Source organism: Schistocerca gregaria, chromosome 3 (genome assembly GCF_023897955.1).
Source record: "Schistocerca gregaria isolate iqSchGreg1 chromosome 3, iqSchGreg1.2, whole genome shotgun sequence".
Taxonomy (NCBI): Eukaryota; Metazoa; Arthropoda; class Insecta; order Orthoptera; family Acrididae; genus Schistocerca; species Schistocerca gregaria.
The window spans coordinates 588,258,604-588,467,764 of NC_064922.1; the positions used below are offsets into that span (position 1 = coordinate 588,258,604).

General features: G+C 39.6%; 1 protein-coding gene across 1 annotated transcript; it reads left to right on the top strand.

Annotated features, from left to right (window-relative positions):
* Positions 1-20,896: 20,896 nt before the first annotated feature.
* On the top strand, positions 20,897-181,643 carry LOC126354585 (zinc carboxypeptidase-like). Its single transcript, XM_050004333.1, has 10 exons — positions 20,897-20,951; positions 36,325-36,484; positions 67,978-68,114; positions 70,513-70,588; positions 91,867-92,011; positions 134,329-134,489; positions 135,680-135,764; positions 136,526-136,728; positions 155,245-155,329; positions 181,188-181,643. Exons 2-10 carry the CDS (start codon positions 36,332-36,334, stop codon positions 181,388-181,390), a joined length of 1,248 nt encoding a protein of 415 aa, XP_049860290.1. The 5' UTR covers positions 20,897-20,951; positions 36,325-36,331; the 3' UTR covers positions 181,391-181,643.
* Positions 181,644-209,161: the final 27,518 nt, after the last annotated feature.

Consider the following 209,161-nt stretch of genomic DNA (forward strand, 5'->3'; position numbering starts at 1 on the left):
AACGTTACCCAGTAATCAAGCTGAAATGTCACCTCATAATTAAGTTGTATAAATATATGTTCCCTCCTCTCTGAATGTTAGTGAGTATGTATGGCTTGAGAATGAACGATTAGTTTATTGTGTGTTTTGAAGTTATTGGTAGCCGTAATTAGCACTGGTTGTGAATACAGAGTCGTCTACCCAGAACAGACGGAAAGCTGCTTGTCTTCTCCTCTGGTGCAGGATGGAAAACTTTTAGTCTCTCAGTGTCTCCGTTCTGGACAGAGAGGTCTAATCCCTTCAAGCTTCAGGTGTTATTGTCACGTTCGTCGAGGAAGCTGTGCCTCTGAGTAGTTCCAGCACTGGTGAGGAGAGGGGTGGGGGGGGGGGGGGTGGGGGGGGGGGGTAGCGTCGATTTTGTTCAGAACGAGAGCATGGTCAGTAGTTATTGTCCGTCCTGAGGCTGGCGAGTATCTATGTTAAGGGAATGGTCTGCTTAGAGAATTGTGTTGGCGCGATTGAACATAATGTACATTCATAGTGAAATATTTAAATCACTGCAAATTAACTGAAAATTTATTATTCAAACCTCGAATAGTTGAAACTCGTACTTCGAGATGAATTACTTTAGAATTACCCCACTGACCAAAACTTCCCAGGTCCAGACTGATCGGCGGTAAGGATTAGTTGGCGTTAGGAGGTGCTTGATATATTAGTAGTTATCTTGGTTAGATGTGAGTGAGGTGTGAATGAATTCTTGTACGTGTATTATCTTCCCTTGTCCCGTTGAATGCTTTGTAGAAAATGATGTGTCATTGAAACACGTGCTTCCCCTCGTGTTCCATAGCGTATCAGAGTCTGATACCGTTCATTAAATTGGTGTGATTTGATTTAAGTAAACTGCTTTCCTCGTGATGAACTGACCGCACCCAATTTTCATGTCCCTGTGCCACTCTCCTGTGTCGTTCGCTCAAATAGTAGCCATGTGATGCGCAGGCATATTGAGACTAAAGAGAGCCACCATGATTATGTATTAAATTGTAGTAATTGTCCTATTTTATGAATGTGTGTGAACATGGCCTATTCTCAGTTCCTTTATTCCAACTGGACTTCAATATATATTAGTTGCGTTTCACTCTAGTAGTGAGCAGACACCAGCGTGTAAACCGTACATGTGCTCCCCATTTACGTGTGACCTTAGATATAAATAATGTCAATTGCAAACTCTCGTCTCCCTCCTATTTATTAATTATCACCTGTCCCCTTTATGGAGTATTTCATCATTCTTAAGTTCAATAACAAATTTTACTTGGAGAAGGAAGAGTAATTAACTTCACAAAATTGTATTAAGTATTCAAGCAATAGATTAGCTCATGAATTCCAGTTCCCTGTAGAAAATCTAGGAAGAGCAACACTGGGGGCCACACTCATAAAAGGTTCTGCGAGCTTGGACAGGGTACGAGAAGTAACACTTACCAGGTCAGAGCTAAGTAAAGGTTCTTAGACGAACTGGGTCTGTACACATGCTCTACCTGTGCCTAGGATGTGATAGATCCAGATCTACTGATAAGCGGATACATCAGTAATGTGTCAATAATATATGTGCTTTATGTTTCCTACAGCATCAAGCAACTTCTGTGCTGTTTGGTGAATTGTGTTCTGCATTATACATGGCATTGTTTGTTGTTTGTGTTGCAATGGGGATTACTTCGTGCATTTTTTGTTATTTTGGAGAGGGATTTTTCTGTGTCTTCTACGTCGCATGTCCTTGTTCGTTAATTACGGTGACTTATTCATGGCTCAATGGAGACGCGCAGTCAGTCGAAAAGTCTGGGAGCCGTAGGAATCAGGAAGATCCCAAACACGAACAGGACAGTAGTAATTTAAATGCCTAAACTGAGAATCTAAGCGCTGCAGAGCCCGAGGTGCCCGGCACACCGAATACGAGTCAAACGACTACGAATAACAATGAAGCCGAGGGTCGAAATGTGGAGGAACTCACTGAAAACAGTCGACAACTACAGAGTACGTGTGCGATGAGTAGGGCAAGTGAAACGGTCAATAGTCAAAATGGCGGACAAGAGGTAATTTCAAACAGACTCTTGTTATGCGTGCTTGTGAAGGAATTGATGATTCTAGGGTGGAACTGCGCACTGAATTGAAGCAAATGAACATTCATCTTAATGATTTTGAGGAAAAAATGGACAAAGGCTTAGAGGATTCTAGCAGGGAAATGTGCACTGAGTTGAGGGCAATAGACACCTGATTGAATAATATGAAGAGAAATTAAGTAGTATTAAAATAGAGGTATTATAGGAAGTGATTAGAAAATGTGGTGAGGCGGTACAGCTTGTGGACCAGCGCATCACCCACGTGGAGAACGAGCAGCTGAGGTTAGACAAAGCGTTAGCAGACAGCCGCCAGACAATAGGGGAGAAGTAGCAGGCCTTGGTACTGCGAGCTCAGGGGCAGCAGAACGCCCTTTTATCTCGCATGCAGGTAGCCTCCGAACGATGTCCGGGGGCTCTGAATGAGCACGTTGGGGAAAACTCCACAGCTGTCTACACACTGCAAGGCGAGCATGCTGCTAACAAGGAACAACTTGCCACTGAAACACGAAAGCTACTTGTGGGGATAGCCAAAGTTGTGGAAGTGTCTCGGTTGCAGGCAGTCAGGAGCCCATAATGCCAGAGGCAATGGGTAATGCAGAGAGTGCATGACACGCAGGGAAGGCTCTGGAGAAAACCTTCGGAAACGAGGGCTGGGACTCCGAGGTAGATAATAAACTATGTGAGGGCCTAGCGCACCTTGAGGCTTAGGATAAGCACAAACTGAGACGCATATGGGATATGTGGAGCAGCAAAGTGCAGCGCGCATTTTTGTAACTTCACAGATTCAAATGGGAATGCACAAATTGGGACGCGACACTCGCTTGTGCCGGGTCGCACGGCGAGCACTGTGGGAGGGGTGAGCAGTGGAGCAGGAAGGCAGTCCTGCCATTTGCTCAATTCGGCATGGCGCATATGGGCAGTGGAAGTATTGTCCATCCGAAAAATATGGCCTTACAGTATACTGAATTTTATTATCACTGAGTGGTGTTTAGTTTTTCGCCATAAAAGTGCTCCGTCTGTTTTCATCAGTATATAATACCTTTCAGTTATATGTATGTGTATAGTTCTTTTGTTTTGTTTATTCTTTTGTGAAGAACAATACACAGTTCACTAACTGAGATTATAACTTCCACCTCTACAATGTTTTCAGATCTAAGAAGGAACAGATGATTCATCGTGAGGGTGGTAAATAAGGAAGTAAGGAATATTGCAAAATCATGTGATCTCGAAGCAAGGCAGGAAAGTAAAATATGCTTGCGGCCTCTTCTGATGACTTATCTCCATGATCTGTTGCAAAAAGTCGAAAAGGCGTAATTTCGACAGGAATGACCCATTGTGTTTCTAGCAAAAAGCGTCCAACATACGAAGTACGTAAGTGTCACTACCGTTGCTTGGATAGGGATGTAATAAGAGGCATTATACTGTGTACCTGTGGACATCAGATTTCCACTGCAAGCTAGAAAAAGTCGAGAAGCCCTCATGAATAAGAATGTTACAATTGGCTTGCTGTGACGAGAAAAAAGCATTTCAGTGGTTGCACACATATTATCAGCATTAACAAACTAATTATACAATAGGCTATACAAATGAAAAAAGAATTTGTCAGTATTGTTACGAAACTATGAGTACCCTCATAGAGTGTGGTGATTGGATACATTTAATATGTTGAAATTTATTGCTAGCAAAGACAGATCTACTTTCATGACAATTTTTTTCGAAAGACGTGAACTCCCACTCACGAGGCACACGCGGCCAGCTTCCGCATTCCTCCCACGCTCATTATTCTCAGCTGCTGACAATACACTGACTGTTGTGTGACAGATGACTTGTTTATTTTTCTCAATAAACACACTTTTAGTCGCGAATCACACTTTGTCAGTTTGGCAAGCCTTAAGTGAGTAATCAGCATCTGTTACGTGCTTGTCATTCCGCCTGAAAGGGACGATGGTCATTATTTTAATACCGCTTGTATCAAGAAAAGGAATGAAACCCTTTTGTAAGTTTCCATTCCAGGCTTTCAGTGTTAAAAATACGATGGGTTACGGTGATTCAACGAAACTTCCAACAGAATTGGCAATTTGGTTTTGTGTGAATTGTTGACCTTTTCTCATTCAAAGAAACATAACCGTTTATGAGTAACGGCCATACTTCTCTTGCTGACAGGTTTAATTGTACTTCCTTTGTCAACAGCTTACGAAAAAGCCTGTATTATCAGTTTTCAGTAACATAGAGAAGAAATTTCATATTTATCTTTGTACTAGGAAACTCTTATTTCACTACCTGTCGATATCTCTTAAAAACTATAGTCACTGGAGTGAAAAAAATAAAAAAAGGAAGTATAACTAGTTATGTGTCGCCATAGATAAGAAGGTCCCGTGTGTTTACGAATTGGCAGAATACTCTCCTCCTTGTGTACTATCATTCGTCAAAATCTTTTTTCGATGTCTCGAGCGGTTTAGGAGATATGAGGGATGTTGTGAATATTTCACTCTTAGTAGGCGTGAGAACGGGAATGAATGCGCTAGATACGTATTATTTTCTCGAGATCGAAGGCAGGCAGATACATTCTCCCAAGCTGAAGAAAAATTCAACATGTTACCTAAATTTCACAGGCAGCAAGATTTGGTCTAATACGCACCAAATGGGAAATTATAGCGAGCCCTGTTCTTCATTGCAAACATTTCGAATTTTGCATGACGTCTTACTAATATATGTATATCACAATAAGTATGACGATTAGCTAGATGATGGGCAATTTACCACGGAGATGACATACAATGCTACAAGCAAGACAAAAATCAAATATTTTTACTGAATAGTTTCTATAATATCGTTTGAGAAATATTACAGGTCGTACTCATTTGTTTTCTGTCAGCACGGAGCGCCGCCATCATACGCATGCATAATATACATGTATGTGTCTCAATATGCGTTCACCCAGAGCGACATGTGCGGAACGTGCACGTTGCTTTGTAGTGTCGTGTCACGTCACACGTGTTACACGCGTTTCAATTTATGCTTAGGCTTATGCGATAGGTAGCCGAAGAAAAGTGGCTAAGGTCAAATGGCGCAGGGATAAGAGTGAAGAAAGGGCCTCTAGCCACGAAGGGGAGTCAGGGTTTAGTGATGATGACAGTATTAGAGATGTGCAAGGGTGAAGAAGGGACCGCCGCAGGGCCTCTCCACTAGGTGAAACTGAAAAAATTGAGTTGAAGCACTTCTTGTCTTTGAGGAAATGGTAGGTACTCAAAGGCAGGAGTGACGGAATACATCCTGTTACATGGGTTGAGCAGTTCGACCTTACACTACCATCTACATGGCCTAATGTCAATAAAGTGGAATTCATGTGCAGGATTTTTGGCGGGAGAACCGGCATCTCACATGAGAACTATTGCGCACCACAGTGCGTCAGTGTGGGCGTCCATTCAGGCTTTCCTCGTAGCATACCTCGCCTTGGACGCGATTCAGGATAGGCTAAAATATAGAATATTCATGGTACCATTCCTGAAACATTCTGGGTTTCAGAGCGCAGCGCGCTTATTTGAATATATGATGCAACAGAAGCAATATCTATGCGATCCGTTTGGAACTGCAGAATTAATTCGAACATGTCTGACCAAGTTGCCCTATCAGGTACATCATATTGTTTTTGCCGCAAGGTGTAAAGACGATATCGACAGTTCTAAAGGTATACTTCAGGAACTCAAGTATGATGCGGGAATGCACGCATCTAATTACGTGGCTCAGCCTCGGAATGAAGGAAACCAAAATGATTCATTGAGAGAGCATGACGGGAACCAGTCGGGGCGTCGCGATTGGCGACAAAGAAATATCAGTTGGTAGCAGACCAATGGGAACAATGGTGGGTGAAACCGGAGAAAACCAGGAAGGGAATGATAGATGACAAACCAATAATCAGCAGATAAAGGGACAAACGAGAACACAAACACGGGGAATAGTAATCGAAATAATAGTGAGCAGTCACGAGGCAACGTTTGGAATGCTGCAGTGCCTCCACCCAGTGAGGAAATTAGACATATGTGATGTTCTATTTGTAGGTTAATTAGGGTAGTCAGCTTGTGTTCGATGTTCAGTTTTGTGTTAGATGTAATCTCAGTGTAGAGGTGATTTTGGATGAGGATGGTAAATGTCGGGATGCGCCATATTAAAACTCATCCGAGTTTCCCAAGTGATTTATTATTTCCAGCTACAGTGTACTCCCACCTCTCGGTTTGCATCACCGGGCCCCGGAGTGCTGAGGACACCACTTTGCTGTCTGCAAAATGGCTTGCCATGAAATGGCTGCCTCAGTGACCTGTGTAGTGCACTGCTGTGTATCGGCCTTTTACGGCCTTGGAGTTGTGATGACGTCATGCTGCAACAGCAGTCGACTCAGTGGTCTCCATCCCTGCCGCCTCAGCACCACCTGCAGAAGCTGCCAGGTGGCCCGTGGCGTGCTTCCTCACTGGCGTGGCCAATATAGCAGTGACAACGAGCACCTGCAATCTGGCGTCCGAATCTGGAGCCTTTGCCTCGGGACGCCTCCGGCATCTTTTGGGAGCCAACAAAACTGCCCGCAGTAGTCAGCCAGGTGTGACCCACTGCTGGCTGGCTGCGGACCCCAGAATGGCCTCAGAGCGTCGAACTAGCGACCTGCCCCATCTGCTGCTGCGTGTAGCTGGTGGTGTGACACGCCCCACTGTCCAGAAGAGCTGGCACACTTCAGTGCCTTGTTAGCAAACCAGCACCTATTTATATGTGGCAGTTTGCCCCTGTTTTGCTAACGCGACATTTCGAGTCCTGTACTCATAACACCTGGGTTGGGTCAGTGGGCCCTTCTGCCCGTAACTTGCGCCATGCAAACCACTGTGTTTACTCTTTTCAGTGGGTCTATGGCCCTGTGGCCACCATTCTACTTCACAACTACTGGAGCGTAACTTATTGTCAACAGGCCTGCACCTGGGTGTAACATGTGCACTCAGAAATATTGCGCCAAAGCTAGCCTTTTCCCATCTTAACCGGTAGTTCTGCTACATTATTCCCCCTTTGGGAAAAACCAGTTCCCCATCGACCTCTAATTACTCTTGAACTTGTTTGGGTCGGCATGTACTTAAGACATATTTACTACTACTACTATTACAAAACTTAGATGTGGTCTAGACCTCTTAAAACACATGACATGAGACAAAACATAAAAATTCCTTAGTGGATGACCACTCCACTTAATGCTTGAACAACCTCTTACCTACACGTCTTCAGCCCTCGGTATCCAATCCACTGGGATTTGGACTAACATTAGTTCCCTCTTGGAGTTGGCTCTTTGTCTGATCAGAATGAAAACAACACACAACAAAGTTAAGGCTGTGATGGCACTTGGTACAGAGGTGCTCAAACGATCGTTAGTTGTCGTTGCCTTTCCCCATATAGAGATATATGCTGCACAAGCTGTTCAGCTGATATGCGCCTCTCTTGCTCTGAAATGAGCTGGTTTAAAGATCTCAACAGACCTGACCCCAGGTTTTCATTTAACGAGGTTAGATTCTGCCTTGGCAAAAACTCAAAAGTTGATTCTGGATAGTACAGCTGTGGCTGTGTAAAGCTCAGTTGCATGACTCCTGAAATTGACGCTGGCCGATGGAAGGTTGGTCCTATTATGTTACACACAGTTCCCTTTGACTAAAATACCGGTCCTCTCGAGCTCTATACGTTTCACTCCAGCAAATACTTCCTGCTCAAAACAACTTGCTACTACTGTTAATTTTTTGGAATGTGGAGAAGCTCCAATGTCGTTGCAAGATCAATTTTGGCTCCATGATGTCCCTTGGACAGTCCAATACTTTCTTCCTAGCTAAAAATAACTGCACTGTGCACGTGTCCAGATTGGTGTTTACCACCCTGGCTGGACATACCGTTACCTTCCCTCTATGGCAGCTCTGTGATTCCTCCCTTATCATCCCGGCACGCCGGCTGTTAACTGCCGAGATCAGCAATTTCTCCCCAGTTTTTACTTCTACAAACTTGCTCAGCGCTCCCCTTTTTCAGTGGCCTGAGGACAGGAATCACCATCACCCTTCGTCCCTCTTCAAAAAGACTGCTGTCCCTAGCAGGCTCACAATACTCGAAAACACATACAATGTATGAAAATAAAAGGTCGCAGTTTAGAATCCTGCCTCTGGCATGGATGTGTGTGATGTCCTTAGGTTAGTTAGGTTAAAGTAGTTCTAAGTTCCAGGGGACTGATGACCTCAGAAGTTAAGTCCCATAGTGCTCAGAGTCATTTGAAAACACAATGCCTAATTAATCTACATAAACCCAATGGTACATAACACGAAAACAAACAAAAAACTACAAATACTCTACTACGTTCTGAATCACAAAACATACGGTACATCATGCTGTACTCTATCTTCCTGGTTTTCTCTGCGCTGAACACCTGTCTTCACTCTCTCCCTCTCTCCTTCCTGTGACACGCCTGTAATCACATTTGGACAACCCTTAAATGGCCGCAACTGACCAATGAGTATTATCGTTGTTCTAGTTGGCAGCTGAAACTTCATGACGAACTTCTTCGTTTTCCCTTTTGGCGTATAGGGGTTGAATAGCATTACCCATTGCCCTATTCTATGCTGAGGCAAGCTTCCTTTCCTCTTCATCGCGTCTTCTTGCCTTTCCAAAGCCTTCGTATTCACCTTTTGCACCTGTTTCCAAACATCCCAAATTTTTCTCGTGAACTGGTGTACAGATTCACCGGTCCTGCCTTTATGTAGCTTCACTAAATCAAACGGTGACGGCATTTTTCGTCCATACACTACCACATACAGAGTCAAACCGGTATTCCTATGGACTTTTGCATTGCATGCACATACAATATGCTTCAAATACTCGTCCCACTCACGTTGATGGCAATCCACATAAAAACTCAGCATCTTCCCGATGGTTCTGTGTACCTGTTCTGTACTTCCGTTCGCCTGTGGATGCAATGAACTCGTCCTCAACTACTTAAATTCAACAACTTACACAGAGCCTTCATTAAATCCGACATGATATTGGTCCCTTGGTCAATAATTATTGTCTCCGGTACACCAAACTTCAAAATACAGTTGTTTATTAATTCTTGTGCGACCATTGCTGCCTGGTGATTTGGCGTAGCCACCAACTCCACATACCTCGAAAAATGGTCTGTTATTGCCAGGACGAATATGTTCCCCAATGGTGTTCGACTGAAAGGTCCTAAGACATCAGTTCCCAACGCAGAAAATGGACATGTCGCTTCCAGCAATCGTAGCTGTATCCGTTTCCGACTCAAATCTGCTCTCTGCGCACGCGATATACAATGCTTGACATACTGATCCACGTCTACTTTCTTAACTCTCCACCAATACCTCTCCGCCACTCTCCTATTCATCGTTCTACATCCACCATGACCAGATAACATATGATCAAGTGCATCTTTTAAAACCTCATCTCTGAGTTTCGCTGGCACTACTACCCTTGGCTCTAACTTCGTTCCCCTGCACAGAAGACTGTCGTAGATATTAAATTGTGGCTGTGTCCGATACACTTTACAAGCGTTGTCAGCATCCTGTAATTCTTTCCATACTGCTAGGTCATAACCCATGACTTCTACTTTTGCCACCTTTCTACCAGTGCATCCACATTACTGTGCTTCTTCCCAGGCTTGTGCACACCCTCATAGTCGAATTCGCTAAGCCTCACAGCCCACCTAGCGAGTCTAGTGGACAGATCCTTCGACCCCAACAACCACTTCAATGCAGCATGACCTGTCACTACTCAAATCTTCTCCCATAGCAATAACATTTAAAATATGTGATTTCATAGATTACTCTAAAAATCTACCTCTCTGCTGTTGAATAATTCCTCTCTGCTACATCCAACTGCCTAGATGCATAGACTACAGCATATTCTTTCCCATTAATTTCCTGACTAATAACACACCCTGATGTTTGATTCGATGCATCCTTTCCTTTTCAAAATCTAGAAACACAAGAACAGGACTTGATGTTAACACTTCTTTCAGTTTGTCAAACGCTTTCTGACACTCTTCTGTCCACACACACTTCTGTAACAATCATGTCAATGGCTGTAATAAATCTGCAAAACCCTTCACTAACTTTCGATAGAAATTGCGATTTCCGACGAATGGTTGCACTTCCTTAACTGTTTAGGCTCCCGAAAATCTGTTACAGCCCGTACCAACCGCGGATCTGTTCACACGCCGTCTTTACTGATGATATCACCTACATATTTCACTTCTTCCAATGCAAAATGACACTTCTCCAGGCTCAACATTAAACCAACTGCTCTTAACCTAATAAAGACTGTCCTTAACCGCTGTCTATGGCTGCTCCATACTACATGAAAATAATACAATGTCATGCAAATAGACAAGACAAACACCCAAACACACTGTCTAGCAATCTCTGAAAAGTTGCTGGAGCGTTTTTCAAACCGAATGGCATTGCGATATACTGGTAATGGCCTCCAGGAGTAGAGAAAACAGTTTTCGGACTATCCTCTCGAGCCACCTCTATCTGATGATAACCACTAGTCAAATCCATCGCAGAAAAGTACTGGCAGTGTCCTAAGTGATCCAAAGTCTCTGATATGTTTGGAATGGGGTATGCATCTATTACTACTGCATTATTATTGAAGTATCGGCAGTCACAAGAGAACCTGTATTTCTTAGTTCCATCAATAGATTTTTTAGGTACAACGACAATGCCTCCTCCCTAGCAACTATTACTATGCTCTATAATACCGTTCGAAAGCTGCTGATCGATGAAATCCGCTACAATCGGCTGCAAATACTTCGGTATTCTGCATGGTTTACAGTAAACAGGTGCTTCATTCCCTATTGGTATCTTGCGAGTGTGTTGCATTAATGGAGTTGCTGGTAACGGCCCTCGCAAATTCCCACAAATCTACCATATGTTCTTTGTACATCCAAATTTGCTACTAAAACTCCTTTTCCCAAATTCGTGAATAGAATGCTAAAATTATCCACGTTCAAGGGGGACTACTCGCCCGTTCTCTGCCTCTTGTACGAGTAGAATACTATGTTTCACAAAACAACCTAAGGGATCCAAAAATTCGTTATCCGCCAATGGTTCAACAACGCATACTGTATCCACAGATAGATTTGACTCGACACTTACCCAAAGCGACTTCCCAGTGCCACTAGACACACACTCGCGCAAATTAAGTCTTAATTCTAATGTACACAGTTCAAATGGTTTGCTCATTATGCTGAACACCCCTCGTGACAGCTGTGCATTGACTACAGTTTGCCCTAGATGAAATAACATTCTACTAAGTTCCACAATTCGTTGATCAAAGTCAATTTTGGCATGATGCTGATGCAAGAAATCTACTCCTAGGATCATATCGTAGCCTTTTCTTACCCATGGTACAATCTCCGTGCATGCATCAAATCGGACTTTTCCCTATGCGAAAGTCAACTGTCACTGACCCCAAAGTTGTGACCTCCTTATCCCCCACTCCATGCAACCTATAATGTAGTGGTTCTATCTTCCTTTGTCCTATTAGTAGCCACTGACACTTGCGCGCCTCTGCCCAACAAAATCTTAAACGTTTTAGTTCCTATGGATCCTACCACTGAACATTCCACCTCTGCATACATATTTGTAGCATTGAAATTAAACGGGAGCTCCCTTTGGTGGGTCTTGGAACCCCTTGTTGTTTAACGATGGTCCACCCCTACTAACTCCACTTCTCCATCTTCCACGTTGCTGATTTCCATCCTTTTCCTCTTTTCCTCAGTAACTGAGTACCTTGCCTCTTCACATGTCACATACAACCACACTTATAACATTTATACCTGCAGCAAACACTGCTAATCTATCATATACCCCTGTTGCCATGTCCATTTCCTCACGTTGAATTGCCAGCTGCATGGCCGAATACAAATCTTTCGGAGTCCCTTCTAGCACTTTCCGCAACGTATGCCCCGGTAAACCCTTCAAAAATACATCAAGTGCCCTTTGCTCGGCCTCTTGCAACAGAACACCATTTGCTTCATCGCTCTGACCCACCTTGTAAATATACTAGTTAAATTCTCTTATCCTCTCCGCAAATTTCTTTACCGTTTCCCCCTGCCTCTACGTCATTGTGCCCAACCCCTCCCTGAAGTACGGAGCGCTATTCTGTTTCTTGTACCTCTGTAAAAGCCCCTCCTTCAACTGCTTTAACTGTCCTGCCTTCCTTAAGGCCTCAGAGCACCTTACATATGTCTTTGCTTCACCCGTTAATCTAATCTTGGCTACATGTAACAACTGTTCATCAGACCAACCATTCCTCGCAGCTGAGGTTTCCTAGTCCTCCACAAATAAACGCACATCCTCACACGCTTTGCCAGAAATCGCAGTAATCAAAGTCAAGGCGGCCGAATCAATCTCCTGCTGCGGCACCCTAGGCAAAAACGACTGATCCAACGCGGTTTCCCACTCACTTCTAGCTGTTAATTCACTTTCAACTGCATGTTGCACACTGTCAATTGTGCTACCGTTTCCAAAAAATCCGTACCGCTTCTGGTCCCAGCACACCTTGCATCCCTGACTCTGCCATTATGTTGCTTTCATTCCCAGTTAGTCCCGAAACAAAACATTTAAGTACTAGTTCAACCTAACTTACTAGAGCTCGGTATCATCATACTCAGTAGCATCATAAACCAATACAAAAGTAATCAAATGCCACGAAAAATCACAACTTACTGACCCAAAAAAGTGATATGCCTACACAAAACATCTAAAATGAAATGCCAGGAGCTATACTCAAAACACAAACAAATATAGGAAAGCATACGTCCAACACTCAAACAGAAAAATTGGTCAACACTCACCACATATTCTGACTAATGCAGATGGTGTGTTCGAACGTCGTACTGTACAGCTGATGCCCACTATTCTGACGCCAAAACTAGAGTTGATGTTGGTCGAGGATGGTAACTGTCAGGACGCGCTGTATTAAAAGTCGTCCGAGGTTCTCAAGTGATTTATTTCCCGCTACAGTGCCCCTGTTCCTCTCGGTCTGCATCACTGGATCCCACAATGCTGATGATACCACTTTGCTTTCTGCGAAATGGCTTGGCATGGAATGGCTGCCTCAGCGATCCATGGAGTGCACTTCTATGTGTCAGCCTTGTACAGCTGCGGAGTTGTGACGACGCCAGGCTGCACCAGCAGTTAACTCAGTGGTCTCCGTCCCTGCCACCTCAGCGCCGCCCACAGAAGCTGCAAGGAGGCTTCCTCACTGGAGTGGCTATGGTTAAGGCGACAACAAATACCCACGATCTGATGTCCGAATCTACGACCCTCGCCTTGGGATGCCTCTGGCATGTGTTGGGAGCCAACAAGACTGCCAGCAGTAGCGTCCCTTGGTGTGGTCCACTGCTGGCTGGCTGCGGACCCCGCGATTGTCTGAGAGGATCGAACCAGCGACCTGCCATGGACTGGAACGCTGGCGCCCCATTTGGTTCTGTGGGTAGCTGGTGGTGTGACATGCCCCGCTGTCCAGGAGAGCTGTCACACTTCAATGACTTGTTAGCGAACCGGCGCCTATTTATATGCAGCTGTGTGCCTCTGTTTTGCTAACACGCAGCTCTGAGTCCTGTACTCACAACACCTTGGTTGGGCTAGTGGGCCTCTTCTGCCCGTAACTTGCACCACGCAAACGGCGCAATTTACTCTTTTCAGAGGCCTACGGCCCTGTGGCCTCCATTCTACTTCAAAACCACTGGTAGAGTAACTTACTGACAAAAGGCCCGCGCCTGACTGTTACTTGTGTGCTCAGAAATATTGCATTAAAGGTAACCTTTTCCCACCTTAGCCGGTGTTGCCGCTACATGAGTGCTGATATTTCTGCATTGTAAATTGCTGTTGTTTTGCTATGTTCACCACGTCACCAGACCAGTGAATTATGTTCATACCACTCAGTATTTCAGGAAACCAAATTTGTTGCAAATAACGTCTTATAAGAGTAGCGTTCTTGTCCTAAGGAATTATACTCGTCTGAACTGGCTGACCTAAAAGGTGTTACAGTGGAGACTGGAGTCGCAAAGCAAGAAGTGTGCAAAGCCCCACGGTGCCACTCCTCTGCACTATGGATATGATAGAGATTATTTAATCTTATTTATGTGTCAATAAATATGAATACTAACGTTTGTTAATTTTCAGAGAAACTACTTTATGAATTATTTTGAGTTTAATTGAAGCAGCAAAGTGCCATCACCTGAGATGAGGAGTTATAAGGAAACAAGCAAAATAGGAAATCCAGAAGGATGACCGAGGCGATATGTTAAAACTTGAAGTAGGAGTCGTCGTAAGTGGTAAGCGTGGGAAACTAACACTAAGGACTAAGATCACGAACGAAATAATCTTCAAAATGACACTGTTGGTTTAAAAGTATCATGTGTTGCCGGAGATAATTCATGTCTGCGTGATTAGTACATAGGGGTGAAGGTATATTTGTTTTAAGGAATGGTAACCTCAGTAGCTAAGTGTAATGAATCTGGAGTAGCTCAGGAACTTTGTGTCGTAGCTTGGAGTATTCTAGGGGTGTGGTAACGTGTAATCCCTCTTCTTGATCCTACTCAATCCTCCAACGTCCAAAACTGCAATCGCATCTTCCTTGTCCATCAAAATGTGTTAAAATAATTAGCATATTTAAGTAATTGAATTAAGAAGAAGATACGTCTCATGTTTTGTCGATGTTAATACGCTTGTCATTATTGGTTTGAAGGAGGAAATGAATGTCATCACTGTGTGATGTGAGGAGGATCTTCAGTCTGGTTGTTTAGCTAAGTAAAATTTCTCAGGCATAAAGAATCGTAAAATAAAATTGTTTTTTCTTAGTATAGAGATTGTCAAAGAAATGAATTTGTGAGTGCCTTTTTTAAAGTCAATACTGGCACTAGGGTTAAGTAAGTTGTTAATATAATATTAGATGGGAATGTCTACTAGGTTTTTCATTTTTGGGATAAATCAATTATTTTCAAAGATAAAAATCATGTTTTGGAGGGGTGAAATATAAGTGCGGTGTCGATCAACGTCATTCGCAAGCAGAGAGAGAGGATGTGATGAATTATTATTTGGATATTTACTCTTATTTATCTGACAGTACAGGATGTGGCCATGGGCCGGATAACAGGAGTCGGCCTCTATGGCTTGGAGTGGGCCTTGGGAAACGAACCCTCTGCAAGCAGCACGGCTGGAGACAACTGCTGCCCATAGCCGCTGACTCTTCGGCCCGCGACACTTTCGCTAACTGGGAGAGACGCGTGGCCGCCTGGGGACCCAGCTGGCGGCAAGGCGCACCTGCGGCGGTTGGCCGGTGTGAAGTAAGCGACGTGCGTGACGTAAGGGACCGGGCGCTCCGACAAGGTATTTCCAGCGAGCGCCAAGGCTGTTGACAGTCCCGCGAATGCCGTGCGAATCGTCGCAATAGGTAGAAAAGGAAACATCTGTCCTAGAATGCATTATTGCCCTACGGCCTAAGAAAATTAAACGTGTCTGTCCTGCGAGGGGACGCGCTGGACAGCCCTTGGTGTGGCTCCGCGGAAGGTTATAAATTCTGCATACTTCACGAATTATGAAGGGATCTATTCCATGCATGAAGTCTCTCTCCCTTCAGGGTGACGACAATGGGAAGAGACAGCGCTTGCGGAAGTGACGGGACGTAAGGAGCCCAAGACCGTTTCGACTCAGACAGTTTTGAGAATTCGCTGCGAGTTGTTTCAATAGATTGCAACTATTAATTTATTACTGCAAGTGAACAAAAGGAATATGCCTTGTTATACAAAGATGTTAAAGTGAATGTAACAACACTATCACGCCAGGTACTGTCAGGGATGTAAACATATGAAGAAGTAAAGGATTTTGTCAGAGGATGTTGCGATTGTTCTTTTAAGGAACCTCAATTTTGTAGCGTTGATTGTGTATATAGATATGGCAATACTTGTTTTAATCCTTCGAATAACTGAATTTTGCATGGTGGTACCTTGCTACGACTCTATCTTACGGCCGCTTGAGGTCCTACCTCAGTATCAGTAAACTGGTACTACTATGAAATGTTACACATGCTCATTGTTTAGTGCACAGGACTGTCTAGAATATAGGGCTTTTCTTGAGATGTTGGACACCATGTAATCCATTTATTGTTCACATTACATAATTATCCTACAGTAGAGATTAATTTCTAGATTAATCTCTTAGATTTGGCGTGGTGATGTCTTCCCCTTCAACACTCATTATTTTCACACTGAATGAGGTCATTACGTAAATTCTGACACCAACCACCTTAATAATTGAATTTAGCATGGAGGTAACCTGCAACAACATTGTTCTTTTTATAAGGCCGAGTGAGGCCCGCATTAATGTCAGTAAATTGGTACATTATATAATTTTACTTATGCTCAGTGTTTAGGAAACAAGAGTTTAGTTTTAGGATGTCTCATGTTTCCCCAATTCGTTTGAGACGTGGTATGTACTGATATTAAGGAAAACGTGGAAGGGAGGACCCTTCGCTGTAACTTTCTTTCCACACAACCTATTTATTTAACGATATATAATCACGTATTTGTTTTATTAACAAATTAGAGAATATGTAAAATTAATAAGCTTTTACAAGAGAAATCAAAACAAGAATAACATAATAATAACTACAAGGTCCCGGACTTGCAGCCAGTCCGTTATTGGGTGAAATGGTGTTTACTACAACGCTGGACACAGTTTCTCTTATTAAATCTCCTTCTGCAACACATAAAAACATAAGTAAGATTGAAACTTCCTGGCAGATTAAAACTGTGTGCCCGACCTAGACTCGAACTCGGGACCTTTGCCTCTCGCGGGCAAGTGCTCTACCATCTGAGCTACCGAAGCACGCCTCACGGCCGGTTCTCACAGCTTTACTTCTGCCAGTACCTCGTCTTCCACCTTAGTACCAGGCGTGAGTCGTGCTTCGGTAGCTCAGATGGTAGAGCACTTGCCCGCGAAAGGCAAAGGTCCCGAGTTCGAGTCCTGGGGGGGGGGGGGCACACAGTTTAAATTTGCCAGGAAGTTTCATATCAGCGCACACTCCGCTGCAGAGTGAAAATCTCTTTCTGGATAAGTAAGATTGATGACAACAGTGTTTCAATTGCTGAAACAGATAACATATTTTTTTTTATTTAAAATAGGAAACTGTATGTATAAAGGTTCGGGTTTAAGAAGAGCATCTAAGCTTAAAGGTTAAACAAATTACGAAACAATTATAACAATGATTAGGTTTGCTTCAAAGCGAGCAACCATTTCATTTCAATCGGCAATCGAGATGCGACTGGATCCCAATCCGTCCCTCTTGACAATCTTATTCTGACTACAGCCCTGGTGACAGTTGGCTGTTAATATGGCAGAGGTAAAACTGCTTCTCAGTTATGAAGGCCACTCTGAACGAACGTTTCAAAACCTTACGTATGAGCACTTATTACAAGAGAACTCACTCGGCGGAACCACAAGATCCAATTAAAAATACACCAATAGTAATCCGGTCTTTCAACGACAGGAACGCACAGCTTAGTACAACAGGTAGTTTAGATTATCTCAAATACAATTACAATCAATGAATTGAACCGCTTCACATCTAAATCTAACCACAAGACTCATGTTTGTTTAACGGGAACCTCTGCCTTGTTACAATTTTGCCGACTATATTTCCGACCAGGAGCTGATTCATTAAACATAAATGAAAGGATATACACTAGAAAGGAAGGGCTATATAATATCAGTACAAATTCTTAAACGACAACTACTGTCTGGTACAGTACTATATGTACGATAAAAGAGCCGACACAGCAAAACTCTGAGGGTCGGGTACAAACCAGAAAATATTAGGAGATCGGGTAGACAATGACACCAATAATATTGAGGATTACAAAATGTTACTCGCCTTAAAAACAAGCAGCTCCATGTATCCACAGTGCGTCGCAGCGGTAACTGCGAGTGACGCCGATGACAGCCAGGTAGAACGGTGCACCAGGCCACGAGCGGCCGCCCCACACAAAAGGCGCCAACCAACTGATGGGATGTCGGCCTGCGGCTTGTGGTTGACGCTGACCCCGTTGAAGCACTCCAGTATCGTCACTCTGCGCAGGCCCTCCTTGCATACCTCGTTCAAATGGTTCAAATGGCTCTAAGCACTGTGCGAATTATCATCTGAGGTCATCGGTCCCCTAGACTTAGAAACTACTTAAGCATACCTAACCTAAGGACATCACACACATCCATGCCCGAGGCAGGATTCAAACCTGCGACCGTAGCAGGGACCCGGTTCTGGACTGAAGCGCCTAGAACCGCACGGCCACAGAGGCTGGCTCTCGCACTCCCTCGAAGAGGCCGAGCAGGACGCATTAGATGAGATTTTACATGTTTGACGCCAGTGTAGGTTGCCGCTTGTGAAAGATACCCAATAATCAAGTTGAAATGCCATGTCATAATGAAGTTGCGTAAATATATGTTGCCTCCTCTGTGAGTGTTAGTGTGTTTGGCTTGAGAATGAACGATTAGTTTTTGTGTGCTTTGAGGTTATTGATAGCCGTAATTAGTACTGGTTGTGGATACACAGTCGTCTGCCCAGAACAGACGGGAAGCTGAGTGTCCTGTGCTCTGATGCAGGATGGAAAACTTTCAGTCTCTCCATTCTGGACAGAGGAGAGGTCTAATCCTTTCAAGCTTCAGGTGTTATTGTTAGGTTGGTCGAGGAAGCTGTGCCTCTGAGTAGTTCCGGCATGGGGGGAGGGGGATGGGGTAGCGTCGATTTTGTACAGAGCGGGAGCGTGGTCAGTAGTCACTGTACGTCCTGAGGCTGGCGAGTGCTTTGCTTAGAGAATTGTGTTGGCGCGATTGAGCATAATTTACATTCATAGTGAAATACTTAAGTCAGTCCAAGGTAACTGAAGATTTATAAATCAAACCTCAGATAGTTGAAACTCGTACTTCGAGATGAATTACTTTAGAATTATCCCACCGAACAAAATTTCCCAGGTCCAGACAGAGCGGCGGAAAGGATTAGTTGGCGTTAGGCGGGCTTCATATATTAGTAGTTATCATGGCTAGAGGTGAGTGTGGCGTGAATGAATTCTTGTACGTATATTATCTTCCCATGTCCCGTTGAATGCTTTGTAGAAAATTCTGTGTCATTGAAACACGTGCTTCCCCTCGTGTTCTGTAGCGTATCAGAGTCTAATACCGTTCGTTAAACTGGGGTGTGATTTGATTTAAGTAAATTGCTTTCCTCATAGTTAACTGACCTCACCGAATTTTCATGTCCCTGTGCCACATTCCTGGGGTCGTTCGCTCAAATAGTAGCCATGTGATGCGCAGGCATATTGAGACTAAAGAGAGCCACCATGAGTATCTACTAATTGTAGTAATTGTCCTATTTTATGAATGTGTGTGAACATGTCCTAATCTCAGATCCTTTATTCCAACTGGACTTGAATAAATGTTAGTTGCGCTTCACGCTAGAACTGAGCAGGCACCAGTGTTAAACCGTACATGTACTCCCCATTTACGTGTCAACTTAGATATGAATAACGTCAATTGTAATCTTTCGTCTCCCTCCTATTTATTAATTATCACCAGTCCCATTAATGGAGTAATTCATAATTCTTAAGTTCAATAATTAATCTTGCTTGGAGAATGAAGAGCAATTAATTCCACCAAATTGTATTAAGTATTCAAACAATAGTCATATTAAACTTCCTCGCAGATTAAAACTTTGTGCCCGGCCGAGACTCGAACTCGGGACATTTGCCTTTCGCGGGCAAGTGCTCTACCATCTGAGCCACCGAAGCACGACTCACAACCGGTACTCACAGCTGTACTTCTGCCAGTATCTCGTCTCCTACCTTCCAAACTTTACAGAAGCTCTCCTGCGAAACTTGCAGAACTAGTACTCCTGAAAGAAAGGATATTGCGGAGACATGGCTTAGCCACAGCCTGGGGGATGTTTCCAGAATGAGATTTTCACTCTGCAGCATATTAGCTGACGAATTCCAGTTCACTCTATAAAATCTAGGAAGATCAATACTGGCGGCCACCCTACTTCTTCTCGTTGAGGTTTGCAAAACTTAGCTGGCTTAACCACAGTCATAAAAGGTTCTGCGAGCTGGGACAGGGTACGAGAAGTAACACTTACCAGCTCAGAGCTAAGTAAAGGTGCTTAGACGTACTGGGGCTTTACACATGCTCGACCTGTGCCTAGAATGTGATAGATCCAGATCTACTGATAACCGGATACATTAGTAATGTGCCAATAATATATGTTTTTTCTTTCCTACAGGATCAGTCAACTTCTGTGCTGTTTGGCGAACTGTGTTCTGAATTTTACATGGCGTTGTTTGTTGTTTGTGTTGCATCGGGGATTACTTTGTGTATTTTTTTATATTCTGGAGAGGCACTATGTTTCGTTGTCGGCTTTGCAGTCCTTGGAGCCGCTACTTCCCATTCAAGTTGGCATGACCAGAAAGAGACGACCCTTGTCTAGTCCCACCGGCAAGCAAAAATCCCTTGCGGATCGGGAACTGAACATGGGTGCTCCACATGACAGACAGTTACGCAGGTAATGAGGCGGTTTGTCCAGACAGTAAGATGAATACAGTGTATCGTTATGAAATAAGGTTCATTGTCTTCCACTGATCCTTAAGTGAGTCTGCTGACGTGATAAGTATTATCTTATCAGAAAAAGACAGTTCGTAAATGGCTGATATTTTTGTGCGTTGTGTAAGAGTCGAGATATTATAAGAGTAACTTCAGATACAGATTTCTTAACTGGACGAAGAGCAGTACTGTAAGTAATCGATTGTTGTTTAGCTGTATAAATACGATTTCACAGTTTTGTATAAAATTTCATTGTGTAACCAAAACATTGTTTGAGAGTAAACTTTATGTATCGTAGATGTTTTAGCCAACTGACTGATAAAGGCTCTCTCTGGATTCAACCTCTATCAACATGAGACGTATTAAGCATGCATTGTTGCTCCTGACAATCCATTCACAAAAGCCCAGAGTGTCAAAATATCTCAACTATCGTGGTTATCAGTCAGGACTGGCGAAAGATAAATTTCTGGTCTTTTTAGATATGTGACCTGATTTGTGTATTTGTTAGATGTGTGACCTTATTTGTGTTGTCAGGATTCATTCATTGTTATCATCAATTTCTCACTACAGTAATTATCTCTGAGAATAAACATGAAAATTGCAGCTTGCTTGTTCCAAGCTGAGTGCATCTCATTCAAATTTTGTTGAAAGTTTATGTGTTCAAAACATAGCAAGATTATGCTTCAGAACAAGATCATTGGCCTTGTAAACACGTATGAGAAGGGCCGTAAAAGTTCGTTGTTGTAAAAAGTATTTCACATAGGGACATTCCATTTTAGTTGCTAAAAGGAATCTGTTTATTAAAAGAAGTCAGTGGGGACCAATAATGAGCCTTCAGAGTGAGTATAATCTGTCTGTAAACTAAAGAGGGAGAAAGTAGCTTTTCTCGGAAGAACGTCTTATTTTCGATACAGAATGTATAAGGATGTGTTTCCCCTCTAGCATTGTAGTGCAGCATGGTGTGGTTTACATAGATCCTGTTGATGTGCATTCCTTGCGTTAGTTATAATAGCTACTAATTTCTGTATTCAGTATTGTATTATCACATTTAGTGGAAACTAAACAATCCTAGAAAGGTCTGAGTACCGCACTGCAGCTCTTTTCAAATGTGTGCTGCCGAAAAACAGGTATAACATTGGAGAACAGCCTTTAGACACTCCTTGCGACGTTGTTGGGTGGAGAGAGTAAAGACTGTGAAACGATTCACTTACCATTATGTCATAGGGATGGACAGATAGAGGTGGAAAGAATGAGAAGAGCAGAGAGAGAGGAGATAATGATGGAGAGAAAGGAGGAGGAAGATATGATCATATGGTGAAGTTAGAGGTAGATGATGAAGGACAGCAAGATGGGGGAGGAGAAGATGGACAGGTAAAGGTGCGAGGATTAAATGGACTAAGAGATTGGAAGAGAGACATGGAAAGAGAGAGAGTGCAGGAGGAACCAGGAAGGAGGAAATGGTCAAAGTGGAATGAGAGGAGAGGATGGCCAGTAAGTTGGTGGAGGGGAGGGTGGGAGGTCTAACAGACAGTTGGAAGATAGGGAGGGATAGCACACAAGTGGAAAAGGAAGAGGGGACAAGAGGAGATGGACAGAGAGACAGAGAGAATGGGAAAAGGAAGAGGGCTAGTGGACAGGTGGAAAAGCAAGTGGAAAACGAGGGGATGGACAGAGAGAGGGAGAGCGAGATGGTCAAAGAGAGGAGGAAATGGGTAGAGGGAAGTGAGAAAGGACATCACAGATAGAGAGTGAGGAGGAGTCAGACAGAGACTGGGGAGGAGGAGGATATGGACAGAGGTAAAGGAGGAATAAGGAGACAATAGCGCGGGATTAGCTGAGTAATCTAAGGCACTGCAGTCATGGACTGTGCAGCTGGTCCCGGCGGAGGTTCGTGTCCTCCCTCAGGCATTGGTGTGTGTGTGTGTGTGTGTGTGTGTCCTTAGGATAATTTAGGTTCAGTAGAGTGTAAGCGTAGCAACTGATGATCTTAGCAGTTAAGTCCCATAAGATTTCACACACATTTGAACGTTTGAAGGAGACAATAACGAGGGGAGAAGGCGGGAGATAGGCAGAGAGAGGAGGGATGGGATGGACAGAGAGAGGGAAAGGAGATGGAAAGAGAATGCGGTGAGTAGGTGATGGAGAGAGAAATGGGTGTAGAAAGGGATGGAAAGAGGAGGGGAGGACCAAGATATGAACAGACTGTAATCGAGTACTCACAGTTTCAATCCTTCTAGTTCCTCTCTCCTGCTTTCCAGACTTCATAGAAACTTTCCTACATACCTAGTTGTACTGGCAGTTCTGGAATAAGGATTTAGTCGTTGAAGGTTATTTCCTCAATGAATCTTTACACTCTCTAGCAAAGCGTCCAGTATTTTCCAGTCTCCTGACAGACTACTTAAACTGCGATAGATTAAAGCTATGATGAACAGTTATCACTCTTGCCTAAACAGCTAAGCCAGTATGGGCATTGCCTGCAGAAGGCTACGAGTCTTGCTCTGGACAACATTTTTCATCTTCTAGAAAGTTTAAAAACAGTGATAACTCCACTGCAAACATACTTTTAGGATCAGGTGGTCAGTCTGATGTCTTACCTTTGTAAGCTGCTAACAAGAATTGGCTACTGCGTAATGCAAAGGAAAAGCGAGGGGAGGGATGATGATCATTTTGGTTCCATTAGTAGATATGATAACAGAAGTCAAACAGAATTTCAAAGATGATGAAGTCCTTTCACCTGAAAATAAGCAAAACTTGGAAAATGTTAAACTCAGTGAGTGGCATATATAGATAGGACTGTAAATGTGTAAATAATGGACAAAGCCAAGACAAGACTGAAGATCAGTTACAGAAATGATACTTTTCCACTGGGTGCTGTAGACGAAAGGGAATATTAAACCAGAACCAGTGTGTGAGGCTTTCTAAAAACTCTAAATCGAGAAGTAGTTATATTGCCAAAACGGGTACTAACAAGAAAACTAATGTTTTGCATTTCATTAGTGGTCATTATTGGTGCATTAAGTTGTCTGCAAAAAATGTTCAAATTTCTCTAAATCCATCCATAGATGTCTTCATTAAAGTAACTGCCTCACATTGGTAGAGGAAGCGCCACAAAAATCCTGACGAAGACCATGAGAGATGCTTCCACGTCACAAGCACATGAACACACTTGAATGAAGCCCAGAAATTCCAGTTCGTGGCGGTAATGTCCGTTCAATGAACCTAGTTGACTTATTCCGGCAGTCTGGTTAATGTAGTTTATAAGAGCGTTTAATCTACTTCAGCTACACTTTATTATGGGTGCTATCTGCAGTATCTTGTTGTACTTCATGTTGCTGCCGAGGTCTCGGGCACTGCATTCATGGACTGTGCGGCTGGTCCCGGCGGAGGTGCGAGACCTCCCTCGGGCGTGGGTGTGTCTGTTTGTCCTTAGTATAACTTAGGTTAAGTAGTGTGTAAGCTTAGGGACTGATGACCTTAGCAGTTAAGTCTCATAAGATTTTACACACGTTTGAAGGTTTTTTTTCGTGTTGCTAAATTTCGCATGTTCAAAACAGTTCAAATGGCTCTGAGCGCTATGGGACTGAGGTCATCAGTCCCCTAGAACTTAGAACTACTTAAACCTAACTAACCTAAGGACATCACACACATCCATGCCCGAGGCAGGATTCGAACCCGCGACCGTAGCGGTCGCGCGGTGCCAGCCTGAAACACCTAGAACCGCTCGGCCACTCTGGCCAGCTTTCGCATGTTGAATGTTATCTTATACGATACGCTTTGTTCATTCAGGATGAGCATGATGAGTAATTACATAAACAGTAAGAGGTTTCTGCCAATTGCTTATTCACCCCATGAATTTTGTAGTCTTCCATGGGTTGTACACTGAATTGTGTACTGAATCATCAATCTTATACTCACGTAGTCTTTGTGTAAAATGTCTTAGCCTTCGTTCAACGAATCATCAAGTATTACACAAGTAGTAATGGCTACAGAACTGTTAGGTCTAGTGTATACGTGTATGAAGAAATTTTTTTTTGCAAATTCGTTGAGCATTTTCGCTTATCACACATGAATAGTTGTTATAAGGGTAGTTCGTTAATTGGGTATACTAAGTGCGTGCAATTCAACCCACGTGTTCCTGAGTTAGCAGTTACCGTTATTAACGCTGTGCACATTGTTGGACAGAAGCTTTCGCACCAAACGTACACCAATATGCTGAGAAACTTTCTATAGCACTCAAATTTACGATTTCATCTGGTAGTTCCGAACCCAGTACTGATATTCGCTCTCTGCTCTATCTGTCTGGAATTTGAATGGATCCATGAGACTTGTTGGCGGAAGTAGATTTTGTTTGGTCCCTGTGATGCGTGTGTATGGATTTCATGAACTTCATCCTATTCGTTATGTTGTTGTGCCGTCTTGAACACGAAACTGGCTTCTCTCCCAGCGTAATCAATGTCTTCCCTATACCCTTGTCTATTACATGTTATGAGACCTATATTTAATACGCGTCACAAGACATAGTTTAATAATATAATTTAGGTGCCCTTTCATCTTTTGTATCATGCATTTATATAATAGTTTCCCTTTGTGATCTGAAAACCTTTCACTCTCATTAGTTATTCCAAATACGTGACATAACTCAATCTCCAGTGGAACCCCGCATTTCTGTATCAAAAATGTCAATACAAAATCAACAAATATGTGTGCACTGAAAACAGACAATTCCGAAAACGTAGAACAGTCGATTAAATCAGCGTTGAGAGAACCCCTTAAAATCACTTACTGTTGCATGCTTACTGACATCATTATTATCGGTTGCGCTAAGCAATTGTACTTCCGATGTTAGTTCATAATATAAAAACAAATAACACCCTACTATCCCTTTTCATCCTCTCTCTCAAAATAAGTGGCTTTACTGTGATGCGGCTGCTTTCTTGACACCTCAGGAATGGAGAACAATATTTGAATCAATGTGCTGGGGAGATTGAAGCCGGCACTGGAAACCGCCACAACAAGACACAGTGTGATAATGAGATGAGAGTGCATAGTTTACATGCCAGAAATTTTCACCATGTACGCAGACTGGAAGGGGTTGATACACCGTATCAGTCGGTCGTTGGGTAGGTTTGCAAATTGGCCTAGTCAATGAACAAGCCGATACGACGAAAAACCCTGGAGGAAAGAGGGAGACGAGTCACAGAATTGTGAAGCAGGAGTTGCCAGGAATAAATCGGTGGTTTAGGGAAATAGTGAAGAGACAGTGATGAATTAGAGATGTCAAATGGAGAAGAGACACTGATGAGACACTGCAACCAGAGGTATCAGAAGACACGGTTAGCTATGGCTCTGAAGACATGGCAACCTACTGTCAACTACACACTTCGTGTCAGATCCCTACATTCCATCTCGTGTCGGTGACACACTCTTTTCCGCATTCCATGTTGACTGGATTTACCTTGCAAACCAATGCACATACCTTTAACCACCAGATTTTCTTTGCATGATCTGAGCCTACAAATATTCCGCCAGTGCACGATATTCAAAGTAATCATCACCGACAATAGGCACTGAGAGCGAGAGCCCTGCACAGCACATCGCCGCAAGGCCATAGAATAAGGAAGACGAAAGTTGCTAGCTGTCAACTCACCGCCACATAAACATCGAGCAGTGGTCGCCACGTTGCGCCAACCTTGCCTCTGGCCCCCATGCCTTCGTGAGAAATTGACTCCACTGAGTAGTGACACGATCCATTCTCCATTCACCTTGCTCAGTTACTGAATCTTGTCCTCGCCATGAGTTATACGTGGTGAATCACCTAAAAATCATACCGTAAATGTTGCGGAAATGGTCTATGCTATTGACTTGCGATTTTCACAGAATGGATTAATACTGAAAGGCTCGTACTGGTAAACGACCAACAGATTGTAAGAATACTTAGAAAATGTATCTTGTGCAAACGTACAATTTCTTAAAAGGAACAATGAATAATGACATTAATTTAAAGTCTGGTGAATTAGAATGTCAGAGACATTTATTACAGGATTCTAACACGAATCATTTACGAGATGCCGTATTTTGGAAGGTTTCTACACCGGCATGTGTAGAATACCTGTGTTTTCACACACTAAAGAGCAACACAAGTGCATGCACTGGTTATAAGGATGCGGACCAGTAACGAGACAATTGACCATCTCAGGTTGTGTTTGAAATGACCACTGGCAAAGGCAACACAAGCTATGAGTTTGATATGAACGGGTGCTGCACGCGTGCTGGCATTCTATCGCGGATGTCCGAACAGAGAGCAGTAATACGTCGTATCATGTCATCGGGTGAATTTGGTACGTCCTTTTAGACAGCGTCTTTCAATTTTCCCCATAGAAAAAAATAGTACAGTCACCAAATCCGGGGAACGCCCCAGCCAAGGTGCAGGTCCTCGGCGTCCATTCCAACGACATAGAAAAATTCGTGAAAACTTTGTATAATACTTCGTGCACTATGGGCTGGACAGCCATCATGCTGATACCACAGATTCAACCTAGTCTGCAAATGTACGTCTTCTAGCATCCGTGCTGAGGTTCACTGATGGTTCACTGTCCCAAACAACTCATTTACGTTCCACAGACGCTGACGTTCTGCCTGATGAAGCCTACCGGGACTTTCAACAGACCAAAATTGCATGTTTCTGCGAATTACCTGTCCATGATTGGTAATGTGGCTTCATCATGTCTAAGACACTTGCGCCGGCCGCGGTGGCCGTGCGGTTCTAGGCACTGCAGTGCGGAACCGCGGGACTGCTACGGTCGCAGGTTCGAATCCTGTCTCGGGCATGGTTGTGTGTGTTGTCCTTAGGTTAGTTAGGTTTAAGTAGGTCTAAGTTCTAGGGGACTGATGACCTAACATGTTAAGTCCCATAGTGCTCAGATCCATTTTTTTAAGACACTTGCCTAACTCATGCCAATTCTTCGTGCGAAAGCGTGGGAGCTGACATGCTGAACAGCTGAAACAGCAGCAAGAATATTAATTTCCCCTTCTTCTGTTGTCACTTGTTTCCATCTGTTACGTTTTCTAGGTGTTACACCATCACTTTCACTTAACCAGTTGAAGAGATTGATAAATAATTGCCGAGGTGGATGGTGTCTGTTAGGATATCTTGCCGCATACACCGTACAAGAACGAACTGAATTCTTCCGACACTCTCTGCGCGCCATGAGCACGTCGGCCTTTTCTGCGTTGGTAAATTCCGTCGTTCACTCATGACCTACTGCTAGGACATAAACAAGTGTCGGTGTGGAAATTTTTCGAAATACGATATGTCGTAAATGACTCGCGGTGTCTCATTGGTCAATTTTCGCTCTAAAAACTTTCGTAAATATTGCTGAGAATCGAAATTAGCGAAGATGTCGTAGTAAAGAAGGGAAAGAAGTTTTGTCTAAGGAACAATATTAAGCTGGAGTGGCCGAGAGAAGAAAAGTTGAGAGAGTACATCTATAGAAGATCAAAAGAAAATAGCGTAAGAAGAAACTGGAAAAATTCGGAATGAGGTGTTATAGGAAACAGGTATAAAATTGTATGGACAGCGAGTGAACGAAATGTAAAGGCATAAGAAAGAGCAGGAGGGAACCTCGTATCAATCACACAAAAATAGTTTCCTGAAGCATGGAAGGAGCAAATCACCATGGAATTTAAGTATGGAAAATAAAAACTAATCTCCCTTCGAAAAGGCCTCGGAAGGTCCAACGGTTCTGACCAACCGTCGTGTCATCCTCAGCCAAAAGGTATCACTGGATGCGGAGATGGAGGACCATGTGGTCAGCACACCGCTCTCACGGCAGTTGTCAGCTTTGAGGCCGGAGCCGGATGCGGAGATGGAGGACCATGTGGTCAGCACACCGCTCTCACGGCAGTTGTCAGCTTTGAGGCCGGAGCCGCTACTTCTCCATCGAGTAGCCGCTCAGCTGGCCTCACAGGGGCTCACCGCAGCCCGATCGGCACCCCGGACGATCACCCATCCACGTGATAGACAAGCCTGAGAGTGCTTAACTGCGGTCATCTGACGAGAATCGGTGTTTTTACTGCTGCAAGGCCGTTGCCAAATATAGATAATAAATTATGGAAAATACATAGGGGACAAAAAATGATTCAAATGGCTCTGAACACTATGGGACACAACATCTGAGGTCATCAGTTCCCTAGAACTTAGAACTACTTAAACCTAACTAACCTAAGGACATCACACACAACCATGCCCGAGGCAGGATTCGAACCTGCGACCGTAGCGTCGTGCGGTTCCAGACTGAAGCGCCTAGGGAACAACAACGATATAGTGATAAAGAGACTGGCATACGGCAGGAAGCCTTGGAAGACGGCATAAAACCACTTGACATACTGTTTACGTTATACAGCAGAATTTCTTCAAATTTTGAATCGTAGCTATATATAAAAAAGGAGCTGGTGGGTAATGTCACTGTGTGAATAGAAACAGTATCAGCTATTGTATGCCAGATATAAATATTGCTTGATTTTCGCAGTGAAAAAAACGCCACAAATATACATTAGTCTATTAATAAATCCACAAATTATCTGCATATACTTCCTTTTTCGATCTGATTGTTTTACGTATATGTGTAGGTCAAAGGCCAGTCTTCATATCTTGGGATATTTATTAACTATGTTGCCTATTGTTCATAAAATAAACAATACGTAAGGGGTTTGTTTTGGTTTGTGGATTCAGCACAGTAACAACATAAAAATGACTCAGATATTGCATGAGTACCAAGATGGCTAACGTAAGTTTTGACGTTATAAAATTTATAAAGACGAAAATACTGATGCAACTCTTACGGCATGCATTTGGTGTCAGTCCCCCATTGCTGCCATCTGACACATTGAACCACCTAAGGCTCAGGACGATCGTTTTGTCAACCGAGAGGCACGTCATAATAATGATGCTAGTTTATATTTCACACAATAATGATGTATGGAGAGTTCTGGACCATTTTGCATGAAAATCATTGTTAAACTGTGTTCATTCAGCTGTATTGACGTGCAGACTGGACTAAGTCGGAACAAATAAAATTTAGCAGGCAGCTGCCAATATATACCTTAACAGAATGATATTATGATGCACATTAAATGGCAGCATTGGATTACGGGAATCTGAATCTGGACTTATATATTTTGAAGGCAGTATATTTTGATATCAATCGTTGTGTTTTTGTTGATTTAACTTATTTATATTCAATAATGCACAAAGTGGCAGCCAATCAAATAGCATTTTAGGGAGCTTGTTTAAAAAATTTATTTCAGAAGCCCAGTGAAATCCTTACAAGTTTTCTCCCAGAGCAACTTACACTGTAGCTATGTGTCACAAGCTGCCTGTCTTTCAGAACCGAGGCAGTTCTGTCCAGTTCCGACAAGAGACGCCTTGAGGCCTATGCTGAAGTTGCTAGGGAAGTCATGCCATTGTCTTTAGCCAATAGCGAGCGTGGGGTCCAGGTCACTTGTGTGGACTCTGGAGTGTTCTGCAGTGCGGAACACAGTTGCTTTGCTCTCTTGTGATCCAGACCTCGAGCAGGACAGACTTCTTTCATGGGAGGCAGAGCCTATAGCTCTGCGTTCCAGGACCGGCCACTAACATCAATACACATGGACCGCCTCCCCTTTCGTTGCCCACCTCCTAGACTGGCCTAAACCTGGTAACTTGCGACCCTAGGCGCGCCCTTGTATACCGTACACTGAAGTGTATTCTCTTTAATTTACCTAATTTCCTGTTGTGTCATTTGACGCCAGCCCTGGATGCCTACTTGCGGATCCTGAGCGCTCCACCTCCTGTACGTTATCGTCGCATGACGAATCCAACAACATTCTTCCCCCTTCTTTACCCATGTACAACAAAATGTCGTCTTTGGTGGGTCAATAGTTGTCTAAATTGAGGAATGGCGATGAAACAGATCACCTGTCATTAAAAATTGTTCACAACCAGATGCCGTTGTGCTTTTGGTGTCAGTCTTCGTGTGGTTTGATCATGAATGCTATCCCCCCCTCCCCCCCAAAAAAGTGATACCTCACTGAGAATAAAAAGTGATTGTCGCTTTAAATAAATATTAGCCAAGTTACGCATAATCTCCTGAAAACCAAAAGTGAAAACTTGAAGCACACCACAGCAACAGGTAGAGTAAGTATAAGTGAAACGATAAGAAAAGGATAATTTCAAACAATACTGATTTTGTAAACTGAGATACCTTTTCCTGATGCAATGTATATTTTCTTACGTCTCACACACCTTTCGCCTTCCACGTTAAGGCGTCTGCAGTGAATTTCATCCGGAGTGGCACAGTTTGGGATTTATATGCGATACTTACACGAGGAGCGTTCGATAAGTAATGCAATACATTTTCATCTGAAAGCACTTTAGTTTTATTCAGAATTCCGACACACCACATTATCCCCCCTCTTTTAGCTACAAATCCTTATTTTCTAAGATAATCTCCGTTCAATGCGACGACCTTACGCCACCATACAGGGAAGACCAATATGTTCGACGTCGGAGCGAACGTCTTGTAGCATGAGTAACCTCCGCATGGTACACGCTTCACGCGAAGTGCGTTCTTCATTGGATCATGAGATGGAAGTCTGAAAGTGAAAGATCCGTGTTCAATGGTGGATGAGGAAGAACAGTTCATTGAAGTTCTGTGAGCTTTCTCGAGTGTGCAGACTTATTTGAGACCTTTCTTTGTCATGGACAAGGAGAAGTTCGTTTGTATCTCTGTGGAAACGAACACGCTGATGGTGTTTTTTCAATTCCCTGAGCTTAGCATACTACACTTCAGAGTTAATCATTGCACCGTGAGGGAGGACATAAAACAGAACAACACCTTCAGAGTCCCAGAAGGCCGTCACCATGACTTTACCGGCTGAGGGTGTGGCTTCGAACTTTTTCTTCAGAGGAGAGGTGGTGTGACGCTACTCTATGGATGCCGTTTTGTTTCCGTTTCGAAGTGATGAACCCTGTTTCATCACCTGTGACTATGTTCGGCAAAAATTGCCTCTATCGGCCTCGTAACGCGTACGTAATTCCTCGCAGACGGTGCTTCGTTGTTCTTTATGACCCTCCGTTAGGCGGCGAGAAACACTGCAGGTACACACCTTTGTGTACCTCAATTGGTGGTCGAGTGTATCAGCACCTCCCGTACAGCGAGATGTTTGATTGTGATCCATCGACCACCTCGAATGAGTGTGCTCGCACGTTCCAGGAGTGACAGCCGTGTGGGATCGGCAGCACGCGGGAAATTGGACAGGTTTGTGCCACCTGTGCAATGGTGACAGACGCCTTGCCCACATACTCATAGTATTTTTGTTCACGACCAGGTCTCCATATACTGTACATTCTGCAAGCCCTTATGAATGTCTGCAGTGCTCTGGTTTTCCCCCAAACGACACTCTCAGCTTGGAAGACATCTTCTTTGCACACGCCATTTTGAAAGCTTAGTTTAGCGCCGCCACCTATCACAACTTTATAACACTGCAGGGGATCAAGTGAGATAATCCACAAACTTTCATGTCATTATTTTTGTGTGTGTGTGTTCATATTTTACGCATTTCTTCCTCGGAAAAGGGAACTATAGTTTCAAGTTGAATGTAAATACGAGTAGCACGAAACTAAGAGACACTATCTGTTACACATTGATAACGACTTGCAACTCTACCATTTCATCTTGCAATGAGAGTAGTGATTTGTTTGGCATACGCTCTTGGTTATTTCTAAAGGATTTCTTTCCTGCTTTGGTATCAAATGGCCCACTATAATGTGTTGCTTCTTCTCAAATTATTTTTGTTATAATTATATGCTCAACATGATTTATGAAAATATTTGCTAAGGGTACCAGAATTGAAGAACTCATTGGCAAATGCATCCTCATCCAAACAAAACTCATTGCTGAACTGGAAGTAGTTTTGTTCTATTATAAGCTCCAATAACCCGAGTTTTTAATTAAAATCTTCTAATAGAATAAAACCACTTCCATTTCAACAATGAATTTTATTTATTAGAGGATGGATTAACATTGGTTTCTCAATTTGAGAAACAAGAGCAAATATTTTTATAAATCATGCTGATAAGATTATTTTTACGGAAGTAGTGAGGAAAGAATAGATGACTTATATTGGGTCAGATGCATAGATGACATCCTCCAAAATAATAGATGAACTACGAACAAATATTGGTCAAGAACAAGATACATAAAAAGATTAAATTCACAATGACAAACCAATCTAATAATCAAATTAAATTTAGATGCAGTTATTAAGAAACAAAAACAAGTACGTACTTGAAATTTACAGTTAGCCCACAACATTTGCTACAGTCATGAACGAAACACTGAACAATCCAAACTCACAAAAATAAATAGCACTTCGACAAATGTTCCTCAGATCCAACACACTATGGCTCAATAAAGAAAACTATCAAAATCAAATACATATCATAATGTAAGTAGTCATAAACAGTGGGTTCAGTAGTAACATTGCCATCAAGGTAAACAACAAAAGTAAAAAGCAAACAATAATAGTAAACACAAAGCCAGAGACAAAACAACCAAATAAAAACAAACAAAATAAAACAAAAATTCAGAAAAATCAGAACGATATAAGAGAAAATACAATACATGACACCGTAATATGCAAACAAACTCACACAAAAAAGCCATAAACATTTTCAAAGAACGAGGCGTAATCATAATATGCAGATAAGTCCGTTCTGTTCAGAAATACTTTCCAAAATCAAGAAAAGAGATACATATACACTTACACCAGAAGTCAGGTATGAATATATTGAAATGTAATGCATGTAATAGAAAGTACGTGGTTCGAAGATGTAGAAAGTTTTATATACGGTAAAAAGTGGATATGAGAGCCTGGAGATAGGGGCTATTCATCCGACATTTAGAGAGTCTCTCAGAGAACTTAAATCACAAACTAACCTCTAAGCTAAAAGAGATGAAAACATAATAAAGAATGGACGTCACCTTGACCGGTGTAAGAACATTTTTATATACAATAAATCAAAGCAGAAAAGTAAACTTGTCGAATGGAAGTGTACACGACAAACAATTCACCACTCACAGTAATAGATAAAATAGTAAACAGTCAAGTAGATAAGCATTAGGCTAATGACACGCAAACTGTTTCCCACTTTTCCTTGATAGCTTCCAAGTAACCCCTAAACTAAATAATCCACTCCTCAACAGATGCATGCACACTCGTACGCGCCCACAGACAAGCAAACGAACACACAAACACACACACGGTCACAGAGAGAGAGAGAGAGAGAGAGAGAGAGAGAGCAAACAGAAAGCAACTTTCGTTAGATTGGCCACACTAATTCATACAAATAATGAAGGAGACGTCAAAGGAAAGAAGAGCTGAGACGAAAATCACTCAGAGTTCTTGCAAAAAATGTCTACATTTCTTGGTAGATCAGCAATGGTGTTCCACAACAGTTATCTAACGAAATATGATACTAGAAGAAAAAAATTAACATCGTGAAAATGTGCTAATTGGTTATTAGTGAAGTGAACGCGCTATCTCTAACTTATTATCAGATGAAAAGAAACGCAGATTTCGATCGGACACACGATTAACTGTAAACGGTAATTTATTCATGTGAAAATAATGGCATGAAATGTATTCCAATCTAAATATAACAACCAGGCTGTGTTATTCGAGGCTAAATCGACTGAAGATACCTTAGTGTGAAAGGTAAAACGCGTCTCGAACATAAATACGTAAATACATACTGCAGGATGGAAAAGGCGTTTCAACTTATAAAACGAATATTTACATCCTTGCTACGGAAAATGGGCAGACCAAGAAACTTAGTAATTTGAAGCAGTTTTAAGTTGTAGCCAAAAGTGTTTGTTAAGTTTCATCAGAATTAATGTAGGGTAAAAAGAACAAAAGTGTTTCACTCGGAAGCGATTGTGTTTCGATCTATTGCCTTCAATTGATCTTTGACTGTTAAATGACTGGAAACGCAATAGAATTATATCACAAGTTTCAAAGGAGTGAAGGGACACTAATATTCGTATCTTATATATTCAGTCTTCTACATTCATTGATACCCATACAGGTACCGATGGAAAAAGCAAAATTTGTAAACTTCGACGGCCAATTGATGATTGTATACCACGGCAGCGCACTTTCACCGCACAGCTGACAACGATAGTAAACAGGGGACATGTCGATATCAGAGCATAAAGTCTTTGCGAATTTTATTACATGTACTCAGCCTTGCAACCAGGTGCATGAAAGATACAAGCAAATGTCTGCCCTGCAGAGAAGGCGTGTAATTAAGGATCAAAGAAATCGGTTGGAATAATCGAAGAATCGCTTCACATTTGAATAAGAGCTATGCCACTAGTCAACGGCTTTGGCAGGAATTGGTGAACAATGGCCGAATACAGGGTCAAGAAGGATGTTGTCGACCTAGAGAGACGATAGAACGTGCAGACTGAGCAATCGTCAGAGAGGCACTGAAGGCCGCGGATTCATCATTATCAGCAGTGAGATGCGCAAATCGCGTTTCAGCAACGACTAGGACCATTACTTGGTAGCTCACCGAAGGAGGGGGGGGAGGGACTGAGTTCAGGCCGCCACCATTGCCTTCTGTACACCAACGTGCCCGTTTACAGGGGTGTCAGGCGCGTTCGTCCTCGAATCTCATGAACTGGCGTCGAATTATCTTCAGTGAAGAGTCCCGCTTCGAAGTGAGCCTCGACGACCAGCGAAGACGTGCCTGGAGATGCCGCAGACAGCAGTGGGATACCGGCCCCACCGCCGCACGCAGTACGACCTGACAACCTGGAGCGGCGGTCCAGGGAGCCTTTTAATTTCGTAGCAGCGGCACCATTGCAACACAGCGACACGTCAATGATATTCCACACCCCATATTTTGCCCTTCATTGCATGCCATTCCGGGCTTACATTTCAGCAAGGTAATCCCCCTGCATACGGCAGGAGTTTGTACTGCTTGCCTTCGTGCTTACCAAGCTCTAACTCGGCCAGCAACGTCGCTGGACCTCTCCTCAAGTGAGACCGTTTGGAGCATCATGGGCAGGGCCCTACAATCAGCTCGGAACTTTGACTATCTAACTCGCCAATTGGACAAAAATTGCCAAGTTGTCCCTCAGAATGACATTAAAAAAAATCTTTCAGTCAGTACCTAGCCGAAAAACTGCTTGCATAAGGGTCAGAGGTGGACCAACACGCTAATAAATATCTCAATTTGTGAAGCTCTTTCTCTTCAATAAATTAACCAAATTTTCTGAAATTGTAACCATATGTATGGTTGTACATATACATCACTTCTAGCGATTTCCGTCCCATTAGGATAATTCCTTTCTTGGTGCGCCCTTTCTCCTTTCTCTCATTCTCTCTCTCTTTCTTTCTTTTTCTCTGCTTCTCTTTCAGTGTGTGTGTCATAATTTGAAAACTATGCTTTCACTATGATCGAAAGCTACCATGACGCTTGTCAGTGTTGGAGAGTGAAGTAACGTGACTGACTTCAGTTTCAGGATGCTGTGGAGAGCTGTTGTGTTACTGGCGACCACCGTGGTAGTGATCTCCAGCGAGAAGGTGCGCTACGACAAGTACCGCGTGTACAGGGTACATCCAGCCGGCGACGAGCAGCTGCGCTTCTTGGCCAGCTTCGCCAAGTACCACAACGACGTGAGTATTCTGTAAGCGACACGTCTGCATTGTTATTTAAAGAGATGACTGTTTGCCCTGCATAGAGATCTGGTTGCAATTGTACTCAAAGGAGAGTACAACATTAAGTAACAGATTGTTTTTCTTCTGTCCCAGGATTTCTCACAAGCTTAATGTGATCGAGTCTTATACCGTAAACGCGTTAATATCCATGGTGAAGCTACTGGTAACGATTCCACAAATATAGTGTCTCTTGCATCAGTCGTGTGTATACTTAATTTTAAAAACTTTGGTAATTTAACTCTCTCGTGCTCCTACTGAAAAATTATGAATCAACACGAAACGTCTCCATCAACATCCGTTTTTCGGAAGGCACTCTGAGGCGTATGGCGTCGGCACCTCAGAATCATTTTCATGTTAACTAATGACATCTGCATGGGGTGACTGCCGGTTGTCAGCGATGTCTTGTAGCAACGTTTCAACTGGTTTTCTACTCGTCATCTCCATGCTAAGCGTAGGAACGCTGTGGTGAGCTATTTCTCATAGCCGCTGAATTGTAGACTTTTCTATTCCGCCGCTTTCAGACTGGAATGTTGTTGACGGATTGTTACTGTCACCGAATTCTACCTGATAACAGTCGTCCCGGTTGATGAGCTGGTCACGTGCTCGTGGTTCCGTCTCGTCTTTGAAGATAATCTCACAACACGTTGGTACGGTATAACACTTTCGTCACGTGCTTTGCCACAGCAGACTCGTCTGTCCGAGGTAAACACTTCAGACATGCATAGTACGGCGCTCCGAGATTCAACATTGCGTCCTGCCATGGCTGCAGTCCTATTTGGTCTATTAGTGTGCGAAGCATGTCCTTGATTTTGAGTTTTGGCTAGATAGTAACTTTTATGTGGTGTTTTCCCATTACCAAGGTAATTTTAACAGTCGTCGTCCAGCATACGGGAGGAATGGCAGATGAATGGTTGGAGAGCGAGTCTTATTTGTGTCTCAGTGTAGCAGTTCATGCGGAAAGTTTCTAGCAGATGCTGCAACTCTACATGCAGACTCTTCTCCTGCAAATGGATGTGGCTCTGTCGAACTGGTGAGCATCGAATTGAGTTGCACTATATGGTGGCAACTATTAGCATTAAGATATAGGTCAGTCAGTGTCTTATTTATTTATTTACTTATTTACATGTCAAGTTCCGTAGAACCAAATTTAGGAGCAAATCTCCAAGGTCATGGAACGTGTCAGTACATGACCTTACTACATAAAAGTAATAACAGATAAAAATAAATGTTCATGAACCTGAAAGAAAATCAGTCCATAACTTTAAGCAAACGCTATCAGCAATACAATGAGAATCAGCTCAATTTTTCGACAGAACAGAAGGAGTGACCCATGAAGAAACTTCAGTTTCGATTTGAAAGCGCGTGGATTACTGCTAAGATTTTTGAATTCGAGTGGCAGCTTATTGAAAATAGAAGCAGCTAAAAATGGCAGTATTAAGTCCTTGAACAAGATCCTGAACTTGGGCTTTCCACGACAGCTTACTATCTATATGGACACCTAGGAATTTGAACTGCTCAGTTTCACTAATCATATGCACGATCTGTGAGATTAAAACGTCAGGTTTTGTTGAATTGTGTGTTAGAAACTATAAAAACTGAGTATTACTGTGATTTTCTACAAGCCATGAACTGAGGTCATGTACTGCACTACTTGAAACCAAGTCAATGTTGCACACAACATCCTTTAATACCAAGCTAGTGTCATCAGCAAAAAGAAATATTTTAGTGTTACCCATAATACTAGAGGGCATATCATTTATATAAATAAGGAACATGAGCGGCCCCAACACTGATCCCTGTTGCACCCCCACTTGACAGTACCCCACTCAGATTCCACATCACAGCCGTTATCAACATTGTAAATAATGTCCTTTTGCCCTCTGTTGCTGAAGCAAGAGGTGAACCAATTGAGAGCTATTCCCCTTATTCTGTAATGGTCCAACTTCTGGAGCAATATTGTGAGATCAACACAGTCAAACACCTTTGTTAAATCAAAAAAATACGCCAAGCGTTCGAAACTTTTTGTTTAGTCTATCCAGTACCTCACAGAGAAAAGAGAATATAGCATTTTCAGTTGTCAAACGACTTCTAAAGCCGGACTGTACATTTGATAGCAAATTGTGTGATATAAAATGATCAATTAACCTTACATACACAGCCTTTTCGATAACTTTTGCAAACACTGATGGCATAGAAATAGCTCTAAAATTATCTACATTCTCCCTTTCTCCCTTTTTATAAAGCAGCTTTACTACTGAGTACTTTAATCGCTCAGGAAACTGATCATTCCTAAAGGAAAAATTGCAAATATGGCTAAATACAGGGCTAACATGTGCAGCACAGTACTTTAATATTCTACTAGACACTCCATCATAACCATGAGAGTCCTTAGTATTCAGTGATTTAATTACGTACTCAATCTCCCTCTTGTCTGTATCATAGAGAAGTATTTCAGACGTCAATCTCGGAAAAGCATTTGCTAAGAAATTTATATGATTTCCTGTAGAAACTAAATTTCTATTTAATTCACCAGCAACGCTCAGAAAATGGTTCTTAAATACTGTACATATACCTGATATATCAGTAACAGAAATATAATTACTGCGAACTGACACTATATCATCAACCTTGTGCTGCTGACCAGACACTTCCTTCACAACTGACCATATGGCTTTAATTTTATCCTGTGAATTAGCTATTCTATTTGCATACCACATACTTTTTGCCTAGCTAATACCATTTTTAAGCACCTTAGAATACTGTTTGTAATGGGCTACCGCAGCTTGATTGTAAATACTTCTAACATTTTGATATAATTCCCGCTTTGTTCTACATGATAACCTTATCCCACTAGTCAGCCAACCGGGCTGTCCATTACTGGTAGTACCCCGTTGAGAATGTTCTAATGGAAAGCAACTCTCAAAGAGCATGAGAAATGTGTTATGGAAAGCATTGTATTTATCTTCTATATTATTGGCACTATAAACATCTTTCCACTCTTGTTCCTTGGCAAGTTTTTAAAAACTCTCTATTGTTGTTGGATTAACTTTCCTATGTAGTTTGTAATTAAATACGATGTTGATTTGAGTACAAAAACTTTTTAATGTTAAAATTTGTGCATTATGGTCTGAAAGGCCATTGACCCTTTTAGTAACAGAATGCCCATCTAGTAATAAAGAATGAATAAAAATATTGTAGAATCTGAGATACCACTACCACCGCCATCACCCACTACACTGTGACCTATAAGATTAGTCAGCCTCCCCCTCCCATACCTACTGGGGTGCAGGCCATGCCTAGTGGAACACCATCTACTGATAGAGCCAACTGGCAACACTGAGATGTGATCCATGCCCTCCGACATCAGCGCACTCCCCAGCCCCACATTAACGCGCCTAACAGCCACATTAAGGTGAGGCCGATCATGTCGCTGAAACAGTTGCACGAAATGCACATTAGTGCCACCAGTTTTGAAACGTCCCCTTAGAAGAATTATACACGACTGTGCTTAAACTGACACACAATAGTTTTTAGCGCAAAGCAATCTGACTTTCAATAATCCCTACAAGAAAATGGCCCTGACTAACATTAACCTATATGTTTCACAAATCACTTACCTCACAAAAATCTTCGTTACTCGAACTACTGCAATACAGCAAGCGCCACTACTGCCAGCTAACTAAAAGATTCAAACTATGAAACTCACTAACTACCGATAGGCACAGTTAGCAAATGAAAGATTTTAATAGAGAACAAACAATGTATTTACCTTTATAGTCATAATATATATATCAGTTCATGACACCAATTCTTACAAATTTCAAAACTCCGCCATCTCTCTCCCCACGTCCACCACCGCTGGCGGCTCACCTCCAACTGCACAACGCTAGGTGCTGTCAGTATCCAGCTGCCGCCGCCCAACACTACAATGGCGAGTATTACAACAATGCCAACCAGCCACAGACTGCACACGGCACAGCCAGTGATTTTCATACAGAGCGCTACGTGGCAACGGCGTTACCAATAAAAAAACCTAAACAGCCTACTTACATAGCCCCCATGCTCTCCACAAAAAAATTTACGAATTGTTTTGGGCAGTGGCCAATACAGATTTGAAAATTTTTTTCATAATTACAATAACAAAGAAATGAAATGCACACACTTATCGATACAATGTTGGTCAGAAGCTAAAATTCTGTCACAGTCCATAAAGACAATCCTGATCATTCATCAAAGTAAAATTGCAGTGTTTTTCTCAAAGTCTGAGTAGTAAAACAAAATTCACATGGAAGTAGTGGATTTCCATGCAGTCTTGAAGAAGTAGTGTTGTCCTTCCAACGGAAAGACAGTGCTGACTCTTGACATGAGGACAGGTAATGGGCCACAACAGAGCAAACCCACAGCAGAGTCAGTCGAAATTTTAAAGAATATTGGTAGGTAGGTCGTCACAAAGTAGACCCATTGTAGTCCTGGTAGAGATTACGGTATTGGTGGGCCACCAGAGGTGCAGACCCACTGCAGTCCTTGTAAAAATAATGGTATTGGTGGGTCATCATAGGTGTAGACCCACTGTAGTCCTTGTAGAGATGGCCAGCAGCCATCTGTTTGACTGTGCAGGCGCACAATCACCATTGAAAAGTCTTGCGGATAATATAGGAAGTCTATAACCGCCACTTGTGCACTCACAAAAATTGTTTTTGAAATGTCCTTAGAAACAGCAATGCTGTTATCCAGTCACTTACTGAATTACTGAATTATTAACACACGTGCAAACACTATCAGTCCCTACTTCTCACATATTGTCCATATACTATGACCAACAGAAATGTGTGCAGTGAAATGTAACTTACAAGTTACTTAATTTGATGAACAGGTGTCAATTATAATTTTATAACATGAGAATACAATAACAAAGGTACAAAATATATCATTGAAGAACATAATAGTACAGATAACATTTGCAGTAATACAGGCTTTACAAAAGAATCGAAATAACATATACATCAGTGTTACAGGAATTGTGACAGGAGCACATACATAAAAAATCAGAATAAATTTCGAAACATCAACTTCACACATGAGCATTAAAACAAAATAGAATAAATAATGTCTAAACATCCTTACAAAGTAAATAACATATTATTGATGTAAATTATATTTGAGGATAACACTATTCCTCATCATAGTGAATGTAGCTTAGTATTAGAAGAGAAAAAATTCTATGAAACAGTACACAGAGACAGGAAGAAAATAAATACACAAGGGTACAAAAACACATAGTGGGATAACACAAAAGGAAAGGACAGGGTTTGTTTTCAGGGTAACATTTGGTACTGGAGTCCAACCCAAAACTTCATTCTATAGATCGCCCCTCTTATTTCAACATTTACTCCAGCAAAAAAAAAATCCTATCCAAGCATGCTTTCTGTATTCTGTTCTCATCCTCTTTCAAAAATAGTTTTCCTCCACTGTACACTACTTTTTTTGGCCAAACCATTTTCTTATAGCTTCTCAATGCTTTTCTTCCAATTCATCATAGTTTCTTATATAGTCTACCCCCTCTTAAGTTAACTTAAACCTACTGAGCTCAGATGCTAAACGAAGGGACGGTCAATGCATCACCATAAAACAAATTAACACAAACAGCAATGACCCAAAAAAAAAAGCAGATTTGCAAAGCAAGCAGCAGTAAATGTAATAACTTATATCTAAACATGAAAAAACCCATAAGCAGAAAAAATAGTATACTAAAGACAACAATGCAGATAAGGGAAAGTTATAATCACATCTTAAAGTCTATGTAATTAAAGTGGTGCACCACAAAAACTAATGCTACAACAAATTACCAAGTACTTGAAAAGAAAATTATATATACAGTTACTGTTATTAGTCGCTTCTTATTGCTCTTTCCATTCCAAGAGCTCCTTTTCCGAAGAATGTGGATCATAAAATAATTATTTAATAGATCTATCGACAGAAAGTGCTCACATTAGCAAATGCATTTAATTTTATAAAACAAATGCTGCAACACAGCTGGAAAACAGATATCAAATGAAATAAGCAACTATGGACAAAGCATAAAAATATCATTCAATAGTCATGTGACATTTCATAAGTTAGTAGAATTGTTTCAACTCTTGTAGAAATACGTTTGTTATAATCAGGTGTCAGATGTAAGTATCTTTCTCAGTAATGAGCGTGTCGTATTTGCGGTGCTTTCTAAAAAGGAATGTCAATAGCGAGGATAATGGCCTCCTTTTTTCTTCACCTGTGCCTCTGAAAGGCACACACTAATGGCTTTCTTTTGTCAGGTGGTTGTCGCGTAGCTGGGTGCTCCGACGCATTACGTGCAGGTGGTCACTTAACTGTCTTATCGAAATATTTACGACACCAGGTTCCGCTACAGTGGCAGTCTCATATAAAAATATTTCACAGGTCAAGAATTTGCGTTACAAATCTGTAGAAACAAAATCCTATAAATTTAACAGTGTCCAAAAAATTTTCGTCGACATTGTAATACATTCACGCATTTACATACATTTCATAACTTGTACGATCCTTGTTTCCAACAACCTTTTTCACAAACCAGAGTCCCTAACCACTACTCATTATTCCTTACCTTATTCGTCGACACTTCTTCAATATTTCATCATAACAGACACGTAGCATAATCAAATAATTCTTATACCATCAGCTTATTGATCATAAACATACTGCAACAGCATAAGACACATTGTCATCGTTATAATAACATCATAAAAACTCAGCTAAATCTCAAAATCATCATAGCTTTCTGCAATAACTTTAAAACCTAAAAAATATTCTCTGCTCATTTTATTAGTGTCATCTACCTCAAACGTACTTTAAAAATCATGATCCCATACCAAATACATCATTCAAAGCTCTCATAGTATCACAATGGTTCTGAAAAAATATGAACATTTCACAAAGTACAGACAAAATAGAATTTCATAAGTGTGAAATTATGCAACTGCATGATTGCGTAAACATGTGTCACTGACATAATAAAAAAAAATGTTTGTCTCTCAGTTAAATGATCAGATAACTGTGTAATTTATGTGTTAGAGAAATATGGTACCGATGTGTAAAGTTGTATAAGCAAATACCATATTAGCTAGGGCTCCTTGTGCTTGCCAAACACATGATACACAAAGTAAGCGTGTACCCCCCTGAGGATTCATGTAATTATACCCTCAGGTGTTACAGATTACAGCAATGGAATGAAATGTATCACGAAAAACTTTCTTTTTAATTCAACAATCTTGATAAATAAATGGTTTAAGTACCAACTTAATCACTCAAATGCTTGCCCTGTAATGCTAAATGTGCGTTTTGGTGTAAGATAATTCTGTGGAACTGTCGTAGTTATCGTCCTCTGTAAGCAAAGTTCTGCTGAAGTCAATGTACTTACCTCATCATAAACGAAAGTGAAATGCTTTCCGTATAGATATCGTAGTTATTATGTATTTTACCTTGATAAAGAAAGTACTATAATGTAACGTATTGTTGTGCTACGATAAAGGCTGTCTCATTGTAGCTATACCACAAAAGTTACTACTAAAACATGTTTTACTTTCCAGAATAATACAGAAAAACCGTGCAGATATAAAACAGATACACCGCAAAAGCAACAATGTAAATCGTGTCACGTATTAGTAGCGTCGCGATATAATCGTGTAGCTATCAGAGAAACCAAATGCTAAGTCATTTTTAATCTCACCGAATGTACTTCAAATAAAGAATGTATTTTCAAGTAAACCAAAATGTTGCATTAAAATCTCATTACCAGTACTGGTAAATGTTCTAAGTATGTAAGCCTTATAGTTGTTACGTAATCATGCAACTAACAAGCAAGAATGTACACACACAATAACACTGTGACTTCTGTTCACCATAACAATGCACTCGTAAATACTGTCTAAATAAGTTCTCTAAGTTCTAGACTGGATAGTTAACTTCAAAACATAGTTGCATGTTAACAGTTTCTCGGTGTGACAAAGCATACTAGAAATGTGAAGTGAAATGTTTTATAGTCAAGACAAAGTTAAAAAGCAGATTATATTTCAATAAACGGTTTTACATGTGAAATATGGTGAAATCCTTTACTCTTCATAGTACTCAGAGTTTCAACTTGAACGCAATTATCATGCGGTAAACGTCGGTAAAGAATACTGGAGTTTTTCTCAAGGTTAGCGCTTATGTTATTTTTCTCTGAACCAGCCGGCGCACGCGGCTGCCTGCGGTCCGAGTCATTGTCTGTCTCTTTGTTGGCGCGCGCCGTTATTGGCATTAGGAGACCTAACTTCTACAAATGCACCTTGCCGAGAGAGACAAGCTCTGTTTGAATTTCGCCAGTTCTGGTGCAATTCAGGTCTGTCGTTACGATCATATCATCTGTCGTCATGTCGGTAGATTCCATAGTTTCTTTTTTGTCTGTCACGTGGTGGAGAATTTCTCCCTGAATCGTAACTGCGCGCTGGATCGTTGCGTCTAAAGTTATTCTGTCTCCCTTGATAGTAATTATTTTGGTTCCCATATTGTTTGTTTCTCTGATTGTCTTTGTGATAGTCACTACCGCGGAGAGGTGATCTTTCCCTGTAATTATTACTACTCTGCCAGCGGTTGTCATACGGGTGGAGTCTGTTTTGGTCACGATTTGTATTGTGAGAATAGCCTTGTCGTGTCCAGTTATTGTTTCTTTCATCGCGGAATTGCGACGGATATGACCTGTAATTGTTGTGCTTTTGTTTTCGGGTTCCGCGATTGTCAGTGTCAATTTCTAATTCTTGTAAGAGTCCCTAAAAGCTTCAATGTCGTCTTTGCAACGTCCTACCAAAATAATATGTCGTAAATGTTCAGGCAATTTGATTAAGCAAATACGGATGAGTTCTGAGGGGCTGTATGGGTTTGAAAGATACTGATTCTTATGTAACATGTCTTCAAAATATTTCACAAGACTGGAAAATTCAGATTGTTCGAAATGTTTCATCATAATGATGCTATGTATTACTCGGTCTTGTACAGCTTGAGACCAATATGCTGAGAGGAAGGCATGATAAAATTCTCCTTCACTGTGACAATCGTGATTGACCGATCGCATTCGTACAGGTGGTTCAATCTCCAAGTAGCCACAGATAAATTCTAATCTGTGCTCTAATGACCAGTTGGGAGGAAAACAATGAGAGAATTGATGAAGCCACGCTTGTGGATGAATGTCGTTTCCATAATTCTTAAAGGTTTTGAATTTACGTGTAGTAATGAACAGCTTATAGTCAAAATCATCGTGTCGGCGAGTTGCATATCGGTCATTGTTACGTCGTGTCGGCGGTTCCATCTCAAAATTCGGTGCACCTTGCCAATTTCTTTCATAATTTCCGAAATGCCCTGTGTTATTAATTTGTGGCATTTCCGTATTTCTAAGTCCCTCTTCCCGTGTTGCAGCGCGAGTGTCCTCTGAAATACGTAATTCTTGTATTACCTGTGTCAGCTGATCTTGCACTTCCCGGATTTCTCTTTGGTGTTATGTATTAATTTGATTCTGATTTTGTTTGAATTTCCTAATTTGTTCGCACTCTTCTGTATCATTCAGATCATCGTCTACCTTTGTAGATAAGATAATGAACTGATCTGAAAGTTCGGCTACTTTCTCCGATAGTGAACACATTTCCTCTGTGTGTTTTTCTGAACCAAGTTTCAGAGTGTCCATTTGTGTTGAAATTGAATCTACTGTGTCCTTTAAGTTTTCCTGAGTTCTTGCAAGTTGCGTAACCGAATCGGTGGATGCAACTGAGTCCATTTTAGCTTGCAAGGTGTCGTGATTCTCACGAACAATAGTTTGCAGTTCTTTTATGGCTGCTTCATGATTCTGTAATGCATTTTCATGCCGGGAAAAAATAAGTTGAAAATGCTCACAAATTTGTGTTTTTACCTCATTACAGATTTTTTGGCATTTCGATTCAATGTTATGTAACTCAGTAGTTAAATCTTCACGTGTTTGTTCAAGTGTGGTGTCTAACTTGCGAAGCTTTTGCTGTGTTTGTCTCTGATTTTGTTCCATTGTGTCTAAGTGTTGCCGTGTTTGTCTCTGGTGTTGTTCCATTGTGTCCAACTTTTGAAGATTTTGTTCCATTGTTTTTAACTTTTGAAGATTTTGTTCCATTGTGTCTAACTTTTGAAGCTTTTGTCCCATTTGTTGCATTAATTGTAATAACAATGCACTGGTGTCTGAAACACGTTCCTTAGTGCTATTCGGCAATGCATTTGAACCGGCAATATTCGCAGTTTGAAAAACAAAAAATGTGTCTTGACTTATTTGAGAAAACGGTGAGGACGCGAAACCTGAATCTACAGTATTTGCAAGATTGTGTCCTGTCATTTCGGAATCCTGAGGCGAGCTGTTGCCGACCGATCGATCGATAACGCTTCCCTGTTCACTAATTGTTTCACTGCCTACACCATTATTTGCAACCCGCTCCATTTCCCTATGCACAATTACCAAATTATTACTTTGAACATTAGTTAATTCATTACATGGTGGCGCCAACACACTGCTTTCGTCTTCACTGTCGTTTCTCAGTTTACTTTGGAGCCTAGTATTACGTTTTTCACACGCCATTATTGTCACAATATTTCACACGACAACACAAAAAAAGCACAATTTGAAGAGCAAAAATAAGAGAACACATTAACATATCACTGAAAGTAATATCTAGTTAATTGCAAGCGCAGCTGCGAAATACTTGGTGCAAATCTACATGCATGCCACAACTGTTTTACTGTATAACAGTGAAAGACTACAACTACAAAGGAGATTCTCTCTACAATTACACGCTAGCAATAAACAAAAGCTATACTAATTACACAAATTACAAGGAAAAAATCAGAAGATTCCAGTGAGGTATCCTCGGCTAAGGGTCGACATATGAAACGTCCCCTTAGAACAATTATACAGGACTGGTCTATGTGAAACGTCCTCTTTGAACAATTATACACGACTGTGCTGAAACTGACACACTATAGTTTTTAGCGCAACGCAATCTGACTTTCAATAATCCCTACTAGAGAATGGCAATGACTAACATTAACCTATATGTTTCACAAATCACTTACCTCACAAAAATCTTCATTACTCGAACTACTGCAATACAGCAAGCGCTACTACTGCCAGCTAAATAAAAGATTCAAACTACTGAAGGCACTAACTACTGATAGGCATAGTTATCAAATGAAAGATTTTAATACAGAACAAACAATGCATTTACCTTAATAGTCATAATATATATATCAGTTCGTGACACCAATTCTTACAAATTTCAAAACTCCGCCATCTCTCTCCCCACGTCCACCACCGCTGGCGGCTCACCTCCAACTGTGCAACACTACGTGCTGTTAGCATCCAGCTGCCGCTGCCCAACACTACAATGGCAGACAACAATGCAAACCAGCCACAGACTGCACACGGCACAGCCAGTGATTTTCATACAGAGCGCTACGTGGCGGCGGCGTTACTAATAAAAAAACCTAAACAGCCTACTTACAGTTTGAGTAGCTATCTTAACCAAGTCACCACTGCCATCATATTCTCCGTCGCTATCGACACTGTTCCCTGCTCCACCCACTATCACTACCTGATTCTCTTTAGTAAAATTCCTACGTAAGTCCCCTATGCTTTCAGTCACCTGAGCCAATCCTGCGCTAGGCTTCACAATACTGGTGACCTGGTACCCACTCCCCAACACTTCCTGCAACTGCTGGCCCACACCTCTATCGTGGGAACTACCTAGCAGCAGAACCTTCTTTCTGCTAGACTTTGCAACTAACCTAGGCCTTCTAATTGCTGAGGACTGCTGCAAGTTACCTACATCTACGTCTACACGAGGCTCCTCTCCACTCAACTCTGACAGTTGGTCGTATCTATTGCATGTATGTTAAGTAAAACTATCTGAATACCTCCTCTTCCTAGCTACCTTCTTGCCAACTGTCAGTTCCCATTCCCCACCACCCTTTACCCTCCTCAAGCTATCTAGTTATTCCTTTGATCATTGTAACTGCACCTGAAGGGCACAGATCTTACGCTCCTGCTCCTCTATTAACTTGTTTCTACTACAGATTCTACATTCCCAGGAGAGGATCTCCCTAAAATTACCACTGGATTCCCCACTGAATTCCCCCCCCCCCCCCTCCCAATGAAAATACTTTGAACAAATCCTGCACCGTAATCCACTACTCACAAACCTACAACAGTGCCCACACTTTTCACTCATGGTAAAAAATTTACAGTTACTGAAAAAAACTATACGTCTACGTTACCAAAGTTAGTTACACGAGTAGAACTATTTAAGAACTAACAATAATGGTCTCGAAATTCTCTGCCTTCTAAGAAAGCAGCTACTTGTATTAATACTACGACAACACAGCCGATAGCAATACCAGCAAAACTTCACAAATTTATTAGCTAAAACCAAAAAATTAAAACGACCACTGTAACACTAAGCCAAGTTAAAACACTAAATGAAAATTTTACTGAAATATTTCACTAGAAAGAATAATAAACGTCAGTTAAAAACTAAAGCACGAAATTTACTAAACGACTTCTACACACTGAAAACTCTATAAAACACAGCGAGCGAACGATTACAAAAGTTTATTAAGTCGTTATTTCGCCACAAACGGCACGCAACACCGCTTGAATCTATTAAATTTAATAACTGTATTACAGAGCACAAATAAGTTTGTCAGTACTTAGCTTATATCCGCTACAGCTGCAGTGCACGCCGCAAAATGTAAACACACTACTGAGGCACGAGGCTTAGACGAACGACGAAAGCAGACTGCCTCGTAGACAGATTGCCTCATCGTTCCATCAGGATTCTCCTTTATCAGAATCTCCAGAAACGTTAAGCATTCAGTTACTTCCATTTCCACTGTGAAGTTAATGTTCACTTGTCGGGTATGTTGTTACAGTGACGTATGACCTAATGTAGGTTTTGTTCACCATCAACCAGCTCATGAAAGTACCCTCCACGTTTCTGTACAAAGCCTTAGGTTTTAAGTGTGTAGTTTCAAGACCTTTTTTCGAAGTGCTCCGTATGTAGGTGATTGTTTCTTGGAGCTACATTAGAACTCCATGCATCCTACGACCTCTTCGTAGAATTTACCAACACATATGGAAGAAAACGGAGGTAAGCGGGTCTCGGAAGAGTTTGTCCTGGTTTTCGTCAAAGCGACCCTCGAATAGTAGCATCGAGTGTAGTAGCTGCCTCCGTGTGTAGACAGACGTGACGTCGAAGCTCACCAGACCTCGAGAGTACATTTGTGAAAGTGGTCCAAGTGACGTTAGTTGACAGTAGTGACCTGGGCAGGTTGAAAATCACGCCAGCGCCGCTGAAAGACTTCATGATGCTATTCGAAGGTCACTATGCAATAAAGACAGTGATAAAACGTTAAGGACAATCAGGTTTGAAAGCGGTGGACTCAGCGGAGAGAATGACAGGCAACACATGGAATAATGCATTGCTTTCATTTACACTGGTCAGAATCATTTTTCTTACAAAGAACGTGAATTTTGGCTACACAACAGAAGTAAAGGATCACTTTTTCGAATACCTATAATTGTCTCTCATTGCGACGCAGAATAAATTTCCTTGAACGTGCCTACAAACTTCTTCCGTAATGATGCAGAAACTTGGCGCCCTGCGATCTCACCGAGTCTTCAGACAGGAAGGTGTCGGCACAGGCGAATAAAAGGTCAGAGCTAAGAAGTTCATGTGACGTGTCAGGTGGGCCCGAAGTTTCACCCCAACTCTGCTCAACACCAACGTGTATGTATCATACGGTGGGAAAGAGGTCGCGCTCTCTCTTACCCACATTTTACCCCTTCTTTTGACGTCTCTGCGACAGAGATCAGAAGCGCGACGCCAAGTGTTGAAATCACGTGATTTTCGTATAGGTGGCCAAGGAAACGATTTGAGAGAAACCGCGGCTCAGAGGGTGGCATAAAGGGAGCAAATGAAACCACCCTTTTGGTCTGGCTGAGATTCCCTCAAATTTCGCATTCGAAAACGACAGTTCGTAGAGCCATGAGCACTACATGACGTTCTTGACAACCTGTGGCACTGCTGACACCTCCGCGCTCTTAACCCTCCTCTGAGGACGTTATGGGGCTCCACTGCACTGAACGTGATCTCATCCCTTTCGAGTGTAACGACACCGCAATTTTTTGTCGTGTATCAGACGGAGTCACTAGCGGCCGCTCGAAACCATTCTGCGAAATTTGAATCTGATAGGAAGCAGCAAAGGGCGCTTACGCATTTTCAGCACTGTTGTTTCACGCGCTAAGGTGGCGTGTGCCCTGGGGCCCTCCGCAGGTGTGTGGACAGCGCGGCCTACTGCCATGCGGGAGACGCTGTATTGCAACGGATATTTGCTAGCTAGGGGAACTGGTACGGTATGCACTGTGCCTTGAAGACCAACTGAGGAGGTACTTGGTCGATTAGTAGAGATCCCAAGGTCAAGAAACCCAACATCCTGCTTGCTAACCACAAGTCCCTCCATACCGCGTCCGACGACGCCATTGGCAGAGGATGACACAGCGGTCGGCCGCCGCTATTGACCCGTCTAGGGCCAGCATGCGGTAATTTACTTATGCCGTGGTGGGATTTTTTCTTATCAAAACCGAACGTTTCCTCTCCGTCTGCAGAGGAAATCTTTGAGTGCAGTTGTAGCTACAACGAGATGTCCTGCGCAGATGGAGCGTAACGTTGGGTTTCAATAAGATGGACGGTGTAATAGCTAGGAATATCTTAATAAGTATAAAGTAATAAGTGGCTCAAATGGCTCTGAGCACTATGGGACTTAACATCTATGGTCATCAGTCACCTAGAACTTAGAACTACTTAAAGCTAACTAACCTAAGGACATAAGACAACACCCAGTCATCACGAGGCAGAGAAAATCCTTGACCCCACCGGGAATCGAACCCGGCAATCCGGGCGTGGGAAGCGAGAACGCTACCGCACGACCACGAGCTGCGGTTTAAAGTAATAAGTGAAAAAATATTTATTTAGATAGGTCAATGAAAGAAACGTTACTCTTCCCTCAGTGTTAAGAACATAGTTTATTTATTTTTCAGAGACAGCAACGACCTATAACTTATTAAACGGAACATTTTCTCCATCGTGTAGCTGCCGTATTTAAATCAATAACGTGCAATTATATTTAAATCAAATTTCTATCAATTTTATTTACGGGTCTAGAACTTATGAGCGTCAAGGATGGATGCAGTGTGTGATGTCATGGAACGATAAGCATCCTCGATGCGCTGTTTGAAGTGATGTGGAGTTGTGGCTTCAGTGATATAACAACGTTCCTTGGATACCCCCTACAGTAGTAGGGAATCTCGTTCTGTTAGTTTGTGCAACGTCTCCTTACGCTACCTGATCACGGCAGGTCGGAATCGAAAAACAAATGAGGTGCCATTTGCCAAGGACATTAACGTCAAACAATCATGACATACACATCCAACGAGTACGTTGACATGTTGCTAATACTCGGCTCATGCTGGTGCAATGGTTGATGAAGTACCAATGACTTATGCCTTGAGATATCGCTGTTGAAGAGCTCCATCAGCCATTATGTTCTTTCGTGTTAAACAAAGACTTCGACAAACTAGAATCAGAACGTGTGCTGACAATAGACCAATATCAACAAAAACTTATCACGTAAAGTCGTTATTTTTTCTGAGCTACACCACTATTCAAACGCCAGCTTACGAGAAGCTGCCGCAATCTCTGGGATCAGCTGGAGAATAGTGCACGGTCACGAATTTTATTCGTACCACCTTTCATGGACACAGGGCCTGCATGGAAACGATTACTTCTTGCGAATGGCCCCATGAGTAATTTCACTCTGGATGCCATGCAAAGCTTTAAGTTCTCTGATAAGTACACGTTTAGTGATGCAGTGAACCGACATATTACTGAGCAACATAAAATCATAGATGGGTATGTTATTTCGATGCTCAAATGAGGTGGAGAGGAAATCGTCCATCTACACTACTTCGCAGCTGCTCTGAGAGATGACATGTATCGATCTTTTGCTACCGACTTTTTACTTGCAGTCCTTGAAAATGTCAGTCTAGGCATTAGTGGCCGTATATGGATACACCAAGTGCATTCTGCGCGTGATGTGCAAGAACCGAACAACAGATTTCCCGGAAGACAGTCAGGAAGCCGTGGACCTCAGGTATGATTTGCACAGCTGCCTGATCTAACATTAGTTGCTTTATTCTTAGGGGATATCTAAGGAACCTCGTTTGTTTCCAAGAGGCAAATCAAGGTAACTTCAAACTGAGAGTGGGGAAAGTTTGTCACCGCGTGACCGCTACGGTCGCAGGTTCGAATCCTGCCTTGGGCATGGATGTGTGTGATGTCCTTAGCTTAGTTAGGTTTAAGTAGTTCTACGTTTTAGGGATAAGCAGCTGCAGCAGCAAGTCGCATAACCCTAGCTTACTTGTTTGTTAGATAGTTTAATTAATTTCTTTGCGTGTTTTTGGGTACTTGCATTGTTTTATTCATATATTTCGGGCGTATTATAGTATTTGAGGGTTGTAGCATCGCGCCTTAGTACCTGAATAGTGTAAATTCGCGTAGACGTCTGTCTTCTGTGTTTGTTTTGAACAGCCAGTGTCGGTTGGTTACAGCCATTGTGCTCCCTGCCGCCGTTGGATAAGCAGCTGCAGCAGCAAGTCGTATAACCCTAGATTACTTACTTGTTAGATAGTTTAATTAATTTCTTTGCGTGTTTTTGGGTACTTGCATTGTTTAATTCATATATTTCTGGCGTATTATAGTATTTGACAGTTGTAGCATTGCGCTTTAGGGTTTACTTCGTAGATTCTTATTTAAATTGCGTGTGAGTTTCGTATAGGAGGTGCAATTTCTAGTTACTGTAATCGTAAATTCAGCAGATTATAGCGAAGTCGTTAGGCATTTGTACAGGTTAGTTGATACATTATTTGCGTGTTTCGCTTGCGTTATCTAGGCACGGACTCGTGTTTCAGTAACTGTTGTTCAACATCGATTAGAATGGACAGGGACTGCGATTGCTGTGTTCGGATGAGGGCTGACTTGGCATCACTTCGCTCACAGCTGCAATCGGCGCTGACTTCGGTCGCGCAGCTTGAGGCTGTTGCCAATGGGCACCACTGTGGGGAGCCGGACTTGGGTATCACGGGGATGTCAACCTCGTCCCGTCTGTCCCCAGATCGGTCTGACGCTGTGGTTGCCCCGGTTGCTGCCGCAGTGGGGCTGAGCCCTCGACTGTGGTTGATTGGGAGGTCGTTCCAAGGCGTGGCAGACAGCGAAAGGCGTCCGCAGAGGCTGATCAGAAAGCCTCCCTGGTGCGTCTGACAAACCAGTTTCAGGCACTGTCTCCGGCTGAGCCAGATGCAGCTGCCTGCCCTGTTTCAGAGGATCATTGTCATCCTTCAAGGTCCGGGCAATAGCAGAGGGTGGGCTTACTGGTAGTTGGGAGCTCCAGTGTTAGGCGCGTAATGGGGCCCCTTAGGGATACGGCGGCTAAGGAGAAGAAGAAATCCAGTGTGCACTCTGTGTGCATTCCGGGAGGAGTCATTCCTGATGTGGAAAGGGTCCTTCCGGATGCCATGAAGAGCACAGGGTGCAGCCATCTGCAGGTGGTGGCACATGTCGGCACTAATGACGTGTGTCGCTTTGGATCTGAGGAAATTCTCTCTGGATTCCAGCGGCTATCTGATTTGGTGAAGGCTACCGGTCTTCCTTACGAGATGTAGGCAGAGCTCACCGTCTGCAGCATCGTTGACAGAACCGACTGCGGACCTTTGGTGCAGAGCCGGGTGGAGGGTCTGAATCAGAGGCTCAGACGGTTTTGCGACCGTATTGGCTGCAGATTCCTTGACTTGCGCCATAGGGTGGTGGGGTTTCGGGTTCCGCTGAATAGGTCAGGAGTTCACTACACTCAGCTGGCGGCTACACCGGTAGCGGAGGCTGTGTGGCGTGGACTGGGCGGTTTTTTAGGTTAGAAGGCCTCGGGAAAGTGCGGGATGGGCTGCAATGTCAAAGGGTGCTTGGCAATTACAGGACGTGCTTGGATCAAAGAACAGTCGGAATTATAGTTGTAAATTGTTGTAGTTGCGCTGGAAAAGTCCCTGAGCTTCAAGCGCTAATAGAAAGCACAGAAGCTGATATCGTTATAGGTACAGAAAGCTGGCTAAAGCCTGAAATAAGTTCTGCAGAAATTTTTACGAAGTCTCAGACGGTGTTCAGGAAAGATAGATTAGGCAGAATTGGTGGTGGAGTGTTTGTGTCTGTCAGTAGTGGTTTATCTTGTAGTGAAGTCGAAGTAGATACACCGTGCGAATTGGTATGGGTGGAGGTTATACTTAACAACCGAATTAAGTTAATAATTGGCTGCTTCTACCGACCCCCAGACTCCGATGATACAGTTGCGGAACTGTTCAGAGAAAGTTTGAGTCTCGTAACAAATAAATACCCCACTCATACGGTTATAGTTGGTGGGGACTTCAACCTACCCTCAGTATGTTGGCAAAAATACTTGTTCAAAACCGGTGGTAGGCAGAAAACGTCTTCCGAGATTGTCCTAAATGCTTTCTCCGAAAATTATTTCGAGCAGTTAGTCCACAAACCCACGCGAATTGTAAATGGTTGCGAAAACACACTTGACTTCTTAGCCACAAACAATCCAGAGCTGATAGAGAGCATCATGACTGATACAGGGATTAGTGATCACAAGGTCATTGTAGCTAGGCTCAATACCATTTCTTCCAAATTCATCAGAAACAAATGCAAAATAATTTTATTTAAAAAAGCGGATAAAGTGCCACTAGAAGCCTTCCTAAAAGACAATCTCCATTCCTTCCGAACTGACTATGCGAATGTAGACGAGATGTGGCTCAAATTCAAAGATATAGTAGCAACAACAATTGAGGTATTCATACTTCATAAATTGGTAAGAGTTGGAACGGATCCCCCGTGGTACACAAAAAAGGTCCGAACGCTGTTGCAGAGGCAACGGAAAAAGCATGCGAAGTTCAGAAGAACGTGAAATCCCGAAGAGGGGCTAAAATTTACAGACGCGCGAAATTTGGCACGTACTTCGATGCGAGATGCCTTTAATAGGTTCCACAACGAAACATTGTCTCGAAATTTGGTAGAAAATCCGAAGAAATTCTGGTCGTATGTAAAGTACACAAGCGGCAAGACGCAGTCAATACATTCGCTGCGCAGTGCCGATGATACTGTTATCGACAACTGCACCGCTAAAGCGGAGTTATTGAACGCAGTTTTCCGAAATTCCTTCACCAGGGAAGACGAATGGAATATTCTAGAATTTGAAACACGAACATCTGCTAGCATGAGTCTCTTAGAAGTAGATACCTTTGAAACGTCCCCTTAGAACTATTTATACACGACTGTGCTTAAGCTGACACACAATATTTTTAGCGCAACGCAAGCTGACTTTCAATAATCCCTACTAGAGAATGGCCCTGACTAACGTTAACCTATACGTTTCACAAATCACTTACCTCACAAAATCTTCGTTACTCGAGCTACTGCAATACAGCCAGCGCCACTATTGCCAGCTAAATAAAAGATTCAAATTACTGAAGGCACTAACTACTGATAGGCATAGTTAGCAAATGAAAGATTTTAATACAGAACAAACAATGCATTTACCTTAATAGTCATAATATATATATCAGTTCGTGACACCAACTCTTACAAATTTCAAAACTCCGCCATCTCTCTCCCCACGTCCACCACTGCTGGCGGCTCTCCTCCAACTGCCCAACGCTACGCGCTGTTAGCATCCAGCTGCCGCTGCTCAACACTACAATGGCAGACAACAATGCAAACTAAACACAGACTGCGCACAGCACAGCCAGTGATTTTGCATACCGAGCGCTAAGCGGCGTTACCAATAAGAAAACCTAAACAGCCTACTTACATAGCCCCTATGCTCCCCACAAAAAATTTTTACAAATTGTTTTGGGCAGTGGCCAATAATGATTTGATAAAATTTTTCATAATTACTATAACAAAGATATCAAATGCACACACTTATTGATACAATGTTGGTCAGAAGCTAAAATTCTGTCACAGTCCATAAAGACAGTCCTCATCGTTCATCACAGTAAAATTGCAGTGTTTTTTTTTTAAGTCTGAGCAATAAAAGAAAATGCACACGGAAGTAGTGGATTTCCATGCAGTCTTGAAGAAGTAGTGTTGTCCTTCCAACGGAAAGACAGTGCTGACTCTTGACATGCGGACAGGTAATGGGCCACAACAGAGTCAGTCGACGTTGAAGACTATCGGTAGGTAGGTCATCACAGAGCAGACCCACTGTAGTCCAGGTAGAGATTACTATTGGTGGGCCACCAGAGGTGCAGACCCATTGCAGTCCTTGTAGAAATAATGGTATTGGTGGGTCATCAAAGGTGTAGACCCACTGTAGTCCTTGTAGAGATGGCCAGCAGCCATCTGTTTGACTGCGGAGGCGCACAATCACCATTGAAGAGTCCATAACCACCACTTGTGCACTCAGAAAAATTGTTTTAGGAATGTCCTTAGAACCAGCAATGCTGTTATCCAGTCCCTTACTGAATTATTAAAACACATGTGCAAACACTATCAGTCCCTACTTCTCACATATTGTCCATATACTATGACCAACAGAAACGTGTGCAGTTAAATGTAACTTACAAGTTACTTAATTTGATGAACTGGTGTCAATTACAATTTTATAACATAAGAATGCGATAACAAAGGTACAAAATACATCTTTAAAGAACATAACAATACAGATAACATTTGCAGTAGTACAGGCTTTGCAAAAGAATCGAAATAGCAAATACATAAGTGTTACAAAAATTACGACATAAGTACATACATAAAAGATCAGAATAACTTTTGAAACATCAACTTCACACATCAGCATTAAAACAAAACACAATAAATAATGTCTGAACATATTTACAAACAAAATAACATAGTATTTGAAAAATTCTACAACATAAATCTTATTAGCTAAACACATAAAGACAGGAAAAAGACAAATACACAAGGGTACATAAACACATAGAGGGATAATACGAAAGGAAAGGACAGGGTTTGTTTTACTGCAGTATTTTCCATAGAGATCTCCCTTAGTTCATCATTATTTCCAAAAAATCCTATCTATACCTGCTTTCTGTACTTTTCTCATATAACCTCTCAGTGCATTTCTTCAAATCCATCGCAACTCACTCTTATATAGGCTACCCCCTCTTAAGCTAACTTAAATCTACTGATCTCAAATGCTTAACTAAGGGACGAGGCAATGCAGCGGCACAAAACAATTAATACAAACAGCAATGACAAAAAATGCAAGTAAGCATAGCGAGCAGCAATAAATGTAATAATTTATATCTAAACATGACAAAGCTGAAGCAGAAAAAATATTACGGTAAAATGTTTAATACCTATGTCACATCTTAACACCAGAGTGATGCATCACGACAACATACGCTACCAGATAAATTACCAAATCATAAAAAAAATTATTTGTGCAGCTCCTGTGAAGGGAAATGTCTATTTATGTTCCCTCGTTTTCTTAGAAGTAGATAATATTTTTTTTTTACTGGATCTGTAGGCATAAAATAACTATATTAGTACATCTATTAAATTGTATTTTAACCAATGCTGCATTGCAGATAGAAACTAGATATTAAACAAAATGAGTAAATAAATATATAAAGCAATCAATATGGCATTTCTCTCAACTAGCAAGACAATAGCCGTGTAATGTTTCTCATTGTTTCATTAGGCATTTTAGTAAATATCATAAATTAAGAGCTCCACAGTATAATCCTATGTTTTCAAGTTTGAGCGTGTCTTATTTGCGATGCTTTCTATAAAGGAATGAATGTCAATAGCGAGGATAATGGCCTCTTTTCCTTTTTTTTACCTGTGTCTCTGAAAGGCACACTAATGGCTTTCTTTTTGTCAGGTGGTTGTCGCGCAGCTGGTTGCCCACGACGCATTACGTGCAGGTGGTCACTTAACTGTCTTATCGAAATATTTACGACACCAGTTTCCGCTACAGTAGCAGTCTCATATAAAAATATTTTCAGAGGTTGAGAATTTGCGTTACAAATGTGTAGAAAATAAAATCCTATAAATATAACAGTGTCCAAAAAATTTTCGTCGGCATTGTAATACATTCACGCATTTACATACATTTCATAACTCTTAAAGTACGATTCTTGTTTTCCAACAACTTTTTTCACAAACCAGAGTCCCTAACCACTACTCATTATTCCTTACCTTATTCGTCGACACTTCTTCAATATTTCATCATAACAGATACGTAGCATAATCAAATAACTCATATAGCATCAGCTTATTGATCATAAACATACCGCAACAGCATAATTCACATCGTCGTCGTAATAATAACATCATAACACCTCAGTCAAATTCTCAAAAACGTCATAGCTTTCTGCAATAATTTCAAAACCTAAAAAAAATTCACTGCTCATGTCAAAAGTGTCATCTACCTCAAACGTACTTTAAAAATCATGGTCTCATACCAAATATGTCATTCAAAGCTCTCATAGTATCACAGTGGTTCCGAAAAAATATGAACAGTTCACAAAGTACAGAAAAAATACAATTTCGTAAGTGTGAATTTATCCAACTGTGTAATTACGTAAACATCTGTCACTGATGTAGTAAAATGAATGTTTGTCTCTCCCAGTTAAATGATCAGATAGCTGTGTAATTAATGTGTTAGAGAAATATGGTACCGATGTGTAAAGTTGTATAAGCAAATACCATATTACCTAGGGCTCCTTGTGCTTGCCAAACACATGGTACGTCCACCACTGCTGGCGGCTCACCTCCAACTGCCCAACGCTATACGCTGTTAGCATCCAGCTGCCGCTGCTCAACACTACAATGGCAGACAACAATGCAAGCTAAACACAGACTGCGCACAGCACAGCTAGTGATTTTTCATACCGAGCGCTAAGCGGCGTTACCAATAAGAAAACCTAAACAGCCTACATACACCTTAGGGGTTGCTAAGCAACTCAAATCGCTTGATATGGGCGAGTCTTCAGGTCCAGATTGTATAACGATTAGGTTCCTTTCAGATTACGCTGATACTATAGCTCCCTACTTAGCACTCATATACAACCGCTCGCTCACCGATAGATCTGTACCTACAGATTGGAAAATTGCGCAGGTCGCACCAGTGCTCAAGAAGGGTAGTAGGAGTAATCCATTTAACTACAGAGCTATATCATTGACGTCGGTTTTGCAGTAGGGTTTTGGAGCATATACTGTATTCAAACATTATGAATCACCTCGAAGGGAACGATCTACTGACACGTAATCAGCATGGCTTCAGAAAACATCGCTCTTGTGCAACGCAGCTAGCTCTTTATTCGCACGAAGTAATGGCCGCTATCGACAGGGGATCTCAAGTTGATTCCGTATTTCTAAGATTTCCGGAAAGCTTTTGACACCGTTCCTCACAAGCGACTTCTAATCAAGCTGCGGAGCTATGGGGTATCGTCTCAGTTTTGCGAGTGGATTCGTGATTTCCTGTCAGGAAGGTCGCAGTTCGTAGTAATAGACGGTAAATCATTGAGTAAAACTGAAGTGATATCAGGTGTTCCCCAGGGAAGCGTCTTGGGACCTCTACTGTTCCTGATCTATATAAATGACCTGGGTGACAATCTGAGCAGTTCTCTTAGACTGTTCGCAGATGATGCTGTAATTTACCGTCTAGTAAGGTAATCCGAAGACCAGTATCAGTTGCAAAGCGATTTAGAAAAAAATTGCTGTATGGTGTGTCAGGTGGCAGTTGACGCTAAATAACGAAAAGTGTGAGATGATCCACATGAGTTCCAAAAGAAATCCGTTGGAATTCGATTACTCGATAAATAGTACAATTCTCAAGGCTGTCAATTCAACTAAGTACCTGGGTGTTAAAATTACGAACAACTTCAGTTGGAAGGACCACATAGATAATATTGTTGGGAAGGCGAGCCAAAGGTTGCGTTTCATTAGCAGGACACTTAGAAGATGCAACAAGTCCACTAAAGAGACAGCTTACACTACACTCGTTCGTCCTCTGTTAGAATATTGCTGCGCGGTGTGGGATCCTTACCAGGTGGGATTGACGGAGGACATCGAAAGGGTGCAAAAAAGGGCAGCTCGTTTTGTATTATCACGTTATAGGGGAGAGAGTGTGGCAGATATGATACACAAGTTGGGATGGAAGTCATTACAGCACAGACGTTTTTCGTCGCGGCGAGACCTTTTTACGAAATTTCAGTCACCAACTTTCTCTTCCGAATGCGAAAATATTTTGTTGAGCCCAACCTACATAGGTAGGAATAATCATCAAAATAAAATAAGAGAAATCAGAGCTCGAGCAGAAAGGTTTAGGTGTTCGTTTTTCCCGCTCGCTGTTCGGGAGTGGAATGGTAGGGATATAGTATGATTGTGGTTCGATGAACCCTCTGCCAAGCACTTAAATGTGAATTGCAGAGTAGTCATGTAGATGTAGATGACCACAGATGTTAAGTCCCATAGTGCTCAGAGCCATTTGAACTATTTTTTGACACTAGCAAGTTGCATCTACCCTTTAAACTTTGAACAACATTAGTTTCCCAGGTACAATTAATGGATATTCCATTTAAAAATATTTTTGTTCATTTTTAAATAGATCAACTATCTGATAGTAAAATATAATATTATAGGTTATGTAGAAATTGTAACTCGTAGCTCGAAAATAACTGAATAAACTACATTCACGTTTCTAACTTTTACCTTTCACAATACATTTTCCTTTATCTTATTATTTTGTAAGGTTAAGAGAAAGAAGACCTGCCTGAAACACCTTACACAAAATTAACGAAGTGACACTATTTGTACGCATCATTAAAGCCTTTCGGGCTGGAAACAAGAGATCGTTATGTCGATAATCGTAGTTCGTGGTAGTACAAGGAGAAGCCAGGCGAAATAATTCGCTCACACAATGGCCATTTGGAAATGAAATTGCATTTAAACTGTTTCAAACATTCTTTGTCCTCTCCTCACCTTCTTATGAAAATGAGTGAATCAAAATGTGATTGTTTGGGTTGTAGAAAGGATAGAACTAACCATAGATGAGTACAAGATGGTACTTTTGCAAAGAGGAATCTGTGAGCATGTGAGCAAGATTGAGCAAACAGGTCTGCAGATATTTTCACTGCGTATCGATAGTTTAAAGGGAGCTAGGAAGCTCCATACAGTTTTTATAAATTTTTTTTGATTTTGATGATCTTTTCTTTGTGTGATAGAACTGAGTGCACCTCGAGCTGAACACATCAATAGCGTTAAGCTATAAGATTTCTAAGTTTTTCGGGTTATTACCAACCGCTAATAAGAGTTAGTTATGTTAGAAGTTTTACAAGAATAGTTTAACTGGATCAATTCTAACAAGTCGTGGTTTTCCTGGTGACTCTGAGGTGAATAGTGTTTCGCATCCCTTTTGGTACCGGATACTACGAGAAATCGCTATAATTATGTAAGCGTATCTGCTAGAAGAGGTATAGGTTAAACTGAGATAATTTTCAGGTATCATTTTCCGAATTCGGATTCGTTTCCTTTGTACTTGATTTTCAATCACGTGTGTCACACCAAGTAAGAGTACCTGTTCTCAGTGCTCAGTAATCATTAGTGTGTGTTCCTTATTAATGTTCACCCACTGTTAAGGATTATCGCAGCCTAGTGAATGTATTTTTATTGACTGATGATGATTATTTTTCATGTTTTCTTTGGGATGGATGGATTACCACCTGGTCTAAAACGTATGGCTACGGATTATTTGTGTACCGTATTGTGGCTAACGATACAATATTAGTTGAGTGAGTATCAAAATCAGTATAGCTTGGCTATGCAGTCAGTACTGTATGGTGAAATATGCTAGCATTTGGAGCTCCTGAATTTTAATTTAATTTGAAAATCTTGGAGGTAGCTTACCTAAAATATAATTTTGTAATGCTTGTGTCAGTTAAATTCTGTAGACCGCTACAGAAAGTTCTCTAAGAACATCACTCACATTAACGTAATTTTGATAATTTCAATGAGCTATCTTTAATATGGATCATAAAAGTGACTGCATACCAATTTCTTGTTTTAAAGTGTCATTCAGTTCCTTGCTAACGTAATCATGAATAGCTTTCCGCTGACTAATGCCTTCCTTAAGGGTGGCTTGATAGCTTTTCAGCGCAGTTGCGTTATTATGCGATCTGGTTGTAAGAACCGTTCTCTGCTGATCTCCGATGCTTAGCCTTCCCACTAACAGTGATATTCATACCTCAATGGTTATATTGTATGCCAGTGAGGGTCTTATTTTGTGCGACGATATTACTCGTATTTTGAATTAGATGAAACTGTCCCGCTGCCTAATATTGTGACGGTCTTTAATTAGCTCCAGGAGCCCAAGATTAATTCCAACTGGGAATTATGACATTTAGAATTTCAGACGTAAAACTCCTGATATGAAGAAGAGATGAAACTATAACATAATTGTTAAAATGAGAAACTTTGTATTGCAAGATCCCTATTGTGCTCTTGATGTGAAGGAAACCTTCACTCACTCCCACTGAAAGTATATCCCCAATAATTGATTGTATTTGATTCAAGGGGGTAATTAAATAACTGAAGAAAATCAAGTTCAAAATGAGAAATAATCATAAGTTGAAGTAAAACAATTTATGGGCAAAAGCAAATCTCTACATCTCCCCCCCCCCCTCCCCCGATACTGACTGTAGTGACTGATGATACGGCCAGGGAGCGGTATCCGTTCTGCATTATTACAATTAATTTGAGTGATTAAAGTTAATTAATATTAGTGCTTTAATTCGTCGAGCAGTAATTGGGAAGGTATCCTGTTGTCACCAGCCATAGCAAGCAGTGAGAGGTAGCTTCAAGCTACACCCCTGAAGACTATTAACAAATGAGACAGCCAAGTGCCTATAATAGGTGTGAATAAAACTCAGACTCCGTAATAGCAAATGATAAAGTCAAACAAGGAAGTAGGGGTGAGTTTGCAATAGGATGCCATAAACATTCATAGGAACCATTGTTACATGAAAACTTAGGACAGTATAGTAGGTTTGAGATTAGGTCTCCTAGATAAAGTGTATATTGTTCTTGTAACTGAATAAAATATCAACCGTACTATAATAAGAATCGATGATGAAACGATGAGGCGGTCATTTGGCGATTCAAAGCAACAGACATTGACCGCCTATGTTGTAATGTTGTAATATGCCTTATACACACACAAATAAGCAGAGACGTTGAACTTTTCAAACTTTACGTGGTCTCCCATTTTTTTCTTTTTCTGGAGTGTTTTATCTAAAACATACTGTTGGACATAAAAATTACAGTATCAAGGAAGCAAATAACAAAATATTACGATGGTGAAAATACAGTATAGGAGGAAAAATACGTGATTAAATTTGTGGGTAAACGTGGGTATACAAGGTGTGAAAATTAGTACAGAGCAGTCATCTCTGGCACCATCAGTGGCTCTGACCCTGTCTGCCCTTCGAATAGAATTAAGATTTGCTCTGTGCTGCTTCAACGCTACGTCAGAGTTCATCCATCATAGTAGCCGACGTATGGTTATGTGCCAGACTTTAGACAACCTGAAGCTAATTGTTTTCAGTGGGTAAACAGCTAGCTAGGGCAACAGTCGAATAATCTCTCTGGTGAGATAGGTCGGGACAGCGCGCGCTACATGCGGGCTTGCGTTATCTTGTTGAACTGTAATGTCGTAGAGACCTGCAATGCCGCCGGTCTTAACACATCAGTGATGGAGAGAATGCTGTCCAAATTACCGGCTATGCGAACCATTTGTAACCGTATTGTATTCCAGAAGTTGCTGAAGACACTAGGTGCTGCTGTTGCATGACGTTGACGAATGAATTCTGGAAACGTTAGCTCCTTTGGTGACTCCTCATATGGAAATGTCCATCGAGTTGGTGAACACGAAATTGAAACTTTTCTGAAAAGCATATGTGGTGGCACTCATGTGTTCTGTGGAGTCCACGGGTGTAACACCGTCAGGACACCTCTGTCTCATACAACGGTAATGGAAATCGCAACAGTCGCAATGCTGACAGCCAGTGGTGCTACGAACGTCGTAATTCTGTCCTCGGAGTCTTATTGCGAACAAATCACTGTACCGACTCAAGGTATGTGTCGTGGTCGTATGATCACGCTCGGCCGAGCCAACAACGTCTGTCCCCTTGAACGTTAGTCGCTTTAGGCATTGATCCTGAGTATGGCCCATTGATTCTAAATTCACGTAGCAATCATTGGATGCGGAACAATGCGTGCACCAAGATCGAGATACGATCAACTAGAGTCTTCACAGAGTACGATCTTGCTATTGTAGGATTCTCCTTTTTACAGGAGGCATAATACAATCTTATCTCAAATCTTCAAATATAGTTTCTAAACGAGGAACTCATTGCGTAATCTTTCCTTATGTAAAGAACGCAGGTGACGTTACTCCTTCCTACTCTCTCTGCTTGCGTTGGGTCGATGATCACTTGCATATCCTAGCATGTAGACTTCGTGTTAAATTGGCATTTGTAGCTATCCGCCTTCATTGTGCTGAAATTTTAATCACCTACCTTCTATTATTACTCGTTTAATCGGAAAATAATTTTTCTTTAGCTACGTCGTAATGGAGAACGTATGTGTTTCACTTCTGTGGAAGGAAGAGAAAATCGTACAGGCACTATGCAACTTTTCTGTGTAAAAAATGTCTCTGAGCACTATGGGACATCTGAGGTCATCAGTCCCCTAGAACTTAGAACTACTTAAACGTAGCTAACGTAAGGACATCACACTCTTCCATGACCGAGGCAGGATTAGAACCTGCGGCAGTAGCGGTAGTGCGGTTACAGACCTTAGCACCTAGAACTGCTCGGCCACCACGGCCGGCCATTGAATATGGACGAACCAGAATCTCATAATTCTCTCTATAGTAAAACGCATCGCCGAGACAAAAGATAATCGATTAACTGCACACTGCTCTTTTGAAGATTACAGTAAAGTGCAATGGAATAATTCTTGGTATATCAGTAATAATAAAATATATACTACCTGTAAAACATCAAAAATTTAAAATTTAATTTGTAAATAAGTTTTAGGTCTATAATGTGTTATAGTGATGATGAACTAGCCGCAAGCGTGTTCACTTTTCGAGAATGGATAAAGAGTAGCAAGCTGAGCTAGAGCTACTATTCCGAGATAAAACCACGTAGTTTCATTTCAGAACTACATCTCCGTGGCTGATAAGATTTCAGTCACCCTTTTTTCGCTGTTTTATGGTGCCACGTTGTCTATTCGTCAAAGTGACAAGAGAGTATCAATGTTTTTAGTGTGTGAAAAGCATCGTAAGTACAAAAGGCGTGTCACTCCATACGTGGGACTTGGCGTAAACGAAGTTACCTCGTGTCCACAGAGGCTGCATGTTTGAAATTCCCTAGCTCCCTGTTAACCACAAAGAAGTGATGAAAAAGCAGCTCTGTAACAGGCACTAATGACCAATCGACAATGCGTAGAGTTACGGCGCCTATGACAAACGTTCTCTAGGGTACTAGAGTTATAGAGTAGCATTAACACAAAGTCAGCTCTTCTAGCTTTAAATCCATGTTCCATAGGAGGTGAATGCCATGTTCGTTGATGTGGGAAGGAAGGCAGCAAGCATTTGCAAGACCTCGGATAGCTTCGACGACTTGTTCTGTGGCATTCGGGCAGGGAGATCGAGCTGAACTTTCGCTACTGAAGATATTCGGAGACTAGACGAACTACCTTGGAGCGTTATCGTGTTGAGAATCAGTCACGGGCTTAATTATGTATATAGGGTGTCTCTCCTAATAGTCAGGCGCATTTTCTCTGTTGTTTTAGCAAATATTTGCAATTTAGTTTTTGCAGTGTGTAGCTGGAGTCAGCGCAGACGAATACTGCTCACCACGTTTCTCATGCAACGCCCGATGCAACGTGACGGTTTGTCTCGATTTACAAATAATATGATTTTTTAAACAGGAATTTTACGTGTTCAATCTATGGAGCGTCTCTAAAGTAGTCTAGTGCGACATTAGTTTTATTGCTGTGTATTCCCAGGGACAGTAAAACACGAACATCCAGTACTCTAGCAGCGACAGCACCGGCCTGGCCCGCGCTCACTCCTGCCGCCAAGCATGTAGCGCTGCTGAGAAGCTCTGCATTCCTGGTTATTCTTCACGTTCTACTGTTCCTATTAATACATAAGGATAAAACGAATAACGCACTACATTAATATGGAACCGCTCTATGGAGTGGGAACCTAAAACTCCATTTTAAAAAAACATGTTGTCTGTAACGGGAAAGAAACCGAAGCCTTCCATCGACGCTTGTCGTCACTTAAAAAAAAATTGTTCTAATGGCTCTGAGCACTATGGGACATCTGAGGTCATCAGTCCCCTAGAACTTAGAACTACTTAAGCCTAACTAACCTAAGTACATCACACACATCCATGCCCGAGGTAGGATTCGAACCTGCGACCGTAGCAGTCGCACGGTTCCGGACTGCGCGCCTAGAACCGCGAGACCACCGAGGCCGGCGGTCGTCACTTCAAAGACGTGATCATTAGTACTTGTCCGCATAAATAAAATTGCAGATAACTGCCGAAGTACCAGGCAAAATGAACCTGGTGACCGTTAGAAGAGACAGATGTTCAACAGATGACATCTAGTTTCAATATAGTAACAAAAGTTACATTGATTACCACTCTGAAGAGTGGGCATGATCTAATCCGCCGAGAAAACTGCCACGTATTGAATTTCTACCTAGCGCACACTGCAACGCTTAGTCATATTTTATGAACAGAACAGTCCAGATAATATTTTTTACTTTGACTGTACTAACTGGTTTCTGATGAAATAGGCCATATTCAGCTCTAAAAATTGAACTTTAAGATAGTTACTATCAGCAGCGTCAGTTATAGCGACAAAGAGATTTCCGTTCTCCAAAATAGTATGTTGAGTGGTAGTAAAACGCTTCCCATGATTCTGCAACAGTAGGACGCCAGTGAACTATGCCTTTCTGTCCGATAACAATTGTTCAAAACTGGAATGATCTAGCTTTTTCCCAACAGCTTGGTCGTCTTCTTACCTGCAATAAATTGCTGCTAGAAGAAAAGCAAGACGGCCTGTTTTCTGATGCCTCCCTTTTTTGATCTGTGTTATTTCCGCACTTTGCTAAGACACATATTATATGAATCGATTCGCATTTATTGTGTTCAAAATTTAATACTAAAAGCACCTTTCTTACAGATTCAGTTCTGGAAGGAACCCAGAGTCGTGAACAAACCTGCAGACGTGATGGTGTCACCGGAGATGCAGACCAGTTTCCTGGAAGGCCTCGAAGCGAATGGAATCCAAGCGACCGTCTACGTGGACAACGTGCAGACGTAGGTCTTAGCGCCTACCGTTTGTTCACAGTATGGTATATCTTGTGGTCGTATCCGTAACTCGACTTTGTCTTAGTTTGGTCTTGCAGATATTTCCCATGATTCATCGGTTTCTGCATGTAACCCTTTGTCTTCCACAAATTTTACTCTGATTTCCGCTTTCTAAGAATTTTTGTCGATCTACAGTCTTTCTTAATTCGTCCTGTCTTTGCACTAAATGAGATGGCACAGTCACTGGGACAGCTATATCTGCTCTTTGCAAACATCCTTATGGTGTGTGGTGAACGGTAAATTGTATACCCCTGTAACTAACCCACTTTCCTAATCCAGTCGTGAAGCGTCCGCGGGTAGAACAAACGTTGATAAGCACCCGTGTGAGCTAGAGTTTTTTTAACTTCATATTCGTAGCCTTTTCGCAAGGTATACATAGAAGGGAGCAATATATTGATGGACGCTTCAAGGGATGCACGGACGCAATCACACTTTTTTAGTGTACTGCACAATGTGATACCCAGCGCCTCTGTTGCAACGTCTATCGTTGGAGTTGACTGACGCTTTCGCATTTACTGAATAGACCTGTAGCCCTGTACCCAACTACGCTACTCTTCTTCGTATCCTCTTTATATCGCCTGTCATCCGTTCTGGTACGGATATCAAACTGATAAATAATATTCAAGTACTTTTCGAGCGATGGTTCACTAAGATACCTTCTCTGAGGGTGGATTGTACATCCTTCGGATTCTTCCAATGAATCTCAGTGTGGCATCTGTCTTATCTGCTTTTAGTTTCATATCGTCGTTCCACTTTCGGTCTACAGCAAGGTCACAGTGCGCGAATATATAACATGATCCAAAATTCTACAACGTATCTACATCAGCAACACAGGTACGTTGCTTCATGCGATTGTTCGATTACCCATCGTGAGAAACTGTAGCGACCTGCGCTCTTTCATCAGGAAGGCTTTTCTCCTCCAGCGATCTGCGGTACACTACATCTGAATAAGGTGGAAGTTGTTTTCCGTTCTCTATGGAGAATTATACAGTGTCTCATCAGATCCGGTGGCGTTTTCTCAGTACAGCAATTTCAGTAAAATTCCTATCCCATGATCGCTTATTTTGGTATGTTTAATTTCGTCGTTGGTGTGATGATTTAAAGGAGGAACCATAGTACGATTTGCTTCTGTGAAACAGTTTTGGAAAAAGAAGTTTAGTGTTTATCCATTCTTTCTGTTATTCTTCTTCGCAGTGAACACATTGCTTTCATACTGTCGTTACTAACAATGCCGTGTGGCTAGGACCTCCCGTCTGGTAGACCGTTCGCCGGGTGCAAGTCTTTTGAGTTGTCGCCACTTCGGCGACTTGAGTGTCCGTGGGGATGAAATGATGGGGTTAAGGACAACGCAACACCCAGTCCCACAGCGTAGAAAATCTCCGACCTAGCCAGGAATCGAATCCGGGCCGTTAGGCATGACATTCCGTCGCGCTGACCACTTAGCCACCAGGGGAGGACATACGGTTACTGATTTAACATTAGCCCAAAAATTTCTTAGGATTTTCTGTCAGGTCGGTAGATAGGCAACGGACAGGCACTCAGGAGGACTTGAAATCGCTGACCGTTCTGCTTCATGTTTCCCCTTGCTTCCCTTAATCATTGTAAGTGCATGTTGGGAGTAATTCCTTCAAACATAGCGTAGAGCTCCCTTACTCCCCCTTCACATCCAGTCCGAGCAGGTCTTGTTTCAAAATGACTTAGACGTAGAAATGTTAGATTTTAATCTTATATCTTCACACGAAAAAGAATTGCTTCCACAGGCCAGGGCTGGTCCATCGCTACCGACCGACCACCGTGTCATCCTTCGTCAGCTGCGTCACTGAATGTGATATGAAGGGGAGCCTGGTCAGCACACCACTCTCTCGGCAGTTGTCAGTTTTCGTGACATGGGGCAGCGATTACTCGATTAAGTAGCTCCTTAGCTGGCATCACGAGACTGACTGCATCCCGTTCCAGTCCTGTCACCAAGGGGAGATCCCTGACAGTACCGGGAGTCGAACCAGACTCTTTCGTATTACAGTCAACCGCCCTTAGCACTCAGCTACGGGGCAGACTCCCTTCACTAACCGTAAAATTAAATTTGCATCTTTGAATCGTTGTCCTCTTTAATGTTATATATTATTTTAGTCAACGGCTTGAAGATAAAGTAAAGAACTAAAATGAAAAATTCCATAGTTAAAGTATTTCAATACCAGACTGAACGCTGCTGCAGACCTTACTTATTTTTGTAGCTCCTGCCATTTTTGTTCTTGTAAGTGCTTGCTCAGTCACAAATTGAAGCACTGATCATCATTTTTTTCTACACAACTACCTACTGTCACGAATAATTTAAAACCCCTTGTTTCAGACTTATCGACAATGAGAGAGGAGTCCGGAGACAGGGAGAATCCTTCGGTTGGGAGGACTACTATACCCTCGAAGAGGTAAGTTGCTCTCGAAGAGTTAAGTTGCTAGCATCTTAGTCACTTCTATACCGTGTAAGATAATGTTGTTCCGAGCCCGATGCTTGGTTTGAAAACAGCAATAGTTGAATAGACGTGGTCCTATAGGAGGCGACAAGGTCGTACATTCCACAATCCTTTTAAAGTCAGTCACCCAGCCAGTAACAGTCGAATGTGGACTCTTAAATTGACATTTTTCACTGCTACAAAACTTGGCATTTTTCACTGCTACAAAACTGTGCTAGAGGTGAAGGAAGCGACAAGCGGAGATTTCAAGCGTCAACTTTAGGTTACAATATCTCCGGATGTAGTTAACATTTTACAATGCAACAAACGGCACTGATTACGTATTTGTTTATATGTTCAGATGCGCTAACAAAACTAACGAGGTTCCATTTAAAAAAACGTAGGTTTGTGTTAAAAAAACATGCTTCCGTGCATTTTTGTATGGTTTGTATTAACAAAATACACTAGCTCGTCTCCTCACGTTCGGTCTGTGGAATCGATTTGTCTGCATTTGATGTGATTTACGAAATATATCCAGCGGTAATGTTAGGTGACTCACCCTGTAGATGGCATCAACTGCTAAAGTGTGGGCGGGTCCAGTTCCATCTGTACGACGAGAGGAGGCGGACAAGGTGAAGGCTCCGTCTTCATGGGGTCGTTCCGTGGTGTCGTGATGACACCCTCTGGCAGTGTTGTGGCCGCGGTGTCCTCGGGATCCATGAATCTGGGGAAGAGACACAGAAGGATCACCGTGCACATGACAGCGGTGAAGTTGATTGTGATGTCGGCACTGCAGTCCGTCTGGACCTGAAATGAGGTACATGCAAGCGCCAAGTAGACGGACGATCTCGCCTCGTACCCACCATCTCCTGCAGCTTAAAACCCTGTAAAACAAATTATCATGGGCCTCCGGATGCTGAGGAGGCTGGAGCAGGTGGAGCACTGTCCGATGGAGGCAGCCGTGAAGCAGTTCCACCGGCGATGGTCCATACCGTGGGTGCTAACGATGGGAGGCGAAAACAGTTGCAATGATTGATCACTGGTGTGTGTGGAACCAAGTTCGACCATCTGCTGCTTTAAGGTTCGGTTCTGACAAAACATTACGTTTCGCCGTTTGAACTGTGGATGGAACGGTGCACTAGTTAGATGCTTTCACAGAATGTTTCAAATTCGTTTGACGTGAACTGAAGGCCGTTGTCTGACACTATGGTATCAGGTAAACCTTTAGGCAAAAAATAGAGGACAACACCTCAATTGTGCTACGTGACGGTTGTTGAGTTCATTGGTACACCAAAAAGATTTTGCTATACTAGTCAACCACAATCCACCTACGAGCATTCCAAAAAGGTCCCACAAAGTCTATGTGCGCACGTTGCCATAGTGATTGCGACTTCGGCCAAGCAGAGAATATGATTTTGAGCATATACGTGACACTGTGACGTCATATGTTCTATTTGGGTGTCCAAACCTGCCAAGTACAGTGTCGACGGGCTAACTGTTTCGTACGAACAATCCTGCATTGTCCTTGGTGAAGTAACTGCAACATTTCTTTTTGCAAAGCTTTAGGGATCAACACAAGTGACTGTCCACTGTCATTCTGTACAAGATTCACACCTTTCTCTATAGCGAGGCTGCACCGACGTGCAAAGTATCGGCGCACAACAGAGTTCTTTATGCTATGCCAGGAACGAGCCAATATGAGCGAATGTATGTTAGCAAAATGTTCGAATCTGAATCAGCTTCCGTGGCCTGTGAAACTTTCCTATAGTTCAGCGGAAAAGATAGAAGCAATTCAGAATCCTGAGCATCGTTGTGGCAACAAGATGCAGCTGAAGCGTCAACGTCTGTATCAAGGCCAAACGGAAGACGTGAAAGTGCGTGCGAATTACGATGTTGAGCTGTCGGACGATACACAATCTCGTATTGGTATTGAGACAACAACAAAGCCCATCTTTGCAATCTTTGGGCAGTTCGAGCAGGAACCTGTTTCGTCGGATGAAACAAGGACTGTAAAGGCTTGTGATCTGTTATTAAGTAGAATTTTCTGCCGTACAAATAGTGGTGGAATTTGGTGACACTGTACATAATAGCCAAAGCCTCCTTCTCAATTTGTGACTAGTGTCAATGAACTTTGGACAACACTTTTGATGCGAAAGCAATAGGCCTGTCTTTCTCACCAATTATGTGCGAAAGCACTGCACCGATTCCATAAGAGGAAGCGTCAGCTTGCAATACAACTGGTTTGTCAGGATTAAACTGAACTGAGCGTCTATAACTGAGCAATGCATCTCTAAGTTTTTGAAAACCTACTTCGTTCTCATGTGGCCAAACAAAGGGGACATTCTTGCGACGCAAGCAATGCAGTGGAGTTGCGGTTTGCGCAGCATTTGATATGAACCGAATATAATACTTCATTTTCCCTAAGACTGGCTGCAATTCAAGGACATTGTGAGGAACTGGCAAATCTGGTATGGCTAAAAAATGCGTCTGAAGAGGATGTACACCTTGACTGTTTATGACATGAACAAGATAGTGCAACTCAGTTTTTAAAAAATCACTCTTGTACAGTCTACACTTTAGTCCTGCGTCAGATAACACACGAAACAAAACACGCAAAATTTCATTATGATGTTCAGTTGTACGATGTGCTATGGCAATGTCGTCCAAATAGTTTGGATAGTTTGACACTTGACCTTTCGGCTGTTCCAAATACCGCTGGATGCGGAAGCACTGTCAAAAGGCAAATGCAAATATTTAAACAAACTCAAATGAGTATTCACTACACACAGTTTTTGAGATTCTTCATCGAGCGGTATTTGCAGATACACGTCGCGCAAGTCAATTTTTGAAAAGTAGCGACCAGCGCCTAATCTGTCCATGAGATCCTCTGGACGTGGCAATGGATAAGTATCTTTCACACTTTGTGGGTTGACAGTAGACTGAAAGTCAGAACCGAGGTGAATGCGACTTGAAGTTTTGAGGAGAAAAACCAGTGGAGTTGCCCACTGACTAGCTTGTATAGGTGCAATAGCTCCGCTATCTTGCAATTCTTTAAGTTCAGCAGCGACTTTGTGCCATAATGCAATGGGAAAAGTTTTGGCCCGGCAAAATTTCGGCTGAACATTGTCTTACAGAGTAATATGTGCAACAAAACTGTTAACCTTGGCTAAACCTTCAGAAAAGAGTTCCGGGAATTCTTTCAGCAAGCTAGCTACACTTTCTTTTGCATAGAACGCAGGCACTGACAACACATTGTGGTGAATGTTAAAGCCAAACAAATCAAATGAATCAAGATCAATATGTTGTCACAATAGCGTCATTGTAGCACCGTAAAAGTCACTCTTCGTGTATGCGTGTGATACATGACAGGCAAAGTACATTTTTTGAGAACGGGAATGTATTGTCCATTATAAGCCATCAGGTTTTAGACAGGTGTGGGAAGCCTAACATTTCACTTGTGTGACGATTCAGCAATGTAACAGAGACACCTGCGTCCAACTGAAATTTCACATGTTTCCCACAAGGAAGCAAATGAACAAACAGTTTGTTGGACTGGCATAGGATTAAAGAAACTGCGCACCAGCTAGTTTTGCTAATGACTGCTGCAGACTTTGAATATACTGCGTTAATGACATGGACCTTGTGAATAGATTTTCGTGAGTGGGCTGAATTCGTAAGTTCGTTCCATTGCAAACATACGGACTGTGCATGTCCTTTCTTGCCACAAATGTAAAACTGCAATTATCAGGATGGCAGTCTTGCTGTTAGCGGTGCGAATAATACTTCTGTACACACGTGTAGCGGCCTATTTAGCAAGCTGCTTACATGGTGTGCAGAGTTGTTTATGTGGCGTGGCACAACCTGCCACTGCCAAATGGGCCAGTTGCAAACAACGGACTCAACCTGAAAGATTGCTGGCTGCTCAGATTTATTGGCTGACAGGGCGCCTGAATCATACTAATATAGTGTTTGCCCTACATGATGAAATGATGGATCAGACTGTTTCAAAATATGTTCTCTGAGTTTGACAACAGTTACATTGTACACAATCGCATCACGCAACATAACATCTGAATATAAAGCACATTTGAATTTGAATTTCCTTGTCATATCCTGCAAATCTGTTACCCACTCGCAATACGTTTTTTCTGACCGTTTTTTTCTAATTAAAGAATTGATACGTAGCTGCTACCATTTTCACTTGTTGGTCATAATAGTTAATTAGCGAATCTACAACCTGATCATACGAGATTTCACTTGGAGTGGCGTTAGGGAACAGTTTTTTGTAGGAGCCTAAACACTGCACTTCCTACTGTGGACAATAGATAGGGAAGTTTCACAGTACCTGGTACATTGTGAGCAATTATGTTGTCTTCATTTGCAACCACTCGAGCCATTCTTCTTCTTGTTCATGATACTTGCGAAAAGGCGGTGTAGCACTGGGAGCTGCATGCTGCATCAGTAATTTGGTTCACCAGGACATGCTGTACCGTGTTCAGCAGTGAGGATATTTGCTGGCTCTGAAACTGAAATATCTGTATTAGCTGTGTTGCATCTAAAGCTGGTAGCTGTGGCGCCTGAGCAGGGATCGGGATGTAAAGACCCCTGCAAAGAAGAGACAGGAGGGAATTAAGGCGCCAGCAAAACGCAAAAGAAAATCCCGTGGCTGTGGGGCACGGGGTTTTTCTTTGAATTCTTGTCGTCAACTTCGCATCTGCCATCTCGTGTAAGACAGAGTGCCTAAGATGCTGGTTCTCTTGGATCGCTAGAAAACAGCTCAAGCAAATTGTATTAATGGAGTTTATTACAGAAAGTTAAAGTCAACACTTAACTTTGCATATTCACAAAGGTGCATCACAAGTAAATGGCGTCATGCAAATAATCAATGCCCTTCGGTATACACAATTTCAATGCAAGCAAAATAATACAGTTCATAAGTCACTGCAGTAGCGTTTATATGATGGCTCGTCTACCACTCCCTGCGATTATGTCGGCGCGGCGCTTATATTCTGTTCATGTAGATGCTGCTCCTGCCTTTGTGTCAGCGTACTATTGGCTGACGTCGTCTCACAGCACTCTCTGCTCTTCCGTTATTCATCGTCATGTCGGCACCTGTCTTTACACCAGAATACAATTCCAACCCGAATATTTATCTCACGGTGAAAGTGTAAAAGGATAGCTGTCGTCCATTCCATTAAGGTCTCATATCGACTGCGTTTGACTGAATGTGCCCCTTCTAGAATGCTATTTTCCTTTTAAACGTCTTCCCATCAAATCAGAAAGAAGTTGCTTCTCACATTGCACTATCTTATTGTGGGTGACTTGCAGTTAAGTCCACTTAATATGCGAGGTCTGCATTCCTTCCAGATGCCCAAATTTTACAATACATTCCCATGTAATCGAACATGATGGTTCTAATTTTGTTCCTGGACTCTTTCCTTCATAAATGCAACAACAGCGAGCTTTTAATCGATGTACTGTGCAGTAATACATCTAATCTCCACATTATTCGTTCTGTTGTATTGCAAACCGTTGAAAATGACAGTGGAATAATGTGTGCTACTTCATAAACTTTTCTATCCGTACCACTAATTTCTCCATGTGTTGTGCAGTGCACCTACAAATGAAGCACAAAGTGTTTCTTGATCTACTGAAGAATGATTACCATTGTAATTTTTTCTCTTTCATTGTCAGCAAGATATTTAAATTACTTCTGGGTTGTATTGTAATATCGTTTCTTAGCAAATTTGCAGTACCAATCTCTTATGCGACTGAATGATGGATATTGAGAATCCTCGCCCTTCTCTTCTGCCATTCTCATTCATTTTTAAAGGCTTGTGACGATACACCGCCTCTTTTTGTGCAGACATCCACTGACCTGTGAACATCTTTCGTACCACAAACAAATAGCGAAGGCTAAACAGGGCTGAAACCACGATTCTGCCGTACTGAAGAGACTTGAGTCTACCGAAAAATGCCCACCACGAAACTAAATGAAATTTCGCGCTGTAGTTACTGTATCTATTATTTACCATTATACTTTTTAAGACATTATAAAAAAAAGACTTAATGTAGATTTGCGATTCAGCACATACTGATAAAGCTAAACGTTATCGTAGAAATATTACAACACTAAAAGATGAAATTATAACAGTCCAATATTTGTAAGAGTTGTAGACAATCGATGTACTCCATTCTGGAAAACACTTAGGGTCCTCGTAAAGTTTTTCTTCCTTTGTGCGTCTGATACGAGATTACTCCGAAGATGCTATGCACTGGGCCCATTACTCTCCCAGTCTGCCGTTATTGTACGTTTTTGTTAATCAGATATTAAATTCACTCTCAGTTTCGTCGTACTGAAACTGAAATGGTTTTAAGGTGAAGTTTTACTTTGGCATTTTGAAACTTCCCTTATCAACACTTATTTTCGTTTTAATTTCCATTCCTTGAAGAGAAAGCTTTTGGGACGTGCCTGTAAGACTTTCCGGGCGTCTTGAGGAAGTTTTTCTTCGTTCTGGCTTTAGAAAACGGACGCACCACCTCAGGTGAAAAAGTTGCAACCTCGCAAGCTTTCGTGGGCCTTGGTCTTGTAGTCCAGGGTTCTCTGAATCTATCGTCGAGGCCATTTTGGCTCTTTTATGTGTTTGGTACGTCCGAACTTATCTTAGCGCGGAACCCAACAGTTGAAAAATATAATCATTAAACGAGCAAATTACCAATTTCAGAGACTCCTCACAGAATATTACTCGCTGTTTCTACTTGAGGCACAGTAATAGCAAGAATGTTTGGTGTAATCTGCACGTTCTGTTTTCTGCTCGACACTGGGTGTATGGTTATGTGGATTGTGGTCTGCGTTCCGAATATAATTCATTCGTCATTTTCTGGCAGATCGTTTGCAGTGACACATGACTTATACCAGATCCCCTCGCCAAACTCCTCACTGATTTTCTGGAATTTAAACCTACCGCTGCAGTAATTCCAAGCTTCTTCTGGAATCTGCATAACATTTATCTTACTGTAAAACAACTTAAAATAGATTATTTTAATGAATGTTTCTTGTATACGCTATTCAAACAAGGTAACTATTCAGACAAGTGCACAAAAATAATTTGTGTTCACTGGAAATGAATTGTAACGTGTTATAAGTGTCCCCATGTACACTGTTACAAATGAGCGCTTGCAGCCGTATTAACTCTGAACAGGTCCATTCCTACGAAAAAATACATAATTAAATCCTATACGAAACTAAAATGTAATATCTGATATATATTTATGTATTGGGTAAAACAAATTAATTTACCCAGAAATCTGCAGAGAGAAATATTTCAAACTTAATTTTCATTTCGTTACGCTAAATAGAAGTCCCAGTCTCCCACATGAACAAATATCAAGCAATCATCCACGTGACGGAAGTGAACTGAAGACTAATGCCACCTCTGAGAAATTCTACATTTGCCGGTGGACCTGATGTGTTACAATGTGACCATGGTACTTATGACTGCGCGTTCTCCTATACACTCTAATGAATGCGCAGAAAACATGATCTTGTGTTATCCACTTGTGATCGATTCGTCATACCGAATATCTGTTTGTTACTAGCTATCAACATGGCGTAGAGATAAGCCACAGGACTCGCATACGACAGATCAAGTGTTCCAGCTGACCATCTAGATCGAGGTTTTCGGTGGTTTCCACATACCGCTAAAGACATACATCGGGAAGTTCCCATCGTCAAGGAGACGGCTGATTTTGCTCCCTATCCTTTCCTAATCAGAGTCTCATCGTCGTTTCGCGAAACACAAGTTTCCACGAGCGTCAAGCATGCTGGTCTAACTTGGGTCAGCAACTTCTGTTAATCGATAGAAAGAAAAAAGTCCAAGTTTCAAATATTTCAGTTTTCATTCGATAACTATATCCATTTCCAAATCAACATAACACAGTCTAAAATGGTATTTCAGAAGATTCCAAAAAAATGTGGAACATACATTTAGGTGTATTGTACACTCCTGGAAATTAAAATAAGAACACCGTGAATTTATTTTCCCAGGAAGGGGAAACTTTATTGACACATTCCTGGGGTTAGATACATCACATGATCACATTGACAGAACCACAGGCAAATAGACACAGGCAACAGAGCATGCACAATGTCGGCACTAGTACAGTGTATATCCACCTTTCGCAGCAATGCAGGCTGCTATTCTCCCATGGAGACGATAGTAGAGATGCTGGATGTAGTCCTGTGGAACGGTTTGCCATGCCATTTCCACCTGGCGCCTCAATTGGCCCAGCCTTCGTGCTTGACGTGCAGACCGCGTGAGACGACGCTTCATCCAGTCCCAAACATGGTCAATGGGGGACAGATCCGGAGATCTTGCTGCCCAGGGTAGTTGACTTACACCTTCTAGAGCACGTTGGTTGGCACGGGATACATGCGGACGTGCATTGTCCTGTTGGAACAGCAAGTTCCCTTGCCGGTCTAGGAATGGTAGAACGATGGGTCCGATGACGGTTTGGATGTACCGTGCACTATTCAGTGTCCCCTCGACGATCACCAGAGGTGTACGGCCAGTGTAGGAGATCGCTCCCCACACCATGATGCCGGGTGTTGGCCCTGTGTGCCTCGGTCGTATGCAGTCCTCATTGTGGCGCTCACCTGCACGGCACCAAACACGCATACGACCATCATTGGCACCAAGGCAGAAGCGACTCTCATCGCTGAAGACGACACGTCTCCATTCGTCCCTCCATTCACGCCTGTCGCGTCACCACTGGAGGCGGGCTGCACGATGTTGGGGCGTGAGCGGAAGACGGCCTAACGGTGTGCGGGACCGTAGCCCAGCTTCATGGAGACGGTTGCGAATGGTCCTCGCCGAAACCCCAGGAGCAACAGTGTCCCTAATTTGCTGGGAAGTGGCGGTGCGGTCCCCTACGGCACTGCGTAGGATCCTACGGTCTTGGCGTGCATCCGTGCATCGCTGCGGTCTGGTCCCAGGTCGACGGGCACGTGCACCTTCCGCCGACAACTGGCGACAACATCGATGTACTGTGGAGACCTCACGCCCCACGTGTTGAGCAATTCGGCGGTACGTCCACCCGGCCTCCCGCATGCCCACTATACGCCCTCGCTCAAAGTCCGTCAACTGCACATACGGTTCACGTCCACGCTGTCGCGGCATGCTACCAGTGTTAAAGACTGCGATGGAGCTCCGTATGCCACGGCAAACTGTCTGACACTGACAGCGGCGGTGCACAAATGATGCGTAGCTAGCGCCATTCGACGGCCAACACCGCGGTTCCTGGTGTGTCCGCTGTGCGGTGCGTGTGATCATTGCTTGTACAGCCCTCTCGCAGTGTCCGGAGCAAGTATGGTGGGTCTGACACACCGGTGTCAATGTGTTCTTTTTTCCATTTCCAGGAGTGTATTTATACACTGTGCATGTACATTACACATTTTGTTGACATCTTCGAAAATATCATTTTCGACTTTGTTATGTTGACTTGAAAGTGGGTCTCGGGCAGAAATTAGTCATCGAATGATAAATAAAATATTTGTAACTTGATCTGCTTTTCGCTCTATTGACTTACGTTTCTGCCTGCTTTTTATTACCAGAGGACGTTAATTACACGGAAATTCTCTGTATCAAGTGCTTATATGCCACTTGATTGATGATTGTTAACTAAGCAGTAAAATATCCGACATCACTGGATGAAAAATTCGTTATCTCTTTAAAATATCGCACTGGTCTCTTTAGAGCGATGACGACGTGGAGTGCTGCCAGGCCCTAAAGTGCTCCTCCACCGCTGAAGTAACTTGTGGCAATGAAGCGCGTATATACAAGTCGGTTGTATCGATTCATTGCATGGATTCATTGGTAAACGCGAAGGCGTAACAGAATGGCAGAAAAGAGCTGTCTTGTTTGGATGTCCCCTTGACCAACCCGTAAATTTTTTAAAGCAAGGGAGGGGCGGGGTTTATCGGAATCAACAATTTTTTGATTGGTTTGAAGCGATCTACCACGAATTTCTCTCTTGTGCCCTCTTCTTAATCTTATAGTAGCACTGGCATCAAACGTCCTCATTTTTGCTGGATATATTCCATTTCTTACCCTCTACAGCTCCATCAAGTACCGCAGAAGCTATTCCCCAATCCTTTAACACTTATCCTATCATCCTATCTCTTATTCTTGCCAGTGTTTTCTACATTTTGCTTTCTTTGTTGATTCTACGAAAGACCTCTTTATTCCTAATCCTCTTTGCCCATATAATTTTCTGTATGCTTCAATAGCACCACATTTGAAACTCGATTCTCTTCCTTTACGGTTTACACACTGTCCATGATTCATTTCCACACAGTGCTGCACTCAAGACGTACATTCTCAGAAATTTCTTACTCAGAATGAGGCAGGTGTTTGGTACTAACAGACTTCTCTACTCTGCGCGCCACATAGCAGGAGGAGCGCTCGTGAAAGCGCTGTAACCGGCAGAGATCGGAGACGAGTGTTACGCCTTGTCATTGTCAATCGATTTCCAACCCGGCAGGAACTGCTGCTGTCAATGAATGCTGTTCCATTCAAATCGATTTCCGAGTGAATATTGCTAAGCAATATGCTTGCAACAGACATCTGGAATGTGGGGCTTTGAGAAAGGTCATTACTCAAAATAGAACACCAAGCCGCGGGAATTCAGTGTGACAAACAATGCAAAAACTGGACAGTAGGTGACTAGAGCCGTGTAGTGGTATCCGACAATTGCAGTTTTGCCTCGTTTCAAATCATGTATAATGTAAGTCGTCAAGTGTGCTAACAGCTCAATGAAGTGTTTAACGCGCTGTGAGTGGACGGTATTGTTCGGTTGTTCTATGGTTCTGTCAACTTTTGGGAATGTAAGTCATGCTATGTCTTGGACACACCCATTCAAGTTATAGTGAACATGAATCAGGCTGTGAAACTTCCTGGCAGATTAAAACTGTGTGCTGGACCGAGACTCGAACTCGGGACTTTTGCCTTTCGCGGGCGATTGCTCTGTCATCTGAGCTACCCAAGCACGACTCACGCCCCGTCCTCACAGCTTTACTTCCACCAGAGCCTCGTCTCCCACCTTCCAAATTTCACAGAAACTCTCCTGCTAACCTTGCAAAACTAGCACTCCTGGAAGAAAGGGTATTGTGGAGACATGGCTTAGCCACAGACTGTGGGATATTTCCAGAATGAGATTTTAATTCTGCAGTGGAGTGTGCGCTGATATGAAACTTCCTGGCAGATTAAAACTGTGTGCCGGAGTAAGACACCAACTCGGGACCTTTGCCCTTCTCGGGCAGTTGTTCTACCATCCGAGCAACCGAAGCACGACACACGTCCCGTCCTCACAGCTTTACTTCCATCAGTTCTTGGGTAGCTCAGATCTTAGAGCAATGGCTCACGAAAGGCAAAGATCCCGAGTTCGAGTCTTGGTCCAACACACAGCTTTAATCTGCCAGGAAGTTTTATATTAGCGCACACTTCGCTGCAAAGTGAAAATCTCGTACTGGATGAATCAGGCTGATTATTTCAACATTCTCGGTGACGAAGTGCTGCTTTTTCTTCTCCAACCGCATGATGAGTAGGCTGTGGACACACTCGTGCTGCAAGATAACAACAGTGTTCACTGGCTGCAAGCGTGCGTTCCTGGTTTGACGAACACCCAGTCACTCTGTTGCCCTTAGCTGATGCACTATATCACTCATAATCCCATAGAAAGTAGCGGGTGGGACGTAGCAGCCTATACCTCCACAGTTTTGTATCTCTAGGCTATCTAATCATCAACGAGAGGGTTCACTGGATAAGGTATACAGGATCTAACTTGTGGACTCTATTCCTCGCCAATCTGATACCGTTATGAAACAAGTTGCTCCGGCAGTTTAGAAATTACTATTATTTAAAGTATTTCACAGCTATAATCCGAAAAATACTGATTAATTTTGGACCAAATGGGTAGCCCCAAGCATCTGTTGTAGGAAGGATGCTGGTACAAGACATGTTAAACGCTATCTAAAAAAATGTATTTATTTTCCTAAATACTCAAGACTGGTAATTAGTTTGCTTGCTAAACCGTGGAAGTTTCAGTTCACATTTACTCAACACCTTGCAGTGAAACCAAATACCAAAAAATTAAAACAACCTTACAATAGATTAAACATCAACTTCAAAAGTTTCGGAGCGTTCATCAGTTCTAAAATTTCTTTAGGTAGACCTTACCATAAAATTTTAGAAAACAAATGTTCGCAATTACCAACAAATTAAATCACTTGAAAGGTTAGTAAGCTAACGGCAAGTAGTCCAATCCCTTTTACAGTAAGCTCCGCTTATATAGAGGATTAACAGTACATAGTGCGGTCGGTTGGTACCGCTCGTACATGCTACGTTTACAGTTGTTAGTTTGCTCTTACATCAACACTGTTTCCGAACATAATTAAAATAGCTCCTGCAAGACAACAACTGTTAAGTACTTGTAATAACCATACAACGAAAATAAAATATCGTGGCCCTTAACAACGCCATAGCTTGTCGTCGTTATCTGAATACAGCCAAGGCTTTTAATTTACATAAATTTAATTGCCAAACCAGCCGAAGAATTTAAATACTACAAACAAACGCAGCCCTTCAATTACTTGATGCAATTTTAAGCAAGGGCTTTAAATTACCAAAAAAATACTAAACAAGAAAAGAAACTAGGCAAATTCAAGTGACAAACTAAAATATGAATAAACCGGACCTCAGTTGCTTGGCACTCAACACTCTTTAAATTTAAGGTCTTTCAGTCGTGTTACTACGCGGTCACTGTAACTAAATCTATCTTTATGTACCAGCATGGCGAACTTCACACAGGTTCGCATTAGTACGAATTTCCAAAGCAGGATAAGCGCCAAGCAGATGTAAAACTTCCACTGCACCCTTCAGTAATATTATTTTGCAAATAAATCATATTAACAGTTACATATTTGGCATAACACGAAATATTTGTTAGTATCAAGGCTAGAGGACGTGTCGCGCGATAATAATATGACTAGGCGTGACTCATTTGTTGTCCAGTGTGCTTATCCCCTCTTACAGTGAAATTAGGCTGCTGGGATTATACAGTAAACGAAATAGTGTGCCCGACTCTAAATGCCGCTATTAGATCAGGTGTGCTCGTACCTGTTCCCACTAAAAGCTGTTGTAGGAGACTTGTAGGAGACGAGGAATGCAGAAAATGATTCCGGTGGTACTTACCTCCAAAATTTCTCTCGGCCTGCCAAAGGTAGCCTCCTCAATAAGGCAGGTGTGATGTTACTGTGTGAATTGCCTGTGCTTGTATGGGATGGGTTACCTCCAGATGATATTATGGACCGTTCTTGTACAACCGTTGACGCTGCTAACACTGGTTATTTGGAACCTCTGTATTCTGTGCTCTAGCAAGTTTGCCGACTATTTATGTCTGGAGTATTATAAACCAGACTTACTACCTTATCGATCGTCCAACATACCGGTTTTCTAGACAGTAAGCGTTGCAACCAATGTAGGACAGATTTTTTGTTAACAGGTGAACATTCACTGTTAACGATATGCTTCAGGCACTACGTCTGCATTCAGTAAAACTGTATTTCAAGTCCCAGACCGGGCCTTGGTTTACTCCCTTAGTGATTTCCTAACAACAGTTTAGACGTACGCAAATATAATTCCCTTAAGAGACTAGTAGATAACCGTTCTTCCACTCTTGCTGAGCTGTGCTCTATCGACTCTACCAACCCAAAATGTGCAACTTATCACTTCTAATATACGTATAACTTCTTTTGTTTTCAATTAATTTTCTCATTTGATAAATTCTGTGTCATTACGATAATATCCTGTTGTGAGTTTAAATAAGATGAATTATTCTAAACAACATTTTGTAGAATAAAGGTCTTAGGGATGCACCCTGGCAGAGTAAGAAATAATTTTCGAATGATGTTTGTAAATATCGATAGTACAGCCCGTTGTGTCTACTATGTCAACCAGTGGGAACGGTGGGAGACTTAAGCTGACTGACTGGCAAGAAGTTGTGATTATGCGTATATGTAATGACGATGATGATGATAATGTTGGGTTTGTGGGGCGCTCAACTGCACGGTTATGAGCGCCTGTACAAATTCCCAACTTTTACTCAGTCCAGATTCGCCACTTTCATGAATGATGATGAAATGATGAGTACAACATCTCGAGGCAGGTGAAAAGATACGTAATGTAATGTATTTCTTTAGAAGCGAAGGCCGAAGGAATTTTCCTGAACGAATTCTATCCAGATCAAATTATCTGTCTTGTCCTTAGTGTCTTTATACAGAAACCTCGCACGCCTGTGACATGTCTGAACCACAATGGCCACGTCTGTATTTCGTGGCCACCTCGTTAGTGCTTGCTATATGTCATAATATCGCGACGCATCTCACCAGATGAGCCGTATTCTGGGGGATGGGGGAGGGCAGCTAGGCACAGAACGGCATGGATAGCAGAAAAGTTTTCACAATATCCTCAGAGATTCACGTAGAGGGGAAACGCTCTCCTCAAGTCGTATTGTAGAAGACCAGGAAGAAACGCTTACATCCAAATAACTCAAGGGCGAAGGAAAAACATTTCCACCAAACAAAACATGAACTGAAATGCCGATCGTTGTTGAGGAACATTTCACACTTAGTGCTGAGTTCTTTCTTATTTTGGGGAAGGGGCGGAACTGGTAAATCCCGGGACTCCATCGCAGTGAACAGGATGAAACAAAATTCAGTGTTGAAAATAAGCAATCACAAGTAGATATTGACGCAGCCACTGTTCTTAAGTGATACGGTTCTTTAGTTGATTTCTTTTAAATAATGAAAATAGGACATAGAATTTTCAAGAACTAATGTCAAAAAAATTAAACTGCTAAAACTCAGAAAAGTAAATCTCGGGATAAGAAACGCGACAAGAGAAACAAAAAAAATCTTCTCTGACTCTGCTTCAGGTATTTAGAAAACTAATGAACGAGGTGAGATGTAGATATCCTTACTTTTTATTTTTTGTAAACCGATTGACGATCAAGGCAGTTTCTTCTTATAAAGACTTCCGGTAACGATTTATGTTTTTGTCAGACCTGAAGAAGCTAAATCCACTTGAAGTCCAGAAAATGCCGTCCAGTCTTCAACAGGTGTACAGTTCAGATGTGGAAGACTTAATATTTCTACTTGAATGTTTACACTTCAAAAGTGTCATACTGTCATCCAGAACTATGCAAGGTACTGAAGATAGGGACATAGAGAGTGTTCAAAAAAATTTGGTCATTACTCTTCCAATATACTTGAGGCCTCCTCCTTCTAATTTCTGCTGTAAGATATATAAATAATTATTTAAGGATATCATTCTAGTTATCTTGGTGTCCTTATTACTGACTCAGACTTGGCTGTAGAATTGGACTATGCAGAAATCATAAACTTGTTTCGAAATGACAGGGTAGAGAAAAACCCTTTGTTATTTAAAAATAGTGAGTCTTTTGCCCTCTGGTACCTTTTAGAAGATAGTACAAGTACCATGTATTGTTTCTGTCTAATAATAATTAAAGCACAATTATAGAGTTTTTGTTTCTATCCATTGTATGACACCTTATTAAGATTTTATATTTCTAATTTTTATAAAATCACTGTTTTAAGTTTGCAGCTCACAGTTAAGTATTACACAGACAGAGAAACAAACCCACCTACTAGGAAATTTTTTTTACAAAAATATTCATATTTCAAGTCTTTGGGGTAGGGGGGGGGGGGAGAGGAAGGACAGCAGAGACATTTTACCCAGGGGTGTCAGAAGTTTTCAATGTAGGCCTGCATGTATTAATCATATTAAAGGCGATATTTTTACATAAGGATAGTTTCCTGCCACTTCAAAGTTCTGAATAGCGATTGTTAGTAGATTTGTATTATAGTGGCATTGCAGCGAGTAATTTAATTTCCTTGGCCTTTTTTGCCATCACTGTCAGCATACTTATTAAGTCTTTTAACATTTGTTTGTACCTACACAAATCTTTCCCTTCTATCATTCCTACTTTTCTAGTCTCTACATTTCATTTTTAAAGTATTTTTCTCCATTTTAAATAGTGATGTTATGTAATGCGGAGCTCGGTTTTGGAACTAGGTAGATAAATGTCTATAAAAGAAGGGAAAAACTGTATTGATTCACTGTGGCTCTTATAGTTACCAATATGTTAATTATTATCTTTACTGCTATTAATTATAAAGATGGGTTGAGTTACTTCCAGATCCAAATTTTATCTCAAAACAGGAATTACTTAATTGACTAAATATGAGTAAAAGCTTTGAACTGTCAGTGTTCATACAAAGCACTCATTTTCAAACTGGCTGTCGATAGTTTTATGTGATAAACTGCTACTTCTGAGTAATCCATGACATTTCAATAGTGTACATTTAACATATAATCAAACAAGTAATTTTCACATCTTCTTCAGTTTCTTGGGCAGTTTACAGACATCGATTTGAGAGCAGCTGGCTCTCAAAAAGTTGGCGATAAGAATACCAATATAAATAAACCTACTCGAGCTGCTACTTTCTTTTTTAAATTTACATGTGTAGTTCGGGTATGACCAAACTGAGAATCAAATTTCCATGGCGGTGGAACCTTTTTGTACACAAAATTACAACAGAAAGTAATAACAGAGAAAATAAAATGTTTGTGGATTATAAAAAGACAAGAAGCTATAAGTTAAAAAACACAGTAAACAATATAACAAGCTTAATTTTTCAAGGACATTTGTCGACAGAATAGGAGTGACCCATAACAAAACTATTAAATTTTAATTTGAAAGTAAGTGAACTACTGTTAGATTTTTGAATTCTTGTGGTAATTTATTGAAAATGAAATCAGCAGAATACCGCAAGATTTTCTGCACAAGAGTCAAGGAAGTACAATCCAAGTGCAGACTGCATAGCTGTCTAGTGTTAACTGAGACAAAGCTTCTAATTCTCTTTAATAAGCTGATATAATTAACAGGAAAAGATCATTGTCCAAACAGCAAGTTTTTGAGCCAAAAATACCCTTTGAGGATCAGAAGAGGTACCCCAACATATAATACAATGTGTCATAAGAGAATGAAAATAAGAAAAATACACTACCTCTTCACTTATTTCTGATATTTTTGTAATAGTAAAAATGGCAGCAGTAAGTCTTTGAGCAAGATCCTGAATGTGGGCTTTCCTTGACAGTTTACCATCTATCTGCAGACTTAGAAATCAGAACTGTTCAGTTTCACTTAATGTGTACCCATACCATGAAATTAAAATGTCAAATTTTGTTGAACTGTATGTTACAAACTGTAAAAACTGAGTCTTAATGTGATTTAGCTTTAGTTTATTTTCTACAGGCCATGAACTTATGTCCTGGAGTGCACTATTTGAAACAATGCCAATGTTGCACACAGCATCCTATATTACCAAATACCAATTACTAATCACCAATATTCAAATATTATAGAATCACTGTAATACAACATGAGGTGCATCATTTATATAAACATATAACAGAAGTAGCTTCAGCACTGACACCTATGTCACCCATCTGTTAACCATGCCCCACGTGGACCTCTTATCATAGCCATTCTCAACATTGTGTAATAGGACCTTTTGCTGTCTGTTCTAGTAAGAGGTGAACCAGTTGAGAGCTGCTCCCCGTACTCAATAATGGTCCAACTTCTAGAGCAACAATTTGTTATCAACAGAAGCAAATTTCTTACTTAAAAAAGATCCCTAGCACGTTGTCTAACCCATTCAGTACTTCACAGAAAAAAGGTAATATAGAATTTTCTGCTATTAAACCACTTCTAAAACCAAACTCTACATCTGACAGCAAATTAGCTTAAATGAACTGATCAATTATCCTTACCTACATATCTTTTTTTAAGAACTTTATGAAACCCTGATTGCACAGAAATAGGTCTAATTGTCTACATTATTCCTTTCTCCCTTTTTTATAATATCACTTTGCTTCTGAGTATTTTAATCATTCTGGAAACTGACTATTCCTAAAGGAAAAATTACAAAAATGGCTAAGAACAGGGCTAACATGTGCAGTACAGAGCTTCAGTATTCTGCTAGATACTCTGTCATATCATTAAAAGTCCTTAGTCTTCGATCTTAATGGTTCAGTCTCCCCCTTGTCAGAATCACAGCGAGTATTTCAAATAATGGTCCCAGTAAGGCACTTCCCAAGAGACATACGATTCCCTTTACAAACTAAGGTTTTATTTAATTCACCAGCTATGTTCAGAGAGTGATTGTTAAATACTGTACCTATATATCTAACTTATCAGTAACAAAAACATTTTTACCATGTACTGTCGTTATGTCTTTGACCTTGTGCTGCTGACCAGACACTTCCTTCATATTGACAATATGATTCTTATTTTATCTGATGAATTAGCTACTATATTTGCATATAATATACACTTGGCCTCCCTCATAACATTTTAAGCGCCTTACAATACTGATTATAATGGACTACTGTAGCTCGATTGTGACTACTTCCAACATTATGATATGATTCCAACTTTCTTCTACATGATATACTTACCCCACTAGTCAGCCATCCAGGCCAGCTTTTACTGCTAGTGCTGTGTTTTGAACACTCTAACAGAAAACATCTTGAAAGAGCTTGAGAAATGTGTTAAGGATAGCATTATACTGTATTTGTCACCTGTGTTACCGTCACTATAGATATCCTGCAACTCTTGTTCCTTAACGAGGTTTAAGAAGCTTTCTATTGCCGTTGGATTCGCTTTCCTACATAGTTTGTAAATATATATAACATTTGTTTCAGTACAAAAACCTTTTCGAGTTAAAGTTTGTGTGTAATGGTCTGAAAGGCCATTTACCCTTTTACTAATAGTATGTCCATCTAGTAATGAAGAATGAATAAAAATACGTTCTTCATCAGATCATATGAATTTAGGAGATCTTCCAATTACAATTCTCTTGCACAGTCACATATAGTACTGGAGTCACCACATACAACTAATTTTTTGTGCTTCCTATAAAGTGAATGCTCTGAAGTCTGAGTTAGGAAACCTGTATATAAAAACGATTATAGCATAGTTACACCAAATTCAACTGCCCCTGCACAATATTCAAACACCTATTCAGTGCAACGCTTTGATACATCTACAGACTCAAATGGGTTTTTTCACATTTATGGTCATTCCCCCACTCCACAAAAATTCCTTGTAAAAAGGCCAGTTAATTTGTATCCTGGCAACGCAATCCTTTGAATTGTTACAGCTATTTCTCTTCCTCTAATCTATCTGCCTCTTATATATCTCTTTTACCCCATTCTATAGTCTTATGTCCCTGCTTGATGAGAATAACTCACAAGGTGCAAGAACATAACGAGAAAATTCCCAACTAATAATAGAACTGACATTCACAAAAGAAAAATATGTTTACTTTCATAGACATAGTCATTACTATTATTATTATTATTATCAGTATTATTCTTGATTGTTATAATTATTTTTATGGTTATAGTTTTCATTGTACTACTGTTTTAATCTCTATTTTTTTCTTTAACATCAGTACTGCATAATACGTTATATGTCCTTAATGTTCTGTAGAAACTGTAACTCGTTCAATCTGAGTATGCCTGGTTAGGTGTAAGAGAGGGCCTGAAGGCCCTAATCTTGCCAGGTAAAATAAATGCATAAATAAATAAATAAATAATTTAAGTGGTGCCCTAATCCTAATATACCAATAATGTCAGAGTTACATCTATAAGCAATTCACTATCTTTATCTCTAATACCTCTTAAGTTTTGATGAAATATGATAATTCCTTCACTACTTGGATGTCTGACCCTCTTTGAAGGTGGTTTCTTTGTTAGCGAGATTTCCCTTAAACTGTGATAGCTATTAGCTGACATACATCTAAAAAGGGTGCAGCTCCAGCGATAACTTTTGCAGAATTTTCCAATGAGTTTTCCCACCACCGCCCACTACACTGACACCTATAATCTTTGCCATCTATCCCTTCCCATATCTATGGAGGTGCATGTCATGTGTAGTGAAACCTGATCAATTGGTTGACTCATCTGCCAACACTGCCCTAAAAGCCATGCCCTCCAGCATCAGTGCATTCTCAAGCCCCATGTTAACATGCCTAACAGCAGCATTAAGGTGAGGCCGATCATGACAGTGAAACAGTTGCACAAAGTGCACGTTTGCACCATCAGCTTCAGTAGGTATCTTTTCCAGGTCACCTTCAACATCATACTCTCTGTCCCTGTTCAGACTACTCCCAGCTCCACCCACAATCACTACCTGTTCCTCTTTATAAAATTCCTACATAATTCCGCTAAGTTAAGTCACCTGAGCTAACCACATACTAGTCTTCACAATGTTGGTGACCTGGCACTCACTCCTCAACACTTCCTGCAATTGCTCGTCTACACCTCTGCCTTGTGAACTACCTATCAACATAACCTTCTTCTTCCTCTTTGAAACTGCAACTGTCTTGGTGTCCTTAAATGCTGAAGCATGTTTCCTACAGGCTCCTGTCCACTAAACTCTGACATATGGTCAAATCAATTGGCGATGCATAAAGTACAGCTATCCCAGTATCTCCTCCTCCTGGTTGCCTTCCTATCAACTGCCCCAGCGCCCTTCTCCCTCTCCATGCTATCTCCTTCTTTACATTTTGTAACTGAACCTGAAGGGCCCAGATCTTAAACCCATGATACTCTATTAACTTATTTCTGATACTCATTTTACATTTTCAGGAGATGATCTCTATCTCGCTAGAGTCACTAGAGTCCCCATTACTTTCCCCCTCCTCCCCCTCCAATGAAATTACTACTCACAAACGTATGACAAAGCCTGCACTTCTCAATTAGGGTAAAACGTTAACAATCTTTGAAAAAACAAAACATCTATGTTACCTACATTCAATTACTACAGTAGAATGAGTTAAAGAACTAACAATTGTGATCTCGAATTTCACTCTTTACTAAGAGAGAGACTACTTCTTTTAACACTACTAAACCACAGTTAATACCGGTACCACAAAAACTTCTCACAATTTCTTGTTTAAAACCAAAAATTCAAGTGTCAACTGAAAAACTCTGTGAAACTGTACACAGTGAACAAAAGATTTTACTTCTATATTTCACTAGAAACAGCGAGAAACACCGGTGGGAAACTACTGTGCATTGCACGCTAATCACTCACTTGACTTATAGATACACGAATGGCTGAACTCTCTGTCAGAGACATACCCAGACGTTGTGACGCAGATAGTTGGAGGATCCAGTTACGAAGGCCGAGAGATCCTTGGTGTGAACATCACCTTCGCACCAGGCAACCCCGTCGTAGTCGTAGAGGGAGGTAAGTAAAAAGGAGCTTCACACCAGTACTTAGTGTTACAAAACGAAGCGCCATAAATCCGTTTAAAGAATGCCTCCACTATGGTTTAAGAGTAGAAAAATTGCAGAGCGAGTGTTTACATATAATCGCCCACATGAATAGTATTAAATTAACTTATAGTAGGTTAATTATAGTTGATCTAGTCCTTTATTATGAGCACTAATTTTATCATCAAGAAATATTAGTGCATTGTAAACTAAAATGTTAACATCAGCCTCTCATACTCTGTTGGAAACTGCATTGTTTCTTCCATTAGAGTATAAGCTCTTAAATACTAAGCTCATTCATTTAATGACGTCCAGATATCGGTAGTAATTCTGGATAAGCATTCGGTTTGACACAGGAGTTTGTCTACATAAATTTGAGCCGTTTATCAGGCATTAACTAATAATTAAGAAAAATTGCAGCAATGCAGTTGTAACCTTTTACACTTTTCATCACATTAGCATTACTGACGTCGTTATGGTACTTATGTTCATAGCACATTATTATAAAATTATTAGATTCTTCATACTTCTAAAGTGTTTCAAAACGTTAGACACATTTTACCACAGCAGTTGTAGCAGTAGATTCTGTCCATATAAAGAGTAAATACATCATGTCATAATGCCACCTCTTTCTTCCTGTAACATTTGTAACACTGTAACATAATTCTAATAAGATGGTTTTCTCATTAAAAACCCTCTCTGACATGTCTTCATATTTTTGTGGAAGTTCCTTGAAATTACTCCTTCAGCGTGATTCAATACACAATATGTTCCCACAGTTGTAGATGCCAGATATCTTTTATTTGAATTGCTTATTCTTCGTAATTTCTCTGTTTTACCATTTCTGTGGCCTGTATAGTGCATTTTAGATGAACAGCAATATCATTAACTTTACTTGTACATTTAAACAATGGAAGACCCATAATGGAATAAAGAAAATATTATGATAAGGTTACATTGTTGCTCACCACACAATGGAGAAGTTGAATAGCAGATAGGCACGGAAAGACCCTTAAACAAGTAAGCTTTTGGCCGAAAGACTTTCTTCCCAAACTAGGCAAAATACAGATTCACATTTATGAAACACAACTCACACACAGATGATCACTGTCTCAGGTTGCCGACACCAGACTGGCCTCAGGAGACAGAGATATTGGTCATGTGTGTTTGTGAGTGACATTTGCATGAATATATGAGAGTATGTTGTTTAATTAGAAGAAAGACTATTTGCCAAAAGTTTATTTGTTTAACAATATTTTCGTTGTTCCTGTCTGCGACTCAAGATCTCTGCTATATGGTGAGTAGCAGTCTTTTTTTTGCTTTTTAATTTTACGCTTCTTGTTCTGTGGAACCAAATTTTGGGGCAACTCTCCAAGGTCATGTAACGTGTCAGTACATGAAATTACAACAGAAAAGTAATAACAGGTAGAATAAAATGTTATGAACCCAAAAACAAGACAATCCATAAGTATCTGTAAACGCAATCACCAATATAACACAGGAATCAGCTTAATTTTTCAATGAATTATCGACAAAATAGAAACTCTTCAGTGTAAAATTCAAAGCACATGGATTACTGCTAAGATTTTTTAATTCTTGTGGTAGTTTACTGAAATGGATACAGCAGTATACTGCATGCCTCTGTGTACAAGAGTCAAGAAAGTGCAATCCAAATGCAGATTGGATTTCTCCCTAGTATTAACGGAGTGAAAGCTGCTAATTCTTGGGTATAAGATGAAATTTTAACAAAAAAACGACAGTAAACAATATACCAGGTTATCAAAATGTCAGTATAAATTTGAAAACTGAATAAATCACTGAATAATGTAGATAGGCAGGTACAAATTGACACACACGCTAGGAATGACATGGGGTTTTATTAGAACCAAAAAAATACAATCATTCAAAAATGTCTGACAGATGGTGCATCACCTGATCAGAATAGTAATAATTAGCATAACAAAGTAAGACAAAGCGAAGATGATGTTCTTTACAGGAAATGCTCAATATGTTCACCATCATTACTCAACAATAGCTGTAGTCAAGGAATAATGTTGTGAACAGCACTGTAAAGCATGTCCGGAGTTATGGTGAGGCATTGGCGTCGGATGTTGTCTTTCAGCATCCCTAGAGATGTCGGTCGATCACGATACACTTGCAACTTTAGATAACCCCAAAGCCAATAATGGCACATACTGAGGTCTGGGGATCTGGGAGGTCACGCATGACGAAAGCGGCGGCTGAGCACACGATCATCACCAAACGATCCACACAAGTGATCTTTCACGCATCTAGCAATACTTTGTTTTTCTTTTCTTTTTTGTTCTAATAAAACCCCATGTCATTCCAAGCATGTGTGTCAATTTTTACCTCTCTATCTACATTATTCTGTGGTTTATTAATTTTTCAAATTTATACTGACTTTTTGATCACCTGGTATTTGGAGAGGCCAGTATCAGAATACCCAATCTAATGAAGAGGGGTCGACAAGAGGTTCGCCATCTTACACCATTTACTGCCCCAACCGATGTTTCTGAGCCAAAAATATCTTTTGAAACTGGGAAGGGCTACCCCAAAATAGTATATCATCATATGTATCAAGCAATTGAAAATAAATGAAATAGACTACTTTTCGTATCGAACTATCACTTACTTCAGACATCATCCAAATAATAAAAATTGCCGCATTAAGTGTTTGAACGAGTTCCTGAATGTGGCCTTTGCATGACAGTTAACTGACTATCTTGACACATACAAATTTGATCTGTTCAGATTCCCTAATCATACGCCCTTTCTGTGAAATTAAAACGTCAAGTTTTGCTGAATTATGTGTTAGAAACTGTAAGAACTGAGCCTTACTGTGATTTAGCATTAGTTTATTTTCTGCAGGCCATGAACTTATATCTTGAACTGCACTATTTGAAACAGTGCCAAAGTTGCACACAACATCCTTTACTGCCAAGCTAGTATCATCACAAACAGGAATATTTTAGAACCATTTATAGTGCTATAGGGCTTATCATGTATATAAATAAGGAACAGAAGTGGCCCCATCACTGATACCTGGGGTACTCCACACTCAGATCCCACATCGTAGCCACTCTCAACACTGTCAATAATGACCTTCTGCTGTCGGTAGTTAAAGTAAGAGGTCAATCAGTTGTGAGCTACTCCCTGTATTCCATAATGGTCCAACTTCTGAAGCAATATATTGTAATCAACATAATCAAACACCTTAGCTAAAGCAAAAAAGATGCCATGTGTTAGAAACCTTATGTTAAATCCATCCAGTACCTCACACAGAAAAGAGACTATGACATTTTCAGTTGTCACACCACTTCTAAAACCGAACTAAACATTTGATAGCAATTGTGTGAAGTAAAATGACTAATGATCTTTACTACACAGTATTTTCAATAGCTTTAGTAAAGCTGATAGTATGCAAATAGGTCTTAAATGTTTAACCTTATCCCTTTTTATAAAAAGGCTTTACTACTGAGTATTTTAATTTATGACAATAATTCTTAAAAAGAAAAATTACAAATGTAGCAAAGTACAGTGCTAACATGTACAACACTGAAGTATAATATTGTGCTAGGTACTCCATCATATCCCTGAGATTTCTTAGACTTCACTGATTTAATTATTGACTCTGTCTCTCCCTTAGCAGTATCAAATTTCATAATATTGCACTTTTACGTTTATTTAGATAATATTAAATGTATCAGGTCTATTGGAGTCCATAGTCTTCTCGATCAGTGCTGGTGTTCCCCTGTACAGCAGACAATGATTTGAATTCCAAAACAAGATGAGTCTGTTTCTGATATAGGTGTAAGTTCTTCACGATTTCTTCTTCCATATCAGATGTCCATATGACAATGTAGTAATCTGTTATCCTTACTGGCTACATCTGCTTGGGTACTGATTTCTTATTCTATTGATGCTTAAAATTTTCTGCTTCTGTCATTCTCTTCCAGCTTTTCCTGGTTCAGACTCCATGATTTATCTCCATACCCAGCACGTTTTTTTCATTCCTACAAACTTTGCAGACATTGAACAGCCCCCCTCCAGCTTCCCTTTCAAACAAAGTCTTTCAAATCAACAGTATGGTTGCAGGAACAGAACTTCGTCAGCATGTTTATTGTTGTCAGAACTAGTAAATATAGAACAGCATCTACGCACTTATAGACACCAAAAGCAAGTAAAAGTGCTGGCACATCCGAGCTGTTAATAACCGAAATAATATTTTTCTCAGGATAATTCTGTGTTGTTTATTTTTGTCAGCCCTATTCTGCACTAAACTATAAATATTTGCATTTAGTATTTCTGATCCCTATATTTTGTTGTATTTCTAAACACTTACACTCTAATCCAGGTAGTAACTCACCAGTACTATTAATTTTCTCATTTGTCAGTTGAATCTACATTTTTGAATGTTCGACACTTTTCTGTAGTCGAAATGGTATACTGATTTCCTTGCAAAGTCTTTAAATAGGATACCTTTCGAGGTGCCCTAGCCATACAATAAATATGTACAACAAATGACTTCACATTGGTCATGTAATGCTTCTATAATCAATCACCAAGTGCTACATGTTTCAGGTATCATGTCTAATTATCTTACTAGGGTATAGTACTACAATAAATATGGAAATCAAGTGATTCCACATTGCTCACGTTTTGTTCCTCTAATCAACCGCCAACTGCAGCATATTTCAAGCATCATGTCTATTTTACTGCATATTAGCTTACTGGGGTAACGCCAGAATATTTGTGAAAACAAACAATTAGATCATGGCATGGCTAGACAACAAATGAAGACCTACAAGAACTCCAGTACACACAATATGCTAGTATTCCATCACACATATACAGAAATTCTGTTCAAAACCTTTAAAAAGGTGTTAAGTGGGTATGTTGAGCGCACTTGGCAGTTTTTATTGCATAATCTTTTTAATTATCTAACTGAATTAGTTATATTAAATTATAATTATATTATATGATGTTTTTTATAAGATAAAATATCTTCAACTTATTATCTTGTGAAAAAGTTTATACAATATAATATAACAACATCATCATTTCCTTTTCGCCTTTATCCCACTTCAACATAGGGTCAGTCCTCTTACTACAGATTTGGCAGTGTTGGCGTCAGAGGGTGGCCAGATGCCCTTCCTGTCGCCACCCTGTATCCCCTGGGACAAAAGTAGTGTACCCCAGCTGTCTGTGTCTAGTGTAAGCCATGAAATAGTGCAATTGTTTTCAAATGTCTGCGAGTCATTTAACTGAAGTGAGACATGGGAACCAGCCTGGTATTCACCTAGTGGAATGTGGAAAAGCACCTAAAAACAAAGTCTAAGCTGGCCAGCACACTGGCCCTCATGGTTAATCTGCCAGGCAGATTCAATCCAGTGCCAGCACACCTACATAAGTGCGTTAGCACTCTCGGTTAACCTGATGGGTGACATAATATAACAACATCATTAATTAAAATAGAGTTTTAAAAAGTTAATGTAATAAAAAATGCCAAGTGCATAGAAAAATAAAAGCCAATATTGTGTGCACTATAATTAATTTTTAAAAAATTAGCAAAGTTATTGATTCCTATTTAAAACCCACATAGAATAACATAAAATTTTAGTTGAAAATAATGGACATTTTGAGCACACTAAAAATTACAAGATTTTATCAAAATCTCTATAGAGTAAAATAAAATTTAAGTTGAAAATGTTACACATTTTGAGTGCACTAGAATTATTTTTAAAAATTGTGGAGGTTTTTTCATTCTTAATAAAAATCTATATAGAGTAAAATAAAATTTTAGCTGAAAATAAAAAGTGTTTTAGTGCACTAGAATTAATTTTAAAAAATGTGAGTCACAAAGTTAGAAAAATTCGAAATCATTAATTTCATTATCATTATTTACTGCTTTGTACACAGTTAACAAAATTTTAATTTAGTTTTAAAGCTCTTTGGTGCCTGGTGGGGTTTTTCCATCATATTTTCCTTCAGATTTTTTTTTTTGCTCAATGTCGCTGTTGGTCTGTAACTTGGATGCTAACCACCGCCCACTCATCTTCGTCTCCTGGTCACGTCTTGGCAGCAGCTTGTGTAGATTGTAGAGCTGATGATGGAAGATGTCCTCATCTTCTTTTAGATGGGCTTGAGCAGTGGAGGAGAATAGCAAATAACAACAGTACTGGCTATTTACCTGTTCCTTGTAGGGTATGGAAATGATGTCCACAACTTATATATAGTTCGTATTAGAGGAACAAAGTTGATTTGAGAACAATAATGAGACATCTACTAGCAGTTTCCTGAAACAGCTCTAGCAGCTAATTTCATCCAGGAAATTGTGGTTTGATAGCACAAAGGAGCCTTTTGGCTGTACCAGATAATAACTTCAGTCAGCTGTGAGGCTCGCAACAGCAGGAGCTGTGCAATATATCACACCATGTGGAAAAAATTTGCTCCATAACGTAATAATGAATGGATGAAACTAGTTGAAAAATTGGTTGATGAATACAATAATGCAAAACATTCGACAATAAAATGAGGAGAGTAGAAGTTAATGAAATAAATTACAAACCAAGCATGTCCACAGCTAATGATAAACCTAAATATAAAGTTGGCAGTAACGTTAATATCAGCAAACCTAAAGCAATTTTGAAGAAAGTTAAGCAGCTAACTGGTCAAGAGAAATTTTCGTAACTAATGATGTTATTCATTATAATCGAATCACATATAAATTAAAGGCGTCGGATAAAGAAGAAATAAAAGGAAATTTTTGTGAGTATGAACTATGTAAGACAAAATATCCAGATGTATTTCTAGCTGAGAAAGTCTTACAGAATAAAGGAGCTAATGTTTGGGATTTGATAATTTATATAAAGTTGGGTTGGTAAGGATAATGGCTTCTTCTTTTTTAGCTGATAAATTTACAGACTATAGACCAAATGCAAAGTAAAGTGTGTTTTATCTGTTGCAGATTTGTTACTACAGACTACTACCATTATCAATTAACATAAATATTTCTTAATTTTTATTCTGAATATCGAAAACGCTATAATCCATATTCTTTTTATTTAATTTATTTTATTTTCCGAAATAAGGCCAAATATTATTATTTTTTGAGTAATTGGTCTTCTGACTGGTTTGATGTGGCCCACCAAGAATTTCTCTCGTGTTTAAACCTCTTGCAAATTACGTCCTTTATTATACGGTGGATGATTTCCAATCTCTGTCTTCCTCTATAGTTTTTGACCTCTACAACTCTCTGTAGTACCACTGATGTCACTTCATGATGTCTTAACAGATGTCCTGTCATCCCACCCCTTCTCATTGTCAGTGTTTTCCACATATTCCTCAGTCCATATTTTGTGCTCATTAGATAGCTCATTCCATTCCCAGATCTTGTAATTCTTTTTCACTTTCACTGAGAGGGCAATGTCACCAGCATATCATTGTTATCCTTTCTTCTTGAGTTTTCATTCCACTCATGAACCTTCCTTTCACTTGTATCATTGCTTCTTCGATGCTGAGACTGAACAGGAAAAGTAAGGACTACATCCCTGTCTTACCCCCTTTTTAATCTCAGCACTTCGTTCTTCATTGTTGAGTCTTATTATTCCCTCTTGGCTCTTGTGTATGTTGTATATTACACATCTCTCTCTATACTGCTTACAACATATTTTTTGCAGAATTTAGAACATCTTGCACCATTTTAAATTATCAAAAGCTGTTTCCAGGTCAACATGTCCCATGAATGGGTCTTGATTTTTTGTTAGTCTTGCTTCCATTATCAACTTCAATGTCAGAACTGCTTTCCTAAAGTCAAACTGATAGTCACCTGACAGACCCTCAATTTTCTTTTCCGTTCTTCTGTATCTTTTTTTTTTTTCAGCAACTTCGATGAATGAGCTTTTAAGCTAATTGTGGGATAATTCTCACACTTGTGAGGTCTTGCAGTCTTCAGAATTTTGCAGGTGATCTTTTTCTGAAAGTCAGATGATATTTCGCCACACTAATACTTTCTACACACCAACATGAATAGTAGTTTGTTGCCATTTCCTCCAATGATTTTAGAAATTGTAATGGATTGTTATCTATCCCTCCTGTATTATTTGATCTTAAGTCCTCCAAAGCTCTTTTAAATCCTTATTCTAATACTGTATCACTTATCTCTTCTAAATCGACTCTGTTTTTCTCCTATCACATTAGACAAATCTTCCCCCTCATGCCTTCAGTCTACTCTTGCCACATATCTTCTGTCTCCTCTGCATTTAACAGTAGAATTCCCTTTACATTTTTAATGTTACCACCATTGTTTTTAATTTCACCAAAAGCTGTTTTGATTTTCCTATGTGCTGAGGCAGTACTTCTGACAGTCATTTCTTTTTCAATTTTCTAATATTTCTCATGTGGCCATGTCTTCTTAGCTCCCTGCAGTTCCTATTTATTTCATTTCTCTGTGACTTGTATTTATGTAGAGCTGAATTAGCCTGAATATTTTGTACTTCCTTCTTTCGTCGATAAACTGAAGTATTTCTTCTGTTACCCATGATTTCTTTCCTGTCACCTTATTTGTACTTATGTATTCCTTTCCAACTTCTGTGACTGGTCATTCTAGAGATGCCGATTCCTCTACAACTGTACTGCTTACTAAGTTACTCCATAGTGCTGTTTTTGAAGCCTTAGGGAACTTCAAACTTATCTCATCATTCATTAGTACTTTTGTATCCTACTTCTTTGTGTACTGATTTTTCCTGACTGATCTCTTAAACTTCAGCCTACTCTTGATCACTACTACATGGTGACCAGAGTCTATACCTTGCAATCTAGTGTTTGATTTCAAAATCTCTGTCTGTCCATGATCTAATCTATGTGAAATATCCCTGTAATTCCCAATCTTTCCCAAGTATACCTCTTCCTCCCATGATTCTTGAACAGAGTACTCGCTAATACTGGCTTAAATTCCAGAATGAAATTTTCACTCTGCAGCAGAGTGTGCGCTGATATGAAACTTACTGGCAGATGAAATGTGTGTGCCAGACCGAGACTCGAACTCAGGACCTTTGCCTTTCACAGGCAAGTGCTCTACCAACTGAACTACCCAAGCATGATTCACGCACCATCCTCACAGCTCTAATTCCGCCAGTACCCCGTCTCCTATCTTCCAAACTTCGCAGAAGCTCTCCTGCATACCTTGCAGAACTACCACTCCTGGAAGAAAGGCAAAGGTCGCGATTTCGAGTCTTGGTCCAGCACACAGTTTATCGGCCAGGAAGCTTCACTAGCTTAAATTTATTACAGAACGCTATTAGTCTTTCGCCTCTCTCATTCCTTGTACCAAGTCAATATTCTCCTGGAACCTTTTGTTTTTCCTGCTTCCCCTACAACTACATTCCAGTCCCCCATGACTATTACATTTACATCTCAGTTTGCATACCGCATCACCCTTGCAATATCCTCATAACTTTCTTTGTCACTTCAACCACAGATTGTGAAGTTGGCATGTATGCCTAAACTATCCTTGTCGATGTTGTTTGTTCTCGATTCTGATAAGATCAACCCTATCACTGAACTGTTCCCAGTAATGCATTTGCTGCCTACCTTCCTATTCATAAGGATTTCTACTCCCATTTTACTATTTTCTGCTTCAATTGATATAACCCTGTACTTATCTGACCAGAAATACTTGTCTTCTTTCCCTTTCACTTCACTGACCACTACTACCACTAGGTTTAGCCTTTGCGTTTACGTTTTCACATTTTCTAGATTTCCCAAAATGTTCAAGCTTCTGACATTCCATGCCCTAACTAGGGAGACGTTAGCCTTTCGTTGGTTGTTGTATACTCTTCCCGCGTTCACCTTCACCTTGCAGTCCCATTCCAGAGATCCGAAGGACTATTCCAGAATCTTTTGCCAATGGAGAGATCATTATGACACTTTTTCAATTACAGGCCACATGTCCTGTGCATACATGTTACGTGTGTTCAATGCAGTGGCTCCCATTACCTTCTGCATCCTCATGCCATTCATCATTGCTGGTTCTTGCATTTTTAGGGCCAGTTACACACCACAAAGACAAGAGAGTGCCCTGAACCTCTGTCCACACCTCTGCTCTCTTTGATAGGGACATTGGAAGCGACAGAGTGAGTTAGTATGCTGGGAGTGGTAACTTTGGAAGCTGGGACCGACATTTCCATTCCTAATCAAGGACACTACCCCTGGACCACAGGTGCTACCTAGATATTTTATTATGTTTTGTAATTGACTAGGTGAGCGATTCGTTCACACATGTATCTCCATAGTATATCGCTTTGTATTGTGCGATCTTTTTACACTGTAAGTTAGACCCAGCTAATTGCACAGTATCGATATAGTTTCATTGAAACTTAGGGGTGCTCATTCACCACCTCCAAGGGGGCAGCGATTCACTGATACCGACATCTCGAAAAACTGATTAATTAATATTCTTCTTCAGCCTTTTAAAAATATTTTAGCGTATCTGAATGGGGAGTGAATCACCACCTTGATGTATCAAACAACAACAAAAATTGTTTTCTAACAAATGTGTGTATGTAAATGTATCATACAATGCACTTTTATGTTTTCTATCTGTATGTTCTCCTGATGATGATACATCCACATTTATATATCATTTAACTGATGAGAATGTGAATTACTTACACAGTCTAAATAGAGAAGAAATACTAAATTTTGTACATGGCTGCACGTTCAGACACCATGAATAAATACAGTTGAAAGAAAACAGCCCTCAGTCACTATTGTTAACGAAGTAACTGGGTTTCAACACTGCTAGGCGTGTACCCGTGGTCTAGGGGTAGCGTCTTTGATTCATAATCAAAACGTCTTCGGTCCTGGGTTCGATCCCCGCCACTGCCTAAATTCTGATAAATAATCAGCATTGGCGGCCGAAGACTTCCGGCATAAGAAGTCAGCCTCATTCTGCCAACGGCCTTGTCAAAGAGGCCGGAGAAGCGGATAGAGGTTCATGGCACTCTCTTGTCCTACGAGTGGGAAATTGTCCCTAAAGGTGGAAGAATCAGATATAATCAACGACATGAGGATGCTGAAGGCAATGGAAACCACTGCATTAAAGACATGTAACGTGTATCCACAGGACATGTGGCCTTTAGTTGAAGAAGTGTCATGATGATCTCTCCATTGGCAAAAGATTCTGGAATACTCCCCCATTCGGATCTCTGGGAGGGGACTGCCAAGGGAGAGGTCACCATAAGAAATAATCAATGAAAGGATAACGTTCTACGAGTAGGGGCATGGAATGTCAGAAGCTGGAACGTGGTAGGGAAACTAGAAAATCTGAAAAGGGAAATGCAAAGGCTCTATCTAGATATAGTAGGGGTCAGTGAAGTGAAGTGGAAGGAAGACAAGGATTTCTGGTCAAATGAGTATTGGGTAATATCAACAGCAGCAGAAAATTGTATAACAGGTGTAGGATTCGTTATGAATAGGAAGGTAGGGCAGAGGGTGTGTTACTGTGAACAGTTCAGTGACCTGGTTGTTCTAATCAGAATCGACAGCAGACCAACACCGACAACAATAGTTCAGGTATACACATGCCGACGTCGCAAGCTGAAGATGAACAGATAAAGAAAGTGTATGAGGATATTGAAAGGGTAATGCAGTATGTAAAGGGGGACGAAAATCTAATAGTCATGGGCGACTGGAATGCAGTTGTAGGGGAAGGAGTAGAAGAAAAGGTTACAGGAGAATATGGGCTTGGGACAAGGAATGAAAGAGGAGAAAGACTAATTGAGTTTTGTAACAAGTTTCAGCTAGTAATAGCGAATACCCTGTTCAAGAATCACAAGAGGAGGAGGTATACTAGGAAAAGGCCGGGAGATATGGGAAGATTTCAATTAGATTACATCATGGTCAGACAGAGACTCCGAAATCAGATACTGGATTGTCAGGCATACCCAGGAGCAGATATAGACTCAGATCACAATATGACGTGATGAAGTGTAGGCTGAAGTTCAAGACATTAGTCAGGAAGAATCAATATGCAAAGAAGTGGGATACGGAAGTTCTAAGGAATGGCGAGATACGTTTGAAGTTCTCTAACGCTATAGATACAGGAATAAGGAATAGCGCAGTAGGCAGCACAGTTGAAGAGGAATGGACATCTCTAAAAAAGGCCATCACAGAAGTTGGAAAGGAAAACATAGGTACAAAGAAGGCAGCTGCGAAGAAACCATGGGTAACAGAAGAAATACTTCAGTTGATTGATGAAAGGAGGAAGTACAAACATGTTCCGGGAAAATCAGGAATACTGAAATACAAGTCGCTGAGAAATGAAATAAATAGGAAGTGCAGGGAAGCTAAGATGAAATGGCTGCAGGAAAAATGTGAAGACATCGAAAATGGTATGACTGTCAGGAGGACAGACTCAGCATACAGGAAAGTCAAAACAGCCTTCGGTGACATTAAAAGCAATGGTGGTAACATGAAAAATGCAACGGGAATTCCACTGTTAAATGCAGAGGAGTGAGCAAATAAGTGGAAAGAATACACTGAAAGCCTCTATGAGGGTGAAGATTTGTCTGATGTGATAGAAGAATAAACAGGAGTCGATTTAGAAGAGATTGGGGATCCAGTATTAGAATCGGAATTTAAAAGAGCTTTGGAACACTTATGGTCAAATAAGGCAGAAGGGATAGATAACATTCCATCAGAATTTCTAAAATCGTTAGGAGAAGTGGCAACAAAACGACTATTCACGTTGGTGTGTAGAATATATGAGGCTGGCGATATACCATCTGACTTTCGGAAAAGTATCATCCACACATTTCTGAAGATGGCAAGAGCTGACAAGTGTAAGAATTATCGCACAATCAGCTTAACATCTCATTCATCGAAGCAGCTTACAAGAATAATATACAGAAGAATGGAAAAGAAAATTGATAATGCGCTAGGTGACGATCAGTTTGGCATTAGGAAAAGTAAAGGCACGAGAGAGGCAATTCTGACGTTATGGCTAATAATGGAAGCAAGGCTAAAGAAAAATCAAGACACGTTCATAGGATTTGTCGACCTGGAAAAAGCGTTTGACAATATAAAATGGTGGAAGCTGTCCGAGATTCTGAAAAAAGTAGGAGTAAGCTATAGGGAGAGACGGGTCATATTCAATATGTACAACAACGAAGAGGGAATAATAAGATTGGACGATCAAAAACGAAGTGCTCGTATTAAGAAGGGTGTAAGACAAGGCTGTAGCCTTTCCACATATTATGACTAAAAATGTATGATACAGAGTATAAGTACAGAATCATCGTGAAAGACTGGCGGTACTTCTATGTCATTTATAAAATAATAAATGTGACATGTGTGTGTATTTTTTGGTACGATTTTAGGAGGAACTTGTGGCACTGGCTAGTAGAGAAAACAAAACAGTATATCAGAACATGGATTTGTTTTCCTTTTGACAAAAAAACTAAATTTATATCTAATGGCAAAAATGAAATAAGTAAAATAGAGTACCTCCCGTGGTCACAGGAGCACATCACATGTGTACTGTCATATTTTGTAAACAAATGTGGCATCTGGACACTTAGGTGCAATGATCATATAGCAGAAGACAAACATTATCACAAAATACAAAGAATATACATTTAACAACATTATTACTGAATAATCATTAAATGACTTTGGAGATCTGTATTTTGAGGTGTAGAATACAGTCATTGGATTAAATATTTTAGGTTGGTATAAATCTGATTTTGTATGTTAATATAGCTTAAACCTCATACTCATTTATGTAACCAGGTGAAACCTAATAGTTTGCAGACACCACATTCGTTTACAAAATAAAACGGTATATATATGACATGTTATGACAATGAGAGGAACCTGTTACCACTGCTGGTACTCTATTTTACTTATTTTATTTTTACCACTATATATAGTTTTAGTTTTTGTCAAAAGAAACCAAATCTATGTTCTGAAATAGAGTTTTGTTTTCTCCACTAGCCACTGCCCCAACGTCCTCCAAAAATCAAAACACAAAACACACATCACGGAATTTAATAATACTGTATGTTGTATGTGTTTAAGGACTCAATAAAATTCTTTTTAATTTGTTTTACTTTTTTAGAGGGAAGATTTCCAGCCTCTGAATTTCAAAACTTAGTAAAACGTAAATTTTTCTTACTGGTTGATTCATTCTTTTTTTAAATAATGGAACCGAAATATCATTAAACCAGATACCTAAATTTAGCACATATTTCTTCAGGTTAATGAATTCAAATATGTACATTATGAGTGCCTCAGTATTAAATTACTTGGCATTGGTTCCAAATAATAAGTAACCATTTCTATTAGATTTTTATTTTTATTAATAAAATTTTTATATGGAAATATATTTTACATACTAATGATAAAATTGCCTCTTCCATATTATCTACCTGTATGTTATCTTGGTAGTGATATATTCACATTCAGAGATCCTCTAACCAATGAGCATCTGAATTACTTACACAATCTAAATTGAGAAGCAATGTATATGAATACTTTAAAACAGAGTGGTAAGTTAATTAAAATTTATTTGAGCATCTCTTATAGTAATAACTGATTAAGAATAACTATATCCTTAATCAGTTTCTCTTGTGTGTAATCATTTAAAATAGTGAAATAATTGTGCCAAGAAAAATTCTTGAAGTTTGTTTCATCAATTAGTATAAATTTATTGAATTCATATTGTAATTAAGTCTTAACATATCTTCACAATTTGGATGTTTATCTTCGATTCTACACAATTGCCTCTGTAATTTTTTCACTGTGCTCTAATTTCATAATAATTGTATTCACAGTTTTCATCAAATACATTTAAGAAAACAAAAGTTGGTCTTAAAATCTGATCAAATGTTTGAACAAAAATGTGAGGTAACGAAGTATCCATTTCTCTGTTTCTTTCTCATATGATTCTTATAGCATTATCAACTATTTGATTTACATTTTCTATATGTCCATCCTTAATTTTGTTTATAGTTCCGAAGTTAGTTATTTGATCTCTACACATCTCTTTAAATTTCATTTTTAATTTTGTTTTTTCGATGTTTACAAAGTGATGGTACATATTCTTCATAAAGACTGTCTTGAAATTTTTCTGCTAATCTCATTTTTTATTTCATGATTAATGAATACAGACCAGGTTCATTAATAAAATTTTTGTCTGGATGCAAGAGTAATGAATCTCCATCCTTCAAATCTTTACACCTTTTCCTATATTTTGCCTAATATGATCTGACATTGCCTTTCTTGTGTTTGTAAATTCTAGGAGTTTAGCTACATATTTAGCTTTAAATCGTGGTCTACATCTACATCTACATCCATACTCCGCAAGCCACCTGACGGTGTGTGGTCTATTCTTTTCATCAATAGTCATAAACACTTCCTTATTATTATATGTAAACTTTTGTCCACAAGGTCGATGGCTGACTGTTGAATAAAAGTAATTTATATTAGAATTTTTCGTAATTCAAAAAATTATGCTGGGCTCATTGATAAATTTCATATTTAAGTAGCGCTGATTCGTTTCTGGGCCTACTTTGTGCCATGCTTGTTCAATTGTTGGGCTCACATCTTTGCTCAGGACTGTCACATCCTTTGCCGGTGTAATTCCTTCCTTTCTACTATACAGGGGGTACATTTCCTTTGGGGCTTTTCCTGAAATCCTCAGATTTCCTTAAGGGTATGTCTCACAGACAGTCTGTTCTGGGTATCAGTTATTCCTTCTTTAATGTCCTTTCCAGTTTCTGTGATGTGAACCTTCTTGTTTTGCAAAGGTAAACAGATGGTTAATCAATCTGTTTGTAGGCAATCTTGTAACATTGCTATAGACAGCTTCCTTCTTTTTCTAACAGAGTCAGACAACCTCTTGATATGTTCATAGAGCTCTGAGTTACGCCGCCTTCTGAATTCCCCTTCTTCTGAGCCTAGGATCTTCCTGAGGATACACCTCTCTTGGCTCTTAATTTCTCCATCAGACCTCTCTGGTTAATGGAAAGACATTCCATGGCATACAGGGCTTTTGGTCGTATGACTGATGTATAGTGCTTAAATTTCATGTTGTGTGACAGGAATTTTTTATTGTAAGTGTTCATTGTCAGTCGATAGGCTTGTTCCAACTTGTTGGCTCTCATGGATAGCGACGTATTTCTGTTGAGTTGGGTTCAATCCACTCACCGAGGCACTTAAATTTCTCAGTTCTTTTGATGTTTCCCTGGTATAGCACCATCTCTCTGTTAGCTTCTTTGATGTTGGTGAAGAACTGTTTTCTCCAGTGACACTTGAAGACCCACTTTGGCAGCTTGTTTTCTGAGACAGTTTACTTGCATTGTTGCCCTTTCAAGAGAATCAGCTATCAGTGCCAGGTCATCTGCAAAAGCAAGGCAATCTACAATCAGTCGTTATAGCCTAGGTAGACACCACTCTGAATACCCATACTAGTTAGTTCCTGGAGCCATTCTCTCACAAACTTTTCAAGGACACTGTTGAAGAGAAGTGGAGACAGTCCATCCTCTTGTCTCACTCCAGTTTCTATCTCGGATCTTTCTGAGACCTCAACTCTAAATTTTACCTCAAAATGGGTGTTCCTCAAGGTTTTTAGAATGAGTCTGAGAGTTTTGTTGTCTAGTCCTAGTCCCTGGAGTACTTTGCTAAGCATTTCTCTATCAACAGAGTCGTAGGCCTGCCAGAAATCATCTTGGAGTACGCCAGTACAGTTTTAAGGTTGAGGACCTGTCCATCACAGAATTGGGTCTTTCTGAAGTCTTACTGATATTCTCCCAGTTGACTATCCAGTTGATCTTCTGCCCTTGTTAGTAACGCCTTGGAGAGATTCTTGTATGTCACTGGGACAAGATTAATTCCATAGTAGTTGTTCAGGTCAGTAAAATCTCCATTTTTGTGAAGAGGATGGTTCAGAGCTGTGTTGCAATCAGGTTTCCCAGATGTCCTGGATGATGTCAGTGAGTTTGCCCATGGCATTGCTTCCAGCATATTTCCAGAGTTCAGCAACGATAGAGTCCTCTCCAGCTTCCTTATTATTCTTTAGAAACTGAATGATTTGTCCAACTTCTCCCAATGAAGGTGGCAGTGACTCTGGGTTGGGTGTGGTTTGTTTGTAATCGAAGTCTTCGCTGGATGGATCACAGCTGAGTAGGTTTTTCAAGTAGTGAGGTAAAAGTTGGCTGTTATCCTTGTTGTTAAAAGCCAGTTTACCCTGAGAGTCTCTTAAGTGGAGGCTTGGCGGATTGTATTTTCTGAGTGTCTCCTTGTAGGTTCTGTAGAGATTTCTTAAGTTATTCGTAGCGAATCTCTCTTCGATTTGGGTTGGTTGATATTGTGTGAAGGTCTGTTTGGTTCATCGAATTATCTTTCCTGTAAGCCTTCTTTGTTCTAAAAAGTTTTCCCAATTTTTCTTGGTTTTTTGACAATTCCACTTCCCCCACAGTGTCAGTCTTTGGGCTAGGCCAATGTCACATTTTTCATTCCTCCATGGATGCATCCTTATTCTCGTGATGGGGGTGAGTTCATTGGCCATCTTCACAAGAGTCTCCTTAAGTTGGTCACAGAAGCTGAAATCTGTGCTGTTGAGTCCCTTCCTTATTTCTTGTCTGTTCTTAAGTCACTGTTTTCCTTGACTTCCAGAAGGCGTTCGATACAGTTCCGCACTGTCGCCTGATAAACAAAGTAAGAGCCTATGGAATATCAGACCAGCTGTGTGGCTGGATTGAAGAGTTTTTAGCAAACAGAACAAAGCATGTTGTTATCAATGGAGAGACGTCTACAGACGTTAAAGTAACTTCTGGCGTGCCACAGAGGAGTGTTGTGGGACCATTGCTTTTCACAATATATATAAATGACCTAGTAGATAGTGTCGGAAGTTCCATGCGGCTTTTCGCGGATCATGCTGTAGTATATAGAGAAGTGCAGGAAGATCTGCAGCGGATAGGCACTTGGTGCAGGGAGTGGCAAGTGACCCTTAACGTAGACAAATGTAATATATTGCCAATACATAGAAAGAAGGATCCTTTATTGTATGATTATACGATAGCAGAACAAACACTGGTAGCAGTTACTTCTGTAAAATATCTAGGAGTATGCGTGCGGAATGATTTAAAGGGGAATGATCATATAAAATTAATCGTTGGTAAGGTGGGTACCAGGTTGAGATTCATTGGGAGAGTCCTTAGAAAATGTAGTCCATCAACAAAAGAGGTGGCTTACAAAGCACTCGTTCGACCTATACTTGAGTATTGCTCATCAGTGTGGGATCCGTACCAGATCGAGAGAAGATACAAAGAAGAGCGGCGCGTTTCGTCACAGGGTTATTTGGTATCCGTGATAGCGTTACGGAGATGTTTAGCAAACTGAAGTGGCAGACTCTGCAAGAGAGGCGCTCTGCATCGCGGTGTAGCTTGCTGTGCAGGTTTTGAGAGGGTGCGTTTCTGGATGCGATATCGAATATATTGCTTCCCCCTACTTATATCTCCCAAGGAGATCACGAATTTAAAATTAGAGATATTCTAGCGAGCACGAAGACATTCAGACACTCGTTCTTCAAGCGAACTGTACGCGACTGAAACAGAAAAGGGAATGGCAGGTAAAGTGCCCTCCGCCACACACCGTTGGGTGGCTTGCGGATTATAAATGTAGATGTAGATGTACATCAGATCTTATCATCTACGAAGTTCTGTGTACTCTAGTGATTCTAGGCTGGAGTCTCATTTTGATCATTGAGAGGTAGTGGTCTGAGTCCAGAGAGGCACTTCTTAATACCTTTACGACTTGTTTTTTCTTCTGAGATTTTCTTGAAATGGCCATATGATCTAACTGAAATTCACCCAAGTTGGTGTTAGGTCAAATCGAAGCCCTCTGATTCCTTGGCAAGTGTTTGACATGAACAACCCAGAAGTCCTACAAAGATCCACCAATCATGCCCCATTGTGGGTGGCTCTCGTATGTGCTGGATAGTTGCCCACTATATTTCTGTACTTTTTCCCTCCTTCCAGTTGAGCATTGAAGTCACCAAGCAGTATGTCGGTGTGTGTCTCTGAAACTTTAGAGGGACTATCTTATAAGTCTTCACAGAATTTTTCGTTTCTGAGTCGATTGCATCTGTTGTTCTGGTTGATTGGGGAATGTACGGTGACTGCACTATAGCCCTTGTTACCACATTTGAGGGAGAGGATGGATACACAACTGCTTCGTGAGGTGAATTCAATCACTGTATCCAGTATCTTCTGGCTGATTAAAAATCTTGTACCTAAGTGACCTAGGTCCTTCATTACCCACTAATCCACTTTTCCTTTGAGGATTCTATATCCTTGGGACTCGATGGCATGATCATCTGTGAATCTGGTTTCCTGTACTGCTGTCAATACTATTTTGTATTGTATTAGTGAAACGGTCAGATGTTTCAGTTTACTTACTTTTAGTAGTGAATTAAGATTAAATGTTCGAAAGAAGCTTTGCCTTCTTGGTCTGAGTTTATGTCCAGTGATTTCAGGATGCTCCGACTCATCCTCAAAGCACTTTAGTGCGGACTCCACAGAATCTAAAGGTCAGCTAACGTCCCTTTGGGTGACAGTGGATTGATTACCACCTGGGGTATTGCATTCAGCGAAATTTTCCTCGATGCTCGGTTCAAGATTATTCTTTGTGGACAGTTGAAAGCCATTCTCCAAGATACTCCCCTAGTTGTTTTCTTCAGAGGCTTATTATTCAGGGTTGTCACCCCTAGACAGATTGCTTCACTATGGCTAAGGGGTCCTGTCCACACAACTCTTTACTTATGACAAAGAATGGTAGGATAAAGGATAAGGCAGGAACAGGATGAGGATAGGTTACTGAGGACAGAAAGGCCATTGTGGGACACGCTTTGTCTGGTCCCTCCCCTTGAGCCTGTCCAGGTTGAGTGACCCCTGTTGTAGGTAAACTACTACCAGCATAGCCCTCTGGATCCAGAGCACAGATACCTCCTTTTAATAAAATCTGATAATAGTGATATAGTGTCCAACGGGCACAATACTTCGGCGATCAAACATGTCGCCATCATCAGGTGAACTGACGGACTGAGCTCCTGTGAACGTGCCAGCACGGAGATCCGTACGCTATGGCTGCTCAGGGGGAACTGGGTTCGGTCGCGGCGGCGGCCGATTTAAATACCCTCCGCCCACGGCGCGCTCCCTCCGCCGTCCGCGTCCGCGCAGTGGAACAGATTGCGACGGCGTCTGAGATGACGTCGGTGTGATGGCTCTGTCCGCCGTGGTCGTCACAACTGTGCGTTTGCTCGATTTACTCTTGATTAACCCAATCGCTCATTCCCAAGCCTTGCTAAGATTATAGCCACAGTCACGGTTTATGAGGTCGTCATTGGTGCGAATTTCGATGGCCTCTCTAACAACGCTGTCCCGGTATCTCGACGTCTGTACCAGACTCCTCGTGCGGTCATACTCCATGGCGTGATTTTCCGACAAACAATGTTCAGCGACCGCCGACTTGCTCGGATACATCAGTCGAGTGTGCCTCTGGTGTTCACGGCATCGATCCTCGACGGTACACATCGTCTGACCAATATACGACTTGCCACATTGACACGGAATCTGGTACACGCCGGCCTTCCTCAAACCGAGGTCATCTTTGGCGCTCCCCACCAGTGCACGAGTTTTATTCGGAGGACAAAACACAGTTCCGACCCGGTGTTTCTTCAGAATGCGGGCGATTTTCCCCGAGAGTGCGCCTGTGTATGGAATAAATGCAGTGCCTACCTCCTCCCTCGTGACTTCATCCATCTCAACAGGTTGTGATGCAGTGGTTGGGCGGAGAGCACGTTGTATCTGCCACTCTGAGTACCCATTTTTTCGAAATACAGTTCTCAGATGTTCCAATTCCTGGGGGAGACTCTCTGTGTCAGAGATAATGCGCACCCTATGTACTAGAGTTTTAAGTACCCCATTCCTCTGTGAAGGGTGATGGCAAGCTGTCTGCGTGCAAATATAGATCAGTGTGTGTTGTCTTTCGATACACCCCATGGCCTAGGGTGCCGTCAGCCCTTCTCCTGACCAAGACGTCAAGGAAAGGTAATTTACCATCCGTTTCAGTCTCCATAATGAATTTGATGTTGGGGTGTATGAGTTTAGATGTGTAAGGAAGTCAAGGAGTTGAAACGTCCCCTTGGAAAAATTTATACACGACTGTGCTTAAACTGACACACAATAGTTTTTAGCGCAACGCAATCTGACTTCCAAAAGTCACTACGAAAGAATGGCCCTGACTAGCATTAAGCTATACGTTTCACAAATCACTTACCTCACAAAAATCTTCGTTACTCAAGCTACTGCAATACAGCGAGCGCCACTACTGCCAGCTAAATAAAAGATTCAAACTACTGAAGGGACTAACTACTGATAGGCATAGTTAGCAAATGATAGATTTTAATAGAGAACAAACAATGTATTTACTTCACTAGTCATAATATATATAGCAGTTCATGACACCAATTCTTACAAATTTCAAAACTCCGCCATCTCTCTCCCCACGTCCACCACTGCTGGCGGCTCACCTCCAACTGCACAACGCTACGCGCTGTTAGCATCCAGCGGCCGCTGCCCAACACTACAATGGCAGACAACAATGCAGACTAAACACAGACTGCACACGGCACAGCCAGTGATTTTTTCATACCGAGCGCTATGTGGCGTTACCAATAACAAAACCTAAACAGCCTACCTACATAGCCCCCATGCTCCCCACAAAAAATTTTTACAAATTGTTTTGGGCAGTGGCCAATAATGATTTGATAAAATTTTTCATAATTACTATAACAAAGATATCAAATACACACACTTATTGATACAATGTTGGTCAGAAGCTAAAATTTTCTCACAGTCCATAAAGACAGTCCTGATCGTTCATCACAGTAAAATTGCAGTGTTTTTTTCAAAGTCTGAGCAATAAAAGAAATTGCACTTGGAAGTAGTGGATTTCTAAGCAGTCTTGACGAAGTAGTGTTGTCCTTCCAACGAAAGACAGTGCTGACTCTTGACATGCAGACAGGTAATGGGCCACAACAGAGCAAACCCACAGCAGAGTCAGTCGAAGTTTTGAAGAATATTGGTAGGTAGGTCATCACAGAGAAGACCCCTTGTAGTCCTGGTACAGTTTACAGTATTGGTGGGCCACCAGAGGTGCAGACCCATAGCAGTCCTTGTAGAAATAATGGTACCGGTGGGTCGTCAAAGGTGTAGACCCACTGTAGTCCTTGTAGAGATGGCCAGCAGCCATCTGTTTGACTGTGCAAGCGCACAATCACCATTGAAGAGTCTTGCGGATAACATAGCAAGTCCATAACCCACCACTTGTCCACTCACAAAATTTTTGGAATTGTCCTTAGAACCAGCAATGCTGTTAACCAGTCCCTTGCTGAGTTATTAACACATGTGCAAACACTATCAGTCCCTACTTCTCACATATTGTCCATATACTATGACCAACAGAAACGTGTGCAGTGAAATGTAATTTACAAGTTACTTAATTTGATGAACTGGTGTCAATTACAATTTTATAACATGAGAATACAATAACAAAGGTACAAAAAAATATCATTAAATAACATAATAGTATAGATAACATTTGCAGTAATACAGGCTTTACAAAAGAATCGAAATAACATATACATCAGTGTTACAAAAATTACGACATAAGTAGATACATAAAAGATCAGAATAATTATTAAAATATCAACTTCACACGTTAGCATTAAAAGAAAAGAGAATAAATAATGTCTAAACATCAGAAAAGTTCTACAATGTAAATATTATTAGCTAAACACATAAAGGAAGAACACAAACATACAAAAGTACACAAACACATAGCGGAATAATAGAAAGGGAAAGGACAGGGTTTGTTTTACTGCAGTATCTTGCAAACAAAACTTTGTTTACTTCTTGGAGATCTCCATTCGTTCTTCATTATTTCCAAAAAGTCCTCTCTATACATGCTTTCTGTACTTTTCTCATATAACCTCTCAGTGCATTTCTTCAAATTCATCGCAACTCATTCTCTTATATAGGCTACCCCCACTTAAGTTAACTTAAATCTACTGAGCTCAGATGCTTAACTAAGGGACGAGGCAATGCAGCAGCACAAAACAATTAATACAAACAGCAATAACCCAAAAAAATGCAAAGCAAGCAGCAGTAAATGTAATAACTTATATCTAAACACGAAAAAACCCACAAGCAGAAAAAATAGTATACTAAAGACAACAATGCAGATAAGTGAAAGTTATAATCACATCTTAATGTCTATGTAATTAAAGTGATGCACCACAACTTATTCTATTAAATAAATTACCAAGTACTTGAAAAGAAAATTATGTATGCAGTTCCTGTTACTAGTCCCTTCTTATTGTTCTTTCCTTTCCAAGTGCTCCTTTTTTTTTTTTTGAAGAATGTAGATCATAAAATTATTATTTAACAGATCTGTTGACAGAAAGTTTTCACATTAGCAAATGCATTTAATTTTATTTTATAAAACCAATGCTGTAACACAGCTGGAAAACAGATATCAAATGAAATAAGCAATTATGCAAAGCAAAGAATAAAAACATCATTCAATAGCTATGTGGCATTTCATAAGTCAGTAGAAGTTCTCTCAACTCTCGTAGAAAGACACTTGTTAATCAGGTGTGCAGATGTAAGAATGTTTCCAAGTAATGAGCATGTCGTATTTGCGACGCTTTCAACAAAGAAATGTCAATAGGGAGGATAATGGCTTCCCTTTTTTTTACCTGTGCCTCTGAAAGGCACACACTAATGGCTTGTTTCCTGGTGGCTGTCGCCCAGCTGGGTGCCCACGACGCATTACGCGCAGGTGGTCTCTTAACTGTCTTACCGAAATATTTACGACACCAGTTTCCGCTACAGTGGCAGTCTCATATAAAAAATTTCACAGGTCAAGAACTTGTGTTACAAATCTGTAGAAACAAAATTCTATTAATATAACAGTGTCCAAGAAGTTTTCGTCGGCATTGTAATATATTCAAGCATTTACATACATTTCATAACTCTTAAAGTGCGATTCTTGGTTTCCAACAACCTATTTCACAAACCAGAGTCCCTAACCACTACTCTTTATTCCTTACCTTATTCGTCGACACTACTTCTATATTTCATCATAACAGATATATAGAATAATCAAATTCCTCTTACAGCATCAGCTTATTGATCATAAACATACCGCAACAGCATAATACACATAGTCATCGTAATAATAACATCATAACACCTCAGTCAAATTCTCAAAATCGTCGTAGTTTCCTCCAATAATTTCAAAACCTAAGAAAATTCTCTGCTCATGTCAAAAGTGTCACCTGCCTCAAACGTACTTTAAAAATCATGATCTCATACCAAATACATCATTCAAAGCTCTCATAGTATAACAATGGTTCCAAAAAAATATGAACAGTTCACAAAGTACAAACAAAATACAATTTCGTAAGTGTGAAATTATCCATCTGTGTAATTACATAAACATGTGTCACTCACGTAGTAAAAAGATGTTTGTTTCTCTGTCAAATAACCAGATAGCTGTGTAATTTATGTGTTAGAGAAATATGGTACCGATGTGTAAAGTTGTATAAGCAAATACCATATTAGCTAGGGCTCCTTGTGCTTGCCAAACACATGGTACACAAAGTAAGCGTGTACCCCCCTGAGAATTAATGTAATTTTATCCTCAGGTGTTACAGATTACAGCAATGGAATGAAATGTATCACGGAAAACTTTCTTTGTAATTCAAATATGTTGAAAAATAAATAGTTTAATGCGTGTCCTGTAGCGCTAAATGTGCGTCTTGCTGTAAGACAATCTCTGTGGAAGTTTCGTAGTTATTGTCCTCCGAAAGCTAAGTTCTGTAGAAGTCAATGTACTTACCTCATGATAAACGAAATTGAAATGCTTTGCGTATAGATATCTTAGTTATTACGCTTATTGCCGTGATGAAGTAAGTACTGTACTGTACGTATTGTTGTGCTACAGAAAAGGCTGTCTCATTGTAGCTATACCACAAACGTTACTAGTAAAACATGTTTTACTTTCCAGAAAAATTCAGAAAAACTGTGCAGATATAAAACAGATACACCGCAAAAGCACAATGTAAATTGTGTCACACATTAGTAGCGACGTGATATAATCGTGTAGCTATCAAAGAAACCAAACGCTAAGTCATCTTTAATCTCACAGAAAGTACTTCAAATAAAGAATGTCTTTTCAACTGAACCAAAATGTTGCATTAAAACCTCATTAACAGTATATGTTCTAAGTATGTAAGCCTTATAGTCGTTACGTAATCGTGCAACTAACAAGCAAGAATGTACATGCACAATAACACTGTGACGTCTGTTCACTATAACAATGCATTCGTAATTTCTGTTTAAAAATGTTCCCTAGGTTCTAGACTGTATAGTTAACTTCAAAACATTGTTGCATCTTAACAGATTGTAAGTCTGACAAATTGTACTAGTAGCGTGAAGTGAAAAATTTTATGGCAAAGTTAAAAAGCAGATTATCTTTCAATAAACGGTTTTACATGTGAAATGTGGTGTAAACATTTACTCTTCCTAGTACGCAGACTGTCAACTGAAAAGCAATTATCATGTGGTTACGTCGGTAAGGAACACTGGAATTTTGCTCAAGTTTAGCTTATGTTATTTTTCTCTCGGAGCCAGCCGGCGCACGTGGCTGCCTGCGGTGCGAGTCATAGTCTGTTACCTCTGTGTTGACGCGTGTCGTTACTGGGATTAGGAGACCTAACTTCTAGAAATTCACCTTGCCGAGAGGGCCCAGCTCTGTTTGAATCCCGCCAGTTCTGCTGCAATTCAGGTCTGTCGTTACGATCATATCGTGTGTCGTCATGTCGGTAGATTCCATAGTTTCTTTCTTGTCGGTCACGTGGTGGAGAATTTCTCCCAGAATCGTAACTGCGCGCTGGTCCGTTGCGTCTTAAGTTATTCCGTCTCCCTTGATAATAATTATTTTGGTTTCCATATTGTCTGTTTCTCTGATTGTCTCTGTGATAGTCATTACCGCGGAGAGGTGATATTTCCCTGTAATAATTACTACTGTGCCAACGGTTGTCATACGGGTGGTGTCCGTTTTGGTCACGATTTACGTTGTACGAATAGCCTTGTCGTGTATTATTTCTGTCATCGCGGAATTGTGACAGGTGTCACCTGTAATTGTTGTGTTCCTGTTTTCGCGTTCCGCGATTGTCAGTGTCAATTTCCAGTTCTTGTAACAGTCCCTGAAAAGCTTCAATGTCGTCTTTGCATCGTCCTGCTAAAATAATCTGTCGTAAATGTTCAGGTAATTTGATTAAGCAAATGCGGATGAGTTCTGAGGGGCTGTATGGGTTTGAAAGATACCGATTGTTATGTAACATGTCTTCAAAATATTTGACAAGACTGGAAAATTCAGATTGTTCGAAATGTTTCATCATTATGATGCCATGTGTTACTCGGTCTTGTGTAGCTTGAGACCAATATGCTGAGAGGAAGGCATGATAAAATTCTCCTTCACTGTGACAATCGTGAATAACCGATCGCATTCTTACAGCTGGTTCATTCTCTAAGTAGCCACACATAAATTCTAATCTGCGTTCTAATGACCAGTTGGGAGGAAAACAATGAGAGAATTGATGGAGCCACGCTTGTGGATGAATGTCGTTGACAGAATTCTTAAATGTTTTGAATTTACGTGTAGTAATGAACAGCTTATAGTCAAAATCATCGTGTCGGCGGGTAGCATATCGTTCATTGTTACGTCGTGTCGGCAGTTCCATCTCAAAATTCGGTGCACCTTGCCAATTTCTTTCATAATTTTCGAAGTGTCCTGTGTTATTATTTTGTGGCCGTTCCGTATTTCTATGTCCCTCTTCCCGTATTGGAGCGCGAGTGTCCTCTGAAATACGTAATTGTTGTATTACCTGTGACAGCTGATCTTGTACTTCCCGGATTTCTCTTTGGTGTTGCGTACTAATTTGATTCAGACTTTGTTTGAATTTCCTAATTTGTTGGTACTCTTCTGTGTCATTAAAGAGAGATTGGATTGATGGTGTCACCTGGGTTTCAGCTGATGCATCACATCGATTCTGCAGCAGCTAAGAGAATCAAGAAACGAGCCAGCCTCGCATTGGTACGTGACAGAGTGCCATTCACCCGCCGGAGCCTTGGGTTAATCTCACAAGAATTACTCAAATTACATTTGCAACTGGCTACTAAGTTCACTTCTTTTTCCTGGGATTGGATTGATGGTGTCACCTGGGTGTCAGCTGATTCCGCCCATAAGAAGGCTACGGGACGTCAAACAGCTAAGTTCGCACGTCTCCTTGACAAACCATCTCTGCAGGTTGCGTGCAAGACTGTCATCAATTTGAGTGGCATGGTGTTGAGTGATGATGCGGTCTCGGTTTTGCAGAAAGGTCTCAACTTCGCTCCCACCCCCAAGTTCACTCCGGTCGCAGAAATTGTTATTGCTGTTGAACAGGTTGCAGCTCGACTTCCACCAGAATCAGCCGAGGAAATACGTCGTGAAACTTGTCGTGCGTTAACGAAATCCAAGCCGATGAAGTCAAATATCAGCAGTAAAGAGAGGGCGGCCATTCGTGATCTGAGGGAACGCTCTGAAATTGTTGTCTTACCGGCTGACAAAGGCAATGCTACAGTTGTTGTCTCCCATAAGGACTACACTGATAAGATGCAGAGGCTGCTAAATGACGATTCCTACCGGAAGATCAGCGTTGACCCTACAAAGAAGGTGGAGAACAAGACGAGGGTTCTTCTCAAGGACGCAGATTTACCGGAGGGTGACGCTAAGAAATTGTTACCCCAAGGTCCGGTACCGCCTAGACTATATGGACTCCCGAAGGTTCACAAAGAGGGGGTACCATTACGCCCCATTGTCAGCAACATCAGGGCACCTACATATTTGTTGGCCAAATACCTGACGGGAATATTAAGTCCTCATGTGGGTAAATGCCCTCACCACATCCGCAATTCCATGGATTTTGTCAAACGCCTTGATAGCTTCAGGTTGGATGAGTCAGATATCATGGTGAGTTTTGACGTCGTTTCCTTGTTTACGAGGGTACCCCTGCGAGAGTCGCTAGAGTTGATTGGTCAGAGGTTTGACGAGAATACCACTGAGCTTTTTAGGCATGTCTTGACTTCCACGTATTTTATTTTTAATGGAGAATACTACAAACAAACGGAAGGAGTCGCCATGGGTAGCCCACTCTCACCGGTGGTAGTGAATTTGAACATGGAGAACTTCGAGGAGGAAGCCCTGTCGTCATCCGAATGGAAACCTACTTGCTTTTTCCATTACGTGGACAACACGTTCGCCATCTGGCCACATGGTATGGATAAACTCCTTGACTTCCTTACACATCTAAACTCATACACCCCAACATCAAATTCACTATGGAGACTGAAACGGATGGTAAATTACCTTTCCTTGACGTCTTGGTCAGGAGAAGGGCTGACGGCACCCTAGGCCATGGGGTGTATCGAAAGACAACACACACTGATCTATATTTGCACGCAGACAGCTTGCCATCACCCTTCACAGAGGAATGGGGTACTTAAAACTCTAGTACATAGGGTGCGCATTATCTCTGACACAGAGAGTCTCCCCCAGGAATTGGAACATCTGAGAACTGTATTTCGAAAAAATGGGTACTCAGAGTGGCAGATACAACGTGCTCTCCGCCCAACCACTGCATCACAACCTGTTGAGATGGATGAAGTCACGAGGGAGGAGGTAGGCACTGCATTTATTCCATACACAGGCGCACTCTCGGGGAAAATCGCCCGCATTCTGAAGAAACACCGGGTCGGAACTGTGTTTTGTCCTCCGAATAAAACTCGTGCACTGGTGGGGAGCGCCAAAGATGACCTCGGTTTGAGGAAGGCCGGCGTGTACCAGATTCCGTGTCAATGTGGCAAGTCGTATATTGGTCAGACGATGCGTACCGTCGAGGATCGATGCCGTGAACACCAGAGGCACACTCGACTGATGTATCCGAGCAAGTCGGCGGTCGCTGAACATTGTTTGTCGGAAAATCACGCCATGGAGTATGACCGCACGAGGATTCTGGTACAGACGAGCGATTGGGTTAATCAAGAGTAAATCGAGCAAACGCACAGTTGTGACGACCATGGCGGATAGAGTCATCACACCGACGTCATCTCAGACGCCGTCGCAATCTGTTCCACCGCGCTACCGTGGCGCGGGGCGCGGACGGCGGAGGGAGCACGCCGCGGGCGGAGGGTATTTAAATCGGCCGCCGCCGCGACCGAACCCAGTTCCCATTGAGCAGCCATAGCGTACGGATCTCCGTGCCGGCGCGTTCAGAGGAGCTCAGTCCGTCAGTTCACCTGATGATGGCGACATGTTTGATCGCCGAAATATTGTGCCCGTTGGACACTATAGACTGGCAGTACACCTGTGGATATTTTGATTATCAAATACGCCAGGAGAAACTCAAGAATCACATAATACTTCTTTCTGCTAATGTTGTATGTGAAAATAGCAGTTGCATATGAAAAGAGTTAACCAATGAAATATTTGAACGAATATTGATAGATACTGAGAATGAAACAAAACTTATTCAAGTGAGAGATGTATTTGGATAAGCATTAATGATATTTCATACCACACATGGTCTTGAAATAAATGGCGAACTGAATGAAGAAACTTTATGAATAAATCTCCATGTGGTGTGGAACATATGAATAGCGTCTATAGAATTGCTAGGTATAATTGTAATAAGAGAAATATAAAATGGCATTATAAAGGTACAGCTAAAAAGGTATTACAAGTAGCAAAAAGCGCATTTAATATATGACAAAAGTATATATATTTTCAGTTTCATCAAGATAACAAAAATCCTGATGTTTTAATTAAAATATCAGGTGAGTACATAGTTATTAAATGTATGGTCACTGTTGCCCAAAGGATCTAGACAGAAATGGTAATAATGTCTTAGGTCATTAATGTTTTCCAACTATGAATAATGATCCCGTGGAAATGCATATGGATGACAAAAAACTATGATACTTGGAGATTGATAAGGGTAAAGCAAATCTATTTGAAATTTTTGTTCATGAAACTGGTCATGCATTAGTTTTAAAATACACAGATGTTGATACAGAACAATGTATCCATACTACAATGCTTCACATTTAGAACTATCTCAAGATGACATCGACTGTATTCAAAAAACTACTGAAACAACACAGTCATAAAAACCATAAATAATTCCAGTTGCTTCATCTGAACCAAATGAAACTTTATGTTAAATGAAGAAGTTCAATCGCCCTCATGGGCTCAGTACACAATCTGTGTACAATCATGCATCATTTGTCAGTGGTATTTTATAAATATTTTATCGAAAGTCGTTGAGAAATAGTAGTGATATTAGATTATAACTAATAAATAACTGGTTAACATTTTTCAAACAAGATTTACAAAAAAAAGATGAAATATATTAAAGACCAAGAAGAAGTTTATTTTTTGTGTCACTATGCTATATATCGTATATTTTTGTTCATTACAATTAATACCAGGCTATTCTAGGTCAATAACTAGTAGGGGATTGCATAAGATTTTATAGAAAATCATGTATTATTCTTTAATGATATTTCGTATATGGCGATAGATGAATGCAAATTTAAATATAAAACATGAGATGTTATAACTAGAATACTTCCAGAAGGGCCTACTCGAATGAATTCGGTATGTAGGTACATTAATGGTTTGACATATGGCAGCAGCCATTAGTCACTGCTAACCTCCAGTGAAAACTAAGAAGTATTCTTCTTTTGTCGTACAATAGTGGTACAATTGTTGAATGACATTTCTGTTGTGTACACCAATTCGATGGGCAATTTCCTTTCCTGACAAGTCTTCTTGCCGTAATGAAAAAGTGATAATATGCGCTACTCTCTAAGCTTGAAATGAATTTAGAGGTGTGATGGTAGACAAAATAGTTCTCACAAGCTGCACTGACCCTTTCAAGACTGAACATTATAACATTTCAGCTTCCTCAACCAAATTATAATGTCCCAGGACTTTCTGCACCAAATTATAACATTTCAGATCCTCAACACCAAATTAAAACGTTGCATTAGGAGGTGTCTGCTTCGTGCAAAAGGTCTTGAGTTCATATTGACGACAACAAGCAATTCTTCATTACAGACGTTTATTTACAAACAGAACTGACAGACTTCACAGACTCAACAACTGACTCTCCGAGCTAACCGCACTGCATATCCCAACTGGCAACTGACAACTCCTAGTTGTATTAATATCTTTCCAAACAATGAGAGTCTTTGACAATGTTTTGTTTACAATACGATAGCTATTCACGACTTAAAACTAAATTAGACATTACAGAATTTTAGTACAGATTAAAGTAAGTAAAAGGATCAGTACATATAAATTCTTACAAGCGTAATTTCCAAACAGATTTTATAACATTTTTCTACCAGCTTCCGGATAACCTTCACCAGATTTGTACCGATGTTTCCAGAAATATCTTGACATTTGATTCTGGATACTTCTTGAGTGATTTAGAACAACTATTTATATGGAAAATGAATTAAATCGTGTTTCAAAACGTAAATAAATCCCTTCAGCAATATTTCTTGATACAAATCGTCTTTCGAAACTAGGCCATGAAACAGCTTTCACAAGTTTTCGCATTTTTGCGATCATAATACAGAACCTCTCCATAGAAAGTTCCAGAAGTGCGCATCAAACGCTCATTCACAGACTTTCTCTTTAGCTGGTGAGTTTTTAAAAGTATCTTGTCCATATTATACGAAATAATTTAGCTCAAAACTGATAATTTATACAATGAATCGGAGCTACAGCAAACAGTGATTCTTTCTTTTACAAAATGAAATATAATTACAAAATTGAATGAAAATAGGTTACTAACACTAATATATATTTACATTAATTCTATTTTTGTTCTTTCTGTGCAAAATGTCCTAATATTGACACAGTACAATATTTAAACATCACCAAAGTTTCCCTTTACATTTTGCATATCTGTATCGACATCCCCTAAAAGTCTACAGTATCGAATACTTCAATATGTCCCAATATGTCCTGTCATGTTACACAACCCACCATCAGCACTTCCACATCAAACACAGAAGTGTTGATGTCCTTACATTACAAAACAGAAAAGTTTTACATATATCTTTGGTGTCTTCTTTCTTGAAGACCGGTGATCTTCTTTCTTGAAGGTAGGTGATCTTCTTCCTTAAAGGTCGGTATACCTCAATGCCACACAATGTATTTCAGACTCATCTTCAAAGTCCGTATGGTTTCCATATACACTGCAGGCTATCACAGGCTGCAATAGCACAGTCCGCTATGAATATACAGCATATAGTGGTCAAACCCAGTTAAACATTAGCAAAAGCATTTAATAGTCGGTGGACCGGTTTTTAAGGACACAGAAATTTGAATTCTCTAAAGTCTAATTACTTAAGAAAATTTACTCTAAATAATTTCTTAAAGCTAAGAGAGGATAGACTGACAGATGGAGAATATTGATTATACAGGATCACAGAATAAGTGTAAGATGCAATGCCAGAATACGAAAATGAAATATGACAATTGCATAGCTAGGGGGCCTAGTGCTCGCCAAACACTTAGCACACAAAGAATGTATGCTCCCCTGAGGAATCAGATAAATACAACATAACAAAGTATACAAAAATATCCTGATAAGATTACATATAAAAGTCTATAAACATCTATTATATAAAATACTTTTTTACGTTTTTTTATACAATTTCAGTTTGGTCACGTTTCGTAGGCCAAACAGTCTGCCAGAATTTGGGTAGACTAGACGGTAAGCATTCGGATGAGGATTGTCCTGAATCTTGAAAGGTCCAATGTATATGTCAAAAAACTTTTTTAATTCACCACTGATGGCTTTAGACTTCTCTTGTGTTTTAACAAGGACCAAGTCTTCAATTTTAAATTGAGTAGGCTTCACTCTTTTGTCATGTCTACATTTCCTCTTATCACCTTGAGATTTCATGGTCTTTCTCACTATTTCCTCTCTCTCTTGAGTACTTAATGATTTGCAGACTGGAAAATCAATGAAATCACTAATTGGATGTGGTGGTTTGCTATTATACTGTATTTCATAAGGCGAAAACCCTGTTGAGGAATGCTGTAGGCTGTTCACAACATCTTCGAATTTCTCAACATAGTCAATCCAACTAGCATGATCAGTATTGCAGTAGGTTCTAAAGAATCGCCCAATTTCCCTCATGTATCCCTCCGAAGGGTTTCCTGACGGATGATAAGCTGAAATAAGAATGTGACTTATATTTTCATCTTCAACAAAAGCTTTCCATACTCTAGAAGTAAATTGAGTCCCATTGTCTGATAAGATTTTCAGAGGTCTTCCAACCCTGCCAAAATAGTCTCCTCTGATTTTTGAAATAATGCTCTTACTGTTTGCCTTGCGAAGAGGGTATAACTTAATGAATTTTGAAAAAAACATCAACCATAACAAAAATGTAGCAATAGCCTCCTCTGGTCTTCGGTAATGGTCCATATAAGTCGACAGCAACTAACTCATGTTGTTCTTTTGGTAAGAAGTTTTGCATCAATCTTCGACAAATTTGGTTGGATACTTTTCCTCTTTGGCACCTGTCACAACCCGTCAAAATTTTTCTAACCCTCCTGGCTATGTTGTTAAAGTACACATTTTCTTGGATTTTCTGGATACACTTTTGAATCCCACAATGACCAAAACTTTCATCAATGTACTTGATGAGTACATTGATGTACTGTTCAGGCCAACATAATTTCCATACATCGCTATCTACACTGTTTCTCTTGAATAGAATCCCCTTGTAGATTTTGTAATAATCTCCCACTTTTTCATGTCCCTTTTTCCCTAAATAACTTTTGACCAGTTTACAGTTCTCATCGTGGTTCTGATTCCGTCGGATGTCATTACAAATGTCTCTGATTTCTTGTTCATTGTCCACCCCTCTTAAATATATAATTTTGAATTATTTTTCACATTCCCCACTGTCATCTTCAAAGTCACCCCCCACAGGTAGTCTAGATAAAGCATCAGCAACTACATTATTGGGTCCTCTAAGATATTTTATTGAGTAATTAAATTGTTGTAACAAGAGTGCCCACCTGGTAATCCTTCCATGATGCAACCTACATTCTTGAATATAAATTAATGCCTTATGGTCTGTGTAGACAACTACCTAGTTTTCCAATAAATAATTTCTGAATTTAGAAAATGCCCAGTAAATGGCCAAAAGCTCTTTCTCGGTAACAGTGTATTGCCTCTCATGTTTTTTCAAGAATCGACTAGCTAAAGCAATAGACCTGTGTTCTGTTTTCCCATTTATATTTACTTCTTGGGAAAGGTGAGCACCTAGGCCATAATCACTACTATCTGCCATAATGCAAAAAGGTAAACTTAAATCAGGACGGTACAAAATTTGACTGTTACATAACTGTGTTTTTATTTCTTCAAAAGCAGCTTCCTGATCCCAAACCCACATTGCGTTTTTCTTCAGCAATCTGTTAAGACTTGGAGCATTTAGAGCTTGGGTACTAATGAACTTTCTGTAGTAACCGCACTTCCCGAAAAATGACTTTAGTTGTTTCTTCGTTTTTGGAATTGGGTATTTTGCAATTGCCTCGAGTGTTTCAAGATCTGGCAAAATACCTTCCTCAGAAATACTGTGCCCCAGAAACTTCAATTTTTCATACCAAACTTACATTTAGATAATTTAAGTGACATTCCCCCTTTCCTTAATCTATTGCAAACCTCCCTCAAAGTGTTAACATGTTCTTCCCAAGTTTCTCCAGTGATCAAAATGTCATCTACATACACAGTTAATTTTGATAAAAGATCTCTTCCCAAAACAAAGTCAAGTGCTCTAATGAATTCGGCTACTGAGACATTCAGCCCAAATGGTACCACACAATACTGGTAACATCTTCCCCCATACAAAAAGGCAGTATACTTTCTGTAATCATTTTCTAATTCTACTTGGTGAAATCCTATGTGAGATCTAAACTGGTCATGTATTTCATTCTTTCAAATTTATGAAGTAATTCGTCTATATTCTCAGGATGATCGGTCTCTCTTTCCAGATACTTATTTAGGTGTCTTGAATCTAGTACAAGCCTGACACTGCCATCACGTTTTGCAACCACTACCAAAGGATTATTGTATTGGCTCTTACTTCTCTCAATGATGCCCCACTCTTCCATCTTTTGAAGTTCCTTTTCTACATCTTTTCTCTTTGCAATGGGTACACTATAAGGTTTTATAAAGAATGGCTCATGTGGTTTTAATCTGAGTTTACATTGATAATTCTTTACTCTGCCAGGTCTATCATCAAAAACATCACAGTAATTCCACAATAATCTTTCTAACTCTACCTTCTGTTCTTGGTTCAAATTATCTGATTGCCGTAATTTTTCTTGAACTATATCCCCATATTCTCCATCATCATAATCCTCAGTAATTTCCTCTACACAATAACCACTGTCTTTAGAAAATGTAACGTCCCTAATTTCAATTCCCTTATCAGCACAGTTTTGAACCGACATGTCAGTACTGGAACATACTCTCGTCTTAGGATCAATAAAGGTAAACAAACTCTTTTCCCAATCAAATGCTGCATTAGCTTTTAACATCCAGTCCATACCCAACAGTACATTCTCATTTAGGTCACTTATTACAAGACATCCTTGAGTAAACTGTACATAATTTATACTGAAGGACAACAACACCTGTCTATTAACAATTTTGCTCAGTTTGCCGGTAATGCCTATAATTCTGATTCCAACAACTGGTAATTCAACAAAGTCAGGATCATGCTTAATTATATCTCTTAATTTGCTTGAAATGGCACTAATTGGACTCCCTGTGTCAATCAAACAATACCCTTCCCAACCTGCAGCTTTAATTTTTATGTATGGACTACCAATAGTCGTGTTTTCCCTTTCTTCCTGCTCTTCATACAAAAGATCTTCTGCAATCTCATCATACCTCTGTTCCATATTTAGGTTTTCTTTATTAGGCAATACTTTCTTCAAACATCTAGGTCTACTGGAATTTACTGGAATGTCTGGATTACTATTTACCTCACATACATCCTCAGTAGTACCACGTTTGATGATTTCATTAGGCTTAAAAGCAGAAACTGGTTCACAAATTTCCCTTAATTTGATCTTAACATCATTGTCATCACTGTAATCTTTAAATTTGTCCCAAACAGATTTCAAAATAATCTCAGATGCATCAGCACAATCAAACCCCCTGTCTCCTGATGTATAACTAAGCTGAACTGGCACAATCTGATTCTCATGTGGAATGTAGTTAGAGTTCCTGGCACAATTATTCTCAACACTATTGCTTATAACATCCTCCTTAACTTCAACATAAACTATTCCATCCAATTCGCCATCAAAATCTTCTAGTACATAATCACCATTAGCCTTAACATCAACATTATCATCATCATTGCCTGAGCTTACACTACAAACACTACTAGTATCACCAACATTACTCACAACACCATCTTCACCAACCACATCCACATGAATATCAGACTTTCCAGAAACTTCAGTACGGACATCATTATGACAACTTACATCTAAAACATCACCACACATAAATTTGTACAATCCAAAATTATCAAAGTTATCCTTACCTTTCATTTCAGCATTAGGTGCTTCTTCTTGATTATATAAATTTGCAATTATATCATCTTCTAAGCCTACTTCATCAAAGGTAGCCTGGTTCCTATTACAGTTGTTTCTAGTATTTTCTCTGATGACATTCCAAAATTTCCTGTCAAATTTAATTTTTTTATTACCTCTATCTACAGATCGATCATAAGCATACTGTCTATACTGGTTAGGTCTCTGATTATAGTGCTGTCTGTTCCAGGTGAAATTAGCCTGATTTTGAAAATTCCTTGCCCCAAACTGACAGACTCCCAGTGGAGCATTTAGTCGTTTAAAGGCCTATGTCTGTCGTTTCCCTGCCTCGGGTTACCTTCTCTCATGTCATTACCCCAGGACCTGTTTCGATTTTCCCATTCTCTGTTTGAATTAAAGTGCTGATCATTCCTACCAAAATTTCTTCTGTCATTGCTATTAGAATTATCCCTGTTGTTGTTAAAGTTTCTTCGTTCACTATTATTGTTATTATTTCCACGGTTTGGTTCCCACCCTCTGTGTGATGAACCTACAAAGTCGTTGAATCTGTTGTTTTGTTCAAAGGCTCTATCAAGTTTGTCTACATATTTCAAGAATTGTTTATGGACTCATCTGGACCATATACTAAACCCCATTGTACTCCTTTCGGAAGTCTCCGTTTTAGTGCATCAATTTGAGTTAGCTCATCAAATGGCTTATCCAGATGCAGTAATTCTTGCAACTGTTTCTCACAATAGGCTTTCATTGACCCATCAGATTCTCTGTAACTAGGACCATTCAAGAATTCACTTTTGCTCAGTTTCAGACCAAAATTTGGTTAGAAAACATTTTTCGAAATCTTCAAAGGACATTTCCGCGGAACAATTCTGATTGGCCCACGAAAGCGCCTCACCATCAAGTAATTTCTTTACAAATTTTATCTTAACACTATCTGTCATTATGGACGTGAACTGCTCCTTGCAGAATTGCATGAAGTCTTTTGGGTGTATATTCTTGTCACCGGGATAATTTTAATGGGAAAATTTCCCCATACCCCATTACAACTATTACTAAAACCTTTTTGCAACATAGTTTCTTGTATTTCTACAAATTTTCTGTCTACATTTTTTTCGACATTACCTACTCTCCTACAAATTTCTGTGACCTTTTTGTCAGAATCAGATTTGAAAGATTCAATTTCGCTTTCAAAAAATCGTTATGTCTGGTCAAATTCATTTCTCAATTGAGAATTTTCCTCATTTACAAAATCAACAACTTTTTAAAGTTTTGACTGGTTATTTGAAATTTCGTTACTTAAATCAGTTTCAAGGACAGAAATTTTGCTCTCAACCGTGTCCACACGATAACTAAGTTCTTTTTGGTTTGACTCAAAAGTAATTCGCCATTCTTCGAGAACCTGATTAGTGTGAGCAATCTGTTCTGTATTTGAATTTATTTCTGATTTTAAATCACACACAGCCTTCGAAATCGACCTGTCCATCTGTTGTTGTGTCTGTTTAATTTGTTGACGTAATTCGGCACGAGAATCGTCCATCTTCGAGTTTAGCTCTGAAAACATTTGTTTTAACATTTCCAACATTCCTACACTGTCAGAAGCACTTTCCCTAATAGGTGTACTTGCTACACCGCTGTCAATACTGAAATCTGCGTCTTTTTCCATTATTTTAGAAAGCAGGTACTTATCTTAGTGTCTGTCGGCGGTCGTTGGTGTCTGTGTTTTGCGAAATTACTTCAATTCCAGGATGGTTTCACTCGGTTGATTCACTCCTCTTCTTGTGACCCCAGAATCGACGTATTTACTTCTGAAGAATGACTGGTCCGTCGTATATCCTCTTCTTGTGGTCCCCAAAACAGACGAATTTTCTTCTTGTAATCCCAGAAGAGACGTATTTTATTTTGAAGAATCACTGGGTGGTCGTCAAATCCTCTGCTTCCTCCACCAAATTATAACATCCCAGCTCTATCCACCAAATTACAACATTTCAGCTTCCTCAACCAAATTATAACGTCCTAGGACTTTCTGCACCAAATTATAACATTTCAGCTCCTCAACACCAAATTAAAACGTTGCATTAGGAGGTGTCTGCTTCGTGCAAAAGGTCTTGAGTTCATATTGACAACAACAAGTAATTCTTCATTACAGACGTTTATTTACAAACAGAACTGACAGACTTCACAGACTCAACAACTGACTCTCCGAGCTAACCGCACTGCATATCCCAACTGACAACTGACAACTCCTAGTTGCATTAATATCTTTCCAAACAATGAGAGTCTTTGACAATGTTTTGTTTACAATACGATAGCAATTCACGACTTAAAACTAAATTAGACATTACAGAATTTTAGTACAGATTAAAGTAAGTACAAGGATCAGTACATATAAATTCTTACAAGCATAATTTCCAAATAGATTTTATAACATTTTTCTACCAGCTTCCGGATAACCTTCACCAGATTTGTACCGATGTTTCCAGAAATATCTTGACATTTGATTCTGGATACTTCTTGAGTGATTTAGAACAACTAGTTATATGTAAAATGATTTAAATCGTGTTTCAAAACGTAAATAAATCCCTTCAGCAATATTTCTTGATACAAATCGTCTTTCGAAACTAGGCCATGAAACAGCTTTCACAAGTTTTCGCATTTTTGCGATCATAATACAGAACCTCTCCATAGAAAGTTCCAGAAGTGCGCATCAAACGCTCATTCACAGACTTTCTCTTTAGCTGGTGAGTTTTTAAAAGTATCTTGTCCATATTATACGAAATAATTTAGCTCAAAACTGATAATTTACACAATTAATCAGAGCTACAGCAAACAGTGAGTCTTTCTTTTACAAAATGAAATATAATTTCCAAATTTAAATAAAATAGGTTACTAACACTAATATATATTTACATTAATTCTATTTTTGTTCTTTCTGTGCAAAATGTCCTAATATTGACACAGTACAATATTTAAACATCACCAAAGTTTCCCTTTACATTTTGCATATCTGTACCGACATCCCCTAAAAGTCTACAGTATCGAATACTTCAATATGTCCCAATATGTCCTGTAATGTTACAACACACAGAGACAAAATTACACCGATAATACAGACTTGCTTAGCATTCACTATATAAATGGTTGCACATAGCGATTTCAGAGTGCTGAGAAAGGTGTTTTCGATAAAAAAATTCACATACTGGGTATTCAGCTGTATTTACTCCTTAGTTTTTATATCATTTCCGGTTTCATGGCACCAAAAGCCACATCTTCAGGTGAACATCTGCATAACAACAAAACCAGAAGGAATAACAGTCCTGAGACAACCTCTGATATGATAATTCTCTGAAATTATTTTAAATTTTTTTTAAAAATTTAAATCTATGAAAACTTTTATATTTTCTTGTAACTAATTCTCGGTTTTTTATGATAGCCACTAATTAAGTCTTAATGTTGTTTCATTTAGTTTCACCCTACCAGTGAATCTTTATGGTATAATTTGTTTATGACTCATCCACCATATTGGATTGAAATCTGAATGATATACCGTCTTTTAACGATGTTTTGTTCTAATCGACAACGAATGTTGAGTCAATTTCCGAGCGTATTAGCACTAATCTTTTAGTTAAGTGAGTAAAAACTTTTTAATTGTCTCACGTAAAAGTTTTAATAGCTTTCCATAAATTTTTAAAACTTAAAATAATTGTAGGAAGTTATAAAAGTGCCTGCCTCAAGATTGTTATTCCTTTTGGTTTTATTGTTATACAGATGTTCACCTGACGATGTGTCTTTTAGTGCCGTGAAACCGACAGTAATCTAAAAATAAAGGAGTAAATACAGCTGAAGACGTTTATTAATATCTAAGATGATGACTCATAGCTGTGGTTGCTCTACCTATAAGGATGCCTGGTGAAGGATCACAACCTATGCACATTATGATAGTGGTGAAAAACATTTTTCTGCTTTTTGCATAAAAAGTAGCCAGCTGCATCACTATGCGATGTACGACAGTAATGTTTGTAGTAGAGTATCGCATAATCATTGTATTTATATTTAAAAATTGTAAAAAACATATATACACGTATGTAAAAAACTAAGAAAACGTCGTACTTCATTATAAAACACCCATATATAATTCCACATGTGGACACACATGTGAATCAGGCCTGTTGTAAGCGTGTGGCTGCTAACTCGCCCTTGTGCGAGGTCTTGCCTCACGTCTCTTATGCTGGGAACGCTGAAGCAAGGCGCCTGAGCAGACAGGCCCAGACCGAAGCAAAGAAGACGTGGCAACAGTCAGACCTGCCACACCAAATGCCATACAGTCGACAATTATTACTATTACGTGTACCAAAAAAGGGAAGGAACAGTCCCTGTCAACCACACAAGAAAGGAGAAGGGAAAGCTTTGGATATTCTGTGATACTTTCAAAAAACTTTCACGCGATATTGGCCGACGGTCGACGCCACATGAGAAGGTAGAGAAAAGAGATCCTAATCTATCAAACACTGATGCGTTGCTTGAAGAGAGAGATAATTCGGCGCAAGTGATGTGGTTGTCGAAACTTTGTCTGTCAGTCTACAGCCAACGATGTAGAACTGGTTTCACCATATCTCTCATTGGACTTGAATCTTAGTGCAGTTCTTGTGCACCATCTCTGTACATCTTTATGATTGCTGATGGACAGAAAAGCCACTACTGTTGAAGTTGAGTGTTGATTTCTTGGGATTTCTTTTCTACGAAAGTTCCGTTAGTAGCTGAGCACTGCGTCGCTGTTCCTACCACAGAAGACATAGCCGCCATAGCTTTCGGCGTTAGCCTAACGAGAGAGAGGCATTCGCCGCCCGCAACTCCTAAGGACCACACACAGACCGCTCAGTCGCTACACGCTTTCCAACTCCGTCAGGTGCTGATAATGTTTTCTCAAACGATTCCGTGGCCTCTATGACTCATTTACGATGGTCTTACCATTTAATACGCCACCAAGTCAGGTAACACCACTAAACAGAAATCACACCAATGCACTCAGGTAGGTGTTCTACCTGTCACAGAGAATTGCAAATCAAATCATTTTCTTGCCTGTCAGTGGACTGTATAAAGGCGAACTTATAATGACATCTGATCAGGTCTGCTTTATACAACATTTTTTGTCAGGTAGAATACATGCACAAGCAGCAGGTGAGAAAATTAAACTGTTTCACAATGAATCGTGTAATGAAAATGAAGACTAGCTTTCGTCATATTCACAAAACTTACAGGGCAGTGAGAGTCCCGTCAAGTAACAGGAACAAAATTGCTTTGTCATCTGGCGTCGAACCTGTAATCACTGGATTAATTATTAAAACTCACTGGTCTTTCTTGTTTAGACGATTCTTTTTTCAGAAAATTTTGCATTGACAAACATTACTAATTCTGATCGAAATTATTTCAAATATGACTTGGCAGGCATCCATGCTGGTGAGTGGATCGGCCCCGCCACCGCTACGTGGATCATCAATCACATACTGACCACCAATGACTCGGCCGTAAGGGACACCGTGAGGCAGTTTAACTTTTACGTCTTCCCTAACCTCAACCCTGATGGATACGTATACACTTGGACCACGGTGAGTAGCACGCTAAACTTTATCAAATTTAGCAGGTTAATGGTCTGTATGCTAGTCAGTTTTGTTGAATTAATCGAATATACAGGGTATGTAAGTCAAGTTCGGAATGACGATAAGAATTCAGTTAATATAATGTTACAGATTACAATATTAACTCTAGACTATAATCTAGTTTTTCTTTCTGGTCCAATTAAATCCAGATAGAACTCGGTGTATTTGTTTATTTAGAGTATTTTCTAAATTTATTTCTTTGATCACACTCTATTATATGAATGGAAACCTAAAATATTTGAAATAGCTGTCACTCAGTGAAATATATTGCAGAAACGTATTCCAAAATTCCGGCTAGAGGTTTTCATGACTGTGCACTAAAACTTGTTTCGGCGTTTCAAGACGCACCCGTAGCGCCATTGAAGATAAACTTAGGCTACTGACACCTTGTCTTGGGTGTATCTGTGTACGTGACGAATCACTCTAAATTGTCGCCTCACATAATTAGTAATGCATATGAGCAACTGAAGAGTGTTTCCACTAAACAGATGTATGCACAGCGACCCATACTGCTAATCAATACATTGATTCCTAGAATGATGGAAACTATGTTTTGCAGGTTGTTATGACCAGTTCTGAAACAGAACAATTTATATTTATGCTATGAAATAGTTTTAATTGCAGTGTATGCTGGTGCGTTGTAGTGACCGTAATACATTAAATGTCAGCATTTCGCTCTATTATCATTGTTGCCCTCCTCCCTCTCCCACAACAACAAACCTAAGTAGTACAATGTCTCTAGCCAAGGTGATGTCTGACGTTACACATGTAAGTGCCTGTTTATTCAGACTGTCCTTGACAGTGAGCACAGAGATTTTCAGTTTATGTCCACGTAGGATATGAAAGTGTACAGGTAACATTGTATGTATTTAACATAGATAGAGAAAGGCGCTGCATAATTGATGCTGTGAGGATAAGTCTCGAGTCATGCCTGAATCAGTGAGTCAGTAAGACCATTGGCAGGGAAGTGCGTAGTTTCGGGTTCGAAAGGCAATCCCGCATTAAGTTTTGATTTATCAGGAAGTTTCGAAAGTAGCCTCTGCCTTGGAGTTTCTCAGTAGCTTGTAGCTACGGGAGCAGATGTAGAGTAGAAATGCTTCCGAGCTGCCGTTATGGTCAGGATTTACATCTGTTCGCAGGATCGCAACTGGCGCGGGACTCGTACTCCATACACGCCGTGCTACGGGGCTGACCCGAATCGTAACTGGGACTTCCACTGGGGAGGTAAGTTTTGAATCTACTACAGCAAGTACTGGTCCGCCTTTCAGAATACTCATATATCCATTGGTACCTACTGAAAGTAATTATCTCTGTGTTTTTATAAACAGTGGTGCAGGAATTAACGTTGATAGTAATTACGATTCTCCCATACTGGAAACTAAAATGACTATTATATATAATGAAGAATAAATTATACGTGTATGTAGGTGACTTTTGTCTTTTTTCTATCCAACCAAACACATCATTCTTTAACTCGGGCACGAATTATCAGTTGCCAGATCACGAAAACATGTTCCAGGATTTAGATACGAGTGTCCATTGGCATTGTCCTTTAACTTTATTCTAGGCTAATTGCCAGAGGACATGTAGTGAAAAGTGCGGTAAGAGGTACAACCAACGTCGGGATGAGAGCTGAGGGGATAACTGAAATGGGTGCTGGTTGTAGTAGGTCCTCAACGACGAGTAGACTTGTACAGAACAGACCAACGCAGCGAGACCCCCGTCATTGAACATACGAGAACAACACCAAATCATTGAGAGATAGAGAACTCCATCCCTTTCATCTTCACACACTGTAATTCTCTTTGAGTTTAAATATGCATATCATCGGTATTTTCTAGCTATATCTAGGTTAAAGGTGTTCATTCTGTAATTTGCTACAACGAAGAAACGCTCTCATAAATCTAGAAGCAACTGCATAGATACACGAATAAAAGGCCTCAGTAATCATGTGTTCACAAGCATATGTGTTTCCTCACCGACAGAAGAAGGTGCCAGCTCCACGGTGTGTTCATCGGACTTTGCCGGTCCAGAACCCTTCTCCGAGGTTGAAACGAGGACCTTCTCAGAATTTTTGGCGAGTCTGGGCGACGACTTCCAGGTCTACCTAGACTTCCACAGTTACGGGCAGATGCTCATGTTCCCCTATGGCTTATACAGCGTGACAGCACCGAACTACGACGACCTAGTGAGTCTTCTGTGAGAGCATTAGTGCATCAGGACTGGCGTATTTGTTTTGTTCTGTTTGTTAGCGTCACTTGATCTGACTATGTAACTCTCTTGCAGCCACTGGCAGCTAATTAACCATTTCTATAGTAGACTTTAGCTGCAGAATACTAAGACCAAACTGAAACATTAGCGACTTTCGTTTGAAGACGTTAAATAATTGTGTACTTACTTCTTGGTTAACATAAATCCCAGTATAAAGTTGCAAAGTAAAGTCCCGGACTTCGTTATCTGAATTATGAATTAAACTGGCCTTGCGGTGGACACAATATAGGTAAAAAAATAATTAATGTAGAAGTTAAACGCTGGCAGCATATGTCTACTACATGACTGCGTTACAGCGTACATTTGTCATTTCTTGTAGAGAAAATCTGTGCAAGGAATGTGTTTGTACTAGTCCAGAAAGACTGAAAAAGTAAACACACATCTGACTACGATGGCAATATCTCCACTGGTTTATCTATAAGACCAATTGGCTGAGTTAAAGCGTCTCACTGATTTCCACATACATAAAAGCTTCACGTTGTCACATATCGTTAAATTTCCTTTACGAAGTTTCGAGTTACAAATAGATAAGCATAGCTCTGTGCTGCGGGAGGCTTTAACAGAGATGGGATTGCATAATAAATTACTCTTAGAATACATGGTATGTCGCGTTGAGATGATATTTGATAAAGGATACTGAGCAGATGGAAATGTGAATACGGGAAAATCACTCGTGAAGCCAGAATTAATTTACAAATATATATTGATTTAATCAAGAACTAATTGAGCAGACACTGACGGTGCTCTTGCCAACCAGTTGAATAACTAGGTTTTCATACAGACTTATATATTCTCCTTTAAAAAGCTGAGTAGTTATTATAGAGCGTTCATATGGATGATTCGCTCAACGTGCTCCAGCAATGACTCGTATAAATAGAAAAAGCTAACTAACAAAAATAGAATGTAGCCTAAACTTCGAATTTTGTTTAAGACTTCAAAGATTTTATGTTTTCATACTTCGTTTGACTGCGTACAATTTACCTTAAGCGGTTAGAATATAAAAAAGTCATCGTAAAGAAAGAAAAAATAATCGTTCTTCTCTCACGTTTCTTAGATGCGTTAGAAAAGACGTCAGCATTACCCAAAAGCTCACTCAATAGTATGATGCCACCAAGGTAGTTAACACTTATTTTTTCACGAAAAGACAACAAATGAAACACGCATCGAATGACTCGATTGGCATTTTATACAGAACTGCAATTTGTTTTCCCGTTGTTACATATACAGTAACAACTGAGAGGAAAATGTTATTAACAGGATTCGGATCATCAGTTTTCTGCGACTGGCTGAAACTTTTAATTTTCCATGTATTTAATGTCGGCAATATTTCAGTGTCTCCCCAATACACACAAAAGCGAAAAACAATTTGTATATCTCTAACTGATCAAGATTTCACGCTCTTGGAAAACTCTTTAAATTTTCTGTACGTCAAGAACATTTTGAACTATCATTTTGTCATGTGCTACGGCATTCTTTCAACATTGCAATTTCGTATTAAGTTTTTCGATTACTAACATTCTGCATATGTGTATCAGCTTTGATACATAGGGCAATTATGATAAACGGGAACAAACAGCAGGAAAAAATCGCTAAGTGGATACGTTGCAAGAGGGACGCTATGGACATATGAAAATGTGTGGGAATGTCTTCCAAAGGCGGTGCACCCATCTGAAGCTGGAGATAAAATATCTTTGCTGGTATCACAGACTGAAAACGTACATGAGAGCACAGCAGGTAAATGTGAATAGTCTGTCTGTACTAGCATTTGGTGATATTGTTGCAGCAGACCATCAGCACCAGTTCAGACTCAATGTGTGGTCGAGGTTCAGTAAATGTTGTCGATTTGCATCCGCACAGAAATTCAGAAGTGAGCTGGAGCATGTAGCACCCACCTTACTCTTCGTACCATATAAGGCACCAGAAAAGGAGAAAGGATCACAAGCAGGAAGAGCAGATGTGTTTCGCCTGTCAGACGTGATGAACGGATGACTAGTCCCATGAGACAGTTGCGAGTAGTCCGCACCCGCATGCTGAGAGTGTCTCAGTGCTGGTGATTCGCTGCTACCATTCCACTCAAACGTTAGTATAGAGGAGACACATCTGGTGTGTTTACATGTGAGCTTTCAAAGGTATTACATACCTTTTGTCTCTGATTTGAAGTACATGAACCTGCCGGCAATATGTCTATCACTTTTACTCATTATATCTTAGGGCTAGTTTGTTGCAGTTTGCCCACATTTATCAAAATCACCCTGTACATAAAAACTGATACACTGGTTATCTTTATCTTCTCAGGGGCCATTTCCTGTGTTCATACAGTTTAGCAAAATTATCAAGTACAAATACTTAAACTTCAGTAAATAAATTAGGGCAGCGACTGGAATTATTGAAATACAAAGTACAGAAAAATCGTTAAAACTATGATCAACCGAAAAATTTTACGAACATAGTCCTAATGTAATGTTTAACTACATTCTTTGTTTGTACTATGATAACAATCGTATATCATTGTTGACCCAGAGACCTCGTCTGCATCTACATCTATATGATTACTCTGCAACTGATAATCAGGTGCCTGGAAAAGGGTTCATAGAACCATCTTCAAGCTATTTCTCTACTGTTCCACTCTCGAAAAGCGCATAGGAAAAACGAACACTTAAATCTTTCCGATCGAGCTCTCATTTTTCTTGTTATATTTGATGATCATTTATCCGTAAGTAGTTGGACAACAGTGAAATATTTTCACTTTTGGAGAAAAAGGGTAGTGATTGAAATTCCAAATGAAGGTTCCACCGCAACGAGAAACGCCTTTGTCTTAATGACTACCGCCACAATTCGCTCATCATGTCCGTGACACTCTCTTCCATATTTCGTAATAATAAAAAACTAACCGTTCTTCTTTCAACTTTTTGATGTCCTTCACCAATCCTAGCTGATGCAGTTTTAAATTATTGTTAATTGTAATGCCTAAGTATTTAGCTAGATTCACAGCATTTAGATGCGTGTCATTTATCATGAAATCGAAATTTAGGAGATTTCCGTTAGTACTCAAGTGGATGGTTCCAGGCTTTTCATTACTTAAAACCAATTGCCAATTTTTGTACCATACATATATCTTGCCTAAATCATTATGCAGCTGGCTTTGAAAATCTGAGGGCTTCGGAAGACGATAAAGGCAGCGTCATCAGCAAACAAGTACTGTTCAGATTGTCTCTTAAGTCGCTTACGTAGACCAGGAACAGCAGAGAGCCTATAACATTTCCTTGGGGAACACCAGGTAGTATTTCTGTTTTACTCGGTGACTTTACATTACTCAGTACGAACTGTGACCTTTCTCATAGGAAATCATGAATCCAGTGGCACAAACGAGACGATATTCCGTAGGCATTTAATTTGATTAGAAGGCGATTGTCAGACACGGCGTCAAAGTCTTCTAATAATACAAAACCGTGGAATCAGTTTAATATCCCTGTTGACTGCACTCATTACTCCTTGACAATAAGGAGCTAACTGTGTTTCACGAGTAGAGAGGATATAAAATGTAGACTGGCAATGGAAGGAAAGCCTTTCATAAGAAGGGAAATTTGTTAACATCGAGTATAGATTTAAGTGTCATGAAGTCGTTTCTGAAAGTATTTGTATGGAGTGTGGCCATGTACGGAAGTGAAACGTGACAATAAATAGTTTGACCAAGAAGAGAATAGAAGCTTTCGAAATGTGGTGCTACGGAAGAATGCTGAAGATTAGATGGGTAGATCATATAACTAATGAGGAGGTATTGAATAGAATTAGGGAGAAGAGATATTTGTGGCACACCTTGACTAGAAGAAGGGATCGGTTGGTAGGACATGTTATGAGGCATCAAGATATCACCAATTTAGTACTGGAGGGCAGAGTGGAGGGAAAAAATCATAGAGGGAGACCAAGAGATAAATACACTAAGCAGATTCAGAAGGATGTAGGTTGCAGTAGGTACTCGAAGATGAAGAAGCTTGCACAGGATAGAGTAGCATTGACAGCTGCATCAAACCAGTCTCTGAACTTAAGACAACAACAACAACAACAACAACAACAACAACACAAAAAACAATGGTACAGGTATATCTGTGCTGTTACAGCCTCTCTTTTCCTTTCGCTGTCCTATATTTATTTCCTGTTCACGCATTCTGGCTGAATCCTTTATTTCTTTCTTTCGTTCTTTTCCTAGTGAAATGTGTGCCCTGCAGTTGATAAAAGTGCCTTCCTACCTGAGAGTGCTCAGAAATGCTAGTAGTGAGCCGTGCGGCTCGCTTAGATCTCTCAATTGTCGGTTGTGACCTCATGTTGCTATCTTTGTCCGAGCACGCCTCTGTGGTCTGACAGCGGCGCCTCACAGCTGGGAAGTTGGCTCCAAGTAGCACGGGGTCACAGCAGCGCGGGGTAGCCAAGGGCTTTGAGGCGCCTCGCCACGGTTCGCGTGGCTAACCCCGTCGAAGAGTCGAGTCCTCTTTCGGGCTTGGTTGTACTGTCCTTAGTGTAAGTTAGAGTGAGCTAGATTAAGTAAGGTGTAAGCCAAGGGACCGATGACCTCAGTAGTTTGATCCCATAGGAACTTACCACCAAAAAAAAAAAAAAAAAAAAAAAAAAAAAAAAAAAAAAAAAAAAAAACACGGGTTCAGAGGAAGGACCGCGGCGTGCAGGAAGTGACCATGTAGTGCTGAGCCTGTTGCGGGGCAGGAGGGCCTTATGGATGGCCAGCAGAGTTGTACGCAAGGAACGCGACGTACCAGTGACTGTGAACAGCGTCCGCTGTTTGTGCCTGCCGGGCTATGTCTCGGGAAGCGATCTTAAAAAAAATAAAGGTATCCGTTTGAGACACGTTTATACGTTGTTGGCTGTTGGTGCTTTGTTATTGGCGGTGTTGTCTGAGACTTGTGCCTCACTGAATCAAAAGTTTGACCGTTTATGTTAAACTGTACGCAGTTATCGTACATTGGGCCGCAATGGGTTCTACTCTAAATAGTATTACTCCCTAGTGAATTCATGAGTTTAATTTACTATTCTGCTTGTTTAATTGGTGTTGCAGAACAGACCGTAACGGTCGTCTTATTATGTGTTCCTTTCAAGAGTCTTAGAATTTAGGCATCTTTCCTTGTTAAATGTATAAGCAACTTTAAGTAAGCATGTTGGTCTGAGTTTGAGCGTAGTGTTATGTTGGACTTCTTCTGTTTCGCCTTACGCAATGGCTACTAGTTGGAGGCTGCATTATTCTAATTGCTTCCCAGTAGTAACAGTTGTCTGAAATACACCCAAGTGCTGATTGGCGAAATATTTAAGCCAGTTATTTAAGCCCATCACTGTCTGCGTGTGATGAAATGACCTCTTGAATTCTTTTGTTGTGGCTACTGTCAAATCTTAAAATCGGTTTCGTAGAATTAGGTGCACGGTGTCTTGGCCAATTAAGTCATTTGCTTAAACATTCTAATATTGTTGTACCTTATTTACTGTTGTTAAGTTTAATAGTGGATCTTTTCACTCTTCTTCTCCATTGAACAGTTTTGTTGTGGCATCTAGCAATTCATTTAAACCAAAGTTCTTAAGAATCTGAATTTAGTTTGCATTTAAATTTGTTAAATTCATTAACTTCAAAGCTGTTAATAGTTTTGAATTTCAAACAGAAGCTTCTACCATTTACAACAAATAATCCAAACAACTGCAGCAAGATTTTTTGGCAATAGTTCGTCACTGTCACGTCACTGACTCACTAAGCTAACACAGTTTGTTAAAGGAAGTGAGTTTTCAAGTAGGTAGCTTGACAAAGGAAAAAAAATACTTACAGTATTTGGTAAAAATAGGTGACAGTGTATATGATCAACAGAATTTGTATCGACGTTATGGTTTGAACTCTAGAGCTCTTCAATGGCCCAGAGAAATGACGCCATGTTTCATCGTCTGTGATCTGTGTGTCAAATGTGAATTTTGGATTTGTTGGTATTATTAGCACTGTTCTAAAGGAATAAACTTTATTCACTCGGTGTTGACACTTACATTCGTCGATATAAACACATGGATTACACAATACTATAGAGTTATCGAAAAGCCCCACACTGTGTCCACATATTTGTAATGATCGCATTGTATTAATGGGATCTTGGCAGAGGACATATTTCAGGTAGTATGACTATTCTTCATTATTTATTCCAGAGTGTCCGTGTGTACACCACCGTTTTCGTGACAAAACCACGTCTAATACGTTTATCATAAAATACGTCACTGAGAACATAATGGGCTGGTGCTCCACTCTGCAGGAACCACGTACGACCTCGCAGTCCCGTATCCTGCAGGTGTGTAATAAACCAATCATTGAACACGTGACATACTCAATTTGATTCACACCACCGGCAAAGAATTGTGGAGCTATCATGTCGATTGTAGACATTGTATCCCAGATCAAGACATGTAACGGACTGTTTTCACATTGTTTGCAAAATGTTGGTTTTCTTTGTTCACCGAGATATATTGCACACTTGTCCGGAAAAACCCTTTCCACCACAAAGGAAGAGATGTAAAAAAAAGGAGCACTCGCCCGAAAACCTGGTGACCTTTTGCATGTCATTATCACTCAAATCGGTTACAAACTAAGATTTAAATGGTTTTATCTATATGTTTCTGTAATGCCGAGTTAATCTTGTAGAATAATGGAACATGTTCTATGTTCATTTCCAGAATTATGACGTTATCGGACGAGGAAAATCTCCATTATTATAATCAACATTGATTCCTCAAACAGGGACGTTGAGAAACTGATCTCGTTGTATTCCTCCATGAGATGCATAATACTGTAGACAACGGCGCTCAGGTTGATGTCGTGTTACTTGACTTCAGGAAGGCCTTTGGTACAGTCCCGCGCTGTTGTTTAGTGAAAAAAAACGAGGTTATCGAATATTGGACCAGGTTTGCCACTGGATTCAAGACTTCCTTACAGAAGGAACACAACACGTCACTTTTAAAGGAACAAAATCGACAAACTTAAAGGCAAAATCTGGAGCACCCCAAGGATGTGTGATACGATCGTTATTGTTTACAATGTATATACATGATGTAGTAGCGTCGGATGTTCTTTAGGATTCTTCGCAGATTATGTTGTTGTCTATACCAAAGTAGCAATGCCAGAGATGGTATCGATTTGCAGAATGACCTGCAGGGGATCGATCAATGGTGCAGGTTCCGGCTGTTCACCCTGAACGTAAATAAATGTAACATATTACGCATACATAGGAAAAGAAAGTCACTACTGTACATAAAAACGACTGATAAGAAATTTCTGGAAACAGTATCTACCTCAAAATCCATGAAGGAAGTGGCTTATAATGTGTTTTCTGCACCGATTCATTAGTACTTTCATCAGGATGTGATCCTTATCAGATGTGGCCGGTAGAAGAGAGAGAGGGTGAGAGAGAGAGAGAGAGAGAGAGAGAGAGAGAGAGAGAGAGAGAGAGCAGAGTGAAGATACAACGAAGAGCGGCTCAACAAACACCTTGCCGGATGTGACAAGAGAAACGTTGTGCATCACGGAGAGATTTATTATTGAAATTTCGAGAGAACATTTTTCCAAGATGAGTCGGGAAACATATTACTGCCATGATACTAAAATTTGAAAAATTAAAACCAGTACTTAGGCCTACCGACAATCATTCTTTCTACCCCCATTCGCGAGTGTAATAGGATAGAAGGGGGGAAAATCAGTTAGTGGTGCCAGAAGTACCCTCAGCCACACACCACGAGACGTAGATGTAGATCTAGTATGGAACTTCCAATTCCTGTGACCGCTTACGAATGGACTCTTTTGGCGAACGTTCGACAGACGCTGCAGACTCCACATGTGTTTCCGGTCTTGTTGGTCGTCGTCCTGAGCAGGGCTTGTCTTTTATGCAGCCAGCTGCAAAGAGCTTTTCCTCACACTGCAAAATTTTTGGTTTTTTGCTCGGGAAGCTTTCTGAAACCTGAGAGCGAAACAATGCTGACCATCTCTTATTGATTTGCCTGTACCGGATCATTCGTGAGCCAACGTCCTCGTTGCCATCCATCCCCTCCATTGTGTAAGTGAACTTATCAGCCGTGATTTGAGCCTCTATCAGCACCTACAACGGGAAAAACAACAATTCATAACATCTACGTAATATATAATAATACACAGAGGTAATGGAACTTTTTCATCATCCTGTAGAATACACAAGTACTCATCAAGCATCCAGACTCGTCGACGACGGTACCGGAATGAGTACGTACGGATGCGGTAGTTGTAGGCACACCTGAGAGTCCTCCCTCAGTATTGATAAACGAAGCTCATACGATGATTAAATTAACACCACCCAGATGAACACTACTGGCATATTCACTTCTTACAACAAACACAGATTTTATATGTGAATGCCTGACTAGACTGCGTTTCTGCATATTTTAAACGTCAGGAGTCATATTTCCTACCCCCATGTTGGCCGTTGCACTATTAGTCAGCTAACATACACATAATAGTTTCGTGGGATATTACGAAGATCGACCTGCTACCCAAAGTAGCAAATCTTATTTTTATATTTCTCTTTATTAGGCAGTAATCCTTCGTCGTTTGATGCTGCCCTTCATCTTGAACTATGTTTTCATATTTTCCGCTGTTTTTAGTACCAGTTTAACTACTCCTGAATGTTGTAGCAAATTCCCTATTAACCATTCCCGTCTTTTGCCGAACGCCGTCTATAGAAATCTATCTTATGTCACTCATATTAGAACTATTCCATTTCATACTCGATATTATATCGACATAGTTTTTAACACAGTTTGATAGTACACGTTCCCAACTTTTGAAGGTCTTCGTTTCTTAATTTCCTAGGTCCACGTTTGATTTTCATGTAATGCTGTATCCATGATGTACACTTACAATAACGTCTCCCTCAGTTCTATATTAGTATGCGATATCAGTGAAGCTTTGCATGTGCCAATCCTCTTATAATGTCTTTCTTACTTCCACAGTCTCGTGAAATCTTACTTCCTAACTAGCAGAATTCCTCCACTTCCTCCACTACAGTATCATTACCAGTTTTGATCTTGAGCAAGTCTTGAATTCCTTCCACCTACTCTCAATCACCTTCGCATCCTTCCACCTACTCTCAGTCACCTTCGCATTTGCGCGTTTATCGTTAAGCCATACTCTGATGAGCCAAAACATTATGACCAGCAACTTAATAGCTCGTTTGTCCGCCTTTGGAATGAAATACATCACTGATTCTGCGTCTCATTGATCCGACAGTTTCAAAAAATGGCTCTGAGCATTATGGGACTTAATTGCTGAGGTCATCAGTCCCCTAGAACTTAGAACTACTTAAACCTAACTAACCTAAGGACATCATACACATCCATGCCCGAGGCAGGATCCGGACCTGCGACCGTAGTGGTCACGTGGTTCCAAACTGTAGCGCCTAGAAGCGCTCTGCCACCACGGCCGGCTCCGACAGTCCATTGGTAGGTTTGTGGAGGTATGTTGTAACGGTTAACTCATATAAAGTGCGTGTGCGGCTGTTCGATATCTACCCACAGGTCATGTAATTCGCGTAAATAACCGGCCGCCGTTTTGTGTACGCGATGATGGTGCCCAATAGCGACTCAGATGGATTCCATTAGGATGTGATCTCCGAGATATCATCGCGATTTCAGTGTAACACTCCACAGGCCATTGTAGCACGGTTATGACTCCGAGACACGGAGAATTATATTGATGAAAGATGACGTCAGCGTAGGGAAAGATATCAAGAATTAAGGGATGCAAGTGGTTTGCAACGGCCAGCGTGTCTTCGATTACTACCACAGGTCCCATCTAAGCGCAGGAGAATGTCTTCCACAGCATAATACTGCTCTCACTACCCTGCGTCCGGGGCGCGGTGCACGTTTCGAGCCGACGTTCATTTCCACGACAGCGTTTGTGGATTCGCCCACCAACCTAGTGCAGCAAAACAGTGATTCATCTGCAAACCAGACACGTTTCCATTGATCAAAGATCGAATTCCGATGGTCGCGTGCCCACTGCAATGTCCTATTCACTCTCTATCCATATTCTGTACTCATGAGACTTCACTCCATTTAGCAGATCCTGTAATTCTTCTTCACTTTCACTAATGACACCAATGTCATTAGCGAATCTTATCGTTCATATCCCTTCACTTTCAATTTTAATTCCGTTCTTGAAACTTTCTTTCACTTCAGTCATTTCTTCTTCGGTGTATAGATTTAATACTAGAGGCGAAAGACTGCATCCCTGTCTTACACGTTATTTAATCGGAGTACTTCGTTGTTCGACTCCCACTCTTATTGTTTCCACTTAGTTCTTGAACATACCGTATAATTTCCTATAACTTACCCCTATTTTTCTCAGATTTTTGAACACCTTGCACCATTTTACACTGTCGAACGCTTTTCACAGGTCCACAAATCCTATGAAAATGTCTTCATTTTTCTTCAAGCTTGTTTCCATTATCCACCGCAACGTCTTAATTGCCTCTCCGGTGCCTTCATCTTTCCTAAAGCCAAACTGATAGTCTCCTGCACATCTTCAGTTTTCTTTTCCATTCTTCTGTATAGTATTCTTGTCAGAACTTGGATGCAAGAGCTGTTAAGTTGAATGGGTGATAAATGTCACGCTTGTAGGTTCTTGCAATCTTGGGAATGGTGTGGATGGTGTTTTTCCCGAAAGTCAGATGGCTTATCACCTGACTCATATATTCTACATACCAACGTGAACAGTCGCTTTGTTGCCGGTTCCCCAATTATTTTAAAAATTGTGAGGGAATGTTAAATATCCCTTATGACTTATTTGATCTTAAGTCTTCCAAAGCTCTTTTAAATCATGATTCTAACACTGGATCCACGATCTCTTCTAGATCGACTCCGGCTTCTTACTCTATCACGTCATCAGACAAGTCCTCCCCTTCGCAAAGGACTGCAGTGTCCTTTTTCCATCTGTCTTCTCTCACCTCTGCATTCAACACTCGATATCCCACTACACTCTTAATGTTACCACCTTTGCTTTTAATTTTACCGAATTTTGTTTTGACTGTCCTACGTGCTGAGTGAGTCCTCCCGACAATCATTTCTTTCCCGATTGCTTCACATTTTTCCTGCAGCCATTCCATCTTAGTGTCCTTGCTCTTCTTGTTCATTTCATTCCTAAATGGTTTGTATGTCTGTGCTCCTGAATTTCCCTGAAGGTTTTTGTACCTTCTTATTTCATCGATCAACTGGAGTACTACTTGTGTTACCCAAGGCTTCTTCGCAGCTATCTTATTTGTACCTGTATTTTTATTTCCTAATTCTGTGATGTCCATTCCTCTTCAAACGAGCTGCCTGCTGAGCTATTCACTATCCAATATCTATATTCTCAGAGAGTGTCAAGCATATCTCTTCATTCCTTACCACTTCTGCATACCACCTCCTTGCGTTCTGATTCTTCCTGACTAGCTTCTTAAACTTCATTCAACTCTTCACCGTGACTATATTTTGATCTGAGCCTAGAACTCTTCTGGGTACGCCTTACAATCAAATATCTGATTTCGGAATCTCTTCCTGATCATGATGTAATCTAACTGAAATCTTCTCGTATATCCCTGCCTTTTCCAGGTATATCTCCTGCTCTTGTGATCCTTGAAAGAGTGAGCTTTAGCATTTCTGTTTTCAGATTTTCTAGCCTGCCTACCACGTTCAAGTTTCTGAAATTCCTCACCCCGACTCGAAGGACGTTATCCTTAGTTAGCTATTCAGTATTTTTCTTATGGTCACTTCGCCCTTGCCAGTTCCCTCCCGGTGATCCGAATGAGGAACTAGTCAAGTTCTTTTTCCATTGGGAAGATCATCATATCATCATGACCCTTTTTCAGTTACTGGTCACACTCATCATGACCCTTTTTCAGTTACTGGTCACATGCTATGTGGCTTTCTTTTTTTTTAAAAAAAAAATTAATCAGTGGTGAGATCTGAATCTGGTACTGAGGACGCTTTGATTAGTAAGCAAAGACACTATCCCTTTTTTATCTCAATTTGCGCGTTACTGTACTCTGTTTTAGTTCGGGGCAGGCGTCCCATGGCACCCGTTCAAGTACATCGTTGTACATCGTTACAGAGGGCAGTTAACCACCTGACTGAACATGCTGAGCTACCGTACCGGTTCCCCTACACCACAGGTCATGATGTAGAGGTCTACACTATATTATACTTCACGAAGAGGCTTACTCATCCACAAATTTAATACATCATCTGATAGATATTTCATCGGGCCCTCGAGATTTGTTCGGTTTTAATGATTTCCGCTGTTTGTCAACGCCACTGACACTAACACTTATTTCGCTTATGTTTTCAGTGGTATGAGGATTGAATAGTGCGAACACTCCTAGGTTTTCCTTTGTAAAGGAACATTTGAAAGCGTAGTTAAGCATTTGTGTTTTTGCTCTTCTACACGTAATTTCAGTTTGTGTCTCATCCACGAGTGACTGGACGCTAACGTTTGTTTTGAGTAGAAGAGGTGGAGCCCCTCCACGCCCACACAGGCATGATGGCCAACACAAAAGTTCTACTGCCATCTCTGCATAAGGGTTAGTATTCACTAAAGTGAGGTCTCGCAGGACGTGGGTACTGCGATGTTTGCGTACGTCTGGTTAGGATTAACCATTAATACGCGCTCATCTGGAGATAGATTGGTCGAAATCTGACGAAGGGTAGAGGTATTAAGGGCAGAGGAAAAAAAGTGCCAGGCCAAGAGCCAAGGGAAAAAAACCTCTGCGATAGTTAGGTCGGGTGGTAAGAGCAGTAGCGGTTTTCTTGCTGCCTGCGATAGGTTGTGCGAGGATAGGATTTGTTAGTAGTGGGTATCATGCTTGTCGATACCTTGGCGTTGTGCGTTGTGCTGCTCGGCGGCTGGCGCTGGGTGCTGGTACAGAGTCCTCGTTCAGCGTCAGCAACCTGTAACAGTTAGGTTTGTTATCGATCTTGTGTCCGATAGGTCATATACCGGGGACACAGTGTGAGGGAATGTTGGCAGTTTGTTTGTGCTCCTGTGGGCGAGCTCGGTCGGTGTCCCTGCTGTGGTCTGTTGATCGGCTCTAGTAGCAGCTGGTAGTTGCCAGTCAGTGTTGCTGATGTGCAGGGGCTTACCGACGTTTGTCGCTGTTTGCGTATGTTGGTTTACCACAGGTGGCTATGCCCTAGCTACCAGTGTCTTTGGCCGCAAACTTTTGTGGTACTAGGCGCCTTTAAATACGATCATAATTTCCTTTTTTGTGACAGATCATTAACAACTTTCTACTACGGTGGTGAATGAGGGCTTCACGTATTCCTGTTCTGACTATCAAACGCGTCCAATTCAAAATATCTTTGTCTGTAGCCCTACGCTTTGTTTTTTATCTATTATGCAGTAGACTCCGTTTCTTCAGAAGTTCCTCTACAGTGACAATGGACCACGGAGAATCTCCCTCATCATGAACTATTCTACTGGCTATCCAGCGCAACTTGATCCGTGGTTCCTCTTTACGTTCTTGTCCTGTGCTAAAAGTTTCAGCTTTTCATTGAGATATGACACTACTGCTCTGTTATCTAGATTGTTGAACATATACATCTTTTTCCTTGTTTTAGTTGCCCTTTATACTTTGGTAATCATAACTGCCACAACCCACCTCATGGTCACTGATACCACTTTTGGGGTGGACGCCTTCAAAGAGAACAAATCTATGTATTGACTTAATATATAATAATTTTCATAATGAGTGACATTTCGAGCTACATGTCCTAGGTAGTTTCCAGAGAAGGCATTTAGTAATGTTCAGCAGGGTGTCATACCATGCCTGCCGTTGGCAAACCTGTAATTTTTCCAACTGATTGTTGAAAGATTAAAGTCTCCACTGATAAATAAAGTGTGATTGGGGAAATTACGTACAAGTGAACTGGATTTTCTCTAAAGCTTTCGTTTACGTCAAGAGGATCCAACAGTTCTGTGCACACTGCTGATAATGAATCTTGCCGAAACAACCTCGCTTACAGCTTCAATTTCTGTCTAGGTGGATTTGACTTTCTTGCCTAATGCGACAAATACTCCATCTCCATTTCCCATCAGTTTATCCTTTGGATGTATATTTAAGATTTACCTAAAAATCTTACTGCTATCAACTTCACGTTTTAACTAGCTTTCTGACCTAGTATTATGTGAGCTTCTCCGGATTTCAGGAGCGCTCCAAAATCTGCCACTTTGTGGCGAATGCTTCGACATTTCTCTACTAGTGATTTTTTATAATCTCGCCTGCAGGGAGACATTCTTTTGGATTTTACACAAATATTCCCGGGTCTCCCATAGCTGTCGTTATCAAGACTGCATGGAGGGTCGCCTAATCTAAAAATCTCATGTGTGTACACCATCCACAGCTCACCAACTAGTTAGCAGCCTCTCATATGTAGTGCACATGTGACCCATTTGCGGGTACCGTACAGTTTCCATCTCTCTGACGCAAGTCCAGTAACTCGTGGCCTAGCTTGCCCCAGAACCTCAGTCCTTCCATTCGACTTGGAACCAGGGAGCCACCATAGGTCCCTCTTCATCTACATTTACATCATACTCCAAAAGCCACGTAATGGTGAGTGGTGGAGGGTACTTACGTGATTGGAAGAGAGTAATGTGTCGACCGGCTCTTTCCAGAAAGTTCTCTCTCGAAATTTCAGTAGCAGACCTCTCCATGACGCACAACACCTGTCTTGTAATGCCTGCAGTGGAGTTTGTTGAGCATCTAGGTACACTCTGGTGCTGACTATGACAGTGCTGCAAATTATGAGCTTCGTTGAAACTCCATGCGCGAGGGTGGTCTTCTCAACCTTCTCTGCCAGTCACTGAAACGATCAAAATATGATGACAGAGCCAAGACAAAACACATCGTTTGATCAATAACTGCATTTAAAACAGTAAATAGACTTAACTATTTCTCCTCTACCTTACATTACAACAGGACTTAAGTTGTTAATTAAAACGTAAATGAAACAATAAAAATACGTTAATTAAATAGATAACAATGACAAGCTTAAATGAAGCGTCTTTCCTGTTGCCGGTGGAATCTACATTAGTTGCACCGCTTTTCAATTATCACTGAATTTCATTCATGTCATTTTAAAATTCAATGAAGTATATATACTCCTGGAAATAGAAAAAAGAACACATTGACACCGGTGTGTCAGACCCACCATACTTGCTCCGGACACTGCGAGAGGGCTGTACAAGCAATGATCACACACACGGCACAGCGGACACACCAGGAACCGCGGTGTTGGCCGTCGAATGGCGCTAGCTGCGCAGCATTTGTGCACCGCCGCTGTCAGTGTCAGCCACTTTGCCATGGCATACGGAGCTCCATCGCAGTCTTTAACACTGGTAGCATGCCGCGACAGTGTGGACGTGAACCGTATGTGCAGTTGACGGACTTTGAGAGAGGGCGTATAGTGGGCATGCGGGAGGCCGGGTGGACGTACCGCCGAATTGCTCAACACGTGGGGCGTGAAGTCTCCACAGTACATCGATGTTGTCGCCAGTGGTCGGCGGAAGGTGCACGTGCCCGTCGACCTGGGACCGGACCGCAGCGACGCACGGATGCACGCCAAGACCGTAGCATCCTATGCAGTGCCGTAGGGGACCGCACCGCCAATTCCCAGCAAATTAGGGACACTGTTGCTCCTGGGGTATCGGCGAGGACCATTCGCAACCGTCTCCATGAAGCTGGGCTACGGTCCCGCACACCGTTAGGCCGTCTTCCGCTCACGCCCCAACATCGTGCAGCCCGCCTCCAGTGGTGTCGCGACAGGCGTGAATGGATGGACGAATGGAGACGTGTCGTCTTCAGCGATGAGAGTCGCTTCTGCCTTGGTGCCAATGATGGTCGTATGCGTGTTTGGCGCCGTGCAGGTGAGCGCCACAATCAGGACTGCATACGACCGAGGCACACAGGGCCAACACCCGGCATCATGGTGTGGGGAGCGATCTCCTACACTGGCTGTACACCTCTGGTGATCGTCGTGGGGACACTGAATAGTGCACAGTACATCCAAACCGTCATCGAACCCATCGTTCTACCATTCCTAGACCGGCAAGGGAACTTGCTGTTCCAACAGGGCAATGCACGTCCGCATGTATCCTGTGCCACCCAACGTGCTCTAGAAGGTGTAAGTCAACTACCCTGGCCAGCAAGATCTCCGGATCTGTCCCCAATTGAGCATGTTTGGGACTGGATGAAGCGTCGTCTCACGCGGTCTGCACGTCCAGCACGAACGCTGGTCCAACTGAGGCGCCAGGTGGAAATGACATGGCAAGCCATTCCACAGGACTACATCCAGCATCTCTACGATCGTTTCCATGGGAGAATAGCAGCCTGCATTGCTGCGAAAGGTGGATATACACTGTACTAGTGCCGACATTGTGCATGCTCTGTTGCCTGTGTCTATGTGCCTGTGGTTCTGTCAGTGTGACCATGTGATGTATCTGACCCCAGGAATGTGTCAATAAAGTTTCCCCTTCCTGGGACAATGAATTCACGGTGTTCTTATTTCAATTTCCAGGAGTGTACTATATCGACCTTTAATTTTGTATCACATGGATTAACAGAAAAACAATGTGACAACCTAATGCTGACTTCATGCTATGTGTGACTGTTTTGGACCTTGTGTGCTCGCACATTTGCATAATCATAAATTAATTAAATTTGCTATGACTCCCATTACGAAAGAGTACCTCAAGGGTGAGTATCTCTCACGCTCGCGTTTGTGTGCGTTTTATGTGTGTGTGTAATTTTACTTAACATTCAATAATATTCATAACTGCAAGTGCATGTATCTTCTGTAATAACTGTCATATGGTCATCAACTGAAGTTCATTGAGCTGGTCTCAGCGCTGCGATGTCTTTGGCATATTTGGTTTTTTGTCTTTTGTGATCGTACCTTATGAAACAGAAATTCAGTGATATTATTCCAGTGGTATTCGTACAGGTGTACAGTGTTCTCTGTTATGGTCGTTGTCCCCAGCTCCGTGCATTTAACAAGCGCCATATCCCTTGCACTGGATTGAATGTCCACTGTACTCCAGCTGTTGAGGTCGCCTGCTGCTCTGGTCTAGCCTCTGCTGTCTGCTTACCCTTTCCCTTCTTACATTTGCAAGGTGGTAGATCTCACACAATACAAATATACAAGTAAACGTTTATTGGGCGGTTGTGGATCTTATTTGTATTTATGCTGAGACGTTGTGTGACAAAATGTTGTTTCTATTGTTGTGGTTCAAGTGGCTCTGAGCACTATGGGACTTAATATCTGAGGGCATCAGTCCCCTAGAACTTAGAATACTTAAACCTAACTAACCTAAGGACATCACACACATCCATGCCCGAGGCAGGATTCGAACCTGCGACCATAGTGTCACGCGGTTCCAAACTGAAGCACCTAGAACCACGCGGCCACACCGGCCGGTTATTGTTGTGTATAATTATGAATTCAGTCATGAAAGGGACAGCAAGCATGTACTAGTACATAACCTGTTCCTCTCCAATTGCACAAAGAAAACTGTAAAGTTCAGAGTTCGCACTGGGCAACTTGATCTCCATTAGCAGTGCCACAATCCAGCAGTCTATGAGCTAAGCTGTGAGCGATTGCCACCAGGAAACTAGATCAGACATACAAACATTCGTCTTCATTTAAATCTATACTACTCAAGCCACAGCAAAGTTTGTGGATGTGGAACAATGTAGTACCTCTTTAACTTACTCCACTCCTGCACCCCCTCTCCTGTTCTACTCTCGAATGGTGTGAGGGCAGAACGTTTGTTGGTAATTCGCTGTATGAGTTCGAATCTCTCTTGATTCAGCATTTCTGTGAAGCTTTCGCGCGTGCTAAATGAACCCATGACGAAAACTGCTGTTCTTTGGATCTGTTCTGTTTCTTTTACCAGTCCTACCTCTTAAGTGTCCCAGACAAAGAGCACTATAAGAGTATCGACTAACCTATGGTTTGTAAGCTCTTTTCTACGTAGATGGGCTAAACTTCTTGTGGGTTTGTCCCAAGGAACCGGACATCCACCTTTCCTATGCATAGTATCATGCGATTGTTTCATTTTAAATTACTCAGTGTGTATTTTCCTAGATATGTAATAGATTTGACTGCTTCGAGTCATTGTTCGGTAATCATGTAATCAATCAATCATTAGTGCATATTTGCTGATATAGGGAATCGACAGCTGTAACCTGGTGGTAAAAAGAAAAACTTTAAACAGTATGACTGTCACTGATTGCCTGGAGTCAACAGTTATCGTTTATCAGCGCATCTATGAACCGTTTTGTTAAAATTTTTATGAAACCAGCATTGCAGAACGAACAATAATAACTCAGTTTGTGCTTCTTTTCAGCTTGTAATAACTACTAACGCTGTGGAAGCTCTGACTGCTAGATACGGGACGCAGTACACATTCGGGAGCATTGTGGATACTATCTGTAAGTATAAAAACAAACAATCTCTTAAAAGAAACAGACCATACAATAAATTTGAGGTTTTATGAGACTGATGACCGCTACAGTTCCGAAACATGTAATCAATTTGCTACAAATGTATGAGCAGATGTATTAACGTTAATATGCTAAAAGAATTATTCTGAATGAGGTTAACAGCACAGATGATAATTCTAATAACATCAACACCATACATCATAGTCAGATCCAGGAAATTAATGCCATGTCGTTTTTCCAAATCCATAGTGAAGATAATGTTGGTGCGAGAGGTATTAATATGGGCTAACATTGCTCTGTCCCTTATGTGTGAGTTGTAACTGACAGAACTGAAATACACATGGTGTAATAACAAATGTTTATTTATTGACCGTGAACGAAACTCAGTACAGCTTGTCAGGACGAATGTTGTCACAACTTCATTACAAGCGAGATGTCGATGCGTAACTGATACCACGATGAAATGCACAAACATCGGAGTGGCGAGGAGCAGGCAAGTGCCGCAGAGGCACACCTGTCTCTGCATGAGGCTATGAGCTCTCTCATCAACAGTCAACTGCTGAGCAGCCGGATGCAGAACTGACTCAGTCCCACGATGTAGGGCTTTTGTGCAGTCCAGACACAGTCCAGCAAAGCGGGCCCTCGGGACTGGCTCACACCTAGGGCTACGCGGCACTGTCTGATGGGCAGTAGGTGGATCCATAGACTACACTCGACGGCGGCTGATGGTCGGCCTGGAGCCCAGTGCGACACTGGCTCCCACGGGACTGAGCAATGTCTTAGCTACTATCCACGGGAGACTACAGATGCAGTGTCAAGTGGACCTGCGCACAACGCAATGGCGCAGCTTGCGCCTTCTGAGGCTGTGGCTGCTGCACGAGGCTTGCGGTAAACAGCTCAGTCACTCTTGTGTTGACAACCCCCAAGGTTAGGTACGCTCCATACGTGGCGGGTGAAGCACATCCGTGAGTGAGGTGGCCGAATATGCAGGAGCACAGCCCTGCATCAACATATAAAAGGGTTGTGCATTGACAGTGCTGTCAGTTGTACTCAGGTGATTTATGTGAGAAGGTTGCTGACGTGATTGCAGGCACACGACCTGAATTAACAGACTGTGAACACGGAATGTTAGTTGGAGCTAGATGAAAGGACCATTCCATTTCGGAAATTTTAGGGAATTCAATACTACGAGATCCATAGTGTCAAGAGTGTGTCGAGAATATCAAATTTCAGCCATTTCCTCTCACTATGGGCAGTGCAGTGACCGATGCCTTCGCTTGACGACCGAGAGCAGTGGAGAACAGCGGCGTTTGCGTAGTGTTGTCACTGCTAAAGGACAAGAGTGTCAAATAACCGCAGACATGATGTGGGACGTACTACAAACGTATCATTTAAGACAGTGCGGCTAAATCTGGCGTTAATGGGTTATGGCAGCAGACGACCGACGAGAGTCCCTTTGCTAACAACACTGCTCATGGCCTGATCAGATGAGCCTCAGTTTCAGTTTGTAAGAGCCTGCGGTATGGCTCGAGTGTAGCGAAGACCACACGAAGTCATAGACCCAAGTTATCAACAAGGCACTGTCTAAGCTAGTGGTGGTCCCATCGTAGTTTGCACTGTGTTCACATGGAATGGACTGCATCCTCTGATCAAACTGTGCCGATCATTGATGGAAAATGGTTATGTTTGGTTATTTGGAGACCATTTGCAGCCATTCATGGACTATGTTCCCATACAAAGATGGAATTTTTATGAATCACAATGCGTCATGTCACAGGGCCACAATTTTTTGTCTTTGGCTTGAAGAACATTCCACACATTAAAGCGAATTATTTGGCCACCGATATCGCCTGACATGATTCCTATCGATCATTTATAGGATTAATGGAAAGACCAGTTCGTGCACAATATCCTTCACTGACAACACTTTGCCAGCTGTAGAAGGCAATATACGCAGCATGCTTACATATATCTGCAGGGAACTTTTAATGGCTTGTGAAGTCCATGCCACACCGAGTTTCTTCACTATGTAGAGGAAAAGGTGGCCCAACACAATAATAGGAGGTACTGCAAGGCTTTGAATTTTGCCACCTAAGTGTAGCATAGGTCATTGACTCCATAAACAGCACTAATGTGTCATCCAGACATCTTGTATGATATTCAGTTTTATCAACTGTAGTGAGAAAGTTACGCAAAAAGTAAAAGCTTTACTAAGAAACTAAGTAGAAACATGGATGCACATTTGTTTCACTTACATAAAATACTGCTGCATGGAGCACACCCCATGGTGTCAGGTGACATGAGATACATGTTGATGCCTTATCAGTCTCATTCCATTTGCTGCTAACTAACTCGCTTCAGCTAGTTTCCTATGTGACTTAACAAATCAGGATGCTACTGCAACATATTCGAAGTCACATCACATATAATATTTCACCCCATATCTGCTAGATGAGAAACGTACCTAACAAGTGTACAATGGTGTATAATAAATACATGGAAGGAAAAGTTAACAAAGAAGCCATTGAACCAGTTACGCCTTTCTTGTGCTTAAAGTAGTTAAGGAAAACCTTTAGATGAATAGAAAAAAAATGAAAATGATATGGAGCGGTTTGGTAACTTAAATAGAATTTGGATGACTCATCCTCTGATAACAAAGCCTGTAGTGTTGCCATAGGGTCTATGGCTGACAATTTAGACATTGTGAGTTCAACATATCCACTGTTTAAAATTTTGAGAAAAAATCCTACGAAATGGCAGCCAAAGACTTCCAGTATGAGACTTTTGTGCTGATATCCTTGAATAAGGCAGAGGAGTGGACAAAAGTTCAAGGGACTGTCTCCCCCATAGGGAAGAAAATTGCTCCTAAAAGGCTGAAAACGCATCAATGATCAACGATATCATTACGCAGAAGACACTCGAAGCCACTGACTCAAAAGGACATAGGGGGAGTCCACAGTGCATGTATTGTAATTGAAACTGTGTCATTACGATTTATCCATAGGCAAAAGATTCCACATTAGTTCCCCATTTGGTTCCCACAGAAGTGAGTGCCAATGGCTTAAGTGACTATGACACAAAGATTGAATAACTACCAAATGGACAATGCTCTATGAGTGATACTGAAGTTTGAAAATGTTAGGAAAGCTACAAAATCTGAAAAGGGAAAAGCAATGGCTCGGTGCCGAAATGTAGGGAACAAGTGGAGCGAAACAGAAAGAAATGTAAGTACTTCAGGTCAGATGAATGTAGCATTACATCAACAGCAGCAAAAAATCGTATAATCGGAGTAGGATTTATTATGAATAGGGATAATATGGCAGAGTGTTGCCACAGTTGACAGTAAATCAACACTGACAATGATAGGTCATGCATACATACCACGTTTGCAAGCTGTAAATAAGGATGCAGAGGAAGTACATGGGGATATTGAATAAGTAATTCAGTACATCAAGAGAAACGATTGTCTAATAGCCATGTGAGATTGAGCTGGGATTGTTGGGGAAGTCTTAGAAGAAGGAGTTATGGAAGAATGTGAGCTTGAAATCAGAGGGCTGAAAAATTAATTGAGTTCTGCCATAAGATTCACATCGTGAAAACCAAAATCCAGTTAAATAACCACATAAGTATAGTTGCACATGAGACACAAGATGAGCCCAGTTGAATAATATATGTTTGGGATTTTTGGACCAAAGAGGATATTTTTTTAAATGTCTCAATATGAAACCAAAATTTTATATTTCTCATTTCCACCATTTAAAAATTTATCTACATCTATGAAACAAATTTTTAATTATTTAGAAACTAAAAGTCTAGTAACTATTTTTCTTTATAAATAGAATTTCCCAATTGTGTTGTCTACATCTATGAATGAAATTTTCATACTTTTAAAAATTAAAAATGAAATAAAAGTTTTTCTTTGGTAATAAGCACTCCAAGGTCGTGTTTATGTATATCCACGAAGAAAATTTTCATTTAATTCAAACGAAGATTCTAATATATTTTTCTGTTTATAAATAAGTTCTGTTAAACCTTATATATCTATATCATCCATTGAAATTTTAAAAGAAAACTCAAAGGTACATTTCAACTGAAAATATTTTAAGTTTTTAAAAAGATTAATTTTTTGGCATCAATAAATGCAAAACCAAATCTACTTTGAAACTGAGCTATTTCAAATCTTAGAGAATTATTCTAAACTGAAATGTGAATCAAGTTACAATGATTTAGAAAATTGTTGTAAGAAGGAGGGCTATTAAAATGCAACTTGAAAAGATCTAGAAAAATTATTTGATTATTTTAATATAAGAGTAATGAAGAAGAGAGAACTAAGACATAAAAATATAAATGAATAATTTGTGAAATATGAAAATTACAAAATTACTCTGAACTTAATGTAAAAAACACTCTAATTCCAAATTTTATTGATAATATTAATAATACGAAAAAATTTTTAAAAAACTTCATTAAATCTGTAAAACAATAAATTTAAAGAATTATCCCCAATTCAATAAACAATAACTAAACGATCTTATCAAAAAATCAACTAACAATATTAATAATAATGATAATGAACCGAAATTAAAAATCTTTAAATGCTATTTGTAAAATCTATAAAACAAAAAATTACAAGACTACTCGAAACATGACAAAAAAATTATCTATCTTACTAAAGGATCTGAGGGTAATATTAACAATACGAAGAAGTTTTGGAAACATTAACAGAAAAATATGTTTGGAATCATTTTTCTAGATGATTACAAACTTATGAAATCACCTCAACAAATTACAAATAATAAGCCTGCTTTTAAATCGAGAATGATATCCAACAAAATCAATAATGCTGAAAATATTGTTGATCCACAAGTAATTTTTAATCAAACTAAAGAGAAGTAACAACTAAATTTACAAATACTTTAATACAAAAAATAGCGTTAAGGTTAATATGAAATTACATTGCATTTTTAGAAATCACAAGAACGGCAAGTAATGAAATTTCATGTTAACTGATTTAGAAGGTTATTATAAAAAAAAAATTAACTGAAGTGGAAGAAATCCAAAGAAAAATCTGGTTACTTCTCTATTTTGTATAAATAGTCAAGAATTAAAGGTTAACAGGCACAATCCATTTTTGGTTCTTCTTATTTCGATTCATCAAATGATATTAAAAATTGAAACCGGTAATTAATGTAAAAACACAGATCAGACACATTTTCTTTATTCAATAAAATCAGATTTGTATCCACTAAACGGTCAGGATGAACTATTTCTAAATCATAAATATATTGTGTAGAATTAGATAAAATTTTTGAGAAAATGAAAAATAATTTCCTGATCATATAACAGAAATTCCAAAATCTGAAAAGAAGTCAGATATTTTAATGAATGTTTACATAATGAAATATTTATTGTGAGTCCTTTTCACCATAAAAACAAATAAGGAAAACGAGCTATTCTTCTATTAATTAGAGATAAAAACAATTGCCATTATTGTTGGATAACAGTTTTATCTAGATTAATTAAATCACGATGACTAAATACAAATCAAAAATTTATCCTTACATACACTCCTGAAAATTGAAATAAGAACACCGTGAATTCATTGTCCCAGGAAGGGGAAACTTTATTGACACATTCCTGGGGTCAGATACATCACATGATCACACTGACAGAACCACAGGCACATAGACACAGGCAACAGAGCATGCACAATGTCGGCACTAGTACAGTGTATATCCACCTTTCGCAGGAATGCAGGCTGCTATTCTCCCATGGAGACGATTGTAGAGATACTGGATGTAGTCCTGTGGAACAGCTTGCCATGCCTTTCCCACCTGGCGCCTCAGTTGGACCAGCATTCGTGCTGGACGTGCAGACCGTGTGAGACGACGCTTCATCCAGTCACAAACATGCTCAATGGGGGACAGATCCGGAGATCTTGCTGGCCAGGGTAGTTGACTTACACCTTCTAGAGCACGTTGTGTGGCACAGGATACATGCGGATGTGCATTGTCCTGTTGGAACAGCAAGTTCCCTTGCCGGTCTAGGAATGGTAGAACGATGGGTTCGATGACGGTTTAGATGTACCGTGCACTATTCAGTGTCCCCTCGACAATCACCAGAGGTGTACGGCAAGTGTAGGAGATTGCTTCCCACACCATGATGCTGGGTGTTGGCCCTGTGTGCCTCAGTCGTATGCAGTCCTGATTGTGGCGCTCACCTGCACGGCGCCAAACACACATACGACCATCATTGGCACCAAGGCAGAAGCGACTCTCATCGCTGAAGACAACACGTATCCATTCGTCCCTCCATTCACGCCTGTCGTGACACCACTGGAGACGGGCTGCACGATGTTGGGGCGTGAGCGGAAGACGGCCTAATGGTGTGCGGGACCGTAGCCCAGCTTCATGGAGACGGTTGCGAATGCCCCTCGCCGATACCCCAGGAGCAATAGCGTCCCTAATTTGCTGGGAAGTGGTGGTGCGGTCCCCTACCGCATTGTGTAGGATCCTACAGTCTTGGCATGCATCCGTGCGTCGCTGCAGTCCGGTGCCAGGTCGACGGGCACGTGCACCTTCCGCCGACCACTGGCGACAACATCGATGTACTGTGGAGACCTCACGCCCCACGTGTTGAGCAATTCGGCGGTACGTCCACCCGGCCTCCCGCATGCTCACTATACGCCCTCTCTCAAAGTCTGTCAACTGCACATATGGTTCACGTCCAAACTGTCGCGGCATGCTACCAGTGTTAAAGACTGCGATGGAGCTCCGTATGCCATGGCAAACTGGATGACACTGACGGCGGCGGTGCACAAATGCTGCGCAGCTAGCGCCATTCGACGGCCAACACCGCGGTTCCTGGTGTGTAGGCTGTGCCGTGCGTGTGATCATTGCTTGTACAGCCCTCTCGCAGTGTCCGGAGCAAGTATGGTGTGTTCTTTTTTCCATTTCCAGGAGTGTAGATAGATATAATGGAAATTATTGTAAAGAACGTAAAGAAGTACAAACTGATTTGCCTGTAGAAGGTAAAATAATTAAATTTAAAATTAAAATAATTTATTGTAAGTAACTTTAGTATTAAGTACAGGATTTGAATTACTTTTTAAAGATGTTAATGCATATGAACGTGTTTCCTGAAGAGCTGAATATTAATAAATATCGAAAACATTTACCAATTTCGTTCTATCGTTTGGTTAAATATTCGAATCATGGTATGTTTAGTGCTAAAGAATTTTTTTTTTGAAATGTTGAAACAAGAATTTAGACAAATAGCTAAAACACGCGAGTGAAATGTTCCCATGATGACATGTAAAGATAATAAAAATTTTATGCATTCAAATACTTATTGTATTTGTGAAAAACATGAATAAAGATTAAAAGAAGTTAGATAGAATCATCATTTAAGAGGAAAAAATCGTGGAGCTGCACACAAGCATTGCAATCTTAATCCTCAAAATCTTAAGTTCATTTCAGTTTTTATTCATATTTTAACAAATTATGATCATTATTTGTTTATTAAAGAATTAGTAATACATCGAAAAAGTTTATGCTATTAAAAAAAGGAACAGAAATATATTTCCTTTTGTAGTTAGGTTGAAGACTGATTAACATTAAGACATTTGGACCGATTTAAAATTATGGCTTCAAGTAACGATAAATTATCTTCTGAAATTACAAATGAATTATTTGGAGAAAATTTTAAAGTGGAACAATTAGATTTAATCATTAAAAAAGAGTTTATGCATAGCACAGGAATTCTGAAGATAAATTACAAGAAATGAAACTAACCAAAACAGAATGTTTTTTTCCAAGAATTAATAAAGAAAACATTTCTGATGAAGATTAGAATCGAGAGAAAACAGTTTGTAAAAAAAGGATATTCCAAATTTAGACGAAACTAAGAGATTATTTATTAAACATTTCTTTTAGTTTTAGTAGATTTTTTCATAATTTTAGAAATACCCACATTAAATCTTATAAACTCCATCCATCTTGATATTTCGCATCTTCAATGTGATCTAGGATTCTAGATATGACAAAAATTAAATTACATTTATTATATATTTATGATGTGTTTTTTTTCTTGATACAGGAATTCGAGGTGTAATTTCTCAAAGTAGTAAAAAATATGTTAAATCAGATCCTAAACGCATAAAAAAATTTCGAGACAGCCAAATAATCAAATTATATTACAATTTAGACACAGATAATGTATATGGTTGAGCAATGTCTCCACTTCTGCCATTTAGAGATTTCAGTTGGTTAAATTCAAATTGTTGTCATTCTGAAAGGATTCTTAAAATAACAAATGACAGTAAATATGGTTGCAATTTAGGAGTACATTTAGAATATCCAAAAGATAGCAATATTTACATACAGCTTTTACATTAGCGTTAGAAGGAGGAAATAAATCGTTAACATGGAATTATAAGGAAAATATATGTTAAATCATGGAACTCATTGAAAAAACGTTTAAATTTCGGTGAAATTAACAACAATTTTAACATTCTTATCGTTTGAACAACTGGATTCATTGACAAAATATACTAATTGCAATACAGAAATGAAAACTAAAATCATAATAGGATTTTGAAAAAGATATCTATAGATTCATGAATAATTGATTATTTGGTAAGACAATACAAAATTTAAATATTTGACAAATTATTACAATAATAATACATCCAGAAAAAGAGATATGACATATTTATAAACCAAATCATAGAAATATTACTGCAATTGCTGAAAATCTAGTTGCAGTTCATATGAAAAGAAACAACAGTAAAATTCAATGAACCAATTTTTTTTCAATGACTATCCTAGATATTTCGAAAATGAAAATGAAGTATTTCCACTATAATGTAATAAATCAAATTAATTTGAAAATATTAATTTGTTTTACATGGTTGCAGATTCTTCTATTTATGGTTTATAAAGTATGAAATCGATGATAATCGAAGTGATTATTCATAAGACATTATTTAACGAATTCAATGAGTAAACAAGAAACTATTAAAAACTGTGGAAAAACTATGGGTGAACAAATTAGTTTAATATCGAAAATGTATGATTATAAACTCAGTGACAAAGGAGGAATAAATTCAAATGATTAATAAAAAATTTCTAACAACTGAAATTAGTTTGAAGAATTTAAAAATTGATTGGTTAACAACTGAAACAATATGGGAAGATGAATTTAATTATATCTTTTAAATATGCAATGTATAAAGTTGAATGTAATAAAAATTCTTTCCACCTATCTGCTCACTCCTCTGCTTTTAACAGTGGAATTCCCGTTTAACTTTTAATATTACCACCGTTGCTTTTAATGTCACAAAGATTGTTTCGACTTTCCTGTATGCTGAGTCTGTCCTTCCAACAGTCATATCTTCCTCGATGTCTTCACATTTTTCCTGCAGCCATTACGTCTTAGCTTCCCTGCACTTCCTATGTATTTCATTCCTCAGCGACATGTATTTCTGTATTCCTGATTTTCCCGGAACATGTTTGTACTTCCTCCTTTCATCAGTAAACTGAAGTATTTCTTCTGTTACCCATGGTTTCTTCGCAGCTACCATCTTTGTACCTATGTTTTCCTTTCCAACTTCTGTGATGGCCCTTTTTAGAGATGTCCATTCCTCTTCAACTGTACTGCCTACTGCGCTATTTCTTATTGCTGTATCTATGGGAGTTAGAGAACTTCAAACGTATCGCATCATTCCTTAGAACTTCCGAATCCCACTTCTTTGTGTACTGATTCTTCCTGACTAATGTCTTGAACTTCAGCCTACTCTTCATCACTACTATATTGTGATCTGAGTTTATATCTGCTCCTGGGTATGCCTTACAATCCAATATCTGATTTCGGAATCTCTGTCTGACCATGATTTAATCTAATTGAAATCTTTCCGTATCTCCCGGCCTTTTCCAAGTATACCTCCTCCTCTTGTGATTCTTGAACAGGGAATTCGCTATTACTAGCTGAAACTTGTTACAGAACTCAATTAGTCTTTCTCCTCTTTCATTCCTTGTCCCAAGCCCATATTCTCCTGTAACCTTTTCTTCTACTCCTTCCCCTACAACTGCATTCCAGTCGCCCATGACTATTAGATTTTCGTCCCCCTTTACATACTGCATTACCCTTTCAACATCCTCATACACTTTCTCTATCTGTTCATCTTCAGCTTGCAACGTCGGCATGTATACCTGAACTATCGTTGTCAGTGTTGGTCTGCTGTCAATTCTGATTAGAACAACCAGGTCACTGAACTGTTCACAGTAACACCTTCTGCCCTACATTACTATTCATAACGTATCCTACACCTGTTATACCATTTTCTGCTGCTGTTGATATTACCCGATACTCATTTGACCAGAAATCCTTGTCGTCCTTCCACTTCACTGACTCCTACTATATCTAGATTGAGTCTTTGCATTTCCCTTTCCAGATTTTCTAGTTTCCCTACCACGTTCAAGCTTCTGACATTCCATGCCCCTACTCGTAGAATGTTATCCTTTCATTGATTATTTCTCATGGTGACCTCTCCCTTGGCAGTCCCCTCCCAGAGATCCGAATGTGGGGACTATTGCTGAATCTTTTGCCAATGGAGAGATCATCATGACACTTCTTCAACTAAAGGCCACATGTCCTGTGGATACACGTTACATGTCTTTAATGCAGTGGTTTCCATTGCCTTCTGCATCCTCATGTCATTGATTATTGCTGATTCTGCGGCCTTTAGGGGCAGTTTCCCACCCCTAGGACAAGAGAGTGCCATGAACCTCTATCCGCTCCTCCGCCCTCTTTGACAAGGCCGTTGGCTGAATGAGGCTGACTTTTTATGCCGGAAGTCTTCGGCTGCCAATGCTGATTATTTATGAAAATTTAGGCAGTGTTGGGGATCGAACCCAAGACCAAAGACGTATTTGATTATGAATCAAAGACGCTACCCCTAGACCATGGGTGCAATCACAGTTTTAGCTCTAAAAATAACAAACTTATATATAACAATAAATAACTGTTAATAATCACTGCAGAAAAATAGTATATTGTTACAGTACAAGATATTTATAATGTTTTGGAATACGTTAATTACAGAGATGCTGTGAAGAAAAATGTTACAGGAAAATATATGTTAAAAAAAACATAAAGTATTTTGGGCTAATTCGCAAGTACACCTACATTCATGTACAAACTTTATAAATGAACCAAATATGTGTTCTTTAATTAAGAAATCAAAAATATCGAAATCAGAAATTTGTCAAGGTTGGGTTTATAAAGAAGTCATAGCAACAGTTCATAACCTTGTCAAACATTAAATAAATATTATAGTAAAGCACAGTAAATAAATCATTTAAAAGATCAAATTTAAATTGAGGGTAATTATGTAAAAATCAAACTTAATATATCATGAACTTTTCAAATTTTATATGAAATAAATTAAAAAATAATTGTTTATTATCACATGTCGTTCTTTAATTCACTGATGAAAACTAAAGACCTTATTTTCTTTTTTAGATTACATATTATATTTATGTTTCCTGTTTCTTTCGAGCACAATTTAATAATGATCAGTCATAAATAAATGTTATCAAAAATAGATAACCAAACGTGAAAAACTTTTAAAAATTAATTACGTACCATATTCAGTACACTTATTCAAAAAATGAATTGACCATTAAGAATAATTTGTCATCGAATTTATTTCAATAGTTTGAGCAACTATTCACGAGAAGAACTGTATGATGATATAGCTTTCTAGCACACGATTCTTAGAATATAAAACTACAATTCCAAGCACATTTTTCACAATTGAATTTTAAATAACATTCATAAATATTTTTTATTCATCTAATAATTAAAATTCACTAAAATCAGGTGATTTCATTAACTCACATTTAAAATTTGGAAATAATTCCGAGGTTAAACCATGTTTGTTACCCTTGATTTGAATATTATAATATACTCTTCAATATACTTCTTAAATTTAGTTTTTCAATAAAACAGTAAGCATAATTGATATTATATTCAATAATAAACATTTGTAATTATCAATAACAAACCTATTTATGTATAAAATTTAAATTACATTTTAAAAACTTACTTTTTTTATTTACCCAACAATTGCTCAATTATCAAAATGTAACCATTCAACATATTCTTAATTACCTTTCTTATTTGACATTTTTTCAACAAGATAAACATCTGAATGTTGCTTTCCAATAGCTCACATGTTGCACTGTATGTGTGTTTGCATTTAAATGAATATCATCTAATATAATTGCATAGGCTTCCATGGCCAGAGTCAGTTGACATACAAGATTTCTGGGTTTGGTACTGCATCATAATGTAAAAACCTCTGCTACTGGAAAAAACCAACATTTCAGCCATGATAGCAGTGGCAATCTTCTGGGTCTAATGATGTGGTACCAAACCCAGAAAACTTTTATGTCGAATAACATCAGCAATTTGAAAATTTCTGTTGACCAATTTGCTGTATATCGTTTTTCCAAAATTCTTTTTAATGTATTTGTTCTTCCTTTACCTCCAATTTTATATTTAGCGTAGTACCTAACAAATTTGTTACAAAAACACTTCTCAATAAACTTTCTTCATTTACTTTGATCACATCTTCCAGAATTATATTCATTTTTGAATTTTTGTGTTATTATATTAATCAACTATTTCGGAAACAAGTACATATATTTATAATTTCCTTCTAAGTCAAATTTTTCCCACATTTTTCTTTTAAAGTTCCATTAAATATTTTAACAATTAATTTTTATTGGTTTTTTAATTTCTTTCTTCTATATTTACTTCCCATTATCTGCTTCTACATTTTTAGGTTTCCTCATTTTAATATTATTTGAAAACTGTAACTATTTTGACCTGTTTTACCTTTAATTACAAGAATCCAAGCAATTATAAAGAGACATGTACAACAGTTTATAAATATTTATATTCTTTAACTTTTAATTGCTATTCATTTTCTGGAATACAGCTTGCAATAAATCATCTGTTCCAAAACAAATTACATTTTTATCCTCTAAAATTTTTCTTGTTATTTTATGTAATTCATTAAAAATTTCTTCACATTATTTAATCCATCACCTAGAATTTTTTAACCTATTTCCTTTTTTCATATTTACAAATTGAAAAAACACTCTGATATGATCCATCATAAATGGTTTCTGAAAGCTTGCGACTGTAGAAACAAGGTTTGTTTATAAATATATAAATCTTTCGCAACCAGTTATTAATTTTTTTTACTTTACTTTTTGCACAATGTGTTTCGAGAAATAACTCCCATTTTCAGTAGCGTTTTTGTGTGTATTAAGCAATTTCATTTGATGTTGTCAGTGTGTGTGTCTCCTTCATTTCATTGAGTTTTAAGTTTTCTAATGGTCAATGTGTGCAGAGTCTCACACACAGTAAACATCACACAACTTGTTGTTCTATTTACATATCGAAAATATCGTATATAAAACAGTTACAAGGATCTTATTACAGGTAGTCCACAGAGCAGTCAGTGAAATGAAGCAGACACACACACACTGACAATATCAAAAGAAATGGCTTGAAACACACAAAACATGCACTTTAAAAAACGAATTATTTCTCGAAACAAAGAAAAGTAAACTAAAGAAAAATCATGACTGATAGGGGAAGATTTATGTATTTATAAACAAATCTATTGAACAAACACCTTCAAATCATTGTTTTCCATTTTTAGCTATTTTAGGAACTTATTAGATTTGAAACATTAGACATGATTATGATTCTCCATTCATTTAGTATAAAAATAATTAAAATATTTCAACAAATATCATTAACTTTACATCAACTGGAACAGTTTTAACAGAATCTGCAGGGTGTACATAAAGTTCATGAACATTTTCAATTGTATATTGCACAAGAGCCATATATTGTACAGATTTCATACATATGCCATTTTGAAGAGAAACAGTAAAACTTTTTTTCATTTATACTGCTAAAGCACAGCTTGGTAATTTGCTGATAGTCAGTGCTAGTCGCAAATATTGCATGATTCAGGTGTAGAGGAAGCATTCTGTGTGTTGAAGGTAAACAAAAACAAGTCTGCTGCAGCTATTCAACAAATGTTATAACCAAGTACAGTGAGAAGCCACCAACGAGGAACGCCACTTTCCAGAGCACAAGTTCATTATGTTGGGCTGTTTGTGCCCAGCAAAGAAAAGCAGATATAAAAAATGATATGGACCATTCTTTTTCACCAAGTGCACTCTGACTTGATATTATACTTGGACATGTTGCAGCAATGGCTCCTCAGATGCAATTGGACTCTCCAGTCGTCTTTCAACAAGATGGGGCTCCACCCCATTTTCATCATGAAGTTCGTGGGTACCTGAATATGGAGCTGCCACATCGATGGATTGCCTCTGCTACGGAAGGGGACATCTCTTTCATAAAATGTGCACCCCAATCACCAGATCCCAATATGTGTGACTATTTTCTGTGGGGTCACATTAAAAATCTGGTGTATGTATAGACTCTACCATGTGATGTAGCAGAGCTCCAGGAGAGAATACAGGAAGCGACTCCCACAGTCCACAATGGACTGAATGGAAAGAATTTGATTTCTGTATTGACACTTCCCGGTGACTTGTGGTTCACATATCGAATATTTGTAAAAAATACTTTCAGAGTTTCTCTTCAAAATGCAATATATATGACATCTCTACAATGTTTAATTGATGTGCAATAAATAATTGAAATTGCTCCAGGACTTTATGTGCACCCTGTATTAACCTTATAGTTAGAAAATTTGATTTGTCTACTGTTTTTATTTATTGGATCCCAGGAGATATTTTGCAACGTTCATCAATAACGCTTATCAACAGATCAAAACCATTTATTGCTAAATGTCTAGTTATATTTTTTACCAAATACAACTTTTTAAGATGAAAATCAATCAAATTGTGCACATTTTGTTCACCTCCAATTATAATGGTAAATCCATTATTTCTTTTCATATGCTTTGTTTCTAAGTTTAAGGAAATCATTTAATATGGGGTATAATTTGTTTTTAAGAAGTAATATCAAAAAAATTCTTCAATATCCTTTCTTTAAACTAATTAGTTATCTTACTATTACTAAACTGATTAAAATCCATTTCACTGGCATAATTATTCAGCTGTGTTACATACATCAATATTCAGTTTTGGCAACAAGATTCTTTAATTCATTAACGAAATGTTGTTGGTTCGCTGGACCTTTTACATTAATTGTATCATTTTATCTCTAGGTACTTTAAAATAGCATATAAATCTTTCTGAAATTATTTAGTTGCATTATCCATTTTTGAGTCTACTGATGATTGACTACCTTATATTATGCTACTGACAACTGTAATGACAGTTTTATTTTTTAAATTGTTCCAGAGCTTTCTGGTTTAAAATTTATGGCTTCTGACTGAAAATCTTCAAATTTTTGAAGTTAGTTTATGTTTTATTTCAGTTCAAACAATTGAAAATCTTATCCTTTTTCTAAATTGTTACTGAGTTAAACATGTAACACATTTTGACGAATTTATACACATAATATTAAAATATAATTAAAACTATAATTTATCCATAAGACTTTTAAAACAAAAATGTAAAGATTGCAAATAAATTCCTTAATTTTTTGTATCCTTTCTATGATGTTATAAAAATCCCCTTTTCCTAAGTCATTTTGATATTTTACAAGCAAATAGTAAAAAACAAATTTTATTCTATATTCTTATAACGGTATGATTACCAAAATAAATATGTTATTCCACATTCTAAACTTTTAGGTTTATCAGACAATTCATCAATCATAAAATCGCCATAAAATATTTAATTATTAATTGTCTGACTAATTATATAATCCCCATCAAATTTTATCTGAATTTCATCGAAGTCCTAATCCTAGTTTTCCTTACATTATTCTTCTAACTGAAGTTGCAGCTAATTTTTTATCAATATGGAATCTGGATCATACATTCTTTGTTCTGGTCTAACTGGAGTTTTCTTATCAATTCATATACTTTCTAATTCCTTAATATCTCAGTACAAATATCATTTTATTTACATGCTTCATCACTTGGGTTTAACTCTTTTACTCCATGTGCTACTCTTTGATTTACATTAGTTCCAGGACTACACTTATTATTAACCAGTTAATCCATTTATAATGGTAAGTTATTAATTGCATTATTAACTAAACATTCCCATATTAGTTTTACCAAAATGTAGTAAACTACTGAACATTCTTATGAAATATAGAATTCCTTTTCGATTGTTAATTATAAAATCATTAAATTTATTAGCAAAGTTTTCATTATGATAATTTTTATTTCCAGCCAATCTTTCTCCAAGGGTTATTGTGAATCTATCAATTAGTTGATGAGCATCATTCATCGAAATATTTTCAACTGGATTTTCTGAATATTTTTCATTAAACCTTCACAAATATTTTGAAATCATCATTAATTATGAAAACCTTTTCATTAAATAATTATATTTATTTATTATAATTAATTTCATTTAATAAGTATTATTATCAGAATACACAGAATATGAGTCAAATAATATTTTGGCATGGTTTTGTGAAACAAGAGAATCAAATCTTTGCCCAAATCAACGAAATAAATTTGTATTGTAGTTGAAATACTCATTAATGCATCAGTACCTCTGTATCCTTTTAATTTATTCCGATTTATTTCAACTGAATGTTCAGTAGTGTAGTTAAAAGTACCAACAGCTTTTAATCAGTAACAGAATCTTCACTATGATTGATCAATTTTAACTTTCTTTTTGTCTTTCCTAACATCGTTGTCTTTTGAATTTTTCTCTGATTAACTTGTTCTTCATATTTATTAAATAAGTCATGTATTTCTGATTCACTGAATATATAATCTCTTTTATCTCTATCATATTGTTTAATTGTTGGAGTATTGTTAAATTCTTGTAAGTAATATTGGATTATAGGGAAGCATTTGTTTTTCAACTCCTCCATTTTCTTCAACAGCTTTCAAAGTGATATCACTTAAGCCATTGATTCAATGTTTAAATTGTTCACTTCCTTCAATAATTGGTTGATATTCTTTTTTAAATTTTTCATTATTTTGTTCTTAGTTGTTGCTTCCCCCTTTTTTAAACTATTATTTAAACTTTTTTTTACTTTCTTGCATCGTTAATCTTTCTTAATACCTTATGTTTATGTTCATCATTTTCAAGTTCAAAGGTTATATTCAATGTTTTTATGTTCAATGTTTATGTTCAATTTCTTTATAGTCAACATTTTTAAATTCGTTGTTTTTTTCTATGTCTAATTTCTACAAATTGCCTTATCTTTTTCTCATCAAATCTTTTGTTATAATATCAAATTCATCTTTAATGTAAGCCATTTTTTAATTGTCAAATTTTAAACACCATCCAAAAACTCATGATAATATGATTTAAAATTGTGGCATCTTGCCTGGAAATTTATAAGCATTTAGATTACCTCTAATTAATTGTTTTGGTATAATTTAAAAAGTTTTAGCAGAGTTTAAGCATTGTATTCATATTATGTCTAGCTCTAGTAAATTAATTTGTAACTATATCTTGATTTTTAAAATCAAATCATTAACAATTGCAAATGAAATATTTCACACTCCTTTAATGGAATAATATCATTATTATTTTCAATAAAAGTAATAATTCTGGTATTGATTTTATCTTAAAATTTTTTTGTAAATATTTTGTTTCTTCTAAACGTTTCGATTAAACTTACAAATTATTAATTTTTTCCCAGTTTACACATTCTGAGGCTACAATATAATATCCAATCATTAATTTTGTTTTACACAAGCACGAGATCCTGTTACTGAACATCTAACAGAATTTGAAAAACGTTTAGAGTGTTTAATTTCAAATTTTCTCAGGAATTGTTATGTCTGGTTCACAATATGTCACTTATTGACATAATTTTTATTAATATAAGTGGACATACTACTTATCTTGATCGATAATTCATTTGTTCTGAAAAGAAGATTTACAGTTCCAATAAAAGAAACTTAGAAAAGTGATTTTTTCAAGTTTTGACCTTCAAATATTTCTGCAACATATCATATAATATGTACTCACACAGAAATGATAGAAATGCCTGTTGGCCAATACAATTGAAAAATTTAGAAATATTTATTCCATCGAAACTAATACACACATTAAAGAAGTAAAAATTTCAAATGGGGTTTTTACTGAAAGAGATATAAAATTATTTATAGATAACTAAGATTGTATTGGACAATTTTGAGGGTTACATTATCAGATTATTGATCCTAATAAAATAGAATAGCTAACAATAATTCTAAAACTAATCTACTTTAATTAATAAGTATAAAATTTAATGTAGTTGATGGAATGTGTGTTACACATAATGATCATATTGATAGTGATATTAATACGATTTCTTCATTTAATCCAAATGCTGAATTTGGAGGACCATAAATTATGAATCAAACTATTCTATAAATATTCCTATTTTTGAAATAATTCAAAATTTAATGATTACTGTCACTGGTGAAAATAATAATTTGATTGACTTTAATTATGTTTGTGTAGCAGTCATATTAAAAAGGAAGTATTAAATTGTTTCCTTAGTAAATCATGAACAAAATCGCTACTTATCAACATAACTCATTTCCTTTTAATGAGAAAACAAAAAATTTTAAATTATATCTAACTAATGAAGAAACAGAAACTAATATTAATATTGAGGATGGATGAATTCATCCTACTTGTTCACACCTTTATATAACATTTGATGGTATTCATAAGGATGAAATGGAGTTTTCAGTGTACAATGGTAAATAGAATATTAAACTAATTGATAATTATAGGTTCAAATTATTTGAAGTTCTTACAATTACAAAAAGAAACAATATTTTATCTAGTATAGAATATTTATTTATTTCTTCATCAACTATTATTCAATTAACTTCAACACTATCGAATGAATTAACAATCAAAGGATAATTTCTTTACAATGATAAAATTATAAACAAAAAATAAAGTACGTTACCAAGTGGAATTATTTCGTGAATTTTTAAGGATTTTAAAGAAATAATTTGGTTTATGAGATTTAATAGTAATTTTGATTTGGAGAACAATAAAGTATCAGGAAGACTCTATTCTTTGATGGACTACAAATAATGATAATAGCACATTTCCAAAAGAAGGTGAAATTGTTGTAAGCGTGTTGCAAGTCTCGATCTTTTCCATAAATGTTAACCAGAATATTCTCTTGAACTAAAACAAGAAAGACTGAAAGATACAAGAATTCCAGTTTCTCTCTTTGATCTACAAACAACTGAATTTGATAGATTAAATAGAAAAACATTTTTATTAGATATTACTAATTATTGTACTGCTCCTGAAAATGATATGTCTTATTTTATTTTGGTTATTCTTCCAAGAATCCGAAAAGATAATTAGTTGAATGTTCTTCGTTATTCGATTAAGTTAAATTACAAAATATTAAAAAAATAGAAGAAATGAATTTCTCCTAAAGGACTATGGAATCTTGATACCCTAATTAATTTTTTAAATGATTACGATTCTTTTAGGGATTTTAAAAGAATAACACAATTAAATAATGATGTAAATATAAATCCATTCAATGTTATTCAGAATTATCCTACCTATTTCATAAATGTGACTAGAACAATGAATGTTTTAACTACTCAAAAAATAACATTCACATTATGTGCATTTTAACTGAGATATACCAAATGATGTTATTATATATATAATTACATATTATAAAAAGAATTTAACTCATGATTAACACAGATCTGACTAAAAAAATTTAATTACATAAATGATTAAAAAATATTTTCAAAAAGATAGATAAAAACTTGAAAGATCTCTGCATGAGACTTTTCCTGATTTTTCCATACCACACAGCTTCATTTGTTTGCCTCTGGCACTCCAGTTGTTGGTGCAAATGGTCAAAAAGGGAAAAGACTGAGCAGCTGAGTGTTTATGATGGCCACAGTGTATTATCGATATTTCGTTTTAATTCTTCATTAGGTTATTCGCATTTGTAGGAGCCCCACATGCATGTTTGATACATTTAAGTGCCATATCTCAATGTATACTTTCTTCTTCTTGTCCAATCAGTTGACTGTATGAATAGGTTTGCACCACAATAGGGTCTTCTCTGGCCACTTCTGTAGTTGCAGAGTGGTTTTGGGTAGAGAGTGGATCCTTATGAAGTGTTCCATGGGACATGAGATGGGTGAGACCTACTGGCAGTAAGTGTGCCTTTTCGATGAGAAGTTAATGTTGAGTCTTATGTACATTCTTCAAAGCTAGTAATAGTAAATTATTCCTTTCATAATTCATAGTTTATTACCATATGTGACAGCTTTTACTTGATGATTCACGAGTGATAAATGCATTAAAATCCAGGGATGATTCAGGCTATTGTTCTGTTGAAGTATTCATCAAATACATGACTCCTTGTTAAGTTTATTGTGATTTAGTTCAATTTGTTTAATATCCCTTTAGCGAGAACGTATACCTTTTGTTCAATGTCTGTGATTTTATTAATTTTGAGCAATTCGTCTCAATTGATAACTTTCTCTGTGCATATTTTTGTTGATGAGGACCATATGGTCATGATCTAATAAGAAAGTTTATGGTGCCAAGGCCACAGTGATCTTTTCCTATAGAATATCTGAATTAATTATGAAACTTGGTGGCAAATTAAAAATGTGTGCTGGACCAAAACTCGAACTAGTGACCTTTGCCTTTGGCAGGCAAGTGCTCTACCTACTGCGCTACCAAACCATGAATCATGTCCTGTCCTCACAACTTGACTTCCGCCAGTACCTCGTCTCCTACCTTCCAAACTTCACAGGAGCTCTCCTGCATGTCTTGCAGTACTAGCACACTTGGAAGAAAGATATTCTGGAGACATGGCTTTGTGGCAGCCTGGGGGATGTTTCCACAGTGAAATTTTAATTCTGCAGCGGAGTGTGCGCTGATATAAAACTTCCTGCCAGACTAAGACTGTGTGCCACACTGAGACTTGAACTTGGGACCTTTGCCTTTGCAGGGAAGTGGTCTACCAACTGAGATACCTAAGCATGACTCATACCTTTATTTCCACTAATACCTCATCTGAGCACTTGCCAGCGAAAGACAAAATTCCTCAGTTTGAGTCTGTCTGGCACACAGCTTTAATCAACCAGGTAGTTTCATATCAGCACATACTCCGCTGCAGAGTGAATGTTCCATTCTGAATTAATTATGATGTTTAATTGTGCTTCGTTTTTATAAAATACAAGTTTTATTCATCTATCCCGCATGCTGAAATCAGGATAACAGTGGTTCTTGCTACCAATGTGTGCTATGGTAAAGGTTTTCAGTTATTTTCCTTCCTGCTAGTCTCTCAAGTGTGTGTGAACTAAGTGTTCGTAATTAAACCATCATTTGAACACTCCTCTTCCATAGACTATAGACCTTCTATGGGACTCCACAGTAAAGTTCTATGGTTAATTAATATTCAATGTAATAGATTGCAGGCAAGAAGCAACGATCATATTACTCACTATACTCGTTCATGTATGCAACATACTGGTCTAGTAAATGTTCTTTTACCATAATTTTTGTTTATGCTCTCATTGCTAAAATTCCACTCATTTGCTTCAACCAGCACTGATGCACAGCACATCCTACTGTACTCCATTTCCATGACAGTTGTATTGAGTCCACACTTTACCCCCACCCCATATTCAGATTAATTGTAAAGATAGCCATAATTGTAAAGATACCTTTCAAATTGAAAAATATATATTTAAAATATTTTAAACTTTTAATTAACATTTTAATATATAAAAATCTGTATTTTGCTACATAAATAAAAGCAAAATGAAAAGAACGTGAATGGTAGTATTGAAAATCTGCTAAGTGAAGTTAACAGTTATCATAATGGTTGTGCAGAAGTGTTCACTAAATTATCAGAACTTAAAATGGATAAATCTTACTGTATTTCAAAAGCTTATATTTTAATAACTAAATATGATGAAAATGTTTTATTACTTTTAGATGATAAATAAAGATTACTCTTCAAGATCATTATACTAAACATTTTCCAAAGATGATGATAAATTAGATAAAATCATACGATTACATTTTATTTATCAAGATAAAAATCAAAATAAAGATAAATCAGTCGATGTTATTGAATTTGAATATATTTTAGTTTTTTATACTTCTATTTTTTATTTTTTTTAAATAAATGAAAGTTTTGGTCCACAGATATAGATCAATTTTTAAATCAGGGAAACAACAAAAATGAAATCTTGGTTTCCATCAACAAATATCTAAAAGTGTTCTCTTTGGTCCAAAAACCCCACACGTACATACTACTCAGTGGGAATACATCATGATCACACAGTGACTCAGAAATCAGATACCGGTACTGGATTGTAAGGCTTACCAAGGTGCTAATGTAGACATAGCTCACAAATTTGTAATTATTATGAGCAAAGCTGAAGTTATTGAGAATTGATGGGAAATACCAGAGTAGAAGGAAGTGGGATACTAAAGAAGTGAACAGTGATGTGATCCATTTGAAGTTAACTAAAGATGTGGAATTAACAATGAGAAATACCATAGGGGTCAGTTTAGTCGAAGAGGAGTGGACATTTCTAAAAAGAGAGACCAAGGATTTTTAAGAGACAAATGCAGGTACAACTAAGTAAACTGTGAAGTAATTTTGGGTAACAGGAGATATACTTGCACTCATCGACGAAAGAAGAAAAGAAACAATTATTCAGGGAACGACAGAAATATGGAAATATAAATCACTTAGGAATTAAATGAACCATAAATTCAGGGAAGCTAAAGAGAAACAGATGCAGGTAATGGACAAAAATGTCGAATAAGAAATGACTGTCAGAAAGATTAGTGAACATTTGAAAAGGCCAAAAGATCCTTCAGTGAAATGAAAAGTGAGAATGAAACGTGAAGAGCACAAAGTGGATTCCACTAGTAAATGCAAAAGAGGAAAGGTAGAAATAATGCATAGAAAGGCCTCTGTCAGTGTGAGGACTTCTCTAATGACGTGTTAGAAAATAAATTGGAGTCGATAGGGATGACATAGTGGATTCAGCATAATTTTAAAGAGCTCTGGAAGACTGGTGATCAAATAAGCCAGAAAGGGTAGATAATATAGGAATATTTTAAATCATTCTGGGAAGTGACAACCAAACGATTATTCCAGTTCTTATGCAGAACGCATGAGACTGATGACGAATCACCAGATTTTCGGAAAAAATCATCCACACAATCCCGAAGTTAGCAATGGCAGATGACAGAGAGAACTATCGCAAAAACAGCCTAACAGCTGTTGCATCTAATTTGGTACCAAGAATAAAATACAGGAGAATGGAAAAGAGAATTAAGGATAGATTGAATTACGACCAGTCTTGTTTGAGTAAGGTAAAGAGAACCGAGAAGTAATTCTGGCGTTGCGCTTGTTAATGGAAGCAAGACTGAAGTAAGTTCAACACATCCATAATATTTGTCGACTGGGACAAAGCTTTTAACAGTGTATAATGGTGAAAGACGCTCTGAGAAAATTATAAGTAAGCCACAGGGAAACATGGTTAATATAAAAGACAGGGATACTGTCTTTTGCCCCTGCTGTTTGGGAAGCAATGGCGGAATTAAAGGTAAGTTTGAAGAGTCTCACTGAAATACAAAAGTGATATCAATTATGAGAACCCACTGCTGTCGTCAGCGAAAGCGAAGAAGAATGACAGATCCTGTAGAGCTAAATGACTGTAGAATACGAATTGACAGTACAGTGAAGAAAGATGAAAGTAATGAGAGGTAGCACAAAGGAGTACAGCGAGAAGCTTAACATCGGAATTGTTGATCGCGAAGTAGACAACGTTAAGAAACTCTGCTACTTTAGACCAAAATGACGAATGAAGCAAGGAGGGCATAAAAAGTAGACTACAACTGTCAAGCAGGCATTCCCAGACAAAGGAAGTCTATTAGAATCAAATGTGGTGACGAATTTTGAGGAATTGTGCGTTTGTAGCACAGTGTTGCATTGTAGTGAATCTTGGATTGCGAGAATACCACAACAGAAGAGAACCGAAGCGGTCAAACGTTGTGGTGCTGCAGAAGAATATTAAAATGTGTGTATAACAATAAGGTACAGAATGAGAAGGTTCTCCTCAGAATCCGTGAGGTAAGAATGTATGGGAAACACTGAAAAGAAGACGGGACAGGATGATAGGACAATTGTTAAGGCATCAGGAAATAACCTCAGAGGTACTAGAGGATGCTGTAGACGGTAAAAACTGGCTAGAAGACTGAGACTGGAACAAATTCAACAAATAATTGAGGACATCAGGTGCAAGTGCTCATTGAGATGTACAGTTTGGCACACAAGAGAAATTCGGGTTCCTGGTGGTGCATCAACCCAGAAAGCTGGTGAGCCATGTATGTGTGTATATGAACCTTGCCATTGGTGAGAAGGCTCATGTGCCTCCGCAATACAGATAGCCGTACTGTAGGTCCAACCACAATGGAGGGGCGTTTGTTGAGAGGCCAGACAATCATGTTGTTACTGAAGACATGCAGCAGCCTTTTCAGTACTTACAGAGGCAACAATCAGGATGATTATATGATCTGGCCTTGTAACATCGACGAAAACGGCCTTGCTGTGCTGCTACTGCAAATGGCTGAAAGCAAGGAGAAACTACAGTCGTAATTTTTCCTGAGGGCATGCACTTTTACTATATGGTTAAATGATGGTGGCGTCCTCTTGGGGAAAATATTCCAGAGGTGAAATAGTCCCTTATGTATCCATTTGGCTGGTGATTATGTGGAAAAGTGAATATTGGTAATTAAAGATCACATTCGAATGGTTATTTCTGTGTTTTATTTATTAAAATATTCCCATCCGAACACAATTAACGATGGTGGAGGCATTACTTTTCATTCAACCCTTGTAAATGACAGCATTCACTTCAGATGTGTTGCAATCTTTTTCCAATGTTACAAAAGTTACTCTGAGAAAGTAAGGGTTTTCCAAATGTGAAAATTTATTCCTAGGTAAAACATGGTCTTGTACATAGCAACAAATACTCTATTCAAATTTAAAACTGTTGTAAACGAGGAAATCATGTCATTACTGCATTTAACGGCCTGTGTGTTACCTCATTACTCTACTACACACCAGTAATAAGTAAGTGAAATCATATTAGCAAGAATTATCATCAAAAAGCTGCTAAGTGATAAAAACATTTGAAATATAAACTGTTGGCAACTATCTCAAATTTTCATTTTCGCGACAGGAAAAATGGTTAAGACATTGAAGATACTAAGTTTGTTTGCGAACATCAAGTGCTCCACGTGGAAGACCTTCCTTTTCAAGGTACAAGGCGTTGCAAGACTGATGAAGTATAGCTTAACCGTCCACATGTTATGTAACTTGTTCTAAAAATATGCAGAATACAGTCCCGTAACTAAAGAATTAGCGACGTCCTCCAGATACATTTAACATATTATACAGCACTTACATATGCAGAACTCCTAATATTTACTAGCGCTACACAAAGCACACCTGCATTTCTCACAACAGCAACAACAGTAGAAAATACAAGAAACTGCTTATGGCGGTCCCTAGTACATATTCCTTTCATGTGGTTTTTAAAGCAGTAACTTGACTAAACACGATCAGGAAACACAATGTGTTCCTAGGTACAATATCCTCCTTCTGGTAGAACTTTAACAGTTGAGTTAAATATCGCCTGTTCCTATTATAGATGCGGCGGCGGGCTCCAGCCTCGATTGGGTGATGGGCGTGCTGGGCAAGCGTTTCGTCTTTGTCTGGGAACTGCGCGACAAGGGGCAGTATGGCCAGCTGCTGCCAGCTGACCAGATCATCCCCAACAGCGAAGAGACCTTCGACAGCATCTTGTCCATCCTACGTGATGTGCTCGCCCGGCTCGAGAGCAGCCATTCATAAAATAACTGAGAATTTCATCGTAATTATGTCACAGTAAATTATGTTTAATAGCCAGTCAGTTATCATCATTTCTGATAACCTTATTCTTACAAGACACGGTCTGATGTCAGAGCACCAAAAAGTTGAAATTGAAGGTAACTTAAACATAAGTTAGTTTCATGTACCATTTTGCCTCTAAATTGTAGCGATGTGGAATGAGTCATTTTACATTCACATTGCAGATTGATTTATAAATATAGCTACATGCTTAACATTTGGAATTTTTTAATATGCAGATAGGAATCAGTAATTCCTACCTGTCACCTGTTATGCATTACAATAATACAGATTATTCTACAGATTAGAAGGAGTTAAAAAGGAGAAAACTTTTCAGTTTGTTTTGACTTTGTAAAATTTATGTCTGTCACACAATTTATATAACTGGGTAGGCGACCAAAACTGCTACTTTCAGCACTGTGCACACGTTTTTGTTCTAAAGGAAACCTTACTGTGAAGTAACGAATGTCTTTCTTCTTGTCATATTGTAATTATGTACATCATTGTTCCTTTTGAACTGTAGTGGATTATTTACAACAAACTTAATGAGGGAACAAATGTACAGTGGAGCAGTACTCAGAATTTCCAAATGCTTAAACATAGGTCACCAAGATGATCTTCAGTGAGCAGCACATATCATGTTTACAGCAAGTCTATGAGCAATGAAGGCTTTCATTCATAAAGATGAGTTACCCCAGAACATTATTCCATATAACATTACTAAATGAAAATATGCAAAATATGTCAAATCAATAATTTGTCTCTCCCCAAGATTTGCAGTGATGCTAATGTGGCTGAATTAAATTTTTTATGAGTTCCAAGACGTGCTTTCCAAGCATAAATTCTCATCAATGCAGATACCTAACAATTTTCACATGTACAACCTATGCATTATTTCATTACCATGTGTTATGCATATCAATGGTGTAGTACCCCTATATTTGCAGAACTGTATAGGCTGTGTCTTTTTAGAATTGAGGCTAAGACCATTTGCAGAAAATCAGTCAGTGATACTTTTAGGAACATTGTTTATAATTTCTTCAGCTTCTGTATGGGCTGATTACAATATTAGTGTCATCTGCAATAAGAACTAACGCCATTTCTTCTATAATAGACAGAGGATCCTTTATATACACTCCTGGAAATTGAAATAAGAACACCGTGAATTCATTGTCCCAGGAAGGGGAAACTTTATTGACACATTCCGGGGGTCAGATACATCACATGCTCACACTGACAGAACCACAGGCACATAGACACAGACAACAGAGGATGCACAATGTCGGCACTAGTACAGTGTATATCCACCTTTCGCAGCAAAGCAGGCTGCTATTCTCCCATGGAAACGATCGTAGAGATGCTGGATGTAGTCCTGTGGAACGGCTTGCCGTGCTATTTCAACCTGGGGCCTCAATTGGACCAGCGTTCATGCTGGACGTGCAGACCGCGTGAGACGACGCTTCATCCAGTCCCAAACATGCTCAATGGGGGACAGATCCGGAGATCTCGCTGGCCAGGGTAGTTGACTTACACCTTATAGAGCACGTTGGGTGGCACAGGATACATGCGGACGTGCATTGTCCTGTTGGAACAGCAAGTTCCCTTGCCGGTCTAGGAATGGTAGAACGATGGGTTCGATGACGGTTTGGATGTACTGTGCACTATTCAGTGTCCCCTCGACGATCACCAGAGGTGTACGAGCAGTGTAGGAGATTGCTCCCCACACCATGATGCCGGGTGTTGGCCCTGTGTGCCTCGGTCGTATGCAGTCCTGATTGTGGCGCTCACCTGCACGGCACCAAACACGCATACGACCATCATTGGCACCAAGGCAGAAGCGACTCTCATCGCTGAAGACGACACGTCTCCATTTGTCCCTCCATTCACACCTGTCGCGACACCACTGGAGACGGGCTGCACGATGTTGGGGCGTGAGCGGAAGACGGCCTAACGGTGTACGGGACCGTAGCCCAGCTTCATGGAGACGGTTGCGAATGGTCCTCACCGATAAACCAGGAGCAACAGTGTCCCTAATTTGCTGGGAAGTGGCGGTGCGGTCCACTACCGCACTGCGTAGGATCCTACGGTCTTGGCATGCACCCGTGCATCGTTGCGGTTCGGTCGCAGATCGACGGGTACGTGCACCTTTCGCCGACCACTGGCGACAACATCGATGTACTGTGGAGACCTCACGCCCCACGTGTTGAGCAATTCGGCGGTACGTCCACCCGGCCTATCGGATGCCCACTATACGCCCTCGCTCAAAGTCCATCAACTGCACATACGGTTCACGTCCACGCTGTCGCGGCATGCTACCAGTGTTAAAGACTGCGATGGAGTTCCGTATGCCACGGCAAACTGGCTGACACTGACGGCGCGGTGCACAAATGCTGCGCAGCTAGCGCCATTCGACGGCCAACACCGCGGTTCCTGGTGTGTCCGCTGTGCCGTGCGTGTGATCATTGCTTGTACAGCCCTCTCACAGTGTCCGGAGCAAGTATGGTGGGTCTGACACACCGGTGTCAATGTGTTCTTTTTTCCATTTCCAGGGGTGTATGAGGAACAGTAGTGGGCCCAAGATTGAACCTTGGGGAAAGCCATATATTATTTCTCTACAGTCTGAATGATGTCCTCAGACTATATCTGTTGAATTACTAAGTAAAACTTTCAGCAGTCTTTTGGGTAAACATGACACTATCCGTTGGTTGGCTATAGAATCAATTACATTAAACTTCAATTTGTCTAGGACAATAAAAGCTTGTATTGATTAGAGCTGGATGGTTGCTGTTCATTTAAAAAGGATCGATTGAAACTAATTTATTGTTGACGAACAAAAGAAAAAGCATCTTGAATAGGGATGACAGATAAAAGGTGGTTTGTTCGTTCTGGTTACAACGCTATAATAAGACGTCTGCTAGAAGGAATATATCGTTAATTTTGAAAAGAGTGTTCATATAAGGCCTCTGTTCATGAATTAGACTGATAATCTTTTATTGCCACCTGTCTCATTTTCGTCAACTTCATTCTCGTTCCACCAAATAAGGCCAATCAATGAGATTAGTAATTTTTTGCACAAGGGATAACTTGGATCCCTTTATGCAAGCCTGTAGTACAAAGTGGCGCAGTGGTGGTTGCATCATCATATACTTCATGGAAAACTACTCAGTTTGGGTCCTATTCTCTTTTGGACATACACTCACACATTCCGTTTAGACAGATGTTCTGATGAATACACCAGCAGCAGACAGAGATCGGTATGGTATAAAAAAACATACTAGGAAAACTAAGTCTCTTAGGACATAATGACATTTCACTCTAATGGGACTTGGAACTGCCACTGACATGCAGCTTCTAAACATTTTTACTCACAGCAAAAACAGGAACACTCGATTTAACATTCGGTTTCGTTTCCGTAATGCATTACAGAATGGATGCAGCGGAAATATTGGTTCTGTTGTTAAGTGTGACAAGCCTCATGTTCGAAACAATGAAGCAACACGAAGGATGGAGCAAGACTCATTTTATCCACAAGAACGCATCGACAGAGAATCAGTTAACTTCTACTCCCACAATGTTCTCCCATCAGAACATTTACAGCACAAACAGAGAGTACAATTAAACGTGTGGGACGAGAGACGAATGGTCGTATAAAAGCGACTAAAATAGAAGGAAAAGGAAACGAAAGATACTTCTCCCCAGAATACTATCGCAGGTTAACACTAAAAATTTGTTGAAGTTCTTCAATAGCGACGCCACGAGTCAAGCCCTTTGAGTCTATAACTGGCAAATTGCCAGCCAGGAGGAAATACTGAGCGGGCCGAGTAGAACTTGGAAGCGATTGCGACAAATGGAACCAACGGAGCACCCCAATCCGCAATCGAAACACAGTGTCATCATAGCAACAGACAAATATCGTCAGACTATTGACAGAGAAATGTGCCACAAAGCCCAGTTGTAACGCAACAGTAACTATTCAGCGTAAAGGAGCGTCTGAAAGACTAAGTTACGAAAGTCTGAAACCACTAGGAGAGCCGACCACTGTAGTGTAACGACGTAAGTTTTCTATAAATGATTTTCTTTTGACATATGACCATGTGCAGACTTCATCACCAACGTCAGTTACTAAACATGTTAAAATCATTTAAACTCTTTTTATTAGTGGTCGTTGAATGGTTCTTGAACGAAACTGTAATTAAAACATCATCATTTGAGTCGTATGTGCAGAATTACATCACTCAGTCCAATTGGTTTGGGCAAACTTTCTTCAATTTAGATATCATTTGTATTTTCTCAGACATTATATCAACGCAAGAATCTGCTTTAATAAATATTAAAACCACTTTCAATAAACTTTTAAGACTCAAACTAGCGATGACGTTGTCAAAATTAATAATATTTTCAAATAAATCAATAATTCCTCATAAATAAATTCTCAGAACACGCATTTAAACTTCTGTAGTATACACTAGTTTATTATCTACCTATATACTACATATAGACGTGAACCTTAGCCTTGACAAGATAGGACTGAACATTTACATCATGATTAAATTTTCTGTGACTGCATTGTTGTAGAAACATTACAAATTCTTATTTTTTCAGTTTTTAGAAGCACGACGCAACAACTCGGTTTCAAGATCTTCGTTGCTCTTTGGCTGTCGACCCGCGACATATAGTGGCCAGCAATTTTCTCTCTGGACCTGGCAGCAAAGATGCTGTCTCCATTCATTGCGCCGCTCTCTGCGTACATGAAACATAAAAATAAGTACAAAGCTTCAGATAATTAACAACAATTATAAATATAGCAGAATACCTAAACAAAACACTAAATTAAACTTACATTCACCTGAAAACTGGGCTGACACTGGTGGATGGGTGACGCTTCAATTTCACGTCCCACTACATACCACACCCACAAGCTCAGTTTGTCAGGTTTTAACCGAAAATAAAACTTCTTCTACATACAATATTTAACAGTAAATATTATACATTTTTCTCACATTTTTCCATAATCTAAAGTCCTCGCTCTTAGATAGATTCAATCCTTTTATGACAATATTGTTGTGACTATTTGTCATTTACTTTTAATTGTGCTATTATGGTAACTCATAACCGAATATATGGAGATTACTACTTTTCATTCAATAGTTGCTAGTAAGTAATAATTTAGTACTCTCTTTAATGTAGTTACATTAGGACAGAGCTTTCAAATTGTGATAGGTTAGTTCCAGTTTTATTCATTTACTAAGGTTATTTTTTCCAAAATATATATTACTAATAAGTTTCTTACAATAACTAATAGTACTATTTACTTTACCTTGTTCTTCTCCATAATGTTTTATTTATGTCTGATGTCAAGAAGAAATCAAACAAAACTTTATTTAGAATCTCGGCAAGGCTTTCTTTACCTTCGGACACTTTGTTGGGTAATGCAAATTATCTAGCAGAAACAAGCGAGAGAGCCCCATTTGGTGTGTTCTATATTAACACTATTACAAATCTCTATTAAAGGCATTTTGCTATGTTCTCGTGAGCCATATAGCTCTGGACTCCCATGGTCCCTAGAATCATTAACCATCCCCTTTGGTTCCTACTATCCGAGTTAATATAAAATATACAAAATTCCTTCAGACCTTATAACAAAAATTTCTTCCATATAAATCCCCTTTTAGTTATCTTTCCCTTTTTGAAGTACCGGTAGATTATTGTAGAACACTTGTTTAAACTTTCTGTCGTTTTTTAAAAATAACACGTAACTATCACAAAAACTTCACATTAGTAAACTATGAACGCTCGTCCATATGTAAAATATACTAAATATTAACTTATTTAGGAATGAAGGGTTTAATTTGATCGACACTATATAATCCTTTAATTAAACCTGGTGAAGGTTCCATAAGAAGTAACGCTTTGGAATGTACAATCTTATTAACAACATATGGACCTTCAAAGATAAAAGAAGAATTTTCTACATTACTTATTGATCTTCGAACTTTTAGGACGAGATCGTACTAATACAAGGTCTCCTACCTGAAATGAGGGTTCTATAGCATGTTGATTATAACTTTTAATTCTCTGTTCAGCATTTTTAACAATCTGTTCGCGAATTTTGTCGCTTGGTATGCATTGTTGCATCTCATTTACTGGTGCCCAAGGTAGAGCAGCTAGTAAAGGCTCACCTATAATTAGTTTGCCTAAAATTTCTGTAGGTGATAATCCTGTCGTTAGATGAGGCAATTCATTTAATATCTTTTCGAATTCAGGCATTAGTTTGGCCCACCGAGTATGTTTATATGCACAATAATTTCTTTGAATTGTACTGGAATAAGATAAGATTTCTTAAAGAATGGTTTTTGATCTTTAATCTTAAGTTTACAAACATAATGTTTGATTCTCCCTGGTCCATCTGAGAAGACAGCTCTAAATTCTAACAATAAAGATTTCAACTCTTCCTTTTCTTGTTCGGATAGACAATTCGTAGAATAACACTTTTCTTTCACTTCGGATTCGATACTATTACTAGCCTCACATTGGTATGCTTCATATTAAAGATCACTAGAATCTATTAATAGGTTCATGGTCTGTGTGTACTTAATCTGTAAGGATTCGAAGCAATTTTCAGGTACTTAATTATTAGAAAACCTCACTTTAAAAGCACATTCCTTCTTATGGATTAAAATCTAATATAGTTTTATATTTACACAACCAATCTATATCTAAAATTATGGCCACATTTAAGTTGGCTACGACAAGTACTGAGTGAGAAATCAATTGTTTAGAAATTTCAAAAGTTAAATAAACTTCCTCAGTAATATTTTGACTTCTTTTACCAGTAACGGCTACAATTTTCACCCCAATTACAGGTAAGGTTGGGAAATTCCAATATATCCTTTTAAGTTGAAATAATTCTTTAGATAAAATATACTAACTAACTTCGCTACCCGAATACATTATAATATTTACTTCAGTATCTTTAACATAATCTTTAGTAATGGGTTTGTAAGTTATATTCTCCCTTATCTGATTGTCTTCCTGAAGTAAATCTTGTTGCCAATCACCTTCCTTTTGGCACCTTATTGATAAATTGCAATTGGGTCTTGTATAATTTTGACTAACAGTTCCCTTTAGTCTACCCATACTAAAGGACTTTACTAGTTTTGCGAATTTTCTGGGATAACATCACCTGCAGCTTCACCTTCATTAATTACTTGAGGATGATTTATTTCATTATCGTTGTGTAATTTCCGCATTTTAGAGTTATTACCCCAATTTTGTTGGCCCTCTTTATCTTTAGATTGACGTTTTGTATAACAAAAGCGGCTGTGATTGTTGTTGTTAAACTTTCGTGGTTCTGGATTATTATTATTTGGAGAATTGTCATTTCTACCAAATCTAAATTTCTCTTCTTCCTGTTCTCTATTAAGTATATCTAACTGTTCTAAATATCCTAATAATTCACAAGGTTGCGACCATTCCCTTTCTATCATTCTTTCCTTTACATAATACGGTAACCTACTAATTAGGACTTGTATTAGATGACTTTCAATACTTGGTTCTTCAATTAATTTAGCACGATTTAAATGTCATTCGAAATAATTCCTATAACCTCCCCACCATTTAGAATGAGGAGGAGGGTCTAATAACTCTAAAGTTAAGTGTTGTTATTTTCCTCTTGACCAATAATTTTGTTTAAACTGATTAACAAAATCATCCCAGTCACTAAATTCAGTTCTATACAGTACTGCCCATTCCGCAGCTTCTGCTTCTAAATGTCCTATTACAAATTGAATCCGTTTTTCATTACTCCATTTAGGAGATAATGAAGTTTCAAAAGCTTTTATAAAGATTATAGGGTGAAGTTCTCCTCCTGGTTTGAATACCGGAAATCGACTTGCTACATTTGAATTTGTCGTTATATCATCCCAACATTGTGTGGGAGACATAGTTGGATTTTGCTTAGATTGCGGAGACGGAGTTGCGTCAGATTTGCTTGCAGTGATTTCTCTATTTGTATTGTTGTCGTCCAAGCTAGTAAACACGATGTGACTGTTGTCCCTGATTACGTTATTACTTCTACTACTTGAAATGTTTTCATTATTATCTAATTCTGATATTCCTATATTTGCATTTCTGTATTGGATACACGGATAGCTAATATCAATTCTTCGCTGTCTTCACGATGTGAACGCTCTGTACCTTTGTCAGTGTTATTATCTTTGGAAGTCTCAAGGTTACTGCATTTATCGGTAATTAAAAATTTCATGTTTTCTATTTCAGTGTGATCTTTTTCTACTCAATGAGTTAATATCTCTAATCCTACATTATCCATTGAAGTAATCTCTACAGGTTTGGTAGATACCTCTTTAATAGATTGTAATAATTCACTACGAACAGTTTCTGTTTGCATAGAAAATTCATCTCGTAAGTTATCGTTATTTTTCTTTATTTCATTTAAACTAAGACACTGACATGATCTAGTCTTTTGGTTAAGTCAGTAATATCATTTCGCATGTGAGCTTTTTCCTCACGCAATTCCTGGATATGTTCTTCTAACCTTTTACAATTATCAGCAATCTTATTACTAAGTCCTACTAGCTAGCCTCTATTTTATCAAGTAATTTTCGACTGGTTTCATTACAATGTTCCTGTAACCTGTCTGTAGATTTTGTTAACTCACTTAATTCTCGACTGGTTTCATTAAGATGTTCCTGTAACCTGTCTGTGGATTTTGTTAGCTCCCCTTTAAGTTCCTCTTTTAATCTAGCAGTAGATTCTTCGTTAGATTGTTTTAATTCAGCTAAAAAATCCCCGTTAGGTTGTTTTAATTTTGCGATCGCCCTAAAAATGGATCTAATGCTCCTATCGGACACAGATTGCTCTTCGTCTGACATTTCACTTCCCGACATTATTGTGAAATATTAACTAGTTACACACACAGACTTGTAATCAACAATCCTATTAAAAGCACACTTCCTATGTACAACACTCCACTTACAACTTAAAAGAGACTCAACGGACACTAATATTGCAGTTTGTAGTTCTCGGTGATCAGTGTGCTGCTATGGGCTGCAGAAGTAACAGCCGTCGATGGAGACGCTGATATGCTGCGACCCCGCTTCCGCAACCGGCAGGACACTGGGTCGAACACCGGAGACGTCACTGGCTGCAACCACACCCGGCCGCACAGTAGAGAGGCGTAGCCCTCAGCAACACTTCTAATACCAGCTTGAGGAACGCCCTCAGATGACGTACTAGGCCTGTTAGTTTAGGGAGAAAAATGTTGTCGGGGTTTGCAGCGTTCAGCTGCTACCCAACAGATGCGCCTTCTCGTGGAATATCTGCATGACCATACTGCTTGGCTGCGCTCCGTCAAATGCCCACATCTGCGAAGTCGCCGCTGGCTGGTGAAGGCTCCACGAAGACTTGCGTTGACTTCCGAAGGACTCTTGATGTTTTGTTTCGTACCTGTGTGCCTCAGCTGCACACAAGTCCTGTTTATAAGGTCACCACGGTGTAGTGTAACGACGTAAGTTTTGTATAAATGATTTTCTTTTGACATATGACCATGTACAGACTTCGTCACCAAAGTCAGTTACAAAACACTTCAAAATTATTTAAACTCTTTTTATAAGTGGTCGCTGAATGGTTTTTGAACGAAACTATAATTAAAACATCATCATTTGAGTCGTATGCTCAGTCACTCAGTCCAATTGGTTTGCGCAAACTTCCTTCAATTTAGATGTCATTTGTTTTTTCTCAGACATTATATCAACGCAAGAATCTGCTTTAATAAATATTAAAACCACATTGAATAAACTTTTAAGACTTAAACTCGTGATGAACGTTGTCAAAATTAATAATCTTTTCAAATAAATCAGTAATCGTTCATAAATAAATTCTCGGAACACGTATTTAAACTTTTGTAATATACACTAGTTTATTATCTTCCTATATACTACATATAGACGTGAACCTGAGCCTTGACAAGATAGGACTGATCATTTACAACATGATTAAACTTTTTATGATTTCATTGTGGTAGAAACATTACAAATTCTTATTTTTTCAGTTTTTAGAAGCACGACGCAACAACTCGGTTTCAGTATCTTCTGTTGCTCTTTGGCTGTCGACCGGTGACATATAGTGGCCAGCAATTTTCTCTCTGGGCCCGGCAGCGAAGATGCTGTCTCCGTTCGTTGCGTCGCCCTCTCCGTACATGAAACATAAAAATAAATACAAAACTTTCGATAATTCACAATAATTATAAATATAACATAATACCTAAACAAAACACTAAATTAAACTTACACTCACCTGCAAACTGGGCTGACACTGGTGGATAGGTGACGCTTCAATTTCTCGTCCCACTACACCATACGAGAAAACTGGTACATATGATGTCAGTGCTACAGCCACCGCAACAGAGTGCCGCGTAAGTACTCCGCCTTTCTTAGTCACACTGAATTGCAGCAGTCCCGTGTTACAGTCGGCCCTATGGAGTCGCAAGTTCCACTGACAGACTCTGCCACTGTAAGCTGTGGTGCCAACTTCTGAGTTTACACTGAGGATGAGAAGCCGTACGATACCCGCCGTCCTGCAGAGGTTTGGTGCTCGCTCCGCTCCCGCAGACGACGCTGACGCTGCCGGCCATTGTCTTCTAACTGGAGGTTGTCACTCACACGTTAAAACAAAAGCAAAGGTGAAACTGATTCTTACGAATCTGAATTATTCGAAATTCGGAATGAGCCACAGTGACCACCACAGGAATTAAACATGAAAATATTAAACAAATAATTTTACACTGTATTAAGTGACTTTGCGTGGTAAATTTGGACTGCTAAAGTTCGACTTTTTTGCGCTGTGGAAATCCGCACATAATGGTGCTTGGTTGGCACGCAAGTCGACCCGTCACCAATCTGATATCCTACCTATACCAATCACTCTGAAATACATAAAATTTTAATATCATTGATAACAAAGGATAACAGCAATGCTCTGGGAACGAAACATCGATAAATGTCGAGATTGTAATTATTACTACCAAACTTCAGAAAACTGATTACAACGAAGCTTACATGCCTTGCTGCTGCAAGAGAGAAGAAGGACAAAAGACTGAATGCGAATCGTGCCCCTCTTATTTCCAAAAGAATGTCGCAATTGACATCAACGATTGTTATGGAATGTTATGGCAGCATCTTAGGTAAAGCTGATAGATAAATACTTACTTGAATGCGGTGACATTATTGGCAACGATACAAGGGCAGCTATTCCGCTGTAATATTTTGGAGGTTTACTTTCAGACAGCACGGAACATATGAGATGCAACAGTCATACTGCGCAATTTCATTAAATGTGAAGTTACATAAGCCTTTATGTTCCTTGCATTAATGTGAAAAGTCTAAAACAACTAGTTCAGATAATACAATAATCTTCTTCGAATAAATACTTTCAAGGCATTCATTGTAACGTACAGTATAGTGCTCCCATTAGTTATATATTAGGTTTTTAGCGCTTACCAAACGACCGGAATTCCGTATTTTCCAGATAGTTTAAATAACCAGCAGTTATGGGCTCGAATTTTTGAAACAAGCTGTGATTCGCGTGAAGTCCATTAATTTGAACAGTCTTGTTAACTCCTATATTATTACGTCGGTGATGACAATGGCTACATAATACGAACTTCATCCTTGCTTTACAAAGTAGAGGTGGAGCTCTTCATGTTGTTTATGTTATGGTTGTAGGTTGAATGTTGCAGCAGGATGACCAGATGTGACAGACAGAGAACTTGGTTGAAATGGTATTATCAGATGAGATCAGATCCAGGTGAATGATTAGATTTTCGGCAAGATAGCTCGCCATCGAACAGCAGGCATGATAATTCACCCAGAGTTTCTTCTCTGTCTTCATACAGCATAGAATCGTTAGATCACATGAAACTGTTATACAACTGGATTAATGCTACGTAGACGTAAACGTACAAAAATTATATTAAAACAAATTTTCATTAGACTATAAATAACAGTCATTTTTATCATATACAACAATAATGTGAATTCTTGGTACATGGAATGGATTCGGTTTTATTTGAGGGAAGTAGAGTCTCATATAATTAGAATTTTTGCAAGTGTCACTTTTGTTGATACAACGTACGCTAGTTAAGTTAATAATGAAACAGTCCCTGTGGTAAGTCTTAATTTCATTTAATGTCTACAATATCCACTTCTTTAGTCTTTCCGTCAGCAAGTTCTACTAGTTTTAAAAATTAGCGTTCACACTTAACAACAGTGGCGTGCTAGTGTTTATAGCGACAATCCGGGCAGCCCCTATTCAGAGTTGTGGTTAGGCGTACCTCAGGTTGCCAACTTCCTTGAGTTGTGGCAGAGCATCTTTCAGTGTGAGAAATGTCGTCCCGTGTAACAGACGTCGCCCTTTACACCAACTACGCAGTCATGAGGCTTGTACCATACAACCCATTGCTGAGTGTATCACTGGTGAATACCATGTTCCGTTGGAAGCATGTGCTGGCAGTTTTTTTTAGTTTGTTTTGCAGCTCATAACAACACACTGCTACACAGTACTAGCTCAGATCGTGGCACAGTGACGCTGTTATGGCTTATTCACAATCACGAGTCTTATTTCCTAGAAACCGAGCTCACATCATCGTAGTCCAATGGTTTAACATTTTATACTCTATACTATTTCCTCCATTTGACATAATATTCCTAATTTACATAGTTACAAGACAGTTAGTTCGCCTCGTGGCATAAAGATTATTCCCATACATTGCAGCAGAATGAGGAAGCAGTAACTTTCTCAAGTTACTTACCAGAGAGTCCTGACCAGCGTATACGCTAATGCCATATTAGGACCATTTACAGCCTGGTTAGACCGATTTTGCCTTTTTGTAGAGTGACAAGTCTTTCACATATAGTGTCAGGTTAAGTCAATGTGTGGGACACGAAAAGGGTAACTAATTACGAAAGAAAATCAAGGCACAAAGCCGAGCAATCTTCAAAATCTCAAGAAACTAGGAAGTCATACTTATGCAAAACTTGCTTGATCTACTAATATTTACAAGATTTGTAGAGAACTATATAAACCGTTTCGTGGTAACATAAATACATGAATACAAACACGTCTGGCTTCAGTAGAACCTCCTCATCGAGCCAAGAGTCTTATGTACTGACTCCAGAAGAACTGGAAAGACATTCCCTGTGCTTATTCATCAAGTTAACTACTAAATACGACGAAACTTGTAATAAAGTGTTCACATCGTAAGAAATTACTTACAAGGGAGTGGTCCAATAAGACATGTCGAAACCTACCCTGAAATTTTTACACAAGAAGAAGGCATCGAAAAAAATGCACAGCCAAAATTTTAGCTGCTAAGAGGCACTGCAAGTATTTTGTAAAAATTGTTTAAGTTACACACTTTTGCCGTGCGGAGGACAGCTTATAACAACGGTTTATACAACCCGCCTAGCGCGAGATTCTGTGATCACTCACGCAGCGCTGCGTAACTGAATTATGCGGAGTTCACAGACACCTATTTTAAGCACTTAAAGCCTGGTTTACAATGGACGGAATGGAAGCGAAAACGTGCGAATGGGCATTTGCAGAAAATTCGCTACCATTCGCTTCTATGTGGATTGAATCGTTTATAGTAGAGGGAACGAAAGGGAACACAAGATAGCTAACATTGCCTACAACACTGTAATATTAGATTTTAGTTCTTGGAGAATACAAGGTGCAACTTTGTCTTGTTAGAGCCACAGTGACAAACTTTCCTATTCAATGAGGATTATTTTGCATGGCGAGAGCACTGTTCTTGACGGAGTATGCAAAAGGGTGCAGAGAAGGAAGAAAAGTGTCTCAATTTGTATCGAAGCGTGACATGCGTGGAGATCGTGCACTTTACACGGAACTGCATCTCCATCTCTCCTTAGCACTGGTCCAAAATTTTCCTTGTAAGTTGCCTGCCATTTTCCCTTGCTTCTTACTACCATTCAAGGGAAATTTATAAAAATGTTGTACATTTGACTATCTGTGAAACAGTTCATTATTTATTCCGTGTAGTTGTCACAAAAATGCGAATTGTCTATTGAGCGACAAAAACAAACATTTACTTGGATCAGGAACACCGGACAAAGGAAAAACAGATTCAGTCAGGCACTTAGCAGCATTCACTAGTTTTATTTAGACAGAACTGGGGTGGAGTCATAAACGGTCCCAGCCGCTGTTCTGCATATTGCGCTACGTACCAGGCAAACTTGATCAAATTCGTAAGTCGTGACGAAGGAAACAGGTAATGTACAAATGACTGGAGCTTAAGAATACTGTTCCGCTGATAAACCTGAAATCACAGAAATGTATCGGAAATTACGTAGCCTGGTAATTTTCTGAAAAATGCTTTCCACCGGAGAACAAATTCTTTATCGAGAGATTGAATCGCACTAGTAATTCCAGGCGGAAGCCACATTACATCTACAGATTTTTCGTCGTCCTCCACAAAAACAGAGGCGTCGTTATGTCCAGACCATGAATCCAACAAAAGCAATACATTAATTTCTACAGCTGGTAGGAACACGTTTCGAACGAAATGATGAAAATTATTCTTTCCCATTTTTGCAGATTTTGATACGTCGATTACAAGTTTTTTTGCAACTAAATAGTCCATTTTTTCTTTGGTCCTAATTTTCCTTGTGGTTCTCGGCCGGCAGCTGTGGCCGAGCGGTTCTAGGCGCTTCAGTCTGGAACCGAGCTACCGCTACAGTCGCAGGTTCGAATCCTGCCTCGGGCATGGATGTGTGTGATGTTCTTAGGTTAGATAGGTTTAAGTAGTTTTAGGTTCTTGGGGACTGATGACCTCAGATGTTAAGTCCCACAGTGCTCATAGCCATTTGAATCATTTTTTTGCGGTTCTTGAAGACAGATATACGAGGCTAGGGAAACAGGAAACCACTCATACTTATCACTGGAGTTATGCTACATGAATGTGTCATTGCATTCATTGATTGGGCGACTGACTCCTTTTTTTTTCACCCAGAAGTGATAAAGTGCGGCATGCACGCAGTTCTTTCACGAAACCTGACTGATAAGCGTTATACACAGCAGTTGCGGAGAAAACAACAAGTTTCGTCTATACGTCAGCTACGAATTATAGCACTATCTATTACTGGCAGCTGCTCTACATGTTTACGTGACGTAAACTTGGTAATTTTGTGACTTCCTATTCTGTACGATTTCTTGAACCTGCGTAGCAAGGTCGACGAAGCCTGGAAATTAGCAATGTTAATGTCAGAAGCAATTCGGAGGGCCCAGTCTCTTAAGTCTCTATCGGTAACCTCTCACGAGCAGTTCTATATCTTTCGAACAGTTTTTCATTCGGATGGTTTCGGATTTCCGTTTGGCGCACATTTCTTACTTCATGTAATTAAGTCTTCCATTTGTACGGTTCACGCTCCGATTTTACGAAACGAAAACGTGTTTGCACACTCCGTAACTTCAAGCACCTTTTCCCTCCTTTGTTTAACCAATATTTCATTGTCTTTCCCGCCCTTTCTTTGTCGCTGAAAGCTGTTGCAGTTTTTTTCTTGGAGGATATTCTTCTTCAGAACTGTTACTGGCACAACTGACGTCGTCCGAACCACAATTCATGGAATCCTCGCTATTTCTTCTTATGTATCCACAATTTCAAACGAAATGTCGATATAGTTCCAATGAATGTCAAGGAAATGTCAAGGAAATCAAGTAACAAATGAGACATATGTATGTCCTCATGAGAAGTAGGTGATTTCGGCTGGAAACCACGTTCTTCACATTTCAGCATTACTAAAATGAGAAAGTTAATTGGATTCCACACTTCTGTCTAACTGGAAGAAAAAAAAGGAACTTCTAGCAGGCATGCCTTACAAAAGCACAATAAATAGTAGAACTAGATGAAATTTCCTGGCAGATTAAAACTGTCTGCCGGACCGAGATTCGAACTCAGTATGTATTAATTCAGCTTTATCTGCATTGTCAATACTTACAAATGCTGCAAAAAGCTACTGATGTACACTCCAGTAGGGGTGTACATTTCTACTGCAGCATGGCGCACGACGAATTTGGCAATTTTCTGCATTTTTTAAATACTTGCAGTACCTCTTAACAGCTAAAATTTTGACGGTGCATTTCTTTCGTTGTATTCTTCGTGTGTAAATAATTTCAGGATAGGTTTAGACACGTGTTATTGGTCAACTCCCTTGTTAACAAATAGATCTGTGTAACGATTCCTTTATCTTTTCGTCACCACCACATCAACGTCTTAACGATAAGGTATTTTCCATTTCCTAACTAGTAAGTTCAAACAACTTCTAGAAATAAATCTTCCCATTAGTTTCTTCGTTGAAAATAGTGAATTCACTTACCATCATCACATCACTTGGGTTTAATTCTACCGCAAGTAGCATAATTAACACTGCAGCATTTGTGTTTAAACCATCTTACTATTTACGTTAATTATATATATCTGCTAATGCACTGAACACTCCAGAATGAGAAATACCTTTCAGTGAATTGTACTCTGCAAGCATAATTTGCGAGTAACAGAAATGAGTTAAGGTAAGTACCGCCAGCAGAGGCATAAACTTGTTGGTTCACCAGCTTCTCTCCACTGTGAACTCGAGCAACCTTGAGTAATCCTTTGCTCACCTTGTCATCCTCTGTAGACTTGATTATCATCCTAAACAGTACCGAACTTAGAACTGGAATCGGACCATTTGTCGTAATATTGGCCAACTTCATGATGTAGTAGCAAGAATAATTTGTAGAGAACCTTCTGGTTAAAACGTGATGCTATCGTTTTCAGTATTATTTCGATTAAATAGGGCGTAATGCGTTATCTTGAGAAGTGTCCTAACATTGTCATGTTACAATTTATGTAAATCCGTGTACTTCTTGACAATAATCCTGAATTAAAAACAAAGTGTGTACAGCTAAACACTTTTGTGCTCTGTCATGGAATAAGGGTCTACTCCTTACCCCAGTCATTTATTCTTTAGACGCTAACACACTCGCTGGTTGTTTTTGATGATGTCTGATGGTAGAGAACAGGTGTGGAGTAGCAGAACATTTCTTGTGTTAAAAAGCTAAACCCACAAACAGGTACTGTCATACAGATGTACACCCCACAATACCAACAAAGCCATCTGAAACTGTCGCCATTGGGGTCACAGGCTCCCTTCCGTGAAGTAAGTGTGCTAGTAAATATGTGGTCGCACTGTATGACTTTTTTTAAGTACATTAAATGATATGGTACATGGTCGACTGCAGTGGGACCCGTCACAATGAGAGTAATGAAAAACTGTGTTCCAGCAGTTGGCAAACTTGACACTCCGCCGTCAGAAAATGCTACAAATTTTACTTTCCACAAATGGAAAACGTTTTTTCCTCGCAAATAAAGTTCAACAAATACTTGTTTCACTCTTTCATCCTCAAGGAAATACAACATAACATATTTTACGAGAATTCAACCAATTCATTAGGACTTATGTACACAATAATCAAGCAAGGTGGATAGAATATATAGGTCTCTTTGAGTAGGTGTTGAACAGTTTGCGACTATACATTACACGAATTACATTTGCAGAACTGGTAGGTAACTTGAAGGAGAGCAATTAATAGATTGATTCTCTTCGTTGTATATGCAGAGACACTAGTCCCTGGGAAGAAAAGGTAAGGAGAGTTTTAATTGCACTTACTGAACAAGCTCGTATAAGGAAGGTGTACTACGACAAAAAAATAGTAACGGACACAGAAGTACCAGATAGAGGAACACATTTTGCTGAAAATCATGCAGTATCGTCATTAGTTTGAATGAAAAGCTGAAAACGGCAATCGTACAGGGCTCCCTATAAGGCTACTAGTAGTGTGCATGGGGGAGCTATCTTCTGGCATACCCTAGAACCAATAAGATTAAGTGGTTGTATTTCCATCATGCTCTGAAGAAATACTTTAAAAATTAAGGAAATGAGCTTATCCTTACTGAATTAATGTTTAGTACTTAGTATAACTACTGTTTATGAGTCTAAATTGGCAAGTGCTGATGGTTAAAGAACTGATGATATTTGAGATACGACTTGTATCAGCCAAGGAAAAACTTAAGATGTTCATACTGGACATGACTAAATATTTCAGGATGACATTTAGGGTAGTGAAGCAGAAACTATGTTTCTCGTTAAGCGAGAAAACCTGCACTCATCCGTTATCTTGAAATATGGCGATATGCTCGTGCATGGATGAAACTGTTTGCATATTAAAATGCCCTCTCAGTTCTCACAAGAACAATTAACTATGTGTCTGTTTCGTTTCTCCACTGTTGTAGCTATAGCTAATTTCGAACTGAATGTCATTTGAAGTGAACGCAGTGTTCACACACAATTCCTCCTTTGCGTCGTACAGAGGGTGATGCGCTCTGCTTTGCCATTGACGCTGGTTCAGAGGAGAGTACTCCGAAATTTTCGGTCTTGTGTCTCTTGTAGTAGAACTGTCTAAAACCTACATGCGTACACTATGAACATACCACACGCTTTTCACATGATCAACTACATCGCTGGTCTGTTTGTATCCATTTGGCAGGTCCCCAACGCAGTTTTCTAAAGATTCTTTCGGTAGCACGCCGCACTGGCCCGCTACGTGTTCTCCTCCATGCATCACCCGGCGCATTCGTTGTCCCTCACCATGAGTCGCCTTAAAAGCGTTCCATTGTACTAGGGCCCTTGATGGCACAACTCGCTTCTGCCCCAAACTTAATGTTTCCTCCAGCAGCTTTTTTCACCTCTTGCTCACTGACATGCTGGATTTAGGTTTGGTGTGTTAATACTGCAAACTGAGTGTCATCCCTTTGCATTGCATACTGAACAATGTGCTCGTTTTCGTCGAATTATGTCAGGTGACATATTCATCTTCTCAAAAATGGATCTGAGCACTAAGCGACTTAACTTCTGAGGTCATCAGTCCCCTAGAACTTCGAACTACTTAAACCTAACTAACCTAAGAACATCACACACATCCATGCCCGAGGCAGGATTCGAACCTGCGACCGTAGCGATCGCGCGGTTCCAGACTGTAGCGCCGAGAAGGGCTCAGCAACCCTGGCCGGTTCATCTTCTCATTACGATGTATAAAATCTCTCATGTAAGGTGCGAAATTGATATTCATCTAATCTGCCACCTTACAATCTTTTAAAGAGTTGCTGGCTGTGTCTCATGGGTATATCAGATTAGTGCATTCAGGCATGAAACTGGTACACAAGTGCACCATACGTTAGATCTTGAGTCACTATTGTAAAAACAGAACATCATTTTGTAAACGTATGGTATTATTTTATCTTATCTATTGATTTCATTTTAAGCAATGTTTTAAAAACGTAGAAATGTGGGGCAGCATTCTGTAGTTCTGCATTGTTATTCTACATATCTAGGTAGTATTGTCTGTGTATTATTATCTTTCATTTGTAGACTATGGTAGACATTAGACTGCTCAATAAGTTGCATGTATTCGGCTAGTTCCTGAGGTAACCATGACAGAGCACTGGACATTCTGTCATCCCTACCAGAAATATGAACGACCTCATAATAGCATTTTGGCAGAAAAAGGACCAGCAAACTAAGTGCAGATGAAGTAACTTGCAAACTAATAAAATTCTTAAAGCTTGATGATCCTAGAAAACTTTAATTTTCTTCCCACAAATGTAATAATGAATTGTTTTAATTGCCCACTGTTGCTATTGTTTCGAGTTCTATGGCTGAGTATGTGCTTCCACATTCTGATAGTATTCAACTTGCAAAACTGATATCACAAACATTTGGATTTCCAACTTTATTGCTCCTCTGAGACAGACAAGCTCCTATACCAGAAAACGATGCTTGAGTGGACTAACAGAAATTCTTGTTCATATCAGGATGGTGCAGTATATTTGAATTAACATAGGAGTCGTTTATGGAATCAAAATCTGTTTTACACTCATTGGTCCACACCCACTGTGCACTTTTCTTCGGCAGATTCAAAAGGACAGTACTCTTTAAAAGCTGATTTCATAAGAACTTTCTAAGAAAATATTATAAATCAGAAAACACCTTAAGCTGTCTGTTTGTGCTGGGGTAAGGAAAGTGTTCTAAGGCACTGATTTTTTCAAGGTCAGGTATGATTCCTTCAGAAGATTCCGTGTATCCAACAAACTTTGGCTTAAGTAATGAGTTTACAGCAGTTGATATAGCACTAAGCAGCCCGATCCGTCAAACAAATCACTAACAGCTTTCACTGTAGCTGCTTGAGCATTGTCCTGCAAAATAATGGTCATTTCCGGCAGAAAGTGTCATCACTTCTGTCTCTAAGCTGTTCGTAGGTTGTCTTCCAAAAATGAACAGCATGGTGACAGAAGTGATGACACTTTCTGCAAGACCTGACCATCATTCTGCAGGACAATGTGCAAGCACGTACGGTGCTAACTGTTACTGATTTGTTTGACTGATGAGGATGCTAAATGCTATACCACCAACTGCACTCCCCTGACTTAAGCCCTCGTAAGTTCAACTCGATTTCTAAACTTCCTGAACTTCACAGCATTTGCTTCAGAACTGCTACAAATTCGTCGGGCCATAGACCGCGCCGCTCGAACTGTCTACACAACTGGCACTGCTGAGAGTATCCTACGACTTCAACATCGCTAGCAACGGGTTATACACAATGCTGGTGACTATTTTGGAGATCAGTAAAACTTTGAAACCCGTTTCTATTAAAGTTCCAACATTCGTGTAAGCTTTTTCTGTTTGCGATGCCAATTTGATACGAAGGCTAGTGGAAAAATTATGAGTACAGACATAAATTATGATACCAATTACGGAAAACGTGATTTTATACCGTAGTGAAGTCAGTCTCTCACTTAAGGTACCTTTTGTAATAGGAGAGAATCATTTGTACGTTTTGTAATCTGGCGGTAGTTTAAGATATTGTGGTTGTTAGTTGGCAGAGAGTTCTTGAGATACAAAAATTATTGCATAATGTAGTTGTTCATTCCAGTATTACCTAGTAATTATTCCATTGGTTTTTCCCTCGTTATGAGACCACAGAGGGCAGATAATTACGAAGCCATAGAAATAGTTCCTCTGTCAGGATCGGTGATTGCTAATGAAATACCAGATTTTTCATTAAGTTATTGCAGTAACATTTTGTATTACGTTTGTTTAGGAATATTTTCGAATTATGCGGTAAACTGCCGAGAACCGACGAAGTTGCAATATTAGTATTCTTTATCACTTGATGACTAGTTTCGTAAGTTGATTATCAAATCACCCTAAAACACAGCAACCAAATAGTAAGTATTCTGTACATTACAAAATAGTGCCAAAGTACAAACAAAACTGATGACAACTAATATGTACCAGCGACATATGAAATAACATACACTACTGGAAATGGAAAAAGAACACATTGACACCGGTGTGTCAGACCCATCATACTTGCTCCGAACACTGCGAGAGGGCTGTACAAGCAATGATCACACACACGGCAGCATTTGTGCACCGCCGCCGTCAGTGTCAGCCACTTTGCCGTGGCATACGGAGCTCCATCGCAGTCTTTAACACTGGTAGCATGGCGCGACAGTGTGGACGTGAACCGTATGTGCAGTTGACGGACTTTGAGCGAGGGCGTATAGTGGGCATGCGGGAGGCTGGGTGGACGTACCGCCGAATTGCTCAACACGTGGGGCGTGAGGTCTCCACAGTACATTGATGTTGTCGCCAGTGGTCGGCGGAAGGTGCACGTGCCCGTCGACCTGGGACCGGACCGCAGCGACGCACGGATGCACGCCAAGACCGTAGGATCCTACGCAGTGCCGTAGGGGACCTCACCGCCACTTCCCAGCAAATTAGGGACACTGTTGCTCCTGGGGTATGGGCGAGGATCATTCGCAACCGTCTCCATGAAGTTGGGCTACGGTCCCGCACACCATTAGGCCGTCTTCCGCTCACGCCCCAACATCGTGTAGCCCGCCTCCAGTGGTGTCGCGACAGGCGTGAATGGAGAGATGAATGGAGACGTGTCGTCTTCAGCGATGAGAGTCGCTTCTGCCTTGGTGGCAATGATGGTCGTATGCGTGTTTGGCGCCGTGCAGGCGAGCGCCACAACCAGGACTGCATACGACTGAGGCACACAGGGCCAACACCCGGCATCATGGTGTTGGGAGCGATCTCCTACACTGGCCGTACACCTCTGGTGATCGTCGAGGGGACACTGAATAGTGCACGGTACATCCAAACCGTCGTCGAACCCATCCTTCTAGCATTCCTAGACCGGCAAGGGAACTTGCTGTTACAACAGGACAATGCACGTCCGCATGTATCCCGTGCCACCCAACGTGCTCTATAAGGTGTAAGTCAACTACCCTGGCCAGCAAGATCTCCGGATCTGTCCCCCATTGAGCATGTTTGGGATTGGATGAAGCGTCGTCTCACGCTGTCTGCACGTCCAGCACAAACGCTGGTCCAACTGAGGCGCCAGGTGGAAATGGCATGGCAAGCCGTTCCACAGGACTACATCCAGCATCTCTACGATCGTCTCCATGGAAGAATAGCAGCCTGCATTGCTGCGAAAGGTGGATATACACTGTACTAGTGCCGACATTGTGCATGCTCTGTTGCCTGTGTCTATGTGCCTGTGGTTCTGTCAGTGTGATCATGTGATGTATCTGACCCCAGGAATGTGTCAATAAAGTTTCCCCTTCCTGGGACAATGAATTCACGGTGTTCTTATTTCAATTTCCAGGAGTGTAGTTAAAAACATCTTGGAAAGCAGTGCAGGGCTGAACTTCATTCACTAAAATGAGACATCGAAGCGTGGAAGGTATTAGGAAGACTAGGATAGGAGGCGCTTACCGGAACTGCATCCCATGGCTGCAGCTTTATTTTGCATACATTTTTCTTTTTTTTTCAGTTTCACATAAAGTGATTAACAGCACATGCAGTAACATGAATCACAAAACGTATATTTCAAATACCATCAAAAAGCTTTACAAGAAGGTATTTAAGTAACTATATGTATTGTAAGGAAAATGGTGTCTGAACGTCATCATGTCCTGTACGTCATCATGTCACTGCTACACTCAGAAAATTCGTGAAAAAAAATTTGAGTCCCTCCACGATGCTAGTCATACGAAAACAAATTGTGACAATACCAAGAAACAGATCAAGAGACAAAGTTTTAACAGACAGTCTAATACGACATGGCAAAATAAGAAACTCCACCGTTAATAAAACCACATATTCAGTTATAAAACATTACATAAAGTCAGATATAAAAGAGTGGAAAAACCACATTCAAGTATAAATCGTTACATAAATTCTGAAATAAGAAACAACTCAGTACAACATGACAAGATAAGGAAGATCAACATAAATAAAAGCGTCCAATCAGGTGTAAAACAGTTACATAAAAATCAGGCAAAATGATGGTAAAACCACACAGTCGGGTATAAAATCAGTACGAAGAATCAGACAAAATTAGTGGTACGTCTGCGATTGAACTCATGGTAACCAATGCCCCATACTCACAAAAAGAGCATATATTCATAAACGTTGTAACACACTGTATGTAAACGCACGGTTTTCTTCGTAATGTGGAACTCCATTGTTTTACCTCTCAAGAACTGAGAGTAGAGCAGATATCAGTAATAAAACATTAAGATATTAATTAATAGCATATTTCTAAGAGAAACCTGTTATAGAAAGGTAATTTAAAACTACCAATCAAATTAATGGACCACAGGAATGAATACGTATTATATTAAAGAACACATTGAAGATTAGTACTTAAGGTGCAATTCTAATTTAATTTGTCATGATATTCTCGATACCGGAATCTTCCAATAGTGGGTGAGGGGGTGGGGACATAGGGAGTTCGAGGAGACACGGGAGATGGAGGGGGGGGGGGGGGGGGAGTACTGAGATGTGACTAAGGCCGAGGTTGTGAATGTGCTGATAGTTACATTTAAAATTTGGTGTAAGAGCTAATCTGATTGAGCTGTACTTAGTATATATGGGTTTTAAGAACTTTCAGACAGACTATTCCTTGTCCAAGCATGCTCAGTGGACAGCAGCATGTTGTTAAAATCATTTCTATTGAGTGGTCCAGTGCTCTTGTATTCTTGGTGTTCAAAATGGTTCAAATGGCTCTGAGTACTATGGGACTTACCACTGAGGTTATCTGTCCCCTAGAACTTAGAACTACTTACACCTAACTAACCTAAGGATATCACACATATCCATACCCAAGGCAGGATTCGAACCTGCGAAAATAGCGGTCACGCGGTTCCAGACTGAACCGCTCGGCCACACCGGCCGGCTATTCTTGGTGTAGTAGCTATAAACCTCACATCTGTAAATGATGTATAATTTTTAAACTTTTTCCTCATTTCCTTCCCCATGAGCACTTATGTATTTTATCCACTACAGAAGTATCGGAAAGTGTTGCAGGATATTTGCTACTGACGCAAAATAAATTTTTCTTTGTATACTTAACCCTCGGATTAGCCAGTGATGTTTCCCACAAGAGCAAGAAGTGGTTCTAACTCCTGAGGTGATACCTAAATGTATCTACCAGAATAATTAACACAAAACATATTTAAAAATGAAGGGTAGCTCATTAGGAATTCACGTTACTGTCTCATAGCACAGCCTTCAAAGCTACAACGAGCATTGCAATGAGGAAACAATGCACATCATATTGTTGAAAAAGGAATGTGTGCTGTACCTTGTTCGTACATAATGGCCAATGATATGAAGTACAAACTGATATACGTATTTATTCAGTTTCCATTCAAAATGCAAAACATACCTGATCGTAATGTAATGAAAATAACAGAGGGATTCACTTACGGTTGAGACTGGAATATTGGTTTCAGTAGGGCTTTGTTGATATTCCTATTGAGCAATGACACTATATTACAAATATTGAGGAGAAATTGTAATCGGTACCTCATTTTATGATTGTAAAGGAACAGACTAAAACTTTACCTATTCCAGCTCGCCTTTACTGACATAACTGATAAAGAAACGTTCTTGGTGTAAATTGCTCCTTTGACGGTGCTTCTGAAGGATGAAGTCCTAAATATATGAAAAGCCTCGTTTGTGAGTGGTGCATACAAACTGCATGCAAATTAAAAGTTCGTGGTGTAGTCGACATCAATGTGACAAATGGTTTCCATTAGAATGAACAGTTCTATAGTAATACATGACACAGTTTCATCAATCAAGAGAAATTGTGAAAGTTTTGATATGTTGTTGCTTAGAGAAAAAGATAAGATATCAGTAAGTAGATTTTTAACTGCAGTGTAAATATCTGTTCATAATTCAGATGACACTGTCAGGTTCTGTTCATTCATATATCAAAAGCTGTTTAACAAATACAAAGAAATTTTATCAGTCTGCATCGATATTAAGCACTATCCACTATCAAGCTGAGCAGACAGCAAGGGTGTTTGGTAGTGGCATAATGTTTAGGACAACGACATTCTTATTCCTACCTCTTCTGCAACCACAAGCTATGCCAAATTTTGTAATTCAGTATGTTGCTATGAAATTAATACATTTTTATTTAAATGTAATAAAAATTTGGAAATTTTATTTTCATTGCGATTGACTCCAGTGGCTACTTTTTTACTGTCATGTTTAGTTTGAGTGCTGCTCCCGACTGACGTTCAGCTACAGCTGATAATAAATGGTCACTATTATGCTTATCACACTGTACAAAGGTCATAAGAAGATGAACTTCAGACTGTCTCAGATTCTCTGTTCTTTGCATCCTAACAGTAACTTTAGTTTTTGTTCCACTGAAGAAATTAGAAGAACAGGTTATAATGACGTAATAAATTGAGCAGGTGGTAATAACGAGTAAGGGAAATATAATAGTACGTCAGTAAAATTAGTACCCGCTCGTACAGCAATGCATATTTAAGCGCCGCACCCAGGACAGTGAGGTACGGCAGCCCCACAGTGAATCGACGTGGCTGATTAGTGTCGAGGATCGATATACCGGCCAGCCTGGATGCGGTTCTTTAGGTGGATTACCACATCCCCCTAGATGAATATTGGGCTGGTACCGAAGTTCCTTCAGTTATATGATTCGCAAATATTTAGAGAACTGTCGCCCACTTTCATACGGATCAGACTACACACATACTCTGTCTCATGGGGGGGGGGGGGGGGCAGAGGGGATGGGGGAGACGAGGTGGTAACAGGAAGGGCATCCGGTCACGCCTTAAACTGCCAAAATCGTTCGTAACCATGTCGACCCTGCGCCGATTTGGGAGGAAGACAGAAGAAAAAGAAGATATCAGCAAAAAGTATGTGTGTTACATTTATGTCACACCAACAAAAACGTGAAATTTTTTGAAGTAACTCCCTTTTGTTAAATGGTCACTTAATCTGAAATTAAATTATATGGTCTGAAGAAAATAAACCTTTTCAAACCATACATGTGGCTTGTAGCTGTTTTTATAATATTATAAACCTTAAATTATATTATTGACAAAGAATCGCTACATTATTGCTGACCTGGGGAGTATAGAATTGCATAATAACAACATTATTGTTAGATAACTGAAAGAACGACAATTCCTGTTAGAGATCCAGGTAAATTGTTTATGTGAATGTCACATCTCAAGTGGAAAACTGTATGCATGTCTAGTTCCATGTGGAGAGCATATTGTGATATCCTTTATTAAGAGATGCTACATACCGTTGATTGGTACTAACACAAGCTGTGTAGCACATACATAGCCAAACACTAGCCATTAGTTTGTTCCAGCCACTCCTTGTTAAATCATGAGTGGTACAAAGGGTGAACCATGCTGCCATACACTCAACACACCTAACTGGTCTGGTGTTGATTCCTAGATTCCGTAACTTTAGGAACAACACGCTAACATCACAAATGTGTTATCTATCACACAGAGTTCCGAGTACCGCAAAAAAGTGTATGATGTTGAGCATTCTGTCAGAGATGGTGAATCGGAATTACATATGCCGAAATCCTCAATTAGATTCACAAGGTGTTTCGAATAGATTTAGCCAATTTTAAGAGTCTATATCTTCCATATGGATGAAGATAGGATGAATTTTAACTTACTCATAGGTCTCACAGTTTTTGCTGTCAAAAGAGCTATCCGGTTTTACAAGGGTATATCTTTTACATGCATGTCCATATAATCTTGGGCTTATTTTTACAATTACGATTATGATCTAATTTTTCATTTACCTTTCACAAACAGTCAACATCCCATTACGGGATGAGAGGCAAACATCGAGAAAAAGGTCAAAGGTTTTTCCATATTTTAGCAAGCATGTCAAGTTATTGCATTCAGTTCTGCTGCTTTCATTTCCACGTGACATGCAGTGTAGTAATTAGACGTACCTCTTTAGTACTAATGTTTTTCCCCTGGAAATTTATTGTAGTATTCCAATTAATAGTAAAACTCAAAAAGGCTTCATCTGAAATTAAAACAGAATCGTACCTCCTGTAAGGCAAGGTGACTGATTTGTGAAACTTGAAAAGTGTGACGTGATTCACGTAAGTTCCAAAAGAAATCCGTTGGAATTCGATTACTCGAAAAATAGCACAATTCGCAAGGCTGTCAATTCAACTAAGTACCTGGGTGTTAAAATCACGAACAACTTCAGTTGGAAAGACCACATAGAT

Excerpts from the sequence above, each read along its gene's own strand:
- LOC126354585 (XM_050004333.1), top strand. The coding sequence starts at position 36,332 with ATGCTGTGGAGAGCTGTTGTGTTACTGGCGACCACCGTGGTAGTGATC. Across the intron at positions 68,115-70,512 it reads TACGTGGACAACGTGCAGAC|ACTTATCGACAATGAGAGAG; the intron begins GTAGGTCTTAGC and ends CCCTTGTTTCAG. Across the intron at positions 135,765-136,525 it reads CTGGGACTTCCACTGGGGAG|AAGAAGGTGCCAGCTCCACG; the intron begins GTAAGTTTTGAA and ends CCTCACCGACAG.